Source organism: Astatotilapia calliptera, chromosome 15 (genome assembly GCF_964374335.1).
Source record: "Astatotilapia calliptera chromosome 15, fAstCal68.1, whole genome shotgun sequence".
NCBI lineage: Eukaryota > Metazoa > Chordata > Actinopteri > Cichliformes > Cichlidae > Astatotilapia > Astatotilapia calliptera.
In genome coordinates, this window is record NC_137436.1 from 18,224,945 (window position 1) to 18,494,343 (window position 269,399).

At 40.1% G+C, this 269,399-nt stretch overlaps 5 protein-coding genes across 7 annotated transcripts; 3 read left to right on the forward strand and 2 right to left on the reverse strand.

Moving 5' to 3' along the window:
- The first annotated feature begins 4,043 nt into the window (after window positions 1-4,043).
- esr2a (estrogen receptor 2a) lies at window positions 4,044-31,828 on the forward strand. Of its 2 annotated transcripts, none has more exons than XM_026194217.2 (9): window positions 4,044-4,246; window positions 15,766-16,429; window positions 16,698-16,891; window positions 19,784-19,900; window positions 21,173-21,481; window positions 24,581-24,719; window positions 25,225-25,358; window positions 28,045-28,228; window positions 28,424-31,828. In XM_026194217.2, the coding sequence occupies exons 2-9, from the start codon at window positions 16,053-16,055 to the stop codon at window positions 28,656-28,658; spliced, it is 1,689 nt and encodes a 562-aa protein (XP_026050002.1). In that variant the 5' UTR covers window positions 4,044-4,246; window positions 15,766-16,052; the 3' UTR covers window positions 28,659-31,828. The 2 variants fall into 2 exon arrangements, with proteins under 2 accessions (XP_026050002.1, XP_026050004.1); XM_026194219.2 differs by having other exon boundaries at window positions 4,045-4,246; window positions 16,725-16,891.
- A 530-nt stretch (window positions 31,829-32,358) lies between these two features.
- On the reverse strand, window positions 32,359-116,064 carry syne2a (spectrin repeat containing, nuclear envelope 2a). The gene is made up of 109 exons (XM_080290046.1): window positions 116,047-116,064; window positions 115,666-115,758; window positions 115,317-115,493; window positions 114,896-115,133; window positions 114,538-114,638; window positions 114,291-114,380; window positions 113,980-114,093; window positions 113,760-113,897; window positions 113,137-113,301; window positions 112,880-112,992; window positions 112,566-112,734; window positions 112,254-112,350; window positions 111,946-112,142; window positions 111,644-111,796; window positions 111,381-111,518; window positions 111,177-111,278; window positions 110,852-111,019; window positions 110,583-110,741; window positions 109,776-110,498; window positions 109,242-109,376; window positions 108,621-108,770; window positions 108,329-108,495; window positions 107,355-107,691; window positions 106,013-106,128; window positions 105,718-105,838; window positions 105,344-105,513; window positions 104,365-104,515; window positions 103,393-104,276; window positions 102,901-103,059; window positions 102,632-102,782; window positions 102,350-102,508; window positions 101,628-101,795; window positions 101,437-101,538; window positions 100,557-100,760; window positions 100,251-100,456; window positions 98,933-99,040; window positions 97,853-98,150; window positions 97,186-97,364; window positions 96,437-96,752; window positions 94,532-94,696; window positions 94,006-94,344; window positions 93,765-93,901; window positions 93,208-93,337; window positions 91,300-91,470; window positions 89,405-91,210; window positions 86,594-86,764; window positions 85,570-85,725; window positions 85,224-85,465; window positions 83,100-85,137; window positions 82,662-82,996; window positions 82,433-82,577; window positions 82,010-82,210; window positions 81,324-81,800; window positions 80,765-80,908; window positions 80,531-80,659; window positions 79,351-79,533; window positions 79,070-79,207; window positions 78,276-78,461; window positions 77,928-78,050; window positions 77,146-77,328; window positions 76,782-76,883; window positions 73,567-73,644; window positions 72,994-73,401; window positions 72,521-72,609; window positions 72,290-72,434; window positions 71,728-71,814; window positions 71,012-71,167; window positions 69,372-69,572; window positions 68,752-68,844; window positions 68,256-68,438; window positions 67,854-68,024; window positions 67,573-67,710; window positions 65,932-66,131; window positions 63,879-64,011; window positions 63,201-63,383; window positions 62,535-62,684; window positions 61,898-62,068; window positions 61,396-61,551; window positions 61,148-61,303; window positions 60,454-60,624; window positions 59,974-60,107; window positions 59,618-59,813; window positions 58,558-58,740; window positions 58,287-58,400; window positions 58,046-58,194; window positions 57,154-57,301; window positions 56,689-56,783; window positions 55,725-55,956; window positions 54,673-54,870; window positions 52,645-52,752; window positions 51,269-51,424; window positions 49,000-49,158; window positions 48,161-48,327; window positions 44,038-44,200; window positions 43,535-43,725; window positions 43,075-43,225; window positions 42,257-42,439; window positions 41,500-41,637; window positions 41,085-41,276; window positions 40,431-40,707; window positions 39,416-39,484; window positions 37,993-38,126; window positions 37,733-37,859; window positions 36,199-36,401; window positions 35,919-36,095; window positions 34,384-34,512; window positions 34,018-34,209; window positions 33,840-33,922; window positions 32,359-33,769 (listed from the first exon to the last, which is right to left on the reverse strand). The coding sequence occupies exons 1-109, from the start codon at window positions 116,062-116,064 to the stop codon at window positions 33,562-33,564; spliced, it is 22,860 nt and encodes a 7,619-aa protein (XP_080146172.1). The 3' UTR covers window positions 32,359-33,561.
- Window positions 116,065-126,123: 10,059 nt separating this feature from the next.
- Window positions 126,124-145,176, forward strand: gareml (GRB2 associated, regulator of MAPK1-like). The gene is made up of 7 exons (XM_026142714.2): window positions 126,124-126,740; window positions 129,249-129,389; window positions 134,888-135,018; window positions 135,656-135,821; window positions 136,511-137,361; window positions 139,634-139,803; window positions 140,531-145,176. The coding sequence occupies exons 1-7, from the start codon at window positions 126,629-126,631 to the stop codon at window positions 141,129-141,131; spliced, it is 2,172 nt and encodes a 723-aa protein (XP_025998499.1). The 5' UTR covers window positions 126,124-126,628; the 3' UTR covers window positions 141,132-145,176.
- Window positions 145,177-145,193: 17 nt separating this feature from the next.
- Window positions 145,194-156,000, reverse strand: hadhaa (hydroxyacyl-CoA dehydrogenase trifunctional multienzyme complex subunit alpha a). The gene is given in 22 exon segments (XM_075410349.2): window positions 145,194-145,932; window positions 146,043-146,188; window positions 146,267-146,372; window positions 147,086-147,167; window positions 147,247-147,360; window positions 147,506-147,574; window positions 147,730-147,870; window positions 148,097-148,183; window positions 148,702-148,873; window positions 149,011-149,145; window positions 149,253-149,362; window positions 149,856-149,912; window positions 150,001-150,119; window positions 153,047-153,065; window positions 153,067-153,170; window positions 153,335-153,437; window positions 153,609-153,728; window positions 153,806-153,944; window positions 154,148-154,278; window positions 154,399-154,469; window positions 155,235-155,276; window positions 155,844-156,000. Coding segments are annotated over 22 exon segments (2,346 nt in total). The 5' UTR covers window positions 155,953-156,000; the 3' UTR covers window positions 145,194-145,762.
- A 4-nt stretch (window positions 156,001-156,004) lies between these two features.
- On the forward strand, window positions 156,005-163,631 carry hadhb (hydroxyacyl-CoA dehydrogenase trifunctional multienzyme complex subunit beta). 2 transcript variants are annotated; one of them, XM_026194929.2, is made up of 16 exons: window positions 156,005-156,304; window positions 157,498-157,572; window positions 157,758-157,799; window positions 157,998-158,094; window positions 158,251-158,295; window positions 158,872-158,971; window positions 159,132-159,219; window positions 159,715-159,902; window positions 160,009-160,189; window positions 160,566-160,687; window positions 161,444-161,523; window positions 161,618-161,665; window positions 161,788-161,875; window positions 162,142-162,216; window positions 162,850-163,014; window positions 163,181-163,631. In XM_026194929.2, the coding sequence occupies exons 2-16, from the start codon at window positions 157,506-157,508 to the stop codon at window positions 163,214-163,216; spliced, it is 1,422 nt and encodes a 473-aa protein (XP_026050714.1). In that variant the 5' UTR covers window positions 156,005-156,304; window positions 157,498-157,505; the 3' UTR covers window positions 163,217-163,631. The 2 variants fall into 2 exon arrangements, with proteins under 2 accessions (XP_026050714.1, XP_026050715.1); XM_026194930.2 differs by having other exon boundaries at window positions 156,228-156,304; window positions 157,480-157,572.
- Window positions 163,632-269,399: the final 105,768 nt, after the last annotated feature.

The following is a 269,399-nucleotide window of genomic DNA, read 5'->3' on the forward strand; positions in this document are numbered from 1 at the left end:
TATAAGAAGAGTAAGAAAATAAATTACACTTTAGGACTCGGGGTAAAGGGATCAATAACAATTTAAAATTTACAGTTTGATGATTTAAGGGGAGGGGGGCCTGCTTCTTCCAAATAGAGCACATTTCATTTATAATGTTGTAAATCCAAGCCCATTATGTATTCATGATTTGAATCCTGGGTTGTGTGAAATCTCAGAAATGCACCCTAGACAAAGTGAATCTGTGAACTAAGGTGTAGGTGTGTTAGATTAAGTTGTGGCGATCCTCGAGTTGGGGGATTTGTGTTCATACTGGAGTGCAAAATTAAAACCAATGGAAGATGGACAAGAAAAGTTCAAAGCCATCAGGTCCTCAGTTTAGAAAAAAGAGAAAAGAAGAGGAAGAGAAACGAGCAAAAGATACAGGTAAGCAGATGTGTCATTGGATAATGGCAGGTCATCCTGAAACAATCAGAATCAGAATACTTTATTAATCCCTAAGGAAATTATGTGGGTTACAGTTGCTCCAAGAAGAAATGGTAAAAAAAAAAATAGCAACAGTAACAGACTAAACTCCAAACAATACATTATGTTACAGATTTTAATATTAATTAGTCATTGTCAATTGTTGATTTGTCAGTGAGCCCTGATCTTAACATCTCTGCGTTGGCCCGTCACTGCAAGAAGAGGCAAAAGAAATTGAGACATAAATCCACAGAAGAACTGGCAAGTTCCCTGCGATCCTGGAACAGCCTATTTCCCAAATACCTCGAAAATCTGCACGAAAGTGTACAGAGAGGAACTCGCACTCTTGTGCTGGTAAAACAAAAACTAAGATCTTTTCTGAAAGCCACTTGTGCTTTTGCAGCCATTGCAGGCTACTCTTACATTAACAGAATAAGTGGGATGGTAGATGCAGTAAACTATAGTTGTCTGTTTGTTATTGATATCCTGAGTAACTGGAAGTAAATTGTGGAGTTTGGACAACAAATGATCATTTATAACCTTTACACCAATAGAGCCAACTAATGTACAGTCATCTGAAAAAGAAAACTCTCACCATCCTGTGCCAACTAACTACACCCTTACTACTTTCATATGTAATAGGAGGTTAATTTGTAGCCAGGTGCTGCTAATAAAAAGCTCTCGATTAACTGATCAGCAAGTGCAAACACCTCTATAAAAGCCAAAGTTTGGGCAATTTTTTGGTCTCAACCATTCAGGCCTCAGTTACCATGTTAAATGTTGAAGTTCAGAATAGTTCAACTAGACTGAAGACTGAACAAAAATGGCTTGTTTGGAAGAGTTGCCAGAGAAAGCCTCTTCTTTCTAAAAATAACATGGCGGCATGGCTCATGTTTGCAAAGCTGAATCTGAATATATCACAAGACTTCTGGAGCAATGCCCTTTAGGTAAGTGAGACCAAAGTAGTTATGCTTTGCCATAATTCAAATGCAGCATGTCATTAAAAGCACCTCATGCTAACTGCCACAGACAGTAGTGGAGGGGTGACGATTTGGGCTTGCTTCGTAGCCACCATGAAGTCCTCCACATACCAAATACCTCAAGGTTCCTGATACGAATCAGAAAAGTCATACAGAAAGCAATTACATCAAGTTGTTGCTGCTAATGTTGGTAATAAAAGCTATTAAATCAGCGGGTTAAAAAGACGTTTTCATTGAGTCTGTGCTGTCCTGTGAAAAAAAAGTCCTGCAAAACCTATTTATTACAACAATAGCTGCCATTTGAAAACAAATACCAACATTTATTAGGAAAAAGCATTTCTTATACTCCCAGTCGTTATACACAAGATTTGAAAAAAAGCCCAACTACTAAATAATACTTTCTAAAAATATAAAATTGCTCAGGAGGTCAAGAGATATATGAAAAAACAAACAAACCTGAAGGTTAAGAAAAATCCACACAAAGCCAGACAAATATCCTACAACGTGTAATGTTCAGTACACATAAACAAATATTACATTTCTCAATGTAAAATATTATACCTCAGATTTAGTTAATATTCTGTCATTCATTTGACTTCATTTTATGGGAATATTTCTATTGTCTTATCCACTAACGCCAACTAAATCTTTTGCTACTGCATGATTTCTCTTGAAACAATGAATTGTGCACAGCATTGTTTGTTTTCTTTCTTTCACCCCTGGCTGCAGATTCATAAGCAGTTTCCTTTCTGAACTGTCTAATGGTCTAATGAGCTCAGAACTAACTGCACTGAGAGTGCAGGCATCTAACACAGAACTAGCTGAGAAGTGTGTGAGCCCAAATATGCTCTGATGGATAACACATGCACTGACACTAGTCAGTGTTGCAGGGGAACAACACCATAAACAGGCACTTAATGAATGAAGAATTAATGCGTGTCTCCCATTTCTCCTCAGAGCTGACCTAAAGTAGATAACAGCCTCTGGCAGGAATAGTCTCAGTAGATCAGAATGCAGCACAGCTAAAAGACATAAAGACTTTTTTTTTCAGCTGCAACAAATTTAAGCTTTCAGGAACTGAATATAACATGAGAGAAATGTTGGGAATTAACAAACAATCTGTGAATAATTACATTTAATTAGATCCAGAAAGAATTTAAGGTTGCAATCAGTTACAATATGATCCCAGTATAAATATAAATTTATCTATCTATCTATCTATCTATCTATCTATCTATCTATCTATCTATCTATCTATCTATCTATCTATCTATCTGTGTGTGTATAAAAATAAAAGCATAAAACCCTATACAATATGTTAGCTCTGTGCCTATACTGATAAAAACCCACAAACATATATTTTTTAAGAATCTTAAGATATTTTTTAATTTAGTTTTTGTAGATTTAGTTTTTGGTTTAAGCTCTACTGCATGGTTAAAACTGACTAGATTTAAAACCAGTTACATTCACTTTCACTGGTTGATGGTAAAAACAATAACCACTTAAGGTGTGGTTTATTTTGACGTCTGTGTGTGTTTCCCTGGGCAGTGCCAAGTTTACGCCATAAAATTAAAAACTAAAGGAAATGGGATTTCCTTCATAATAAAAGCATAAAAGTCTTTAAAAATAATATTCTTTATAAAGGTGATCCGGAAAAAATAAAAGTAGCAGCTAATGGCCAGATTGATCAATATACTGTTTTTCTATCATTTTTGCACTCCGTCTATAAAATATGAGACGTGCAAGTATTTTTAAAGTTTTTGCTACTGCTTTATTGTTGAACACTGTTCAAGCAGCACAAAACTGTAAACGTGTCAGTCGTGCAGTGTTAAATACTAGAGTCAATAAAAATGTACATAAATATATAATTCACTGAAGTTAAGAAGGCAAATGTGGGAAAATTAACATTTATTCTTTTTATATGATTGATTCCAAATCTTCAACCTGTATAATTAGTGTGTCTGTATTTATTAGGTTACAAAGAGTCAAATGCGAGACTACCATTCAGCCAGGTGTCTCTTACATTGTCCAGTACAAACGTGTTCTTTGCTTCAGCTTTTATTCAATTGTTACTCGGTCACCCAAATGGCACATTGCTTCAGGGCTGAAAATAAAGTCACTTTCAGTATTTCAGTACTCTTTCTTTTTGTATTGCTCATTCATGGTGGACCTTGAGAACCATTCATATAGCAGTGACACTATTCAAAACCAAATGTTTGGACTCATTATATGCAATGGGAGAATAAAGCAATTAGAGACATACTGCAGTGTAACCGAGTGCACAACAATTCTAACCAAACAAACAGCAAACTTGACATTTCTTTTCATATCAAAAGACATCCAGCAGTTATTAACTACTACTGTGTGAATGTGTGTGTGAATGGGTGGATGACTGGATATGTAAAGCGCTTTGGGGTCCTTAGGGACTAGTAAAAGCGCTATATAAATACAGGCCATTTACCATTTTACCATTTACTACAAATATATAATAAGTCATTTTCCACAGTTTGTTTTTCAGTTTTTACTTCATAGTGGTTATCTCTTTTATTTTGAAGGCGCCAGCCGGAACTTCCGCACCTAACTCGCTGTCGCTTGCAGTCATTTCCCTAAACGCTGCTGGTCGTTAGCCTCTGAGCTGAAAGCCGCGGTTCATATCAGCGCAACAGGGCTGTCTGTGAACTCGGAGCTTGGACTTTAAGCGGTTCGTGACAGCCCTATTTAATACTTGACTTTACACTTTTACCCACGCATGACGCCACGAGGGGACTCGGTGGGGTCGGCCTGAAAACTTTCCCCTGCCATTGGTGTTTCTGAAGGAACAGGTAATACTATTTTTCACGCGTTTACATACGTTTTGAAGCAGAGGACGCTCACAGACTCCCCGCTGTCCCTCAGATTTATTGTTGCGGGGTCAAATATCAATGCAACAAGGCCCGCACCTGTAGTAGAAAGCGCATAAAATACAGATAACATAGATAACAGGTGGTCAGAATAAACTCCAGCAAGAAATCACTACATAGGCTTTTAAGGACTTTAGCTGACCAGTGTATTTTAAAAATAACCATTCATAGATCTTAACTGGATGTAATCGATCTTTGAAAAGCTTCTTTAAAAGTTTAAGGTCGTATGGATATGATTTAACTGCAAGGAGGCTATTAATACGCAAACTATCTTACTAGTTCCTTTATCGTTTAAGGTCTGTTAGCCTCCAGTGTATTCTTGGATCATTAGGGCTGTAGGGTCTCTCGTTTCTGTATTTTGCGTGCACTTTTGTGGAGAATCAGTGTTTTCCATTTCAACAAGTCTAATGTGAACACAAGGCCACTTCAAAAAGCACTTATCATTGTGTAAACAAGAGGCTGCTATCGGCCAGCTGTCTGCTCTGCTAGGATCAAGCTCACAGGAAGAATTTCCTTTCCTTTGTGCATATCATACAAGACATGTAGTTATTTCCAGGGTCGTCTATTTAAACAGTTAGCTCTGGTGCTAATAGGTCAGTTATACTTATCTGGTCCATGGCACAGCAGGTAAGAAGTGAAGCTTAAGATTGTGTGATCTTATTTTTACAGATGATTTGGTGTCATTTTTCTTCCCTTAAGCTTTTTTAAAATTCATTTATTTTAGCTTTGGTCTGGCAAATATAACAAGCTTTTATCCCTCTTTTAATTTTGACAGCTGAATAGCTTTACTTTGACTCCAGCCTGGGTGAGGAAAATGAGGAAATTTTACTTCAGCACACAATTTCAGATAATATGATAATAAGTGCAGTCATTAGTTGTGGCCTTGACTTGTCTCAAGATGTAGACTATTAAATATTAGCAATTAAATTAACATGAGGCCAGTGTGCACTGACTCGACCTAGAGAGAAGTGGTGTTTTATTATCGACTTTTTGAGTTACAGAAGTTGTTCAGGGGAGGTGATCAGAGCTCTCCTCTCACACTTTGTGAGACTTTTTTTTGAAGAAACAACACTTATTTGCAATGATGATCACTTCTACGGCAGGGATTAACATGCCAGATTTATATAAGTAGAGATCTGTGATCACAGGAACAACTCTAGTCTTGTTTGTCCTTCGATTCTAATTGTTGTTATTCTGTTTCTGTCATGATTGATTGTGCATCCTGTATCACCTGTAGCCATGATTTAAATGTCTCTGAGGTACTCCATGTTCCTTGTGTCTGAATAGAGCTATACAAACAAATGTGACTGTTTTTGCTGTTTAGCATGAGGGAAGCGTTAGTTAAAATTAAGGATGCATCAGTTGTGAATTCCTGGGTGGAATACTGATGTTTAAAACAGCAATTTGATAGATAACTGAAGCAGAACAATACCTTTTTTTCCTGTCTATTTTTCCCTTGAATATTAACGTTTTGTGCCAGGAAAACAAATCAGCATAAACAGAGAAGTACTGACCACTAACACAGGTAGATGACGTCTTATTTGTGGAAATGCTTATTTCAGTCAGTAATGCTATTATCTGCTCATACAATTGTCTTAATGCCTAATAATTAGAGAACAGATTAGTATTTCCTATTTCCATTTCATTACGGACCCTAAAATGCCAATAGGAAATAACAATACAGCTAATACCGACTATTACAGTGCAGTTCCTTCAAATTAGTTGAAGGAAATAACTACAGCCACTCAGGAAATGTATCACTTATTACTTCTATTGGAACAGATCTTCAGGTATATTTCTACTTTTTTGTTGTTGATCTATCTGGAATTGTCAGGCAGGTGAAGTTAGTACTGCTTTTGTCTTGGCTTACACTAAATTCAGAAGTCTCCCTTTGTATCTATTAAATCCATCTTGAATAATTGCTGATTATGTTGTACAAATAAGCCTGGAAGATTCAAATGTATTGCATTCTGGATCAATTTAAAGTGTACAGTGAGACTAAGTAATTGAGTTAATTAATGTTTAACTGAGCAAGTGGTGCAAAGAAGCCTCAAATTATGCATTCTAATTGTTGCCGACTGAAGTGTTTAATTTTCTTCTGAAAGGTATTTGCATATCGTCTGAGACAGAACACTTCCCTGGTGCATTTCAGTGAAATATTTTGCACGTTCTCTGGCACTATCCTACACCAACATCCCCACGTATTTGCCGTGTGCAGTAAGGCAGGACTGTTTTTGCAAAGGCCATTTTTTCCTGATTTTTTAGGGAGGCTGTAAGGTTTTAGGATAAGGGAACGACACGGCCTTGAGATTTTGTTTATTCTGACAAATAATTGGGAACAGATAGTGTTGTTGCTAGTTTAGATTGATTTGACTTTTTTAACGCACGTGTATTTCTATGAGGATTTATAACTATGTAATCTTGAGTCATGTGGGGAAAAAGTACACCTTCTGTGTGTAACTGTAACGTTTTATGTGCAAGAATATAATAAAAATAATCTCGTCCTCAGCAAAAGACGGATAAATCCGTCTCAGCTGTACAACAACACATGACATACTACACAGTGTCTTTTTTTTATGATACAAAAATTAAGCCAGAATACAAGTAGTAAGTAGCAGCCAGATGCACTTGATTCAAATGCCCGGGATTACCTGATCAACAAGCAGGGCAGGCGTAAGCACCTCCTATAAAAGCAAAACTTTTGGCAGTTTGCTGGTCTGGATTTTTCAGGTGTGCATTAGAACAACGCCAAACAGGAAAGACAACAGCCATGAGCCTGAAGAAACAACTGTTGCTGCCCATCAATCTGGAAAGGGTTACTCTAGATGTCAGATAGCATGCTAAATGTCAAAATTCATGACTGAACACGATGAAAAGATTGAACAGGTATGGCCTGCCAGTAAATATTGACAGGAAAAAGCCTCTTACCTTTCTGAATAACAGCACAACTTAGGTTTGCTAAGTTGCATCTGAACAAACCACAATACTTGTAGAGAAAGTGGAGATGTTTGGCTATAATTCGCTGCACCACGGTTGGAGAAAACGAAACACGGCATGTAACCAGAAAATCCTCGTACCAATCTCAAGTATGGTATTGGATGGGAGATGATTTGGGCTTGAAAGAAGGTATGCTTTCTTTTCCACATGATGCATAGTCTCTGAGGTTTCTGTCTGTATAATCCACCACACGACATCATTTTTGGTGAGATATCCTTAGCTCTCCTAATGCACTGCAAATGAAAAATATTTATATTCTTTAAATTAATCTTTTATTTATCAAGGCGAAAGAGAGACCTGACCAAGAGGGCCAGCATTCACACTTTAATTGTTTTTGTTGTAAAAATAGAGAAAAGAAGTAGAATAAGTTCCAAACTAGTCAAGATTAGTAGTGCAGCGGTAACCGCTTCCTCGGTCACTCACTATGGGTGCTGTGGAATTATTTGGTTAAGATGCCTTTAGATTAAAACAACATCCATTGCTTAATAAATACTTGCTTCAGTTGGACACAAGTGCTTTTCTCTGACATTTAGAGGACTAAAGCAAACAGCACCCCATCAAATTGGTTTTTAAACCCACAAAGACATGAAAGTGAGGTTTTAGAGATGGCCATAAATCTGCTTCATCATTCAACAAAGATCTTTAAAATTTGAAACCCTTTGTTTTCACGATGCAACAGGTTTTTGTCCTGGCGTCACTGTCACTTTGTAACAGAATTAGCTGGAGATGCAGAAATGGTAATAAGAATCCTTTAGTAAGATTTCCCAACTGCTTGACTTGAAATTTAAAGCCTTATAACCATGTGAGCCGATAGTAGGGGCAGCAAGATGTGCAGGGAGCTTTTCTCCCACAATAAGTTGCCAACTTCTAGAGAGTGTAACAGTGAGGAAGTCTGAAGGCAAGGTCAAAGCTTCAAAGGAAACAAAAACTCTTCCACATCTGCTTTTAGCCAGGATTGGTAATTAAAGAAGAAAAACCTTGCCGCAATCTCTTTTAATGTGACTCATCTGTTTTGGGAGGAACATTCACCATCTACAGACACAAGGTCACAAGAATCACTGTGAGACTAGTTGAAGAAGACAACTAGTCCTCCTTCTCCTGCTCTGTTCTTCTTTAATGCTTTCACCAGCACACATTCCTCAAATTACAGGTAATCAGATGCCGACTCGTTATTGATTTATAGGTTTTTGTGATCCATTGATCTACTTTTAATCATATATCATTCCCCAAGTATTAAGGAGAAACCGATGAGCTGGCAACTAGTCCTCCTTCTCCTGCTCTGTTCTTCTTTAATGCTTTCACCAGCACACATTCCTCAAATTACAGGTAATCAGATGCCGACTCTTTATTGATTTATAGGTTTTTGTGATCCATTGATCTACTTTTAATCATATATCATTCCCCAAGTATTAAGGAGAAACCGATGAGCTGGCAACCAGTGCATTTAAACCTCAGAAATTGGCTCATAGGCTTTGATTTTCAGTCATTCAGGAAAGGAAAGGATTATAAACCCATAGAAGAATCAATTATCTGTCATCAGCTAAGGAGTGGATCATTTATCAAACCAGATATGTTTATAAAAAACCATTCAGTTCGTTGTGTGTCGAGGCTAATTTGGGAGCAAGTGTTTGCCTTAGTTATTGTAAAAATCTCCAAATATACTCAAAGTACATGTGGCACATTTTTGCATTTAGTATAGGGCTGCTCGATTATGGCAAAAATGATAAGCACGATTATTTTCACTGAAATTGAGATCTCGATTATTTGACGATATTTATTTAACCCTTTAAGACCTACTATAGAACCAAGTCCGCCAGAGCTTATATTATTTTTTTACATGTTGTAGTGCCATTTGTGGGAGCATTTCAAGTTGCTATACAACTGTTATAGCCCATATTTTAATAATATGTATGCATTAAGTCCATAGTAACTACATTAATTGCAAAAAAGTGCAATAAACTACAAAAAAATTGAAAATCGTTTTTGGTTTTTTTACATATATTTCTACTTGGAGAAATTTAAGAGGTTTATCCCTCAAAACCTTAAATACAAAAAAGTTGCAAAAAATAGTTTACAACAACAGGAAATTTATTTTGAGTATCTTCATAGTTTTATTTTGGCGATACAGCAATTTTTATATACTGCAGGAAAAACGAAAAAACAATCCTATGATGCAAATTTGCAAAGAAAACAGCAGGTGCATCAAAATAAAATATTTCCAGCAGTGCAATTTGAGTTCTAAGCATCCCAGAAACTATTCAGAAAAGTCAAACATGACCAGTATAGGCTTTTAAGGCCTACAAGTAAAAAAAACTACATTTCCGCAAAAATGACGTCACTTCCGGTTTCGGCCAGGAAATGGCGGGCATGCGATAGTTCGCGCTGACCTCTGTTTCACTGTGGGAAGTGTTACGAACAGCTGATCGGATCGGCAAAGCGTGTTTCTGGTTTTGTGTTTTGCTGTTTTGTTCCTGCAAGCGCTTTTTATGCAATTTTTGCAAAGCTATATGTGGAAGGACCTAGGACAAGCTGATGGCATCAGATGTAAGTACAACTCCTCCGGTTTCATATGCAAAACAAATTATTGCGCTAGCTTACATGGTCCAGGTTCTACAGGGATTTAAAAATAGTTACACAAAACGGAGCGTGCTGCTCTGACGGCTTTAAAGGGTTAACAATGACTTTAAAAAAATAATATAAAATAGTGTGCAACACCACTGAAGTTTTTTTTTACCTCTCTTTTCAACCAACGGCAGTCACTCTCCTCTCCAAATAACTTCTGCTTAGCTTTCCGAGCTTCCCTCGGGTCCTCTTAATCAGCGGTCTCCAACCTTTTTTGCACCACGGACTGGTTTATGCCCGACAATATTTTCAGGACCGGCCTTTAAGGTGTCGCGGATAAATGAGGGAGGGGCTAATAATCGGCTCAGTCATTTTTAATGATCGTTGAAAGCCCAGATCGTAATCGTGATTAAAATTCGATTAATTGAGCAGCCCTAATTTAGTATTTATGAAAATGCAAATTGGTTTTAAGGCAAATTCACCTTCGAATCCGTTGCAGTAACTGATGTTTTTTGGACACTCAAGGGCAGCGAAAACAAGCTGTGGGAACAACAAATATACTGATATGTTCTGTTAAACAGTTGCTTGTTTACACGTTCTCTGCAGAAGGAAAAAGTTTAGCATTTATTTGAGCAACATGATTTTATCTTTTGTCTGTTTTTGTTGTTTAGTTTCGCTTTTGGTCTTTGCTCTATTCATCATACATTGTAATTTATCTGTTTGTTTGGAGCCAACTGAACAGATGCCTCAAAATCCACTCGGAGCAAGTACTGAGCTGAATCACTTGGGATTGCAAAATCTAGTCCTATTAAGTAATCTTCCTGTTTTAAAAAATAGAATAGAATAGAATTCAACTTTATTGTCATTGCACATGTCACAGGTACAAGGCAACGAAATGCAGTTTGCATCTATCCAGAAGTGCTTTAGCCACGATATAGATATATTACAATATATATTAGCAATAATATAGATATGTGAGTATATTACAGAAATAGGTCTATTATGGTATGTTATAGTCCTCTCACCACTACTGTTCTCCCTCTACACTAACGACTGCACCTCCAAGAACTCGGCTGTCAAACTCCTAAAGTTTGCAGATGACACCACTGTCATTGGCCTCATTCAAGATGGTGATGAGTCTGCATACCGGCAGGAAGTTGAGCGGCTGGTACTCTGGTGCAGTCAGCACAATCTGGAGCTGAACACTCTTAAGTCTGTAGAGATGACAGTGGACTTCAGGAGACATCCCTCAACTCTGCTCCCCCTCACCATATCAGACAGCCCTGTGTCAACTGTGAAGACCTTCAAGTTCCTGGGTACAACCATCTCCCAGGACCTGAAGTGGGAGACCAACATCAACTCCATCCTCAAAAAGACCCAGCAGAGGAGTGTGTGGTGTGTGTGTGTGTGTGTGTGTGTGTGTGATTTACATTGCTGTGCTTGAGAGCCACCATCTACCGGAACCAAATTCCCTGTATGTGTCTGCACATATACTTGGCCAATAAACACGATTCTGATTCTGATTATAGGGCTGGGCTATATCATCCGTCAGATACACAACAAAGCACTATTTTTGGTAGCGCATGCTAGCGGGCCGTCGTTATTACCGTGTTTTTTTGGAAAATACGGCACACTTAAAATCAATCCTTTGATTTTTCTGAAAATCGACAGTGCCCCTTATAATCCTGTGTGCCTTATGTATGAATTCTGGTTGTGTTTACTGACCTCGAAACGATTTTATGTCGTACACGGCGCTCGAAAATCTGTCAAATGTTTTAGTACGACTTTGCTAAGCTATGAACCCGCACCGCTTGATGGATTGTCAGAGCATTACGGCTATCGTAGGCAGGAGCCTCGCGGAGTGATACGTACTGTGCTTCAACATAATATTACCGTGTTGTGTGTGTATAACCTCTTTTTAAGTTTTGTGGATGTTATACATGGTTATGCTGAGGATATGTCGGCCAGTTTCCACTGGAAATGCCTTTTGGTTAAACTATCAGCAAGGAATTTGCATTTGCACTGTTACATTTTTATATAACTTTAATGCACATAAAAAACAGCTGCTTGTTTAAGTGAAAATACATTGCTGGTTTTTTTGCACAAATAAAGTTGTGGAGTTGTAAAGTATTTTGTCTAGTGTCAATTATATCGATATCGCAAATTTTTAAATGTATATCGTGATAAATATTTTTGGTCATATCGCCCTGCTCTAGTATGTTATAATGTACACGGTATGAAGTATGTTATGAATATGCTATAACTATAAGTATGTACAGACTATGAACAGGATATAAATATAAAAAACTATACAGAAATATGAGATATGCAGGTTATAAACAGTTGTTGAATTAAAATTTATTGTATTGTACAGAATGATTATTTACACAGAACTATAAAGTAGTGCAGTTAAGATAAGTGAGATATGTGGATAATTTCTACAGAGGCTATATAAAGTGTTAGTGGTTGTGAGTGGTGGTTCAGTCCATGTTGTTATTATTGTGTGTATGAGGGTACAGTTGTCCATTTTGTGTGTGTGTGTGTGTGTAGGTGGTTGTGGGTGTGGGTGTGTGTATGTCCAGTCCATGTGTTTAATGTGAGTCAGATGTCAGGAGGCAGAGTTCAGGAGTCTGACAGCTGTGGGGAAGAAGCTGTTCCAGTACCTGGTGGTTTTAGTCCGGAGGCTCCTGTAGCGCCTCCCAGAGGGCAGGAGGGTGAAGAGTCCATGTGATGGGTGACTGGGATTTTCCCAGCCCTTTTCAGACACCGCTTCCTGTAGATGCGTTGGGCAGTTTTCACAACCCTCTGCAACGCCTTCCGGTCCGAGGCAGAGCAGTTCCCGTACCAGACTGTTATACAGTTGGTCAGGATGCTCTCGATGGTGCAGCGATAGAAGTTCACCACGATGTCTGAGGACAGGTGGTTCTTCCTCAGAGTCCTCAAGAAGAAGAGGCACTGGTGAGCCTTCTTGACCAGCTTGGAGCAGTTGGTCGTCCAGATGAGATCCTCGGAGATGTGAACTCCCAGGAACTTGAAGCTGCTCACACGCTCCACAGCCGTCCCCTTAATGTGGATGGGTGGATGTGGGTCAGCATTCCTCCTGTAGTCCACGATGAGCTCCTTGGTCTTCTCGGTATTAAGCAGCAGGTTGTTTCTGTCGCACCACTCAGCCAGACGATCCACCTCCTCCCTGTACCTCATCGTTGTCGTTGATGAGGCCAATCACCATGGTGTTGTTGTTGTTGTTGTCCTGGTGTGAGAGGACAGAGTGCAGTGCGATGGAGACTGCATCCTCTGTGCTCCTGTTCTGGCAGTATGCGAATCGGTGGGGGTCCAGGGTGTGTGTGTGGGGGGGGGCAGGATTTGAAGTGTTATGTACCTAAAGGCTAAAAGACCCCTGTATTTATAACAAATGTTGGCTTTTCAAACAAGAAAATAAAAAATTCAGATGAACCATTAAACAGGTGCTAAACCATATCAGAGCAAACCAGAGCCATCCCCAGTCGGCTTCTTCCATACCTCATAAAACATCTTCGGACTTTGACTTTGAAATAAAATAATTTTATCCACTCAGTAAAGTTATGTACTGTGTGAATTTTACCTGCTATTTAGGTCAAAAGAGAAAAAATAGTTGCACATTCACATAAAAAAATGAGGCAGGAAGAACTGAGTGAACAACAGCTCAAACACCGCAGGACTCCAATTTATCGCACGCTGAAAGCTTTAAATTTTGAGCACAACTGTTTCACAAGAGAATAACACACTACTCTGTGCATTATTGTCTGAAACCGAGAACTTTTCCACAGTAAAAATTTCTAATGCTGATGATTATTCAATTAATCAACAGAAACTGGAAACAGTTTTTACGATCCTTTCTTTTAGTGAGTTTTTAAAATCAGAAATCCAGGTTTGAGCTTTATAAATGTGAGGATTTTATGTTTTTTGTACCACATAACTAGGTACATAACCCGTCTTTAGATGTTTTCCCACTTGTTTATAGTCATCAAAATAATAGATTATCTTGAAAATAATTTTAACAAATCAAACCAAAATTGGATGAATCTCTCAACTGCTGGGTGTTTTTCATGTAAATTGTTCATCCTTCAGTGGCCTGTAATGTGTCTACATGTCTTTAGGGCATCATCGGAAAAGTTTGTTTGCAAAACTTCCACAGTAGAGGTCATAACTCTCATGCTTCGTAATAAATCCTTGAGGTCACTGATGAAAATATTATTTTGTGTTTCCCTGCCTTCATTTTTCATTATGTTTTCACAGCTGTAAGAACAGCATTTGCAGGCATGGTTGAATTTCATGTTATAAAAAGGAGAATTCACCTTGGTTTCTTTCAAACTGTCCCAAATAATTAATTGGCACTTATGACAGTTGAAGCTCTGAGTCCATTTACTGCCGTTTCTTTAGCAGTGCTCATTTTACTTGTAGCAGAAGCCTCCAACTACTCCTACGGGTTATCGAGTTTGTTACTCTTCTCTGATATTTACTGAGATTAATTCAGGCGTTTTTCTTGGATAAGTAATGACTTACAGGTGTGGGCTTTATGCCACAAAGGTAGAGACACTGTGTACCAGCGACTGAAGACAGACTCCTGCCATTCAGGAACGATTAACTGCTGGATTTGATTCATCAGATGTGGTAAGAGTAAACCAACGTGTCCTTGGGCTGCACTGTGGTGCGTTACTGTGCACTCGCACTGCATTTATTGATCTTTCAGGTGTTTCTGTCCACAGGGCATCATAAATCACAATTTCTTTTTCCTCTCACCATTTTTGGTAGATACTGCAGGTGTTTTGAAGAAGCAAGTGAAATTGTAGCGTCTACTGATCGTTAGAGCTGACATTTTTATATTTTTTCATCGTTCTGATGGTCACTGTAGTGGCTATATTAATTTCTTAAAGTTCTTCCTTTCTCTTATATGTAATATAACCACACTACTGACGGACAAGCGCCTGTTTTTATGCGTTGTCGTTAGTAACAGCGACGATAACACCTTCGTGTGTGGCTTGTTTATGTTCCACATACACCTTTCACAATAAAGCTATCCTGTTGAGACTTTTCAAAATAAACTGAATCACGTGAAAGAGCAGATTATTTACAGATGAGAAGTAAAAAATAAACCTTAGACTCAAACGTTAGAACAGGCTTTCCCCGCAGCACGCCGTGTAATAAATACAAAGAAAACGGCGGCCTTTACAACTTGTGTCTATAAATGTATAGTTTCATGCATCGGTTAAAACACTCGACTCCGGGTAAAGGACGCGCAGCTGGAAACACTTCACGCAAGTCGAGCTGCCTGAGATTCACAGAATTTACAGACAATGTTACATTTTTGTGATTTATATCGTTATCGGACGATAGAATTCTTATATCGGGATATGAGATTTTGGTCATATCGCACAGCCCTATAAACCACTACACTGTGCAAAAGTAAGCTTCCGCTGAAGAGTGTGTGGGCTCACTCCTAGAGATGGGGCGAGGGGCTCAGACAGTTAGAAGGGTTCAATTTTGCACCAGTTCCAGTGATTCAGGAATTTCACTAGAATTCCTCCTATGTGCATGCCACGTATAAGCCTAGTATGTGCAGTGTTTGGAGAAATCTATACACCCTGTAGCTTCTCTTTGTGGAGTGGGAGTGGTAGGCTTAGCTGGGACTACTGCTCCCACTTTTTTCGTTCTTTTTGATTCTACTTTTTTCCTTTTTTTCTGTAAACTGATTGTACTCAGATATTATCAGGGGAGCTAAGTATGAAGTTTTACCAAAGTTTAAAAGAAGAGATTGTAAATGAAATATATTTATTTCATCTACAATCGCAGGTCATGCCGTGTATTTCAATATATCAACCTGTCCCTTCTTCTTTCTTGTCCAGGTGGAAAGTTCTGCTGCTTTTACTGATGAAAAACCCATGGCAGGACTGAGAAGGAATAGTGAACATCCCTCCTACCCGGTCTTACACTCCTCTCCTGTAAACCTCCATCTTCTGGACTGTTTCACGAGGATATTCAGTTATGCCGAGCAGAAAGCAAAGTAAAATCCATTTCTCAGCTTTGACCATGTGAGCTCTGAGGTAGCTCTCTTAGCTCTGTTGTTTTTTGGCGACTCTTTCCAGTTGCCGGTAATGTAGTAATTCAAGTGATATTAGAAGCGTTTGGTGTCATGATGGCCGCTGCCTCCTCGCCTGAGAAGCTGCTGCAGCTCGAGGAGATCGACTCCAGCCGAGCTGGTAGCTGCATTCTCTCCCCGATCCTCGGCTCCTCTTCTCCTGGTCTGTCCCATGAAACAAGCCAGCCCATCTGTATCCGCTCACCATATACCGACCTCGGCCATGACTTCACCACCATACCTTTTTACAGTCCAACTATCTTCAGCTACGGTGGTCCGAGCATTTCTGAATGCTCCTCTGTCCATCAGTCTCTGAGCGCCTCTTTATTTTACAGCCGTGTGGGGACGCCCATTACGCTGCACTGCCCCCAGGGTCGATCCCAGCAAGGCCAGTCAGCCCAGACTCCGTGGGACAGTGTTATAACAACCAGGTAGGACTGGGCGCAACACCTTGACTACGCTGTGCTCTTTAATCAGTAGTTGGCCAGCTAATGATTATTCAATTAGTACTTAACCTGTTATTTATTGAACAGCTGTTTTTAGTAACCTTTTTCTCCAGTTTTTTCTTTTTCAACTAAAGCTACAGCAAGCTAAAAATAATCATCTGTAATCACATTACTGATTCAGTGATTTATTACTGTGTATTACTTTTAATCAACTGTTTTGCATACTTAATCTACATGTTTTTGTCTTGGGAAGAAATCATGACTCAAAACTGTCTGTTAGCAAGAGTGTGAGGAGGCGCTCCCAGGAGAGCGAGGAGAGCATGGCGTCTTCAGGTGGCAAGGCAGACCTCCACTACTGTGCTGTGTGTCATGACTATGCTTCAGGCTACCACTATGGAGTCTGGTCGTGTGAGGGGTGTAAGGCCTTCTTCAAGAGGAGCATCCAAGGTGAGACAAAACATACATATGGTTCGAACAATTGCTTGAAATCTTTGAAAATACTTGAATTTTAATACACTTTTCAAGGTTTGAAAAGTGCTTGAATTTCAAATGTGGTGCTTAAAAGTGCTTGAAACTGTATTTCATTCACAACAAATAAAAATCTGACCGAATGGTTTTCTTATCAGATAGAGAAATAAAATGAGTCGCAAAGTTGAAAAGCTAATTTTCTCAGTTGGATGCCTGTTTATTTAAGGGAGATGAATATTACATTCTAATTGTACCTAATTACGGAGCCCCGCAGGGGACATGGGAGAAAAAAAAATTAGGGAGAAAAAAAAAAATTAAGACGGACTTTTGCGAGATCTCGCAAAACAAACTCGGGATCTCGCAAAACTTTTGCGAGATCTCGCAAAACAAACTCGGGATCTCGCAAAACTTTTGCGAGATCTCGCAAAACAAACTCGGGATCTCGCAAAACTTTTGCGAGATCTCGCAAAACAAACTCGGGATCTCGCAAAAGTTGAATTCGAACAATAGCGGCAGCTACTTAGTTGTAATATTACTCTTTCTGGGTCACAAAATACACTTTTAAGATATTTTGAGGCGTGAATGTAGTTGTGTAAACGTCAGATACCTGCTCGGTTTACAAGACATCACATATTTGCAAAAGTGCTCCGACGTTTTTGGAGATCTGACACCCACTAGCTCGAAGCTAACGGGAGGTCGAGACCTACTACAGCCGGGAGGAACACCGCTTTCCCGGCACATCGTGCCTCGACCTCCCGGTCGGCTTCGAGCTGGCGGCCTCCGAAGAATGCGGCTAAAACTTTTGCGAGATCTCGCAATACTTTTGCGAGATCCCGAGTTTGTTTTGCGAGATCTCGCAAAAGTCCGTCTTAATTTTATTTTTTTTTCTCCCTAATTTTTTTTTCTCCCATGTCCCCTGCGGGGCTCCGTACCTAATAATATCACAGATGATAAATTAAATAAATAGATTTTAAGTAGATGCTTGTGCATTCTGAAAGTTGAACTGAGTATGTCATCTGTTTAAAGCCTCTCCCAGTCAGTGCTGCTCTCCATGCCTGTCTCGTACATGGTGTTATTAGCACAAACACTTTAAAGGTGATAATTCATGACTTTAACAATAATTCAGACAGCAATGTTATTAAACAACTTACAGTTGGTTTTATTGGGAATTAACTTTTAACCTGTTAGGCCCCCAGGGGCTTTCTGCTTGAAAATGAAATGACCAAAATAAATGGAGTATTTCTCTGCAATTACAAAGTCTGTGTAAACAATCTTGGTATGAAAATAAAGCTAACACTTGTGAGACGTCATCAGAGGTGTAAATATTACTGCAGATTGATTGGTAGAGCAGATGTTCATGCACTACTTAAAACTGTGTCACTGTTGCAAAGTCCTGATTGCTTCTCTCAAATCTAAAGATGTGCAACTTTGCTCTTGTTGGTTGGTGTTTCACACCACTTCTGTTTTATTTTGTACTTTATCTAAGTGTCTTTTTTGTGCTTTTCTGCGCTTTTCTTCACCAGTTTCATATTAATGTCGACGTAACACCTTTGCGCGTACCCATCCAAATGTTATGTTTATGCCTTGCTGACTTATTAGTAAAGAATAAACTAATAAGTCCTCTAGGATATAACCTTACACCCTAGATCTTGGTGGATTTTGGATGCTCCTGTTTTAATAGTTGGTAACGCTGACACTGAGTCACTACAGCGCACTTTCTGTGCAGTATTAGCAAGTCTGCGCAGAGCTCCACACGCGTAAATGATCTGATGTCCTCCTGCTGACCTTTGTCTGATGGCTTTGACTCATCCCTGCTGGACCTCGTGGCTCAGTTAGTGGATGTTTTGTGGATAGTGGTCACTATAATTCCCATCTTTATATCTATTATATTAGTACTAGTTCTGCTCTTTTATTCCCATGCTTAATAAAGTTGATAATATTCCACGTTTAAGTACAAATTTGTGACATCCACACTGTTCTCACACAGGCCACAAAACAGCTGGACAAAGAGCAGTTTCCCTGACTTTCATGTGTTTTGTGATGGTTTTATCTACCCATCCAAAACATCATTTCCCCAAACAGCCTTCTTTGGCTCATAGCTGTGTCCTACATGGTATAATTGCTCCCATCTCTATTTGGGGGAGACACGCTGGAGCTATTATCACTTCAGTACGAAGCTTTTCTGGTTGTCACCTGGAGGATTCTACTGATGCTTATCAGGGAAAACTTTGTGCACTTAAACGTCCAGTTTCCCAGAGCTTTTTATACTCGCTGCCTGACAGATTGCCTAGTCAGAGGCTTGCCTGGAACAAATCCACATTCTGTGGTGTCAAGTCATTAACTTCCCATTATAATCAAAATTTATTTCATAATGATAATTTGAAGCTAAAACTTGTATGTTGTCAATTTAAGCTTTATTTTACAGGTGTTATGACATAATCTTGTATTACACAACACTTTAAGCTTTTGAACAAATATATTCAAAACTAGACCATTTAACCATTGCTATACATTAAGGCAAACCAGTATGCGTATATCATGCTAAACTGAATTTAGATGGTAATTTTGGATCACAGTTGACATTTTTCTGAAAATACCACTGTTCAAACAATATGTCTGCCTATGCAAATTAAGTCTTTGAGCAAAATGGCCAGGGTACGGAGAGAGGACTTGAACTGACCACAAAGGACTGCTTGTCATCAATGATTTTTGCTGGAAGCTGCACAAGCTGGAAATTCTCAGTCTGCCTGTCTGTTGTGCAGGGATGCAACTTTGCATTGTATTTTTCTTCATACAACTCATTTTTCATTTTTTCTATCCAACTTTTTATTTTTGCCTCAATGTCTGTCTCTTTGTGTCTTTTTGTTTTAGGACACAATGACTATATCTGCCCGGCAACCAATCAGTGCACTATTGACAAGAACCGCCGCAAGAGCTGCCAGGCATGTCGCCTTCGCAAATGCTATGAAGTTGGCATGACCAAATGTGGTTAGTATGATTATATGTATACATTGTTTCATATTTCTGAAATATGGCTGGGTGGCTGTAGCTCAGGTGGCAGAGCAGGTCAGCCACTAATCAGAAGGTCGGTGGTTCGATCCCAGGCTACCTCCTGGCTGCATGCCAAATATCCTTGGGCAAGATACTAACCCCATGTTTGCCTACTGGTGGTCAGAGGGCCACCAGTGGCGCCAGTGTCCGGCAGCCTCGCGTCTGTCAGTGCGCCCCAGGGCAGCTGTGGCTACAACGTAGCTTGCCATTACCAGTGTGTGAATGCGTGTGAGAATGGGTGGATGACTGAATGTAGTGTGAAGCGCTTTGGGGTCCTTAGGGACTGAGTAAAGCGCTATACAAATGCAGGCCATTTACCATTTAGTTCTGATAGAAGTTTTTGCATTTTGTTTTTCTGAATCCAGCCAACAGTAACTTGATGTTCTGATTATTACCTAAATAACTTGGTCATCTGATGATGTTTGGTTTATTTTATCTAAAATTTGAATGATGTGATTACTAATTATACAGTATTGATATTATACATATGCTTGAATATATTTTTCTAATGTTCTTGTTTACTTGTAAGATCAGTTAATTTCTATTTTTTCTGTAGAATCGTACAACAACATGACAGAACTATGTTTCATTATAGGCAAGAGCAAGAACAATATATGTTTTAATATTCCATAATGTTTTAGTATTTGTTTGCCTATTAATTCACATTTCATTAAAGAAGTCTTCATTCCTGCATTTGATCTGCTCTTGTAGTGTTTTGGTTAAAACGTGAAGTTTTAATTATGGGTATCACTGCAATGATGCAGGGATATCTGGATAGAAATAAAGTTTAATCCAAATGTTGTTCTTTAATATGGTTCCAGCGCTTTTACTTTAGTTTTTTTTCTACATATGAGAAATGTGATCTGGCTCTAAAAGCCACCACTGGCTCTATTAATCATTTCCACACAAAACAAATCTTTTCAACATCTGTTTGCAGTAAATAGGATTCCCATACTCTAAATTTGGATTTCAGTTTATTCCGACATTTTTTTTCCAAGTAGGAACTACATGGTGCCAGATCTTGTAGCCTGTTCAGTGATTTCTGTCTGTAACTGATGGACTTGCTACTTGCCATTTTTGCTTTACCCTTCTTAACCCCCCAAAATTGCAATCTTATATAGAAAACAACAGCAAAATTTAACAGATATGGACAGTCTGGAACATGGGTTAAAATTGGCTATAATTTAATGCTTGCCTTGTTACTCACAGGTATTCGAAAGGAGCGTGGAAACTACAGGAATTCGCAGGCAAGGCGGCTAACCCGTCAATCCTCACAGTACATAACAGCTGAACCAAAGGGCATAACTGGACCAGCTGAAGGTTCATTAAATGAGCCCGAAAAACCTGCACTGACCCCAGAGCAGCTAATTGAGCGGATATTGGAGGCGGAGCCGCCAGATATCTACCTCATGAAGGACGCGAAGAGGCCGCTGACCGAAGCAAGCATCATGATGTTGCTCACCAACCTGGCAGATAAAGAGCTGGTTCACATGATTAGCTGGGCCAAGAAGATTCCAGGTGTTTGTTTTTGTGATATTTCAAAAAAAAAATTAGATGAATTTATATAATTAAAAAAATTTTTTTATCTTCTTCAGGTTATTCAGGTCAACAAAAATTCTAAATGAATGTGGAGAATCAGACCTTCCATTTTCATTGGTCAATCAGAAGAAAATGTATGTGCAGTGTCCCCATTCAAATCTAATAAAACAAAACGGGTCCAAAAATAGGGTTCAAATATCACTTTACCAGCAGATTTTCTCCGACTGTGCATGTGCAAAGTTACATAGCAATGTGGCAATACCACTTAATTAATGGTTCGAGCCAGAGTGCTGACACAAATAAGTGTTTCGCCAATAGAGCAATTCATGTCATGAATAAATAAAGTGTAGTATACACTGATGAAGAAAATATACACTTCTTTTTGTAATTTTTAGGCAACATCAATGTGATTGATTGTGAGTCTCCTATTCAACCAAATCCCAAAGATGTTCTGTTGGTTTAAGATCTGGTGACTGAGGAGGCCATATGAGTACAGTGAGGTCATCGTCATGATCAAGAAACCAGTTTGAGCTTTGTGATGGTGTGTTTGCCTGCTGCAAGCAGCCATGAGATGACGTTGTAGTTAGTACATTATAGTTTCAGTTATGAAGGAATATAAATGGTCAGCCACAAGACTTGGGTAGGTGGTGGCATTTAAACAGGGCTCAGTTGGTACTAAGAAGCCCAAACTTGTACCATTACACCAACCTGAACCTTTGATAGAAGGCAGCATGGATCTGTACGTTCTTGTTGTTTACACCAAATTCTGGCTCTAGCATCTAAAGTTTTGACCAGGAAAAGTTTTTCCAGTCTTTTCTTGTCCGTTATCTTGTGTGAACTTTAATCTTGGCCTCGTGTTTTTAGCTGACAAGAGTGGAACACAGTGAGCTGCTGTAGTCCATCTGCTTCAGAGACATATTGTGGATTCAGAGATGCTCTTTTACATATCTTGATTGTAACATGTGTGATTTTAACAGTTGCTGCTGACTTCTTTTCAGATCACAATGTATTTTCTCTCTTTCAGACTATTTAGACTAGACTAGTGTGGCACCAACAACCATGCCATGTTCAATCACTTACATAACCTTTTTTTCCCCATTCTGATTTTTGGTTTGAACTCTCGCATGTTGACTTCTATACTTTCTTAAAAGCACTGAGTTGCTTCCATTTGAAAGCTGATAAGAGTCAATATTTGCACTTGACAAAAGAGCTGGTGAGTATATAGCACAACACACACAGTAACAAAGTTGCCATCATTAATCGTTAGTTCTCATTTACAACATTTTGATTAGTTGAATCTTGTATTAGATGAAAGCTTTTCTATATAAAACAAGGGCATTTCAAAGTGCTCCTGAAACAGCTGTTATTATGTCTAGTTTTCATGTTTGCTTGAGTTGAGAAATGCAATTGGTTTGAGATTATACAAAGAGTCTTTCTACAACATCAGTAAAAATTACTTTAATGATAACAGATCTAGGTATTTTATTCTTCTCGCTGAGCAGTTCACTGTCTCAAGACAGCGAATGATGTGTTTGTGGCTTGGCACAGTCATTTGTGTCTGCTTTATTTAGCGTTTGAGCCTGTAAAACACAGCAGCAGTGATGGAACTGGAGTCTGGCAGTGAGCTGTGAAATGACAATGTATCACAAAGGGTGGATTTCTGTAGCCTTGTTAATGAATTCTGACTGCTTGTGGTGAATTTAACAAATTTAAGCCTGAAAAAGTGAAATAAATCATTATAGCAAAGAAAAGAATTTAATTTCAAGCGTGAATTTCAAAGTGAATTGTCTGAATGCTCATTGTTGTCGTAGCCTGAGTCAGCAGCACAGGCCATACAAGTCTGTGGCACTGAGCAGTTTATTGGGAATGCGTGTTCATATGTATGCATAAATGATCATATTGAACGTGAGAGTAGCAGTACAATAATCTTTGTGTAATTTTGATTCTGACATGATTGTCGGTGCAAGTCGATTTAGTTTACTTGGCGTTTTGCAAAAAGTAATTTAAAGAGTGACAGATCTTGTCAAAGCTCACAGAAAGCTTACGGTAACTTCACACCATCAGAAGACAACTTTCCTTCGCTAGGTGATCACATCGGTGGTCACCCAGTGGGAGGGAACCTCCATCTATCCATCCATTTTCTACCTCTTATCTGAGGCAGGGTCGCAGGGGCAGCAGCCTAAGCAGATGAGCCCTGACCTTCCTCCCTGGCCACCTCCTCCAGCGTTTTCTGGGGGAACACAAATGCAGCACTCTCAGGCCAGTTGAGAGATCTAATTTCTTCAGCGTATCCCAGGTCCAGGCATGTCCCACTTTCTCCTGGTGGGACATGCCTGGAACGCCTCAACCAGGAGGAACCCAGGAAGTGTCCTTGTCAGATGCCTGAAACACCTCCGCTGGCTCCTTTTGATGTGGAGGAGTAGCAACTCTACTCTGAGCCCCTCCTGGATCGGTAATTAGTGACAAAGGGCAGCCCTGGCAGGCCCTGGCACTGTTTGTCCATCGGGAAAAACTCCAGTGTACAGGCAACAAGCCGAGGGGATACTAAGATACCGACCCCAACCCACCGCCTTTCAGCAAGGGCTACTCCAGACTGAGACACAGTCAAGGCCTGTCTCGGGGACACTGGTGCCTGTTTTTTGGGTCTTTTTCATTTATCTAACTCTTAGTAAATTGTGAGGTGCCTCGTAATCAGTACTTGTTATTATGTTTTTTAACCTGTTTGCTGAGACGGTGCCGTGTTTTTGTTTTACCTTGTTGGTTCGTTAATCAGTATCAAGTCTCACATTGCTCTTAATGGCACTGCCTGTAAAAAGGTGGTCTTTTTAGGGGTTTTGCTTGTTTTAGGTTTTATTTTATTGTTTTTTATTTATTTTTTGGTTTGGATATTTTTAGGTCAGCATTCTGTTTTTGCATTTACGGACAATGAGATGGAAAAAATTGCTTCCAACCAAGTTGTTTACCTCCTGTTTCTCTTCATGCTGCTGCCTAGTTGCTCATTAGACTCGTTATTCAGGTTTCTGTGATATGCTTCATCTGCTCACAGCTATGTACTTTATGATTACATCCTTTTCTCAGGGTTTGTGGAGCTTAGTCTCGTAGACCAGGTCCATCTGTTGGAGTCCTGCTGGCTGGAGGTGTTGATGATTGGACTGATGTGGAGGTCAGTGGACCATCCAGGAAAACTCATCTTCTGCCCTGACCTCAGCCTGAGCAGGTACCACCTCCTAAACCTTGTTTCACTCGCCTGATTAGAGGCACTTGCTTCTAAAAAGAGTTATTGGTGGTTCCCAGTGTACTTACACACAATATCTTATGATAATACACCAAACCTCTGTATGTTTGTTTCTGTGTCTGTCAACTCCTCCTAGACCATCAGGGCTTGAGCAACCAAATCTGGCTCCTAAAGGTTCTTAGCTACATCGCATATTACGATGGCATCATGTTGCCTGGCAACCACCTAGCAATAGGCTACAACAACCCATTTTTAGCATTTAAGAACCTAAAACACCTATTCTGGGGTTTTTTTTGGTGATCTTTTCTGCCAGCTGAGAGACATCACTAATGTTACTCTCCTTCCTCTTGTGTAAAGTGCTTCAGAGTTAAAACAGCAGATCATCTTTTACTTCTTGGTGGGAGTTACATCTGTGTTATGTCTGGCTAATTTGTGGAGGTAAAAATCAAGAGTGTGATGCAATTAAATAACATTTTTGTCTTTTTAGAGAAGAAGGAAACTGCGTCCAGGGCTTTGTGGAGATCTTTGACATGCTGATAGCTGCCACAACCAGGGTGAGAGAGCTCAGGCTGCACAGGGAGGAGTACGTCTGCCTCAAGGTCATGATCCTCCTCAACTCCAGTGAGTGAGCATGTTTGTGTGGGCGGACATGAGGTCCACTCTCAGTGTCATGTGCTTAATGTGCATGTGCGTAAGTGAGACTGAGACTGTTTGTTTGTCTCCAGAACATGAACCCACAATGGGGTGTTAGATTGGTATCTCAGCATGTAATCTTGTGAGCCTACACATGGTAAGTATGTCCATAAACCAAATAACTAGCAGTGAAGACTGCTAGTTATTTGAAACTACACAGTGTTCCCTGTGTAGTTTCAAATAACACTGTGTAGTTTCAGTCTGTGCTATGAGGACTCAGAGGTTCTGCTAAAGTAGCTGGAGTAGCAGGTGGTACATAAGTGAAGATGAACACGGTCAAGGCCTCTCTGGTGAGATCATTAATGTTTTCTTTTTAATTGCCTCCACAAGCGAAGTCAGACTTTTGTCTGACTTTGCCGACTACAGAGCTGTTTCACCTTCAGCCCCAGAATATAAAAATCAAATGTTATTAAAAGTTTGTTTTTATTAAATCAGAGCTGACTAAAATGGCCAAGACTACAGAATATGGTTTAGATTCAAGTAAGAGCATTTACTGTCACATAGAAGAAAACCACATGATTCCTTGTGGGACCTAGTCACCCTAAATACATTTAAGATGATCAGATCCCAACAAACTAAATGTGAGGCATGGTGTGTTTTTGTGTAAGAAGTACTCTTAAAGTGTCTTTGAAATGGATCTATCTAGCATTCTTGGACTTGGACACTTAGCAAAAAGCACACTCATGCAATATGAGAATGTAATCAGTGTGAAAGTGTGATTTTTATTTATTTTTATTTGTTTAGGGCACTCAAGCCTCACGTTAGCTGGGATAATGTTAGCCTTTAACCAGCTGCTGTTGTTTAGCTGGCTTGTTGTCAGGATGGATGCATGTCTAATCTGTTGACTGTAAGTAATTGTGACAATATCGGGAATAAAAGAGCATGTTTATGCACGTTTTTGTGTTTTAGCACCCTGACTTTAGTTCAGGAGATGAGGCTTGAGGTGAGTAGGAAGAGGATTAGGTGACAGAGGAGAGAGAGCAGTGATGGAGGAGGAGACATGATAAGAACAAAATGATGAAAAATGTATTTAAATGTTTAGTGTTCACATATAGTTTAAAAAGAACTTTGTGACCTTTAAAATGAACTTATAATGCATGCTATGTATGTGTCCACTCATTCATTTTATTTGTTTTTTTTTGGGGGGGGGGGTTGGTAGTTGTGCATCCGTACAAGAGCACGCTGCTTTTGGAGCTCAACATTTGTTTTGTAAAAGGAATGAGTAGGTGTTTGCAAACTATATTAAAGGCATTATGTTACGTTGTTATTAAGAAGTTCAACGTCTGGCATAGTTTAAAAGGAAAAAAAGGAGTTTACTTGATTAGTCAGTGGTTTGGGAGAGCAACCAGTTAAACCACCCACCCCACCACTAAGAAACACCTGTGGGTACTGTCGCGTTTTTTGTATGCAGTAAAACTAAGGTGTGTCATCCAGATCTTTGCACTGTACACTCAGAATACACACACACACACACAGAGAAAATGATCAACAAATGCATGGAGTTGAAGATCATACTACTTTATTTAGTTAATTTAAAGCCAGTCCCTTTGACATCTGCTAATTCAATAGCATGAAAGCCCCAGACCAGAGCCCCTGTGTTACTTACTAACTCTCAAACAGTGGAAAACCCCATGGTGATGTTTTGTGAATAATCTTTTTGTAGCAGTGGAAAAAACTAAAACCAAAGTAGCTCAGAATGTTCCAAAAACAGATTTAAAGTTCTGCTGCCAGAGATAAAAAGCAGAGAGATTCTAACCAAGCAAATGTTTAGACGAGATTTTAATGACCCTCAAAATGAAAACTACTCCTTAAAGACGGAGACAGGGCAGTCCAGTGTGTACAGACAAGGCACCATCTGTGAGACACTGTTCTGTACTCTACAAATATTTGAGCAAACTGTATGTTCGATGCTTTGGCAGGATGTTTCTAAATGTTTGAGCATGTCAGCCCTTTTCAAACTGTATTTGCAAGCACAACAAGTGTTTCTTTAGTGTTGAACAAAACACAGGGATTTTTCAGACTTCTGCTACCAGAAAGTTTCACAGTAGGAAAAGGGCTGCAAAATCAAATCAGTTTTTTTTCCCCTGGCTCATAATGCACCTCTGGGCGCAGACTACATGCGTAAGCACCTTTTGATCCGTTTATAGTTGAAGCAAAGAGTCGATGTTACCTTACCAGAAGTCTTTTGCTTCTGTCCTTTGTATTTTATGCCAAAGTAAATAAAAAAAAAAACACTTGAAAAATATTTGTATTTATAACACCTGGTTACAATCCTTTGACGGAAGGCCAGTGGTTATTTTCGGGGGTGTTAAATCTTTTGTATGCATTTTAAATAAATTGTGGATAAATTCCATTTAGCTGGTTCAGTCTGATGTTACCAGTGGTGTTGCACACGCTGGTTCTCTGGGTCATCTGTCCTTTTCCTGCTGTGACCGAATCAAGATGTCTGCATGAAAAATCCAGTTATGTTTTTGCACAGTTTACAAAGGATAATGCACTTCAAAATGTTTTATTTACTTTAGCTTCCAACATTAAACTCCTATATTGATATCTGTAATATAGTCTTTACTGTGTAGACACACTTAAAGTGTATTTCTTCCCATTTGCTTTCCAGACATGTGCCTCAGTTCCTCAGACGGCAGCGAGGACCTGCAGAGCCGGTCCAAGCTGCTGCGCCTCCTGGACGCTGTGACAGAAGCTCTGGTGTTGGCCATCAGCAAAACCGGTCTCACCTTCCAGCAGCAGTACACCCGCCTGGCTCACCTGCTCATGCTGCTTTCACATATTCGTCATGTCAGGTAACAGGACCCAACATCATGCTATTAAAACCTGGATATTTTTAAAAAAGGGAGACAGATCTGTAAATGAATTTATTTTACAGCTCAGATTTATTCAAAGCCCTGCAGTGTTATGAAACACATTCATCTGACCAGATTGTTCCCATCAAAAGTCATTACGTTAACCTCTCGCCCAACTTTGTTTTCAATGTGCAGTAACAAAGGCATGGACCACCTCCACTGCATGAAAGTGAAGAACATAGTGCCTCTCTACGACCTGTTGCTGGAGATGTTGGATGCCCACATCATGCACAGCTCTCGTCTGCCTCCTCAGCCTCCTCAGCAGGAGGAAGATCAGAGTGAGGCTCCTGCCCGGCTGCACAGCTCTGCAAGCGGACCTTCAAATACCTGGATTCCCAGTAGCGCTAGAGCTGGAGGTGAACCCCAGTAGTCAGATCAGAATTCCGATGCGAAAGAATTTTCACTGCTTTGCACAAAACTAGTTCACGGGAATGATGAGTATCTTCGTAGGAACGAGAGCTGGATTCTCTGATCTGTCACTGGTGAATCTTTGACACGCTGTGCACAGTTTCTGGTGAACTTTCAATATCTTCAAAGTTAACCGCATGGAGCACAGATCACGCTTTCAGGATTCTTTGCTTTTCCACTATATTGGCAAAAGACTAAAGCGAAACAGGAACAAACTGTCAAACCTGGTCACTCAGCTGTACTCAGATATGTGACAGGACCATTAAATCAGTCAGTCGACCAATGAAAACCCATGCAGAAAAACAGATCACAACTGATTTGATCACACCTCCCAATGACAGTATGTCTTTTTAAACTGATTAATCAGAGCCTGTACAGTTTGCTGGAACAAGCAGCTTATGTGTAACCGATTCCCAAAAACAAGCACCTGCAGAAAACTCACACTTTAACTCTGAGTTAAAGAAATCTTATACTGTGAAACTTACAGTGCTCACTGGCGTGTTTTCTTCAACAAATCTCAGTTTGTGTTTCGACTTTGTGTGTGTAGATGTTTTAATGCTTAAGTGGCTTTTCTATACACATGGACTTTAATGTCGAGGCTGCAACAAAAGACTGTTGTTACTGATTATTGCTGATTACTTAATCAGTTTATTGTTGGGTCTATGCACTAAAACACTTATGATTTCCCCACAGACCAGGGCCACGGCTTCATCTGCTAAGTTTTGTCCATCCCACAGTTGCAAATGAAAATTTATTTAGTCGATGAATTTCAAAAATCCATTGATTTTTATTCTTATATTTATTTTGAAGATGGAGATGCATGAATAATAATAAAAATGCTGTTTGTACCCATGTTTAGACAACCCAAGGAATTATGACACATACATAAGATAATACTTTATATCCTCGTGTAAGGGATTCAAATTTCATCAAGACTGCAGTATATCATCACCTTATAACACAAAGATAGTTAAACTTCTGGGATATCAATCTGTCCACTTAAGAAGCATAAGCCATTGTGAACATCATCCACTTGCTTTGGTGCAACCAGTTGCGCTGTCTGTGCAACGATGCAACCCCCCCAACATGAACTGGTTTGGCATGTGGTGGCCTTAGACCACTTCTCTCTCCTTATGCCTCCTTACAGATCTTTCTCTGGTGTGACTTTTTTCACTTGTGTCACTGCTAGTGACACAACGCAGCGCCTGCTGCACAGGCAGTCTAATTCCTCCAGGATGGCACATTCATACTCGCTGTTACAAGAAGGTTTGCCGTGTCTCCAGGAGGATGAATACTAGGAGACGGGCAATTACCCAAGGGGAGCTGGACAGGACAGTAAAAGGGGTATCAATGCAGCAGCTGAACTGATATCGTCTTCTTATTATTGTGAGGAAGAACAGGAGGAGCCCTATAAAATGACCTCCACTGGACTATTCGAGAGCATGTTCCTGGCCAAACTGTCAGATGGTTGATAACGCTCATGCCACCACCTGCAAAACCATTCCCTTCTTGCAGGGGTTGCCATTTACACCAAAGCAGGTGAAATAGATTGATGATGGATTCTGCTTCCTGACTGAACAGATTGATGTCCCTGAAGTTTACCTGACTATCTCTGATATTGTGATTATTGAGCGTTACCCTCATTTATTTTTTGAGTAGTGTATATGATCATTAAAGGCAGTATTTGCACAAAGCAGTTACTTTGTTAGCATCTCATGTATTTGTTGAATCGCTCACAGAGTTGTTTCATCTGGGTTAAAATTAACGAGAGAACTCCAGCTAAGAAGGTGATTTCTAGCAGAACTTAAGCTAATTGGCAGTGAATGTGGCAACTTTGATTTTCTTCTTTAGCTTAAAAAACAGACATGAAAACAATTCCTCAACTGAATGCTGATTTTTTTTTTGTTTTGTTTTTTTGTTTTTGTTAAATACAGTTATTTGAAAAAGAAAAATATCAAGCTGTGTTGAGCTGGTGCCTTCACTTGCTCTCAATGTCTGTGCTTTATTGTCAAAGATGCCTTACTGTTGCTCTTATGCCAACGTAGCACTTCAAAAAAATTTCTATTTTTGTAGTTTTGAACTTGCTACAGTTGCTCTTTGTGACATGATGCAGCTTCAACAATCAGGATCACTGCAAGTTTCATCAAACAGAGGCCTCTGGACCCTCTGGACTCTGGTCTTTCTGTACAGCCTGTGCTTTTACTCTCATCAGCCTTTGTCACCAAACTGTTTAAGCACTGCACAGATACTTCTTGTTCAATTCTGGGGAAAATGTTTGATGAATGTATAAATCAGTAAAACAATACGAAAGAGGAGCCTTTGTCTTATTTGTTATTTATCAAACGCCGTGTTTTGCCAGCTTGCAAATGATCAGCAGAAGTAAATGTTAATGACTATTTAATTTTGAACACTATCTTTAGTCTAGACTACAAAATTATTTTTTGATAAAACAGAGATACTATAACTACCGGTAGGTAAATTTTAATTTGGAAATTTTTTAAAAAGTATATATAAAATTCACAAACTCGAGAAAGAAAAGCACCAATTCATTTTCTTTAGCCAAAAATGATTGGTGATTTTGGGGCAAACAAAACGAATCCTATACAAAGGGTAGTGTAAGTCACAGAAAACAGATGCCGGTGCCACTCGGATGGAGCGGGTCATGTGTAGCACAGTGTTCTCTGAACCAAATAAAATCTTTTAAAAGAAGGTCCCTCGAGTAGACTTTCCAGAACTTCCAGTCCTAATCTCTAACTGCGATTAACATTGATGTTATCCCTGAGGGTTTTGTTAGTGCAGCAGAGTACTGTGGGCTTGGCTTGATAAATGAAAACGGGTCCTTTTCAGGGACCCCTCTTTAAATCCAGCATCTGATCAGCACTGCTTGAACACCGGCAGAGGCCTCAGATGTAGGATGTAGAAGTAAGAACATGGCAGAGAATGCGCCCAATGATGAAAATAGCAAATAGAACAAAAATGAGTGAAGTGGCCGTCTAAGATGCTGTTTTTTTTTTTTGTTTTTTTTTTTAAACAGCCATGTATTACTTCTGCCAAGTATGTTTTCTTTTAGATAGGATTTGCAAGTGTGCACGCGGTTTGAATGAATTCTAATAAAACTTTGACCTCAGCTGATGGCCTGCCTCTGGCTCCTTGTTTGCAGCTTCTCATCCTCATTACAAAAGTACATTTTGTGACATAAACACACATATGCTCACACCTACAGTAGACAACACAACAAGATTGTTAGTTTGTGTATCCATGTTCGTTCATTTGGTTTTTCTTACAGCTTTGGTAGTTGAAGACACTGTTGTGTTCTTCCACTTGTGCTCTGTCCACTCTATTCTTATCTTATTATCCATTTTCTCCTTTTCCTGTACTCTTTCTGCTTGTTAGCTTGGCACTGCCATAGCACACATGCACTGGGAACACAAACAAGAGGAGCCTATAGAGTCTATAGAGATTTTTAGAAAAGCAAATATGTTTGGCACAAAGGTGCATTCAGGTTCTGATTTAGATTGCAAAAAGCTGACAGACAAGATGCTCTTATAAAAAAAAAAAACTTGTGTAGTTTTTCTGTAGTGTTTCTAGCCAAGGTTTGGCATTTTCCCTGTTTGGTAGCATGGATACCTCAAAAAAATAAAATAAAATAAAGGATAAGCCAGTTTGTTTAAATCAGTCAACATTTACTAGAGGAACAAAAAAATGATTATAAATCCACCTTTCAAGTTATAAATAAGCATTATATTATTGCATTATGTACATAAACATCATGCTGAATCTACAGTGTTTCAACAGTGCAAGGAGGCGTGGAAATGTCCACTCACAATCTAGTCAAGACAAAATCACATCTAAAAAACTCAGTATACAAGAATGTGTTTTTTCTTTTTTTTTTTAAAAAAGACTTTCAGCTGGCTTTTTATCAAATACATTCAAATTTAATCAGCGCTGTTCTGCAGAGTTCAGTCGAGCAGGCAGGAAAACATTAAATGAAATGTGAAGAGTTCATGAAGTAAATGAAATATAAACATGCAAATCTTAAAAACACAAGAGTTCAGTGTCTGGCTGGATTAAAAAATAAACAAAAAAAACAGTTTAGTTGGTGAAAAATCAAACTGTATGTAAATGATGGCTGTAGCCACCCTATTGCTTACTTTTTCTTGGTGTTTTGAAGTGGAGGATGATGAATCGTCATATGGTAGCCACTTGTCAGTGACACTGCCCTAATCTGTACTTTAGTTGGGCCTTTCTGTACACAATGAGCATCATGTTCTATTAAAAAAGTGAAAACAAAATGAAAACAAATGAAACTCATCAGAAAAGTGTTTACTGAGATCGCCACTCAATAAGACGTAGGGTCGTTTTCTCATGCACTTCTATATAACCTGACTTTTTTTTGCCACCATTAGAAACGATTCAGGTTTAAGGCACTTGTGCACTTGCTTCACTTTTCAGACTGAGTTTGAAAATCCACTGTGGCTTCGTCATCTGTCGAATGAATCATTATTCATAATACGTAGCTTTTCTTTTTTTTTAATGCTGTGATTTACGTGTTCTTACCTAATTAATAGGATAATTACTGTACCTCACTAGAAATAGATTCGGTGACTCGTCCCTCATCTGATGATAATCCTTGTGTTGGAGGATGGTCGGTGGTCTCCGAGTGGCAAAAGTGATTGATTTCCTGAATGATGTTAAAACCTGGGGGGGTTTTTTTGGCATGGTGAGTTTTTTCTTGATGGAAAGACAAAAGAGCTGCTGGCAAATCTTTACAGTTTTCAGTCTTCGGGAAACTGAACATGACAGCATGGTGACATACGTTCATCCGTTTCCTTTAGAAAGTTTCTATTATCGCATGAATATTACAATCAAGTGGGCGGTGGGCCGTTGGTGTAATGCAACATGGGGTAGAAGGACCGGGCGAAGTTATTGGTAAGGGTGCAGCTGGAGTCACTTTCCGACATTGGAATCAGGCAGGGCAGGAGCAGGAGGAGCAGCAGCAGGAGCTGAAGAGGGAAGGCGGCACGCAGGGCCCGGTAGAAGAAGGATCGAGGGGGAGACGATTCCCGCTTCTCTCTGCAAAACACATCATATTTAGTGCAAGAAGACATGAAATACAAACAACGTTATCTGCGCTGCTACTTACCTTTGAGTGGAGGAGCCTTTCTTTGAATTTCCAGCCTCCTGAGAAACACTTTGACACTGGGCGGCTGTAGCAGATTCACAGTCCTGAGGTAAATAAATCGTCTACGTTAATATGCTGTAAAAAAAAACATTCATGACAGCTCTTGGATGTGCAGAAAGAAAATATTTTGAGCTTTTACCAGACGTTGCCGCAGGTTGCTGAGGTCGCCGTCCACCTGCTTCAGGAGCAGCTTCAGCTTGCTCCCCGTCACGTGGAGTTTCTCCCGGGCCTCGTTGCTCTCCTCTGTGCCGTCTTCAGGCTGGAGCTGAGACCACAGAGTCTGAAGGGAGGCCTGATGAGCCTGCCTGTCCTGCAGCTCCTTTTGCAGAGCCTGCAGACCACAACCAACAAAAATAGTAACTATTTCTAGCATCAAGCTGAATAAATGACTGGATAAAACTTTTTGACTTCACATGCTCAGTGTAAACACAGTGTCAGCAGCAGATCTGTGAGGACAGTACTTTTTTTCAATTTGTTGGGTAACCAAACATGCCTCTCTGCTTACAGTGAGGGTGTTGCTGTGCTGTTGCAGCGCTGTGAGAGTCGTGTCTGGGTGGCCGATGTCCACTGCGTAGCGTCTGCTCTCTGCGTGAGCGAGCCACAGCAGCAAAGAGTGGAGGCTTTCATGAAAGTCCTGTATGGGAAAAAGTTAAAGGTCATTTGTTACAGTGAAGCAGTTCAGCTGAAACCTCAGCTCATGTCATTTTTGACATTTTAATTTCTACTTACATCAACTAGATTTTTTTCCCTTCCAAATTATGGTAGGAAAAAAACATTTTTGCCATCTGCTTTTCAAAAATAGTTTTCCTCTTTAACCTCCTAAGACCCAAACTCTTCCATGGCATGCATTTTTAATTTCTCTTTGATACTTGGGCTGATTGGGGCCCGATGAATGTAAAAACAAAGAATTACCAGATTTTTGTTTACCTCATTTTTGTTTTTAAGAAAAATAAGAGCAGTAGATAGAACAGTAGCAGTATAATGTCCTCGTAAGTGGATATCAGGCCCTTGTAGAGCAAAATTGAGTATTTTGGTCTAAACAACCCAAAATGTGATGTCCACATATGTGGACACCAGGTCCTAGGAGGTTAATACTTTGCACACTGTATGCTTTACATGCACCAACTTCACCAAGACCTCACCAGCCACTATATTAGGTACAACTTATTATTAACGCAAGAATCTAATGAGCCAATCACATGGCAGCAAGACAACCTGCTAAATTTCAAAGAGGGCATCAGAAAGGGGAAGAATGGTGATGTTGCATGGTTGTCGGTGCCAGACAGGCTGGTTTCTTGAGTCTTGAAACCTCAGTCTTGTTGCTGACCATGTTCACTTATTTATGCTTTCAGCAATAACCCAGCATGCCACAAAGCTCAGATTATCTCAGTCTGCTTTTGTGAACATGTCAATGAGTTAACTGTACAAAACTGACCTCCACAGTCACCAGATTTCAATCTAAGAGAGCACATTTGGGATGTGAAGCCGACAAATCTACAGCAAATGTGTGAAGCCATCATGTCAATATGGAGCAAAACCTCTGAGGAATGTTTCCAGCACCTTGATGAATTTATGTCATGATGAATCAGGGCGGTTCTGGAGGCAAAAGAGGGTCCAACCCAGTGCTAACAAGCTGTAACTAATGAAGTGGCCAGTGACTTTATTTGCACCAGCATTTGCATGAAAGTCATTACACAATTATCACTGCATAATTCACAATAACACTTAATACTTAATTAAGATAATACTTAATCTTAATTAAGTATTATTTATTAAAATTGGGAAATAATAATGTTATCAATAAAATTCAAGTTGAAAATAGTTTTGTCACTTTTTTCTTGTCACTTGTCAAAGATTCTGCAACTTCACAAAAATCAGTTACTTGTGAAAGCTTGTTTGAACAGTGAACATTCATCAAAGTGTTAATACTGCTGTTATCCTTAAGTTTAGAAAGGTTTTAAGATGTGAATAAAATATTTTTCAAGTCTTAAAACAAGTCTCGAGTTTTTTTTAATAGTCTGTTGTGGTATTTCCTCTTACCTGGCACTGCATGAGCTTCTTCCTCAGGCTGAGGTCCCACTGCTGGAGGCCAGTACACGCTCTGCTCCAGTATCTGTTCATACTCGTCAGTCTCTCCTGTGCTTCTGGAGCTTCCTCACTTCGCAGGTTGACTGACAGCATGATAGACTTGTAGTGAGTAAACACTTTCTGCATCTCCTGCAAAAAAAAAGAAAAAAAAGCAATCATCCATTTTTTTATTTTTGCTTTTTTTAATGATCAAAACAAATTCCTCTTTTTTATGTTTAGTATTAAATCTTACCTTTAGTTCTTTAGCTCTGGCCTCCATCTCCTCAATACAGGCTGCTGGGTCAGGCTCCTGAAGGCGGTCCAGCTCCGGGATCACATTTTTTAACCAGGAAGTAATGTTGTCGAGATCACACCTGAGCTGCTGAGGCTCCTCAGAGCTGTCACGCTCACTGCATCTGGACCGTGCCTTGAGCAACTCCCAGCGTTCAATCACACCTAAGAGTACACGAACATCTTTGAATGTAAACATATGCTGAAGATGCTCAAGCTCACAGAAATAAACAGCAGCAAAGGGGCCAGTTAACAGAGGAAACAGAGACCAAACTTGCATTGCTTTTTTCTGGATGCACGTCTGGGTTTAAAATGCTTTCACTGGCTAAACTGCTGCAATGTTTATAATTGTTTCCTGCCAAAGCTCTGCAGTCTAAGCTAATGTTCGTGCACTGATATTAAAGCACTAAACACCACTCAGTGACTCTTGTCCAACCCCTCCCTCTTTTTTTAAACTACTTTCAAGCATTTCTTCAAGTTAGAGACTTTATAAAAAAGATTGATGTAGCTGAAAAGGAAAGCTGATGTGGAAGTGCAAAAGAAGTACTATTTCTAATAGCCAGTAGGGGGCAACCTATTCAGTTTCAAAATGAAGCAATAGTATTCCGTGAGAAAATGAACCTTCTGCTCACTTGATTTATGCGCTAATGCTTCTGTGTTTGGTTTATGATGTCACTATTTTGGTCTTACTGAAGACAGTACCAAGCTTATTTATAAATTATGGACACCTCTGGATAAAATAGCAGAAGAAGCAGCATACAATACAGGGCGTGGCTCTAGTCCAATTGCTTACTGATGCTGCGTCTACACAGAAAGTGATTGACAATGAAGTGATGACTCGACACCACAGAGCATTTAGTGATATTTGGCAACTTCAAGTGACTAGAAGCAGAAAAATACACGGCAAGTATTGAAGCGACAAGAAATGAGACCACAAGATACTGCTGACTCACTTAAGAAATGGTAGTAAACACACTGCTCAAAAAAATTTGAGTAACCCTTTTTAATGAGAAAATAGTATCAAGTCAATTAAACTTCTGTGATACTGATCAGTTTCCGCTGCCTCGGTGTTAATGAAATTACCCTCAGTTGCACTGAAGGGGCAACAATGAGGCAACCTTCAAAAACAGGAGTGGTTTTACAGCTGGAAGCCACTGACATTTTTCCTTCCTCAACTTTTCTGACTGTTTTTTCACTAGTTTTGCACTACTGGTAACATGAAGTGATACCTGGACCCTACACAGGTTACACAGGTAGCTTAACTCCTCCGGGATGGTACAACAATATGTAGTTAGCACAGCCCAGAATGAGCCCTCAGCCATCAAAGAGTGCTAATAATATTATTTAAAAAACAAAAAACAAAAACGCAAACCTGCTTTTGAAAACAGTGTGATGTCACGGTTACTATGGCCTACTATATCCATCATTTACATACAGTTTATAGTTTACCTGATGTTGCTGATTTTTGCAAAGCGTTCAGCATCTTTGAGGCTCACCTGACTGTTTGTCTGAGGCACTCAGTCCCATGAGACCGAACTCCTCCGGCTGCTCCACGTCATCCAGGATCAGCGACACTCTGTTGATGCTCTCTATGCTCCTGCTGCACTCAGACATGAGACTCAGCTGGAAACAAAACAAACACACTTTAAGTTATTACATCTGGAGGAGCACACGGTCTGCATATTTTGTCTCAAATGCATTCCCAAGAGTGAGCTATTATTAGTTTAACTACTAGAGAGAAGTTTTTGAAGCGTACATATCCCGGCTTTAGAGGGGTACTGGTCAGAGTGGGTGTGGCCTCAGTGTGTCCCTCTGTATCAGACTCAGTTTCTCTGTCTCCCAGTGCCTGCCATCTCGGAGAGTCTTGTACAGCCACCGACCTGCTTGATGCTGAGATGCAAAAATAATAAAAAATGAGTCTTTGTCAGTATTTTCCAGTAATGTTACATTTAGATATACTGTATTCTCAATATTATTATAATATTTTTTATTATCTTTTACCTATTTTGACATATTTTTCAGTGTTGGATGTTCACAGTTTTAGATGCTCATTTGCAAATATGCACACACAAAAATGCTCAGGTCTTTCTCAGACTTCTCTTTGGAATAAAAAAAGTGGAAACATGCTATTTTAATGGAACTGCAGAATAAAAAAAAGGGAGCTGGAAATAAGCATTAGGTCTCCTTTTAACTGCAGGACACCAGCTTTCTGCTAAGAAACCATTTGGTCTTAACTTTCCTTTGTGGGAGTTTTTGGATTGATTCACTGTAAGATCTGCATCTGGCATTTACTACTGTCTCTTTAGCTGATGTGTCTGGTGTGATCAAGCAAACATTCGAGGTTCAACTACAGTGAATCAGATGTATTCAGATCTACTAAATTAAGTACATCTGGAACGTAACTCGAGCAAAAACAAACAAATAACCCTGCAAACAACAAATCAAAGATCTGCATGGTGGTGTTTACTCAGTGCTTATTTCACATGTTTGAGCGGTAAAAAGAGGGATTACAGCACAAAGAGCCAAGTAGGCAAGGCCACAACTGGAAAACACCTGCATAGACTGGTAGGAATTGTTATTTATCAAAGGAAATTGATAAATAACAATAATGTTATGGATGACACAGCACAACATTTTCCTACCTCCTAGTGTTACATGCACTGTAAAGTTCTAGAAACTAGTGGAGGACAGTGAGGTGGGCAAATGTGAGTGTGTTGGAGAATTGCAATATAAAAAAAAGACAAAGATAAAAGAGGATGTTGGAAGAGGATGAAAGGATGAAATGAAAGAGGCTGAAATTAACACAACAAAGTTTGGACCGCTGAAAGTAAGATGTAAAAGAGAAAAAGGGAAGACATAAATTCAGATAACGATAAAAAATCTCCTGAAGAAAAAAATAAACCCATTAAAAGTGCAAAAAATATTAAGACCTAAAATAAATCAATCATAAGCAGACCAGGACTTTGAAGTGTAGAGACTTTGGGCATTTATATTACAAATATACAAGAAAAGGACACTCGAGGTGTTTTTTCCTTAAACCAGTAAAGTATCCAAGTGGAAGAGACAGCACAACAAGCATTTGGATGCCAAGTGATACATGAGCAGCAGGAAGCTATTCTCTGGAAATATTTCGGCATGAAGAGCAGAGCGGTGAGTGCTGAAGATGCTCTTGAGCCTACCCAGTGACGAGGCGAGCGGGGCCTCTGAGGCTTCGATAAATTCCTCCAGGGTCTCAGTCAACTCCACCTCTGCGAGGAGAGAGGGGTCAGACTAGAAATCTCTTTAAAACAAGACATCCTTTCTTCCAGAATCCAAACTAAAAACTGAAAAATGAGAGGAAAAGGCTCAAACTTGTCCAAGTCTTTTGGTCTTTTGGATTTCTTTCTTTGTCTGCTTGCCTCCTTTTTTGCAACATTGAACATTGGTCTGCTTTTTAGGGCTCCGATGGATGATGCTGTGGATCGTTTGTCTCCATGCTTATGACTGAGCTGTGGTTTATGAGTCAGTTGTTTTTTGGTAGTGAATAACATTCATTTTCAGCTGGTGTGAAAACTAAACAACCAAACAAAGAAAACTTTACATCTCAGCAACCTGACATTTTTATAATAATACTGATTACTGATTTTTAACTCACAGCCTAAACTACCGAGTTTGAACTGTCAAGGCAGAAATGTACATGTTTATCCTCTCTAATTTATTCAGGACATCTGCAGATTTTCCCTGTTTTTAAAAAATGTGCGCTGGGCTTTCGTCTTTGTCTTCATTGGCAGTTAGTCAAGCAAGTTTCACACAGTGACTCATCACAAAAACGATGCAAGTTAAATGCTGAGTCGCTCTCAGTCTCTAGAACTTGATTTGGCTCTTTGTGATTATGCAGAATGACAGCAGGAGTTACTTGTTAGTTGTATGTTTTGTACCTCTTATTAACTCCCTTTTTAACTTTTATTTTACAGGTCTGGGCTGACCCAGGATGTCTGTCAGCACGACTCTTTGGGGTTAAATTGTTAGAAATAACACTGTAACACTGTTATTTATCTACTACTTATTTATTTTGGTGCTTTGGTATAAATGGGGTTGTCTTTATCTGTGATCAGAGCAGCTGCCTCCCAGTGGCCAATATTGGAGCCTGTGGTGGGCCAGTTCTGCCCCCCGGGCCTTATGTTTGACACCCTTGGAGGCAGACTTTAAAGATACCTGACAGCGCACTGAAGTAAGCTCCCTCTTCCTCGTTCTCTTCCTCTTCCTCATCATCCTCATGTGATGATGACCCTCCTACGTCTACGGTGTGGTCCCACTCCAAAGCCAGTGAATCCGGTGTCTCCCGCCCTGAACGCACCAGGGGTGAGGACAGCAGGAGAGTGGGTGTGGCTGGAAGGCTTCCAAAGCTACGCCCAAGCCACGGTCGGCCAATCAGCTCCAAGCTTGATTCCAGGGAAAAGGTGGTAGAGGGGATCTCTGGTTCTTCTGTGATCTAGGACAGAGAAACCAAGCCAAGTGTGAATGATACATACCTGTCCTTACACTGGTAACACACACCAAGTCCTTGTTAGTTTTAGAACTGCCTCTCACATGTTATGCATAATTTGAAAAAATTGCATAGAATCAAGCAATAAACACGTGCGTATGGATCGGTGCCAAAAACTACGAACATATCTGGAAAATATTCTGCTGGATATTTAAAATAGGTTTAAAAACATGGAACAAAAAACTGCATGCATGTATAAAAGTCATACAAAGGAAAATCTATAAAATGATAAGGGATATTTTTTTATTTATAATATGTTAGACATTTTGTTATATCTGCTTGAATTAGACTGGAATCTGAAAAATGTGTGCGCCTAGGCTTACAGGGGGTTGGCTGAGGCGCTGATGGAAGCGGACCAGTCTCCTGAAAACTTCCTGGCAGTAGGAGTGCAGTTCCTCCAGCTCCTCCTCTATCTTCGCCGCATCCTGCGGTGAGCTCTTCTGGATCAGGCCCTCTCCAAATACAATCAGTCCATCAATGCGCTCAGTGTTCAGGGTGATCTCCTTCTGGAAACTCTGCAGGAAGACGAAGGGATGAATGAGTGGACAGAGATTGAGCCTTTAAACCCAAAGGAACAAAACGCAGCTTCTGATAATATCTGTAAAAGCATTCAACAAATAATTCTTTCCAAAATATTGCCATAGCTAAAGCCAAGACCTTAAGCATCTTAACATGCAATTCTTATAATCACTAGGAGACATGGTTTTGTGTGTGTACAGTACATGAGCTGTGCCTCACATTGAGCTGCCGTATCTTCTGATGGACATCGCTCTCTGAAAAGTGCTCAACGTTGGTGAGCTGCAGATCGAGGTTGGTCAGCCACACCAGCAAACTTTCCCTGGTCCCTTCAAATTCCTCCCTCTGACTGGTGAAATACTGTGAGAGAAGAAAGCAAAGCAGTTCATTACATCCTCTAGTGAAAGCTTGACATTAATGCCAACTTGTCAATTTAAAATAATAAGCCGGAGATTTACAGTAAAATGTGCAACACAAGACAATTTCAGCTTTTATAAAAACAACTGGAAACATTTGACTTTTAAAACGAGGAGAAATCACATGGCGTCAGAATTAAATGTATTTATGACATTTATTAAGAGAAACAGCCCGTTTCATAGATCAACACATTAGCAGGGGGCCTTTTTACAGCTTTACTGATTACACAATTATTATTTCAAACTGTTCTGAACAATGCTGCAACCGAGCAGTCGCGTTACTATAATTTCAGTAAGGACGCACAAACGAATTTGCCTATTAATTAAATGTCAAACAAAGAAAGTAACATTGCCTGCGTGCATCATGTTGTGATTTTGAAATTAGAATAAAACAAAAATACACTCAATGAGTCAGTGGCCTTTATGTGAATCTGACAAACACCAGCTCCATATTAGGACCAAAAATTTAACTAAAACTGAAAATGTACTCTGAAAACTGACTGAAATTAAAATAAATTGAAAAGAAATCTAAAATGAGATTTCAAAAATAAAAGTTTCTGTACCTTGAGCCTGCGGAGGATGGCGGCCACTCTTCGGTGCAGTGTATCCCACCGCCGGTTGCCTTCATGGACCATTGCTTTGAGCTGGCTGGCTCGGTCGGTGCGGTTTTCCCTGGCCAGCCGGCGGTACTGATTGTTGACCAGCTCCAGCTGGGTCAGTCGCTCATGAACCTGCCTTTGGAAACCCTGAAGAAGAGAGAGGAAGCATGGACAATTCAGTGTCTTTATTTCCTCAGTGTGAAGAATTGAAACATCCTCGATTTCTTTATTATATTTTTCTAAGAAAATGAAAAACATTTATCTAAGATTTATTGAAACATGTGCAAACATCAATGGAAATACAATATATAGGGCAAAGACAGAGTTTATATTCTTTTAATGACCTTGAAATTCAATATTTGGGACCACCTTTACTTTTATATAGCCTGAACTATTCTTGCAGTGTCTCAAGGACAATCTATGACTGATAGGGTTCTATTATGTGTTCTATCCAAGTCTACTTTTACTGCATTGGCAGCTCATGCTCACGACGATTTGAACTGATACACTTAAAATTTGGATTCATCACTCCATCAAATGCGTTGCCACGGTTTTTCACTCCAGTTCTTGTGCAATTTGGCATACCTCAGCCTTTTCTCCTTGTCTACCTTCCTTAATAATAGCTTTTTGGCTAAAGACACAATTTAAAATTGGTACTTTGTTTTGCATAAACACAACACTGGTTCATCCCTTGAGTTGCAACGTCCAACTTCAAACTGATAAAGATTACTGATGATCAAACAGAAACAAATCTTCATCAAGCTAACCTCACAACAACTGACCTCAAACTTCTTGAGCTCCTCTTTGGCGACAGCAAAAAGGACATCAGCTGAGTTGGGGTTGGCAGCGGTTCGCTCAGCCATCTTGAGCCAATCCTCAAATCGGGAGTAGTCATTGAGAAACTTACACCAGAGTGTCCACGTCTCCTCAATCCTGCGAGCAGACATCGTGATGGAATATTTGTTTCTGTAATGTTCAGACTCTGCGTACGTCTAAAGCATTAACCTAAAACTTTTAATCAACATGAATTATTATTTAGAAAAGAATCTGTGTCGTGACATCAGTTGAACAGTAACATAAAGAAGACCCCGTGTTAAAAATCATGAGCTTCAAATCGACATTTGGGTCCAGTTTGTTTAATATTTTGTCATATTTCATTTATTATATTTGTGACAGTACAGAAAATTACAGTAACAGACATAGAAGTTTAAACATCAGTATGTTCTTTAGCTCCTACAGTACCTGAGCTTTCGATTCAGAGCCATAGCACAGATGGTCCTCCAGCGCTGGTCCAGGCTGCGGCTGGTCTCCTGCAAGGAGTCGCTCTCCGCCTCAGTGCCACCAGTAGCATCTTCATCCCGCAGCAACACATCGCACAGACTGAGCACGGATGCTACGCCCTCCGTGTGCTTCTCAATGTCCCTCTGCAGCTCCTGGACAGACATAAGGACAGGTATCACATTGGTCCATACTGTGCTACAAACCTCATTTATTAAACATCAGTCCACAGACAGAGGACAGTGAGGCACTGCATGTGACCACCTCTCCCCAAATTAAACAAAGGACAGATATGAATTATTAATCATAAACAGACAAAGAGTTGCAAGGAGTGAAAAAGAACCTTTAAAACAAACAAAAAAGAGAGAAAAAGGGTTTACAAAAAAAAAGGGAAAAAATTAAAAATGTCAAATTGCTTGTTTGACATTAATAATAATAATAATGTCATAAGGTGTTGTGAAGTCCACCTGCTGCTCTGCCAGCCTCCTTTGGATCTCCTGTTCGTGACAGACGCTGTAGGTGATGGGTCTCGACAGCTCGGCCTCGATGCGAGAAAGCCATGAGCGGAGGTTACTCATGTTTTTATCCAACTGCTGGATCGTCACCAGAGTTTCCTTCAGCTTCTTCACCCTGAAAGGACACAACCACATCAATGTAAAAAAAAAAAAAAAGATAAAAAATCTCTTTGAACGCCTTCATTTGATATTAACAAATAACAATCTGGGGGTTTCAACCCTTATTAAGGTTTAAAATTAAGTGATGAAACTGCTGAACAATCACCTGAGTTTAAAAAACAAAAACCAATAGAAATAAAATTGAATAAAAAGATGGGAATACAAAAAAGTACAGAAGACCACAGAGAATAGTGAAAGAAAAAAAGGATATGAACGAGAAAATAAGGGTAAAGAAAACTAGTGAATGAGAGAAAGATGGAGAAAAAATGATATATAATACAATAAACCTTACAGTAAACAAACTAATTACAAAATTAAAAAAAAATGTGAATAATTAACCTCCTAGGACCTGGCGTATGTGGACATCACGTTTTGGGTTATTTAGACCAAAATACTCAATTTTGCTCTACAAGGGCCTGATATCCACTTACGAGGACATTATACTGCCACTGTTCTATCAAAATTTTAAACGAATATCCTCACATGTGGCTCTCATTTTTCTTAGAAACAAAAATTAGGTTAAAAAAAAAAATCTGGTAATTCTTTGTTTTTACATTCATCGGGTCCCAATCAGCCCAAATATCAAAGAGAAATTAAAAATGCATGCCGTGGAAGAGTTCGGGTCTTAGAGGGTTAAAGTAATCAAAGTACTAAACTGATGATTGCTAACCCTTTAAAGCTAAGTGTATCATAGTTATTAAGAGTTTTTGAGACTTCTACATCATCAGGACTATTTTTCCCCAAAAATCTTAAATAAATTGCACAATACATTTTAGGAAATAAAATACATTTAAAAATGCCTGATGTAGCAAATATGATAGAAACTAAAATTCATATATGCACATTTATATTTATTTGTTTATTTATAAATTTCATCAGGAGTTTCAACATTCCCATTGCGAATTTCTAGACTTTTTCTGGCAATTATTTTATAGTCCTGCTTTTCAAGGGTTAAGCATTAACAGTGTAAAGAAGGAAGGAAGCAAAGAAGGAAGGAATGAAGAACAAAAAGAAGGAGTTCACTAGCCTTCAACCTTCTCAGGTATCCTTACTAGAACTTCTAAAGTAACCATGGCAACTAACACCCGTATGAAAGAACACACCCACACACACACACACACACACACACACACACACACACACACACACACACACACACACACACACACACACACATAGAGCGCCACAGTGACTGGTGTCATAGCAACGTATGGAACAATAAAAGCTCTCTTCTGAGCATTAAAAGCCTGAAGTGTGCCCCATTTGGGAGTTTGAGTTAATTTACCCATTTGATCCTTCCTCCTCTGCTGACGAGGTCCAGCAGAGCCTGTCAAGGGTGAGAGTGGAGACGCTCTCCACCGAAATAATAAGCACTAAAAAACCAGCTGCAAGTGTGATTGTCTGCCTCAAGAATGTATGAAAGGGTCCCAACAGATAACGGAGAAGTGAGAATGTAAACGAGCGGCATATTTTGAAAACCTAGTTAAGAAAAAGTTGGGATGCTGTGTCAAACCCATATTGTATTCACAACAGACCGTAGAAAACATCCTAAATATTGAAATAAAACATTTTAACATTTGAGGAGAGAATGTTATGGCAGCAACAGGCCTCAAAAAAGTTGGGAAGTGGCCAACAAAAGGCTGGAAATGTAAGTGGAGCCAAAAAGAAGAAGAAAAAACACCTGGAGGAAAATTTTGTTACTAATTAGTTAAATTGCTGACAGATCAGTAACACGATTAGGTAAAAAAAGAGCAGAGGTTCACTAAAATTATCAGGTTTGCAAATCAATGAATTCATTTTTATTTACATTTTACAAACTGTCTCTTTTTAAAAAAAAACAGTTTTTTTAAAGTATTTGGAAATACATCAAAGTAGTAGTAGAAATGAAAGTGACCTACAAATGGGTCATAGAAACCCATTGTAGGTGGTTGCTAGGTAATATGATGTTGTCATTGGACATGGGTGAGGACCTTCATTAGTACTTCTATGCCAAGTTTGTTTGGTCAATTAATAAAGGAGTAAGAGGAATACATGGATATTATTGGGCCAACCAACGTAACGTTTAAGGCAAATATAAAATAACTTTATATTTTCTCTAGTTTATCTAAAGGTTAATGAATCAGTATGAGCAAGCCCTATAATCAAAATAATATTTTCAATGCTAAAATATAATTAGTCATGTCAAATTTACTGTTTTATTAAAAAGCACATTATTAAATAGACACACTTACTGAATGGATTAAAATGGAAAATTAAAAAGAAAAAGAAAAACCCAAACTCAAACATTTTCCCAGCTTCAGTCAAAACATTAATGTATATTTTGATCGTTTGTATGAGAAACTACTGTGGCTTAATACAGTCAGTATAAATTCTGTTCAGAAACACATTCTTCCACTTTGCAGATGCAACCAACTCGGTCCACTAACCAGTCTCTTTCTCCCATTCACTCCTTCTGCACCTCTGACAGGCTAACAAAGGCCAGCAGCTTCACGCCGAGGCCAAACAAAGAAACAAAACCCGGTCAGAGGCACTCGCTCAGGAAAAGGACACGAAGAGAATGGATAGAGAAAATGAAGCAGAAAGGAGCTGGAGGATAAGAGAGGATGCATGGCTATAAAGTACAGCTGACCACAGGAGGGCTCAAAGTTAGCCAGACACTGACCTCCAAAAGGCATCTACTGTTCTTACAGTACTTGTTTAATCCAGTATGATGTTTTTAGATAATTATTCCCTGAACTAAAGATTTAGCTACAAACACGACTATTTAAATCATGCCTACTAGCTATTGAAAATAAAACATAGATAAGGAGCATGAATGCTCCTCATTCGTGCAGAATTTTCACTTCTACAATTTACATACAGAAGTGTATAAAGAAACCTCATAGTTTCACACTTTATTTCTATTAGAAGCATCTAAATTAATTTAGGCTCCAGGACTTTGCTCGGTTAAGTTCACTAGCACACGTTGGCTGACTGTTCTGGGGTTAAAAAGTGCATGCCATGTTTCTAGCAGAGGCAGACAGTTAAAAAAACAGAGATAGTGTAGTTCATCTATTGGCAGACTACAGGATGGCAGAGAAACTCTTCTCCATCAAGAATTCTTGGCTCCCATCTTGTCTACATGTGGTCAAGCCAGCTTAAATCTGCTCACTGGGTCTTTTGAGAGGGCCTCAATTTGAAAATCAGCAATTAATACATACCGACATATGCCTCCCTCCCACCCACCCACCTTCAATAGTTATCCCAGTGACAGGCTACGGGGTGGGGGTGGGGGGGGGGGGGGGGGGGGTTCAGAGTGGACATATGCTCCCGTCTGAGGCTAGGCGCAGCCAATTTTTTTCATGATAGAGGTGGAGGGGCTAAACAGCAGTGCAAAAAGAGGAGTCTGTATCTCCTGCTCTTCCACAGGACTGTCCATCTGTTTTTAAGGGGTCAGGGGGGGCAGTAACAGTTTACAAACACAGAGGCTTAACCTCTGCAGTCTGAACATTGGAGGCCATGTATTCCTGACAGCTGCAGAGCATAGCTAACGCAGCAGCAGGTGGATGGATACCCAGAAGAGCTGCTGTTTAATTACAGCCTTTTTGGTCCTTAATTATGCCTTTTACTGCTGAGCAGGTTTGATGTGAAAAGTGCTCGGTGGGGGGATAATGATGTGAATTGCTGGTTCTATACACAATAAACCTGAATCTTCTATAAACCATTGGCCACATGCACAAATACACACTTCATCTTTTATTCTTACCATAACTTTACCTTTAGTCTTTGAAAGGTGCTTCCTGAATGGGGAGCCACACTGTATATACACAATTTGCTTTCTTAAGTGCCTTTTGCAAAGTGTTTAACTGGCATAAATAAACACTTTTGTTAGCAGGTCACACCATGCAGCTTCTGTGGCGGCTGTGGTTGCTCTCACCTGGCTTCGATTTGGTGGAAGAGGTTGTGCCAGCGCTGGTTGACTTCCTGCAGCGACTCGTGGACCTGTGCCTGCTTGGCCTCGTCGCTGGCTAAGAGCAGCTGCTCTCCCAGCTGTTTCAGGTGGCTTTTATTCTCACTAAACAAGTTAATTTCCTCCATACAGTCCTGTAAGGAAACATGAAACGATGCTGATATATGAACATTATATCCTTTGTGAACATTTAGTCCTTAAAACAGCAAGTAACCTTGGAAAACCTGGAAACTATTCCAGTGGTTCTCAAACCACATCAAAACTCATGATTAACGATACAGGGCAATTAGCCAAATGTTGTCTGTTTTTTCTTCATCGGGAAAAAGTTCACACCTAATCAAGTTTTAGTGCAAAGCCATAAAATGGATGAGTTATAGTCATTCAACCTGCCCATTTCCATTCCCTTAAGCACTGGGTTTTTTACCAGAAAGTATTTTCTTTAGCTACTATCTTAATAAAAAGTACTGACAAGGGGCTCCAATTTTCTCCGGTCATCTACAAGCAAAAAAACACAACCTCTAAAATAACTGAAATCATACTTCATCTTGAGACAGGAAGGACAACTGTTGTGAAAAAACAAAAGGCCTATAGATCATCAATTCTAGGCCACCATCTGTTATAAACACAGCACATGTAGTTCATATATGGACTTAAAATAGAGCTTATATGAATGCCTTAGTTCATGAAGTAGTTGTTGGAACACACACTTCCTCAAAGTAATGTCAAAATAATACCCATAAACAATCCCTTTGTTGATTGAGGTGATTATTGTCTGTGAAACTCTAGTGTTGGGCAACGCCTCGTACCTTCTTTAGTTTCTCCACCATTTCTTTGATGCTCAGCTCTCCCCGGTGGCACACTTTGTGCTCCATCTGAGTCAGCCAATCACAGAACTCCTTGTTTTTGTCATTGAAGATGGTCCACGCATTGAGACGATCTGCGATTTCCTGCTTGCGCGATGACACCTAAGAAGAGTCAAAGCAATAAAAGTGGTGTTTAAGCAGTGCTATAAGTTAAAGATTACAAGTGTGAACTACCTATTCTCAGATAATCACCATGCTATGTTTGCACATTGGGTATACTGCTACAATATATAAAGCCCCGCTAAAATAATTCACTCTAATAAATCTTCAGTGCTGGCAGTTACAAAGTGCTATGGTGCAGAGCACATCTACTGGTTCTCTAACTAAAACTTTCCAAGATCTTTTACAATGTTTTGTTACAATTAACAAGCAGATCATGGAGAGAAAAATCATCTATAGTTGTAAACGTGGTACTTTCGTTGGCAAATTTACTGTCAACTTGCAGGAAACAACAAAAAGAGTGGTGACGAACCTCTTTATGACTGTCAGTCCAGTCTGAAACAGGGTTAATTGTTTTGACTCCCCTTGGTATGCATCCAAGAAACAGTCTGACCCAAATATAGTGCACAAAAAAGCATTTGTGTGGTTGAACTTGGTGCAACTGGGTGTATAACTGATGAAATTTGTAGGGCACTTCAAAAGCCCCAAAGCATAAAAATGTGTGATTACATGGTATTAAAGATTAAAACGTGGCAAAAATGTTCTCTTGCTACAGTTAAATAGCATTTCATCAGTAATCAACTGAATTGAGAAAAATCCCCAGGAGAGTCTTGATATTTGATGAAATTAACAAGGTCCATTTACCTAATGACAGCTTAATACCATGAAAACACCCCATTTCATTGCTGCGGGGGGTGATAATCTTTTTGAAGCTAAAGGGCTTAGCATGCCCATGGGGCATGTTACATCAGCCATAGTTTATTGCTCAGTGACACTTTTATTTTAAAATGAGCCCCGCTTTGGTTTTAATGAACTGGCATCGGAATGGAGGAGAATTTAGGGTGCATTGTGAGCCGCGGTCACCCTGTGAGGACTTAGTGCTTCCCTGGAACAATAGATCCAGTCCCTTGAATCCCCCTTAGCCCAGCCGAGCCATCTGCTCATCAGACCCATTCCGGTGGCTTCCCCCACCTACCACCTGTTAACTATGCAGAGGAAACTGCAGTGGCTCAGATCCACGCCCCCCGGCCATGTCAGGGATGAATACGGATTAAAAATGTTTGGTGTGATCTATCAGCTGAAACTAACAAAAATTCGTTTTAAGACTACTGTCTAGACTTTTCTATATCAAACTAACAAAAACGATTCAGTACAAAAATCACACACACCTAACTGTGAGTGAGTGGTCTTTACTGGAAGAAATCAGATGGCTTTCAGGCAATTACATGATGGTATTGTGCAAAGTTAAGGTTAACTACTTCAGTTTGCATACAGAAAACAAGAGTACTACACACACAATGCATTCCTGGCTGCTGTTGCTATAACCGTGAAACCCAGTAACTCCTGCCAAGACAGGGGCAGGTGGACTATAATTGGGGACTCTATTAGCATGAGCATAAATTAAACCATAATCCCTGACAAAAATGTATAGAGCTTGTCATAACTGTGTGTTTCTCAAGAAAAAGAGTGATTTTGTGCCTAAGCCGAAAGACTTAGTCGCAGGAATTTGAGCCTGTGTGTATACAGCGGAGCTACTTTCTGCAATAATGTAGTTACAGAATTAACCCCCTGTTGTTTTAGACAGCTTCATGTGATTGCTCGTGGTAGCCTGACTTTTTCAAGCTCTCACTTTAAAAAGACTTCTCTTTACTTGGCTGATACGAGCAGAACAAGCTCTGCTGGATACAATCTAAAAACAACCTGTGAGATTCACCAAACTGCAGAGGAAATATTAACAAACAAGTCATTTGGCTTGCAGGGAGGCAAATTGCTGAAAAGGAGACAGATGCAGTTTTCCCTCCATGAACCTGCGCATGCTGGCTCTTTTCTCACACAAATGAGTGTAAGTGTCTGTGTGTGTTTGTGTGCGTGTCTCTGTGTGTGGTGTAAGGCTTTGTGCTGCTGGTCACCGCCAAAACACAGCTGGTAGCAACTTTTCCCTCCTTCTCTCCCCAACCTCTCTTTCTCTCTCTTACCTGTTTCATCTGCAGTCCCTAAGACACACAGTCCCCCCGCTCTCTGTTTACATATAAACTTCTCTGTCAGTTCTCACCTTCATACACAGCTCTTCCCACTGACTGTGGAGTTGCTCCAGCTGCTTCTCCAGCAGAGCCGAGTCACTGGCCGTGACATACTGGGACAGGTCCGTCTTCATGTTGGCCAGTTCCTTCAATCCGATGGCCAAATGCTGCAGAGAGAGCTCAGTCTCCTGCATAACACACACAAGCATGCACACTTGAGCACCCGGTCAGATAGCCATGTACAAGTTGTGTGTGAACACGCTTCTCTCTTTTCGCTCTGACCGTCCAGATTAAAAGGATGTGGACGGGACAGGGGGAGGGTAGAAGGGGTAGAAAGGGGGAGGGGAGTGAAAGCATGGGGATATTAAATAAAGGAGGGGTGGGGGTAAACTCAGGGGTTCTCTGGTGGGATGGGGGTAGCTACTGATGAAATTGAAGTGTTCAGAAACTGGCTAGTTTTCAGACCAGTCCAGAAAACTGCAAATGATTTATTGGGATTTAAATGATAGGTTACTGTCATATAGGTGCCAATGGCATATAGAGATGTCAAATTTTCAGTGTCACAGCAATGACAAAACAGTTTCTGTTCTTCTGTTTCTTTTCAGTAAGTATATTATTTCAGTAAATTACACAATGTCCACTGCTGGCAACCCTCAGTACCTGTTTTTCTGCAGCATGTGGATCTGATTCTGAGAATTAATTTGCAGAGAACGAGGTCCTACTCTGTTAAGACAAAGAGTTTTTCAAAGACTGTTTCCGAAGCAGAGAAGGTGACTGTCCTTGGCGAAAGAAGCCGCAGTACTAAAATGTGAAAACCCTATTATCAGGAATGCAAGTGAAACCCTTGATAGTCCTTGATATATTAAAGCACAAATTGAAATGTATTTTCATGCATTAAAATCTAAATTGAATCTAAACAGAGTTAATCTTCTCTGCACTGACAGAACCAAAGGCCATATTTCTACATATTTGATCTTGATACACTTGTAAATTACAGACTGTGTGTTTTCTAGATAATTTAATGCTTTGGAAAAGTAGCAAACATGCACATTTATTATATATGGAGTTGCATTACTGTTGAAACTTTGTGAAGGCTGATTGCAATAAAACTATAATAAAGCTTAAAAGCTCTTTAACTGCTTTGATGAATAGAGGTAGATTTCATTTGCACAACTGAGTACAAAAGGTTCTATTATGTCTGGAAATCATACAGCATAGCAGCTCATTTTATTATCAAAAATTGCCTTCATTTCTTAAACAGTATGTTATGAAATGTATTTTCACTCCACTGTTAGAAAAGTGGAGCTCTGAAATACCCGCAGCAGTTTTCTACAATTTATATCCCTCTACTTTTCATACATTCACAAACACATGAAAACACATCCTTTACAATATTATATTAAATCACCTGGATAAGAGCGGAGTCCTCCGGTCTTTCACACGTCTGTTGTTTCATCTTTAACTCGTGCATTTCAGACACGATGTTGCTGATTCCATCCTGACACCGAGACCACATCTAGACAAGCAGCGTGACACAGAGCGGTCAGAGATCTCTGGAGTGTGCTTGAAAACACATCAATAAAATGCCTCAGAGAAGACAGGGACAGCTTTAACATGTTAAATTATCAGACACCAAATGTGCCTTCCAAAAATAAATTTAATGAACCTCATAAAAGGAAAAAACTCAGAATGTCATCAGTGTTCTTAGTTTTTTAACAGTCAAGCTTTCAGATGCTGTGATAAATCCTGAGTGAAAATTTTTTTTTTAAATGTTACAAAACCATAGCTCTTTGGGTCCTTAAAAATGTAATATATTATTCTGTATGATGTCTGCAGTAGTCAATTCTGTTTTTCTATCAATCTATGTGTGATCTGACCTTTAAAACGCTGTTCAGAGGGATTTCCCTTGTCCGGGTTGGATCCTGTTGAGCTTAAAGGGGTTAACACAACTTTGCCTGACCTCTCTCTGGTCACGAAACCAGTCAGATGTCATAATTAACACAGCTCACCCAACACAAATGTTAGGGTCTGAATATTCTAAAAGTCAGAGAGCAAGCACGCTTAGCAGGACTTGACGAAAAATAATGAAAGGGTGTGCTCATGTATCTGTATTTTTAAAGGTATTTTTAAAGGTATTACTTGTAATATAAGATTAGGGTGGTATTTTGTTCGATGTCTGGTCTGTCTAGGTCTTACAGTAAAGCACTGAAGGAATGAAAGGGGCAGACACTGGCAACCAGCTGTCTCTGGATGTGGATCATGGAGAGATTTGAGTCGCTCTTTGATCCCTCTTGGCAGGAGCTCAGTGCCAGGGCAACACACCAGCCTGAGTGTGTGTGCGTGTGTGTATGTATGGGTTGGTTGGGATCAGGTCCTAGATATGGGTCATGCAAAGCAGACACCTCCTACTCCTTTGTTAGTGCACAGACACACTCTTTTTCTTGATTTTCCTGAAGGTGCAGTTTTCTAAATACTCAAAACATATCAGGCAGTGATATAAATGCAGTTTTAAGGTAAAACCTAATATGCTGTCTCTTGATTAAGCTGGAGAGTGGATGGTAAATGTTTATCTTGCCTTTTATATGTGTAGATTTTCTTTCTCACCTACATCTTTCCATGTTATGCAAAATATTTCCTTTGGTGTTGGAGCCTTGATACAACAGTTGAGGCAATACTTGTTCTATTTTAGAGAGCTACAAGTGTATGTTAGGAGTGTGGTAATAAAACGCACTCATTTTTGTTGTTTGTTATTTATTTTTTTAAATTTTACTTCCTGATACTTTCATTTGATCCTTTGGGTTAGGCTTGATTAGTTTAAATCAAATACAGCAGTTCATGCTGTATTAACATGTTGGGTATGATGTGTTGGGTGCCACAATCCAGTATATCAAGCTCAGCCACCAAAGGACACCTTGTGCATAAAACTGGCGAATGTCTTTGACAGAACAGCGAGAAATGATCCAAGTGAATGAGAACGACTTGCTCTGTCAGCGGCTATAAATCTGTGGGTTGGGCCCTCCTGGTGAGGCTATGGAGTAAAACTAAGCTGAATGAATATGATTCATGCAGTGAAAACCAATGGGAAGGAGTTTGCTGTGCTGACCTTTATTTCACCAAAGTTCAACTTATTCTTTATTGTTAATGATTGATAAAAACCTTTCACGTGGGTGGGCTTTTTTTTGTTAAAAGTGACACATGAATCTGTCTCCTGCAGTTCCCTGATGGTAGTGAATTCCCAGGAAATTATGGCAAATTGACCTCTATGTTTTCTGAATTTTCAGCTTTGGGTTTCTTGGGTCTTTCTGAACTGTATAAAGTCTTTTGACTATTAATCAAAACAGTGAGATTCGGATATGGATTTTACTCGTACACTTTTAAATAACTGATGATTCAGATATAGCATAAAAATGCTAAAAATTAAACACAGGCATGTTACCTCAACAGTGGTGTAAAGCATGTCTCTTCTTTCCCTCAGTAGTGATGTGGTTCGTTGCCAGGCTTCATCTATGGCCTGAAACTCTGACTGCAGTCGACTGTAACACTCTGAGTCCTTCATTGTTTCACACAGATGTTTTCCAGCCTTCAGTGTCTGGGTGTACACAGTGGAGTGCTGATCCAGAGACTCTGTGATACACTTTGAAAAAATGTGGGGAGAAATAGTCTTTAGGGTGAAACTTTTGAGTAAAAACATTAAAAACCTAAAACGTTAAGTTAATATAACTGATCTCCCTTTCAAAGCCCTCTTCTCATGCATCTCTGGGACTTCAGCTGCTCTAGATTGAAGTCCCTTTCTGTCCCCTTTTCCTTCGTTCCTCTCTTCTACAGCATGGCTGTCACGTCTGCTGTGACCCCCAACTGGTCACAGAAGACGGCCGCCCCTCCCTGAGCCTAGTTTTGTTGGAGGTTTCTTCCTGTTAAAAGATCATTTTTTTCTTCCCACTGTTGCCAAAGTGCTTGCTTACAGGGGGTCATTTGATTGTTGGGGTTTTCTCTGTATCATTGCAGGGTCTTTACTTTACAATACAAAGCGCCTTGAGGCAACTATATAAAATAACACTGAGGTTAACTGAATTGAATTGTCTCTGTTGATTCTGGTTTTGAACACATAGACAAATGAGCTAAGCCTGGTGAGTACGGCTGGTTCATCAGCAAAGATTGTGTTGGTTTAGGCAAACAACAACAACTTTTGCATGCTGTCACACAATGGTATGGATTGCCATTCAGACATGTCTTTTGCTGATGTACTCCCGCAGCCATAGGAGGAATTTCTAGTGCACAATCTCGTAAAAAATAACAATGAGCGTTCTCCTGGTAACACGCATGCCCTGATTCAGTGTCTGTGGGTTTGAGAACTGTGAAATCTTCATGAACGTAGCAAATCTCCCCACATTTTTATGGGTGGATTACTTAAACTTCATGGTCAGACTTTATATAGAAAAAAACAAAATTTTTTTCTCACTGCATTGTAAAATACATTTTTATACTGACCTGGTAATCATCGACACAGTTCTGCAGCTGATCCACTGCACAGAGAAAGCGTCCAGTTGGGGGCAGCAAAGAGTCAGCGTCCCTCAACAACTTCCACAGATGTTTCAAACCATTCTTGTAGATTCTCCATTGGTGCAGCTGTTCCTTTGTTAAGGTCCGGCTTTGACCAGCCAGAGCCACGGAGCTGAACCAGCCATTCTTTAAACTGACCACTTGTGCCGTGAGCTCAGATCTGTACAAACCAACAAAATACAATTTCAGTTTTTGTGTGTCATTGGGTCCAAAACAATCACCAAAAAGTAAAACCACATAAACAAATAAAATAAAATGGAGGCGATAAAAACTGTGTTACAGTGTGTCCACATACATACACACATAAAAACAAAAAGCATAAAATTTTACAACTAATGCAGCATAAGGACATCTCTGTCACAGCTGATTTATCTGCAATCTATAAATTACCAACTGCAAAATAAGTGGGATCTTAAAAATGTCTTCCAGCTGTGAGCAGCGGTTCCAGCAGTGAGGGAAAATTCCCTCTGGGTTCTTTCAAAATTCTGAAACCGTTCCAAGCTTCTCAAAGAATTCAAAGATGGATTCAAGGACATCGAGGAAAAATACAGCAGTTGTCTGCCATGCACACACACACAGTAATTTATTTTCAGTCAGTTTAAGACCTCAAAACAACCACCTCTCATTAGTCAAATCACCACCCCCATTTGTCTTTTGCAATGGATCCTTGCAGCTGTATTATTTCCCACACAAATCAAAAGGGTATGCACTCTACAAATATTTTCTTTTATGATTATACTTTGACCATTTAATGTCTCATGTATTTAAAGAAAATTCTACTGATACATTTGTTATTTTATTACACTAGCAACAACAAATAAGCATTTTATGTAAAATAATTATATGCAAAGTATTTACTTCTAAGCCTTTTCTTGACTTATCCATCATTTACCTTTTCTCTCCTGTTTCTTTTTCCATGGATTTGATTGCATCACAGAGAAGATGCTGCAGAAGCTGATGTCCAACAATTATGTCAGCCTGAAGTCTCTGTGGGAGCAGAAAAGAGGGCACAATGTGATTCTTACATCACTCTTTATCTTTTTTTAAATAAACACTGTTTATGATTAAACATTTCAAAAGTGTAATAAAATTGTAATTACATTTCTTGCAGCATTACAGCTTTTCTTCAAAATAACATGAAAATTGCTCCAGTGCTGCAATGCTCTCAGTCTCAGCGATAAATGAAATTACTGGGTCGAGGAGGTCATTAGTTTGGCTTCAAAGTGAATTATCAAATTTTTCAAATAGTTACTTATAGGAGGTATAAAGATGATTATCAACTTTGCTGATTAAAATGAGCTAATAGAGCAGTTTTTACATAGTTTTTATAACTAAAAATGAATAAAACATATTCTACCTGATGGACAATCAGCATCTCTTGAAGGCTTGGATAACTCGGGTTTTTTCTGCACACTGCTTCCTGCTCCAGTTTCTCCTTGATCTGTGTCAATCTTCCACTCTTTTCCTGAAAACTCAGGGAACGCTGGCACTCATCCTGCAGTTCTCTAGGAAAGAAATGTAACATACATCAACATGCAAAGCTTTCTTTTACTACAGCGCAGAAAAAGAACACTCAGTGCATCCATTGTCTCCAGAAAATGACACAATAAGTTATTCCTCAGAAGAATTTGGCAATAGACAACAACACTACAAAAAACACCCCCACCTTCAGTTATGAGGCTTTATGTATCAGGACACAATAAAAATAATCTGGTCCATTGCAGAAATTAAAATTAAGTAACTATAAGTTCAAATTAATATATAACATATATAACATATAACATATATGGCATACACCATATATTACTCATTTAACAAAAATGTAATGAATTGCTGCATTAGTGCTTCCCAACAGACGCGGTGTAATATCTCTTGTTGTTCCTCAGAATCAGAATCTTTTATTGCCATTGTAGCAATCAAACACTGAACAACGAAACTGACGTGCAATTCTTACTTTCACAGTCAAAATAAAAATTAAGTAATTTTAATTTTATTTATTTTTAAAAGTGAGTTAAAATTGATAAAAGATAAAAGAGATTGTATTTAGCTAACCTTTACCCTGATAAGAATTATATTTACTGTGTTATAATATGTAAAACCTAAGAATAGAGGGTACACTTTCTGTTTATGATGATTGAACACTGCTATGTGATACATAAATATCTGAATTTGCCTGAAAAACTGTTAAATGTGCAGACAGCTACACATAGATTACTATCTTTGCTTTCTCGTGAATTGAACTTCCTCACCTGTCTGATGAACGAGTCATGACTTCGACCCACTCCCTGATAAGTACGTGCAGTCTCTCTGACTCCTGTTTGTTAAGATTCACGTGGCCACTCATGTCTCTGATGTCCAGCAATGATGGAAACAGACCACAGAGCTCCTGGAGTACCTGCTGCAAACCCAGGTATATTTGAAACAACTGTAGTTTAAGAGCATTTGTTAATAAAGTGTACAGGGATGTAGACAATAGTGAGTCCGACGAACCTTTACAGAGTCTGTGTTATCTTTGCCGGCCTTTAGTTTCTGCTGTAAGTCCTGCATCTGCTTTTTGAACACCTCCAGTTGGGCGTGAAATAGTTTACGTTGCTCTAAATCCTCCTGCACATTCAAAGAAATGTAACTGAGTATATATAACAGTTTGAGTTTGAGAAAGTGTCCCTCTGCACTCAGTGTGACGATAATAAATTCTCATACGGTGGGAAGCTAGACTGAAAGAAAACTGCACAGGTAAAATATTTCACATAACTTCCCTCACCTCAACACTCCTCTTTTTCTCTGCAATTGCCTTGTTTAGCAACAGGATGCCACGCGACAGCAGTCTGGTTTCTGATCTTATTAAATTTGCAGGTAGTGGTTCTAGCTGGCCAATAAGAGGCTTGGATGCTGCTAAGACATCTCCCATGATGCTTTGCAGCTCTTCAGCAGCACCCTGCAACTTCTGGATAAAAGAACAAAAAACACAAAATTCTGATTTTTCATATTCATATATATCCATGTAGTGTGTTTAATTTTAAGCAGCAGCTTTAACAGAAAAACTTTTTAACCTTTCAAATTGTTTTCATCTAATTTATTTGAGGATTTTTTTTTAAATAAAGCAGAAGATCAGAGCTTCTTTTTCTAACAAAATACACTTTTCTGTGTATTTTGAAGAAGAAAACCCCCAATATTAATAGCACCGCAAAAGCTTTTTGTTAAAAAAAAAAAAGAAAAAGAAAGAATTTCCAAATTAAACACGTAATACTGCATCAGAATTACGCACGAAGAGGGGACATCAGATGTATGAAACCTGAACAGACCACATTGGATATTTCTGCCAGTAAATGCATGCTGCCTGTTCAGTTCCAAGAATAGAGGATCAGTCATTGAGAAAAACATTTAATTAAATTGTGTATGTAATTCGTGTACTCTCTAAACCAATGCCAGGTACAGGATGAGTCAAAGGGGGAATTTGATGGCTCTAAATACTGAGAATGGCAGATATGAAAAATAAGATCTATTAAATCCTAATAAGCTTATTTGCTTGCTCAAGATAACCTTTAATAATCCCAGAAATAGTTTCAATTCAACCACTTAAATTTATTCATGCTTTCAGATATTTGATCTACTCAGTCTTAAGCTACTTTAAAACCTTATGAAACAAATCCAATAACTTGAATTTTTTTATTATTATGACATAAATCACATTGTGGATAACAGTGGGTTTACTGCTAGAACTTCACACACGCATACTGAAGCATTACATAAGCGTATGAGGCAGCTGATTTCTGCTAACAACCTGTTCTGTATAGACAGTCTAGTAACAGCCCTAAACTCACCTTTACTGAGCCATCTATGGCTTGAGTGTTGTGTCCAGCTGAAAGTGATGACCTTGATAGCTCCTCCCACTCGTGCTGCAGGTGTTTCTGCTGTGCAGAGCAGCTACAAGAGAGACGAGTGTATTCCTGCCAGACCAAAAGCGTCTCTTCTGTCTTTATGTTTTCCTCCTTTATCTCCTGCACCGTGTTCTGCCACCTGAGAAGGATGCAATGCTTGATTACTTTGCGGCTGTATAGCGCTAACATGCACAAAGTAAGACCATAGTTGCCTGATTTAGTTGACGATGTGTGCAACTGTAACATGTTTAGTTGTTAATTGAAATATTGCTGCGTGCACTGCAACGGAGGCCTCTGACCGTTTTTGTTCTCCTTCCACTTCATCACGTAGTGCCTGTGCCGCTCCATGATGGAGAGACCCTACAAGACTCTGACAGGATTTGTTCACAGCTGCCCAAAGTGCTTCTCCTTTTCCAGCCTCCTCCTGGAGTTGCTGTGGGACATAAAACACATTTCTTTTATATTCCTTCTTACTCTAAACTAAAGCTTAGAGACTGAAAAGCACTGACGGCTTGACATCTGTGAGTGCCTACATCTATTCTAAATCTGTCACAACTAGAATGAGGGGCTTTTAACTTCATACAGCTACAGCTGGTTGGTCAAAAACATTGTTTTTCTAAACTGTTGCTTTAACACTGGCAAATATATAAGGCTTTCAGGAACTGACATGTCAAACTAATTAATATGATAATTGTTAGAATGAAATACAACATGTGATTATTTTTCTTGTAGCTTTGTATGCACACAGTTGGATATAAAGGTTCACCAACAAGGCTTACCAGGAGGAAGTCCACGTATCCCTCTGCCTGCTTCAGCAAGAAGAGAGGAGCTTGTTGATGCTGAAAGGCACAGCGCACCCTGGTGGTGTGCAGAGTCACATCCCTCAGATCTCTGTGGAAACAACTCCACTTTTCCACAACCTGTTGAAGCGCAGGTCTCAGAGCTTTCATCTAGAAAGGCCGCCAGAAACAAGACCATTTATAAAGATAATTTATACTGTAGCTCAGTTCATCTGACATTTGGAATGATTTTTTGAGTACTCCATGCATTCTGTGCAGTTATTGAGCAACTTGTAAGACATATGACTCCACTAAGCACCATGTTTGGCATATGGTGCTGATCAGGGTGAGTTTATCAGAGCTTTGTTTGCTACGTCTGGAAAAAGGGACAGAAAAAAGAATAAACCAAGTGAAAGAGTGGAAGGACATAAAGCCAAAACAATAAACTTGAAAACACTTTGCAGAGGGAAAATGCAAAACTGAGTGATGAGTCAATGTGGGTCTATCATGATAAGTGACCCCTTTGTGTATGGAAGTGTTACTCAAGCATAAAGCAATAACTTTACATGTTGTCCAAGGTGTTTCAGGCCGAAATACTTCTCATCATCTGCTCAGGACAGGATTTACAGCTTATAAAGCTTGTGTTTTAATATGCTGTAATCTAGCACTGAATTATAGTAAGACTGACTTTTACCTCTTGACTAAGATCCCGGCAAGCATGACTGATGCCCTCTGCCTCATTAGAAAAGGCAACATCACATGGGCGCTCCTGTTCCCTTTTATCGTACACATGTGTGGTTTTTAACTCTTGTAGAGCTGCAGCCACTTCCTTCACTCTACCCTCAAGAGCCTGACAAAAAAAAACACATTCTCAGATCAGACCAGAGTGGAGGGGATGATACTCTACAAAAGGCCCTCATCTCTTTGCTCCTGTTACTTTACCTCCCACTCCAGCAGAGCCTTATGAGCCAGAGTTTGGCTGGTGGGCTGTTTCCACTGATTCAGCTGCTTCTTCTGCTGCTCTATCCAGCCGTGGAGACACTGCAAACGCCTCTCCCTTTCTGCACAAGTGCGATGGATCTGCTCAGCGCCACAAATCTGATGAGAGAAAGCCAAACGGTGGATGAATCATGACAAGCAAAAAAGTCATGAAAAGTTATGTCTTTATAGCCGAGTTCGTGTTAAAAAATGTATTTTCTTGTTCCTGTTGCTGTAAAGTAATATAGATTTATGGCCTCTTTGGGGTTCCAGTGCCGATATAAATCACTGATGCAGCACACTATGAACTCACACACATATTTTTTACATAATAGCCTTTTATCAATGTCCAACTTGAAAAATCTGTTTGCATCAATAAAAATATGATAGATGGATAAACATAGAGGTTACAGTTGCATCAGATTAGTAGTAATCTGCCTGTTTTATTAGTTGCTGAGATAGAGACCTGACTTTCTAGCTCTCTCTGAAAGTGCAGCCACTGCAGCCTGGAGGCACCGAGTTCCTCTGCGAACGTTGTACGCTCAGAGCGGACTGCCTGGATGTCTGCCATCTGAGGCCTGGGCTGACACAGGAAATGAAGGAGGAGCTGCCCATTGGTCACAGCAGCTTTGAATGCCTAAAAAAACAACATAAAAAATGAATAAAACTACGCAAACCGAACCAAAAACCATGCTAGATTCTCCCCTGCTTGAATAGACCAACAAATCTGATTTAATGTAGATGCCTCTGTTGTGCCACTTTTTTTAACTTACATTTTTCATACCTTTCAGTCTTTGAAGAATTAAATCAGTACTGTTTTAGTGGTTTAAATTATAGTGCTTTTACTGCAGGATGTGATTCATAGATGTCACTGACATAACAGCAGAAAGAATAAGAGCCATATCGAGGAGAGAACAGTGAAATGCACCCTTTCAAGGAAAAAGCAACGTATAAATTTCAGATGCTCGCTTGTTGATTGTCAAACAAATTGATGGATGGGTTGCGTCAATTCAAAGTAAAGACTGGCACTGAAATAACCTTTCAAATATAACCAATTGAAATAGATGCAGAGGAAAAAGTGAAAACAGAGGTGGTTTAAGTACCTGGAAATTCTGCAGGATTTCAGTGACCTGAGCTGCACTGCTGGCCTTGAGGACTTTTTCTTTCTCCTGGTTCATGCAGTTCTTCATCTGTTTGAGCCAGTCCTCCAGATCAGAGAGAAGCTCCATCGATGGCTGTGCTGCCAGGAGACACTAAAAGGGGAAAAGATAATAAAGAAAGCAGGGAGGTTCACTTTACATGACATATATTCCTAACTTTAGTTAGTTTTTTTAGATTACTTCATATGATTTATCTAACAATGTAATTATATTTTTAAACATCTGCTCCATTACTATCTGACCTTTGTGCACATCCGCATTATTAAATCTTTTTTATCTTCTCTGTGATTGCCAAATTTTTAAACATCAGAATGATTATGAAGCCAAATATCTGGTTCCACTCTCTGGTGATAAATGCTCAGGAGAAATTGAATCGTGGCTGTCTTCTAGATTCATGGTCCTCCCTATCCTCACTCACCCTCATATAGATTTCAGCAGGGTTTAAGGTTGCACTCCCCTAACTGGAGAGGAGTTTTCAGTGCCCAATTATTTTTGAAAACCAACAGTACTTCAATAAATTGGAAACTGGGCCACTATAGAAACCACTAGAAAGGGGCTATTCATCTAACATTCATCTAACAGTTAGGGTCTTTTGAAAACATTCTGCACCTGTTGCAGCTGGTCTTGGGTTTTTGACATGTCAGAGGTCAGCTGGTTCCAGCTGTTCTCTAGTTGGGTAAGCTGAGTTCTCAGTCCAGGGCAGTCAGCCTCCCTCAGCTGGAGGAGCTGAGCAGCATCCTTGGATGCCGAGGTCTTCAGTACAGACATACGTTCCACTTCCATGGAGAAATCCTGGGGACATGTTGAGGTTAACTAATATTAGAAAACAAATCAATATTGTCCAGCAGCCAGTTTAGACCCATATGTCCATCCATTACAAATTTGTGTTAATTTATTTGGACTTTTTGTAGGTGGTGTTTGCCCTTTCTAACTAAAGCTGGGGACAGGATTAAATATTATGTCATGTAAGGAAGCAAATTTTTATTAATTTCTTCATGATCATGTCATAGAATGCAATAAAGGGTTAGGGTTATGGTATCTGCTTATATCAACCTCGTATACCAAAGATTGTAGCGTTCTGTAACATTTTACAAATGCATTTTACGAAGTGCTTGAAAAAGACTTAAACCACAGGAACGATGAGGAATCATTTAATTAAAAAGCAAACTAGTAAGAAAAAGACAGATGTTAGGATGTTAGGGGCAGACTGCAGCGATTCTTTAACTAGGCTGTTATTAATCTTCTTTAGGTCAAAGGCTATTTAATGAGAACACAGAAAAGCCTTACCAGCAGCTTGATGAGATTACTTTGAACACACTCCTGACTCAGGTCAGAGAGATTTACCAGACCTGACAAAGTCTTCAGGTGTTTGTTGGCACCAGCCAGCCATTCACTCACCAAGTCAAAGTTGGAGTGGAATCTGTGGGGAGGATGGAAAAGCACATAGCTCAACCAGTGGGGCAGAACATGACTGTACCTTCATACAGAGTGAGGTAAGGACTTGGGCTTGGATCCACAAGTGATAAATAGGGCTTGTAAATGAGTGGGGGTTTTTTTCTGATGTCTGGGCTGTAGAATACATTCAATGAGAATATAAGGAACTTTCTGTACAACAGATTGTCGAATTGTTGCTGTAGGAACTCATATAGTAATTCTTTGCCTATGTCTGTTTTTCATTTGGCACGTTTTGTGTGGTCTGTGCTTCACTTTTTACTGACTAAGAGCCCAGGCAACATTTCTGAGCATAATTAAAAAAAAAAAACCTAACAACATGAATCCACTAAATGTTCTGTTCAGTCTGTGGAAAGAACATAAGTCACTCAGATATGGATTTCAGGATGCTCCTATAAAGTATGCTACAAAGTTATTTGTTTATATATTCCAGATCATTTTTGCAGGTTGCTAGTTAAAGTGCTGTTAATATTCTTATTAAAAATTGCCATGGCAACTTTTGTGAATCCACTGACAAACATTTGACTAACAGTAATTAGTAGGGATGGGTATCGTTTAGGTTTTATCCGATACCGGTGCCAAATCGGTACTTTTGAAACGGTGCCGTTGCTCAAACGGTGCTCAAACCGGTGCTTAAAGGATGGAGAACACAAAATTGGTCCAAAAACCTCTCATGTTCAGCTGGTTTTTTGTAAAAAGATAACAATGTTAGCCTTTTCTGCAGCTATGGGGCATATATGGTATCACTCTTGGCTGGAAGCAGTGCTTAAACAATGGAAAAAACACAAACTTTATCCAAAAACCTCTCATGTTTAACTGTTTTCCACTTTTTCTTTGGTCATTTTAGCCTTTTTGGCCAGGGTGAAGGGAGTATCTGCCATCAAACAAGAGGACAGCCGCATGTAACTACAACGGCGTTTGCTAGTTCACCTTACTGCATTAATGTAATAACGTGGTTAGCCTACTCAACGTAAATTACACATGAACATTAAGCTACTCACGCAGAGAAGAACGGCTGCTGCTGCATCATCATCCTCATCATTTCTGCTACACTGGCAGGGCTAGGGGCCAGGACTCTCCTCTTCGGGGTTTTTGGGGGATATTGCTAACTCCGGGTCAGATAACAGGCAACCCACACACAGATGCGCTCGGTGTGAGGTCTCGCAGCAAGCTATCATACGGCGCATTTCTCGGCTTTAAAAAAACGCTATGCGTCGCCAGGTGTTTCATCGGATTTGAGGTGTTACCTCCTTTGACAGTATCACAGTATCAGCTTAAAGCACTTGTTGCAGGCTGCTGAGTTTGCATATTTTGCTGTGAAGTACAGCCAGACTTTTGACCGCTTCGCCTTGGGCTATCCTCAGAAACGTAAAATGATTGGCTAGAAGTGTGTCACAGCTCAGGAAAAAAAAGCACCGAAATAAAGCACTGAAATGTGCCATCATAGCACCGGACACCGGTACCCATCCCTAGTAATTAGTGGTTAACTTCACAATCAAATGATGGAACAATGAATCACTGTGGAAAGACCAAAGAAACACACACAATACCTATACTCTAAACATTTCACACAAGGCCATCAGGTTATACCAGGCTTCATTGTAGTTTAGCTTACACACAAATCAATAGAAGACTAAAGACAGCTGGTTGTGAGGCACTTTTTCACATAGTAAAACTGAAAGGTTGTGAAAGAACATCTTGTTAGGGAGGTCTAAGTTCTTTTTAACAACCTTTTAAAAAGCTCATGCTGGGTAGAAAGAGACTTTTGGCAGATATTTGAACAAAGAACAAATGAAGAAAAAAAAATCAGCAACATTTTTCATTCTGTGCAGGCAACAGTTTAAACTTTAGCCAGTAGATAATAAAGATCCCAGTGAGCCTGGATCACCTGATTTGGCTGTCCTGGATGTCTCTGCAGCGCTGAATCTCTTTCTCTGTTCGCCTGTAGGCATTCCTCCAACGCAGCTCCAGAGCGCCGCCTGTCTGATGGGTTGATGCAGCAAGCAGGGGCTCTGCCTGCAGCACCTTACCCTGATCCAGAATTGCTCCTAAAGTGGCTTTGTTGTCATCCAGCTGGACCAGTGTTTGCTAAGTGACAAGGAGACTTATCAGTGCTTATGCTTAGAATATCTGGAAACTCGATCTAATGCTCAAAGAGACACTTTAAAAGTCTGACGTGCAAAAATGATACGTGAAAGAGGTAGAGGACAGAAAATCAACAAGTTAATAGCAGATGCAAAAAAAATCATCTCTCATTCTCAGTGCCAATAAAGCAAAATACCACCTAAGCCTTCACTATGGTTGCAGCTCTCTTTATTTCACAGTTCACTCTTTATTACTGTCACTGTTAGCTTCTATTTTCCCATTTTCCCACCAGTATTTTAGCACCATTCGTTCCTTTGTCCTAAATTGACTCAAGTACCTTGGCTCCTCACTCTGTGTCACATACACACATTACTCATTACGATGTGACTGCAGTGAAGAAAAGAGCTCTCACAAATCCTAAAGAAGCTCATTATTCGGTTTCTGTTTAATTTATTGGGGGATGTATTTTCATCACAGTGATTTCAAGTCATGACGCACAGAGGCAGCTGATGGTACAAAACTATCACTTTAGTAATTAGTCTGTGGTGAAATATGCAGTACCAAATGAGATATAAAATCCTAAATAGATTGATGGTTGCTGTCAGCTTTTAGTTTAAATTAATTCTGAGTGTAAACTGGAGAGTCCTGTCCTACTGCTGCCTGTTCATGAAACAATACAACTTGACATAATGTTCAACTAAGATGAGATAAGATAAGATAAGAAGTACTTTATTTATCCCGAGTGAAATTCTTTTGTCATACACATGCTCAATGCAGCAAGAGAGACAGAGAAGCAGAGGAATACGATATACAATATGTACAAGTATATAGTAATATACAGTAGGATAGTGCAAAATATAATATCAAATAACTGTAACAAGTAACAATATAACTATATCCTGAAAAATAAATAGCTTAGCTATCAGTGCAGGTGATTCTAAAAGTGACATAATATTGTGCAAGTGAATAACAGAGTAGCAGCATATGATGGGGAGATGAAACAAACATTCAATGAAAAACTGTTGGGTGATATTGCACGGTCTGAATGGGAACAGAATAGCTTTGTTATAAATCCTCAGGAAAATCACCTACAGAGCGAGGAAGAGTTGTACAATCTTTTGTACTAACCATCTAACCAACTAACCATCTTTGTAGTTTATTGAGGGGCTTTCTGGAAAATACAGGAGACTAGAGCCCAGGATTCTTATTAAAAGAAGCACTTTCTTCTCTTTCTGTCTTTAAAACATTATAAAAAAGAAACCTTTTATGTTAACGTGAACTGATTTCTGTACGAATAATGAAAATAAACCTATCACACTAAAATGAGAAAACTAGCTCCTAGTGACAAACAAACAGATTAAGCTAAGGAGAAAGAAAAAAAGTAACAAAACAACTCTGACTTAGAGAAGTGAGAACAAATTATGTGAAGTGTGACAGGATGTACCTGGCAGGCATCTAGTCTGTGCTGCACTAACTCCTCCTCATCATCATCTCCCTCAGGCTCCCATCTGCTGATGAAGGCTTCAGACTCATCCAGCACTCTCCCCAATCGACCACAATTATCCTCCCAACGGGTCCATTCCTAGAGCAGAGCCAAATATAAATCCAAACCCCTACTTTGAAATTGAATCTATGAATGCATGTTTTTCCAGGAAAAATGAAACAAAAGTGCACATTTGTGAATGTATAAATTCATATGGCCTTCAGCAAATATGGGCTACAAACCTGAAGTCTCCTTTGAGAAGCCATTTCCTGTTCCAGAGCCTGTTGCTGCAGTGATTTGGCCCTGGCTTCCAGGTGTACCCGTTCATTCTCTTGACACTTGAGTGCTTCTGGCTCATGTTGGGATAGATACTGAACAAAAGCCATCTGGGACCTGAGGACCTGCAGAAGCTTCTATATCACCAAGAGACGAGCAAAGCGATGATCAATTAAATAAATGTGGCAACAAACTGGATGTGATTGAGGTCTAAATACTCGGGTGTCTAATGATTAATTAGTGGAGGTTGTGCTTGCAACATGGGGCTCTTTAAAAACCAGGAGTTTGCTTCATACTCTTGAAGTAATGTACCAAACTTAAATCTGCTCTTTGTCTGTGTTTTGAAGAACTTCCTGAAAGTGAGATACCTTGTGTGTGCAGAGAACAGCTTGAAGTTTGCTGCAGCTGTGAACCTGGCTCATCTTTCTCTCTCTTATGCATTCTTCACCCAGTTCCAGGAGCCGAGTTATCCCCTGAAGCAAGGACCTAGAACTGTGTTGCATCTTGGCCTTTTCCCCTGGACTTTCCCTCAGATGTCTGGCCAGCACACACTGCAGAGATACAGATGAGCAGCAGAATTTAAGAAGAATACCACTAACTTTTAAAATACAGATCCTACATCAGTAGCAACTACTAAGTCAGTGAAATGTAATCAGTTAACTATGGCATCCATATAAACTCAGTAAGCACTAATATGTCTGAATAATTGTCAGCAAACTCATTTGTCTGATATCATAACAACTGCCTGTAATGGATGCTTTTCTGTTATATTACTAGCATTTTAATTAGGCCTTCTCTAGTATTGTAACACTAGTGCTATTAATCATGCACACATACGCAGCAAAGCTGTGCAGCAGTGGTTACCTCCAAACTGGGACCATCCTTTAGATTTGGAAAGCCTTGACTCTGCCCAAGTTCAAACTCGTCCAGAAGACACAGCTGATTGGTGGAGATCTCCTATTGAAAGACACAAATAATATGTTAGCTTAAGTGCTGGAAGAAGTACTGAGGTTCTTCACCAACTCAAAATGACTGCATCACATACTTTACATGCAAACAGCTTGACGCTCGAAGTTTGCTATTAGTAATGAATGCTTGGTGTGTAAAATCTAAGCCTGTATGGTGGAAATTAATCAAATTACAAGAATAAAGCACCACAAAATAGAAACTACCTCAGAAACTATATGATGATTATAGTACTTAGAGTAGGAGTGATTTTACTGACATTTAAAAATACTTATACTAATATTCTGAATATTGAGTTACACTGCATAGCTTACTAAAACATGTCAAAGCCCAGCAGTTTTAGTGACACAGTTTCTGCACAACCACAGACATGTAAAACATGTACTATTCACAGAGTCTGTTGTTTCTGAGTGCTACTGTAGAATTTGGGTTTTGCTGCAAGTAAAAATTGCATATTTGATCTAGTCCTGGGAAAGGATGGGAAAGGGGTCGACAGTGAGCTCTAATTTATTTCAAACCTTGCAAGGGTCCTTAAGGCCTGGATCTTCAATAAGCTGATTGTGGGAGGAGGTCAAGACCAGCTGAGCTGTATGAAGACAATCCTGAAGGCAGGTCAAACAGCTGTAAGCATCTGGTTCTTCCTTTGAAAGTTGAGGCCTGGTTTCTGACACTACTTTACTCATCAGTTCAGAGAGGGTCCCCAGCTCAGCTGATATACACTGCACACAAAAACACAAAAAAGGACAAACCGAAAGTAAAAATTCAACCCTGACATTCAATTTTACAGAGAGACAAAAAAAGATATAATAGTAATGGATAGATTCATTGGCCACTGCAACATCTATTCAAATGCTCCGGAAAGCAAATATCAAATCAGTTCACTCTTTATTACTGTCACCATTAGCTTCTATTTTCCCATTTTCCCACCAGTATTTTAGCACCATTCGTTCCTTTATCCCAGATTGACTCAAGTACCTTGGCTCCTCACTCTGTGTCACATACACACATTACTCCATCAGAAATGGGAAGAATGTGGCATGGTTGCGGTGGCAGACAGGCTGATCTAAAAATTTCAGAAACCGCTAATCTACTGGGTTTTTCCCACACAACCATCTTTAGGGTGTTACGAACTTGTATGTCCATGTGTTTGTTTGTGCAGGTGTTGTGTTTTTTCTATGTTAATTTAGCTGTGCCAGGGCCCTGTTCCGATTGGTGCGTGGATATACTGCCCCGGCGTGAGTGGATCCAGCTGGAGGACCCGCCCATTAAAAGGAGGCTGGAGTGCTACAGCGGGAGAGGTCCTCGCGTTTCTCCTCATCACCCAGCAGTAGTCCTGTGGTAGCCGCTGGCTGCAGTATACGCTTGACAGTTGTGGAAGTGGAGTGGGTAGGGGTGAGCTGCCGTTTCTTTTGATCACCCGTTTTCTCCTGTTTTGAGTTAGTTAAGGAGGTTAGACTCTGTCTTTATTTTTGACTTTGTTTTTGGTAAGGTCAGGGGTGCGGGATTTGTGTAGGTTTGTTTTGTTTATTGTTTTGGCCTTGGCTCACCCTGAAGTGTTGACACTCCCGTTTTGGTTCTCTTTATTCACATTGTAAATAAATCACCTCATATCTAACGGATTTGTTTCGTGTAACTGCTTGGGTCTTGGGGGGGAAGCGAGTGCCTCGCTCATGTTATGGCCTGGCCCTAGACGGGTCGTAACAAGGGTTTAAAGAGAACAGTCAGGAAAAAAAGAAAATATCCAGTGAACAGCAGTTCTGTGGATGAAAATGCCTTGTTGATGCAAGACATCAGAGGAGAATGGCTAGACTGCTTTAATAGATAGGAAAGCAACAGTAGCTCGCATAACCACTTGTTACACACAAAGTATGCAGATTTTGTTGCTGACCACGTCCATCCCTTTATGACTGCAATATACCTATCTATGATGGTAGATACCAGCAGGATAACGTGCCATGCGGCAAAGCTCAAATCATCTCAGACTAGTTTCTTGAACATGACTATGAGTTCGCTGCCCTCAAATGTCACAGTCATTAGCTCTGAATCCATGTGGGATCATACATTGTGGATGTGAAGTACGTGTGTAGCAGCTATGTGAGTAGATATGTGAAGAATAAAGGCAGCTCTGATGGCAAAAGGGAACTAACTGAACAGTCACCTCGTGCTGCAGCAGCCTCAGCTGAGGTTCATCTTCAACCGTGCCACCACAAGTCAACAGAAGGTCAGTCAAAGAATCGAGGCAGAGGAGGACCTGCTGTATAGCCTCGTAAAACTCCTCTTTCACACCTGGATGAGAACCATCAGTGGAGCTCACCTGGGAAAAAGCACAATCATCAGTTTAACTTACCACAGTTTTTTAAAGGTCAGATTCTCTGAATATTTTGGCTCATTCTTCTTAATTTGGTGATGTTTACTATTTACTACTATGCTATTCCTACATCCCAACCTGTTGATACTAATGTATAAACAGAGTTAGTAGATCTTATATTCCGTACCGAGATGAAAAACTGGACAAATTGTGTCTAGCATGTTATCTGATTGGATTTTGACTTGAATGACATGAAAAACTTTAAATATTTTCTATGAAAAGAACTGTCCTTAAAAATGGTGTTTCATGATTATAAAGACAAAGCTGCCAGGAAATAGCCAGTCAAGCCTTTTGGTAATTGCTTATTTTGTAGCCCTATTTAAAAAAAATCCATCTTTGTGCCTTCATGTGCTTGAAGAACTTTTCAGAAATACATCTGATTATTTCATTGAGCCTCAGTCCTCCATGTTAGTCAGTTATTTGTGAGAGCGCGTACTACCTGTGTATCTAGATCAATATACTTTCAGCAGGAATGCACTTAAAAAGTCTCTTTCTATTATACATACTATTTTTCTTAGCATAGTGATGGCCTCCTGTGTGTGCTGAAGAGCTGCACAAGTAGATCCAATTGACCTCGACGCCTCATCTGGAACCTAAACACAAAGAGAAAACTGAACTTAAGGTTTAACAGCAGGTGAAGGAAAAAGACAGAATGCAACAAGGGTGTAACTGAGCAGGGGCAGGAGTTACATCCCCTGCTTCATCCTTTCATATTCAGTAATATCGGATCCATAATTTTGCTTCCAGTAAAACAAAATCGGGTCTTTTAGCAGCAGAGGGAACGCTCATAATGATATTCTTTTGCTCATTGTGGGTCCTTTTTCATTGTGGAAGACAAGCAGCTTCACAGATATGAAAACAAAATGAGCTTTGGCACGGAGGACAGGATGAAAGGATTGGCGAACCTTGTAACCTGGTTGCTCTGGTAACAGATGTAATGGCTATGTTGGTGACATCCACATTTTAGAAATAATTTTACTTCTATCACCTCACACCTCATGTACATCATGCAGTCTGACTGAATACTACAGATTCAAGCACTGAATGGTTATTTTCCTGTTTTCTTACCTTTTGTCTGTTCTCTGCATCTTCTCTGTTCTGGCTTTGATGGTTCTCCTTAACTTTTTTCAAAGTGGTAATTTTTTCAGTAATCTGGGAATGAAGGTGACTCCACCTTTGGGGCTTGGGGTTAACATTTTCATGTCCAGGCAAACTAGGGACCACAAAAAGTTTATGAGCCTTTGATATGCTGTGTAAAGAGGAGGTCCAAAACTAAAATACTACAACTGGAATTTTTACCTGATCGGCTCAACAGAAAACTGCTGGGATCCTCCCAAAAAACAACTGGTGCTGACTTCAGTTTGCTCCCTCAGTCTATCAAAAACATCCTGTTAAAACAAACAAAAAAGTTATTAATCTGGTAGTTTAAATACTAATTCTGCAAACTTAGTTTGTTTGCCTGTCTATTTGTAAGCAGTCTAGTGTCCACAGTTTTCAAGAGATCCTTTCAAATGTTGTGTGTTGGTCAAGGTCACACCAAATGTAAAAGTAAAAACTTTTTATTATCCACAATTTTTTATAGAAAGTCTCGAAACTTCACAACAATGGATCTTGGGGGACATGAGTTAGCGCCCAATGTCAAAGTTGACTTTGAGTTATTACTCCAAGTAAGATATATATGTATATTTATTGTTAAATTAAATGTCCATGAAACCATTTACTTAGGCTTAAATAACTTTGATCAACATCTCTTTGAATCTTCAGACAATTACCAGATCTGAATTGGGAGCTGTGGACAGCGACAGCTTCTCCTCCTCTATCAGCTCATCTGATGCTCTTCCAGCAGCAAATGGAGTTATCGGTCTTGAAGGAATCAGCCTTGTATCTTCCGCTCCAGCTGCTGCCTGAGGGGTGTTTGTGCGAGGGTCAGCATCAAAGGCTTTGTGTTTCGGTAAATCATGCTGGTGCACAGCAGCAGCTTTAAGCTGGCCTTTTGCTGCAGGGACGGCTGCAGTGTTTAGTGACTGAGCGGTCACAGATTCAGGAGTAAGTGCTACGTCAAAATCAGCTTTAGCGTCAGGTGTTATTATTCCAGCCTCAGCTTGTTTGGCTTCAAAGTTGATATCTAACTCAGGCTTTTCTGCACATTCAGAAGACTGATGAAGCATACCCTCCAGGACCTGAAAGACAAATGAAAGATGATACTAGAAATAACTACAACTTATGGTAGGTATATTAAGATTAGTTTAAAAAAATCTTATGAAAATGTTTATAAAAAAGAGCATATTATTGAAAGAAAAGACAATAAATACTCTTATATATCCAATATGAAACTGATTATTTACCTTCATATGTGACGGTGGCTTATGTTCTCCCATATCCTCCCTTTGCACTTCTGAAAGCTTGAGCGTGTCCTCAGGGTCCTAACATATTGGTTGTATGAATATACAAATGCAAACCAAATCCTTGCACAAACACATATAAATTACTCATGCTATTCTCATCCTGGGTGTGTGTATGAAAGGAAAGGTTTCTGAGGAGCAGCTGCTTCTGACAGCGACAGAGTGGGGTTATCAGCAAACACAATGACCTGCCTCACACAGCTCATTAAGAGCATGCAAAAATCTTCTGGTTTCTTCCACAGCACAGGAAAAAGATAAAGTATTAGTGCTAGAAATTGTGAACAGAATTACATCGAGGGGTCATTCCATGTCAGTTCACCAAATACCTACCACCTGATCATCTCAGATTCACCTGAAAATTTTTCAGGGAAAAAATATACTTTTTAATAGGAATTCTGCAAAATTTCAGGTCCCTGCTGTCATTATTTATTTTGTCAAAATGAAGCAATTGAAAGAGAGATGGTGGGAGTGTTTTTAGATGTTTTTTAGCATCATCTCTGAGGGTCCATCTTAAAATTCTATTATGTAGAAAACTGCTTGAGCTACATCCTTCAATTTATTCAGGCTAAAAGAATCTGGCAGTATGGCTCGCAGGAGTGGAGCTCAGGTTTATATACTGTAGAAGGATGGATGCCTGAAATCACTATTTAGATGAATGATCTCTGACAACAGATGTGGAGACCTGTGGAAACCACAATTTAATATACAACACATATAATATCCTTTAAAAGAGTCCAAATCAAAGCCAATGTTTTCACTGATACTGATGCATGAATATGAGAAAAGAAACATTAGCATCCACTGTCAGTGTAATATTCCAGTTAATGTTTTTAGAAAGAACATGTTTCTCTTTTGTGACGATGTTCTCTCTCAATATGAGTTTTTGTAATACTCATATTTATGTACACCAGGCAAAGACTGTTTGATGTTTTACCCTGACAGCTGAGCAAGAAAAAAGTATCTGCACTGGGTGCCACTGCAATACATTCACTCACTAGCCAGTTAATTAGACACACCACTCCAACAGCTCTTTAACACAAATATCTAATCAGATAGTCACTTGGCAGAAACTTAATGAATATGAGCATGTAAATGTGATTAAGATGACCTCAAACTAGATATCAGAATATGGGAGAAAGTAGCTACACCCTTAATGATCCATATTCATACAGCCATAGAATCTTATAATTGCTTTAAAAAATTTGGACCAAGCTCAAGTAGTTTTCTTATCTTCATCCCTTGAACTAATTTCTTTTCAGAGAACTAAGTACAGCAAGGATGTGGATGTTATATAAAAAGAAATTAAGAATCATTATGTAATTTTTTTCAGGAAAATCTTTGATGGTCACTAATTTGATGAGATGATATGATGGATTGACCACAAGGAACAAATAAAGAAGGAATAATTAGAGTAGAGGAAGCCCAAGACATTCAGAGTTTCATTCCAAAGGACCTAAAATCCTGTGCATTTTTAGAAAATATTTGCTAAGTCTTACACGTTCTGCTGCTGTGGGTGTGTTACTTGAAATTCTGTCAGTGAGCTTAAATAATGAATGTGAAATTGTGGAATGAAACCAAAAAGACAGAGGTACCCAGAGACATGCTCTCATGTGATGTAATTACATCTGATTTACCTCTGGAATACTGCTTGTTAGTGTGTCAGAGGATGACGAGTGACAACTCTCGTCATCCTCATCTTCCTCTTCCTCTGAGTTAGACACCTCAAAAGCCCCCTGCTTTCAGTGATAAGGGTGGATATATGATCAAATTTGTGATTTAAAGGAAAACTGGAAGAAAACACTGCTTTTCTATCGACTCTCATCACTCTTCTTTATCTAACAACAATATCAGTAAATATTGAAGTTAAAGTTTTTATTAGCAGCAGTCACCATTTCATTACTCCTGCACTTTCATTCTATTTTTTGAGTTTTATCTGCAATTTTACAAATATAATTTTCTTTTTGGATAAGGTTAGACCTCTTTAATTTAATCTCAAAACACAGTTATACAGCTTTTTAATACCGTAGTACAATAGTGAAATTCCCCCCTAAAACAAAGATTTTTGGACTTCCTTGAGCCTGATGAACAGCTCAGTATAATTATTTTATAGAGCTGTTGTAAGATCTAGCTTTTTTCATTTGAGGGAATTAGCCAAAATAAAGCCTATCTTATCGAAACAGCATTTTGAGACAGTAATCCATGCCTTTGTTACTTCTAGGCTGGATTATTGTAACGCACTTTATTTTGGGGTTAGTGATGCGTCCATTAGGCGCCTGCAGGTTGTGCAAAATGCTGCAGCACGTCTTTTAACTGGAACAAAAAAGTCTGAGCACATTACCCCAATTTTAATTTCACTCCACGGGCTACCTGTACATTTTAGGATTGTTTTTAAAATTCTCTTATTTGCGTTTAAATCTCTCGGAGCTACTACAACCATATACACCTGCCCGTTCCCTTAGGTCCGCCAATCAGCAGCTCCTTAAGGTACCGAAAACTAAGTATAAATTTAAAGGTGATCGTGCTTTTGCTGTAGTTGCTCCAAAGTTGTGGAATGATCTACCCTTGCATGTTAGGCAGGCCTCTTCTCTTTCTGAATTTAAAAGTCTTCTTAAAACATATTTATTCGCTGAAGTCTTTGGCATTGATTAGAGGGGTTGACTCAATTTGTTTTAACATGTTTCAATTTATTTTAGTTTTTAGTTATTTATTTTATTTTAACTTATCTCATTTTAATTTTCTTTACTTATGCTATTAGCATGTACAGCACTTTGTGAACTCTGGTTTTATGTTAAAGTGCTTTATAAATAAAGGTGGTATGGTATTTTTTTCTCACACAGGATTCTAACAGCAAGGTTCATCTAATCCCAGATAATAGAGTGAAGCGAGTGAATGGGGGATAGTCACTGCACTTGAATGATTCACCAGTTCTACCGGGTTTCTGAGCTCAAAGAACACTTTTAAATTTTGGCAATAAGAAGAAATCTTCTACATTGTGATTTGTTTTTCCTCTCCCAAAACAATTTGATCAAAAGCTGCTGAGAACTGCAAGCACAAAATGATTAGAAGAAGGTTTACTTCAATCACGACAGCAAAGAGCAAAGACCACACAAGTGTTATTTGATTTGTTTAGCTGGTTTAGTTATTTAGCTAAATGTTACCTGGACTAGATGTGTGTCCAGCTGTTGCATTTGTCCAGGAGTATGAGAGCCTGTTGTGATTGCAAGAATCGCACTTGTTTCTTCCTCTTCTCTGATCTTGTTCTAGGTTAGTCAAAGAGACGAGAACATTTAAGAAAGAATGGAAGCGGTGACAGAGGCTCATAAAAAAACAAATCCACTGTGTTGAAACAAGGATCCAGTTGGCGACAAGAATGAGTGTTGCTTCATACAGTAGTGCAACATTAAAGTATATCAGCAAAGTAAGGACAGCATCATAAGCACATTTTGTTGGACCATTTTTTTCTTTTATAGCAGAACAAAATCTTTATTTTTGCCTGTGTGCTAGGATTCAGACATGCTGTACCTCGAGCAGAGAGGCTTGTTGCTGTGTGAGATGTTCCAGCTCCTCGAGTGACTGCAGGAGCAGCCTGGCTTTGGAGTAGACTTGAAGTCCTTCTTCTGCTCTTTGTGGGATGTGAAGCTCTCCTTTGCATTTTTCTAGATCTTCTAACATCCTCTGCATTGAGCACAAATTATCTTGGATCACCTGAAACACGTGTAAACTGTTAGTTTGACATTTTCCCCCATATATATGAGAGAGATAGCAGATAGGTTTAAGCATTCATCTATGCCACTGCCACTTCTTTACATTTACAAACATTTGTAGCTTAAACTGCTTTATATTTCACTGTATACATATTTACATGTTTCTAGTAAAGATTGAAAGAAATGCGCTGCATTTGTTTCTAAACTTCTTATTGAGAAATCTTCTGGTTGTCCTACGTGTTTTTATAACCACAGATCAATTTATACTCCAGTAGGTCTATTTTGTCTTCAAAAATCATCAAAGTGGACAAACTGCTTTTATTAACTGTGCTTCATGCAAATGAACCAAGATGGTAAAATCAGACACACCCTTTAAATGAGTTGATCCAGGAACACTGAGCAGTGTAAATACAAGTGTTTTAATTACACCGATGTCATCTTTTATGTTGTATTTCATTCAATTTACTTCCTTGTAAATTGCTCTCAGTGCCATTCAGTTTAGTAATAACAGTAATATTACTATTATTATACCGGTACTACTGCGACCACACTAAACTATTTAAAAAATAAATAAATCACTATCTAATTGCATTGCTGTACCTGTCTGTTGTGCAAATGTTCTGTCAGGGACATATTGGAGTCGTCCATGGAGGATAAAATTGTTCTGATTTTCAGCACATTTTTCTCCACAGTCTTAAGTTCAGCTTCCATGTCCTCCACCACCTGAAATGAAAATTGTCTTAGACATTTAGCTTTGTATGAACACTGTTGTATATGCCCACCATTATAACTAATGTTTATGACACTTTCTGCTGTCTGTACTGTAAATGCTTGCAATCTTCAAAAATCCAGCTACAATGCAAGTACAGAAATTCCACTCAATGTGCCCCAAACTGGAACACTTGATATCGCTAACAACCCAAAAGTCTGAAGTGTTAACATTCTTACTACAACAGCCTGCAAAAGCTGCTCCAGTGGCTCGAGGATGCTGCCTTGCATTTTGAGGACTTGTTGGTCGTTTTGCTCCAGCCTCTCCTCCTGGGCACTGATGTCACACACCGCAGAGATTTCACCCAGCACCAACCTGAAATCCTGCAGGTTCCCCCTGATCATCTCAGAGTCATCCAGGACCAGCTGTAGATCAGAAATTTAAATCTCATTTAAATTTAACAAGAAACATTTTGTTAAAGGGAACCCCTTAGGTTTGTTTTTTAGATCAAAATGTTTATTCTTGGACTCTACTCAGGTAGCTTTGCATGAGTCACAGTTCAAAAATGATCTTTATTATCCTAAACTTCACCTTGGTACAGTACCTCAGTTTATCCAATGTCAAAGTCAAATTAAAGTTGTTTCCCACACCTTTAACATAATAAACATAGTAGATTGTATAGTTTTCTGATTTACTTTACTTACTTTACTTTTATTTGATTTTAATGTTATGTTGATATTTTATGACTTGTATATGCTGTTTCATTGCCATTGTGAGGCAATTTGTAAAGTTAATTTTGAGACATATAAGAAATATATACTATATTATTATACTATTATAGTACTTATACTACACTATAATATTGTTTGTGACCATGGAATGGCAATGCATTTTAATACAGGCCTAAATACAGAGGTTTACTGGAGGATACAATCTATGGATACATGTAGGAAAAAATGAAACTATAAAGACATGAAGATTACATAAAACAGATATAAACAAAAGAATTAAGTTAGCGTGCTTCTTCACTGACCTGCAGGGACTTTGCATGATTGTGGAGGCTTTTTGCTGTTGTGAATGAGCAGGGAGCACTGAGCCATGACTGGGCCTCACCTAACCAGCGGGTGGCGCTGTGCAGAATATCTTCTAACTCCTGAAGACACTTTGGGATCTAACATAAAAGACGATATATGGAAAATGAAGCATTCAGTCAAATGGAGTGGTAAGCTAAAATAAATTAAGCATATGTAGCCTACAAATGATTTGTATTTAATATATTTATATTGGTGAGCAGCAATAGTAGTGGCACTAGACCTTGCTGAGAAAGGTTGTACGCTGCTCAACCATCTGTGCTGCATCTTGGTAGAGCTGCTGGGGTTGTGTGAGCTGGTCAATAAGAAGCTGGGCTTGATCCGGCTGCTCTTCTGCAAGATCCTGCACCTCGCTCTCCAGGAGCATCAAGCTGCTGTGCCAGGCATCCAGCTCATCCCACACATGCTGAAGAACAAGACGGTAATGTGGATTAGCATTAGTTCTTAGGAATTTGTAGCTGTTTCATTTGGCTTGAATAAAATTGACAAACAGCTTGTGGAGGTCACTCAAAGTGGCTGGAAGTTGAAGAAAATCTGACTTTATCTTAGTCAGCTATACAACTTGTAACTTTTCAAATGAGATCTGAAGTTAAATAGTTACTCAAATTATAGCATACTTTATAAGTAAAGATAATAATGATAATAAGTAAAGAGCTGTGAATTCAAAGTTGAATTTCACAGTAAAAGACTGGTTCATCAGGTTCATTGCAACAACAAAACTCCCAAACGCAAACTAAACAACATGTATGCTGTGCAGTACAGTGAGGTGTGCCTGTAACTTTATATAGGAGAAACCAAAACAGCTACTGCACAAATATATGGCACAACACAGAAGAGGCACTTCAAAAAGACAAGACTCAGCTCTACAACTACACTTAATGGGTAAAGGTCACACTTTCGAGGATCCCAAAGACAGATAGTTTGAAAGAGGAGTAAAGGAACGACTATCACTGAACAGAGATGCAATGCAATCCTTAGATCCCTTCCCAGATGCTTCCCCACCCACTCACAACAGGTCACAAAAAAAGGTAGGGGAAGGTCTCACAGTGGTAATGATCCACATTTTTGTGAGTGAGAGGTGATGCATCTTTATAAATTTAAAGAAGTCTGGTTGGCTTTTTTTCAGACTGCTACTACTGATCTGGATGACTGAGAACCTACAAAAATACTATAAATGAAAGTGAGCGAGATCACTTTCTCTTCTTTCTTTGCCTCTGCACTAATTTGAATAATTTCAGCTGAGAAGCTTTTGCATAATCTCACTGACAGATGGACACACAAACAGTCAGCACTGAAAATACAGAAAGTTTAAAAAGTTGTTAACAAGACATAATTAAACAGTGGGTTTATTTATTTTTCATACGTGGACACACAAGCAAACAGAAAACAAGGAATACACACACCTTCAGGACATTCTGAGCTTCACTGACTGTTGGACTTCTCTGCTCCAGTAATGCTTTCACCTTCTCCATGCCAGAACCCAACTCCAGCACTCTGCTAGCCAGCTTCTTAACGAGGCTGTTCTCTATGAGCTGTGTGACACATACACAAACACATTTGCACCAACGGACTTTAGCTTAAGATCATTTATCTGTCAGTAACAGATCTCAACAGTTTGAAATCAATTTTCTTGTCACCTTCTCTTCTGCTCTCTGCAGAGACATCTGGAGATCCTGTATTTGCTTGCCTATATCCACAGGAACCTCTGTGTATCGGCTCTGCACACTGTGTGTGATGCACTTAAGCTTGGTCTTCTGGGAAGACAACTCCTTTCTAAGCTCCTGTCAGTGTGGAAAGGACAAAAAATACAGGAATCAGACAGAGACTGGGAGTGTGGGTCAGACATTTAATACTCTACTCCCTCTACTCTACTGCACCCCTGATTTTTTACAAATGAGAGGACCTGGACAGAAGAGTACCTAAAAAAAACAGTTTAAATTGTGTAATTTGCAACTTGACTGTTATATAGCTTGAATTTCTCACTATAATGTGAACAACTTCAAATCTAACACTCATAAGAAAGTAATATTTCATCATTTATGAATAATGACAATAATAAAGTTGGACATGTTAAACACTTAAAGATGATTACTTGTTATTACATGCATATAAGAAGCCATATTATTGTTGTTTATTAATATCTCTCTCTATAAAATCTCAAATACCAAGTTTCAAACATTAAAAGACGAAGCCCACCTGTCTTTCGCTTGGATTCAAACATGCTTCCAGTGCCGGAAGAATGAGAAACACGTGTTTCTGAATCTGTCCCATCTCTTCTTGAACTTGTCGTCTTTCTCTCTCCTCGGCCTGGGCTGCAGCTACAACCAGCAGGTTTCGTTCTTTTAAGCTGTGGGCAAAAAAGTATCTTCTCAGCATACTCGACATAAATAAATAATCACTTTCTAAATGTATATTAAAGAAGTCCCACCTCCTGACATTATCTTGGATCTTCACCAGCTTTTTGCCAATAGGCCCTGGGGAACTTGATAAGCTCAGGGCGTGCTCCAGTCGATGCTCCAGGGAGGCCAGGTCCTGCTGCTCCTGCTCCAAACCTGTCTGAAGGATCTCAGCCAGGGCGAGAAGCTCCTGTGGATCCTCTCCAGTGAAGTTCACAGTGGTGGGGTCTCGAACCTCCGCCTGAAGTCTGGCTAAAAAGCTGCAGCACTGCTCCATCTAAGAAAATCAAATTGAAGCATCAATATCTATGGATCACGTCTCTGTCTTTTTAATCAGAAAACAGTAAAAGTCATTTCACATACTAAGTTCTGGTTAGTGAAAAGCAAAAGTTTCAAAAGAGGTAAAAAATATTAATTCAGTTTTAATTTGCCATTTATTTGTTTTTTTTTAAATGTACGAAAGGCTTTATTGAGATTTAAACTTACGCTTGCAGTAATGTCTTTCCACTCCTCTCCTCTCTGCTCTATGCGTACCATCAGGAGGCCAACATCACGAAGTAATGACAACCAGTGCCTCCAGAGGGCACCAACCTCACCATCCTTTCCAACCCCACAACCCTGCATTGGACAAACAGCTCTCAGGTCGTCTATCCTCCCAGCAAGACCGTGAAGATCTTCCATCAGAAGCTTGAAAATGTAATGAAAGTTAAAATTTAAAATCATGAAAGTCAAACAGATAATGAAATATTTTAAGTAGCCAAAGTCAGCTAGACTAGCACTGTCTTTCTTAAAGCATTTTTGCAAGCATGGCTAAACAGTTAACAATTCTATGCTGTCAAAGTGATTAAATGCCAGGTTCAAACAGATACAATACATAGAGATAATGACATAAAGCTGACTCTAACCTACCTGAGCTCTTCTTTGTTGGGCAACACATTTGTCATATGATGTCACATGTTCTGCAGCACATTCTGAAAGCCTTTCCTCAAACTGTGAAAGATGTTGACAAATGTCTTTGTGGCACTTTTGGTGACTTTGCTGTCTCAATTCACACCTATGAGAACAAGAAATGTGAAGAAAATACATAAGACGCAAAGGTACAGAGATTTACATTTAGAAATTGAGAACAGCCAAGTACCTTTGCAAGGTCTCAAGCCTGAGCTGCGCCTGGGCCTCCAGTATGGCTCTTCCAACCATTAGCTGGCTGAGGATGTTGATGTGGAGCTGCTCGGTCTTTGGGAAGGAAAGGCAGGGTTCACGAGGTACCCGTTCAACAAGGTGGCAAATATGAGCGTGAAAACCTTTTTCAAGAGTTTCTAAAGCCTCTTGGGTCTGTCTTTGTTCCTCAGCACAATCCAAAAACCCTCCAGTAGCTGACAAGAATGTTGCCTCAGCATTGTGTAGGAAGCCTATTGCTCCTTGAGCAGCCCAGTGATAATCTTTCAAGGAATCTCTAGCTTGTGATAGCATGACCTGTTGAACAGATGTTACACAATAAAGAAGAGTTTTTGAAAACACCCAAACATGAACCCAAAATATGAACTATATATGAAATATCTAAATAATTTAAGCTTACCATCTGCGAGTGACATTCTTGCATGACTGAATCTCGAAGTGAATATAGTTCCTTGTAGTTCCTCAGGTCAGTTTTTTCTTTCTGTCCCAGATTTTCCAAAACTCGCATCCCAGACTCCATACTTCGCCAAATGACCCAGTATCGTTGTAGTGCAATATCTATGGCTGTTTCTTCTGGACTGACTGGTTCAGTTCCTTCCAGCTCGACTCTTGTGCTTTCTAAGAGTTCTATATAAGCAGGAAGCTCTGAGTCAAACTGTAAACCTAGCAGGAGCTGAGCTTCTAGGTTTTTGATATCATCTGTGCCAAGAGTCTCCCAAGACTCCAAAGTATCAACTATATGATGAATCCTTTCCCTCTCTAAATGAAGAACAGATGGGTGCAACTCCTGAGCTATAACCTCCAGTTGATCTGTTGCTTCTTGACTTTGTGTTTTGACTAAAGGAATCTCAACGAGGACTGTTTGGCATAGTTTAAACCTCTCATCCACACCGAGTGCTTTGTTTTTGGCATTCTGGATTTGCTCTTTGACAATATCTTTAGATTCCTCCATTTGTGTCTTTAGGTGCAGAAACTTTTCTTGTTCAAAGGCACTTATGCTAAGAGCTTTGAACTGGTCTTCCAGTTCCCCGATAAAACACAGAACAGAGCTTCGCTTGGGCTCCAGGCAATGCTGAAGCTCCTGGATTTGACATTGATGCTCCATTAGCATGTGTTTCCATTGTGCAATCACTGAAAGGGTTTCTTGGGTCAAAGGGATCTTCAGCTGCTCTAGATCAGCAGAAATTTGCTTTAAACTAGCCTGAATGGAAGATAACTCTTCATCTGAAGTAGTGCACTCATGAATCAGCTCCTTTAATTCCCAGCTGGTGGCTTTCTCATGAGCTAGCAATCCATCTAATTCTGTCCAAAGGCCTGAAAGTCTGTTGACAAGATAGCGGCTCTCTGCTGGACTCAACCCTATGGCTATTTTCCTGCAACTTTCTGACATCACTTCCACCAGTTCTAGCTGGCTCTCTATATCCACTGTGGCTAATTCATGACTTTTCAGGTCGTTCTCTAGCTTTTTGAGGTCCACTTTTGAAATATTCTCAATGTGAGCGCAGGGGTTTCTTTTAGCATGCGTTTCTGCTAACCAGGCATCCATGCTAGCAAGCTCGCATAACAGTTTCTCTCTCTGTTTAAGATCTTTTTCCATGGTGTCAAGAACAAGATCCAAACTGTCAGCAATAGCTTCATAAAGGTCTTCTACTGTCCTCAACACTTGGTCACTTTCTTCATTTTCCATATTAGAGGCCAAGTCTTTCATCTCGTCAACTTGTACTCTCATCTTGGACTGTCTAGATAAAATATCAGCCTGAAATTTCCTCATTTCGACAATCTGAATACGAGCCTCCTCTGGGAAAAGAGCTAACTTTTTCCCAATAGAGATATGATTTTCTGCCTGCTTAGCCCATACAATCAAGTCTCGTAGCTGTTTGTTGATCTTAGTTGGAGAACTGTCACCACAGCTAAGTGTGACAGAATCAAGTTTCTTTTTGGTGACCCCGAGCAAGGAAGCCAATTCCTGAAGACTATGCTCGATTTCATCTTTCTCCTTCTGACCTAGAGAAAAATTGTTGAGAGCATCTGACTGGGACTGTAAATGTATGTAAAGCTGGTTATACAGTTTTAGGTCTGTGGTCAGACAAACACATTCCAAGGCACTTTTGCTGTTAAGGTTTTGACAGTCGGATTTCTGGAGAGCTTCGAGTTTGGCTTTTAGCTGTTCGGCTTCTTTCAAAAGAAGGGAGGATTGACAGGTGGAGTTGGAGGCATGCCGCAGAGCTCTTTTGATACTTCCTTTTAGAAGCCGCCATTCTTCCTGAACATTTCCAAGCTGACCAAGAAGAGCACCTGAACTTTCAGTGTCACTCAAGTGCACTGACAACTGTCTACTTAAGCGTAGCAAACCTTCCATCATAGCTTTCTTGTGTTCCATTGTTTGCAGGAGCACATGAAGCTTTTCAGCCTGTAGTGCACTGCTTCCCAAAGAGTGTCTAACGAAATCCAGAACAAAAAAACAACAATTAGTTAACAGTATCAAATGCCAAGTGCACAAAATCCAGCTCACAAGTTTACTCACAAGCTTGTTTTTTCCTCCTCAGCGGCTATAACCTCCAGAAAAGCTCTGGTGAGCTTCATCTGCTTGTGGTACTGTTTGACCTGCTCCAGTTGTGCTGCTTTGACCTGCACTGTGGCAGAAGCATCTAGCAGTGCTGCGCTCCATTGGCCTGCAGCACTGTTTAAGGCACTTGGTTCACAAGCCTTAGAGGCACCTGAGTTTTTTAAAGTAGCAACTTGTTCCTGCACAGTGCGCTGGTACTCCTGCAGTACACAGATGAGACATTTATAGATATTTGTGCATTTTTTAATTTTAACAAATCTGCATATTCTTGCAAGAAAGACGTAAATACAACTAGAGTGTATACCTTTGCTTCCTCCAGTTGTTTGGTCATAGCTATGACACTGAGTTGGGCTGGTTGATATCGACATGCGAGAATCTTTTGAACAGTTCGTACCAACTGAATCTGTTGTTCACCAGGAGAAGACTTCAGATACCAGTTTAAATCTATATGTGGTGTTCTCTAAAAAAAAAAGAGCAATGCAAGAGTTAGACACAAAAAATATTATGTTACAGAAAGTAATGTAAGTGAAAAAATAATATAAAATAGCTACATTTAAGTAATCCAGAATTGTTTACCACATTATACAGCTGGGAAAAATGGACTGAAGAATTATGTTTAAAAAAACATGTACTGAAAGGACATAGCTGTAATAACAGATAAGGCAGTGAAACCAAGAAAACCAAGAAACTGTGTATATATTGTAAAGACAGCAAATACAAACATTCAATATAAATTATCATAGCGATCTAGTTTAGTCTGGTTGGTTTACACTGTTATAACATTTATAACTTTTACCAGGGATCTTTGTGATTAATTATCATTGTCAATTTATAAACTATTTCAGCTTTCCGTGAACAAACACTCAAACTAGGATGATGGAAGCTAAAAAAAAATCCAACAGCTGTATATTGTGTGCAATTAGACTTCCTAACTACAAACAGGAAATCATTGTATCTCATAGATACTTCCTGTCAGTAGCATCAAGGGAACCCACAGGCATCAATCAAAACACTGCCTTTCTTATCTGCTCACTGTCCCATGCACTTGCTATTTTTAGACACATGCATCTGTACTGAAAATCACACAGAAAAAGTAAAAAATATATAGATGCATGTTATATTTCCATGCTATCTTGCTATGTATTATTTGCTAATGCAGATTTATGAGATTTATGACATAAATATAAACAGTAAAGCTCACTTAACTTTAATTCCCTCAGTCCGAATGTTTTGTTCTGACTTTTACAAGTAGCATTTATTAAATGTTCAGCACAGCAAGCCTACAGTAATGCAGTATATTATTATAATTAAAACTGGTTGATACTCACATTTATTATGTTACTTCTTTCCACCACATTCTGGATATCAGAAAAAATATCCTGCATGGTGTGCTTTTCTTTTCCAGAGTTTGCCGGTCCACCTGGTGTCTCTTTAGAACCCAGATCAGCTGGTGAACCCGGGGCCGTCCTCTCAGGCTCCATGCTCTCTGGGATCTGACGCTGAAGACACAGAAGACAGGGGTGGTGTCACATTTTAGCTTTCTTCTTCCCACATGTTTGTCTGTGCATAATGACAGAACTTCCTGTTCTCTCCCTGCTCCACCAGTGCTAAATATTATTACGTTTGACGGTAGCCCGGCGAGTCGGTACAGTTAACACAAGAATGTGCCTGAGAAATAAGCAGTCTGCCCTGGGGGACAAGGGCTCCTTTTATGCTCTCCTGCTAACTTCTTTTAGGAAATAAATGATTTGTTATAGCTTGCCTAGACAAGAAAACAAACACTAAAACAAGGCATGGGATGCTAGGTTACAAACAGGGAGGTGCTTTTTTAAAATATCTTGGACATGACTAAGGTGTATACCACCAGGAGGGTGGAGCTGAACGATGATATGAAAACATCCTGCACGTTTTATGTTTCTAGCACAATACAAAAGATAATTTTTTACACTCAAACACAAGCTTGCCTGAATGGCAAAATGTTATAATAACATTAATGTTCTTCAATGAAATGGTGCACAACCGGCAATGAGTGGTTGTAAATGTTTTGTGTATGACTTTATCAGTCTCTTGCATCATTTCAGAGGAATTCTACTCCACTCTCCTTTACAGCACTGCCTCAATTTCATTGAGGTTTCCATCCATTCATTTCTGCACAGTTCTCTTTAGGTCTTTTTGTTGTAGATTGGCTGCTGTGCTTGGGATCACTGTCCCGTTGCATAGGGCAGTTGTGGCCAAGCTTTAGCTGTTAGGCAGATGGCCTCATATTTGGCTCTAGAATACTTTTATTTACCAAAGATTTCACAGTTGAGTGAAAGAATGCAAGGTGCCCGGGTCCTTTGGCCCAAATCATCAGCCCTCCAATGTTGTGCTTGACAAATGATATGAGTTATTTGACAAATAACTGGTATGTGGTGCTTTGCATTATAGCCAAACATCTTTTGGTCTCATTAATCCAAAGGACATTGTTCCAGAAGTCTTGTGGTTTGTTCACATGCAGCTTTATAAACTTAAACTTTATAAACTCCTGGCATCATTTCCAAACAGGCCATACTTGTTTAGTCGTTTTTCTAATGTTATGTGATGAAATGTAACATGGTAAATAGACTGGTTCTTATGTAGCGCTTTTCTATTCTACCTGAGCACTTTACACAACATGTCTCATTCACACAAGCACTTTTTTCTATGCTTAAGTCTCTGCCTGATATTTAAACTCCAACGAATGCATCAGAGAACAACCTGGATTTAGTGTCTTGCCCTAGGATGTTAGCCATGCAAACTGGAGAAGTCAGGGATTAATCCACCAACTGTTAAGTAAGTATTAAGTATTACATGGTGTGACCTTTGATTGAATTTGCTGGTCCACTCTTGAGAAGTTGTTGCTACAGTTGCTACAGTACATTGTGTTAACACACACCTGAATGCTCCAGATGAGCAAAGTCCCCAAAACTTCTGCTTTTATAGCAGAGGTCACACTTGCTGGTGACCAGTTAATCAAGTGCATCCAATTATAAATAAACAACGTGGCTTTTATTTGTCCTTTTAATTTATGTGAAAACATTACGTGTGTGCTGAGTTTTCACAGAATTGCAGTCCTGTGAAAGTTATGACAAGGTCAGATGGTCAATGTGCTTGTGTAATAATCTGGGAACTTTGTAACTGACTGTTCTATTAAAAATGCTTTAATTATGCCGATAATGAAAACATCGAGTTGTCTTAAAAATATGATTCCAAGCCTGGTGTCAGTTTCATTTACACCTTTTTTCATCCTCTTGTCTGTCGTATCTAATGTCTTATCTTCTTTTGGAGCTGCTGCAAGCAGGGCACAGGCATGCAGCTGATATCACAAGAAAATCCCAAAAATCTTGTGGAGGCTTGCAAATGTGTGTACTTGCATGCTGCATAACTTTAGTTTGTGTAAAACACAGTGACAGCCAGTTTATTCGTTTCACTGTGAATTTCCCATAAAGAAGTTTGAAGGGATTTGAGCAAAATGGTGGCATTTGAATGGAAAGTGTGAAAAGAAAAAATGTATTTAAAGAACACAAATTCCCACTAAATTTAGGACAAACTTTTTTGATAACTTCACAGTTGCAAAATGTCAGAAACACAGCTTCTCTCTCCCACACACATATTCTCTAGCGTTAAGGTAACATAGGGAAATAACAATGGTTGTTAAATGTCAAACAAGCTTCATGTAATTTTAGAAAAAAGGTACAGATGAATCACCTAGAAAGTTTGGGTTATTCATCATCAGGAAGTTCAAATGCAAATTAACACTTTTTATGGAAAGTTCCAGAGACTGTCAGCTTACAGATCACAGCATTAAGCAGCTCTGAATTTATTTACAGGTATTTACAGTCACTGATGCCTTCTAACTGCAAACAGGGGGAGTTCCAGTCTTTCCAGCCACCTGCTGGTTTACCACCTGCTATGCCAGAATTACAGCATCTAACCAAATTACCACTGATGATGATAAGTGAAAAAAAAATTAGAAAAACATAATGGCTTTTAATGCCTGTCTGTTAGAATATATATATATATATATATGTCGATTGCCTAGCTTCTTAGACATATTAAGTCCGGAAAGAGCAGAACTGTGAGGAAAAATCCAGTCAGTAAAATTTTCAAATGGCACCTACCTGTTCCTGTGTTACTCCCATGTCCTCTAGTGCTGCAGGCAACTTCCCCTCATTTTTGTCTTTTGGAAGCGAAGCAATGTCTCGTTTTACTGGCAATTCTGAAACTTTACATTCTGTGCTTTCAAATTCATTTGCTTCCTCTGTGTTTTCTCCCTTTGGCACCTCCTCATATGCTGCTTCTGTGTTACATACAGTGCTATCAGGTGTCACTTGTTTCTTGCCAGAAGCAAATATATGTGTGCCATTTAAGGCCTCCCCACTTTCCACAGAATCATCCACTGTGCTCTCTGTTTGCTCCCCAGAGTCACAGAAATCTGTTGTCTCCTCTAATTTGACATCTGGAAATGTTGTTTCTGCTGTCTGTGCACCAGCATGCTGACATTCAGCAACAGCGCAACATGATTTAGAGGATTTCGACACCTTGTTAAGCTTTAAACCATGGGTTTTGTGGTTTTCTCTGCATGGTAATTTGGCACTTGAACAGTTTGCTTCTTCCAAAACTGTATTCACTAACACCGAGGGATTTGATTCAGAACTTGTACAAGAGTTTGGGAAGATAACCTCATCTGATCCAGCACTAATTAATGTGGTAAAGTGCCCTGACTTATTCTGAGGAAATGCTCTGCTGGAAACCTCTGCAGGCCTAGCATTAGAAAACCGTGTTTCCTGTGAATATCCGAGTAAATCAGGGCTGTTGGCTTTTTCACGTTTCTGCGTGTCGAATGGCTGCGGCTCAATGTCTAACACTATGGTAAATACCTTTGCTGGGCTACTTTTGACACATTTAGAGAAATTCTCCTTTTCTTGCACATCGGCGGCTGCCTCACAAGTCTCTGATTGTGCTTCAAATGTGCACTGTTGCAATCCTTTGTCTGATTCCTGACTGTTTGACGTCATAAAGACTTCAGTTTTCATCTCTGGGAATCCTGTACCTGAATATTGTGTGTTTTTTTCATCCGAGAACCTCGCTTCCTGGGAGCATAAACCAGAATTGTCCCTTTGCTGTATGTCCTGTGGGTCCATATCCAATACAACAGTGAACACGACACCATCGTCCTTACAGTGTTTTCCCTGAGCATTTGTATTTGACTTGAATGTCTCCAATTGTGGTTCTAGATGATTAGACACAGTATGTTCAGAGGCAGTAGTGGGGAAGTTGTCTGGCTTTGTTGGTGGTAATTCTATCAAGGATGTGACACAGTGTGCTGAATCGATTGCTTTAGTGTTGTCTGCACCTACAGCTGAGAATTCTGAGACAGCGGTGAAGGTGGTGTCACTCTGCAATGGTGTGTTTTCTTCCTGAGCTATTAAGCTTTTGTTAAGCGTAGGATGTGAGTCTGGCACTAATGCCCCTCTGTCATTTCCAGAAAGTGCCCTGAGTGCACGATTATCTTTTAACCCAAGATAAGACTTCAAGTGTAATTCTTGTGGTGTTAAGTGGCGAGATTCTAGCTGGGTCTTTAAAACATTGGGAGTTTCTGAACATGTGGCTAAGGCATCATCTTCAGTTTTTACCACGGCTGCTTGTTCTTGTTTTGTGGCATCGGCTTCCACATTTGAACCTCCTGATACTTCTGTATGAAGTTTGGTGCCTTTGGTTTGACTTTTGTTGTCATTCTGATTAGTTTCAGAGTTTTCCTGGCTGTGTGGTGCACAAGAGAAAGGCGAAGCTGTAAGACCCACTGCTGTAGTTTTATCACTTGATGCCAAATGAGGTGCTCCACTTTCATTTCTTAGACTGTCTTGTTCACTTCTGCTTGGCAAATCTTTGTTTTCCAGTTGCACATTGCCATGAACGCGAATGACCTTTGAAATAAACAATATTAAAAACAATAGTAATGTTATGGCCATAAATTCACCAAACTGTACATTTCTATGACAAGGGAGACACTCACCAGGTGTTTAGATTGGGTTTCAAGTGCAGACTGGCTTTCAGTGAGTGCACCTGGAGCATTTTTCTCCAATTCCTGTGCCACATTTGTTCCCAGGCAATTAAGTAGAAAATCTTGCTCTGAGAGTACATTATAAAGTGCTTGTTGAAGCTGCAAACCTTCATCCAGAGCTCCCTGTGACAGCACAGACAGATACACAAGCTAAAAAAAAAAGAAGGGTAAAACAGAAACCACGCACTGCAAAAACATCTGGTTTAATCAAGATTCGTATCTTATCTAACTGTAAACTCTTATTGATCCCGATTGTTTTGGTTTGAGGTCACAGTGTGCCTTTTAAGACTGCTTAACCTCACCACGGGAGATCTCACTCACTGTAATTTTGCTTCTGTGTCAACAACAAGCGACAAGTCAAGGTGTTTTTTCCACCTGAATTACTTTTGTATTTCCCAATATGCTTATCCCCTAATCCATATGACAGAAGATGTACTGATCCGGTTCAGTTATAATACACTATCATTTAAGGAGACACTTTACTGATGCTAGAGAAACGAAAGATGACATGAAATATCAATTATGACAGGTGCACTGTAAATACACAGCAGGGAGAATACAGCAGCTTCAATACAGTGGTCAAACAGCCCAACCATGTCCTGTTATATTACAGCTGTAATAAAGTGTCGGTATTGTGGGGAGATATTGCAGGGAGATTTGCTGAGATGGAGAGTGCAGACAAACTGTTCGTTTAGACAAACATAACATTTATACAGAAATATTCAAGTGTTTTTCACATTCTTCACCATGCATGACTCTCTGAATACAAGAGGGTGCATATGTGGCAAAGAAGGCGTGTTAACACATATAGGTTCTATACATATACATTTTTGACCAAGGTGATGGTCAACACTGATGTTAGATGAGAAGCCCTGGCTTGCCGTCTCTGCTCTAATTCATCGCAAACGTGTTCTATCGGGTTGAAGCCATGATTCTGTACAGGCCAGTTCTTCCATGTCAGACTTGCTCATCCATGTCTTTATCGACCATGTAGACATGTTGGAACAGGAAGGGCCCATCCCCAAACTGTTCCTACAAGGTTAGGAGCATTAAATTGCCCAAAATATCTTGGTATTCCTAAGTAGTAAGAGTTCCTTTCATTGGAACTAAGAAGCCGAGCCCAACTTCTGAAAAACAACTCCACACCACAATCCTCCGTCCACCAATCACTCTCTCCATGTCTCCACTGCTCTAGAGCCCAGTTGCGGCATGCTTTACACCACTGCATCTGACCCTTTACATTGTGCTTGGTGATGTAAGGCTGATGTAAGGATGTTCTTGAGCTAATCCAAAGGCCACATGAAGTTTAAAGGTCTTTAGGATTGACTCTGCAGAAAGCTAGCGATCTCTGCGCACTATGCAGCATCTGCTAATTTCGTTCGAGGATATTACGTGTCCTACTACTTTGTGGATGAGTTGCTGTCATTCCCAATCACTTCATCTTTGTTACACCATGAACAGATAACTGGAATATTTAGTATTGTGGAAATTTCAAGACTATACATGTTGCATTCTGTCACAGTACCATGCTGAAATTCACTGAGCTCCTGAGAGCAAACCATTCTTTTACAAATGTTTGTAGAAGCAATCCGCATGCCTTGGTGCTTGATTTTATATACCTTTAGAAGTGAATGGAACACCTGAATTCAATGATTTGGATGGGTGAGTGAATACTTTTGGCTACTCACTCAGGCATTCATTTGCAGATTTTAAAAAACAAAAGGCAGACAACAAAAGGTTTACCTGTGCATATGAACCAAAGCTTACATTTGTTTTGAAACTTTTGTTTATTAATTAATTAATTAATTTATTTATTTATTCCATGTATCAGAAAAAAATACTGAACACGCTGAGCTTTACCTGGCTATGCGTTGATGGTTCAGCTTGTACTCTTTGGCACCACTCTTGCATCTGGTTGGTGAGCTCTCTCACTCTGTTTGCAGTGTTTTCTGCAAAATCCTGCTTCTTTTGCAAAAAAACAGACCTGAGGCTGGAGCGAGACCACAAGCAGTGAATTAGCCGTACAGTATTTAGAACGAGTGCATTTTCAAAATAACCCTCATATTCCCTCACATATTCAGAGGATGTGTAAACCCTCATATATCTTCACTGCAACAATACTGATGATGAACTAAGTCATGTTCACCATCAACCCAAGTTACATTCTGCTTCAAATAGTGCAAGTTTCGCACAAGTCTTTTCTTGTTATCTGTTGGTAGGCCACTTTAATTGTTTTCTTGATACTAAATTAATATTTTCATCTTCATTTTACTTTGAGAGCAGTCTTAAAATCCCCAGAAATTTCTAAAAGTCAAAGTTAACAAATCATTTCTCACAATTAGCACTGCATATTCAGTTGATAAGATGAATAAATACAGGAATGATTAATTATTCCATTTTAGAATGAAGTAAAGCACCTGCCAAGGTCTTCAGAAATGGCACTGACAGTCAAAATGATATCTGCAGGAAGGGCTTCCTGTGTGCTGGTCGACTCTCTGGCCCTCTGCAGGTCTTCAGCTCTTGCTGCCAGCTCTGTCAGGCTGCTATCACAGCTCTGAGAGACACACAAGTCCTTCTGTTTAAATATTGTGAGCTGTCTTTTTCCAATTTTTATTTTTCAGATATATATCAACATTTTGAAGTATATGTTCATGTTACCTGTATCATACACCACTGTTGTTTCAGCTGGCTGATATCAGGCAAAGCTTCATGGGTATTGGAAAGATTGCAGACACCTTCAGCCAGGTCTTTAAGAGCTGTCTGCACATACAAGGCTTCTTTTTTAACTCGCTGAATGCTTTCATCACTGTTCACTTGAAGCTGTGCCAGAGTCTCTCTGATTTTACTCTCTAGTGCCCTCTTGTGGTTTTGAAGGTTGCTGACTTGTTGGGTGAGACTTATTTGGGCCTCAGCTGCTAAACTAACTGTGATGGAGTCCTTGAGAGTTACAAGCTGAAGAAGATCTTTTTCAGTGCCAGTTACTTCTTGTAGCAAAACCTAAAAACAGTGACAAAAACCCCCCAAAAACAGTGACTATAGGAGAAACCCCTGATAGATGATTACATTTTTGCATATCCAACATTTCTTCAGTGTAAATTCTTTTTTAATATTGTTAAACAATGATTTTTTTTAATGTAAGAGCTTGTACACAGCTCATCTGGTCTGTTTACTTAATGCATCTCACCTCCAGAGCTGCTATGTCAGTGTTTGTTCCTGCTGAGTTTTCTTTCTGGCCTTGACAGGCTGATATCCTTTCCTGTAGGGACATCAATTTGTGGCAACAGCGCTGCAGCAAGTGGCCAAATTGTTCCTCGTTACTCGCACCTTCCTCAAGGCGGGAACACACTCCCTGTGGATGATAGAGGTAAAACAAGCCACACTCAGAAGGCTTACACACAAATAGACTGAAACACAACCCATTAACTGACCACACGTCATGCTCCAAAAGTGTTCATATCACATTATGATAAAGTGGATGAAACACAACCTGCTGCTGTATGTATTGTGACTTTAATGCCAGAGTCCTGGCCCAAAGGAAATGAGCAACCCCTGGTAACACTGTCTATCACACAAGGAAAATAAGAAATGAATGAATGATGCTAATGTACATTTAATTTATCCCTATCATGTCATATTATACTACAAGAGCATAGAATTTAAAAAAGAAAAAATAAGTAAACAAATAAAACTCTTTACTCTGAACTCTGAGAAATAAAGTTAGGTCCATAATTCGCTGCACAAAGACAGTTCTTGTAGGTGATTTTTAATCAAACAGCCAAGATTTTATTCAGACTTTCAGCTGTAGCAGCAGACGTAATATCTGAAATACATTCAAAATATTGACTTTCAGTTTTATAGCTTTCTTTTCTTTCATCTTCAAAGAGATGTCAGCACGAGTGAAGGAGGTCATTATTATGCAGAAAAACCAAAATAAACCTATTAGAGAGACAGGAAAAACTGTAGGAGCGGACAAATTAGCAAGCTGGTAAATTCTTAAAAAGAATGAATGCACTGACCAGCTCAGCCACACCAAAAGTCCTGAAACACCACGTAAGAAAACTCAAGTACATGATGACAGAATTACTGTCAACATCTTCAAATCAAGTCAACAACACAATCAAGAAGAAAGACATATCATTGTCAACCAGTAAAACCTGCCTGCATGAATGGAAATGCAGAGGGTTTACAGCAAAGGGCAAAGGACTGGTTACACTGAAGAACATCAATAGTAGGAAGACCAGATTAGACTTTGCCAGAAATCATCTAAAAGAGACAGAACAGTCCTGAAAACGATTTTTTTTGGACAGATGAATGCAAGATTAAGTTGTACCAGAGTGACACAAAGAGGAGAGAAACAGCTCGTGATCTGAAGCATACCACATTATCTCTGGTCTGATGGTGAAGGGGGCGTTATAGCATGGGCTGGCAGTGGAACCAGGGCACTAGTGTTTATTGATGATGTGACTGATGATAGAAGCATTAGGATGGATTGTGAACTGTACATGAGTATACTCTCTGCTCAGATTCAGACAAATGCTGCAAAACTGATCAGACACAGTTTCACAGCGCAAATTGACAATGATCCAAAGCATACAGCAAAAGCAACAAAAGAGTTTCTCAAGGGCAAGGAATTGGATATTCTTCAATGGCCAAGTCAGCCACCTGATAAGACAGAAGGCAGAAAGACCCACAAACAAGCAACAGCTGAGAGTGGCAGCAGTAAACAGGAAGAGCATTTTATTGGAGGAAACAGCATTTGCTGAGTTCTAGACTTCAGGCGCTTCTGTTTGTTTTTCTAATTATTCTTCAGCCTCTAACACATAGAGCACTGTATATAAAATTGGCTGCAAATCCCAAATAATATGATTTTCCCCCCTGAACTTTTGGTTTTAAAGTGGAAACTCATTGATTGTTTTTATGATTTTTTTTTTTATTTAAACTCCACTGCAGTGGCAAAACTACAAACACTGTGACAAAAAATTTATCTTGTGATCTTACCACATCGTTACCACCTAACAATGTGCAAATAGTGTTAGCTCAGAGACATTGTTGAATAGACATCAGTTAACTATTATAAGTGTAATTTTACCTTTAGTTCTGCCATCAGTGTTGACCAGTGGGTGTAAAGCAGATCCCAGGAAGAATCTTTCCAGATGCTGTCTCTGGTTTGCTCAATCATCTCATTTCTCCTCTTAGACAGGCTGCTAAGCATTAACTGCAAGGATTCAGTTTCCTCCTGCAGTTGAAGGGCAAGACGGCATCCTTGTTTACGCTCAGCTGTGCCAGGACAGGGAAATAAAGTGGGAAGCTGATCTTTTTGGCGCTGCAGCACTTCCACTTTGTGGCAAAGCTCCCTCCTTTGGTCCAGGTAAAAACAAGTGACCTCTGGATCAGCTTTTAGAGCGCTTAAGAACAATAAGAACAAGAGATTAGAACCATTTCTGACTAAAACTGGACCATGAAAATTATTTAGTTAAATCCCAGGATTTATAGCTGTTATTATGTAATGTGTAATAATTTTACTGCTTAGTTTCATTAGATATTAGATTCAGGAAAGGTCCACCTGTTTTAAACGGACTGAGTCTATTATGGTGCTTTTCTACTCTCCCTCAGCACTCGAAGCACTTTATACAACATGCCACATGACCCTTTCACACAAGCACTTTCTTCTATGCTTTTAGGTGCTTTCTAGGTAACATTCATACGCATTTATATTCTAATAGATGCATCAGAGAGCAACTTGGGGTTAGCATCTTTCCCAAGGATATTTGGCATGCAGATTGGAGGATCGAACCACCAACCTTCTGATCAGTAGATGACCCGCTCTACCTCACTCACCTGTAATACGGTTCAACTGACTGCAAAGTCTCCCGCCACTTCTCCTCTGCTCTCTGAACAGTGTCCTGAACTTCCCTCTTCAGGTCATCTTCATTCAACACCCTGTGGCACAGACCATCTCCAGTAACTCTGAGCTCTTCCAGGCGAGCTTCCCCCTCTAACTCGGCACTCAACACTGCCTGCAATGGATTTTGTAGGGTTTACAAGTCAGTATATAACCTTAGTAAAACAAAAAAGCAGTTATAAAAAATCTCCAGGATTCTGCCTGTATGACAGATACTGTCAGCTTTGAGACACACATATAGATTCCAGAAAGTTCCCTGAATCTAACATCAGCTCTGCACAGCAAATGTACACTCCTTAGTTTTGAACAAGTTGGAACAAATGTAGAGAAAAAGAAAGCACCTACATCACGCCCTCATGTGACATTACACACAACTGTAGGCACACCCACGTCACAATCACTTATATGAGAGTAAGAAGATTTGTTGTTCAATATTCCACAAGCAATCAAGCCTTTCTGTCACCTCTCCACACAGGTACTTAGCACATGCATGTATGTATGATACAGAGCATACTTTCTTATAAAATGCGCTAAATAAAATCTGTGATCTAAATGACATAGTGAAACTGAGTATCTTAGTATGTGCAGGCAACATTTTCTTACTTGAGCACAGTGAAGTTTTTGCTCTAATGGAGTCTGAATCCAGCGGCTTTCAGCAAGTGGAGAGTCTACAGCTTGTCTCAGATCACTGATCCATGATTGTGTGGACTTGAATAAAGCCTGAAACACCTCGATTTCCTCCCTCAGAGAGGAATGCGTCTCCTTACAGTCACCTTGTATTTTAATGTGTGAGTTGTTGTATCGTTCCAACAGCTTTTTACTGTTCTCCACCACCGCCAGCTGCTGAAGGTTGCTTCTTTGTAAAGATGACACAAGCTGACTGAGGAGCTCTGTCCTCACCCTGCAGAGAAATCAAAGCTGTAAATGCTAATAATGGGGTCAAATCTAATGTTTCCATGCTAGAGTCAAAGCACACTGAAGTGGTAGATACTACTGTGTGGACTTCTGTGTGTGATATTAAGCTGATAAAAAATAAAAGTGATAGTAGTTCATCAGCATTACATCATTGCATTTTTTAAATTAAAAAATTTACTCCAGCTCGAATATAAAATATATGTAAAACAAGTGCTTTTTATCTACAATATAACAGACCTTTGCGTAATTAAAACACACATGGAGTAAAGAATGAGTCACCTGACAAAACAATACACAGTTTCCAAGATTCCTGACACTTTGGTGAGCATTAGTCAAAATCACAGCACTGAACACTTGCATGTTTTTTTTAGGTCTGTTTGTCTTTACTGTCACTCTGCTATTCTCACGTTTTCACATTTCTGCCTGATATGTAGCACTGGCAGCACTGTCACTTTCCATCCTTCAAAAGTCTAAAGTAAACACATCAGCCTCCATATCTTTATTTGTAATCAGGAACCTCCAACATATTAAAATATGTGTGAATTTAAAATACATTGGAATACTTCAACAATAATATCAATACTGCTCATATGTATTGTTGTAAATAAAAAAATAAAACAGTCAGGTAAATGTTTAAAGCATATTTTCAATTATACTGCAAAGTATACATATACTATATGTTATCAGGCAGTATATACGGGCCATGAACACATACAAGTTGTTGCAAATCTACATTGAGAGTGACACACCTTCAGGAGAAAGGTTTACCTTTGTTGAAGCGCTTCTTCTTCCAGAAGACTTTGATCCTCTTCCTTTGCTGTTTTTTCCTCAGCAGCATGAAGCCACTGCTCCAGATGGTCCCTCTCTATTTGCAGCCTGAAACACACAAACAGCATAAATACGTCCCATGTGCATACCACAAACACATTAATTTGCTCAATGCTCAATGCTATACGTTCAAACGACATTACAGTGAAAAAATGGTTCTGCCACATAATTCATGACTGACTCAGGAAACCAGACAAACCTGTTTTGATGTCTTTCTTCTCTTTGGTTTAAGCACTGTGACTCTGTAAGACTTTTTCTGCTTACAGCTGTTTTACGTACAGAGTAAGAGCAAATTTGACTGGATGGTAAGTTTCAAGGATGACTCTGATGAGCGATTAATTTTTTTTGTTTTGTTTCTAAATCCCCCAAAAGATCGAACCTTAGTAATAATAGGAAAACAAACTGAGGCCAAATGATGATCATTTTATCTTCTGGTCTGAGACGTAGGTCATTGTTGGCATAATAACAGCAATAAAAAACTTCCTCTGGAAATTTTCAGGCACAAGGATTGAAAAGCAGCCAATGTCTAAAGTAAAACTTTGAAAGTCTTGAAAAGTGACTCAAGATTATTGCACAACACTGCACAAGCATGCACTGTTTTCAAAATGTTTGGCACAACAATATTACTCTTAAACAAACTTCCTAATATAATTTATTTCCTGTTTTCTTTATGACAATTCCATCCATCCATTCGCTTCCGCTTATCCTTTTCAGGATCGCAGGGGGCGCTGGAGCCTATCCCAGCTGTCATAGGGCGAGAGGCAGGGTACACCCTGGACAGGTCGCCAGTCTGTTGCAGGGCCAACACACAGGGACAGACAACCATTCGCACATTCACACCTAGTGACAATTTGGATTATCCAATTAACCTATCCCCACAAGCTGCATGTCTTTGGACCGTGGGAGGAAGCCGGAGTACCCGGAGGGAACCCACGCAAACACGGGGAGAACATGCAAACTTCACACAGAAAGACCCCGGCCTGATGTTGGAATTGAACTCAGGACCTTCTTGCTGTGCGGCAACAGTGCTAACCACCGTGCCACCGTGCTGCCCTATGACGATTCCATGATGACAAATTGTCAAGTCACCAAGCACGTGTTAGACAAAAATTCCTGCCCAGCAGCTCTCTTAAGTTTGCTTACATGCCACATTAATGAGTGGAGGCTTCAATTTCCTTTTCATTGTAGATGCATGTATCTGTACACATTACACAACACAGATGCACCGCAACACTGTTCTGTATGTGATGTCTATTACCTGTCCAGATCACGCATATTCCTCTCAGTCTGTTCTTCTACTTCAGAGAAGAGCTGATGGGTCTTTCTGACTTTTTCCTGTAGCTGGATCCCTTCCACGGATAGACTCTGTAAGCTATCTGGACCTGTAATAGAGGCCAAGACATGCACGTCCTCCAACAAGCTCTCTGCCTGCTCATCCTGGGACTGGAGCTGCTGACACAACTCCTGCAACAGATAAAAGACAATGCTAATTTGATATTATCTTGTATCTATTGGTGTGTTTTATGTGTTTTCATTATTTCATATGTCTTATTTAAGCCCTTACCTTAAGTTTTGCAAGCACGTCTGCAACATCAGGACCACAAAGAGTAAGGAGGGAGTTTTCAATCTTCTGCAGGGAGTTGAAACACTCTTCCATCCTCCCAGTGATTTGCCCTTTAGTAATCACCATCTGCTTGTAAACATCCTCAGCTTCAGAAACGAGCTCCTTCAACTGCTCTATCTTCTTCCTCATCTGGGTTCCTACCACCTTGACAAATCAAAATGAATCATAAGAACTGATGAGCAAAAAACCCTTTGTAATAGTGAAAATGACTAAACAACTGAAAATGTAATCTAGATTCAAGCAGGAAATAAGTTCACAATTTCAAACAAAACTTGGGACATATTTCATTCAAAGTAGATCATATGAAAACATAGAAAACACATCAAATGTTTAACTCTTTCCTGCCTGGATGCCTACTGGGGGGTAACCCTTGTTTCTCTTTTTGAAACTGAGAGTTTTCTGTCATATTTCAGGCCTGCCTCCGCAGTAAAGAGACTGGGTGTGCATCAGAGATTAGTGAGGGTTACCTCTGTCTATACAACGTTCTAAGGCTACGCTTGGAAAAATCAGGTCTTATTCTAATGGTCATCAAACCACATCTGAAAAAAAGTTGTGACAGGGCCATGTTCACCATTGTGTAGGATCCCCTCTTCTTTAACTTTTCCAACCTTCTTTTGCCCCATCACAACTTATTTTTAGATGTGTTCCTTATTTAAACATTTGATGTGTTTTCTTTGTGTGAAAAAAGATAAGGTGTTGCATTTTGTCTACATTTTACACAGTCAAATATTTCTGGAAGTGAAACAAAAAACCAAAACTACTGTGTTTGTCTTTATTTCCGTCTAAATAAAGAAAATAACACCAGAGGAACAATGCCTACCTGAAGCTCCGGAGGGGACTCTGCGCTCTGAAGCAGTGTCTGAATCTCAGTGGCTCTACGGTGGAAATGCTGTATACTTTCCTCTTGAAGCACAATCTCATTCTGGTAACAGTGCGAGTGAGGTAAACATCATTATAGTTTAACTTTGAGATCATAACATAACTGAATGATACACAAGAGCTCCGTTTTACCTGTAGTGTCTTGATGTCATCCTCACACTGAAAGGACGGGCACTGAGCAAACACAGCTACTTTATCGCTGGTCCAGCGCTCCACTTCTGACCCCTGCTGAAGGACCCCGTCCCACAGAGTCAAGGCTAGATGTAGGTTTTCAAGGCAGGACTCTGTTCTTTCTGATAACTGCAAATAAGTTAAATATCAGCAAAGTTAACAACCTAGACCTACAATAATATGCATCTTTATCTATCTCATTTAAGATCAGCAACATTCGAAAATAATAGGAAATAATAGGAAATTGGGTGTAGTCAGGTTAATGTATATTATTACAAAAACCTATTATTTCAATTACAATGTCAAATAATCAAGCACAAAGGTTAAACAAGCGCTTTTGTGTTTTGCTGTAGCTTTGCTATTTTTTATCTTGTTAGAAACAGCTGCCCTCTCATTTCTGAAAAGCGATCATTTTGCACCAGGTTCTGCCTCTTAGTATCCTCTTTTCCCTTAGATTGCTTTTACAGTTACATCCTCACATCACCAGCTCTTCTTGGAGAATGCAACAGATTGAATGTGATATCACTGGAGTTAAAAAATAACTTTCATATCACAAAAAGAATAAGTCAAACCTCCAAAGTTATGGAAAATAAATCTTTTTAAAACAAAACATGCAAAAAAAAAAAGACAAAACTAATTTTTTTTAAAAGACAAAGTTAACAGTGTAAAGTGGATAAGCTTACATCCAGCCAGTGATCCATGACAGCATCAGCTTCGCTCTCAAATGGGATGCATGTGCATTCTGGTATCTGCCGTAGGTGAGTGTGAAGCTGTCTGCAGACACTGCGGACCTCCTCTATACCATCTCCAAGGCTGTTCAGCTCTGCTTTTGTTTCCTGGACCTTTAAAACCACAGACACACAAAAATATGGATTATGACTAAATGATAAGTTTTCAGCACAAAGAGAAAAGTCAATGCTGTGATATCTTTGTGTTCATTAGTCAAGCTTAACAGTGTGACTTACCTTAGTGTGTAGTCTCTGCAGTTTTTCTTTCCCCATGTAGGAGGTTTTTTCACTCACAGCGCTTTCTGCTCGCTGCAGTGTCGCGCTCAGCTTACCACGAATGCTCTGAAACCTCTTCAGCAGCTCTGTTAGGACACCACACTGCTCCAGTCTGTATGTGACCCATAACACAACACAGAAAAGCTCAGCAGAGTAACACAACTACGAAAGAGCTGCAGAAACAATCAAAGTTACAAACGTTAATAACCACACACTACGCTGGATTTTACTTTTGAGTTACAGCCTTTGTTGCCTCCTCCCAGAGATCCTCCACCTCTCTGTTTTGACTCTCATCAGGGATTTCTGACCGTGACGATGCACCTCGTACGTACTGCACTTCAGAGAGGAGGTCAGCGAGGTGACTTTCCAACTCTGTCAAGGTACATGTCCTGCAGATAACAAAACAGGATATGGAGAGAAGAAGCTACTGACATTCTGAAAGAATTTAGGAGTTATTATTGTATGGAGCCTCCAGCTACTTATAGAAATAGCAAAAGCTGACCTTTGTATAAAAGTTAGTCAATATTAATCTGCCCATTAGTGTACCATAAAATCTGATATTATTATAACTTAGAGATTATTGGAAACCTTTGGGATGATGCGTTTGTTTTGATGAGTGTTTAGATGTTTTTCTGGTAGTGTGGATCATGTTGGATATTTTTGATACGCCACTTAAATTAAAGAAAATAAAAGTACGTTGTTGTACCAGCTCGGTGTTGTACCTGTGTTGCAGAGCAGGCAGAGTGGGCTCCTGCAGGCTCAGCTCCTCAGCTGCCTTCTTTGTCTCCCTCAGTGTTGCTAACAGGTTTGCTCTCCTCCGAACCAAATTCTCCATTTTTTCTCCGTCTTTCTTAACCTGGGTGGTTCTTCCCATTTGTCTCTGGTCTTTAGTTTCTAGGAGATCTTCTCGAGGTCTCCATGCTTGAGTCTTGTGCTCTTCCTCCACTTGAGTCTCTCCTTCCAGCTTACGCCTTTTGGCCTCCAAACCTGACTCCTCATCTGGCTCACTTGAAGTGGGATCTTCTTGCATGTCCTGTTGCTGTAGGGAAGCATTACCAGACTTTGTCTGACATGTCTCCACAGTTTTAGATTTCTCGTCGTCCTGTATGTTCCGTTTTTCTGGGAGAATTATAGCTTTTGCTCCCCATTTTTCCATCTCCACAACATGTACTGTGATGCATTTCACCACATCCTGACATGTTGCAAGTGCACCATCCATGGTCAGACTAATCCCCACTGCCTTTAAATTACTGTCCACAGAATCAGATTGCTCAGTAGCAGCCTGCAACCTCTGCATTGTTGCATCCAATGAAGGTTTCTCCTGCTCCCAGTCTGCCTCATGTTTCTGCTTGCTCAGGTCTTGGTTTGCCAGCACAGTTTGGATCTCAGTCTTGACTTCTCTCACTGTGGTCAGGAAGCGATCCAGAGCACAAACAGCTGACTGAACTTTCTCCAGTTGCTGTCTGAGCTGCTTGAAATGATGGATGCTACTGTGGAGGCCCCTGCAGAGGGATGAGGCGGATGTGGCTTCTGGCCCCTGACTTTCCTCTTTGGTGCTTTTTTCTGTTAGCATCCTCATTCCAGCCTGCAGCCTGTTGTCCATCTCCTATTCAAGAGACCAGGGATTCAAAATAATATTATACTCTTCATATCATAAGCACTAATTGTTTGAGCACATGGTTTTAAACCTATACCTTTAAATCATGTAATATTGTTGAATCAGCCAAAGTCAGAGAACAGATATCCACAGGCTGTCCGGTTATCTGGTTAAGTTGTTGTGTGATCAGCGTCTTCTGGTCATCTGCAGACTTCATCAGGTCAGCAATGTTCTCCAGAGATGCCATTCTGACCCAAACACAAAGCAGAAGCAAAACTGAAAAATTTTGCCCTTTGTGAAATAGTCCAAGGAATTTGTGATAGTGGTTGTGGTACTAGGTAGTATAGCCACTGTGTTTGCACTAACTTGCCATTAGGGCTACCTTAACTCATTCACTGCCAGCCATTTTCAAATGGCTGTCAGTGAAACACAACAAGACTTGCACCACATTTTTGTCTCACTGCGCAATCCCTTACGTGCGCAAACCCTGCACCTCCTTGCAGGTCTACTTTTACTGCTGGTGGGCTTCAGTTCAACTTACGTTGACTGCCATTGGCGTCTATAGACGTCAATGGCAGTCAACGTAAGATTTTCAATTGACGTCTATAGACGTCAATGGCAGTGAATGAGTTAAGAACGTTGTGTCAAACATGCTAATACTGCTGTAAATCTGTTAGCATTTAACAGTCTTTCAACAAGAACGCTGTAAACACTGAACAAACTAAACTAAATGGAGCAACTTATCACTAACTGCATACTTCCACAAACAAACCATATGTCCCACAGACCATATGTCAGTTCATGCAGCCTAGTAGAGTGCATGCACATATAAACACATGCATATAATATCTGTTTTCATGTAGTAGTCGCTTTATATCTCTTTAGCTTCAACATTAACACCCGATTTCTGCATATGCTCTGTGTTGTTACTGTAAAATAAACTTAAAGTAAGTCTTTAAATGGGCAAGAAAGTAGCTACTTTAATTTAAAATTGTCTAATATTTGCAAGGAAAGCACTAACTGTATGAAACGCACATTAAAATTGCTAATTTTTTTATTTAAGAGGGTAGCTGCACCTGGTCTGTAGGCACACTTGTTGTTCTCTCCACTGCTGATTCAGATACCCCTGCTCTCGTTCCACTTCACTCCAACCCTCCTCCCTGGTCATCGGCTGGGCAAACTGGGAAAACTGGGTATACTGGAGCTCAACATCAAACCAAAGTGCTTCTGTCTCTTTTTTCAAGGTCTGTTGAGGTGAAACATGTTTATGAAACAATCACAGCAATAATATTTTAAGCCAAAAGTTAGAGCTTACAAATAAATTCATGCTTAACAATTGTAAAAACATTCTAGTATGTAGAAGACCACAGTTAAGACATAATAATGAACACATATGTAAGAGTAGGACTTTAAAATGAGAATTCTGGTAAAAGTAAGTGCTCAAACTTGCCTGTAGATGCTTCTTTTGGTTCTGCAGGGCAAGGATAGAGACTGGATCTGGGATAAATGACTCCAAAAGTAGCTTGTTCTCCTGAAGCTGAGATTTAAATGCTGAGCAGAGCTTTCTATAACTTGAGAGAGATTTACACATTGTTTCATTACTAAAATTTCTGAGACTGACTGGGAAGTAAATATGATGCAAAATCAGTGACGTCTAGTAAATCTTACTAGCATATTAGTATTTTACAAGCTGTCAGTTCTAAAAACAACACCAATGTGTAATAAAGTGGGATAGTGACGCATACCTCTCCTGCACTTCCTGTTCAGAGGGATGTTCTTTTTGAGATGGAGCAGCTGGCTCTGGGATGATGGTCCACTGTGCTTCCTGCTTGGTCTCCACCGTGTTGCTCCTAACAACTGCCTGCGAGGTGAGAGAGTTGCATAGTAACAGTCCAGTAAAGAAAAGAGGAAAAGATGGAGCAGTGAGCCTATCCAATTACCAAGGATTAGCACTCTGCAGCCGGTGCTTTTCCTTGTCCAGCCAATAAAACTGCTGAATTGGTTTCTGGCTAGGAAGGTTTCTTTAAATGAACAAAGTAAATGACATTTAATAGAGTTATTAATGTTTTACCTCTGTAGTCTGCTGCATTTTTTATGAACTGTCAGATATTCAAATATTAATGTCTGCAAGCTCTTCCAGAATGAAACTGTTCATTTATAGTGCCTACTGTAATTTAGAGCAATTTTGTGACTGTAAAATATAATTTTGTAATCTAGGTTCATAGTCCTGGAGCTGGGATTGGTATACAATAGATTTTCTAATACAGTACTATTAGCTGCATAAACATTTTGTCACTATGAAATATAGCATTATATACAAAGATTCTCTTTCTTGGTGTTTTCAAATTATGAAAAATCATGGAGAAAAGAATACACCAGCTGAGTCTGAGTCATGGTGGCACACTGCTAGCACTGTCCACATTCAAAAACACTGGACACCACATCACAGTTTCTTCTTAGTCAGAATCTGGACAAAACACAGAATGACTGAAATACCCATCCATCCTTTTTCTCTTGCTGTTCTGGATCATGTTCATGTACTATGGCTTTTTCTCTAATTCTTTGTATAACAGAGTCCCAAATTTGGGAGGTTTGTGGTTGTAAATCGTGTAGAATATTAGAATTAGTTATAAAATCGCAATTTAAAGCTAGCGGCTGATCAAATAAAAGGAGATAGTCATCATTTAAAATACAGTCTTGCTATTGCTATGACAAAAGATATCTGTACACAAAAAGTAGTCATAGATTTGCAGTGTTGTTTCATTCCTGCTGTCTAATCCATAGACCCACCACCAAGTCTGGCCAATTTTCACATCTTTTAGTTCAGATTCCACTCTGATTAGCATCCTAAACAAAACTTTTGAATAAATATTTTAATAACAAATCTAATTTTCTTGCAATTCAACATTTATCTTTGTGTTCCTAGATTTAATTTTTGAATTTAAATATCTTGACTTGATTGCATAAAAAAACAATAACTCCATATTACTAGTTTTATTCTCAGAGCTCACAAAGTACCAAAACATAGAATTGAGAAACTGAAGAAAAACAAAATTGAAGCAGATCAGTGATGTAATCTGAGCATACCTGTGCATGAGTTTGGATTTGCTGACTGCTCTCTGCGTAGTGCAGTAGACGGGCTTTCAGCAGCTGCTCTTTGGCTCGAAGTGAAGGCTTTGGATTTTGTTCTGACCTGCCGTCTCTGTTTTTTGTCAGGTGGACCTCACTCTCTGTTGGGACTTCCTGAACTTTCAGTTTGAGGATATCACCATGAGGCTGCACTGACACAACATGAGAAACGGGCGCGAGGTCTTCATGTGGGCTGTCATCGCTTTGTTTCTGTGGGAGATTGTTGCTCGGCTGTGTGTTGGCCGACACGTCAGTCGCGCTCAGTGGGGCGTCTCCCCCAGGCTGCCGTCCCCTGCTGAGATAAGAAATGTTTATCGGGGGGATGTCAGGGGCAGCCAGTTCGAACCGCTCATTCAAACAGACATCTGATTAAGATTAATAGACCGGAAGGATTACAGAGTGACAATTGTAAATAAGAAACGGTCTTCTTCAAGTAAATCGCTTTGAATTCAAGTCACAATTCTAATAACTTGAAAAATGATTTAAGGGTAAGTTCAAACGCAACAAGATTCTAATCAAGTTCTGTCTAATTTAGGCAAATAGAGTTTTCACAATCTAAATTAGACCTTCTTCCTGCAATTTTAACTTCCTTTTGAGTCTGAGCTTCCTTTGTGAAACCCAGAGGAATTTCATCAGTGTTGCCCGTGTCTAACTTTCAGCAAACTTACAAAGAAAACTACCAAGCCGATAGGCATGAACATTGTTGGAGAAATGGCACCACTTTCTTTGAAACTGCAAAATAGGGCCTCGCCTTTGTAGTTTTCAAATCAAACAGAGCATCAAACTGAAAATTATTTCTAGATGTAGGAAATAAAAGTCTGACAATAATGATTAAAACAGTTTCCATTAAAGAAAAAGGCAAATCTAACAAAAGGTCACATTGAAGAACATTTCTGATTTCTGTTTCTTTCTTAACGTTAGCGTTTTCAGACCTGTTAGCTGGGACTGCAGCATCCCTTGGTTGTGTTTCCTCTACTTCATCTGACTCGCTCAGCTGGTCTGTAGCGAGGCAGGAGGATTTCTTTGGCGTCAGTGTTTCGCACAGCTCTCTGAGGGATTCAACACGTTCCTCAATAGATGCGGCTCCCTCAGTGACAGCCTGGGAGAAATATGAGCTCCTGAGAAGCTGAAGGCAAATCTTTCTTTCTACAGTAATTTGACCATCTGCCAGGCAGATACAAACACAGCACAGTCCCATGTTAATACTATGTTAGAGACAAGTACCTGCTGCTGCTGCAAAGAATCATCGTCAGTCTGGTCAGTGTGGACAGTGTTAGTATGCGTTTCACACTGCACGACAGAAAATGACTGCTTCCCTTCTCTGATCTTTGACCACAAGATCGGAATAAAAGCAGCCATTTCTCTGCGTGCATCCTGTGCATGACAAAAGCAAGCAGAAAAAATTTTAACCAAAGTTTTTAGGAAAAAAATAGAATATATCAAATTTATCAGATTAATTTGTGAAGACGCTCACACACAAAAAGATTCTTGAAAAGTCCAAAACAAATCCTGTATGACTGGATCGTATTTGACCTATTATTACGTGTTATTTTCCACTATATAAAAACATTCACTGTTTTATGCCTATGACCAAAAAGCAAACCAAAAGAATATCACAGAATGACTTCATTATAACTGAGATGTAGTCTGTTTCTTTTAACACTAGAATAAATATAATCCCCTTTTAGGTAGTGATACTGATTATAATGCAAAGTAAGAAAGATCTACATGTGCTTGTGAATGATTTAGGTATTTGGTTCAGGTCTTTACATTAGATTTAACTCTGAATAAAAATGACTGGATCAGTCAGTCAATTACAGACTATGTGTGCAGTTCCTGTCATACCTCCCACTGATTTCTCACTGAGTCAGAGAGGAGCATCAAGTCCTGGAGCTGGGATCCAGAGCAGAAAGCCCCAAAACCTTCCACTGCACAAAGGAACTCTTCGAGCATGGCAGGCTGCAGAATTTTTAAAGCTTTCTGCACAGAAAGACATATAGCTGTAAAGAGATGCACAAACGATACTGGTAGCAACACAAATCAAAATACCAGAGACCTTGAAAGAAAGTGTTTGAATTATGAATATTCAGGCACGTTTCAAGGCCTTGGTGTTTCAGCACTGAAAGCATCTAAATTATATTAAAGCCTCTGTTTTAAACATTTAATAAGCAACAATTGGGTGGATTTCTGCCTTTAAACTCACCTTGAAATGTTGTCAAAGTAATAAACCGAGAAAATAATAAGCAAATCAGCTGTGTGATCACTAGTAATTCAATTACATTTGTTGATTTGAGTCAAAAAACTGAAGTGACAGTTGAAAACATCTGTTAAAGATAGTGACGGCCTTCTTAATTTGTTCTGTGATGTTTGGTAGCGTACCTGTTTCTTCTTGGCTTCCGACTCTGAAATCTCTTTGCCACCAAATAACTTCATCGCTTGCTGGATGCGTCCCTGCAGACGAAACCGGGCCTTCTCCAGCCTGCTTCTCGCCATTGACTGGGCTTTTGAATGGACTTCCCTGTGGACCATAACTGGTGGTTGTGGAGGTTTACTGCTCTGTATAGAGCTCGGTCCTGTGTTCTTGTGCTTGGTTTGAAATTGGCAAGGTAAACTTCCTCCATATTTAGCGGGAACTGGACTCTCTGAAAACTTTCCCTTAATAGAAGTTTGAGTCGTAGCAGGTAGCGGCTGATCATTTTCACTGAAACTTGAAGCTAGGGGATGTGATTTAGAAAATGACTGTGGCTGGATCAAAAGCTCAGATTCAGCTTCTTTTGCAGATTGAAGAAAATGAGATTGAATATAAGTTACAGGTGGGTAACTGGTGACTATTTTGGGTGTAATAATATCTTTTTCATCATGTAATTTTCCCTGGAGATCTCTTGTCCTTTGTTGAGGAGTGGAAGCTGAAAGCTGATTTGAGTGCTGAGATTGGAGCATGATGTTCCCAATGTTCTCTACATGTTTGCTTCTGGCCACAACTAATAACCCAATCTCAGGCTGTTTCTTTGTCCGAAAGATTGTTTCAACGGCTGGTTGATTCTTAGGAAATTCACCAACTTCCTGCTTATACCCAAGAGAACTAAACATCCCCAGAATGTCCTAAAAAATGCAAAGCATACAAATGAATAAAAGGGACTATTATGGGACTGAAAAAAAGTTATTACATCTATTGTTTTACTTTACCTGGCAGTAGGAGACTGCTTCTGTGACCCTGTCCTTCAGGCTAGAGGTGCTGAGGTGCTGCAGAGGAGAGGTTTTCTGTAGTATTGCAACAAGGCCCTGAAGATCCTGTTCCTCGGTTTTAACCTGGTTTGCCAGCTGGAAGCCTCGAGAGATTAGCCCCTGGAAGTGTTAAAGTGTGTATTGAATTTAACAGCTTCATATATGCTTTATATTTTCCCTCTCTAACAAAACGCCTAATTAGAAACAACATGAAGCTTTGGTTTGCTGACTTTTGCTGTAGGCTCCATTGTAGGGTGTCCTCTGTGACTTTTTTCCTTTAGGTGATTGTAACAGTCCATCGCATCAGTGCTCCAACGATCCAGCTCAGCCAGACCACCTTCCAGCCTGGATGCAGCCTGCTGCAGCTCCCCACAGGCCCCCTCTGCTTCAACAAGCATCTACAGTACAAATAAACAGTCAGACTGTTCTTTGTTTGCTATAATTCAACATAGGAGAACTGGACTCTAGTAAATTTGCACAATGTTTGCCTGTGCGCTGATTTAATATTCTAGGAATATTAAAGAGAATTTCCCTGCATCTCAGTGAGCATCCTACCTGTGGGAGAGTTTTCTGGATCTTTTCAAAGTAGCTTGTTTGAAAGTCGGGAGAAGAGCTAAGAGATGACACGTTCACTTCTGCCATCTTTTTACTCAGTAACTGAAATATTATAAAGTATGAGACAGTAGCTCAAATAACAAAAAGATTTGTTTGTTTATTTATTATTTACTGATCAATTCAGCCTTTTGAAATTTTACTAACCTGTAATTTCTGTCTGATAGCCTCTAGTGGCACTGAGGCCACCTCAAGTGGCTGTCTGAGGAGCAGGCTGGCCTCCTGGGTCATTGAATGCACCATTTGAAGACATGATGCACCACTACAGGGCTCTGATGATACCTCCTAAAAGACAAAATCTTTATGTCTAACACGCTCCTTTATTTTTAATGTCTCCTTATGTCAAATACAAAATAACAAACAGAACTAGACCTGCATAAAAGACATATTGTTAATAGATGAATACTTACAAACATAGCCTTCTTCATGTATTCAGCCCACTGAATGTTGACTTTGCTCAACTGTTCGACCAGACTGAGACTGACTGACGTTTCCGTCACTTCTATGAGATAGTTCCCTGCCTCATTTAATTGAGCTTGACGTGAAGTCCACTCACTAACATCCTACAGTATCCAAGTATTTTAAAAAGCAAAGAAAAACCAGCAACAATGAGGATATTTTGAAATCATTTTTTTAAATGATGATGATAGGAGAAGAAAGGAGATTTTTAAGTTACACAACAGTTACTACAGGACAAACAGGGTAAAGTTACCTGTGTTGCAGCTGGGGACTGAATTAGTTTCTCCTGCGCCAGCCACGCCTGTAGAGAAGCAAGGTTTTTGTTGTACGTCTCCCATGCACACAAAACTCTCTCCATGGTACCCCTAGTAGCAGTCACAGCCTGTTTGACCATTTCAACTTCACTCTCTGCTTCCTTCACCTGACGAGTAACAAGCTGGAAATTTTCGCCTGGGGTGTGAAAAGTGTGTGAAAGTCAAATCTCGTCTTAAAAAAAACCCTAATTACTTGATTACATTTCTATTGAGTTCATGACAATATGATTTTATGTTTACTCCATACTTAGCGCTGCTTTGCTGGTATAAACATTCGCCTTCTCCTTCAGGGTGTGCAGAGCGCTTGTCAGAGTGAAAAGCAGGTCTTGATGCTCAATTGTTTCCTAGAAAACAAATCACAGAAAATAATAATTTTTTGTTTCCTTTTTGTCTTTCAGGAAGAATTTGATCCCAAATGACTCACTGGATATATCCTATTTAAATTGTAAGGGCCTGGCCTTGAAGTAAAATGTAATAGAATATATGCCATTCACTGTTAGTCATCATTGGAATTAGTAATAGAAGCTTTTACATATTACTCTCTCAGATATACACTCACATGCCAGTCCTGCAGAAGAACATGTGTGGTCTCCTGAGACCTGTAGGGTGTTTTCCAGGACTGGACCTTGGCACCGATCTGGCTCAGGAGGTCCAGGATGGTGTGACGGGACTCCTGGTATTCCAGCTTGATCCCTCGATACTTGGTTGAGACCCGAATGCTGGTTAAACTGTTTGAAAATTAAGATGCAAACAAACTGCTTTTTTCTTTTCAAACACAAGACTTGGAGATTTGTGCCTTTAAACCTGCATATAGTGATAAAAAAATCATAATACATTCAATAATTATAGGATTTTAACAATTGGGTCACATACCGTTTTCTTATCTCATCAAACTTTTCAAGGGGGACCACTATGTTCCCCGAGTCGTCCATGTTGTGATAAGTCTCAAGAATATTGACATAATGGCCCATTTCTTTATTTATATTCTGAAAAGTGAAAAAACACAGTAAACAAGATTTTTAAGCTTTAATCTGAATAATGTTGCTCTTCAGAGTTTCAGGACACTGTTATCAAGTTTTGTCACAAGATCACATTTTCTTTCTTTGTATGTAGCTTCAACACAAACGAACCTTTAGGCTATCCTGCTGAGCTCTTGCTTCTTTAGCGGCATCTGAATGGTCTTTCACTTTCCCTGCGTCTTCTGCAAGCCCTGCCTCTGCACGCTGCAGCCATGCAACAACAGAGTCCAGAGGAGGAGGAAGACTCAGGTCCAAGTCTGCTTTACACCTCTGCAGCTGCAGAACGACACACATATACAAACAACTTGATATGAGCAATCTGCTTCACTAAAACGAGCAGTTTTTTATACTGACGACTTTCCGTAAATATTAAAATAATGTGGCGTTATTGTTACGTGACTCTTCACTGTTCCTGTTAATGCTACAGTGTAAAATCACTGACAGTTGTTGTTTGATGGAAAGAGATGCTATACCATGAGTGAGTTCATGTGCGGGGTTATTGACCCCGTGAAGCATAATGTAGTACAGCAAAACTGTTCAATAAAAAGCCCCTTTCTGCTTGGGGTAGAACAGCAGGCTCAACCTCTGTTGTAAAGATTCCTCAGCTCACCACAATATTTTAAAATAATGTCCCCACAAATGTCCCCAACAGCTTAACAAAAAAATACCAAGGTTAAAAACTAAAACCCTGAATGTAACCTTGCTTCTTATTATGCAAAAATACATTTCCTGACCTCTTCCTCCAGTTGATCCCACGCTGTCCTGAGAAAACACTGCTGCTGACTCAGCTCAGGGCGGCGTCTTAGGGCAGCCAGGAGGGTCATCACTGGTCTCCGTTGCTCAGTGAAAGAGCCAGCGAGGCTCTGAAGCACCTGATAAATCAAACATGATAACTCCTTAACCTTACAACCTACACACGCTGAACATGTAATTTAATCCTTAATACTGCATTACCTGATATTTTTCAGCATAACTTGAGTTCTCTGCAGCCTTCCATGAATCTGACAGTTCCTGATAGGCTTGTTCCAGCCAGCATGTCACTTGCTGTGCTCGTTCACTTGGAGAAACCTAAATTTTCATAACCAAAGCTGTCAGTAACGACCATTGCAGTGTTAGAATAAGTTGTCAGGGCCACGCGATCAAGCAGTTCATGCCATTACACGAGACTTAGACAGTTATGAACATTAATAAGTACCATTATTTAATAGAGAAAAGAAAGACTTCCGTAACAAAAGTGACAGAGTGTTAAAGGATTCATTGTGTACCTCGTGTACTGGTGAGACAGCAATTGCTGGAGTAAAGTGTGCAGGCAGAGTCTCAGGTGAGCAAAAGGAGGGCTGGGCCAAAGGAAACAGCTATAGCACCACCACCAGATCAAACCATGAAAAACAGTATTGAAAGGAGGAGGACAGAAAGATGGTTGACCACCCTTACATTCATGAAGGTTCTTGTAGAAGACCAAAAGACAGCAGGATGTGCTGAAAAAATGAGAAATGTGATCTCATCGCTAACCTGGAGGTGGTCATCAGGTGCTGGCATGTCGCTGGAGTATTGCAGAAATTGGGCCACATAGGTCATGATAGACTTTTCATCAGGACTGCTAACATCAACATCTGAGGTGAAAGGCAATGAGAACAATTTGATTCAAAATTCTCCCATTAGTTTGCTTTTGTTTTCTTTTTTGTATAATACTCAAGTTTTCAAGTTTGCCTATTGCAGAATCAAAGCTTAGTTTGGGGGGGGGGGGTTGTTTTGTTTTTTTTAATCAATCTAAACCTTTTGGAGTCATTCCTGAGAAAAGGTCATCATATTATCCAGAATTACAACAAATATCACTGTGAAATGCCCCCTAACATTTTATCAGACTCACCCTGAGGTTCCAGCAGGCGGGGTATATGCAGCTCTTGCTCAGCAAGGTGAAATGCTTCTTCCAGGTTCTCCTGGTTGCTTCTGGATTGGACCAGTGAGAGATCAACCAACTGAGGCCTGAGAGAAGACAGGATGGCCAGGAAGACCTCTCCACTTCTCCAGCTTGACTTAAAGTCCTTCACATTAACAGAGCAATGAACTCTAGAAAGAGGAAGACAAGGTCCACAACCTTTAGATGACTAACGCATTGATCACTTAGATGGATCGCACTGAGAAGATTAAAAAATGACAAAAAATAATATTATTAATCATTAAAAACTCAAGATACCAGTGTAAAAAAAATGGTTACAGCATAAACATTGTAAATATTAAAATTTATACAATATAAAGAAAAACCCTCACTTTTTGCATTGGTCCCTGACCCACATGAGCAGGGCCTTCTTGGCAGATACACGGAAACGTCTGTGGAGCGGTGATGTCCGACCTGCGGGGACTGGACTAGCTGGAACAGGGCTGCCGGACCAGGAGTCCAGGCTGGAGAGAGAGTCGAGGGAGGAATGACGCGAGCTAAAGGAGAGCGCACTGGCCAGCTCCTCAATCTAAAACAAACAGAGATGGTAAACATATTGTGCATTAACTGATCAATACCTTCATAAAGTTAAACTTAGAATCAGTGCAAGGATTTTTAAACAACTGTGATAAATCTTAACATGTTTTGTTAAGATGTCCTGCCATTAGTATCTGAGTAATGCTTCATTCCACTGTACTCACGTGACAGTGGAGTATGACGGTCCATACGAGGCCTAGGATGATGGACGGCCGCCCATCTATGATATCTGGGATGTTAATGTTCACCAGTTTGACCTGAAGCACACCGAACAACAGCGGCAAAAGCATTAAACACACTACAGACACACATATATTATATTGTAATGTTTTTCAGTGTGCAAACGTACATTTTTTTTCTTGAGAAATTTTAATGCCGTCTCAATATTGGCCCTCTGCTGGAAAACCCCACGACCTTTTTGTCTTTTCTATAATGACAGTGGCAGACAATTCTCAATATCAGTTATGCCATTTTATCTTCCCAATAGTTGTCTTCACATAAGGAGAAAATTAGAATTTATTCATTTCACTGATGTTAAAACTCACCATCATCTGGCCACTCATCACCTCCAGCAGGTCGAGCAGCTTTGACCCATCTCTGAGATCACAAAATAGGTCTGACACAAATGAGGGCGGGCTTCCCTGTAGCAATGCACAAAATATAGTTTTACTGATTTTATCTGCACAATGTAGCAAAGTAAACAAGCAGGTGTGTTTGTATAAAAGCTATTTCCTGTTTTTAGAACCACAGAAATACGCAGTGAGTTTAAGCTGACAGTGACACCTAAAGTTGAATTACGTATATTATTTTATATAATTTTGCAATTATAATAAAATCTTTGATCTAAACAACTCTTGGTCACACTGGGTGTTAAACTGAATGATAATTATAGAAAAGAGAATTTTTTTAGTGCTTCCATGTGTCAAAGAAGCTGATGAAAATATCATTTCTGACCTTAACTGACATCAAGTGCAGCAGGAAGCACAAAGGTTAATAGAAGTTGTCTTCTTCATTGGGCAATGTCCAAAGTGTGTATGCCACTTTTTATTGCACAGTAACTTGAAAATTTACATGCTACACACAAAATATACAGCACGAACCAAGCTGATCCACATTTTAATGTTTTGAAGCTGCAATGCGTTTATATAAAAGCATTTTCTTGTTCACAGTGGCAAACACTGACCTCTACGTATAAAGGAAGTACCTCGGGTTTGCTAGTTTTGATTTCGGCTTGGAGCACAGTCATGTGGACATGAGCTGCCTCGGTTCATGTTACATGTTGTTCAGCTCTACTGAGCACTATTTATACCCCAGACTGGTGTCAGCAGCTCAAGGTCTCTTTCCCATGAGATCCATGAGTTGCTTCCCTGCTCTCACCAGTGAGTCAGCATGTTACGCTCTCCAGCTAACATGCAGCTAACCTTTCAACCACAGCATGAAGTCATGTTAATCTGTATTGCTGATAAAGCATCTGCAACATTTACTTTTTGACTGTTTATGTCGCATAAAAAAGTGCATTGAGGACAAGCAATGCAATTTGCTGTTTTCTTTGTACATGTATTATGCAGATGGCATGCCTAGAAGTATATATACCATTTTCACCAATTTCCTAACTACTATAGTCTTTAAACATCCATATTCCCAACCAAACTGTTAATAAAGCACCAGGAATTACTTTAAAAGCAAGGATTTGTCAGTTATTTGGCACTACCTCAAGCATAAAATATCTCAAATTTGAATTTACAGCTGCATAGTCTTCCTGCAGTTTGCCATTCCCTTTGCTAAACAAATAAATATAGTTAAATTCATTGTGCACCTTACACAGATATAACACCTTAACATACCTTAGCAAGTTGAGCATTTATCCAGTTGGTGAATGTCCTTTTCTGAATCTGTTCATGCTCCACTGTTAGGGAAATATAGATAGAAATTGTTGATAGAATGTATAGATTTCTTTGATTAGAACAGTACTTAAGTATTAGACACTAAAAAGAGATACTGTTATGCTAAAGAGAAATGAAAACACAGTCAAGCTGGCTGATTTATGCAAAAGCTTCACTCAAACGCAGCAAAAGCCTCAAAAGTGTCTAGTTCTGTTCTTGTCTCTAGGTCTGTGTGAGCCATCAGTTTTAACACCTAATGCACTAAATGCACAATATCAACAAATACATTACGGCGTATTCCCCAAAGCACCATTATTATTATTCCTTTACTGTCCATATCAGGATCATGCTGATGTAACGTCCATAACAAAGCTGTAGTTTATAACTGCAAAGGGACCTTTGTTGTGAGTTACAATCACGAGGAGGTCATAAACTACTCACCGACATCAGAAAAAGAGAAACATTTTTGACCCTCCATTCTTATAATGAATAATTAACAAACCCATGAATAATGATTTTAGGTGTCCACAACATAAAGCTTCTGCCTTGGCCACCAGATAATCCTGGTGTCAAAAGCTTCTTCTTTAAGCTAAAGACATGCTAAATGCTAGGATCTCCCTAACAGATGGGACAGCTTCCAAGTCACAGTCATAGATACTGGGGCATGCGCACACACACACGCAGAGCAAATATACACACAGGAACATTCACAGTAACAACAAATGCCCAGACTGACACATGTACGCACACACAGAGTGAGATATTTTGGATCAAATGATGCTTGATGCGCACAAGAACACATCCTAAACTCCCACTGCCAAACCTTTGCACTTTTTACTGTAAATAACATCAGACTGCTTTCCTACAGTAATCAGAAAATGAAGAAAAGCATGAAATTATCAAGTCTAACCACAATAAGTTACATAACAGTCAACGAGACCCGAAAGCAAGCTGTTGACAGTAGCCTTAAGGAAATATAATATATTGATATTTTGTCTGACAGAAACAAAAAAGCCCACAGACACTTGTTTTGGACTCGTTTCCTGGTATCAATTTTGACCAAGAATCTGAGCAACTAATGCTTCTGTTTGTTTAAGAGCTTGCCAAAACAGGCCACTCCCGAGCATTTGAAACACTGAACTCCACCCACCTCACCTGGCATTGGCGGCATAAAGGCGTCACCACATTAACGCCTGAAGCCCTCATTGGATTTTTTTCCTTTTTTAAATCCCTGGATTTAGTTGGTTACAGCTCTGGAACTCTAAGGCCTAAATGAACCACCTTGGACTCTACAGAAAGCGAAACTTGCGAGAATTTTAAAATACAGTAATTCCCCTGTATGTAATTTTCTTATCACAAGACAACAGTGAGGTTTTCACTTTCACCAAATCAAAACTTCCTGTTCTCAGTTCATTTTTGAGTAGGCATTAGCTAAATATGCTTTTCCAGGTCAAATCACAGTGATTGAGGCAAATGTTTACAAGTGATTCTGAGTTTAAGGCGTGGGCATATGAGCAGCACTGATTACATCACAACTAATTTGGTATAATATGCGGTTTACACATGTAGAAACTTGAGGTTTCCATTGCACATACATAGGAAATGGGAGAAATCTTGTATCCAGTAGTTAAACTTCGAATCTGAAAACAATACTTGCTTATTTATAGATGTTTTGATCAGATTAATGAATGGAGTCATATTAGTTTTTTCTTCAACTGAGACACAATTACAAAGACTAAGCGATCCTGACGTAGACCCTGATGAAGAGTCTTGTTTTTCAATTGTTGCCAGTCTACTCATAGAATAACTTTAACTACAATTTTACTTGAAAACAGAACTGGTTTCTGCAGTTATACCCCTTGTGGGATCAGCTATCAAGGCCATGCAACCTTTGGTAAATGATGTGTAAGATTTTGGTGATATTTTTAGTATCAATGCTGAGTGACTCTATGATGTACTATTTGCCATGATGCTCACACACTGCTTATATGCGTGTTTTGGTACATAGCTGATATCAAATATTCCTAGATGCAAATAAATGGAGACAAAACAGATAAGAAAAAAAGCATAGTGTTTCTTCCTTTTTAAAATGGGCATGAGTCACATACACATAATTTATTTGGGAAATTAAAACAGAGTCAATAATAATTGGAGTTCTCTTGATAAAAGGTGAAGTTTAATGCAGACTTGATGGTGTGGATCAAATGAAGCCGAGCAGATAGATTGCTTTTATTGAAAGGTTATTTGTCATGAATCTTCAAAGTAAAAGACTAAGACGCAACAAAGTGCCAAACCCTCCTTTTAACTGCAGATTATCTTCTGAACTGGGGTAGTGAAAGTGCTGTGGTCTGCGTGTGTTTTATTATACAGCTTTAAAAAAAATACGCCTACACTAGAAAAACGTGAGCACAACATTAAACACTTTCTAAGCACGATTCAGTCTTCGGGCTGGAGTTGTGCTTTTCACACTTTCACTTTCATTACACTTTTAGAACTGGAATGCTAACTTCACAAGTAACTGTGATGGAAAATAAAGTGAAGCAGAATTTTTTTATCTATGCAATTTTGTAATGTTTCTCCAAAATTATTGGTCTTTAATGAGTAGCTGATCTCAGAGAGTTGCTCACCACCACAGTGACTCCCTGCGACAGCACATCACATGTCACAACATCTATGTAAGTGCAAAAATAGCCTGACCTTGGAGAAGCATGTGCACATTGTCGATGTCCAGTGGAATCCCTCCATCGCCTTCTTCTGCTTCACCTGAAGCCATGCAGTCTCCGCAGCAGAGCCCAGAATTGACTTCAGGAAAGTCTAGGAGAAAAATATTAGTAAATCATCTGCTCGGGGGGAAGACCGCAACACTGAGGTTTTTGTTCTAAAACATTTTTCTACTCACTGGTTAGTCATGTTAGGAACACACCTATCCACACCCTTGCTTTTCTGCAGGCAGACAGGCTCAGGCACACACTCTCTGAGCTGAAAAAAGTAAAAACTCTGGCGTCCATAATGAGCTACCAACACACTGCCATAGTGTGGACATACAAAAATAGATGACCTGGTCACAAATCTTTAACATACCTGTAAGCAGGGCTGTAGTCACTGCAGACAGCTACTGCAGGGCATGGCAGTGAAGAACCCAGATGAGAGTTAAGAGTGTACAATAAATCTCCTCAGCTGTGTCCTTTGAATATGGCAAAACAGTGTTGAGTGTCTTCAAATAGGATATGGCCTTTAGTGCTCATAAATGAAACAAGGTGCTTTGCTTGTTGGTGGGAGAGAACAGCAAAGAGTGGAAAGTCCCGCCCTGTCTGGCTGTATAAGCAAATCATTTACGCAGACTCTCAGACAAACCCAGCAGCCTTTGGCTACAAAACAATCAAACACTGTAAAATCGTAAGGTGAGCTTCTTTAGTGTTCAGCTCTATTTATTAAAGCAAATAATTGTATTTCAGGAATCAAAAGTGCTTCTACTTAAATATTTTTTATAGGACAGCTGGGAATCACTAGGAAAGTAGTGTCATTCCAACAGTGAGCAGTGAATAATCTTTCTCATCAGGTTTCATATTGAGTGTAAAACACATGGATGACCGGGAGAAGCACAGTTACAAAATTTCTGACCTGAAAAGAATAATCACCATATCGTGAGCTAAAATGTCTCATTGCTTGTTATTTACTTGTCTCACCTAAAGAGAAGGTAGGAGTTTTGAATGGGAGAACATGATACACAATGCCATTTTTACCCTTGAGAGAGGTGCCAGTGTTTTATTTGTTATTTCACTATGGTGAGCAGTGGAAAGTCTTTGTGCCCCGGCAGCTGCACCCTTACCTCAAATTCCCACCTGTTATGGCTGTGGCAGAAAAAGGTAATGTTTGAAAGCGGAGCAGGCTTTAAGGTTTATCTGCTATTCTTTAGCTAAACGCAGACAAGGTACACTTTGAGAGTTAAAATTTAAAGTTAGGAAGTTAGTCTTCCAGCTCAGTACGCTGACTTTTAACACTTATAAGTTGCTGTCTACTTAAACCCATGGGTTGTCAAGAACTCAAACGCAAAGAAACCGAGCCAACTGTTAGCATTTGATCTTATCTTAAAACATACTTCTGGCTTACCAAGCAATAATCAACTGATTATGAATATTCAATTCAGTTCAATTCCATTCTGTTTTATTTAGACAGCACCAAATCACAACAATAGTCGCCTCAAGGCACTTTATAATGTAAGGTAGACCCTACAATAATACATACAGAGAAACACCCAACAATCATATGATCCCCTATGAGCAAGTACTTTGGCGACAGTGGGAAGGAAAAACTCCCTTTTAACAGGAAGAAACCTGCGGCAGAACCAGGCTCGGGGAGGGGCAGCCATCTGCTGCGACCAGTTGGGCTGAGAGAAGGAAGACAGGATAAAAGGCGTGCTGTGGAAGAAAGCTAGAGATTAATAACAAGTATGATTCAGTGCAGAGAGGTCTAATTACACATAGTGAGTGAGAAAGGTGACTGAAGAGGAAATAGTGAATGCAAGAAATAGTCAATATGAGGCTAGACCTGCAATTGCAATGCAAAAAGTACACTTTGCAGTCCATACCACTTATTTTAAATATTTAGTTACACATTACTGCAGACCTTAAAAAGATAAATCTACTAGAAAAAATATACAATAACATATAGATAAACTATTACTATAGATACTGTATAACTAGATATATATATTATAGATCTTTTACACGTCACAGTCTACCTGAGTATCAATGCTGACCATGTCCACCCCTTTATGATCACAGTGTACCCATGGCTGCTTTCAGCAGGAAAATGCACCGTGTCACAAAGCTTAGTTTGTCTCAAACTGGTCCCTCCATTCGGTGGCACTACGGAGCAAAAACGTACCGGAAGTACTACGCTGTTGAAAGTAGAAGAAGCTTTCCCCCACGACTTTGACGTTTAGCAGCAGCGCTGTCTTGACCTTCCTTCTGCAGCGTGACAAACTAAAATGTAAGGGTGGATTTCATTTTTATTTAGCAAGGTTACTTTAACGATAACATAACAACACTCAGTGCATCACGATAGGTATTTAAAATAAAGCTGGATGACTAACTGTGGACATGTATGCTGCCTTTCCAGGTGTTTCTTGCTAGCTAGCGTCTTGCTAAGGCTAGTTGGCGTTCTTTGTAGTTCTACAGAAAAGATGCTAATCTGTCCGTCACGGGCCGTTTTATTGAATGAAATAGTTAGCTTCTCGCGCTAAGCTGTTATTTATTTACGTGTAAACTTTCTCTTTTTTCTCGTATTAGCGACATGTATGTATTTATTATTACACGTAACGGGTAACTAAAAGCTTGCTAGCAGGCAGGTCGGTATCAGCAGGGACATTAACCCAACAAGTCAGTTAATCAGTAGTATAATAAAGTTTAGAAAAATGTTTCTTTAACGCATCTTTTCTTTGGTGGCCATAGTCATCAGATAGACCTCCGTGTTGAGGGTCAAGGTGTCACTCTGTGCGAATTAATTTCTGATTAACTGGCTTCTGAGAGTTAGCTATAGTCGAAATTGGTGCTGACTGAATGTTAGTTTAGTGTTCATGCAGCTTCGGGTTAGATATTCGGATTATGCAAGGTGGGTTTTTGTTTGTTTGTTTGTTTTTGTTTTTTGAGGATTTTAACAGAGGACCTGTAATTTCATACTTTGCTGCTGCTTCCTCCTTCAGATGGCTGGACGTGCGTTTGCAAGCTGGTGGTCCCTGATGAGCCCTTACTACACTAAGGCATACCAAGAGATGTGGGCTGGTGTTGGCATCATGACATACCTGTACTACAAAGTTTCCTATGGGGGTGAGTTCAAAACTTCATTATTATTATTATTTATAACATTATATTAGATGTCATCTACTAGAAGTGCAGATAAAATATGACATGCAAACTTAAAATGACCCTTTGAACCTGTATTGTAACTGCCTTTTTTTTTTTTTTTTAGTAAACAGACTGATTGAAACAACCTGTTAGGCATCAGTCTGCAGTTTCTATGCCCAAATCTTCAAATTAATATTCGCTTTTGTGTGATTTGTGAGGTGCTTTCATACAGTCTCTTAATTGCAATTTGTATTTTACTGCTATGTGAATGCTTTGGTCCTTTATTGAAAAGCTGTTAGTAAAAAATCATTAAAGTATTACTGACAATCTAGATGGGTTGTTTCATTGTATTTGTTAAACAAATCTTTTTGGTTTTCTGTCATCTCAGGCAAGAAGAAGGCTGTGAAGGACAGTAAGTACTAACTTATTTTACCAATACTATAATTCAAGTTCAAGAAATGTGACTTTAAGTGTGGTGACATAAGTTTGTCTGCAGTGCTGGGAGCTATACCAAATCGCCACTGAGCTTTGTAAGCACTATGTGGCATTTATTTTTATTCAGTAATGCTTAACAAGAATATTAAATGTATTGGCTATTTTAATTGCCAGATTATCTTGATATTTCCATCTTAAGACGCATAATACAACATAAAATATACCATGACAGTCTCTAAAAATCTTTGTGACAAAGATGAGTTATGGTAAATGGCCTGTATTTGTATAGCGTATTTGTATAAGGACCCCAAAGCGCTTTACACATCCACACATTCACACACACATTCACACACTGGTGATGGCAAGCTACGTTGTAGCCACAGCCACCCTGGGGCGCACTGACAGAGGCGAGGCTGCCGGACACTGGCGCCACCGGGCCCTCTGACCACCACCAGTAGGCAACGGGTGAAGTGTCTTGCCCAAGGACACAACAACCAAGACTGTCCAAGCCGGGGCTCGAACCGGCAACCTTCCAATTACAAGGCGAACTCACAACTCTTGAGCCACGATCGCCAACCCATTGTTAAATTCATTAAAATGAATATTCCCATTCACAGGCCACCATACATATATTTAAAATGAAGCTGTAAATTAGTTAATCTGGTTAGTTTGTGAAAAGCACACAATGACAGCTTTAACCAAGAACATCTGTACCATAAAGTGGTGCAAAAACGCAGATTCAGACTTACTCAGAATGAGCTGTATATAAGAAAATGGCTTAAAGTTGCTGTTAGTGACCACTGTCATATTTAGAATAGAGGAAATATTTGTGGATGTGTAAATGTAATGAAAAATCTGATTTAGACTTGATCTGAGATTGAGTGGTAGAGCAATGAACATGATCTGTACCACTCTGGAAAAAGTCAAGTTATTCTGTTAGATGGTGTGCTGTTGCATGTGTTTACCTCCAGATGTCACTAGCGGGTTACTTGGACAATCTTGTTATTTCTTGGTGATATTTGTTGCTGCAATATATTGACTGTAATCTCATCTTGCATGGTTGGACAGGACTTACTGACTTTTACTGATTAAACATTTTCCTCTCTTTATTTTTTTTCCCCCAGAGCCCCACCATTGAGCTTTCCACCATGCAGACCAACCCTCCACCTGTTGTGAAATAATACCCCCCAATCCAGAGGCTCAGCTTCATATTAGAATTTTTGTTAATATGGAACAAATAAAGTTGTTTTCCTCAACTTTGGTTAATTTGGCTTTCTCTCTCTATCTCTCTCTCTCTCTCTTTTCATAAAGCAACAGCACTAGATTTTCTTTTTCCTGTGGTGACCGTAGACACACAAAGACTAACCAAAATAAGATCACAATCAAGAGAAGGGTATATAAATGATCCTTAAGCTCTTCTCTGAACAAAACCATGAGAAGACTTAAGTGACTGCACTGTTTTTAAATAAAAAGGCCTCTTGATGATTACATTGAGGTCAATACATTCTTAAAAGTATACAAGTGGGACTAGTTTATTCACATTGTTGTTGATGCTTTGTAATACAAATATTGCAAGTCCACCAACTATATTGAGCTTGCATTGCTTTATGGTTAGACTCTAAATTCAAAATGAACTATGAACTGTCACATCCCAATTAAGGTTTTACATTATTTAGTCAGGCTTGTACTGTTTTGGACAGTTGTATCCTTTTGCACTTTAGTGTTTCCTTTTGGAAGGAGGAGGGGAAAAGCTGGGAATAAGTGAGCTATTTATAGCCAGTGAATCGCAGTTTGGGTTTGCATTTTAACTAACTGAATTGGGAATAAGTTGCAGCACTACTATATTTGGCAATGAGTGTGTGTTAAGAGTGGTCAGTCATTCTTGGAAACCAGGAATCTCGGTTTTTGATGTGCTGAGGTCACTTGATAAAGCTAAGAACTTACAATTGTATATCCAGCATTGGTTACATTATTCTTGTGAAGTCCACACTCATCTGTTCAGCTGCACAGTGAATTGTAGCATCATGACTGATGTGTTGAAAAAAAATCAATAGGAAATAAATAGGTTTGTGTGTACAGTTATGTTCAGTGAACTGAATGAGTTGACTGGAGTCCTGCCTCGGGCCACAAATTAAGTGCTGTGTGAGGAAGTGTGGCGTCTTTTTGGCTGGTGATGAAATTAATGCATACAGCTGTTTAAAAAAAGTTATGAACGTTATGATCATTTTGGAGGTTTGTGCTGCAGTTAACATACAAGCAAACTCTAGGAGACTATTACAGCAATACTGAAGCCCACAGCCTTGATGATCGCAGTACTTACTGCAGTGCTGCTGAATTAGACTATATTGTTTTAAGACAGATGTGCCCAACGAGATGCCAAGGGAGTGTATATCATTACAGTAAATGACAGGCTGTGGATGAGGTCTATCTGTGGCCAAAGGCTTTTGGGTATTGAAAATGAATCTGCAGCTGACGAAAACCAGACCTAATGCTTGCCAAAGGTCCCTGCTTCTAACATCATGTACCACCTACACGGTTTAACCTCAGCGGACAAAGTGATGTAATAAATAAAGTGGAAAAACACGAGTTACAAACCAGGACAGTCAGAGTGGACATCGGCGCATTTCACCTCCTTTCTGATCATTTTGAGTCCTACTACTAGTTTGACTGGGTTTCGGATTCACTTGTATATGAGGGTGGTGGTGGACAAACAGTGGCTGATAGAGGGGGAGAATGAACGAGAGAGGGCTCGCGCTCCCTCCCTCCCCCTCTCTCCTCTCGAGCGCACCGACTGTGACTCCGCTCCCTCTCTCCTACATTCAAACATGGCGAAACTCTTTGCCATTATACCACCACCGTCACCCTCACCTTTCTCCAGTCCATCGCTGTCATCACCACCAACGCCATCACCATCTTCGCCACCATCGTCACCGTTATCTCCGGTAGCGTGATGACCCGCGAGGATGGAGAAGTTGTCGGCGAGCCTGTCGGAGATCACTTGGAGCCCGTTGGCGCTGCCGCTGGACGCGGTGGTCAGCAAGTTCCGTCTGCCCACTCTGGTCCGCCTGGCCCACGGTAAGAGACATAAACCTGCTTCACTGGGTGATTTTACCTCCGACACGACCATAAGAAACTTTTTACACTTTTTTTGTTGTTGAATTCTTTTGCCAACTGTTGTTAGTTAACGCTGAGGCTCCTTATCACTACAATTATCGTAACCGTGACGCTAGTGAAGAAAAATGATGACGAGTAATGAAGAAAAGGGTGAAAATATAAATAAAGTGTGTTTGTGGGAAGCTTTAGAGTATAACGTTCGGTGGGGTTTAAAACAAGTGTCCAAATTTAATGGAGAACGTGTGAAGTGCTTTAATGGCATCAAGGTCGGCAGAAAAAAATACCTTTTCCGGTTTTAACTTTCAAAATAAATGTTCACATTCGTCAGCGCGTTTAGTAAGAGGGAAAACTTGAAATGCGAAAAACTGTAAGCAGCTAACTTGAGCAAAACCAACAAATCTATGAGCACAACGAATTGAATTACTCTTTAATTTAGGCAGATGTTTTGTATAGATGAGTGCAATAGAGCAGATTAAAATAAATGAATTTAAAAGAAAAACATTGGCTTTTAAATAAAAACAGTATAAATAAAAAAATGTGTTTTACTGGTCTGCTAATATTAAAATGCGATTACAGTAAACTTCTCTAAACTTAAGGCACTACAGATTAGTAGAGGATATATTACATGCTCAACATACGCTTTCATTTACATGTCCAGTATATTATATCTTTGTTACGTTGCTCATGTCTATGTCACAAAAATAAATAAATAAGTACATACATCAATGGTAATACGGGATTAAGAGTTAATAGGTTTTATTGTTGATCCCAGTCGCCAGTGCCAGGTTCTTGCTCTTACTTTGAAACCAATCTGATGGTGTTTCCGTTAATATTTTAGTTCAGACTGGCCACCTTGATACACCCGCTGCACCCGTGCCGCACTAGTTCACTGACACGGGCAAGACGCGTTTTAACGTTAGTGTCAAGTTTTCTATTAATTTCTCATGTTTTTCGTTGCCAGCGTGATCCTTCACGTTCACCTTCACCAGATTCGGTGTCTTTAATTTGGAAACGGGCGACGGGTGTCGTGGCCAAAGTTGTTCCAGTCTCAGCGAGGCCTGGAAAGCAACAAAGTATCTGTTGTGCTGTTGAAGTGCTGCTCAATTCTATTCATATGCAAATGCTGTAATCTGTCGGCGAATGTAGTGAATACTAACGAGAAGCAACTCTGGAGAAGAAAAAACCCCTCCAAGTTTCCCCGCTGCACAAAAGCGCGCACCCGAAGCCGTGTCACAGTCCCGGAAAAATTACGCACCTTACTCCCGGCAGCGCGCCTGAACATCGCATAGAGAGACCTCCCGTAGGTGTTTATTAACTGCACTGTAGTTACCCCACTCGTGATGCCTCCTTTTTTGCATATCCAGCCAGCCCAGATGGTAGTTAGTTATTTACAGCAGGGCATGATGACAGCTCCGTTTCAGGGCAGCGTCAACAAACAACTACAGTGTTTATCCATATGGTGTGTGTGTGTGTGTGTGTGTGTGTGTGTGTGTGTGTGTGTGTGTGTGTGTGTGTGTGTGTGTGTGTGTGTGTGTGTGTGTGTGTGTTCTCCGGCAAGAGTGGGTAAAGATGTAATTGAGTGTGATGGGCTGCAATATGAACGCTGCAGACTGCAAATTAAATAGCCACCCAACTGACTGCATTGAGGCTACACAAGGAAAGTTTTCAACCTGTCTGACTCCCTTAGAATATATCAGAGTGGTTAGTAGTGGAAGTGTTTGTGGGGTTTGTCTCAGAACCTAGAAAAAAATAAATGGGTATAACACTTCTCCTAAATTGAAAGGAAACTTCAAAAAGGCATTTATCACAGACCCTTTCAAAGCTCCCTCCCAACTAAAGAAATACCTAGGTGCAAAAATCAAAGTTTAAAACAAAACAGTGGCCCAAACATTGAGGTTTTGAACAGGGAGAAATGTTAAGATAACAGAGAATTACTACATCCTCAGGCAAGAGCGATATAAGACATACTAACATCACAGTTTAGTACGAAGCATTGAATTGGAATGAGCAAAACTTCCTGAAGAAAGCTAACATTGTTTCAGTAGATAATGTGCTTTATTTCTTCCAAGTATCCTTTTCTGTGTTTATAGTCAGCCATCTATCAACATGATTGTTTGACTCAAAGGCTTGGGAGTAACATTGTGTTGCGTGATTGAATTGTACTGCTGTGCTATCAGCAGAAATCAATGCCACTGTGCTACACAGCTCTTGTGAAAGCCGGACTGCCCTGTTTGTGTGTTTGTGTATGGGGGCTGTGTAATTGTAGGTTGCCAGTTGCATAGCAGGGTCCTGATGAGTAGGTTAGCGGGGGGTGATCCATCACTGATTGTGGTAATTATGTGTGCTTTTTACGAGGGTGTTTTAATGTTTTCCACTGCTGAGTTGCTAAGTGTGACCTTAGAATTGAGAAACCTGAGACTTGCACACTATTTGCCTATTCCTTTCTGAGTGTGTGTTTGTTTGCTGCAGGTGAATGTGTGGAGGGTCTGTCAGAGGACGATGTGGTGCTCTTACACTCCTGCCGTCAGTGGACCACAGTGACGGCCCACAGCTTAGAGGAGGGTCACTATGTAATTGGTCCCAAAATTGACATCCCTCTGCAGTATCAGGGTGAGCATGCATCTGCACATACACTTTGCTTTTATACATCAGCGGGGAGAAAACCTTTGTCCTAAATATATAGATTTTCCCTAAAATGTTCATTTGCTGCAGGAGTAAAAAACAGGTCAAGAATTTCTTCAGGATTCTTTTTCTCTGAAAGCATCTACAAACAAAATAGCTGTGGATCAATAAGCTGAAAGTTCAATATGTTATTTTCTTTGTGTTGTTCCTTCAAATCTTATAATACCATTTAATTAAAGTGTTAAGATTTAATTAAGCTTAATATACAGTACTGTGCAAAAGTCTTGAGTCTCGAGTCCTATTTTAACTTTCTTCTCATCTTTTAAAGTTGTCTTGAGCAGTAGTTCTTCAGGCTGTCTGAAGATTTTTCAGAGCTTTTCTTTGGAAATTGGCTGTTTTTCACTCATTGTCAGTCTCTTCCTTGTAGCTGGCTATTTCCTGAGAATTCTTTTGATTGTTAAGCCACTTAACACTGACCTATGAATCATTCAAAGATCAAAAGGCACCTCAACTCCACGAATGGACCAGTGTTGTGTCTACACATAACAGACAACTTAGCAAAGAACCAAAGCAGCCTGTCACCAAAATGCATTATTTGTTACAGTTTCTTCAGTTATATCTATGCAAAATTCTACAGATAACACATTTTGAGAGATATAAAATAGCAATTTTGCACTAAAAAGGTTATTTTCAAAGTACTGCTAGCTGAAAATTTGGCATATCACAGCATGGTGTGTACAGGCAAGAAAAATTATAGCAGATGAACCACACCTGAAAGTCATGTCCATGAGAAATAGGAAACAAATCTAGCAAACACCTGACTTGGGACCTGAGATGTGCATCTGCACAGTCTACTGTTTGCTGAGGCCTCATCAGAAATGGTCTCAATGGAAGGGTGGCGGTCAAGAAGCCATTCTTAGAAGGGAAACAGGGAGAAAAGGTTAAGAAAAGAACTGGACTAAAAATCAGTGGCAACAGATCTTATGGAGTCACGAATCCAAACTTGTGGAGAGTGGAGGAGGTCAGGAGCAAGCAACAAAGATTGTCTAGAACCATCTGTAAAACATGATGTCTCTGTCCTGGTTTTGGGCTGCATTTCAGTCCGTGTTGTTCAGCATCTTGTCAAAATTGACGGAATCATGAATGCAGAAAAGCACAATCAGATTTTGAGCCACCGTGCAATACCATCTGCAAAGCATCCGATTGGCAACAGCTTCATTTTTCAGCATGATAGTATTTACAAACACATTATTGCCAACCAAGTAAAAACATACCTGTATTTAAAAAAAAAGACCAGTGTCTCAAGACTTTTGCGCAATACTCACTATGACTGCATCCTGTGTTTGACACAACACAGTTTGCCAGCATGCTCTAGGGATAAATTGTGCAGCTGTATTTCTACTTAAGAACAGCTTCAAGCACAGTGCTCAGTAGTTTTTTTCCTACATCTATCAAGAAATAAAAAAGTTTCACATAATTGTCATAAACGAACTGAATTTATATTAATAACGACCCTCCCCAACTCCTCCCTCCAGGGTTGATTGGAAACTTCCCTTCTTTGTGTGTTATGTCAGTAAAAACCACTCCTTATTAATGTGAGGTAATTCATAATTAATAATAGAATTGCTGATGCTCCAGTTCATTCAGGAGAGTTCACACTCTTGTTCAAGAAAATGAAAACACCTTGAAACACACAAACCTTCCCCTGACCCTGTTAGTACCAGTAGAAATGTTAGCGGACATCCTACACTTTCCAATCTATTCCAGTAATTCTGTCAGTTTTCTGCTAAGTAATAAAAAAATAACACAATAATCTGGAGCCATTAATTTAACTTTTATTCTTCAAATCTATCAGAGTACCTCTAAACGAATTACAAACTAAAATAATCAGTTATTTAATTTATACTGGGTCTTGGTGTAGTCAAGCTATTCTTAGCTCCTCCCCATTTCAAAACAACTTTTATCTGATTGGTTGTCCCTCACAAACAGAATGTTTAAAAGAGAGATGTGCGGGGGTCATCTTTTGACATTCAGAGCCTTGTGCCTGAGGTGGCCATATTATGGACATCCACGCACTCTGATATTATACAGATCCAAAAGTTGAAATACTCTAAACAAGTTTACTTAAACCAGAGATTTCGTCCCTCATTATGCAGTATAAAACTTTTCCTATCCTTAATATGATCATCTGCCATTGTAACAGACAGGGAATGAATAAAAGCATAATAGAATCTCTTTGCGGAGGAGTTGCGTACTTTAAACTCTTAATGTACAGATGAGCACATCTTCTACTACCACCTTCATTCACACATTCACTCGTGTACCATGTGACCTTGTCTGACTCCAGTTGTCCATTGACTCGCGTCTTCCTGCTGAATGAGTCTAGCCAGCATGACCTCACCGGAGCTCATCCCCACCATCCCATTGTTCCGACTCTCAACCCAGTCACATTATTCTCAGTGTAACTGGATCTTAATGCCTTCTCTCCATTGCTTCCTCCACTGATGGAGTGCTGATGTCACCTCACGCTACAACATTTGGCTGGGAGGGGGGAGTATGTTGAGATCATTCAGCATTTCATATCTGAAACACGTGACAGCTAGTATTTCCCAGAGATTAGACACACAGAAAGTAATAAAATAGCAAATATATATATATTACCAAGTAGAATAAAGAATGCCCAATAAAGGTAACAACGATTCACTAGTTTGTTCAGTTTCTTTGTTTTTTAAACTTATTTTATTGGTTTAGTGTTGAGATTGGATTGAAAGCTATAAATTATAATACGCACAATAAAGGCAAGCTTTTGTTTTATTCTTATATTCATGAATGCTTATTAAAGATGGTGAAATATTTTAATTAATAAGGTCAGCTTAAGTCCTGTGAGCCAAAGAGCTCCGGCTTCAGACTCAGCTCAGGCTTTTTCTTTTCACTCTTGGCTCTGCATGATGTCATGGAGAGGGGATATCCTTCCTATAGTCATAACTAAGGAGGTGCAAGGCTCATTAAAGGATAAATGGGAATTACTTTGGACTGACTGTTTAAAGCTGCTCTAGTAAACTCCTAGATGTATAAATAAATAAATCTATGCAGAGTCGGAGATATGCAGATTTTTTTCAACTTAATGGCATTGTTCATTAGCATTGGTTATTTTTTCCAACGTTTCTGTTTATATCCGTTTTAATGTAGAACTTTTGGGGTGTTATCAGTATAAACAGGAAAGATCTGTATAGCCTCTTGTAAGCTCAAAAAGTGGTTAATATTAATGCCTAATTTCAGGATCTGGGAGAGTGAGTTGTTCTTTTATGTTCTCACTCCCAGCGGGTAACGGCCCTCAATTAATTGCTTGAATAATCAGAAGACAGTCTTTTATATGACTTGACTTTCACATTGTAGTCTTAGGCAGAGCTCTGACAAAAATCAACACACAACAAACAGACTGTATTGTCTGCTTCTCCCAGCCAGCTGTGACCCCCTATTTTTCTCTTTTCCTCTTGCAAGAATTGCACAAAGTAATGTTGCCCCTCTCTCTTCTTCACTACACTAAACACAGCAACAATGGACAAACTCAACCAAAGGTCCCTTGCTTACATTCAGTGGGTTTAGAGCCCTTGTTGTGGCCAGTCAGCTCATCCGTGCAGTTCAAACATAAAAGTTCTGGCCACGGAGAAAAGCTGATTAAAACATGCTGTGTGCTTCCAAGATTTAATTAAAAAGGAGTATCTGTCCAGCTTTAAAGATAGAAGGCTGCAGCTCCATAATTCTTTTAGTGACCTATTCTGGCTGTAATCCTTGACTTTACTTGTGTTGTTTTGTTTGTTTGTTTGCAATAAATATAGTTGTTTCTTATTTGTGTCTAATCAGTTTGCAATCGTGAAAAAGTGTGTTCGTAATCAAAGAGTGGTTTTTTATGTGATGAAATCAAATAGGAGACCCTGAAGCAAATCATCAGCCTGACATCCTCTTTACTTAATGATGCATTCCAACAGATCCGAAAAAGACGCATTTACATGAACGCATCCTTTTAGCACTACTTTTGTGTCCCTTTAAATATGTTAGATGAGTTGCTTTGGAATCACAGGCCATCGTCTGTGATGAGCTAATGTCTGTGTGATGACTTCATACAGGAAGTCTAAATAAGCGTAGGATGAGTGCAATATAGGTTTCCCCGTGGGGATGGACAACAGGATGCCTCCCTCCTTCTTCTCCTCCCTGCTTGTCTGCATCCTCGTCTACCCATCACTGAGAGGCTGGGATGACAGAGGACAGAAAAGCTGAATGATCACTTATCATGAATGGGATTAAGGGAAGCAACTGAGGCTGCAACCACCCTTGTAAGGTGGACCCAGTGGCCAAAAGCCTTATGTGGAAGCCTTTACAAATACCAGCCTGCTTTATCATATAGCAAGAGCAGCTTTTTAATATGACGTCACATCTGTGTTCTGTTGCCTATCAGCGACATTTGGAATCTCACTTTTGACTAAATATACATTTCCAGAATTGAGCAGGGCTTTGTTTAGGTTGGTGGTAAACCTTGTTTTATTTCCAACTCCTACTCTTTGAGGGGGTGGTGGGTTGTGTTGAAAAGTGGGATTTTGCTGGTATTGTTAGGTGGGTGGAAGCTCCTTATCCTAGGGGCTCATTTTGAATTGGAAAGTGGGGGGTGGAAGAAAAAGAGAATGAGAGAGCTTCTGGCGTAGATGATGGTAGAGTTTGGTATTCTACTCTGTCTACCAGACAAAAAAACCCAAAAAAACCCCAAAAAAACTTCTCTTGTTCATTCAAACTCTGACTCTGTGAAAAGAAGGAGGATCCTCGAAAGGATGTAGTCGTTCCATTGCAGTCTGATAAACTGGCCAACAGGAGCAAAGCATTTAAAATGTCCTTTGAACAATGTCGGTTTGGTTTACGGGCTGTTAAATGACTCTTTTCAATGTTGAAAAGAGGCAAAAAGGCAAAAAAAAAATATTTACAGCTTCAACAGCACAAAACTTAAGTTCAGGAGGGTGAAAGATTTACAGACGAGGGGATGAGCAAGGGACAGAAAGAGTCAAAGAGAGAGAGGGATGAGTTTGTGTGTGTGCGTGACAGTGTATGTGTAAGTGTCTCCATGGTGATGTGTCTCTGCTCTGCGTGAGAATGGGGGTCCTTTATTCGTTACTGTGGCAACCCAGTCGGCTGTCGATTGGGAAAGAGCTGGTGCCAGGTCATAGGTCACCGAGGTGTCTTTATATTCCTCTGCTGCAGATGTGTGTGCTTTTATAGTGAAACTATAAGCAGCCGAAAAGGAACTTTTCACCCGCTCTTTTTCCCCGCCTCTGGCTTTTTCCTAACTCGCTCTCCCCTTCCACTCTTCTCTTCCTACCTCTTTTCACTGTTTCTCTTCTCCCATCTCTCAACATAATCTTCTTCTGTCCTCTCTCTCATTTCCTTTGCCACTCTTCACCCCTTTCTTTCCTCCTGTATCACACCGATCTTCTCTATAGGCAAATTCAAGTTGCTGGATGAAGACCGGGACGTCAGGGATCCAGTCCAGTATTTCTCTAGTGTGGAGGAGGTTGCTGGTGCCTTTCCAGACCGAGTTTTTGTCATGGAGACGATCACTTTCAGTGTCAAAGTAAGGCACGCCTATAATGAATTTCCACTTCAGCTTTGCCCTATTTACCACCACAGCAAAAACGTGTTTGAAAGAAAGCGAACAGACACTGAATAGACAATAAAGACAGCTTTAATGAAATCTAAACAGCATTAAGATTTGGTCAAAACTGAAAGGTGAAAAGCCTTCTTCTAAGGTGTTTGAAAAGTGAAGGGACACTCTTCCTTCTCAACATTTCTGCAACCTCCTCAGACTGTGCACTCGAAGTGGATGCTTGAAGTGTGGCTGTCTGATCACAGTCATTTCATATCTAAATATGTTATAACAAATGAAAAAACAAAGGCAAGGATGTTTGTATTACTGAAACAAAAACTAGGTGTAAAACATGAAATGGTGGGTGAAATCTAGTTGCATTGAAGTTTTCCATAATAGCCTCAAAAGAGGACTTTTCACTTTTGTTTAACCAAATTTAGATATAGACTTCTTTTTTCGAGGCCATGATTGGCTGACGAGAATTTGGTCCAAAAAAAAAAGGTCCATGGATGGGGAGTGGCTTTTAACTACAGGTAGTTAACTAACCACAACAGTACTTTTATAGTAATTAATCCCTGAGTCATGCAATATCTTATACACATATACATCCATGTCTGTGTTGCAGGTTGTTTCAGGGGAATTTAGTGAAGACAGTGAGCCCTACAGTTTCACTCTGCAGGCTGGAGATGAGCTGTCGCTCATGGGGAAAGCAGAGCTTCTCTGTGCCACTCCCTCAAAGGAAAAGACGGGACTGAGCGCGCTTCTTAGACGACTAGGAAAGACTCCCAGAAGTAAGTCAGGCTGAACTATTGAGCTGTAAAGTTATGAAGCGCCGTTTCAGTTGTAGAACATGCACACGAGAACGAGGAAAACAAAAGCACTGGCAGAACTGAAGGTTGCTGAAGTTCATTCCTTTTTTTTTTTTTTGAAGAATACCAGTCAGCCGCAACATTTAAACCTCCTGCCTAATATTGTTTAGGTGTCCTTCATGCCGCAAAAGACAGCTTTGACCTGTTGCAGCATGGACACAGGTTCCCTGGGGCTGTTCGTTGGCAGAAGATCTTATGGGTCCTGTGGATTGCAGGGTAGGGCCTTGATGAGTCCTGCGGATTGGGAGTCCAGACCCGGCAGTGAACACATTGGACTCTTTGTGTGGTCCTAGAGCCATTCTCGAGCATTTTTTACAGCGTGGCTGGGCACATTGTCCTGCTAGTGGAGGTCACTTGTGTTGAAGATATCCTGTTGCTATTGGTGGGTGGGAGGGGGTGGTATTTGGCGCATGTGAAAATAACTTTCAGAACCCAGAGTTTCCCAGCAGAACATTGCGCTGTAACAAGAAGATCAAAGGTATTCACTTCACATTGAAATCTGTGGATTTGTCTTTCAAACATAGACATTTTTGAAAAAGTTAAAATTGTATTATTGTTGTGTTAGGACTGATCCACCCGTGAACTCCTAAATATCTTCTTTGTCTCTTCAGGTAAAACGCCCTGCCTGGTCTGCATGAACCATCGCACCAATCAAAGTGTCAGTTTGCCCTTTGGCTGCCGTGGACGCTTCTGCACACGCTCTCCACTGGAGCAAGGCATGCTGGGGGGGGAGCACACGGTGCGCAGCATCATCGAGAGAGTCCGCCTCCCCGTCAACGTGTCTGTGCCGTCGAGGCCGCCACGAAACCCCTACGACCGTCACGCAGTACGAGAGGGCCACCGCTACAAGCTGCTCAACATAGTCAGCAAGACGGTGGTGCTCTGCATGGTTCTCCGCCATCAGGAAGTCTCCCCCTCCCACTTTTTGTTGCTGCGTTGCATGCCCCGGTTTAATGTGGCCGAGGCCTCCGTGCACAAAGCAGCATTGGAGAGCCTTCTTCTGCGACATGCATTTGACCCAGATGCCTACTCTCGTGCTGTTAGAGAAACTCGGCCAGAATTGGAGTGTATGACTGAGGAGTGTGTGAGCCCACGGCGCTCTCGCGTGTGCGTGTCGAGCCAGGACTCATTGGCACCGGCACTGCAGCGTCTCTCAATGTGCGGGTATGTTGGTGGAGTCTCAGACAGCGTATCTCAGCGCTGCAGGGACTCCCTTGGAGAGCGGCTAGGGGAGGGGCCAGGTGAGGAGAGGGAGTATGTGACTCCTGAATGGACTGAGGGTGAAATGAGGACCGCTGAGGAAATCCCTTATGAGGAACTCTGGACCAATCAAAATGCAGAGGGCTTAGGAAAGGAGCCAAACCTCATATCCTTCCATTCATCTTCCTCACTGGATGGTTCTCTTGGTACTGTGGTGACAAGAGTGTCTACCCCGCCACCTGTACCTCCAAAATCTGATGCTGTGAGTTGCAGTCCTTGCCTCCCATCCATCTTCTCGTTCTTCAGTCTGTCATCCTTCTTATCTGTCCACAGTAGCATCCGGCTGTTAAAAGTCAGGATGGCTGCCTTGAATTATTCATACACAACAGCTCTTAAACCCCACTGATACACTCAACGCAAATACAAGCGCACACTGACTGTAATGCACACTGACTGGAAATGCTGCAATACACCACCCTTACTCTTATAGCACATACAGATATACATAGATAGATAGAGATACATAAGCTGGTCAGCCTCAACATAAAAACCACGTACACAGTGTTGTGTAAGCCTATTTGTGCTGCCAAAATGGCTCTAACCTGTTTCTCCATAGACATGGGATCCCTTAAGATGTCCTAGAACAAAGGTAGTGGATCCTCTGGGAATGTTCTGGCACATTACACAGCTCAGATTGGGATCTGTCATGTCTGGATAACCAGTCAGTGTCTTTGTATTTTTTCCATGTTCTCGAGGAGTTTTTGCAGTGTTTCGGGGAGGATTGTTCTTTTAGGAGAAACCACTATCATCAGTTCCACATTGCCATGGGAGCTGTTATTGACCTGGGTTGGTCGTACGTGTCTACTTATCTCCATCAATGTAAGGACCCAGGATTTCCAAGCAGAACTAGAGAGAATCAGTGCTGTCGTTCACTTCACTCATTAGTGGTTTTTAGGTTGTGGCTGATTATTTCTAATGAATTGAACCGAAAGCTAAAGCTATTAAGACTGCTGAAGCTTTTTAATGTGATTGCTATAAATCAGCACTACAACTCCTAGGAGAAATTTCTTAAACATATAGAGCATTTCAGTTTTTTAATATTATAAGGATTACTTGGATTATGGATTATTGTGTGAATTAACTTGCTGAGACCAGAAGAAAAAAATCTGTCTGAAAATAACCAAAGGAAATTAATTTCCACAGACTTGATTGGCATGGTTGTTTTAGTTTGCTCTTTTTAATATCATATGCAGCAAGGTCCTAACTTCAATAGCAGAGTGGTTATTCAGCAGCTAAGCCCTAGTCTTTCCTAAGCTAGCATGTGTCATTGATTTTCTCTCTTTAAATAACATAGAAATTCAAAGATGTGTGACTAACACATTACCTTTACTGTAAATGGACTGATCATGCTTCCATGCATAGTCACCCCTTCAAGTTCCCATTTGGAGCCAGGAAATCTCCCATTAAAGTCTCATTGACTGGCTCCATCAGAGTTCCCAGGGTTTGGCTTGACATTGAGTTACAGAAAAGTCTGAGAAGGTCATACCTAGGAATTTTTTTTCTTCAGAAAATAAGCATTGCAGGTGATATATTGTTAGCTTTCTTTGTACATTTTTGTGAATTTGTGGTATTTTTTACTTTTGCTTTTGGTGAGACCAAATAACTGTTGTTCTACTGATTACAAATGAATTAATCACCTCTACTGTTTTCGCCTAAATGCTGCTGTACAGCAAAAATGCAGACTTGCCTTAAAATATTCCTTTTGTAGCGCATAATGAAATTTATAACGTGCATTACATGATGTATAATGAAATTTACTAGATTAATTTTAACACTCAAACTGGTGCAAGTCAGGCTTTATGTAGACTATAAAGGTTCTTTTTTAATATGGTAATGCATTTTCTGTACAGCTCTAGTGTTGACCTTAAAGCTGGGGGTCGACCAGCACTTCCATGAATTAAAACATCTCTTTTTTCTTGTCTTTTTAAAGAGGAAATGGTGTCCTATTGAAAACAATGTTGTTTTACCTAGTGAGCTGTTTCACATTTCTAAGAGTCTTCCCAGGCAATGGTGTCCATGTGTAACTGTGTATGTTGTTTGTAAAGCGCACATTTTCATGCTTTTGTTTTGTTTAATTAACTTTTTTTCCCTTTTAAAGTGAGGGCAGCGGAACAGAAAGGTTTGTGTGGGTGTTGACGTCTCCTCTGCAACTGGATTATACCCTGTCACACATAGCGTTCTCCTGATATTTAGCCTGCCAAGACACTGTGTGTGTGTGTGTGTGTGTGTGTGTGTGTGTGTGTGTGTGTGTGTGTGTGTGTGTGTGTGTGTGTGTATCTAGATGCTGCTACTGTGTGTAAGGACTTTGTTTGAGTTGTAAAGGTCACAAAGTTTGACATTTACTATGTGTTGCACGCACACACTTGCACAAAGCCTCCTGAGAAGTCTATTTTTAAGATTAACCTTTTTTTATTTGGCTGTTGTGTGTGTTATTGTTATGCTTATGTTTCTGTGTGTGTGGTTTGTGCTTGCAGGTGAGAGAGGAGTGTCGCTATTTGATCGCCCCTCCAGTTCCCCCTCGTTGCTCCAAAGGAGGCTCCATCTCCAGTCCAGCTCCCAGCCCTCCTGTTCCACCTCGCTTCCCCAAAACGTCCACCTCCCCGAGACCAAACATCTCCTTTTACTCCTCTGGACTACAGGACAGGTACAGTATAAAACACGTAATGTGTAAATCCTTATTTTGACATACTGGTATCATTTTAGAGAGGATTGAAAGCCTTTTCTGGTTTCACTGCTTGACATGATTGATTACACGAAAAGGGAGAGAATGAAGTTCCTCGAGTTCCAAACTACTGCAAGAGTCCAAATACTGTAGCTTCAAACAGAGCTACTGCAATGGCTGTTTCCAAATAAATTGCAATGAAAAATGTCCAAAAGATATGGATGTAGACACCCATTAGTTTGTGGACTTCTATTTTCAAGTCTCAAGTTTAGATTGTTTTTTCCTTAGTGCAACCCACCTGACGAGCAATAATATTTGTCTGATAAGTCACCAACATGCGGGGAAGTCTTTTTTTTTTTTGGCTGCATTTTTCAGCTCTGAAAGGTTACTGCTTACAGATTTCCCGTTCTTGCCCTTTAAAGAAGATTATAAGGTATATGGAAAGAAAGTATGGGAAGGTTATCTAATCTGAACTGACAGAAGCACAGAAAGCAATGCCATTTTACAATATGAAGCTCCATATTGATTGTTTGCTTGTTCTATAAATAGACGATATATGGAATGATACATTTTTTATGAATTGACAGCAAGCTAAGGAGAATTTTTCAGCAGGTAGCTGCTGGAACTTGAAATATGGTCATTTAAATACTTTTGTAAATATGATATGTAGCTGATATGTAACATTTCCATTTTCTCTGTCTTGTCCCAGTTGCTCCCCCTCCCCCGATGCCTCCCTCTACTGTTACCCGTGCTCTTGGGGTGACTGCTCTGCCCCTAATCCTACTAGTCCTGAGCCTGTCTCTGGCATCCCTACAGACAACACAGCCAATCCTCAGCCTGCACAAGCCACCTGGGCAGAGCCATGGGTGGATTCCTTCACTTCCTCTGGACTTCGACTCAGACCGCCACCCCCACAGAGTCGATTTGCTCCCTTTGGGGCGTTGAACCCCTTCAACCGCCAGTCCCCTTGTCCCTCGCCTGAGCCTGCTCCCAATTCCACAACAGATTCTTCCAGAGGCGCGGAGGGTGGTGGGACATCAACAGGAGTCCCTGAGGGGTTGTCCCCGCTCCCTGACCCTACCTGGCGACCTCCCGCTGACCTGTCTGCTCTGTCATTGGAGGAAGTCTCAGCTTGCCTGCGGTTTATTGGCCTATCAGAGGCAGCGGTGTCCGTGTTCCAAAGGGAGCGAATCGATGGCAGCTTGCTGGTGCAGCTGACTGAAGATATCTTGTCACATGACTTCCACCTGAGCCGACTCCATGTGACCAAGATCACACAATTCATACAGGGCTGGAGGCCCAAAATCTAATATACACACTGTCCTGAGAATGTGCCTGTTGGCTGCTGAGCCTCCCTGAATGTGCCTTCCACTGTGACCAACTGGCTGCTGAGCCCAATGAATGAAACTGAAGGAAACAACGCCACACTGTGGTCAAACTGTAGAATTGACACTTGACTGGCTCTAATGCTCAAAGTCAGACTGACATGTTTCCTGTCTGAATCACAGTCTGGCACTACTTTACTAACAAATGGCTACAACAGAGAGCTCCAGGATAAAAGTGCCCTCTTTGGAACTTAAAGTCTGATTTAAACAATGTGTGGCGTTCACACCGTTCAACTTAGAATTTGATATGCAGGGGAAATTTCTATCATTTTACTTTAAATGAGATTTGATGAATGAACAGAATTTCAGCACTTTTTAGACACTTTATTTAGTCATCAATAGGTGTTAAATTAATTTCAAGACAAGGTAATTTAAGGAATTGTAACATTTTGACCCTATACAGGTCATTTAGACATCCTTCTTTATTCACTGAGTTTCAGTGGAATGTAATTGGCACAGATAAAGTGGGAGGTTGTTGTAAATTAAAACTACCTTCAAAAGAACAATGAGGAAAATATGAAAAATATCAGACCTCTGAGCAGTCATTGACAAAATTACTGAGGTTTTGGACTGATTTTTTTTTGGTACAGGTCAGTCTATGCTTCGGGAGGGATGATATTTTTATTAACAGTCCCTTTAAAGGTAACAATGAGTGTTATAGTAAAACTCAGAAATGGAGTTGTAAGAGTACCTCAGATTTCTCATCCACATAGATTGATCAAAGTCCTACAATATCAGGAATTGTCACCACTCAGTTTCCTTGGAAAGCTAATATTTCTGCCACTACCTTTGCTGCCTTTTTCACCCACTGTTTTAGATCCATCTGTGAGTGCTTTGTTTCTGTTATAATCTCTTGTAACATCTGCAGATGACCTAAAATAAAGACAGAAAAGCAACAGCGAGAGAGACAGGGGAGAATTCTTCATTGAACTTGCTCCACCTGGCCGAGCATGAGGTTATCAGCACAAACCTCATCTTCAGATAGCAGACATTAGAAACTGATAATGAATGTAGTCGAATTTTGTAATAAGTTAACACAGCTACTCTTTGCTTTTCTACATAGCATAAAAAAGCCCAAGTTATTAAGTCTTGGACAGAACAGCTGTGAAGTTTGTTCAATGAATTAAAAAGAAACTCACATAAAAATGTATAATAAATAAACAAAAAAAAATTCTACCTAAAATCACTGAGTCAGAAAAATGATAATAAGCACAACACTTCAGTTTCTCTTCTTAGAGCATTAAAAATGAGATGTTTTTACTAGAGATGGACCGATCCGATATTACGTATCGGTATCGGTCCGATACTGACCTAAATTACTGGATCGGATATCGGAGAAAAATAAAAAATGTAATCCGATCCATTAAATATCACGAAAGCACCTCACAAAACTTGCAACACGCCGTAACTCACCTCAGAACGTTAGCACGTCGGAGCAGTATGCATCACGTGATAGAGCGGCTGTGGCATGCGGGACCTGTCGGTGGTCTGTTTGAGCATTTGGAGCTTCGCTAGCAACCCGGCATTTCATCTCCGACAAAGTTATCCCCGAGAGAAGTAAAGCAAGTGAGTAAGTCCATCTCTGAATGTTTGTAAAGCATTCCTGCGTTAAGCTTAACGAGCGACTGCCTCTCGCTCTCCGGCTGCTACTTCAATCATGAAACTGCTTAATGATCAGCTGATCGGCTTTTCTGTCGCGAGTCCGTGTCTCTTGTTTGTTTTTGGCCCACTTTGCACCAGAAAGAGGAAACCAGCGGCTGAACAACAGCAGCACGTTTAAGCTTGATCAGCTGTTGTTAGAATGTATTTAATATTACTTTCTACTCGAGGATCTTTTTCTACGTAGCTGACGGCTGTAACTGTGCAGGGGCGCATCTAGCAAAGTTTAGCCAGGGGGGCCGATAGGGCATGAACAGGGAAAAGGGGGCACAAAGACATACTTTTCTTTCTTATTCTCATTTAAGATGTCTCGCTTTTAATTATTTAATATTTATCTGAATCTTACACCCAAAGTTTTAATCTGATGTAAAATGTATAGAAGTCCATTACTGTATATAGTGACTATTAAGTCTAATATATATACCCTAGTAAGCTATAGTACTTTTTCCTTTGGGAAGGTACCATCTGTGCAGTCTGCAATTTTGTTGAAGAAAGATGTTGAATCTATTTAATATTTCTTGAAAAATAATTGATTTCCGTGCATTTTTTTTTTTTCACACTGCATCAAATTAAGGTTGATTACGTCGATTAAGCATCATGAGGTGGAGCGTGAGGGGTGGTTCCCTATTTTTTATTTATTTATTTTTGTTGTTGCTGGGAGTTGGAACCCTGTTAGTTAGCATAAATATTAAGCAACCTAAGTACTCTTTAAAATACCAGAATAGGGAGGATGGTGTAGGTTTAAGTTTATTAGATTGATCAGTATTGCTGAACTATGAAATATTTTTTTTTTTTGCATACAGGTATAACAGAATAGCTTTAGTGTAGTTGTTGTTTTAAACTTGAGTATGAACTTATACAAAATGCAGCAAGATATTTAAAAAACAGTTTTGTTGATTAAAAAACACTATATCGGATTCATATCGGTATCGGCAGATATCCAAATTTATGATATCGGTATCGGACATAAAAAAGTGGTATCGTGCCATCTCTAGTTTTTACACCTTGGTATTCAGAAGTATTAATTCTTTGTAGCATAGATTCAACAAGGTGCTGGAAAATTTGGCTTACATTGACATGATTTGTTGACTACACATCTGTGATGTGAATCTCCTTTTTCACCACATGCCAAAAATGCCATCTGAGTACAGCAAACTCATTGGTGTGTTCAAAAACCACAGTTTGAAGTTTTTATCCTGTTGGAATTAGCCATCAGATTAATACACTGTGCCCATAAAGGCATAGACATGGTCAGCAATGTTGCTATTAAGGTTATCCCCTACACCATTACACCACCAGCAGGAGCCTGAGAAGTTGTTATGAGCCAGGATAGATTCATGCTTTCATGTTTATGCAAATTCTGACCCTGCCATCTGAATGTCACAGCAGAAATTGAGATTCAGGCAGAGTTTTTTCAGTCTTTTGTTATCCAATTTTGGTGAGCCCATATAAACTGTAGCCTGAGTTTCATTTTAGCTGACACCTACTGCTGTAGCCCATCTGCTTAAATGTTCGACTTGTTGTGCGTTCAGGGGTTTTCTTCTGTGTACTTTGGTTGTAATGAGTTGTTACATGAGTTATTGTTGGTTTCCTGTCAGCTTGAAGCATTCTGGTTGTTCTCGGACCTCTGGCACCAAACAAGGCAACTGCTGCTTAGTAGATATTTTCCCTTTAAAAAAAACAACACTACTCTGTAAATCCTAGAGATGGTTGTGTGGCAAAAATCCCAATAGATCAGTTTCTGAAATACCCAAACCAGCCCATCTGGCACCAACAATCATGCCACATTTAGAGTCACTTTAATCATCTTCCTTCCATATTCTGATGCTCAATTTAAAGTTCAGGAGGTCATCTTTGCTATGTTTACATGCATAAATACACTAAGTTGCTGTCATGTGGTTGACTAGATATTTGTGTTACTGAGCCGTTGAACAAATCTGCTAATGTACAAATCTGCTGAGAGAGGGGCAGATGCCCCCCGGCCCCAAACTAGATCTCTGCTCTTACCTGTGTGTTCTATTTGAGGGGTGTATCCTGAGGACAGTATTGTAATATAACTGGCTACACTGAGGGCAATCACAAAGCAAGATCATCCAAATGATCCAAATAACTGACAATGCAATTTATGTTGTTGTGAATCACTACCTGTAATTTTTTTTACTATTATCCCCAGATTTGATGGGTTTCAGCCAGGGCAAAAGCTGAAGTAAAGTTTCACTCTGATCTACTACACTCATGTAATACTGATCTACTCTGCAATCTTGTAACTACAAAGCCACTGAAGAAATAAAGGAGAGATCAAAAAAATAAACCGAATGACACCTGATGTTTTAATGCAACCTTCACTTTTTATTTTGGTTGTTGGGAGTTTGAGTTAACACTGGTGCCAGATAGAATCCAGATAGCTGCAACATCTGGGCTTCATTTGGTCATGTTGCGGGCCAAAATGGGTTATGGCTAATTTAGCATAGGTCAGGGGAGGTTGGACACATTACCACAATTTGTATAAAAAAATATAAATAAATTAAAAGAAAGAAAACACCCCAAAAAGATGAAAAGAAAAAGTTTGGTGGTCACACCCACTTGAGCCATAACACATAATACATGAAAGTATCACTTTCTGATTATATAAATGATGTAAGCGGAAATCTGTAAAGCTGGTAGATAGTTATAATAGACCATTTGGTCTCCTAGAAATGTTGTTTATAGTTATACAATTATTTTTTAATAGCAGCTTATTTTCATAAATGAGCTGTTACCTTATTCTGAAATCTTTCCTTGGATTATTTTAGGTTGATTCCTTTAGTTTGATCTTAGAAGACATATTTGCTGCTCTAACAGTTCAGACATACCAAAGGGGGGACTACTAGTCCCTCTCTCAAAACGCTAAGTTGTTTTTAGTATTGAAGCAGGGAGGGGGATGATTGGTAAAACCTTTTGCTGGGGTCTTTGGTGTGGTCTAGTAGAAGCTGGCACGGTGTAAACTGGTTTCCATAAACATCCTCAAAACGTTTCATGAGGCTCACAAGGCGCTCTGCACCAAATGTGTCAACAAATCTGAACGGACCTGATAAATGTAGGAATAACAAAAGGTCGATTAGCACCAACACAATCGATAACCATCAGTTTACTAATATAAATATCTAGTTCAAAAGTATACAAATGTTGGAGACATACCACCGTGCATGGGAGGAAACCCATATCCAAACACTGCTCCAATGTCTCCTTCTAGAGGGCTTTGTATTATTCCCTCCTGGAGACACATTAACGACTCGTTTATGCAGCGAGACAGCAGCCGGTACTGCATGTCGTATTCTGAAGAACTGCAGCAAACACATAACTTCAGAGAGACAGATCAGAACAGGGCAATTAGTAGATCAGACGAGAGGCTGTTTTCTTACATTGCAGAGGGAGCAGTCACTTGATGGTTCTTGAGAATTTCTTCTACTTCAGGATTCACACTCTTAGTCTTTCCATAGAGAAAGAATCCTTTTCCAGATTTACAACCTATAATTTAAAAATAAAGCATTAGAATCGTGTTTGTGTGAATGGTAAGCTGATCCTCAAACGTGTTCCTCAGTCTTAGAAACCTGTGCCCTTACAGGGTTAGATTTTAGAAATCAGGTAGCAAGATAAATCCATTTTTGATTATATTAAAGTCACCATTTTAGGGTAACAGTTCCTGTTATAGAAAAATTCATCTCAATGATATTCTTAACCCTTAATATTTAAACTAAGTCTGCCCTAAGACAGCTGGGATAGGCTCCAGCCCAAGAAGTCATAAATTGGAACACACTTCAGCATCATCTCCTTAGCTAAGGCAGAACACAAACATCACTTTTATCAGCAGTTAACAAATGTGTCCATTGTAACCTCTCTTTCTTCTTAGGAGTTCATGGTAGAGTCCATTTGACTTTTCTGAATGTAAAACTGATGTAGGTAGACGATGTCTGACTTTACATTTGACCACTCAAAATGCAATTCATTTAAAAAAATTTAATGTCTTTGATATGCTGCTTTAAGGTGGTGATGAGTCTCAAAGCGAAGTCAGAGAACAGAATGAAAATCCATAAAAGAATCAAATCAAATAGTAAAAATCAGTAATATCACTAATGCAATCGGAATCGCTAAATTCTCATCAATTCCAATACTTAGGCATGAGTGCGTGACAAATTAGTAGTGAGTGATAATGCCCCTATTTTAATGTGAAATGTTTTAACCTTTGAGGCCTTTTTCCAACATGGTCTTGACAATCTCCAGGCTTCCTCCTTCATAACGGGAACCGAAGGCTTTGCACAGCATCTAAATCCAACAATAAACACAGAATACAAAATCCCATCTGTCCCAAAAATCTAAATCAACAAAGTAAGTGAAAGATTACCTCTGAAATATGTAATCCTATGTCAACACCGACTTCATCAGTGACTGCGAAAGGTCCGACATTAAAACCAAAGCTTGTTGCCAGGAAATCGCTTTTTGTTGCGGTCACACCTTCCTGTGGAACAAAATGTGGGTTATTTTAAAGCAAATGTAAAAAGATAAAAATAAATGCTTTAAATAATTACTGGGACCTGATGCTCAACCATTTCTTTAGCAGGGAAAAATTGGCAACACTATTATTTCTCCAAGTCTTTGATTACCTGAAGAAGTCTCAGAGACTCCATAAGCAAGCAACCCATGCAGCGCGTGGTGTAAAAGCCCGGACCATCCTGTAGTTCAGTGGGTTTCGAGGCAGAAAGAGAGCAACACAAGATGGAGACATGCACCAAGATATAATAGAACAATGAGCAAAATGACTAAGATGAAAATAAGATTCACATAGGCTGAAATACTGACTGAAGAACACTTTCAGAGTTGCCATCACCTTGACAGTGACGACAATCTTTCCCTGTTTCAGGGCCACGCTGACAGCAGCAGCCAGCGTGTCCTTAGATGTCTTATCTGTGGTGACAATCTCCACCAGTTGCATCTTGTCCACTGGGGAGAAATAGTGTATGCCAATCACCTGCACAGGCACATATGCAAATTGGTCAAACATCACACAGGAAATAAAGATTCTTAATAATATGTTGAGAAGCCATTATTTTAAAGCCACGATAATAATCACCAAGAAAGTCAAGTGAAAATTAAGGTAGAACTCAACTGTGCAAGCATGAATCAACATTACATTTTTTTTAAATTACTGTAACACTGAAGATATGTTGAAAGTAAAAGTTTGGAGCATTTCTGACTTTTTCAGGGCGTTTGCTGGCAGCAGCGATGTCTCTGACGGGTAGAGCTGAGGTGTTGGTCGCAAATATGCAGTGTGGTGGGGTAACCTGGGCGGGAGGGGGAAGAGTACATTTCCTTATAACTTTAGCTATCTGGACATTATTCTGGAAAGTAGCAGTAGCAGCCAAAATAGCCATAGTCAGCTAGTGAATTCACATTCCACATGCCAGTGATTACTTAGTAATGCAAATAAGTCTTAGACAGAAAATAACTGTTAAACAGCTAATATAGCTATGCTAGAATAATAATGACATAATACTACCTGCATGCAACCGAAAGCTTCTCAAAAATGATTGAAACTCCAAACAAGAAAAGGAAAGCCTCATCTACATCAATCCCACTAAGTTCTTTAACAGTTACTTTGGGTTGGCCTGAGAATTTTCTCAAGTTAAAACCTAAATTAAGGCGAGATTTCTCCAAACAGGTTAGTTCTGCACCAGTTCTTGCTCAAAGTAATTTAGAAGTTCTTAGATGCCCATTTATTGTAATACATTTTCAATGCCAATTTAACCACCTCTAACTAAAACAGTTAAAGACAGAGTAGTTCAAGCAAAACTGCACTCACTGCCTCCACCTCCTTGAGGACTTTATGTTTAATGTTGAGGTCTTCAAACACAGCCTCTATCACCATGTCAGCAGACTCAAAGCCAGAGTAATCCGTCTGAATCGACAGATTAGACATAATGGCGTCACGCTCAAATGATATCATGGCTTTCTTCTTCACCCTGGTGTCGAAACTGAAGATCAAGAACATTTTGAGGAGAAAAAAAAAAAACCCAAACAAACAAAAATACTTCAAACTGTAAAGCCACTTTTATTTTTCAATAAATAAAATAAATAAATAAATAAATAGTATAGAATGCGTTTATATTACCTTTTATAAACCTTTTCATATCCTTTGCTGATGGCATCCTCTGTGGTGTCCTTTAGGATGCTGGTGAGGCCTTTATCTACAGATACCTGTGCTATACCTGCTCCCATTAGCCCTGCACCCAGAATGGCCAGCTTTCTGTTGCAAACATTTTGTACAGGTGTCTTACTACTATCGCTGAGGCAACTGTATATAGACAGCAAATGTATATGGCAACATAAATCACCCCTGTTTACAGTTCTTACTTTACTTCCTTTTCTGGGGGACCAAATCGGTTCTTCGTAAACAACAAACGACCATTGTGAAGTCCAATCAAAGCTTTGGATTCAGAAGTCATCACCAACTTACCAAAGCTCTATGAAGGGTTAAAAGCAACAAGAATTTAACAAATACAATTAGTCTCTTTAACAACAACAAATCCAAAAACTTGATTATAGAGTCATCAATGAAACCCACAAGCCTAAACTGTTAAGCAGCCCATTCTCATTCCCGGGACATCAATTAATGCCATTTTGTCAAAGCTCTTGGCATGACTCGTTTAGGCCTAAGGTGTTCATTGGTGATGGGGCTTTATACACATACTTATGGCATTAGTGAGAGGAGTCTGTCACTCCACATTCATCATTTGATGAATGAGGAAGGTTCCTGTTGTAACCCAAACTCTGCTCTTTTCCCAACACTAACTACAGAGTGAAAAAACAAAACAGAAAAAACACCCAGCAAAACACAAAAGGTCACAATGGTCAAAATGCAGCACATGTATGACATCTACCAAAAGGCCAGGAGGATTTTTTTTAAAAATCCATCTGACTGAGAAAAAAAAAAAAAATTCTGTTAGTCCAACTCACCTGAGCTTCAGCCAAATAACCTGCGTTACTGCCGTGCTCTATGCCAGTTTTAACACACTGCACATTAAAATAAGACAGCATGAGACACTCAGCAGCAACATCATGCGCTAATGTGTTTATCTTCACCCATAGGTGTACTCTTTACCTCAATAATCTGGAACGGAGCAGGGTAGAGGTTTTTAGTTTGTTTCTGGACTCTTTTAGTGACAGTGCTGTAGATGATCTTCCTCACTGGACCCAGGCCCGTGACTGCGTCCCACAGCTCTGCACACACACGTTTACAGTGACAGGTTTTCATTTTTTGTTGTGTAAATGTGTACAGCTGGTATTTGCCAATTAGAAGATACCATAGACAGTTTATCAGTTAAAATTTTAAATGATAAAACTGAAATTTGACAACCTCCTTGAATTCTCAATGGTGTGTTTTGACACCTTAATGTAAAATCAATAAAGACGTGGTTTGACAACCACTAAAATGGGCTGCAGGTTTTTCTAAGGGAACTAGTAAGGCAGCGTACTCGCCATTAAGGGTACATGGGAGGTTATCACTACATTCTGATGCACACCCATTCATTTTGTTCAGGCCTGAAATATGACAGAAACCTCTGAAGACTCTGCCATTGCCGGTCCCAAGCCCGGATGAGAAAGGAGGAGGGCTGGGCGTGGGGCTAGCAACCCCACCCTGTAAAAACTCCAATTGCTACGGAAACAGCAAGTGAATCTCAGTATCGACTGAATCAGGGAGTTCAACTCGAATTGAGAAACCACTTCCAGCTCCTTGCTGCGGAAGGAAATAACAACAAAAATCCAGATACACTCTGGGATGAGCTAAAAGAGGCTGTGGTCGGTGCAGCAGAATCGAAGATTGGTCGCCGACGGGGCGGCTTTAAGGAGCGCTGGATCTCCGACCGTTCATGGGAACTTATAGATCAACGTCGCTTGGCAAAGTCAGTTCGGGACCAGGTGGCCTTTGACCCACATGCTTCTGCAGACCAGCGTGAGAGGGCCATGGCCACCTACCAAGACCTTGCCCGACAGGTCAAACGCAGCTGCTGGCGTGACAAGCGTGAATGGATCGAAGCTAAAGGCATCGAAGCCCAAGAAGCAGCCGATCGGAACGATACCCGAACCTTATATCGCATTGTACGAGATCTAACTGGGGCTCGTGGTGGCCGCGGTGTTCCAATCCGAGACAAAAATGGACGTGTCCTCCTTACTGCAGCTGAACAAGAACAACGATGGGTCGAACACTTCCGCGATACTCTGAACCAACCTGAGCCACCCCAACGGTTCGAGGCCGAAAACCTGGCACCTTCCATGGATCTTCTTCCTGTCGATATCGGACAAATCAGCATCACTGAAGTCAAGACAGCGATCCGACTCCTCAAGAGTGGAAAGGCCGCAGGCCTGGACGAAATCCTCGCCGAAATGCTGAAGTATGGTGGACCCCATCTTGAAGCCGCCCTTACAAGACTCCTAAACGCCTGCTGGTCAACATCACATGTACCCGATGATTGGACAAAAGGCACCATTATCAAACTTCCAAAAAAAGGTGATTTGGGTGACTGTAACAACTGGCGGGGCATCACGTTGCTGTCGGTACCCAGGAAAGTGTTTTGCCTCGCTCTTTTGAATCGGCTACGACACGCTGTGAACGAACGATTGCGAGAAGAGCAGGCTGGGTTTCGGAGTGGCCGGTCATGCGTCGAGCAAATCTTCACCCTCCGCATGATCATTGAACAAACATTGGAATACCAAAAGAAGATTTCTATTAATTTCATTGACTTCGAGAAGGCTTTTGACAGCGTCCACCGGCCGACTCTATGGGCTATCCTACGCCACTATGGAGTCCCTCAGCAGTTTGTAGATGCCTTTCGTTGTCTCTACTCCAACTCCCGTTGCTGCGTCCGGACGGATGACGGCTGCACAGCCTTCTTCAAGATCAATACTGGCGTCCGACAAGGATGCGTGCTATCCCCTTTCCTCTTCCTGTTGGTAATTGACTTCATCATGCGACGATCAGTTGACCAAGCTGGCATCGGTGTGTCCTGGCACGAAGCGCGTAATCTCACTGACTTGGACTTCGCAGATGACATCGCCCTGCTGGGCTCGACTCAGGAAGACCTCCAAAAGTTGACCGCGGCCCTGCAGAGGGAGGCAACGAAAGTTGGATTAAGAATCAGTGCCAAAAAACCAACGTACTCCGAGTTGGCTATGCACGTGCCCGCATTCCTGTCATGATCAACCAACAACGTGCTGAAGAGGTGGAGAATTTTACATATCTTGGCAGCATCATCTCGAATGACGGGGTCTCTGATCGGGATGTCGACGCCAGAGTAGGGAAGGCAGTTGGTGTCCTGCGACGTCTCCAACCTATTTGGAACTCGACCTCCCTGAATGTAAGGGTCAAGATCAGACTACTGAACTCTATAGTCTTCCCTACTGCACGTTACGCTAGTGAAACCTGGCGCTCAACAAGTGCAATTATTCAACACCTGAACGTGCTTCAACAACGTGGCTTGCGGCGAATCCTGAGAATTTCCTACCGGGACCGAATAACAAATGAGGAGGTCCTACGAAGAGCAGGCACCTGCCCATTAGCCGATGTTGTTGCAGAAAGGCGCTTTCGCTTTGCGGGACATATTTTACGCCTACCCCCTCATCGCCCAGCTAAGATTGCCATGACATGGCGTCCACGCACTGGCAAGCGAAAGCAAGGCCGACCAAAGATCACATGGCGTCGAACATTTATGGACGATCTGAGAACTGTCGACATTGCCTGGGACGAAGCTGAAGCAGTCGCTGCTGACCGACATCGATGGAGATCACTAGCTGCCCGATGCGCCGCTCGGCGTAGGAGGAACTAAGTACTAAGTAAATACCTCTGAAGAGGGAAAGAATTAATCACCGGTTTGAAATGTGTTAGTAATTTTTTTTTTTTGTTTGAAGAGACCAAAGACATTTTTTATACTACCTGTGGGCATTTTTTTCCCTGCTGTATGGCCGAACATTTTGAAATTTAGTCTTTGGGAATTGACTTTCTTTTGGAGTCGGCCTCAAGTGGCCATTCAAGAAACTGCAGTTGGTGGCCCCAACCGCTGGGACTGAAAAAACAAGCCAGTTGCAAATGATTTCATGGAACAAATCCTTGGCGGTATAAAGACAACTGGGCTGAACACGAGTTCACTCACTCAGTCTAAATCTTTTTTCCCCTAGTAAGGGGAATCTTTTTGTTGGCCAAGTCATTGGCAACACCCACTGCAACTTCCTCAAGGTATTCCATCGTTCGTTCCTCTGGAGACTTCAGACCAGGACCTGAAATATAAATATAAAAGAAGCACAGAGAAAAATGAAACATGTCACTAATTGAAGGCTCAGTCTTGAGCTGCTAAAAAGTTAAATTCCCCACCACCCTCTCCCTTAAGATTACAACAGAAAAACGGTACATTCATTGAAGAAATGCCACATGTATAACATACCCAGAGGGTCCACAAGCTGGTCCACTAGACCCATCTTCTTGGCTTCGTCTGCTGTGATGTTCTTGCCTGACAGCAGCATATCAAAAGCTCCCAGGAGACCCACCTAAACATGTGCAACAAGCAGAATTGAAGACAGTGAGCTGGTATTGGCCCAAGTGAGAGTCTTGACCTTATTATACTCCTGTGTACTGCAGTAGCCACTAGCACAAGACTGCAGCAATGCTTTCAAGACTTTCACTGAGGAACTGATTAATATGAGTGTGTGCATTTATACCATTTTAGGTAGTCTCTGAGTGCCACCTGCTCCCGGCAGCAGTCCCAACATGACCTCCGGAGTCCCCAGGACTGTTTCTTTACTCTTCGTGGCAATTCTGTAGTGGCAGGCTGTTGCAAGCTACAGAAAAGTTACAAAACTGAGAGTTACTGCCCATTTTTTAAGCCAAATTGGCATTTTGACACAAACTGTTGTACCTCAAGGCCTCGACTCACGCATGAGCCATGGATAGCGGCGACAATGGGGACACGAGACTGCTCAATTCTCCTAAACAACTTCTGAGCTTCCTCACAGAGACTGGCGACCTCCTCACTAGTTGTACAGGACTGAAGCATACTGAGAGCAAAGAAAAGAAAAAAAATCAAGATAAATTACTCACTTTTCAATTAAGCATATTAAATTTGATCCATTTGACTTTTTTCGTAAAATACGTCCTGGTTTATTTGCACTTTTACACTTACAAAACAAACAAACAAAACAAAAAGCAACACAGAATACACCACACACATCAGAGACTGTGAAAGCCCTCAAAAGCCTACTTGCTATCTGCTCCAGCAAGGAAACAGCCGGGTTTGCCTGAAATGAGGACAACACTTTTTGAAGATCTATAAAGCCAGATGTCTCCCAACACGTCAGCCAACTCATGCAACTGCAGAGACTGTTTGTTCACCTACACACACAAAACAACAAAATTATGTCATTTCAAGAGTGAAACATGTAGTCAGAACTGTTACAAACTTAATCTCTCTCTAAGACGTGTAGTTTCATATCCACAAACAAACGCACACACCTTCGATGCTGGGTCATTGAATCGTATAACAGCCACATCGTCCTTGTACTCGAAGCTGATATGTTTATGAGCTAAAAAAGAGAAAACAGCAATTAAAGAATGAGATAGATTACAATAATATTTTTTTGTATAAGCAGATATTTTACTCAAAAAAAAGTGAGAATTTTGTAACGCTTAAGTTTCTTTTTTTTTATAAAACTTTACTTCCCTTTACAACTTTTAATCTGTTTTATTAGATTTAGGCAATTCCATGCATACAGTTTCATGTTCTTAAGCACTGAATTTAAACTTTATTTTGAAGTATTATCTAAATTAACTGCCCAAATAATTACTGAGAGACACTTTGATATGACCTCTGAGGAATGGGACTTGCTTGTAGAAAGACTTTGGTTTAACACTCCAGCCTTGTTTTGCTTGTACTGTGCATGCATATGCTAATGAAACATAATGGAGCAACATTGTTACCAATAGTTTCACATTATTCTCGTAAACTATAATGAGCAGTAACAAGTCAAGCTATAACAAGATAGGAAAGAAAGTACAATGCAGATTTTAAAGATAAATGTTTGCAGAACAGCTGTGCAAAAACCTGTTTTGCTAATCTTTAACAAGAACTAAAGTATGCAAACAGTTCATCTAAATGAGTCAACACTATATGAATATTACTTTTGTTTAAGATAGCACATGGATGTTGGGGGAACACAGACCACACTAAATTAATACAGCTGAACCTTTACTAAAGAATCGTTGGTTCTTTAGTAAACCACCGATTTGTGATGGATGTGAGTGTACTCTTGGGTATTTGGTGCACCGATCATCATCAAAACCCTCTTTACCTGCCAAATGTGATGATACAGAGAAAATCCGTCTGGCATGACCTAAGAGCAGAAAGAGGCAATAAGAATTTTGAGTGCTCCTGAATAAAAAGGAGAGGCCCTTGACTTTCCTCTAGGACAAGTTTCCCCTAACATAAGGAAAAGAACAAGTTAATACAATTCTGCTAAAGTTAGTCGTGACTGAGCAGAAAGACAGAAATTAAGACAGTAACTTAGTATTGCAGCCCTGTATGCTGTTATCACCAAAAAACTAAAAACTCTAACATTAAACCTTTTACTACAACAGACAGTAAACACAGGCGTTACTAACGTCAGTGCAGAATATCTAATTATATGCCAGCTTTTAATAATTAATGTAATTAAAAATGTTTTACCCACAGTTCCATTTGAAAAATATCTCCCTTTACAACGTTTTTTTTAAACCACTTGAGTAATTTTTCAAGAAAAAAAAGCAAATTCTGAGTTATTATATTTTCAGTTATCCACTAACAGCTTGAGGTCAAATGCTACCATCGAGTACAAATTCGACAAAGAGTAAATTAAAACGACAAAAATTTAATTAAAGTACCTTCAACAACAACAACAAAAGATGAGTGATTTTAAATATACCTGACAATAAAGGGTGTTTGCCTGTTGCAAACTTGGAGAAAACACCTGCTGCACGAGTGACTGCCATTTCCACCTGAAGCGTTAGTAAAGCGTCAACCGCAACATACATACAAGTGCAATCAACAAAATCTATTACGATGACTGACCGGTGAGGGCGCAAGAGTACCGTTTAATATAGGCCGCCGGTGGGGCTTGAAAAGTGTCTTAGTTTAAAAGATTAATATTTCAAGTCATTATTTTTTAGTTTTAGAGAAGGACCTAGTTGTGATGCAGGTTATAATGAATGTGAACAGCAGTGTAATTTAGTAATATTAATGTGTGCTTTATTGTTTTGCTTCAGGCACACCGTTGGTCGGCTTAGTCACTGGGTGGGTCCTTTAAAGCAGTTTTTGTAGTCCTGGTGGGTCTGGCCGGTCATTAGACAGGGAAGCAGTGTGCTGGGATATAAACCATAAAAACAGGTGAGCTTAAACGTATCTGGTGAGGTTAGAAAGTTAAAAGCTGTTATACGGGTTCTGCAAACTGATTTTTTTCATCTCAAACACAGCGGCAGGAATTTTTGCTGATTAAATTTTAGCTCACAAGTAGCTAGCTAGTTGAGCTAGTCTTGCATGCAGCTTCCAGCTAAATCGCTGTTTTTATTTTAGATTTCGTCGATACTATAAGGTTATATTTTGTTGCTTTATTTGGACTTATATAATTTGTCGATACGCAGTCAGTATTAGTCTTGTGATTCTGCACATAGGGCTCTGTCATTCTCCAGGAGAGAAATCTAGGTGAAGGGTCAAAGCTAGGGTAGAGGGGGTTGGGCAGGGTGACCGTTGTTGTATGACAAATTAAAGGAAAGTAGTAAACTCCTGAGCCCCAAAATTAGTGGAAGTGGTGGTTCTTATGTGCTATAAGGTGCATTTATTAGTTTTTTTTTTTTTTTTTGGCATAGTTTGGATCGACTTATGCTCTGAGAAGGAACAGTGACCGAAATCAAGAGGTCATGAGTTCTGACTGATCACCTTTATTCACCTACCTTTTCAGGATGACAGTGCCCCTATCCATAGAGTTTCCGGGGGTAACTGAATGTTTTCATAATTGTGAAAATGATCAGCAGTGCTCTCTGCCAAATATATTTTGGAAGAATGTGTGCATCCTTTCCTATAACCTTCCACAGATTAGCAGAGTCAAAGTCTAGGCACATTGAAACGGTTTTGGTGATGCTTGGTGATTCAGTAATTTTTCAGTTTTATTCATTGAACCACATAATAAAATATAAAAATCCCTGTATACTGAAAAAAGATTAAAAAAAAATAAGAATTGATAGGAGCAAATTCTAAAGAGGTGTTGTTTAAGATATATGGCAAAGTGATTTTAGTCAAACAAAACCAGGACTCAGACATGAAAGTAGAACGGAGTATGATCTGAGAGGTTGTGGTTGTGTAACACTCCTGCCCATGCAATAAGGCTACAATATAATAGCTCCATGGATTGTGTGGTTTCAGGAATAATTTTTTTTTTAAGTCGTTGTGAATTCACACAAAAAAAGTAAGGAATTCTAAGAAAAACACAAAGAAGTCCTAAAATATCCAAGTTAATTTAAAATGTTTTGAATCTGAAATGTTAAACATTTCCATAAACTTTGCAGTAACATTTCTTGCCACAGAGAACAGAATGGCTTCCATGTTGATGAACCCAATTCGGAGCTGCTCAGTCAGCTCTTCCTGGGCAGTGCGATTTGGTAAGTTGTCATTTGTTCCCATAACAGTTTAATATATTTCAAATATCCATAAGTAATTACGGAAATACATGACTAAGAGTCAGAAATTAAAGATGCAGTACAGCTGCTTCCAGTTCAATATTAGCATTTAAAATCTGGTACTTTTAGGTTTATAATGATAATTTCTTTATTTTTCTTTGTCTAAGGTGCACGATCTCTCAGTACAACAGCCCAGCTTCAGTCTCAAGGTAAGTTTTTTACTATAATGATAATTTTTATCCAGATTATGGCTATGTGTATTATAGATTTTTTTTGAAAGCAGAATGGTAACCAAAGCCTTTAATCGCTGATTTATTTGCCTGGACATAATATGTATAAACCTACTTCCCCTAGCAGATGCTGAGATGCCCTTGCTGTAAGTCTTATTTTTAATTATTTTCTTTCAGTTCAAACAAAGAGCAAGAAGACGCTGGCTCGACCTGGTGTAAAGAACATAGTGCTGGTGGAAGGAGTTCGAACCCCTTTCCTGTTGTCTGGAACCACGTATGTCTCGGCTCTTTTCTTTGTGTTCTCACTTTACGTTTATTGTATTGTGCTACACGGAGTACTGAACACTTAAAAAACAGTCAAGAACATTTTGTAGTGGAAAATAATTTGTGGCTTAAACAAAAGAAAAAACTTTTTGGTTGGTCTCTACAGGTATGCTGACCTAATGCCACATGACCTGGCCAGAGCAGCTCTGCAGTAAGTCTATGGTTGCATTGTTTTTCTGATGACTGTCTGTTGAGACCAGCAAAGTCAATGTCAAATGTTTATCTGCAAATTAAATAATAGTTTGCAGATCCAGTTTTGAACTTGTTCTAACTGAATCAGAGGTTTAAATGGGTAAATGCTTGCAGGGTTTTTTGCTCCACAAAGAAACCCTGCAAAAATAATTGTATATTTGGACACTTTTTAGACAAGGCTACCATGATTTGAATGAATGATTTTTAAAAACTACTTTTCATTTATATGTTGTACTGTGTCACTCTGAACTGCTGATGATCTGTTAAAATATCTCTTAGACTCTTCTAGTCATTATGAAGCAGTAAACATTGTAAGCTTTAAAAGTAATGTGAGGGCAAAGTGCAATGGAGCTGAATGAAGTATATCAGTTTACACTAGAAAGAGATGAAGGAAGGCCAGAACAATGATCTGACAGATCATTGTACAAGGTCTTTATGAACAAATATTTATGTTTGTCTCTCGTTAGCAAAAAAAATAAAATTACTCATTCTGTGTGTTTGTTTATATCTTCTTCTTTTTTTTTCTTTTATATAGGGGCCTGCTAAAACGGACAGGTATACCAAAAGATGCTGTAGACTACATCATATATGGAACAGTCATTCAAGAGGTTAAAACCAGCAACGTAGCAAGAGAGGTATGCACACATAAGCACTCTCCCATACACATATCACATATTGTAAATGTTAACTTTAACTTTGTTATTGCGTACTAAAATGTGGTGCATTTATTATCTGTAAATGCATAATACAATTACATTTGTGTATAATGTGGCTCTATGTTTACTTTGATTTCAGGCAGCACTGGGTGCAGGCTTCTCTGACAAAATCCCAGCTCACACAGTCACCATGGCCTGCATCTCCTCCAACCAGGCAATGACCTCAAGTATGTCCGGAAAAGAAGCCTCTTCACTGAGACTCTGTATAATTTGTTCTAAATATCATTATTATTATTATTATTATTATTGATATTCAGTGTAGTCCTGCATTGCAGTTGCAAAACAGTTGTGTACACTGCAACAGTGATAAACTGCTATATGCGCTTTTTAGTTGTTTACAGCTCCTATGGGCAAGGAGCAAGATGAATAAAATTTAATCCTAAATGAAAAAAGGCATCCGGTCTTAATGTTTAAGCATCAAAATAAACTGTCATACACCAACATTTGGCAGGTTGGAGGTGAAGTCTGTAAAAATGACAGGGGGAGTAGTATACTGATCAGATGTGTCCTCTTGTGTTAAACCAAATCACATTCATTATATTAGGAAAAGTAGGTAAAGCCTATGGATCTTGACCTATTTTCATGCAATTCTTTGATTTTACTTTCGGTTTTTAATGGTTGTTTTAATCTTTAATCTTCATCTTCTTTATCCATCTCTCCAGGCGTTGGTCTGATTGCTGCCGGTCAGTGTGATGCTGTTGTAGCAGGCGGAGTGGAATTCATGTCAGACGTTCCCATTCGTCACAGCCGTAAGATGAGGAAAACCATGTTGTCCCTAAACAAGGCAAAGACACTCGGCCAGAGGCTCAGTCTGATTGGCAGCATCCGGCTTGCACACCTCTCCCCGGAGGTATATATGATTTAACAACTTTCAGTTTTAGTTGATTTCAGAGTGGCTTACTTCTGTTCACACCATATAGTATTTAACCCTCAAATTGTCCGTTGTGCCGTACTAGCTTCCTGCTGTTGCGGAGTTCTCCACAGCAGAAACAATGGGCCACAGTGCTGATCGTCTGGCTGCTGCATTTGGGGTCTCCAGAGTGGAGCAGGATGAGTTTGCACTGCGATCACACACACTGGCTAAAAAAGCCCAGGACGAAGGGCTGCTGCAGGATGTCATCTCCTTTAAAGTGCCAGGTAAACCCAGCTTTACTGTAGATTATGTTATACATTGACTCATTTAGAATATATAAAGACTTCATATTGGCTTTGAGAAATTTTGAATTATACATTTTGATTTTTTGTTATGTTTTTTGCATGATATGGACTAATTCTATCTGAAATAAATATAATTAATAATTAGCAGAAGCTAAAATAATCTGACTGCGCTTGGACATCTATCACTTTTGAAAAAATCGCTTTCAGTCAATTTGGAAAGTAGAGTTAGGGTTCAAATTGAAAATATTAGTTATTATCGAACAAAATATAAGAGGAATGGGCTAGACTTTAGGCTTTCCTCTTTTAAAAAAAAAAAAAAAATGTTTACAATAGAGTGGCATTCATGTCTCCTCAGGTCGTGATATTGTGTCAAAGGACAACGGCATACGGCCATCATCCATGGATCAAATGGCCAAACTAAAGCCTGCCTTCGTTAAACCTCATGGAACAGTCACTGCTGCGAACTCTTCTTTCCTGGTAAAGACACAGAAACGGCGCTAATTGTTTCTTTTGTGTATCTGGGTTAAAGATATGTTTGGTTTTGACAAAATCTTATTCTTTATTAGGAAATAACTTAAAAATCTTTAATCAGGTGCACCCACACTTTATTCAGGAAATTCATTAAAAAACAATCATTACATATACTTTGTGTGAATGAAGCAGCTTCTTCTGCAAGTTCCTCATCCTGTGGTTGAACACCAATTCCACCATCCTAGCAGCTGGCGATAGTAGTCCTTATGCTCTGCAGACTCTTTCATCTCAGTTGAGCAAACACCTGAACCAGTTCTCCACTTGGTGCAAGTTCTGATTAGAGTGGTCCGCCAGCTCACATTGGACCCTCAGATCATAAAGGGGACTAACATCACCAGCTGCAGTCCATCATGGTGGACAAACTCTGGAGACTGCCACAAAAGACCTAACTGCACAGATGATGATGATGAGCAGGCACAGCTCTCATTGGTTAGCAGTCATCAAACTTCAAAATAAAAGCGAAGGGATTGTCCAACTCTGTCATTTTGTCTGATAAAAAATGGGGAACAAAATAGATTTTTTTTAAGTTTCCTATACTTGACTTAGGTTGCCCAAAGTCAATATTATATATATGGGAAACCCTTTTATCCTAAACCCTCTTGTTCACTTGTGTCACCATGCTCAAACTAGTTCTTCCAAATTTTCAGTTTTGGAAACTGTTCTTGGATCATGAAGTTGAGATTCTTGTTTGTGTGTCCTCAGACCGATGGTGCCTCTGCTGTGCTTGTCATGTCTGAAGAGAAAGCTTTGGCTATGGGTTACAAGCCTAAAGCCTACCTCAGGTATCTAAACCCTGTCTTCTTGGTAGATTAACAATAACTTCTATAATAATGCTAGATTGCACAATATGCTTATTTAAATATTTTATCCTGGCAGAGACTTTGTCTATGTGTCTCAGGACCCCAAAGATCAGCTGCTTTTGGGGTGAGTTACTACTTCTTACTCAGTAGATTTGATTAGATGGTGGTTTCTTAATTGTCTTGAGGACTATTTAAAAAAAAGAAGACTTATTCTACCTCCATGCTTTCTCTGTTTGATTATTTTAGGCCAACGTACGCTACACCTAAAGTCCTGGAACGTGCCGGCTTGTCCATGAGTGATATTGACGTCTTTGAGTTTCACGAGGCATTCGCAGTAAGTTATTACAATATATTTCAGGGGGGGAAAAGTATGTGAGTCTATGTGATCCATCAATATTCTGTCCGTCTCCACCAACATTTCTGTGTTTGCCTCTAATCGAGTTTCAGCATGTTGTCATGTACAGTATAAATGTTGTCCACATGCAGGAGTAAAATTTGACATGTCTGCTTCATACTCAACACAGTTGGATCAATACAGATCAATTTCCAGGCTGGTTTCCATGGTAACTCGGTGGATATATATTTGTGTGTGTTTTTCAGGGTCAGATCATGGCAAATTTGAAGGCTATGGACTCGGATTGGTTTGCTCAGACGTACATGGGCAGGAAATCGAAGGTAAAGATGGCCGTTGGTCATCTGTTTGCTTTTTCTCAAAAACTAGATCCATGCAGCTCACCTTGATGCTTGCAGCACACTGCAAAACATGAACAGCCACAAAGAATTGAATATGCTTGGATAACAATTATTTTTACACAATCGCATCAAGTATTGTAATGCCTTTCTCACTTTAACTGGGGTCATATAAAAGTTCATCTGAAAGCAGGGAGCTGCCTGATGATTTAGCTTCTTGGGAAAACTGCCAGTGTTATAAGGCTTCTGATCAAGCTGTCATAGACCGATTATTAAGTTATGGGCTTCTCTTACCTAGCTTGGTTAGCGCACTGCATCCAAAGTTAGCAATCTTAATACAGCCTTGAAACATTTTAAAAGGGGAGCTGAAACGACCACTGAAGGAGCTGGAGTTTTTGGCACTGTGGCCCTTCCTTTATTTTATAGCCCCAAAGATTGCAGATTGGTGGATATGTGGATAATGTCTGGGCCTTCATTTTTTGTTAACAGCATCAACAATTTTTTCTGTTGAGGTCAAGTGGACATCCTCAGCTGAAATCCATTCACCTGAGCTGATGTCCTGTTGAGTTTTCACTGGTGTTTACATCACTCATGACCTGATGGTCGCTGTGTGTGCAGGTTGGGACTCCTGCCATGGAGAAGTTCAATCTGTGGGGCGGTTCTCTGTCTTTGGGTCACCCATTCGGTGCCACTGGCTGCAGACTGGCAACCACAGTAGCAAACAGACTGAAGAAGGAGGGAGGACAGTATGGGCTCATAGCAGCCTGTGCTGCTGGAGGACAGGTAACACACTCTGATTTTACATTTTGAAATTCAAAACTCCCAAAGTGATAAGATTTGTTGTGACTGAGAGATTAACATTTAATAGACCTCAGAGTAATATATTTGTATTAAGACTAACATAGTCGCTATTTTGTAGTGTAATTTCTTCTTTTCTTGTCTATTCCAGGGTCATGCCATGGTGATCGAGGCTTACCCCCAGTAACACAGTTAAAAACCATTGGACAGACAACTACACATACATTCTCTCTCTCACTCACACACACACACACACACACACGTACACACACACACACATCGATAAAAGAGAGTGTACATATGGCCACCACTTTGCCTGTATGGGAGAACAGTCAGATACAGTATGAGTGTCTCTGAAGGATCTCTTGTAAATGTAACTTTGCTTAGGGGCTTTTGAATTTAAGCAGATTGTCGATGAGGAATGTTTTTTTTTGTTTTGTGGACTCGAGCAGTGTCTCGAGAGCATTATCAGTGAGTCCAACATAACATAACAAAGTTTTAGCTCTAAGAAGAGCAACAGTGAGCCTAATGTAATGTTTCTAATACGCTGTAATAATTTTTTTTCTTACTGACTGTTGGAATTAAACGGTGTGTTAATTACACTGGGACTCATTTCTGTTGTTCCTGCTTAACTTTTGTACTAAATGCATCTGATTTTGGCTAGCGGTAAGAAACAAGTTGTAACTAGTAATAGAATAGAAAACTGTGGATCTGATCAATTTCTAATGGCCAGCAGCTGGCAAATCCTCTGGTTGTTTTTCATAGTTTCAGGTTGAATTTAATCAAACAGGAAGTCCATTAAAGGTCAGAGAGGATGATTGTCCAGAGATACTGGCATTTTTATAATGTGTGTGGTGAGAAAGGATGATCCTAAAAGTGCATTTTTGTTTAAACACAAATATAGCTTATGTGTTCTGAGCATTAAGGCTGGGAGCGCAATGCTCAGGATGGGAAAATGACTGAAAAATGTCATTTTCATTGTATAAGCATTTAATATTTTGTAACAAGAATGTATGTATCACAGAATGTATCAGTTTTGAAGAAACAGTTGAGTTGAACTCTGCAATATAGGTACAGATGCAAACAGAAAATGAAACAGTCTATCTTTTAATCATGTAGAATTTCATATATTAACAACATTGGTCTTTGTTCCTAACATTTTGTCTCCCTTCTTGGTGAGATTTGCATTTTTTCTGCTGATAGAAGGCCTCGATGCACGGACAACAACTTCAAGCAATGTGTTGATGATCTATGTTTTATTCAGCAGGGACTGAAACTGTTGTGAGGAGGGGAAAAAGATCAATGTATAGAAAGCTTTGTGCTGCAGATAACAGAATTTGGGTAGAGGGGGTGCAGAGTCTACTCTTAAAGTCTTAACAGCTTCCTAAATTTGCATTGCCAAATTTCTTTCTTTTCTTTTCTTTTTTTTTAATTTATTTGCATTTGCATCCCGGCCTTGTTCCAAGATGTGTCAGCAGTAGACTGTCTTCGGATGCAGCTGCACTTAATTGATGGTGAATAACGCTGTCTGCTTCTGACGAGACGACTGATGTTAATGAGGAGCTAAAGAGGGATTGCTCAGGCTTCCTGGTGATTTAAAACAACATGAATATGGAAAATTGGGAATATGACTGGCAGGTGACTTAAAAAGTTCAGGTTGCAGTGGTATCATCCTGATATTCGGATGTTCAAATTGTGGGGAAAAGCTGAACTTTTAGTGTTTGTCTAATTGACAGCGGGATGGGTAAATGTATAACAACACATTGCCTCGTTTCTGCCTTGTGTGTGTGTGTGTGTGTGTGTGCGATCCCCTCAGCGCTCACCGGGGACTGTGCTCAATACACACACCTCTCAGGTTGGGGGCTTGTTAACATAACTTCAGTCAGACATTTCCGTTTAAAATGTATTTAAAGATTTAATTCTTCCAGTTTAAGGAATCCTTGACTCTGAGCGGGAGGAGCTGATTAATGCAGCCGAGCCTGTCACAAGGGCTACAGGCAGAGGGAATAAAACCAATGTTTTATTGCCAAGGCAAAACGGAGCTCAAATGTAAATAGCAGGGAGATAGACAGAGAGGGGTTTTGTGTTTATAGAGCTTCAAAACCGCCTCAACCCTGCGAGACACCGGAGACACGCAGACACTCACCGATATAGCGGGCCGCCTCCCTGCCACAGCAGGGCTTTGATCAGACGGAACCTTTTATGGAGAATGACTGGCGAATGCACCCGCTGCTGTCACTACAAATCTACCTCACGGAGCGCGCGGGGAAGCGGGGAGGGTGTGTGTGGGGATGGATGGATGGAGGGTGCGGGGAGAAAGGGGGGAGTCGGCGTGTTCGCGCGGTGCAGGGAGGGGAGGGAGCCGGGGAGAGATCGGGAGTTGCAGCGGTGTCTTTCATCTCGTCCTAGCCGGCTCACACGCGGGGCGGCACCTGCTGAAAGCTGCGCTTGACTCACCTGCTCCCGTGCGCTCAGTGTGTGCGCGTGCACGCGTGTGTTGTGAAACAAGTGTCAGAGCGCTGTACTGTAGCACTGCACCGGGGAAGAAAGCAGTGATTGTGGCACAGAAGACGACCGAAGCCACTAAATATTAATATAATATATGTATTTGTGTTTAATGCTAAATATATAATGCTTTTTTTGTAAGTCATCGGCATAGAAGCTTGCGGTTAATTTTAAAATACATGGTTGAATTTAAAGTTATACATTTACAAAAAGCAAAACTACTCACCGCAGCCACTGTTGTTATGACACTACCTACTACAGATAGACGGATTGATCCAAATATCGATCTTATCGCAAATTCATCAACACTAACGCTTAATATCGATACTTTGTTTCCAGCTTCAAAGTTCAGTATGTAGCCCTTTTTAAAATATTTTTTTATTTTCTTTTTGGAAATAAAAAAATATTGCTGCCTGTCAGCCAGTATCTTAAAAAAGTATTAAATATTGGTGAACGTGTGTACTTAAACATATTCTGTATATAAACGTTAAACGCAGCTTCGCCAATGGGAGGTGCTTTAAACCTGCGCTGAGTGTAATGGGCAGCAGGGGGCGACTCCTCTGGATGCAAAAAGATGTGGATATATCAGACATTTTGTTTCCAAGACAAGTCTTAAAGAAAAGCCAAGATTTCAAAACATACTTTTGTTATAATTTTTATTTATTTATATAAGTGTTATATAGTAGTTTGCCCCCACCACTTTATAAGAAGTCATTCCAACAAGCTGTCTTACTGCCCCTGGTTCAGATCCACCATTGATAAGTCTTTTTTTTTTTTTTTTTCAGAAATGATGTCTGATTTATAAGTGCTTCCTTAGTTTGTTTGGTACTTGTAATTGATGATCATTTGCAGCTACAGTGGGCTCGTGTTTGGGGAAGTGTTATATCCACTCACGGCAGAAAGGCCTTGACATCCCCCCACAAACCTAAACAAGCAAAACAGGAGGGTATCACAATCCCGCAATCACTGCCAATTAAAAAACATTAAAATGTAATGTCAAGATTTATATGAGAAAGTTATTACCGCTGTCATACAACTAATGTGAAATCATTTGCATTAAGTAACCTGTCCAAAGACAGATTTAACAGAGCATTCAAATCAATGCGTCTAAACCTCATAAATTAAAGTGTGGATTTGGGTTTTTATTGTGTGTGTTTTTTGTACAAATGTGTCACACGATACACATCAAGCATAAAACAATTAAATATGAAACAATTGGCCCATGAGTACAAACAACTATTATTAAAAACGCGTGTTATCCACTAATTAGACTGAAACCACCATTGTCATTTTTTTCTTTTTGCTCAGCTAGCAGATGAGCTAAACAACAACAACAACCTTATTCATGATGAAAGCAGGACACCAACTGCTGGTAAATAGTAAGCATAACAACTCATAGTTGACCTCTTCAGATTAATCTGTTCTCGTTCACAATCATCTGATAAGAAGTTAAAATAGTCATGCTGACAACATGCAGTGAGCATAAGAAAATTATTTGACTGGGCGTTTTAAGCATAAAGCCATAGCTTCAAATTATTATTACCATTATTTTATTTATTTATTTATTTATTTGGTCAGCTCGTGTTTCTAGTTTTTTTTTTTTTTTGCCTGACGTCTTAAACGATCTGTCAGTTATTTTGTGAGCTGATTTTGATAATGATAATATTCCCATTCAGATCTTTGCCAAGTTTAATTTTTTTAGATAATCGGAGCCCAAGTGTGTCTTTGGACTGTGGGAGGAAACCGGTGTACCCAGAAAAAAACCCACAGAGAGTCCCCAACCTGAAAGTGACTTGAACCTCAGATCTTCTCGCTGTGAGGCAACAGTGCTAACCACTGCACATAATAGAGTTAAGGTGATATTTATAATGATTACATGGTGTAATGTCAGAATGACTTAAACACAGAGTGGGGAAGAAAACTTCGGGCCTCCTGGCTACATCTAAACAACTCTCAGAGTGTAAACATGCTCCAGGGGCCCTGTCTGGCTCTGAGTGCCATTAAATCAGGATCTACCTCTCCTTCACCTCGCCAAGATTTGGGGTGTAATAATATCTGACCTTTCATAAGATGTACATTATTTTCTAATCTCTTCAGTGATCTCTTGCCTCTATTTCACTACTAGCCAGAATATATTTCCTAATGCACAATATATTTGAAGACAAGAACAAAAATGAGTTTCTTTTATGACTAATGATTAAATTGCATCTGTGTGTGTGTCCTCATAGTATGTTGGTTTGACCATAATTATGATCAGCAACATCTTGATCAGAGTTTTAGCGTGAAGTCATGGTTTAAAATTACAGTAGAGCCAAGTCTCATGGCAAATTACGAAGCATGAAAGAAATACCACCTCTTTATTTGTGTACATGGACACAAAAAATATTTCATCACAGAAGTCAGAGCGACTCTGGAGGGACGTTTCACCCATTCAACTTATTGAAAAGAGATGTGAAGCAAGTGGTAAACATTGTATTTTAACCTAAAGCATGATGTTTTACTAAACCTAATTGAATAGTTTTATTTCAAAAAACCTAACCAAACATCAAACTACAACACAAAACTGAAAATGACATTAAAAATCTCAAAACTAAGGACAAAAAGAAAACAGAAAAAACATTTTATATTAGAATTCTCCTCTCTTGCAGATTTAAACAAAGACTTTGAAGCACAACGTGTTCATGTACATATGTTTTTATATGAACAAGAGTATTTCACAGACTGCTGTGAGACTGTTGCACTGTAATTTTCCAAGAAATAAATGTATGTCAATGCAATATCCTCTCCAGTGATAGAAATGTTCTGGGCAGGTGGATGAAATGAAGCCCAGTTGGTTAGTCTGTTAGTTAGAAACCCTGTAGACAAGTCATAATAATAATAATAATACAATATTTGCAGCTGTCCATAAACTCATTATTGTTGACTCTGTATTGCAGTCATGAAACATTTAAAGAGAAAGACTTTGTTTGTATGTTACACTATTTAGTTGCCCCTTTGAACGCAAGAGGAGAACAATTGTAACATTAAGCCAGACTAGCACAATAATAAATTGAGTTTCTGAAATTGCTAACCCCGCTGCATAACTACACAATTAGCATGTAGCCTTTATTAATGTAATTCAAAGTTGTAGTGTTATGTGTAGTGAGTAGCGTTTCCTCCATACGGAATATTTGTTTGCTGTTTCAAAGAATTATGAAGTGCTGAACATTACTGTACACGGACAAGACAATGACTGTTTGCAGCAATGTGTGAGAATTCAACCCTTAGTTCTGCAATGTTTCATTTTATTCACCACATTGATCAAAAACCTCCTGACACGTTCACTTGCCAAGACACAAAATCTCGCAAGTCACACCAACCAAGCGGATCCTAATTCTCACTTTGATGGAAAATGTAAGCCTGGCACCTTTCTCTCCATCTTCAACGGATTCTGCAGTGTTTGATTTAATAACACCCTGAGACATTAAACAGAGTACAGTTGCAGCTAAACCCACTGAACTGAGGTAAACCAGTGATGCTGATCTGATCAGGGGCCCGTTGTGCTTAAAAACATTGTATCTTTGCGGATTCTGGTGGGAACTTCCATCTTCAGCAACCCGCACCCTCATATACACAATCTCACACTCAAATACATCTCGACGTCTGTCGGTTGTACACCAGCTGTACACAGGTGGATGGTAGAGGCTGTGTGTGGAGCAAGTGGATTATGAGGAACGGTAATTGGATGTCCAGAGAAGCTGCCCATACGCATCTGTATGTGTGTGTGTGTGTGTGTGCGTGTGCTCTGTCTGGAGTTCATCATGTTCTCATAACGGTCAGTTAGGGTTGTCCGCCAGGCTCGATCTCCTGTCGGGATTGTAAATGTTATTGATCAGACGCATGCACCGCATCCACAACGAGAGCTGAGACACTGTTTTCACTGTCTCTCTCTCTCTCTCTCTCTCTCTCTCTCTCTCTCTCTCTCTCTCACACACACACACACACAGGCGTACAACTCATTAGAAGCCGTACACACTCATAGACATATCCTCATTAACACTCCCTAGTCACACACACTAAACATCCATACACATCTAGTTGTCAGACAGCACACACACACTCGTGCACACACAGACTGGTTTTGTTGAGTGAGATGAGGAAGAGTTATGGATGGGGGCACAAAATGTGGACATGAATGGTGTGTGTGCAGCATGTCAGCCTGTGTGAGTGTGCATGGTCATGTGTGTCTGTATCGCGAGCATGACATTTGTGTTAGTCTATGGCTATGCGCAGCAGTGTGCTTCCGAATGTGTGTGTGTCTGAGTGTGTGTGTGTGTGTGGGGTGCATGTCGGAGTCTGTCAGCCCCAGCATCTCGTGTCAGGGCGAGAGGCAAGACATTAACAACTTCTGTCATTCTGCTGACAAAATGGTGGCAGAAGATTTCCCATGGTGCCCTGATGACTGCTGGCGTTTGTCAACAAGCCCTGTCACCGCCGCGATGAGGGGAGGGTGAGGTGGTGGGGAGAAACGGGGTAGAGGGAGTGGGGGAGGGTTAGTGACAGGCCCCGGACCCGTTCCCATGAGCACCGGGGAAAGAGAGGTTTTGTGTGTCTGTGTGCGAATGTGTATATGTGTGTATATGACTGTGAGAGTGTGTGTATGTGTTTGTGTAAAGGGAGGAGGGAAAGTTGGGAGGCAGGAGGGAGGGAAGGGCTGTCTCTCAGCAGCTTTCATACATAGACCATGAAAAAAACCAAAATGAGCTGTCACTGCAATTCCCAGGATGCCTTGCTGTTTAGCATAGCAGTAACAGCAGCAGCAGCATGAACATTGTGTGTGTGGGCCGGTAAGCTGATAAGCTATCTCTCTCTCTCTCTCTCTCTCTCACACACACACACACACACACACACACACACACACACACACACACACACACACGGATAATTAAGCAGAGCAGAAGCTCCCCCTGACGCGAGGCAGAGCTCATCTGCATTTTGGCCTCCGGCACGCAGTTAGGAGCAACGCCTGATGGAGGGAGAGAGAGAGGGCAACCGAGGGAAGGAGAGAAGGATGGTGGGAGGCAGGTAGAGGGAGAGAGTGAGGGAAAGAGAGGGTGAGAGCAAGAGGGAGAACCAGGGTAAGGAGCCAATTAGCCAGCTGGATGGATGAGTGACTGACAGCGCTCTTGACACACTGCTATCTGGGCTTTTCTGTTGCGCACACACACAGACACACACGCACGCAAACACCTTTCTCCCCATCTCTCCTTCCTTCTTTCCATCCATCTCTCTCGTCTCAGCCTGCTCCTCTCTCTATATCTGTTCATGCTGTGTGGGTGTCTCTTGTTTTTACCTGCATCCCGTGCTCTGCACAGAGCTCACGGTCCAATCACATCCCCCTGCCGCGCTCCGATGTCCAATGACCTTGCCCAATGAGCGCACCCACAGTGCTGCGGGTCCCGCCTCTTAGGTGTTGAACTCAAAAGGGGGTCAAAGGCCATCACTCCCACCGTTCTGCAGACATAAACTGAGAGCTGAAGTCGTGACATTGCACCTCACGGCAATCTCTAATTTATTTATTTTTAAATAAATCTTTGTAGATCTTTATGATCAAATGAAATATGTTCTCGGGGATTATGTTCTATAGTCTTCAACAAATTACCCTTTGTAAAAGTTATCATAACAAACTTAATCCTAGTCATTTTAACAAGGATAAATAATGATTAATTCATCTGGAAACAAAAATCTACAGCTTACAACAAGAATCTACAAACACAACAACCCAGCTACTTAGAAAATCCCAACATGGCTTCACACATGTCGATAGAACATGACAAAGCTTTCTTCTGATTTTCTTTTTGATGTCTGACAACTTCCACAGACTATTCCTCCTTGTCCTACAGACATACATGAACTACACGCAACCCCTAGACTCACTCGTGGACTTTTCTTTTGAGTCTGTTTAGCTTGTTTGTGGGATTTAATGAAAGTGACGTAAACAAATGAAAAAACAACAACAACAACAAATACTGAATAAACACTGATATGTAATGGATGCTCTTGTCTCACCTTGCGCTAAATCGAGTTTGACATTACAGAAATAGCGATGACGCTGCTGATTTTCCTCTTTGAGTTTTTTTTGCCAGTTGAGCTATTTTGGACTCACACCTTTTTGGAGCTGCTGTATGAACCTCATTGTAGGTTCAGTTTAAGTTTTTTCATGCCAGCAGTGCAATGTGTTGTTCAAGATGTTTCCAGTCATCACGGGGTGTGTAGATTGCTACTCATCCTCCTTTAAATCTTGAATGAATGGGACTGGTGGTTTAGGCTAATTTGATTAGGCAGAAATGTAAACACTGTAACTAGACTGAACATACGGAAATATAATTAATAAAATCTCTGTATTGCTCAAAAACTCATTTCCAGTCAGTACTGCAGAAAATGGTGGCAGGAAGGTGTTGACGTGACAGATTGCTGACCATGCACTAATCAAAGTTCTCTGAGAAAGTTTTTGCAGTTTTATGAAGAATCCCATTTTGAGTTTGTGCAAACTGTAATGCAAAACTACCGTACCAGAACACAAACTGGTAGAAATAATGCAATTTACCAAAAGTTACCAGAAATCTGGTAGATAAGATAGCCATACACGTAGTGACATCACCACTGGTTTATGGAGTACAATTTTATATCCTTGAGTTTGGCCATCACCATCATGTGCAAGGAGTCGATCCAACTGGACAGACACGACTCATGCATATGGCAGTGAGACCCTAAAGAATGCCAGTCATTATTATCTATTATTACTCTATCAGTATGATCAATAATAATAATAATAACTGCACTAATTACTCTTTGAATTTAGCAATTAAGTACATGAACTCAGTTTAACCTCACAGCTGAGGTCGGAAATGATTGGTTTATTACAGAATATGGGTTGTGTTTGGCATCTGGGCTTCAAGCCCATATAACTCCCCGCAAATATGCAGGCCAGTCTCGTAGCAAAACATGAAAGCAATCATGCTGATGGGCACTCATCTATCATGGTGCAGAGGAAGTGGGCATCTGCTGTACTTCAAGCCAAACCATGATCATTTTCAAAATCTACTCAAGCCCATTTTAGTCCCTTAACCCATCCCAGTTGTTTTTCACCAAGCCACATATAGTTAACTAATAGCATATTTAAAAAATTTACAAATGAAGTCAGAAGTCTGTGACGCACGCAGTAAGAAGTGAAATGATTCACTCCACCACCGGTCCTTATGACTTCCTTTCAATTGCTTTTTAAAGTGGAACATTCATTTTGTGTACGTGGAAGAATCTGTACAATTGAGCGGAGACTGATCAAAGTCATTTTCAGGGACATGACAACAATGCTGAAAAGTTGTGTCCACAAATCTAAATCTGTAGATTAAAGATTTTTGCACAAATTGGCATGAGACTGCGATCAAATATGATACACAGAAATTTAAGAAGTGGTGAGTAATCATCCCTCTAGAGGTTACAGGTGGATTCTGGGGAGGTGAAGGGATTGAAACAGCAGGCAGCGATTCTGTTTGGCAGCAGCGCTGACATGAGAGTGATGGGGAAATTCAACAGCTTAAATAAAGCATTACATTGAGAGGGTGTATTTTGCATATAATGAGAGGAGTGAAGTGTGTATGACATGGTGCAGCTTGAGTTGCTTGCTTGAGTATGAAGGCTTCCTACTATTAAGAAAATGTTAGGTGATTGAAAACTTGTGTAATTTGTGTAATAGACATTCATGTGTAAAACATGATCAGCTTCCAGGTCAGAAAAATGTACCTGTTAAGGAAGGCCACCAGATGGTGATAGCTATGGTTGCAAAAAGGTGCAAAAATGTATTCCACTACAGATTACAGAATAAATGCCCCAAAATGTATTTTGTAACATATTCCATTACGTTACTCAATGAGAGTAATGTATTCTGAATACTTTGGATTACTTAATATGAGTTGACATGGGCCGCAAGATTGAGACACAGGCATTAGAGCCTCTAATTTAGAGCCTCTTGATGCGTGTTTTGTTTGGGTTTCCACCGGCGTGGAAACTAAAAATAGAGCATGTGAAACAGGAAAATACTGCTGTGTAATCCATTTATTTCAGCAAAGTAACTGTATTCTGAATACCACCTTTTTAAACGGTAACTTTAACGGAATACAGTTACTCATATTTTGTATTTTAAATACGTAACGGCAGTACATGTATTCCGTTACTCCCCAACACTGACTGTGTGTGGATGCAAGAGCAGGACCACTTGTCATTGTGCCCAGCGCTAACGCGTTAAAGAGCTAACCACGCTAAAGTGTTGACGCCCTGCAGCCCCACGCACGGGGCGATCCGCGCTAACTCGCTAACGGAGATTTGCCATGTTAATGCGGTTATGGCATTAATGTCATTTTAACGAGATTAACGCTGACAGCACTAATATATACATATGTTAACCCCTCGGCCCATAGATCCTCTGGGTTGTAGCACTGTCTCTACTTTTCAAAGTAATTCAATTTTATTTATACAGCGCCAAATCTCAACAACAGTTGCCTCGAGGCGCTTTATATTGTAAGGTAGACCCTACAATAATACATACAGAGAAAAACCCCACAATCATATCACCCCCTGTAAGCAAGCACTTTGGCGACAGTGGGAAGGAAAAACTCCCTTTTAACAGGAAGCAACCTCCAGGAGAACCAGGCTCAGGGAGGGGCGGCCACCTGTTGGGGAGAGAGATGTGGTCACCCACTCAAAGCATTGAACTAAACGGGCACCGAAAAAACCTCATGTTTAGGGTGAATCCAGACTGTAATATACCTCCATCTTTTATGTACAGTTTATGGCTTAGCGTTAGACCTCATTGGGCACTAAACAAACTATTACCGTGAACTTTAGGCTGTACCATCTGTGAGAAGTTAAAATTACAAATCCCTTTGCTGAACCTTTCAGCGGCACTTCCCTTTGAGGTTTCACTGACTATGTAATTTGTCGCTCTATATATGCTGAATGTAAAACTTTGTAAAAAATGTAAAACAACGCTCTAGTTATTCTCCAGTTCAGTCTTTGAATCCAGTTAGGTTCAGCTTATTCCCATTTTGGACCATTTTGATTACATTTTGTTAAAAACTAAGCATATAGAAGCAGTTTGTAAGGTCAGTTAATATAAAACAACTGTTAGTCAGTATCAGTTTAGGTGAATTAAATCAGTTCTGTTTAAGGTCTTTAACAGATTAACTTATTAATTTACACCACGAAAATCTATTAAACCAGGCATCCACCTATGTATGCCACCTCATGTTGAAATTTGGTTAAATATGATAAAGCCTGTTAGAACCAACTATAAACCTGTACATACCATCCATAGCACAGAATACAAGCGGTGAAAAAAGCTGGTACATCCACACATTAACAGGGACTTGTATCAAAAGTGGACTTGTTCCTCACTAGAGAAGTTCACAAGAATCTCCCCACACCACCTAGAAAAATTTGATCCAATATTTAACCATTATTATTATTATTATTATTATTATTATTATTATTATTATTATTATTATAAACAATTTTCTGTTTGGGCCTGTATCAACTCCTTTTGTTAACGCAAATTGATATTTAGACTAAAGACAATGTTTTTAAGGATGCAGATGGAAATATTTCTTTATTATTATTATTATTATTATTATTATTATTATTATTATTATTATTATTATTATTATCCTGCCAGATCTGAACTCTTTCAGAACTTGCGGTATCAAATGGGCTTTTAAACATAGCCCCAAGAGTCTGAAAATTGGTTTGTAAGGCCTGTCCTGCTGGTCCAGATGCTAAAAAAATGAAAAAGAGTGAAAAAGAGGAAGAATCCTACTGTAAATAATTTCTTCTTTGAAACATTGAACAGTGCTACTTTTTATGGTTTCTATTATTTGTACATACGATCTAAACAAGGGTACGACATTCAACACAAGGGAATTACGTGCTATATTTATTTTTTAAAATGCTTTTGTGTCATCAGCGCACGGCTTTATGTTAAAGTAAGACATAGTTGGGCTATATATACTGGAAATTGAAGCTTGCCACCGTTTCCCAGTATCACTGTCTTGTTTTATGTCTAAGCACAGTGAATTATTTTCTGCATTCTTTCACGTACGTATTTACACTGGCTTTGGTGGTGCAGTGTAGTCATTTCTCAGAGGGAGTCTGTTAGAAAACCTGACACCAAAGTTCCACCAGCAAAGTGGTTTTCTTCTTTTTTCTTATGTGTGCTGTGATCAAACATACTATCTTCATGCTGCTTCCTCCCATCATTGCATGTGAAAGTACACAGTGTGCACTTCTAGAAGGATTTCTCCCCTCTCTAGTCATTTTACTGACTTTCTTTGGGGAAAAAAAAAACTAAAGAAGCGCTGGCAGTGTACAATGACGTGCAGCAAAGGAGAGAACTTGTGTTTCCATTGAAACCAGAGGAATTAAAAGCTAACCATTAGTGATGCATGAATTCCACACAGTGCTCTGCAATTTTGTGGGGGAACACATTATACCTTCTAGCATATTATTAAGATGTACTCAGCTGTAATATTACAGAAAGCTACGTCAGATTTGAAAATTCATCTATCAGAATTTGTATAAGGGCACAAATGCAAATAAAGGGTAAGCTGTTTTTCAACTGTACTGTTTTTACTCTTTATGTTCTCCTTGTCGCTTCATTAAAAACTGAAGTTGCCACTCCTGATTTTCTCTAAGGTTAGGATATTTACACAGTGACTAACTCTAAGAGACGCTCTAACATAAATCTGAACTCTTAACAGTGTTATAATGACAGTGTGACAACATATCTTAATAATTAATGGTGGAATTAAAGCTATTGCACAACAGCTGGCTCCTCGCTCTTGTTCTGCTACACTGATAGCCAACATGACACCTGTTCTGGTGCTCTTTAAGTCATCATGCATAAAGGAAAAGGCTGATAAGAAATGAGTAAAAGTGACACCTTATATGAAACGAATAGTAAAAAACAGGAACCAGATATAAAAGTCAAATTTCCAAAAATAGAAATACAGCATCACTAAACATGCATGCAAAGAAAGACACTTATTTGTAATTTAATAATTAAGACCTGTTCTAAGACCTCAGGCAGAGGTCTGTTTATTCTGATCCAAATATTAATGGGAGAAACATTTGCTTTTCCTTTTTTAGGAACACAAACTCTGAGATACAGTTTCACCATCTGTCCGCTTTTGCCGGTCACAAGAGTCTACAAGTGAAAATCAATGACGAGATAAAGGAATAAATTCAAAGACTATCTGAAGGAATGAAGGAGCGTCAGATACCTTAGGCATTGCAAACTGATGTGAAAATGCTGTGGCTGCAAATGAAGCCAGTCATTAATTTCCTGGGTATATCATAACAGTAAAAGTGAATGGAGAAGAAATGTAACTGTCATAATCTCCTTTATGATTTGTAAACCTAAAACTTAGGGTGACTGCACTGGTTGCACAAGAGGTCACTTGATTCATTACCTCATGCAACATGGTATTATTGTATTATACTGTAAAAATGTACAGTAGCATGGTTTTATATGTTTTTACTCAAGGACTGACTGGATTATTATGTTACTCTAGAACATTTCATTTTATTTTTTCAGTTTACTACCAATCATAATGGTCATTTTGTAAATTAGGGCACCATTCGGAGTGAAATAGATAATAAACCAGGATATGGCTGTTCAGTCAGAGTCACCCCTTGTTCGTAAAAAGTCTGTTTTTTATTACCTGACTCACAGCACCTGCGTATCCCATTAGTGTGGTTTTTTTATGCAGGTTTGAACACAGTAATTACATTCGGGTGTCCTTCAGTTCTTCTTAAGCTCCTAAGACTAAAAAGTTATTGAAAAGTTTATGAAAGTTTGATAATGATGCTTGGCACTGTCATATTTGCTCCAACTATTTACTTTCTGCACTTCTTTCTTAATCAAGATCTGTGAGCTGCTTTTTTATACTTAGTCAATATAACTTTTTTAGGTCCTGTAGTTCACAGCAGCGCTGGACTATTCTTTAAATTATCCAGTGGAGTTTTCTGGGAGAATAAAAATGTCCAACACCTGACTGGACCTTAAACAGTCTTTACCCTGTCAGCTCTTCAGTACAAGTTCTATATAATGCCCAACTGTCCCTTGTCAAAAATAGCGCAAAGTGAGCTTCATGTGTCCTGACTCCTTACTCAGAAAACACTCTAAGATAAACAGTGTTTTCTGTAGTGAGAAACATGTCTTACTCACACAGTGCACAAATGTGATTCTCAGATTTTCACAGGCTCACAACAACTGACTGGAAAAACTAACATAATTTTAAAAATAAGGATTGTTTTTGATGTTTGCATGAAAATACTTTACAGTCTGTGACTACCTGAAGTCTCGAAGCCACATCACCAAAGGCTGTTTGCACACTTGAGATGTTCTGCGAAGGCTTTACTGCAGCTGCCTTCAGTTGCTGCTTGTTTTTGGGTCTTTCTTCCTTTGGTTTTGTGATGGGGAAAGAAGATGCGTGTGCTTCAGATGATGAGTTGTTTCTCTTCGTTTCCATTCTTCCCATCATTCTGGAACAAGTTACTCTTGATTTGATCTGTCTGCATTTTTTGTAGAAACACCTCTTCTGGTCTTCTAGTTCATGAGTGTAACCAGTGGTTTTAAACTTGCTTTAAACCCTTCACATTTGCTTTCATTAAGGCAAAAATGATACACCTGCCTTCTCGAGAGTGTTCCTCACTTTGTTAGGTGTTTAAAGGTCGTTTTTCTTATCCATGGAAATAATTCTGTCATCATTGACTTTAGTTGAATCTACTTCAGATATCACGTCTGTGTTATTTCTCTTGAAATAACAGAGGAACAGACATCATGTGATCTTGTCAGTTAATTTTCCAATGCATTTTGAACTTCTGGATTTAAATTCCAGCGAGCGTGGTGGTCTAAGGCAAAAACCCCAAATATACTCTGAGTTACTGTAAACAATGAAACTTTTCTATTATAAAAGCCAAATTTAGGGTTGAGAAAATGACTTGATCATATCAAAATGAGCCACAGATGGTATTAAACACCTGTTGATCATCACACAAAAACTGACCTTAAAGTGTAAAAGTGGTAGGAGACTTCCTTTGATTTTATCTTCTTGTCATTTTAAATACAACTCATTGCACAAATTGCACACATAGGGCCAAATGTTGTGTTTGAATGTGTGATGAGAGGCATTTTGCTGAACATTTGCTCAAACTAAAGTGAGGAGACGTTTCACCTCAGCGTTACAATTCCAGTCAAGCAGTGACAGGCGCAGACAACAGGAGAGGATATGAGTCTGTTTCTGTAAACTGTATGCAAATTTGTAACCAGAAGACACCAAAACACAGTGAGTAGCAGATGTAGGATACGTGTGGGTGGAAGTGAACATTTGGAAAAGGGATGTATCGCCGGTGGTTGACAGGAACGCAGTTGGCGGGGCTGGAACAGGAGGCCTCATGACAAGCTGCTGTTGCTTCCTGTTGGCCCACGGAAAGATGCCCGAGGAGCAAGAGGGGGAAGACGGAGGGTGGAGAAAACTGGTGGAAGAGTCACAGCTGGAGCAAGCGAGCAGACACATGTGCTTGACAGTGAATAGAAGAGAGAGCAAGAGAGGAAAATTAGTGTTGGAAAAGGAATTGAAAAGTAAATTAATCCTAATTAATACATAGACTTCTTCAGCTGTGAAGAGGTAATCTGCACAGAAAGTCTGAATATTGATTTAAAGAGTGCTGTGGTGTGACTATACAGGGATATATAAAAGTTGGCATGAGCTTATAATATTTTATTTAAAAAGAACCAACATATTTGATTAAAAGATATATTTTAAACAGGAACAATTTCTATTAAACAATAACGCGATGAAGTAATAAAACATGAACTATGTTATTATGAGGTCATATAATCACAGCGACATTCACCTCAAGGCACTTTATATCATAAAGTAAAGACACTACAAAATAATAACAAAATAACAAGCTGAAATTTTTTTGCTCATTTGTATCATTCAGTGTACTATATGCACATGTGATTCAGTAAAGTCTTGCACTGTTTTAAAGAGAAGTGCAGATAAGCAAGGTCACCCAGAGTGCCCACCAATTATCTGCTGCATTCATTTTTGACAAAAATGAGAAACTGTCCAAAGCAAAGAAATTGAAACTTTGAAAAGTGACTGTGCTACAGTGGAAATGATCTCTTAAGAATCCTGTTGTGACGTGTAAATGCCAAGAAGGTGTCTCTTTATTATAATTCTTGAAAGGCCTAAAGGTGCAAAAGAAAGACATATTGTAAATAAAACCTACAGCTGTGGTGACTTTTTTTCTTTTTCTAAAATACGGAAACAAATGTAACACAAGCGCTTTAGTGTTCATGCATTATAGTGTTGTTTGGCGTTTAGGTATTTTCCCACTAAATCCTTAAATTAACCCTAAAAAAACTGATTGGTGTTGTCTGTCACTCTTTTTATTAGTTTTTATTAGCTTTTTCCCCAATGTTAAAAAATAATTTTGAAGCACTTCAAGCTCAATACTTCTAAGACATCATTTAAATAGTTCTTTGTTTAACAAAACTCACCAGTCATTAGGTTCAAATACATTTACTGATTTCTTATTTTCTAAAATGAATGTTTGTGTTTGGACGATATGAAATTTGTTTCCCCCCTTTTTGGCTCTTCTGCATTTAATTTACAGGATCTTGTACTTACAGTACACACTATGCGTCCTAATTCTTACAGGTGACCAGAAGATTGTGTAATCTTAATGTAGAAAAAGAATAGATACTCCTTACTACTTATTTTCACAATCTAAAAGGTAATTAAAATATTTAGTGGAACCAGCCATTTGAACAAAAGGTAGAAACTACTGAAATGTTCTATATTTTCCAATACTTTCAGGGAAGTTGAAAAAACAAAATAATACTAATGGGAAGTAAAAACAAAATCACACACAAATCTTTTTGCGCCGATCCTACAATGACAATAACTCCCACATTGCAGTTTTTATACATCAAACCACTGACCAACATTTCCTTCTGTCACAATTATGTGTACTCTGCTTCTGTGCAGACGAGGAGCGTTCAACTGGTTCAGAGAAGTATGACGAGGACTGGAAGACACCGGGAGGAATGAGCGAGCGATGGACAAGTGATGAAGGTGGAGAAGAGGAGGAGGTGAGGGTGAGCTGAGTAGAGAGGCGGTGGTGTGTGTCTTATACGAAGGGATGGAGGGAGTAAATCCTTTTCTTCATCATTACCTCGTCTCTGCCAGTGCCCTCACCTTAATTAGTCTCAGAGCAGCTCGCCTGGCCAGAACTCTGCCTCATCACTCCATCCATCCCTCTACCCCCTTTAAAACCCTGCGCCACCATCCCTCCTCCCGCCTCATCCCTTTCACCTCCATGTCTTTCTTCCTATGCTCTCTCTATTTCCTCCAGCGATTTCCACACTTCCTCTGTCTCTCGTGCGTTGTGCTTCATCTTTGTCTCTGTGGAAATTGACTGAAATACCAAACCCCTAACCCCACAATATCAACAGCTGTGCATCTACACACACATGCAACACAAAGAGCTTAATGTTGGTAAATACCGCAGACACACACGCACGCACGTGCATGCACGCGCACGCACACACACTGAGACATACGTGGCTGCTCCAGGCTTGGCAGCTATAAATACAGAGGATTGCAAAGAGGAGGAAACTCGGTTAAAAAGTTAAGTGGGGAAAAAAGCGGCGCTGTGAGATTGACACCCCGACGTCTCAGCTCTCTAGAGGCTAAATTAGGAGATCCACAGCTCCACACACACATACACACACATCTGTGTGCACCCACTGACAGACAAGCACACCTTGAGTGAATGTACATTCACACAAACTCATAGTTTTGCGAAGTGCATGCAGTTGTGTGTATGTTTTGTGTGAGTGTCCCTGTCACGTCAGTCTCCATGGGCCTATCCAATGTCCATGTTTTGCTCTCACCAGCTGAATGCTGATGGCCACTGGGACATTAAAATGGTGGGAGATGCGGCACATGGCATACACAGCACTATGTGCCGTTTTCTTATCTATTACTCTGTTATACTGTATATTTAAGGGATCTACCATTATAATCACAATGCATGACCTATAAATAAACTATATTGCACAGTGAGCTGAGCTACACATCATAATATATATTTGGGCTTGTTGTATTTTGGTATTGCATTCAAATATTTGCACCTTTCTTGGGAAAATGTGCAAAAATGTCTATGTTCACACACTAGTTTCACAGCTTTCATGCTTCCTGTTTATGTCTGAAACAGGAAAAAATGGATTCCTGTCTGCAGAAGCAAATGCTTTGAGAGCGTGAACACGCAAATAAAAATCCCCAAACTCATGCGACAGGAACATAAAAACGTCAGGAAAATAAAGGTGGAGACAAACAAGTGGCACAAACAAGAATACACAGGTAGCCACTTTGCTGTATCTTTCCCAAGCCCTTTAAACCACAGAGATTTTCTCCTCTTTACTGGATTGCAGACAGGCGTATTTTTCCATACATACAGTAAACAAGTGCTGATCAGGCAAACAAGAAAGAAGAAAACGCAAACCACACGACCGTTTTGCTGTACAATTTTCCTTTAAAAATCTAGTTTTTTTTCTAACAGTATGTTTGAAACTTTTCTTATCTTATTTCTATATTCACAGTGTGAATATAGAAATAGGTGTGTTTTTGTTCCGTGTTTAAAGTTGTGTTTGCCTAACATCTATGCAATAACGCAGGTCACTTGCTTCCTGAACTCTTTTAATGTACATGCTATTAAAGTAGCTGTAAGTTGAACAGCAGATATATTTAAATCAAACTAGTTAAGCAACAGAACTTATTTTAGTCGATGACCTTCAGTGCGTCATTTCAGCAGTTGTATAGCTCCTCTCGCATTTGACGCACAAAGAGTATAAATTAAACCGAGGTAAAGCTGAGTGGAGCCTCGTATGCCTCTCACAAGAGTGCATGAGTTTAAATGTCACTGCCAAGATGTAGCCAACACAGTTTTAAAATAATAATGCTCTGATCCAATCTCTATGTTACAAGGACTTATAGCTTCCCCCTGCAGGGGGTGCTGTTGACATGAAAGTCGCTGCATTTGTGACCTCTGATACTGTTGCTGAAGCAGTATTTCAGCATGGCCTCCAGCTTCATCCACTAGATGGCATTCAGGCTCTTCACAGACTGAAGCAGCTTCTCTGTTTGTCTGTCTCCTTTGGATTCTGGGTTAAATTTGTCAGATGTAGCTGTGGCCTCAGTTTATACAAACCTCAGACGGGTCCACCTTAAGGTTTCAGTCTCGGGAAGTAAATTTTGATTGTTCAGCATTGCAAGTCGTGGTCTGACACACTCAGCTGTGGGTTGCAGAAAGGAAGGTCTAATTAGGACAAAATTAAACAAGTAGTGTGAAGAATATTTGTGGTTTTGTGCACGATTGTGTTTGTGATGCCCTACAATCAAAACAACACAGAGCAAATAATGTGCCTGCTATATAAGCAAGAAGTCGCAAAAGCTATTTTAACTTGCAGTCACTAATAGCATTACAAATATCAAGTACACAGCATCATCAACTAGAATTTCAAGCAATGGAATTGAAAGGAACTTGGACTACAGTTTAAAAGAAGACAAAGGTCAATAATGAAGAGTAAAAATAAAATGACAGAATGAAAAAAAACAGCAATAGAAAATTAAAAAACACACAAAAATACACACATGCAGTCACACTACATATGACGAAGAAACACTAACAACGGTACATTTCTTTAAAGCACCTAAATACACTGGTAGACTGCAGACAGTAAAATGGATTTTGTTATTTATAAGAATCAAAGGATGGGTTAAATCTGTTATTGTCTATGGCTGGGAGAGGACACTGCAGCTTTGTATTGGAGTATGCTATTTAAATGGGGTGCCCACACACACACACACACACACACTTACACAGTCACACACACACACGTACATGCGCATGCATTTGCACACACTCATGCAGAAAGAGACAGAAACTATTCAGCCCATTCTTGCGTAAATCACTTGGCCTCAGGGCTCTCTTAACCCTTTCTCTGTGCGAGTGAGTGTGTGGTTGTGTGGCGGTGTGCGGGTGTGACTTAGATGTCCCTTTGAAAAGAGTAATGCCGGTGGACAGTCTTACTCTCTGCTGTGATGATGCTGAATGTGAGCATCTACTGAATGTGCATTAAATTCTAATGCACCATTAGAACTATTAAGGCAAAAGATCAGAGGAAACTTGGTGCACCATGATAACACTGAAGATCTAATATTTTTGTAAAGGTTTTAACAGTTCATATGTATTTAGCCAAGAAAAGAAAAATATATTTCTAATTTAAAATAATATTAAAACTCATCTCAGAAGAAAGGTTAATAAATGTTCATTTTGTACTTATGCTAAAACATTTTTTATATTAAACTATAACTATAAGTACACCGAGATGCTTTCAACTTAAACTCATCAACTTTATTCTCTTTTCTTCTCGGCTTGACAGACGCTTTTTCTGAAGCAAATTACAAACTCAAAGGATCCAGAACAAAATGTCAAAAGGGGTTGGATTTATAAAATCGGCTAACAGCTAAAAGCAAACTTTGTAAAGTTTTAAGAATAAAAAGTTTAATCTCACTGATGTTAAATATATAGATAAATAAAGAATATTTTTTAGGTGACAGCGTGTAAGTCTCATCCTCGTGTTACTGTCTTCCTCTGAACTACTGCAAACCTTTATGAAATAAACATTCTTTAAATATCCCCATACACTCTCCGGATAAATGTCAGAGTGTTTTTTATTTGTTTTTTTATTTTAGGTTTGGTTGTATTTAACAGCTGTCTGATACACATTCTATTATCTGCCGCAACTCTTCTTGAAAACATTCACCTGTAACGGCGTTCTGCATTTCGGTTTTCACGATTGCGTTTAATGTTAGAGAAATTTTCCTATATCAATCCTCCTTTCACACGAATTGAAATTAGTTTGTTGGACTTCATTCACTCTGCTGTGTTTGACAGCAATTCCATTCGTGCCATTCTTTTGTGCAAAGCAGCTCTTTGGGAAACACTCTAACGGTATTGTAATTGCTCTTTGTGACTTATAAAATTACTTTTTTATACAGAAAAAAATCTCATTTACTTTTGACTTTGTCTTTAGAAACTGGCTCGTTTTGACAGCATGCAGTTCAGATTCTCGCTGGCTTTATCATCATTTTTCCCATCATTTGTACAACTTTATTTAGATTTTTTAAACATTTTTTTTTACATTCTATAAAGTACAATATCTTATTTTGATGTGACCTTATATTTGTGACCTTTGCTCCTGTGGTTTGTTGCAATATTTAGATTGTTTGCGATGACTATGAAGTTAAATGTACTTTTATGAGTTTTAAAAAAGTTATCCTGCTTAAAAAACAGCATTAAACTTTAAGAATGTAAAATATTACCAACATTATTTTGAATGCCGACATTTAGTAGTTTAACGAGGATTACAAAGTTTCTTTGTCCTTTCATTTCACGTGAACTGAGACTAGTCAGGATCTGGTGGAGTGATTAATAACACTGATTGATGCTGCAGGTTTGTGTGTAGGAGGAAAAACAGAATCTACATTGACCCAGAAGGCATGGAGTCAGATAGGATCTGTTGGCTGTTTCACAGCAAGAGATCTTATTTAAAGGCAAGAAAATCATGCTGGTATTGGCATTACCTAGACACACACACACACACACTGGCACAGACTTCACTACCAGCAACTTGTCTCTGGCTTGCTGAACCCCCGTAAAGCTACCTATTAGCAGCTTCAGTTAAAATGGCATTTCATCAGGCAGCTGACAAGTGAATTATCCCTCCCTTTTTCCTCCCTATTTCCCTGCCTTTTTCTCTCTCCCTCGCTACCTCTCTCTCTCTCTCTCTCCCTCTGTCTGTCTGCCTCGGTCTCCCACTCTCCCCCCGGCTCAGTGACAGTAGCCTTAGGCCTGAGATAAAGAGGAGGCGCGGCGCTCGGCGCTCTCACACACACTCGGCAGAACTGAAGTGACATCCTGTCAAAACAATAGTTTACTACAACAGGAACTTGTGTGTTCTGTCAGACACAGGCTGAACTTCAACTTTGGGACATATAGATTCCTCTTTCATATTGATCTCCCCCCACTTTGGGTGTGCGCACATGTGTTTGAGTATTTGTATGTGTGTTTGTGAACGTGTGTTCCATTTGGGCCAGTCTCTTTGGATCCCAGCCCAGAATCAGAGAGTGTATGTGTAGATAAAAACTCAGAGGACAGTTTAGATACTGTTCATCATACAAGCGTCTGTAGTGCTCCGGGGAGGAATTGCCATCGTTGACAAATCTCCTCCAGAGCTCAACTGCACTGGCGAAGATTTCTCTGCTATTTCCTGTCTCACTTTTAAAAATATGACTTTCCATTCCTGTATTATACCCAGTAGTGTAGCTGTATGCAGGGGAGTGGAAAAGAGTAGTGGTTCCCAAACCCTTTTCAGCTTATCTAACTTCTTAACCTCTTGTCAAATATGAGATTAGTGACCCTAAAGTATTCAACATCTCACAGCAAAAGAAAAAAAAACATAGTTGGGCAAATAAACACTGTAAAAGTAATGTGTGGAACAAATGCATTTTGTTTTGTAAACCAAATATGTTTTGTCTCTCTTCTTTTTTGCTCTAATGAGGGCCTTTGTGACCAAACGCTTAGATAATAAAACTGAAGATTTTTAAAAAAATTTTTTACCACCTCATAGCATTCTTTGTTTGTAGTAATGCGCAGCAGTTTGAAAAAGTTTGTCTTTATTCCTGCATGTTAATCATCTTGCAGCCCTTCAGGTTTATCTTGTGAACTCATGGCAGATACCAGCCCTCAGGTTGGAAGTGCCTCGACTAGAGTAAAGTCACATTATCTCCACAAACAACCGATCTCCTCTTTCTTTCCTTTCTCCTGACAATCATTTTTAACTCACTGATTTTACCTAATAATATCTTCCATTAAGGAAAGATTAAAAAACGTGATATAAATGCCTTGAAGCAACTTTTTACAGGATGGAGTTCCTAAGGTTATTTCTTTCACTGATAGGTCATCTGCAGCCTTCCCCTGTGAAACTTTTCAGAAAGTTGCCTGTGTGTCCCATAAATCCAGACAGATCTGGTTGTAGCCACTAGGGGCTGCTGTAGAACGGGGTGCAGATTAGCGGAAGCACTCTGGTAAACAGACCTCAGCCTTTTTGAGACAGGAAAATAGGACAAAAAGAGAATGACCCCTTGATGGTCCACAGCCAAAAGTACATTTAGATGTTAATTAGGGGTAATAAAAAAGCCTTTATTTATTCTATATTTCAGCCTATAGTTTCAAAGAAAATATTTTCTGGTGTTATACTTGCTAGGTCCTTTTCCCGCTGCTACTACTGCTGCTTAGGACCAGATGTATCTGACTATGTTACAGTGTTAACATATCAGCTTGTGTCCCTCAAATCCAAGGCCAGTACCTGTCATGTTAAATTCCACATTTCTCATTTTCCAGTCTCTCTCAGAACACGTATATCAACTTCACCTATACAGGAACGCAGCCTAGAAACCTCAGCTAACTGCAGCCGTGATAAGGATGTCTATTACTCGAAACGTTCAGGGCTGACAGTTCCACCTCTTCCTAGCTCTTTCTAATCAAAGGAGGTATTTGGAGGCCAAAAATGGAGGTGGACTGATGGGTTAAATCGAAGCTGACGATGGCATTCGGCTGTTTTGTGGGCCAAACCGTGCATCTTCCACAACAATAGGAGGTAGAAGGTGTGTTTGTTGGTTTGTATGTGGAGCTCTGTGCAATTCAGAGTGTATGAGTGCACGACGGTCAGATGGCAAAACCACACACAAAAACGAACACAAAGAAAGGCCCCCACACATGGACAGACAGGAACAGACAGAGAGACGGACACATGGATCCATATATAATATATTCGTGTGTGTGTGTGTGTGTGTGTGTGTGTGTGCGTGCGTGCAGGCACAAATATATGATGTGTGTGTGTGTGTGTGTGAGTGGGGTGTGTTATGTGTGTTACATGTGTGCACGATACCTGGCCAGCAGTGGTAACAGGCTCTGAGGCCTTTAATGGGATTTAGCCTGAGGCTGTTTTATTAAGATGTCGGCTTTCCCTGCTGCCTCTGCAGCTGACACCATTCCCCACTGATACCCCCCCTCCCCACCCCACCGCACACCAGCCTCCAAGCTGCACTCCCCTCCCCCTCCCCCCTTGCATCACACCCAGCCTTCACCCCACGCAAATCCCCTCAACCGTCACCCCCGCCGTCCCCCCTTCCCACCGGCCTGACGCCCCCTCTTCCACACTATTCTACACCCTGTAATGACCCCGCTATCACCAAATACCCCGGCTCACCTCCCCTCCCTCCCCTATTCCTCACCCCATCCCTGTGTTCTCCGGGTTACTGCATATTTCATTAATTTTATTTTTGATGCGGGAGCTAATTATCATTAATCGTCATGAAAATATCCTATGCAGGAAAAAATCTATCTATCTATCTATCTATCTATCTATCTATCTATCTATCTATCTATCTATCTATCTATCTATCTATCTATCTATCTATCTATCTATCTATCTATCTATCTATCTATCTATATATATATATATATATATATATATATATGTATATATATATATATATATATATATATATATATATATATATATATATATATATATATATGTATATATATATATATATATATATATATATATGTATATCATAGATAGACAGAAAAATCCTTCCAACATTTTTTCTCTGAGCTGCTCTGAAACTTCAATTTATTTATTTACTTGTTGCCGTCTTCATACGCTGACATGATGTAATAGAAAGTGAGAGAAAACTCTTGTCAGGATCTACAAGGGGTCAACAACCAAGTGAGACCCACAGGCAAATCGAAAAGCGATGGAGTCGACTTTTCAAACAAGCCCGGGAGTCTCTTTTCTCTAATCCTCTGTCAGTGAGATACACCTGAGCGGCAGGTTGATGATTTGACTCGGATAGCACTCATAGATTCACAAATCTGCAGTTTCCCAGACTGATGCGGTTACAATTTGATAATTTTCCCAGCAAGCAGCTTGAGCTCCATACTGTAGTTTTGGCCCCGGCATTGCATAATTAGGCTGCATAGGAAAGAAAGAGCCTCCTCGCTGCTGTGTGTGACAGGTGGCGTTTCATCACAGGGCAGTTTTGAGGGCGTCTTTGAGTTTACACGTAGGCAGCAGGGTTCAAATAAAAGTCACGAAAAAAAGCAGAAGTTTGTGCTTTGACTTGTTACCATCAAACTTTATATGCTTTAAACCTTTTTATGCTGGGCTTCCATTGTAATAACTTGCCTTCTTCTGTGGAAGCATTGTGCAATGTATGAAAACAGATGGTGTACACATGTGCATCAGGTAAATGTGGTGTCGAAATGTAGCAGAATTCCCCCTGGTTAGTGTTTTATGATCACGTACTTTATTACTGCATCATTTTTTCCCCTAGTGTCTTTATTATGTAAAACAACAAAACTCATATTGTCAAATGAAATATTCCCATTTCTCATGCTGTTCCAGCATGGACAACAAACAACACAACAAAAACAGGGCAAAGCTTAGTCTGCTCTAGTGCTGATTATTGCTTTTACGCTTTGCTTTCATGGGGGAAGAATTAACAGTAATTTATCATATCACACTGACCGGGTGGGTGGATGTACATCATCAGCATGTAGGATCGAAATAAGTACAGCTTACAACATGATATGTAGCAGTTTTTTCTCGTAACCAAACAAGGAGCCGACACCAATACATCACTAACCTGATGCTGAAGTATCTTTATATCTGTTTGACCAGACGACCAGAATTGTTTTCATTAATGGACATAAAATCATTGTAAGCCTCGAAGTGTCATACAGAAATCAATTTTAAAAAATGTTGTGCAGCTTAACAATCATTTCATGCACAATGTTTACATCGAATTGAAGAAGTATGAAGATGGAAGACATACCATTTTTCTCAAGTACCTACAGTTGGTACTTTTGGCATAACGAGAGTGGAACGGTTACAGAAATATGCTGAAGTGAGGAAATTATTAGCATTTTAATCAGTTCAGCTGACTGACAGAAAATGACTAATCATTAGATTTATTGACAAAGAATTAAGTTTTTCTTTAAAAACCTGCAAAAAAACGAGTGAGTGTTTGGTGATAACTTTATAGATGAATTATGTATTACTGTGATTTATCAAAGCAAAAACAAAAAATGTTCAGTTCTCCTTACCTCTGAAGTATCGAGGTCTGCTCTGTTGTTGTAACTATTGAACGTTTAGGTTTTAGACTGTGGATGTCTTAAAGTTGTCTTAAAGTTCTTTCCAATGCAAAATTTGAAATAAATTTAAAAAATAAAATAATCAAAAATGTAGCTAACCTATTTTTTCTTTTTACCATCGTCTCTTGTAAGGCTCCATAACTCCATAACAGACATACATCCCATTTGATATGTTTTAGTTAACCTGGCAACAAAAAGGCTCCTAAACATCAAATCAAGGTGACAAGAAAAGGCTTGAAAAATGTGTAATTCTTACACTGATTTGTGTTCACTGTCTAATTTCCATGGTTTCATCCTCCTAACAACATTTCTTCTGCTCTTACACTTCCTCTGGAAACACTTAGCCCCGATTCTTACCCTTTAACGGAGCCGATAGCAGTGAATGTGTTTTGCGCTGGACCTCTAGGCATTTCCCCTGACTGCTACCCCCAAGGTGCTTACTTCCTGTGCCCTATACCCTGTAGCTCCCACCCTAAGGTCCCACCCCCTGCAGGCACTGGTGCAATTCTAAGAAGATCAGTGGCAAAGACGAGTTTTGGCTTTGTAGTCACTGCTTGTAGCTGGTCTAGTGTCTGCACAGCTAATAGGTGCTAATATTTTGGCTATTGATGAATGTCATAATTATGGTGACTTTATATTGTAGAATTCCACCAGCTCCTCGTGTGTGCTCCTGCCAAAGCAATTCTTTATCTGAGTGGATGCTAGCTTGGAGGGAGTTTTAATGCATGCAGAAGTACACTGAGTGTGTGTTTTGTAGCTCTACGTGCCTGTTAGTGTTTGTCTATGTTTATGTGTATGTGTGTGTGTGTGTGTGTGTTTTCCTCTGGCCGGTCTTGAGTGCTTTTGCTATTTTTCCCTGGCAGGCTGTTCTGATTGGCTGGCCCTGGGGAAGGGAGATATCATGTTTAGCCCCAAACCAACATGCATCCCTCATCCACCATCTACTGCCGCCACAATTGAGAGTTTGTGTGTGTGTGTGTGTGTGTGAGAAAGAAAGCAAGAGAAAGAGAATGTCAGAGGGAGGTCTGTGCGTTCAGGCGATCACACACTCTGCTCTTTCTGCTAAAGTGCTTCTCGTCTCCTTGGCGAAGGCTGATGAGGTATGACATCACAGCACTTTGTTTTATCTTTAAAAGATGAGCAGGGAGCCCTTCACTTCCCCTTAATGAGGCTGAGGTGCCCACAGAATATATGGAAGGTGTGCGTGTACAGTATGTGTGTATTCATGCCCGCTCGCATCCTTGCTTCTCCTTATTTCTTTGCATGCAAGCAATGTGCATAGGTGTGGGTGCGCTTCTAGTTTTCTGCACACTCTCGCTAACACCCATTTTACCCGTAACCCCTGGCATTTCCTGTCCTGAAGCCATGTGTCAGACCTCATTGGCTACCGCATCAATAACACTGCACTCACTCAGCTCCCAACACCACGTCTTACTGGCATCACATCACGTACCACCAATTTGACCGCTCGTCTCTTTCTTTTCATTTCTGCAGCCGAGGTGATTGGGGTTGATTCGGGTTTTGTTTACACGTCTGCCCCAGGTCTTGATTCACGAGAGCACAGCGCTGCACTGTAGTGCACATGTGGAGAACTTTTCCAATGAATTACGGTTAAAATGTTACTCATTGTCTTGGATTAGCCAGTACTTATGGAAATATGTTTTAAAGAACACCTGAGGAAGACCATCTGTGGTGAAAACATTGTCGGTCGTGTCAACAGTGAATGAAACCAGCTTTATTTCTTTGTCATTCTTCATGCACATTAAAATGATAATAATGTAACAAAATATTTCCTAATGAATGAGAATAGGTTTTAATACAATTTTCCTCTTCCCTTAGAATCATACTGTTCATGCATTCATATTTGCTTTCGATTTGTCTTCCATTATAAAATAAACAAGGAGCAGGTGGTCGTGTGCAGCAGGATGATGGGGGCCTGTGTTTGTCTTGTTAAGGAAATAATTTAAAAATGTGCCTGTGGCTTTAATAATAATAGCATGCTTCAGCATATGCTCCTGAAATATTGCTGTATACTCATGCAGTCCCTACTGTTTAGGCCATGGAACTGGAGTGTGCTTCAGTGAAAGTGGATTAAGAGAACATGAAGACTTAGATTATGCTGACACACACAGAACTGAAATAGTCACATAAACTTATTATAAGATTTGATTCTTAGTGTGTGTTCTGGGTACAAAGAATGATATATCATAGCTGCTGGAGAGAGGAAGAAGCTTCTTTGCGTGTATTTGTGCCGTAAATTATCCTCACCCTAGATTCTGTTCTGCCGTTTCTTTAATATGTAAACACTCACCTGTTGGCACTGATTTAATGTCTTAAACTCACCTTATAACCATACTTGTGGAAACATTGTTATGAGGATTTAATCCAAAATGCTTTAAATAATTTCTTATTCCAGGGAAAGACAAGAGTGCATGACAAATAGAAATATGTTCTTAGCTGGCAGAGATGTGTGGTCCAAACATGTCTTGCCCCTAATCCTCATGGGAAGCTGGTGCACGCTGGTTTCCCTGATGTGTGTGCCATGTTGCCAGACGTAGCAGTAGCTGGCTAACACGGCTGTGTGTGCGATTAACCAGCGCTAGCCGTCATTAGCCTCTGTGCACCAACGCAGCAGCAGACTGCAATTAACCCGCTAATCCGGCTAATCCGGCTAATCCACTAATGGAGCTAATCTGATAGAGTGTAGCGAGGCTTTTCAGTGGGCTTTCTCTGGGAACACACACACACACGTATGCGTGCACACAGCGACACAGATTCTCTCTCTTCAGCTTTCAAACACATTTACACACAAGCAGCCGTTTCAAACACAGTCACAGTCGGTCTAGGTTAAATCCAGTGTGTCCACTGCCAGTGAATTAGAGGGGCAGATCCATCTCACAGACATCTCACCCACAGCCATTAGTCAGAGGGGATGCTGCTGGAGAGAAAGAAAAGCCTCAAGTCACTGTAATTTGACTTGGTTTTAGGTTATTTAGACACAAGCCATCACCTCATTGTGATATCTTTAATGTTACTAAGCCAGGGGATACCGTGTTTTAGTGCAGCTGAGACGGGTTTAACACTGCTGATGCTGTGACTGAAAGTACTCTAAAGTGCTGTTTCATTTCATTTTGAGATGTGCACTGGAAAAATACATCTACATTTCTACTTTTCAATTAATTAAAAAAAAAAAAAAAAGGATAACAGAAAAGAATAATCAAGGGGTTTCCCTTGAGGGATGCCCTTCCCCCTCTGGGCAAATCACTGCCCACATCACTGTTTTTGACCTGCAAATGTGGCGCCCTCTTTGGGCTTTTGAAAGTTAGTAATGACAGGTGTCACTTTGTCTTTCTGTTCTTCTTTTTCTTCTTTTTTCAGGTGAAAACAGATTGGTTAAATTCTGCTTTTTACACATTGGCAGCAAAATAACAACATAACTAAATGTAGTCCTGTAGTACAAACATGCTTGGATAAAAGTACACATAGCTTACAGTACAAATGCAAATAACTGTACTTTGTTTGAGTGATATTGAAAGTTCTGTGGGGAAAAATAAAAAAGTGCAGCTGGATGTGGCTGATGAAGCACTCTGAGTGATGACTAACACCTGGAAAATCTAAGTGTACTCCATTTCCAATTTAAAACATTGTTTACATTCCATGTCTCATCATCACCATGTGAACATGCACAAAATAGTCTTTGTCTAGACCTTGCGTAAACATGTGGATTGTATTTTTTTCATTAAAAATATCTTTTATATCTTTATATCTTTCTCTGTCCTTAATCTCTCCAATTTTCTCAAGCGTCTGTGGAGCATTCTACAATTAATTCCTCTATATCTGGTTGGGCAATTAATTTTTCCCAAGATGTCACATAGGAAACTGGGACTATTGTGGACATTAATGGTTGAGGCACTCCACAACAGTCCCACTTCTTTATGTGGCCTCTTCAAAAAATGAATTATCCACCCCTGTTCTTTATGGACACAAGTGTATAAAATCAAACACCTAGTTATACAGTCTGCCTTTACAAAAAATTGCTAAAGAATGGGTTGTTCAATTGCACCCAAAGCAGAGTCTGTGCGTGAATCAGAAATGATTTAATAAGAAGAGTAGAAGATGCTAAGATTTTCGTAGGGGAGCGACCAGGATGACCAAGATTAGAAATGAATATATCAAAGGCAAATGATGAAAATTACAGAAAAGACTCATGGATGTAGTGAAGGAGGACATGCTGAAGGTTGGTGTGACAGTGAAGGACGCTAGGTATTGGGTGAAATGAAGGAACATGAGACACTGTGTCAACTCATAAAGGCAGCAGCTGAAGCAGCTTATCTGGATAGTGTCCATGTAGACACATAGAAGGTCACATGACTGGTCAGGTGCTTTTAGGCATTGTTAACATTGGAATACATTGGAATTAGATGCTTTACGGTCTTGCTGTGCTACACTCGGGCCTGCTTCAGCAGGTTCGTTTATATCATGAGTGAGAAAATGTTGGTTCTTCATGTAGAACATCACATATTAAGGTGTTTGTGTTACGATGCTGGAAGTACACAACTGATGATGCGCCTTGAGGCGACTGTTATTGTGATTTGGCGCTATATAAATAAAATTGAATTGAATGCAAACACGTGTGTTGGATGAACGCAAGTATTTAATTCTTTCTGTGGTTACACCAAGTTTACCAAGGCCTTCAACATATTATTCGAGACACACCACTGATAATCTCCTTATTTGATATTCATGGGTTCTGTTGCAAAACTATATAAGTACATAGCATGCTTGAATCTCATTTTGAAAAAATAACAAAGACCGGAAAAACAGTAGTAACTGATAAAAGGAGGGAAGGAGATGCCCAGTTAAAGCACACAGAGGAACCCCTCTCCCCTCCCAGAACCATTCAGAGCAATAGATTATCCAGAGCAGGTTGTTATCCAGCAAAGTTTAATAAGAAAGCTCCCCTTTTTTATTATCTCTTTTCTATAAATGAATTGCTGATGTGTAAAAAAAGAAATAGAAACATTCCTTTGTACATAATTGCTAATATAACATTATTTGCAAAATCTGGTAAAGATATTTTCTGTTACTGTTTAACGCTGTCATTAAAATTAAGGGCAACGCATTATCACTCAGATTTAAATCTGCCCTTGCGTCTGTGATGCACACAGAAAAAATTGTTTAAAAAAAGAGAGTCCTTCTGATGTAACACTATAAAAACCAGAAACCCTGATTAAAATAATAGCTTCTCTTAAGGCTGAAAAGCTATTGCATAGCATAGATTTGTTCTTCATTCCTCTGAATTACCTGGAGTTCTCTTTCACCCACAGAAAACATCAGACAACTCTCCAACATCTGCAACTAAACCATTATAGCTACAAAGATGCTTTCACTTAACAAGGCTTCCCATTATTGCTACTATGTTTTTTTTCTTTACTGAGCCTTTGGCAGCACCTATTATTGTGGAAACATTTTAGGTATCTCTTCTGTTGGTCCAAATCTGATTACTACCTACAGAACAGTGTCAACTTCTACCAATAAATGGTCTAAATTGGAGATTTCTGTAATGTGAGACGACAGACTGACGGTTGATAGAGAGCCGAAAACATACTGAAGATGTTTTGCTATTTTTATGGAAATTGATTCACAACTCAGCAGCACAGATGTGGCCAAAAGTTTACATATGCCCATGATGAATGCCATGATAATTTGGGGCTTTTAATGATTTACCCCATATTATGAATGTGTTTAATTGTTTAAAAAAAAGAAGTTATTTCATAAATATGGTATGATAATAATAATTAACCCTGGTTTCACTATGATGGTCCAGTGAATGTCAGCAAACATGAAAAACTCCTACAAAGAGTCACCGAGGACGTGATGTTATCAGGAGGTAAACGGGAGGCTGAATAATCCATGAAGGGGTGACATCTTTTTTTTTTTTTCATCTTTTTTAATTAATTCTCAGCGGAGTGGTGGCAAATCACATGTGAACTCTTTTCTCTCTTTATCAGCCAAAAAAGATGGTGGGAAATGCTGGCTTCTTAAAACCTGGAAAGCTAAAGGGCAAAAAGGGCAAAGTCTATTCTTTTTTTGTAATATCATTGAGCTTTTTTTGGTTTACACTTTTCTTATCCCCCCCCCTTTTTTTTACCCTTTTCTTTTTTGTCTTCACCTTCATATCTGTTTTCATTCCTTCTTTCCTCTTGTCTCTCTTTCCTCGGGTCTAATTGTGGTGCTGTAACTTTGGAGCTGTTAAAGTAGCCAAGAGACATGTTAAAAAGCTGGTTGAAGGAAGATGGAGGTCGCTTGTCTGTCTCTCTAGCTTCAAACACTGACCTTGGCTACTAATGATGCTAACTGGGCTAATGACAGCTCAATGTGCGTGTGTCTGTGTGAAAGCAAAAGAGAGACAGCGCCAGTGAGCAAGCAAGATGTGTGTGTGTGAGGGGAGCATGTGAAAGTATCATAATCAGAACCGCTAACGCTAATGAGCTAGCTCTTTGAAGAGAACCGCCCGGCGAGGGCTCCACTCCTGCCAACTCATTAGCTGACCTGAGGAGTGCCTGATTAGAATGCTTTTGATAAAAATTTCAAGGATTTTCCCCCCCAAAAAAAGGAAAAAGAAAAAAAGGAAAAACTTAAAAATTTTGTGAAGTGAGATAAATATTGCACTAGTCTCTTTTTTTTTTCACAGGGCGTGGGGGGTTGCAGTTGATAGGGAAAGTGGGAGGTCATTTACTAAGAAGACTTCAAAGAACCCTTGGAAGAGTGCTGGATGAGATTGATTTGCTGTTTTTATTGGCGATGAAATGTACAAATATGTTTAATGGGAGGAGAGAGCGGGTGAATGTTTCCTTTCACTCTTCAAACGCCCACGCGTCATTTCTCTCTCCCTCTCAAACACACACGCACAAATGCACACGCTCACTGATGAGTGCATATGCACACCTTTCTGTCTGTGTCGAAGTCAACAGCTCCTTTGCTGTGGTGTTAGAGTGGCACTGACATGGGTAAATTAGCTTTCAGGAGAAAGTGAACGGGGCAGGTTGCTATGCGCAACACTTCTTTAAAGCTCAGAGACAAACTACACACGCTCTGTGTGCTGATGCAGTCACATCACCTCTCATTTCACAGCGTGAGGGAAGAGTCTGGATCAAAGTGAGAAGATGCCAGGCCTTCATGCAAGGGGAGGGAAATTATCTACAGCACAACGCAGTGACAGTAAAGCCTTTGGTATATTGACCAAAGGAATCTGTTTCAATCTTCTTGTATCATTCACTTTGCATTACATGCGTAGAGCAGTTTTTTTGTAATCCTAAGTGCCTGTTGACTCACCTACAGTAAAACTGTGAGATGTCTGCATGTAGTTTAGGTGGTTGGATTGAGGTTTAAAGAATTTTGAATGACTAATATGTTCCCTGTATTAATCTTTACTGTCTACTGGGAACTACTTATGTTTAGGCCTCAGTCACAAACAACAGGCATCTGTGGCAATCTGCTTGCAACCAAAGCAGTCGCAACCAGTTTCACCAACAGCAAACAATCTCTAGCAACAACTCACTAACTGGCTTAGGTTGGCAGCGGCCACTTAAACCTCCCTAGTTTGCAAAAATAAATGGCACAAATTCATCCAGCAAAATTATGTGACTGGTGAACAGCAGCATTACAAATAGTGAGTCCGAAAATTATTTTTAATGCAAGAAATATTTGCATGGACTTTACAACATCCGCCTGCCTCCTGCATGAGACTTGTAGTCCTTTAAATGCTCCCCTGTGCTGTTTCACGTCAGGTTCAAGTTCATGTCAGATGTTAGGAACAAATCAAATCAAGGGACTTTATCTCTGTAAACATTTTAACGGTTCAAATGCTCAGAAAAAAGAATCCAAATTTATTGAAACTGGAGTAGATTCACTTAATAAAGTTGCTTTAACCTTGAGTATTAGAGCCCCAAACAAAATAAATGGACGCAATAAACATATTCACTATGTTGCACCATCTGGTTTATATAACCCTGCTCTGAAAAATCAAACTCTCTCCTTCTCAGCATCTTATTTTACCACAAAGAAAAGTAGCTGCTGCCAGTTGCAGCCATTGCACAACCTCAAAGTATCCCACAGGTCTGCAAGTTATGAAGCGATCATACACAATTTCCAATTAAATTTATTTTAAAGACTTCAAAAAGAAAGTTCTGCTTCTATCCAGTTTGACAGATCAAAAGCTGCCTGCATCTGTCCAAAACTGTTTAGGAAAAAATGATACTGCGGTTGATCCTGTAAATATAGACGCTTGGTATCAAAAATAACAAAGAGTACAATGCAGAGCTGGAATTATTATGGCTTTAATATCTTTGCCTGTATGTTTAGGGCTGCATGGTTTTAAACAGATTAGTACTGGTGTCGTTATTTTTGTTTTAGAAAAGAATTTCTGTATTCTGCAGATAAATCTTTCTCAAGATGTACAGTGGAATCTGTTTTTAACCTGAATACATTTTTGCCTCATTAATGATCAACATAATCATTTCCTGTCCAAAGTTTTAGTTTGACTCCGGGTAGAAACCGAGACTTACTTTCCAAGAACTTCTACTAAGAAGCTAAGATGCAGTGATTTGAAGTGTTTCCATCTGAGTGTCTGTGTGTGCGTGTTACACGTCCACGTGGTTTTCTGTCCGTCTATGTGTGTGCATGTGTTTCTTTTTTGGGGCGCGCATGTATGTGTGTTTGAGTTGCAGTAGTTTAGGCAGGCAGAGAGCTGGATCTCTCATAGTGAATTTGGACAGACTGGAGTCTGAGAGGCAGTTCAAAGACCACAGGCCCACAGGCAACAACCAACACTGAGACCACTGCGTGCATGTCTGTGTGTGCGCACGCGTGTGTGTAATGGATAGAGAGTGTGTTTAGTCTGTGTGCATGTTTTTGTCCTGACATGTGTGTTTGATTTTCTTGTATTTCTGTGAGCGTGTGTGGTTTTGCCTAGAAGGTGCATATCCTGATGCCCTTTTATTTTGAAATCTTTTCACTCCATATCCTCACACGGACATGCACGGCACAAACGTATAGCGTTGCATTAGCATCGGCACGGCGTTTGCTGAAAACACTCCTAACAGCTGTACTGGGCTCTGACCCTGCTGTAAGTTATGCACGAACACTGGCACCAAAGAAACAGCAAATAATTAATTATAAAAATACTTCCTGCTAATTGTTGGGCTGTAATTAATGAGCTAACCTTTGGAGAGTGGGAGAGGAAGGTGGAGAGGGAAATTATTCATGTCGCGTTTGCATATATGAATATGCAAAAGATAATTATCCCCTCCGAGGAGGGACAAAAAAATGGCCCAATGTCTCTATCTGAAGCTCTCTTACCAACATGCATTCACACACACACACTACTTTGTCTCTTTACCCCCTTACCAGCTCTATTTGCTTTCTTTCTGTCTGTCACTCTCTATCTCTTTTTCTTTATCTTCTCTACATGATGGAGTCTGATGGTGGGTGGCTCTAAGCAATGCACAATATTAAATAGATGAGTCTTTTACTTTTTGTGAATGTGACGAATGAGGATATAACCTCTGGCTAATTCCTATTGGAAACGGCTCTGTTTTGTCAAGACTTCATCCCGAAAGTGATGCGGAGGCTGACATCTGTTACACACTGACACACAGGTCAGTGTCACAGTGTTTAGTGTGTCTTTGATAAACAGTTTTTGCTCTAAAGTTGTTGGTTAAAAAGCCACGTGAGATTTTAAAAAATAAACTTTGGAATTTTATTGAAAGCAGCAAGTTTTAAAACAGTTGCTCTGTTGTTAGGTTTGTTCTCTGACATACAAAAATGTTATAAGTTAATATTTGATCATTTTCTTTGGAGCAATTTATTGATCAGCCATACAGACAGCTGAACAAGTAAAGGCCAAATCATATCTTACTTAGGTGCTGGTTCAACACATTGTGCCAGAACAATGTCAAGTCAGTGAAACGTCACAATGAGGGTTTAATTCCAATCTTTTGAAATTTATTCCCACAGGTGTTTAGTTGGGTTGAAATCTGGTGATTATAAAACTCATAGCAAGTGATTTCAATCCTGTTTATCTTCATCAAAAGATTCCATGACCTTCTGGCCCATGGACAGGGTCATCGTTGTCTTGTAAGGGACCTCTCGCATCAATTCGTTTGCACTGATCCATTCCTCTAAGTCAGGGGTGGGCAATTAATTTTCCAAAGGGGTCATATGAAGAACCGGAATTGTTGTGAAGCCCTCCACAAAAGTCCTAATTTCTCACATGTAAAAATTAATTGACCAGCCCCATTCTAAGTGGACAAGTGGACCCAAGCATTGCTCTGCAATTTGACAAATAACTTTACTGAAAGGGTGGCTTTAAGAATTTTCTGACCATGAAGTAAAACAAGAAGGAAATATTATGGGTTGAAACAGAGAAATTTCAGCAATGTCACAAATCCAGAACATGTTAAGAAAAAGTTAAGAAAAATGTACACAAATGTATATGTTTGCTAAACCTAATCTAACTCATCATCATTCCGACATTATGGCCATGCACTTATTTTTGTGTAATAACATAGTTCAAAATTATGTTTTTTTTTTTTATAATAACACATGTCTATATCTATATCTATATGTATTCTATCGGAAAACAGGTGATGCACTCAGGGGTGTACATGCATGTTGGAGGCCCAAAGGGAAATAAATTACAAGTATTTGTTAAATATTAGCAATGTAAGATAAGATAAGATAAGATAACGCTTTATTGTCATTGCACAGTCATACATAGTACAGTAGTACAATGAAATTGGAAAAACTGTCCTACGTCGGCACTACATATAACACAACACGACACGATATGACACATCACAACGTAACAAACAACACAACACAGTATATTAACTTAGTATAAAAAAGAAGAATAAGTGTATGTGTATTGCACACTGTTATTATTGCACATTAATTATTATTGCACCTTGTTATAAATATAAATATTATTGTTATCGTTTTAAACATTGTTACCTCCCCCTAAAAAGTCCAGGGAGGTATCCAGTCAGGTCAGCTATTTACATTGATCAGGGCTATTGCCCTGTTGTAAAAGCTGTCCTTGAGTCTATTTGTTCGGGACCTCAGCAGCCTGAACCTCCTGCCAGACGGCAGCAGCTTAAACACCCGGTGTCCTGGGTGTGTGCAGTCCCGTAGGATGCTGCGTGCCCTCTTGAGACAGCGAGTGCTGTACAGGTCTTTCAGGGAGGGAAGAGGATGTCCAATGATTTTTTGGGCCATGTTGATGACCCTCTGGAGTGCCTTTCTGTGTGCTGTGGTGCAGCTGGAGAACCACACACCGATGCAATATGTCAGCACACTTTCAATGGAGCAGCGGTAGAAGACGGTCAGCAGCTCCTTCTTCAGGTCCATTTTTCTGAGGATTCTCAGAAAGTGGAGACGCTGTTGGGCCTTCTTTAAGATCGCAGAGGTGTTAGAGCTCCATTGGAGGTCTGTGTCTATGTGCACACCCAGAAACTTGAAACTGGAGACCCTTTCCACGCACTCCCCGTTGATGCTGACAGGCTGCAGCTCGGACTTCCTCCTACTGAAGTCAACTACCAGTTCTTTTGTTTTGGTGGTATTGAGGTCCAGGTTGTTGTCTGCACACCAATCTGACAGCCTCTGAACTTCAGCTCTGTATGCAGTCTCATCTCCCCCTGAGATGAGCCCCACCACAGTGGTATCATCTGCAAACTTGATGACTGTGTTGTCTGGGTGGGAACTAACACAGTCATGTGTGTACAGAGTGTACAGTAGGGGACTCAGTACACAGCCTTGTGGAGAGCCGGTGTTGAGGCTGAGGGCTGAGGAAAGATGAGGCCCCACTCTAACTCTCTGTACACGGTCTGAGAGGAAGTCTCTGATCCAGCGGCAGGTGGTGGAAGGAAGTCCAATTTCCAGCAGTTTATCTATTAGTCTGTCCGGGAGTATCGTATTGAAAGCAGAGCTAAAGTCAACAAAGAGCAGCCTGGCGTAACGGCCCTGCACCTCCAGGTGAGAGATGGTGGTGTGGAGCGTTGTAGCAATGGCATCTTCAGTTGATCTGTTAGCTCTGTATGCAAACTGGAGCGGGTCGAGTGTGGGTGGCAGGCAGGACATGATGTGACGTCGGACCAGTTTCTCAAAGCACTTCATTATAACAGGTGTTAGAGCAACTGGTCGGTAGTCGTTGAGGCTGCTAATGTTAGTACGCTTTGGCAGTGGGACAATTGTGGCTGACTTTAGGCACGGCGGGATGCAGGACTGGGACAGTGAAGTGTTGAAGATCTTAGTGAAGACCCCAGCCAGCTGGTCTGCACACTCTTTTAGGACCTTTGCGGTTACCCCATCTGGTCCGGTGGCCTTCCTGGGGTTCACTGCCCTCAGTGTGCGCCTCACCTCATATTCCTGCACTATGAGGCTTGGGCTGCTGCTGTCCGATGTTTTTGCTGCTGCTGCCTCTGGTCCCTTCACCTCAAAGCGTGCGAAGAAGTGGTTCAGCTCCTCTGCAAGCTCCGCGTTACCCTCAGTCAATGTGGTATTGCCAGGTTTGTAGTTGGTTAAGTGCTGAACTCCCTGCCATACCTGTCGTGAGTTGTTGGTGGTGAAGTGGTCTTCGATCCTTCTCTTGTACGCTGCCTTGGCCTCTCTGATGCCTCTTTTCAACTGAGATCTGGCTGCACTGTACTGCATACCATCACCGGATCTAAAAGCGGCGTCACGTTGCTTCAGCAGGACCTGGACCTCTTTAGTCATCCAGGGTTTCTGGTTGGAATACACCCGGAGACGTTTGTCCACAGTGACACTGTTGACACAGAAGTTAATATATGAGAGCACTGATGTTGTGTGCTCTTCAAGGTCCTGATGTTCGAACACGCTCCAGTCCGTGTTTTCAAAACAGTCCTGCAGCTGATGTGATGCACCTTCTGGCCAGGTTTTCACAGTTTTTGTGACTGGGGGGGCTCTTCTCCTAATGGGAGTGTATGCAGGGATCAACAGCATGGACATGTGGTCTGACAAACCTAGATGTGGTAGAGGGGTTGCTCTGTAGCCTTTTTGGATGTTGCTGTAGGCTTTATCCAATGTGTTTTTCCCCCTCGTTGCACGTGTAAATCTGCTGGAATTGCAGGGCTACATAAGGTACCATTGCACCTTCTATAAGTCCCTGAAATATCATTATTATCATTATTGTTATATTGTATTATCTGTTTTTGGCCAGACCTCCCCCCCCCCACCCCCCCCCCCCACCCCCCATGTGTCTTGTATGCATTTTGTCTGGAGTGTATGTGCCTAAACATCTGTGTTGTTGCTGCTTGCCTGTTACTTTTCTCCAGGCTGGAGTTTCCATTATGAATTCTGATCACAGTCTAACTGACCTCTCCCCGTGTGTGTGTCAGACGACGGACTGTGCATATCATATCCATTGCCCACATTGATTCTTTAGGTTCGATGAGGAGAATAGTAGCTAATTGAATAGATGAATAATATATTTCTGAATAATAAATGAATGTTTTGTTCTGGTGCCTCTCAGCAAGAGAAAGAAATTACCTCTCAGGTGGGATGAGCTGGGTTGTGTGGTGTGTGTGTGAAATCTAATTAGCTTCAATACATTACCATACAGAATCGATACGGTACCATGTGATCAATGCTATTGATGAGCAGCAGACCATCGGACACAGAATTTATCGATTTCTGCAGGTACTCAGATTATTATTGTCTAAGGACTCACACACACAAACATACACACACACACAGACAGAACAGACCGCACTGACCTGCAGCTACTGTGGGGGTTTGCATGAAGTACAAAGTTGGCATATTCAGATGAAAGCTCTCATGCCTTTGGGCATGCTAACCGATCTGAACAAGTGCATATGGTCCTCAGGATGCCTTCATCTCCTATACCGCTCTGTTCTTCTTCTTCTCCGTCTGTGGTGCTGCCACCAAACCACAGACTCCGCCCATCCGCTGCCAGCCGCTCATCAATAAGACATAGACCTGCATACCTCACTGACCACAGTTCATAGCCTCTCCATGCATGCACATTTCACACACATACACACACATGAGCAGTCATTGTTATGGAGTTGCCTGTCCCAGGTGGGGATGATTAAGTTTTCATTGATGTCCTCAGGGCAAAACACTTTAGGGTTAACCAGCTTCCTCCAGCAGAATTAAAAGAGTTAAAAGTCTGCCGTCTTTCCACACATCCCTTTATTCTTACCCCCTTTCCTCTCTCAGGCTATAAGCTCATTGGTTTGATTGTAAATCAGTGATGAGGGTAACCGCGATGCAAAGTCAAGAGCAGAATACATATGATGATGTAAAATATTTGTCTTCCATTATTATCTTTTGCAGGCCATCTAGATTTTAGCAGGAAATCTATTTTACATTTTGTTTTTGTGTTGACCCTGTGCCCTGGAAGTCACTGAGGTGATTTAGGTGAGACTGCTTCCAGGTTTGTGGTTTTACTGTAGCTACATTTGATAAATGTGTTTTATGATTCAGGTTGCTGTGGACTCTTTCTGTGTTAAATCAAAATCACGATCTTTCCTTAAACCAGTGGATCTTAAACTGTGGGGTGGGTCACAGCATCACTGCACCGGGGGCACCAGGTGAAAATTATTGTAACCCTTAGTTAAATTACTAGGATTTTTGTAAGAACGGTCAGGATGATAGCATCATTCTGACCTTTACTTCACTAACATTCACCATGGATGCCTTTTTATAGTTAATAATTGATAAAAAAATTGCATGGTGTGGGGTGTGAACTTTTCTCTGCTTCTCAAGTGCAGCAAGTCTGAAAAAGTCTCCCGCTAGTGACTAAATGTAAGAAAAGCTCAATACTTCACTTGCCTCCATGAGTGGATCTTGTCCTGTGGGATTGGTAATTTTGGTGAAAATAAAATCCCTCGGAGATTTGCAATGACAAATATCAGTATTAGCATTTTGATTAATTATTAAGATTTGAATTAAAAAAATGTAAATGATCTAACACTTACGTACTCTAAATCAGGCACTCAAAGCAGTTTTTAGTACAGGCCTCTTTCACCCATTTAAAGTACCTTGTATTCCATGCACACACCCACATTCCAAAAAATGCAACTTGCATTCCCTGAGAAAACTTTCACAAGCTGGAGATCGAACCATCGACCTCTGATTAGTAGACAACCCACTGTACATCCTAAAGAAAAGCTGCTGCATAGGGTGAGTGTAATTTAGGTTGTGTAGCATACATGCTTGTACTGCTTCAAAAACATACACAAGACTTCAAAGTAAACACTCAAGAAATATGTGGCAAGATAAACAGACGTAAGAGTGATTTAGAGTAACAGCGATCCAGTACAACATCTAACATCTTTTAGGCAAGAATAAAATCATCATATATATATATACATGTTTACATACATATATATATATATATATATATATATATATATACATATATGCGGTGAAGGTCTGGGAAACGCTGAAACAGTTTGCACATGATTATAAATGCACAGCAGGTGATGTACAATACTGACAGACAACATTAATATTCTTTAAAGCATCACATAGTTGCCTTTCCTGTCTGAAACGTATGATGTATCTCCCTTGTCACTTTTATCATTAAAGCAATAGTCCATTAAAATTAAATTTGATTTATTGGACTGTATGCACTAAATAATCTATATGATTTACAGCCTGATGTGTGGTATGTATGAGTTTAAAGCTTGAAGACATTTTTTTTGTTTGCTTGTTTGCACTTGCAAGTATCCATGAAGGCTTCAAGTCAAATCTGCAAGTATCTAAAATTATATCATGGATATCTGAGGTAATTAACATTATCGTTAAATCACTCAAATGATTTTGCACTTTGATAACACAACATATCCAATATTATTCTTCCGGCTGAAAACCAAATGAGCTCTTGAAATTTCAGGACAAAAATTCTTAATTACTTTAACAACAAAAACATTTAAAAATGCTTAAGACACTGAAGCTTCCTTTGGAGACATTTCACTTCCAGAGCTTGTCAGGGGGAAACTGACAGCGGCGTGTCGGAGGTGACAAGGCTGGGTTTCGAGGGCCGTTTCGGCTTTAACACATCTGTCAGTTGTGGGAAACCTCCTCGCGCTGCTTTGACGTGCTGAATCCAGCCAGACATCCCAGACAGACGGCAGCAGACACAGAACAGCAACCTCACATCAGTCATCTGATACTTTTACTGACAATAAAAACAGGCCATTGTCTGTCAGTCTGGTGATATTTTTAATTCAAGCTGTCCAAACGGAGGAGCAGCTCTCTTATGTTTTCCAGTCACAAATTCTCAAATAAACAAATAAACACATATAAGTCCAAAGAGTCTGAATTTGCGGTTTTATTGTGTCCCAAAGATCCATTTATATGCCATTTATTATTTATGGTATATTTAAGTGGCAGTGCTGTACATGGTTTGGTATTAGTTGTATTATCGTATGTTTTTTAAAATCTGAAACTTTCTGCAGTGCCTTTTGAGCTGAAAAAAAAAATCTGTTTACACCAAGATGGTCTGAGTTTATAAAAAGGCAATTATTTAAAGAATAGATAAACATTAGAGACATCCAGCAGTGGGATCACACCAGGTAAATGAGAATAAATACTCAGACCACACCCATTTTAAATTATTTTGTCAGAAAAAGACACCTCATGAGGGGAGTTACAAAAACATTTTAAATAAAGATCATCAAACGGTGGCGTAAGGCAGCGAAACCTTCAAGGACAACCACAGAACACTCATTAGGTCCAAAAATCTGGATCGGGCCTTCTAGACAGGACGCAGTTGTGCTTTCTGATGTGGAATGCCTGCATGACCAGTAGAAACAGGAAATAGCAAAAACAACAGGGAAAATGGAGGAAAAGCTGATATCATGCATCTGAGTCTTCTGAAATATATGAACCAAGTTTGCATTTATAGACCTTGGGAAGAACGCAGTAGCTCGAGGCAGACAGGCAATATGTGTAAACATAGCTTAGATTTGTTCCTCTCAATTACTCTACAGATCTACTAAAGCTTTTTAATCGTGTCAATAAGGTAAAGAGGTACAACTTTCATGCAGTTTTTAAAAAAAAAAGATGTATTTCCTCATCACAGTGCATTAAACCCAGTGCGGATGCAGCACAAATCTTTATAAATAAGAAGTGTCAGCTGATGTGTTGGGGTGAAACCATGGTTAGTACATATATGTGATAAAAGGTACCATTTGGTTTCCACTGGAAGTATTATTTGACAATATTTTTTTAAGACTGTGCTTAGTCTGCTTTTTCTTCTTTCTTTTTTTTTTTTACATGCACTTGCATAGAGACAACCGCTTGACCAGGTTCCTGATAGTGGTACCAAGAGCAGTTTCATCAGGGCAAATGGTCCATAACAGATTTTCTAATCCTTCAGTGATGACATAAATTGACACCTGTTCTGAATATCACTAGTTTAGTTGCCTCCATCGCTTTGAAGCTGATGACTGACAAACTGGCATTCCAGGTCATATCACTGGAATTCTAAACTCTCATTGGTAGTTGCTTCCGTTGCTTGCCTGGAAGTAGAGAAAAGTTGATCTTGAGGCCCGCCTACTTTGGATCACCAGTGTTATTTCACTGTAGTCACTTGAAGTTGCCGAATGACATTATGATTGACTCATCTAATGATGCTTTTATACTTTTCTGCAGAAAAATAATGTGCAGAAGGTTTGTGTCATAAAAGAACACATAATCTGACATTAGGATGTATGAATCAGACTTCTATGATGTTCTATTTTAGCTCAGTGTTTAATTTATTTTTCTTTGGTTGCTTAGTGAGATTTCTTCACTAAACCTGCTTGGTTAGTGTTGAAACCAAGTAGGTTTAGTGCTTACTGTTTGTTAATAAGGATCATGGTTTAGGTTAAAATCAACCCTTTTGCATCATTCACCGCATGTAAGAATGATCTGTTTTCTAGATGATTGTTGGGTTTGGACAATTCCACAGATCTTTTTCTGTGTATCACTGTAGAGCATAGATTATAACATGGCTCCTGGACTGCGAGTGAGGCACAGCATACTAGCAGAGAGAGAGAATGAGCGGGAGGACACAATGTAGCTTGGCAGCTTTTAGCAACTGACACAGAGCTGGAGTGACACACACACACAAACACACATGAATGGAAGAGTGAAAACACACACACATGTACACACATGCAGTGCACTTTCACATAAACACACTGGGAGACACACAGAGTGACACAGACTCATAGTGACAGCCTCTCTCCTCTAGCAGGGAGCGGCAGGGCTGAAGTCCCTAAGGCAAAGCTGCTGCTGCTGCTGCTGCTTGAGAGATAAAGGATGCAGACAACACCCACATCTACAAACCTCCCTCTACCTATCCTCTGACCCTCCCGCTCCTTGCTAACCTCTGTCCATCTATGCTCAGTATTTGTGTGTGTAGATTCTGTTAGAATGATGCTAAATGGCTGATGACTTGTGCCTCTAAGGCTGCATGTGTCTGGTGTCAACTGCAGTTCTGTAGCTTATGTGTGTGTGTCTGTCGGGCAGGCTGGGGGAGCTGGTCAAGGGCCTGAGGCGAACGTCCCCAGCGCTTGCTGGAGGGAAGTCGATAATCATTAGTTTTCCAGGTGAGAGGTGCTCCAGAGAGCGTGAACCATCAAGCTTTTTCGTGCCTTCATGTCAGATTGCCTACTGCTTCATCATGTATGTGTATGTGTAGGACACACACATAAGGTATCTGCGAAAATCCTTTGCAACACCTTATTTATTTATATTTTTTGTTTTCTTTATCTGTGCAACATTGTTACAGCACAGAAAAACAGTGGATGACTTTGCAACTATATATAAGATCATCATAGTGGCAAAGTTGCAAAACAACGTCAAATATTACCCATGTCTAATATTCCTATGCTTTATTTTTTATTTGCCTTTTTGACATAACTTTAACAACTAACCAGAGATTATGAGTATTCCAATAGTGGGTATCACCGTCTTCTGTGGGTATAACACAGATTTTCTTCATCAGGCTCTGTGACCACTCCTGTAAAATTTGATTTTATAGCTCGACTTTGATTTTTTTTTTTTCATACAAAGCGGACTGATAGAATGGCCCTTGCTTCTATCAGGAGGAGCAGATCATGAAGAACGCTTGAAGCCAAGGAGTGATTACCACATGTCTGTATGAAATTTTAGGAGCAAGAGAGGGTGCCCTAAGGAGTATACATTACGATAAACTGGCTATTATTGTGTTAGCCCCCTTTTTGCTGCCAAACAACCCTAACCTATGGAGGCATGGTGTGCTGCGGTATCTAGGGCCAAGATGTTAGCAATAGATCCTTTAAGTCCTGTAAGTTGTGAGGTGGGGCCTCCATGGATTGGACTAGTTTATCCATAACATCCCACAGATACTCGATTGAGATTTGGAGAATTTGGAAGCCAAGGCAACACCTCAAACTTGTTGTTGTACTTCTCAAACCATTCCTGAACCATTTTTGCTTTGTGGCAGCTGCACATTATCCTGCTGAAAAGAAGCCACAGCCATCAGGGAATACTGTTTCCATGAAAGGGTGTATGTGGTCTGCAATAATGCTCAGGTAGGCAGTACATGTCAAAGTAATATCTGCATTGAAGGCATGAATGGTTTCCCAGCAGAACATTGCCCAAAGCAACACATTGCCTCCATCGGCTTGGCCCCTGTTAAACTCGCTCAAATTGACCCTGATTGGTTTATGCATGCAGATTTTTCTTGCCTGCAAAAGGAAGTCCTCTTCTGATCTCTTACGCGTGTTCTCTGCTTTGCTCTCTATAATTTGACTATGGACCTCAAACCTACTTGAGAGAGCAAACATCAACTTCAGTGTCAAACTGACCCAACATTTATGATGAAGATTTCCACCCTGGTCTCCTGCTTCTACTCTCAGATCAAAAGCAAATTTTCAGTTAAGGAGCCAGCTTGTGTTTTTTTTTTTTTAAATCTTTGCAGCTTTTACAGTTTTTTTTTCTCCTTCCTGTTGTTGGACTGTAAATTCAACATTGTGATGAGACTGTCAGCGCCTAGATCTACTGTAATGTTTGAGGCCTCTGATGGCAAGAATTCCCAGTCTGTGGTATGCTAAGGTTTAATTTGCTCAACAGGTATTCTCTTTTTACGACAATGTTAATCCCTTTATATTCAAAATTATTGTTTATTTGAATTTTTATTTAATTGTAGCAAATTTGGGTGTTCCCTGTTTTTTTTTGGTTTTTTTGCTGAACCATTGCATAAAAAACTGCATCACCAGGATAAAATTATCACTCAGGTATTGTATAAAGATACTCTCAAGTGGCAAAGGGCCTTTTGCTTGTTGTGCAGATACTTCAGTTTCCAAGGTAACCCTCCAATGAATTTACCACCCTGCCATTTCTCAGTCAGCGGCGTCTTTCACCCTTGTTGCCAGTTGCTTTAATCACTTTTAACTTTTTGCTTTTAATTTAACTTTGGACCTGCACCCTTCACCTCACCAGTGGCTATTTCCCCTGTCATCACATGAAGATGCTGAATGTAATTGACTTTCTATGGTCTCTGGTCACTGTGTCACTGCTAGTCACTTCCTGTGTGTTTGCCCCTTTAGGAAAAAATAAAATCTGAATCTTTCTTTTAAGCTGTTGAGCGTCTATATGTATGCTTAGAATAGGTTCAACAAGGATTAAAGCCCCTACAGGATTTTTAAATAGTTTAAGCAGCGATTTTGCTGCTATGAAAAAGAGTGTCAGTGTTGCAGAGCGTCATGTGGAGGAAATAAAGTCTTACTTTCTAAGAGTTTGAGAAAAGAGTTCAAGGTCAAAAATCTGACAGTGAAAGACAGATGATATATGTGGAGCAGGTGTTTGTATTTTTACTTGTTTCTAAGAAATATCATAGATGCATGTGATGTGCAGTGTGATATTCTTTAATTGTTTAGTCGATTTCTAGATTTACCAGGAGTCTGTGGATGTCTGCGTTTATGGATCAAAGATCCTATAACACCATACAGTGTGTGCGTGTGTGTGTGCGTGTGCACCTCCCAGTGTATTTAGCTGCACGTTAGTTGCCAGTATATGCCTCTATTACTCACAATGCTTCCTTATGGCAGCTTCAAGGATTTCTGGCTATGCACCCCGAGGCTACTGTTACGTCCACACCTCAAGCAACTTTCTGGTGGAAATCTACTGATTTTCAACGAACTGAGGCAACTCTGTTGATTTGAAATAAGGTTTCTTTGGGTTACTGATTGTTTTTTCATTTGTGTGTTTCTGAGGTGAATTTCAGAGGTCACACACACTGTACTCCATCAACCACATAATAATTGGCTACTGGTTGTCTGTAGTCACATATCTGAAGCTAGCTGCTGATGTTGTTAAGTCATTTATTTTAAATCAAATAGACATGGAAAGAATAATAAAATAGTTTGTTTGAGCACGCTGAAATTAAAGTCAGAGTAACTGTCAGCTTTGTGCAGCTGCATTGCAGATTTTCATCCTTTCCAGTTCAGGGTCGTGGCGGGGCAGGCACAGCTGTCACAGGGTGAGGGACCGTGTACAAGATAGAACACCAGGACAGGTCACCAGGGATAACGCAGAGAGACAGACGACCATTCACCTACAGTCGGTTTAGAATCACAAACGTATTTGGACTGTGGGAGGAAGTCGGACTACCTGAAGTAAACCCATCCGGACATTGGAGAAAATGCAAACTTCAGATTGTGCTACCCTCAAATACACATTTCTACCAAATCAATGACTTGAACCATTAACATTAAATTAATTACTTGAAGTTACCACAACTCTTTGTGTTGTTTGTATGTAGAAAAACTTGGGCTTAGTTCTTTCTTTTGGCTCATTATTCAAAGGATCTTTAATACCTCTTTAAACTTAACTTCCTTCCAAGATTTGCATACATACAAGTGGTTTCTTGCCTGACATCCCTGTAGTATTTTAACTATTGATCATTTTAACTATTTGATCAAGAGCAGTGGGTGACTGCCATAGATTATTTTTCTTGACAAATGCATGATTCACAGCTAAAAAGCTTAAGGGGACACATAAAAATCATCTCTGCATTCCTCTTTATTCCCAAATCGAGTCGGTCCTGTTGTTTATTTGGTCGAATTCAAGGTTTAATTTGCTCTTCACCGCAGTCACCACATTTAATCAGACTGTAACCGCCGTGACTCTGGGTTCATGCGCTGTTTGGAGAATTAACAAGCTGAGAGCGTGTGCGAGAGCTAAAGTGCAACTCACATGCGGGTGGGCTTGTGTGAGTGTGTGTGTGTGGGTAAGTGTCCATGAGAGTATGAGGTTGATTAGTCCAGGTTTTAATGTGGTGTGGTCGGCATAGCCTCGGGTCATGCAACAGGCCTATTGTGGGAGGCAGAGGCGAGAGAGTGAAGAAGCGTGTGTGTGTGTTTCATTTGGTGCATACTCTATGTGTGTGTGTATGTTAATGTGTCTAATTAAAGGCGTAGGGGATCATGCTCTGGCACTGAGCTCTAGCAGCCGTCTGACGCAGATATGACCCCAGGCCATGGTCTATCTCACACATTCGCACACATGCACACACATAGCTGCACTTGTTAGCCAATGAGTATATATACTATCCCATGTTACACACATGAACACAAAAATCTTACCAAGCAACCTTCCATATGAACTCCTGATCCTCTTGTTTGTCTTTACACCTGCACACGCATACCAAGTCCCACAAAACACAACCACAGATGTGCTGGCCCACTAAAAAAATTAAATAAAAACAACGTCTTACACGCAGGAACACACATTTTTCAAAAACTATTTTCTTCTTTTCCTCCCAAATGTTTTCGCACATCGTCCTTGAGCTGGAGTGTGACCGATGACTAGACAGAGCAGAGACCTGAGGAGAATCCACTGGAAACACCAAGGTTGTTTGAAGTGAATAAATCTCTCAGTCGATATGTCACATCCACAGATTTGGAGCAACAACAGTTCCTGCTGCTCTGACGGCTCTTGGAGAGCTAAAATCACATTTCCCAAATTGCCTCGTTTGTGGAGGCAGAGGTGAAACCAGACGAGTGAAAAGCAGCTCAGCGTTCCATACTTGGCTTATGCTGGAGCTCACTTAAGCTTCATTGTATTTCTGTTAACACACATCTCTCACTATGCTATGCTAGCATTACATAATAACCACAAATTGAGCCAACTTTCAATACAAAAGCTCTGATACACAACGCTAAAAGGAAAACAACAACAACAACAAAAAAACCAAAGTTTATTCATTGTTAAATTTCAAGACTTTAATCATCAGGAACTCTAGAGAACATGAAACGAGTCTTCCACTGGGGACTAACTGCTGGGAGACCCCCCATGATACACTTCTTTCTATCACTATATGCATTTAAATACCTCTGTTGGATCTGATTAACTGTAGCTCATGTAGCTTGTGCTTAATTCTCTCTCTGCGTACATTTCTGCAGGTATCTTTTGTTACCTTCTGATCTGCAGTTACTGGCTACACCGGGCTGCCCAGAGTTCATTGTTTGTTGCTTCCTCAGTATTAATCTTTTCTCTCTCTGCTCTTCTCTCACCCCAACCGGTCGAGGCAGACAGCCACCCACCGTGAGTCTGCTTCTGGTTTTTCCACCCAAAAAGGGGGGTTTATTTTATTTATTATTTTATTTATTTATTGTGAAGCGCTTGCAGAAGAAGAGTTCTTTGTATTCTTCTTCAAAAACTTGATTGCTGTGACTTTACCATGTAATGAGGCCAATGACTTTGAGAGTCTTAAATTGATCAACTGTCATCTAAGATTTGGGACTGCAATATTGCAACAGCGAGTTTCAACTTGGAAAGAAACATGAACATCATACGGTCGGACAAACCATAAACAAGCCAACAATTTAGACTGATTAGAAACAGAGAGTTAAAATTAAATGTGAGAATACCTTAAATATCTGTAGCGATCCATTATTGCTCAGTAAAACTGGGTAACTGCACAGAAAATATAAAATAAGTTACATAAAATTATACACACATAAAAAGAAAAAACAGACTAAATTTAAATTTGGCCACTTTCTTTAATAAAGTCATTTCCCAAACATAAACTTCTGCATTAAACTGATCTAACTTTAGTGTTGAACATCAGGAGTTAAGATGAGATCTGTGTCCCCAGATGCGACCCAGAGATCAAATTCCAGTTTGTAGTCGAAGAGTCGGAAGTACCGAAGCGCGAAGTCGGTGCACCGTAATTTCATTCTCCTAGGTCAGACTGTCTGTGGCAAACTTAACTTTAAAAAGTTAATTAAAGAAAAAAAAGAAAAATGTAACAAATGATCAATCAAATTTAATTTTTTTTTTTTTTAATTTTTTTAAAGGTTATTAAGAGTAGAGTGATAGGAATTTGTGATTCTACCACCTTATGTTTTTGGACAAAGTTGAGCTTTACTGGCTTCACATTGACATTTTGTCATCATATGCACATGTAAATAAACACAGGGGGTTTATACTGCGCAATAAACGTGTTATTTTGCCGGAGTAACGTAATACATCACAGTGAAGATATTAAAACTGATGCATCAGGTCAAATATATGTGGATAATAGCTCCAAACTGTATTTATTGTGGATATTTTACTTTTTTGTAGCTGGAAACTGTATCTGAGTCTCCCGAATCTATCTTCCTTTCTCTCTTCTCTCTCTTAGACTGGGAGAGGACGGGCTCTTCTAGAAACAGCACACATTATTTCAAATGGATATATTAAAAACACTGAGTCTGAGTAGGAGTTTGGAGCTAGATATGCTGTGACAGACTGCACTAGTGTGTGTGTGTTTCAGTGTGTTCACCAAGAGAAAGAGGATGGCGGTAGTGGGCGGGCGGGCTGGCGAGGGGAGGGTGGAGTGAACTGGTAGAGTGGAGGAGGAGGGGGGGGGGGGGGGGGGGGAGTAATATGGGTGTCAGGGTGCTAGCAATCTGTCGCCCAAGGCTGTGACATTACCGCACTTCTGCTTCGCTTCAAAAGAACCAAATCTAACTGACGACTGCTGTGATGGCTCAGTGTGTGCGTATATGTGTGTGAGTGTGTGCGTGTTAGTGTACAAACTGTATGTGTGTGTCTAAATGACGCTGGCTGTGATCTGAAATTGGGATAATGCACTGTGACACGCTGCCTAGTGGAAGACTTGAGACAGTATTACTCTCCAGCACCCAGGGCTGTGCACTGTATGTGTGTGTGTTAAAGGCCTAACACAGATTGATAGATTGATTGGCAGATAAACAGGTTGTGTACAGAAACCGTGAGTGGCTTCCGTATCGAGTTTTCAGTCCAAGTAAGCTGAGCAGTTTTTAGTGTCAATTGACAGCATGAGTGTTATTGAACGTTCAAAATCAGTTAGCAGCTCAACTAATGGAAAACCTATAGTCAGAGCCCCAGTTTACTGGCTGGAGATTTGTACAGTTGAGGTAATGCAGTGACTTCGATTATATTCAGTGTGCACAAGTGAAATAAAAAAATGATCTCAGCCAACAACAAACTGTAAATAGTGAACTTAGGGAGAAAATCTCTGATGAGTTTTACTTAAGTTTATCAAAAAATAGTGTTTCTTCTTTTTCCTTTTAGATATAGTTCGGGCTGAATCCCTTGCAATAGGTCAAAGGCTGCTGGGGGTTTTCCATGATGAGTGTTTCTTCTTCACTGACCTTTATTTTTTTACCCACTATGTGCTTATACACCACATTTAATAATTAGTTATTACTAATTACTGGTTCTCTTCCACAGTGTGCTTTTGGTCCTGTCTTCCTCCCATCACCCCCAAACGGTCAGCAGTCTTAGCATTCTCTTCTGTTACTCCAACCCTCTGAATGTCCTTCAATTCATCCATGAAGCTCCCCTGTTGTCTACTTGTTTCCCTCCTGCCTGGCGTCTCCATATTCAGCATCCTAATCAATGAAAATCTTTTATAAAAACAAACACATATCATAGCAGGTGTGACTACCACCTTTTAAACCTTCCCCCTCTCTCTTGCTGCTGTCCTTCTGTCACACATCAGCCCTGAAGCTCGTCTCCACCCACTCCACCCTGGGTGCTCTCTCTTGTTCATATCTCTTGTGCACTGTTGCTTCAGATGGTTGACTGCAGGTATTTAAACTCCTCTATCTCTATCCTTTGCATCTTCACCTTTCCACCCATCTCTGTCTCTCATTCACACACATGTATAATATGATAATATGTTTGATGCAGCACCATACTGCCAGTTTCCCTGTGAGCATTGGCACAGTTACAGTTTTGTAGGGTGCTGCTGTGAAAATCGCCGATCTTTAATTCTTTCATTTCATCCGGGTGATAATTCTTACGGGAACCTTTTAGGTTATTGTCTGATAAATTTGGATTCTTTGAAACTGTCTTCATATTCTTTTATCATCTACTTTAAATTTTTCTCTTTTTTCGGTGCCCGCTAAGAAGCAGTTTGTTCATGTTCCTTTTGAACAATTTCCCACACTGTCAATAAAGATATACGAGTGGTTAATACAGCTGAAGTGACTACACACTCAAACACAGACACACACACACACACATACAGAAAGTCACTGGCAGGGCTATTAGCACTTCTAAGGCACTTCCATGTCACCATGCCATGTTGCTGCTAACGGCCATGACATGCTTTCTGCACATGCTTTTATCAAGTGTGTGTGTGCACGTGTGTTTTCTTGTCTACTACTGGTGTGTTTATACTGCAGAGTACAGTCGAACTGTGAATGTGGAAATGTCCAGGTACAATTATGTTTATGCGTGAGTGTGTGTGCTCTTTGCACTCATGAAAGGGTGGTAATTTCACGCGTGGTCAGACGGTTGCATTTCAGCTTTAGCCTGGAGTGTAGCAGGAACTCCTTAACTGTTCAATGACTTTAGCTTGAGGCAAGGTCCGCCTACACACACACACACACACGTACAAAAGCACACACACCTATGAAATTACACCCATCTACTTGTTCTGCTTCCATAAGCACACACGCAGGCGTTTGTTGCTGTAAGGTGTATGTAGTTGTTTTACGCCGGAAGGGAAGATCACTGCTTTGTCTGTTTGATAAAGCTACAACGTCCATCTCCTTCAAAGAGCGCCGTGCTGATCTGATGTGAGCTGAGTGTGTTGATGGATTTGACGATCATGCAGCCCAAGGCACTGAGCAAGAAACACCGATAGTGTCATGCTGTAAACCAGGAAAGGGAGAGGAACATGAATAACCTGATTAAAGAAGCTAAAAGGTGTGCAGTGTCCTATCAAGGAAATCTTCACCTGCTGAGTTGAATTCTCCACTTGAAGAGATGACAGTAACCGGAACACAGTTTTAAAAGGGTTAAAGGTCACTGAAAGCTTACAAGCCCAACATCTTGATGTAATACGCCCGGCTTATTGTATGTATCACATGTTCTTTTTGGGTAATTTCTCTTATTCATATGTTTCTGTCCTGTACGTGTTATGTGGAGGTAGCCCAGTATTTTTATCCATATAGTGTATGTGTATGTTTCTAGAGTCTTATGTTCCCCAGCTCTATATGACAAATAATATATTGGGAATTTGAAAAACACATCCCCAGCTCTGTACTCACTTAATATGACATGGGCTGTTGTGGGACTTCTTCAAAGGGATTTTCTGTTCCCTACCACAGCTCATTATAATATCCGTACACTTGAGGGAAGTTGAAATGGCTGGAAACTTTAGTTTATGTTTACTGATCAGTAGTTAAATGGGTTAATTGATAAGCACTGATTTCTTTGTTGTTTCCTGACTCTTTTGAAGTCCTCTCCTTATAAATAAAAATTTGTATTTGAAATGTTTCAAGTTGGCATAGGTTAAAACTTGACATGAACACAAGAGGTGAGAAAAGTATTCCCCAAAGAACAATTTAAAAATGCAAATCCTCTTATGACTTTAAATAACTGTGTAACCTCTTCTATCAGTTATAACTTATATCTATAGCTTTTTAAAGTAGTGTACTTAATACCTAAATGGCATTAAAGCAAGCTAAGACAAGCTACATAGTATAAGAAACAACCAAAAACCAAAATATATAGCTACACATGACATACACATAACATTTTAAAATAGAGGATGAAACTACGCAAGAATTCAGCCATACTCTGTATCTTTCTGTAAATCAGTCCTGGCCTCTCGGTTTGACACTTCTGCTACTGCTCTGTCCTATCAGCCAACTAATAACATTTGCCTGCTGTCCCAGCTGTAAATCCATCCCCTCAGTCACCGCCACTATAGCTGTCACTCATTTTGATGGACTGTCTGATGAACTCTGTGGGATAAACTAGCACCAAAAGCTTGCTATGAGGAAAATCCAGCAACCTGGCAAGCATCTGGCATGTGACCTGAAGCTACAGTAGCTCTGCCGTGCTGCTCAGCCCTTTGTGTCATTTGTCGCAGCTTTCCTCTGTTGTCGTACAAAATGTTCCCTCTAATTTTTCATGTGTCTGAGCGAACACACAAACTCCCTGAGCGGCCCCTTGGACCACTGTGAGCAGCAGCAGACGTGTGCACTGTGGTCACGCCAGCATCGAATCCATCCAAGTTACATGGTTTATTAAAATAATCAAATTACAGCATTTACATTTATGTTAGACTACTTTTAATTAACTGCTTTAGCCCACTTACAATTAAAACTTTAAAAAATCGTGTTCATGACCTGTGTAGTATGTTAACACTATTGGAAGTAAAAATAACTTGAACTCCAATTTTGAAAACACAACTTTTTTCTTTTTTTAAAAATAAATAAATAAATAAAGCTCTGACTTGTGTTATGAGTATGAGTCTGTGGTCTGGGAGAGAGTCTGTAACTCTCTGTCTGCAAAATACAGAATATAATGACCAATTCTGGACAATTAATTATATAGTTAATTCTTCAAAAAAGTAACTGAGTTATGCAAACAGTTTTTTGCAGCTGTTTACCGAAAAATGCAGCCAGGGTTTTTTTAAAATAAATATTTCACACTATTTACAGAACAATCAGCTGTTCTGCATCAAATTTGGTGCCACACAAATTATTTGTGCCACTCCAAAAAAGAATTTCTGTCCACTATGAGATAAAGGAGAACAACAGCCTGATACCTGGAGGCCTGACAACAGGAGATGTATCACTGCTGTAACACCTGTAACATTCAGCAGTCGCCTCATTGTTCTGACGCTCACGACAAAACTACTGACTACACTAACTACACAAGATTTGCGCTAAACGTTGCAAGTTTCTCACACCGCTGTCACACCTAAAACTTCCCCCCTTCCTAAACAACTAAATGCCATCTTACCATATAATTTTTTTGATTGGTCGACATGGTATTTTTTTTCGACAAATAGGAAAGGGTGGGGTTTTTTTTGGTTTTGTTTTTGCTCACAGGTGAGAGTGCTTTCAAGCGTTTTCCTTATAAAACGCCATTTTTACCATTTCATACCGCAGTAAATATAAACAATGATAGTATTCAGGAAAAACAAACATTGGTCATACCTTCATTGTGACTTCACAGCTGCTAGCTTACCTAGATAGCCACATCGGGAACATGATTGGCCACCGTTATCAACAAGCATCCTTTGGTGTGTTAGGGATTTAGTGCATTTTTTATGTTTAATAATAAATTCATGTTAGAGCACAGATTCAGTCTGGTCCAAAGAGTTGCATCTGTTGCTATTTTATATACATTTGTTTATGTTTGTGCATTATGGATCTTTATTTACTTCTGCTATGTAGGTCCTAATGGGAGTGTACGTAAACATGCAATATCAGACAAGCTGAGCACCACTGTTGTGTCCTTATTAGGTTTACATTGGATATCTTTATTATTAATTAAGCCTAAGAGGGTTTTTTTAATTAATAACTAATATTATTATTAATAATAATAATGATAAGAATAATAATCATATGTCAGAAAAATATATTTATTCTATAGTTTTACTGTGTTACTGTATATTTAACTGGGAACAAAGTAGCATAAAATATAAAATATGGTCCATTCTTTTGATCTACAAGGTTGCAAACTGTGTTGAGGCTGGACACTACAGATTCCAGCATGTTTCTAAACTCCATGTTTAAGTTAATTCCAGAGTCTAAGCTACTTCCTGTGCTTGACAAGCTGCTGTACATTTGCTAAGCTGGAGAGACTGTCAGTGAGTCTATGGATGGGTCCAATGCTACTTAGAGTAGAGGAAGAGGAGCCCTTCTGATCTCCCAGGATTACGATCCATTCGTGTGTGTGTGTTTGTGTGTGTGGGTGTGTGTACATGTGCAAGGGTGTGTGAGTTCAGGCCCTGGATGGCTTAAGATGGACTGTATATTAGAGTGGAATGTTAAGAGTCTCCGGAGTTTCACACCTTCCTCCCCTCTAAAACGCACCCAGCTAATGAGAGAGGGAGAGAGATGTGAGGGGGGCGAAAGAGAACGAGATGGAAAACACAGACAGCCTGTCTCCCCATCTCTGACGTATTGACATGCAGGCCATGTATGTATGTGTGTGTGTCTGTGTGTTAGAGAGAGAGAGAACGAGGGGGAGAGAGTGTGTGAGTGTATTTGTGCAGTAGTAGGCTGCTGGGTTAGAGGATAATTGCCAAACCGTTGGGACCTGAGCTCTGCCCGGCCTGTCAAAGCAGGCGTGACAAAACCTCCAATCAACCCTGCAGCAACCAGAGAGAGAAAGAGAGAGAGGGAGATCATGATAAAGAGAGAGAGAGAAAGAGGGAGAAAGAGAGAGGGGCAGAGAGGGAGAAAGACAGGCAAAAGAGGGCAGCTTCGTTTAAGCATTCCTCTGTTTTCAAAATGATATAATTCAAATTCTCTGCATATATTTAGCGGCAAATAATTTTGTATAGAAATGTGTGAAGAACTGCATATTTATACTCTATCTATCTATCTATCTATCTATCTATCTATCTATCTATCTATCTGTCTGTCTGTCTGTCTGTCTGTCTGTCTGTCTGTCTGTCTGTCTGTCTGTCTGTCTGTCTGTCCGTCCGTCCGTCCGTCCGTCCGTCCATCCATCCTTGTCCTGTGGCTTTGGGCTTTTCGACCAATTGCTGTCAAGGTTGGATTGACAGACAAGGCTAAAAACACTGAGTCGTGATTGGACTACAGGTCTCTAAATGAGATACTGTACACTCACACACACACAAATCTGGATACGTGCTGTACATACATGCATATCTATCTACCTATCTACACACAGTATGCATGCACTTTTGTGTGTGCGGGGTAAAAATGTGCATTCTTTTTGTGGAAACTATATGACATACGGGAAGCAGGGATTTGCATATTCACTAAGATCAATACACTCGTGAACACACTTTCAAACACACGCACACACACACACGCACACACACACTCATATAGCCTGTGGTAGTGACTGAGTCCTGTGGTTATTACTGTAGTGCCGCTAGGCTGATGGTTTAGGGCTAGCCACAGCTCTCTCCCTCTCTATATAGATATACTCCTCAAACATGCACTGCACACACACACACACACACACACACACACACACACACACACACACACACACACACACACACACACACACACACAGGTTGTGAATGTCACCCACTCTCGGGGGATGAAGGTGGTTTGCCTGACGTTGGGTTTCTTCCCAAAGTGCTGCAGGGGAAACCTAAGGAGAGAGAGAGAGAGAGAGAGAGAGAGAGAGAGAGAGAGAGAGAGAGAGAGAGAGAGAGAGAGAGAGAGAGAGAGAGAGAGAGGAATGGTTTGGTTGAGATTTGATCATCTCCACAATATAAAGTATAAATGTTAACAGTTCTGGTAAAAGTAGAGATGTTAGCTCTTGTCCTGAAGTGTGACTTGAAGGTCCAATGTGAATAAATAGTGGTGTAGTGGGGAGCAAAGGTGTGAAGGTGAGGATGGTTGTTGGGCCAGTCGCAGTAGTTGTTGCGCTGAGCTGGCGTGTAGGGAAGCAGGTTACAGCATACAATTTCAGAGGGGTTTGCTGTCATGATGTGGCTACAGCATAGATTTCATTTTGACATATGAATTAAAGGTTCTAGTTGAGATGCGGCATTTTACAGGTTAACTAAATGTCAAATGCAGTACACAAATGTACTGCAACGCAAACAAGCTTTAATAGCTGATTTTTAGAAGTGCAAAGTCTAAAGTATGAACACAAGAAGCCAAAGACCTATAGGAAAAGAAAAAAGAAACAAAAGGAAAAGCAAACAGTCAACTCAAAAAAGAGTTTTGCAGCTATATCAACAACATGTGAAAGCAGTCAAATAGTCAAGCAGTGAAATAGTCAAGTTTACCCGAGGGTCAGACCGTGCAATGCTCGGAAAAACTGCAGAAGAAATCATCTCAGCTTCTACAGGCCTCAGTTAGTATGTTCAACATTAAAGTTAATTACAGCACAATTATAAAAAGACTGAACAAGTATGGCCCGTTTGGAAGGGTTGCCAGGAGAGTTGGCTTGGCTTAAGTTTGCAAAGCTGCATCTGAACAAATATCCTTTGTATTATTATTTGTATCCTTCGTATTTGGTCGTAATGCATAACACGACGTTTGGCGAAACACCTCATACCAGCTGTCAAGCATGGTGGTGGAACTGTGATGATTTGGACTTGTTGGAGTCAACTATAAACTCCTCTCTATACCAAAGTATTGTAGTCGAACACGAGGCCGTCTAGCTGACAGATAAAGCTTGATCAAAAATGGGCCATGCAACAGTGACAATGATCCCACGTACACCAGAAAATCTCCTGAGAAAGAAAACAAGTTGATGCAAAGACCCAGCCAGAATCCAGACCTCAAACCAATGAAAATGCTGTGGTGTGACTAAGATCTGTGCATAAACAAACTTCTGAAGCAATGTACTATTCACATATTCACATATCCATAGACAATCTATTTAATCTATCTCCATGTAGAGCAAATAGCAGGTGGAATTTCTTTTCAAGTAACAAGTTTTTTTTTCATGTTATACATTATGAATTATTATGAAGCTATAACTTAGTATAGCTTATAAACTAGAAGGAGAATATAGCAGAGTTACTGATTCACCTTCTCAGTACTGACTGCAGGTCAGATTTTCTACCGTTTGTTTCACTGACATGCAAAGTCAGCCATTCTGATTCCTCATCTTACAGTAGAAACCGAGTTTCAGCTGCAGATATCCTGAATACGCTGGAGACGTCTCGCCGTCATGACATGTCAAACATTTTAAGTATATGCAAATTATAAAACAGTACCATAAATTCTGCTTTTTTTCCTCCCACATGGTGGTGAATTTTGCGATTTGATTTTGGTGAGTGAGTTTTTGTTTGGATTGAAAAGTCAGTGTGTGTGTGTGTGTGTGTGTGTGTGCGTGTGTGCGCTGAGGTCACCTTCCCCCCGCCTCACCCTGGGAGTGTGCGTTCACAGGGTGTCTGTGCTGAGGGGATCTGGGGTGAATACAGAGTGGAACCTCACTGGGAATAAGCTGTCAGATGAAACACCGAGGAACTACTGAGAGACACAAAAAGACAGAAAGTGTGTGTGTGTGCACATGCATGAGTTTAGCAATATCCCATATGTGCTCATGCTTTTGTATAAATACAACCATCAATGATTTTTTTGTCGACTGTGTGTACTTTTTCGTGTATAGCCAATTTGTGCTTGAATCTACGTACTTGCCTGTGTGTCTAAGTGTGTTTTGGTGTGTGTTTTTGTGTGCCGTGTCCAGGGGAGCTCTAGTTGAAAGGGAAAACCCTCTCCCTCTCTACAGACTGACTTAGGATTCTCTCTGCCTTCCCCAGAGTTCACTGCAGTGGCCTGTAGACTGGACTTTACACACACACACACACACACACACACACACACACACACACACACACACACACACACACACACACACACACACACACACACACACACACACACACACACACACGTAATATCTACCTCTTAAGCGTCTCTCTCACACACTTTCAGCTTTTCAGTTGAACCATGCACTCTTGAACTTTGTTACTTTGAGCTTCTGTGAGTTCAGTTGGTTGCAAGGATGGAGGAGCCTTTATATGCAGCTTAGACACACACACACACACATAACTTCTAGAAGTTCTTGGCCAACACAGACCAGCACATTAAAGCGGCAGAAGGAGGAGGATGAAGAGGAGATCTCAGACTCTCAGTGATTAATAGAGCATCACTTTGACTCCACATTTTTCTCTTTTTAGATGAGAAGTACAATCAAAATGTTTCTTTATGTTAAGGAGTTCACAGTAAAGCGAGTGTCGTATAAACACTCACAACTTGAATGCTGGACTTACAGCATTGTGTGTCGTGGATCAGTCCAAAAACACCCAATAACGTCACAGCTAAGTCTTCTAGAGACTTACTTCAAATGTGATGTACAAGTAAATCAAGTTTATACTTTATATTCTCATAATAATAAAACTATTGGAATGAAATGTAAAGCTAATAGGCAAATTAGAAGCTCCTGCATCCAGACAGCTGACAAAATTATGATTTTTGTTCCTTTTCACCTTTTCTTTTCTACTCACACCTCAGCACCGTTCAGACACACTCTCGCTCCCTGCAGCCTTTTCTGATTCAGGAAAAAGGCTGAAGTTTGATGGTCCCTCAGTTTGGAATCAGCTGCAAAATCAACAAACCCTTAGCAAACAGATCATTTAGAGTGATTTTGATTCAGAAACAACTGACTATATGTTATGCCTCCCTATACCTGCCACTGTTTGACCTGCAACGATTTTCAGATTTTTCTGGCATCAAAGAGTTTAATTCTGATATTTCTGCACTTTATTATTTTATGTATATTGCTGTGCGGTTAAAAAAAACAACTTTCAAACCAGCAAACCCAACATCTAGATGGGACCCTCTTTCACCTCATTTAATTTTTACTCATAAGGCCGTTCACGGCAAACTTCTTTCACGTTTCTGCAAAGATGCTTTTAAAGCCGACGTAGAAGAGTACGTACAGTGAGTTTGGAAGACAACTAAAATCAGTTCACAAAACATATCAGCTGTCTGTCCCTAATGCCCTTTACGGACGAAGATAAAAGAAAGCTTTCATGTTTCCTGCTCCAGCCACTTGAGAGAGTCTGCAAATGTAATATAAATCGAGGAATCTGATATCTTTGGCAGTTTTAACTTCATGTTTCATCACAAATTACTCATTGGTTAATGATCTCTGCTCTGCTTCTTTAACCCCTTTTTTCTTTTAAATTACTCCTTTGTTTCTGTTCTATTTTGTACATTTCTTTGAATGCAACTTTATTTTCTCCCTTTTGTTGAAATCAACATGAGTTCTCCTGTAATAAGCTACATATTTGCATCTTTTTGTTTAAACGGGCTTTTTTGGTCTTAAGGTGTCGTGTGTTTTCGGTTTTATCATGGCTGCATGGCTATTTGACTGCAGTTTGTGAAATCTCCACTCGACTTGCTGTGTTTTCTGCAGTCTCTCTGTTTGCGCAATGAGTTCGTTTGGCAAAAATTGAACTGCACCGTCAGGAACTTGTTGGTTATTATCAGTGCAGAGATGTGAGAAAAAAGAGAGAGGAGTATGGTAATGGCACAGCGATGAAAAAATGTGTGCATGTGTCCCTCAGGTAAAAACAGGGGAACATGGAATCAAATCTGAGCCAACATCCTGAGATTGTTCCTGTTGATAAATTGATATCATTAAATATAAATGCAGAGTGTTTCATTCCTGACGCCGCGGGCTCGGAGCGTCGAACAGGAATGCTTTGAATCCAAGGCTGGAAATTTCCCCCAAATCATCAAATCTGACAACAAAGGAAAACTCAAATAGACTGCCTTAATGAGTTAAACACACATGCACACACACACACACCTACACACACACACACACACACACGTGTTCTTGATCTAATGAGTCTTTTAACCATCTTCCTTATCCATCTGTCTCTTCCTGACACACAAAACACACTCACACACACACTTTTTGTATGATCAATCTACATCAAACAGTGCCTCATTTAAATATTCATATAAGGTGTTACAAGACGGTTGGTCGGTCTCTCCAGCTCTCCCTTTCTCCCTGTTTCTCTCTCCAGGTATATTAATAATTCCCCCTGTCTATCCACCACACAGAGTTGGAGGTTTTTCCCTTCAGACAAAGTTTCTAGAAGTTTCTATAAATTAATAAGAGTGTGTTCTCTGTGAAGCCGGCAGCTTTGAACCCAGCGTATTGATCTTGCAGGTGAGTCGGCTGTGCCGGATCACGACTTCAAACAGAATCCAATGTTCCTGTGGAGAGGCCGGCCCAGCCCAGAACAATACCCATATTACCCCTCCATATGACTGGTCCAATCTAAGCGGAGGGGGTGGTGGTGGTGTTGGTGGGACAGACACAGGAAGTGCCTGCACGTGGTCGAGGAGGTTAAGATGGCTGAGGTGGGATTTTGATCATAATGATTTGGAGAGGAGTGCTGGAAAGTGAAAGCAGCTGTGGATATTGGATGTGATGGAGATGTTGAATTAATCACAGAGAACTGCCAGATGGACAGACTGATATTGAGGCTGGATGTGGTCCGGTCTCTATGGTAATGGATATCATGCAGTTTGGATTATCATTATATGAGCTGTTCAGCTGATGAGTACTACTTTTGGCTGGTTGTCAATGGAAAGACATCAGTCTAAATTAAAGCTTAAATCAAATTCCACCTATGCATGCTTAAATATATATCTTTTACACATACTGTCTTTTGAATGAAGGCAGTTTCTGTGGCAGTTTTTTTTTTCAGTTTTGAGGTAATGCTTTTTCTTAAACATTAAATAATTAGTTTGAATAATGAAAACATGTTAGTATATCAGAACATTTTCTGTTGTTTTATTTATTTATTTATTTTAATTATTGGGTTCTTTATCTGTTGTTATAAGTAAATATGTAAAAAAAAATGCTGAAATTTTTTCATAAAATAAGGTTGCTGTTAAAAAAAAAAGCACTCAATAAGTGTGTTTACAAAAAGTGTAAAATTTTACAGGTTCATTTTACAAATATCAGAATTGGGACAATTAAAAAGAAAAAAAAACATTTATTGCACCTTTACAAAAGAAAGTTGGACAGACAATGGTGATGTTTTCATCTAATCAGCTGAAATAAAGCACTTCATATCAACACAACTTGATAAGACAATGCTGCTTATAAATAATTAATTTAAAAGAAGAAACATCTGTAAAAAAACAAACAAACTCAAACTTTGCAAATACACAGAAATGTACATGAAACAACCTCCCTGAGCCTCGTATCTGTTCTTAAGGGATTGCTGGATCATTGTGGTTTTATCTTTAATGTTGCAGGATCTTTATCTTACACTATAACATGCCTTGAGAAGAGTGCTGCTATGATTTGGCACCATGGAGATAAAGATTGAACAGTGAGAGAAAATGATTACACCATCTATACTGGACATATATATTCCACTTACATAATTTGAAGTTTCAGCATTAGCAGGTGGAACTGTAAATAACTTTACCAGTTATTGAAGCTATTTATTTGATTTAATTTTAAATACAAAATAAACGTATGTTTTTCATCCCAGTGTACTCAGTCATGGATAATATCATTATGTGAATTGTGCCACTATTCAGTTCTTTACGTACATGTCTATGAGACTGTATGTGAGTCAGACAGAGGCTGTGTAAGTGCTGATTAGCGATTAGCAGGTCTTGAGGCTGACGGCAGAGCTGATCAGTATTTCCTCTGTGTCAGAGCTTTAGGGAACAAATCCCAACATTAACCCGGCTCTCATCTGCCTGGCGGAGCGCTAGCAGCAGCCTGCCAGCCATAGGCCGTACATCCAGCTACAACCGCAAGCTAAAGCATGTGAATCCTCCTCAGACGGCGCCTCATTGTTGTCTCATTTAAAATCAAAACCACATTTGATCATTATAGAGCATCTAATGTTGCTCTCAGCATCAAAGTTGATGGGCTGTGACATGTGGTATTTAATAAGAAGTCTAAAGTTTGTCATAATCTGCTTGACAAAAATGACACTTAAGTATACCCCTAGAGGGAGAAGTAAGTGGATTCCTATAGCTCAACAAAAAGCGTAATCCACTTGAAAAGCAATAACTGGAGCAAAATGTTCCTTTTAAGAGCTGATATGTGTCTCACAAGACACTGGAGGAATACTGCCGCATAATTGCTCTGACTTTGGCTGTAATTTACATAGAGATCACATCGAGAGTCATCATCGAATTTGGTGGCTGAGACCACAGAGAAAAGCAGAGGGAGGAAATATGGCCAGCAACCTTACCGCTACCATAGTTTCCCCACTGATAATGGGCAGAATATCATTTGCAATGCTAATTTTCTCAGTGAAGTACAGAAGATTAGCTCAGAGAAATCTCACCACAGGAGGACTGTTCTACAAAGTTTCAGCGGGTTCTTACACTATCAGCCTAATCCACTTGGGTAGTTCAGGTGAGCGATAAAATGACTGTTTGACCTCACTCTGTGCTCCAGAAATATTTGCAGAGGTTAATGAAATTCTAAGAAAATCCCCATTATACCTTGAAAGGAAGTTAATTAAATGATTCACATTTCTAAATCTATGGAAAAGAAAAGCTGAAAAAACATATCATCGTCTGGACTGGTGATTTGTTCAGTTTATTTGTTACATCTTTATTTTATTTACTGTGATAACCTTTGTTACCCTTTTCTAATGAGTAGTGTTGTTGATGCAGAAGGTAGATCATTTGTAAATTTAATTGAAAGGCTAAAACCTCTTTAATTTAGCAATCAGGGATTACAAAGTTTCCTGAAAAGATTTCCCTGCTGTATTTGTTCTTTTGTGACATTGTAGCTGGAGGTCAGATTTCAATGTATTTTTGAAATTAATTAATTAATTTTGTTACCATAATGTATTTATTAATTGGCATAAAACTGTTACAGACACCTATAGCAACGTAGCGAGACTTACTCACAGGAAACACGATGCTCAGTGTACACACATTGGCAAGAGGTGGTCTAGATCCTATTGGCATTAGCTGTTTTAATGTCTGTATAAAATCAGCTTTTCTAAACGTTACCAAAGCGTGCTGTTGCCTAAATCTGACTGAATAAAGCTAGAAAATAAAACATTAAGACAACACATGAACTCTGGTTTTGTATTTTAAAGTTTTTGGGCTCAAATGTACAATTTTTATGGCCCGGAACTTTTACTTACTGATCTGGTTGATGGAATCATGTTTCAGAAACATACTTTGGATTTGACTGAAATCAACTTTTTCTTTTTTTTTTTCAGTTTCAGTGAGATTTTCAAATATTCGCACTAAAGTCTGTCCAATTGCTTTGTGCACAATCCACTTGAAACCGTTTGACTCTCTTTAAAATTTTGTCATTGTAATGTTCCCAGAGGTTAGCAGTCTGGTGGGGTTTGACAGCTATGGTGCTGGACTCTTATTGGTTTTGACATGTGTCATTCTTCACTCAAAGCTCCGCCCACCTTGGCCAGACCAAGAAGATCCAGGTGAGCTGCTGTCAGCTGCTCATCACTCAGTCCTTTTCATGTTTCCCTTTTTTCTGTGTTTGTGTGGGAACAAGAAAAAAGTGTATTCTGACACTCACTCAGGAACACTCACGCACACACACACCAATGAGGCATGTTCTTCTTAAAGCTGCTGTGCACGTGAAATGTTCTTTTTCTTTTTGGTGTTGGCGTGTGCACGTGTGCACAAGAGTGCACTCTACACATACACTTATACACATTCACACAACAATCCGTCCACCAACCCCTATGTTGTCAGCCAGGAGGGCAACATCAAAGAGACTCTAGCTGTGGGCATGAGGAGCCTGGAGACTAACTTGGGCCTGCAGAGGCAGCTGGAAAGCCAAGTGGCCACAGGGAGCCAAGAGAACGTGCCTGGGTCTAGAGGACGAGGTGGGCCTGGAGAAGAAGGTGGGCTTGGAGAACAAGGTGAGCCTGGGGAGCAGTGCATGGTATACTGTGGAGATGGGCACAGGGCCATAAAAGGAGACCGAAGGTGGTCCTGGAGAGTACAGTGAGCCTGAGGAGAGACGTGAGGAGCCATAAAAGGATGATGAAGGTGGTCCTGGAGATGGAGGTCAGTCCTGGAGAGCATGATGCAAGTGGAAAAAAAGAGCTGAGGGGTAGATGGGAGGAAAGTAAGAGTCGAGTTGGAGGTGTCATGAAGTCTGCAGTTTTTTAGTTACACAGATTTATCGCATTTTAAAATACATCTGTTGCTCCTATCACAAGTATATGTTGCACTTCCCTTCTTCTGTTAACAATGCGCAGACAGAGACAGAGCATTCTGGGGCCTGTAAACAATACTGTTCCTCTATAAGATGATGTCCATGTTTTATTGGCTGCAGGCAGCAGAGTGAGGAGGGCCTGCAGACGGCAGTGGGAGGCGGGCAGGAGAGCAGGAGGAGGTGGTGGGAGGTGGGCAGGAGAACACAGGACTGCCGCTGTTGCCTCTGAGGCAGAGATCGGCTTCTTGCTCTCATCTGCCCGTCAGAGCCCTCCTCTAAGCTGCCAGTCAAAATGATGGACAGCTGTTAGTTGATGGAGGAGAGAGGTTTGAAAGGACTGGCTCGATTGCACAGCGTTGTCTCTGAGTTTTTGTCTGAAAGAGACAATGATCTCTGAAACCATGACTTCTGCAATCACATATTTAACAGGTGTCATGATAAACCATGATTGCATCATTATTGTGTTTTTCATCATCAAACTACTTAAAAACACATAAACATGTTTTAATCATATTAAATATATTCAGTAAACCACCCATCATTGTCTGCCTGTTTATAAATCTTATGCCATATACTTTTTCATGACCCCCATTCACTAATTGCTCTTCTATTCTCTTCTAGATAGATCGATGAATCCTTTTCTTAACTTCTTATCAAATCAAGGTTAAGGTTGGGCAGGAGCCTATCCACTTTGACATTGTGCCAGAGGAAAGCTTCATCACAGGTCAAACGCAAAGACCTACACTTACATGCAATTAAGAAATAGCAATTAGCCTAAGATGGAAACTGTTTACCTAGTTGTTTTACCAGTATTGCAAAAATTCTACAAATGCATCAGGCAGTCCTGATGTTGTTGTAGCATGACACTGACATTATACCGTTTGTGTGTGAAATCACAAACTAGTTGTGTGATGCGTTTAACCCTTTCCTGCATGAATTATGACAACCTCATTCAGGATTTTGGTCTTAAGTACATTTATTCTTCTTTAGGCATGAAAAGATGAATGAAAATACTTAAGATAGAAATCCTGATTGAGGTTGTCATAATGCATGCACGACAGGGTTAAATAACAATAATTACAATGAAACAAGTCATACATCTATAATAACATTAAACGACCAGTGGGTGGCAGGGTATGGAGTGACACATCAGTGTCCAGTGTAGTGGTTTATGTGCAAGTATACCATCAACACTGGCACAAATACAAGAAAACAGCCTTTGAATAGCTGTCCACTGTAGTGATGACTATATGTGAAAGAGTTAAGGAACCAAGGGGCACATTAATATACTAGCAACTTTATAAACGCATCTAGCTTTATTGACCCTTTTGACTATTTTGGCACCATAATTTCCCAAATAATCTCCATTGTATTAAAATTAGACTTGAAACTAGCGACTGAGGTCATTAAATCAACATGAACGTGTTTACTGAGGCCAAAGCCAAACATGTGTTTGCTGATAATCTTTCAGACACTGACTTTTTTGAACACTGATGATTGGCCCCTACTGGTCATTAGAAATAAGTTTAAAGCACTTGGAGTGCATTGGCTTCGCTTTTAATACCAAGAAGAATCACTTATCTTTTATATACAGTGTTTGGGAGAAGATGATGAGTTTTGACCAGGTACTGAGTGAGATTATGATAATCAGGAGGTGGACTGGAGAGCAGATAGACAGGACGTTAAAGAATAAATGTGTTTATAATTCTCTACAGACACACATAAAGGTGGTAAACGGCATTAAAAGAGGCTTCAGATACAGAATATCTGATCATGACAAACTGAAAAAAGATACAATAAAAACCTAATATCCAAAATTATTAGATTTATATTGTCTTTGTTTGCAGAACACTTCCAGTACAATTACATGTTCTTTCATGGTAATCATCAGTGCTCTCTGTGTTCTCGTTTTTCTTTTATTTATTCTGGAGAAGCTGGCGAAGCAAAATGAATTTCTTCCTGTGTGCCAAAACTCACCAAACACCAAAACCCGTTACAAATGAAACATGAAAGGGTTGGCTTGCACGACAGACTGAATAGGCTGTCTCTGCTTTAAAAGGAGCATTTAAATCACTGTAAAATGAGCACAAATAACTACTGAATTGCCAAACAGGAGGCAAAAACCTGACAAAGTGTGCGTTAACACAAAATTACAGAACCCTTTTAAAAAAACAAAAGCACGTGAAATTATTCACACTTTTTCAGTTTAATGTTGAGATTCATTTTTTAACATCTGTCTCCCAAAAGATGAACTAACGATGCAATTAGTGTGTGCGTGTGTGTGTGTGCGTGTGTGTGTGCGCGCGTGTGTGTGTGTAGTATCAGTATTCTAATGAGGACAGACAAAAGAAGTCTGTAGCTCAGAGCCAATTGGACAGAGAGGAGCAGAGCATCAGAGACAGAAAGCTAGAGAGAGGAGTGAGATAGTTGGGGGTTAGGGAGGGTTCAGGCTGGTGGCAGTCAGTGCCTCAGGCAGGGTTTTGGGGTCAGGCCCCCCCAGACTGCCACACCAGCCCCCTTGGGCCCCGAGAGGGGGACACCAGGACCATGCTGGCCAAGGGAGGGGCACTCAATTAGGGCAGCATTCAAAATTTTAGCCCTGTGCTTCAGAAGAGAAGGCCACCTGATACCTATACACCTCAAACATCCTCCTACACCCCCTTAACCCCACCGAATGGACCTACTGCTGATTGACGCTGGAGTGTTTGAACTATTTGGAAGCACAAAAGAGGTGCTTACATTTTATTTAACACTGTCACCTGAATCAAATTCAAAACTTTGTCTTTAGATCGGCTCGGTCTTTAGATTCTAAGTGGCAACGTGTTTTGTTCAAATACATGGACAAAGTTATTCGCTCAAAGATCGTTTAAAAAAATGTGTATAAATATTAAGGTTTGATCACGACTGATGATTAGTGAATAATTGACATTTTTGACAAAAAAGAGTTGCGATGCAATACCAGAAAGTGGTCTATATCAGTGTTTATTTAATGAAATCAAATATGGTGTAATAACAATGTGTAACAATATGTGCTAACTGAAAAAAAAGGTGTTGGTTAAAGCAAAGGTCACAACAGAAAGTCTCAATGAAGAAAAAAAGACTCAATGAAGTAATAAATTCTCACAGGTCTGTTGGCTAACAAGCTGTAGCTTCGAGGTCAAAGCTCCGGCAACACTTGGAATATAAAGAACAGCTTTCTTACTTGATCGTGTTTCAGCCTGTGGCATTCATCAGGGTCATCAAGAACTACATTCCAGAAAGCACCTAAAATATCATACATGTTTGACTGGAGAGAAAACAAAATAAAGGGAAACACTTTAAACAATCAGTCACATGAGTCCATTATATCACCAATCCACTCAGTTGTGTGACTGCACAGAACAAAATGTATAGAAAAAATAAAACAAGAAATCTTCTACATCCGGTATAATTATCCACCAGCACTGATGGCTGGGCATATGGTTAAATGGGATATAAGGTCAACTAGACTCATGAAAAGGGCTAATGTGAAAGCCACCTAAACAGGAAGAGATAAAATTTGAAGAGGTTTAGCTGTAAAGATGTGTTCAGACCAAATATCATCCATATGAATATATTCATCGGGGTGCATTTGGACCATTTTCCCCAAATTTCCATCTAACAGTCAACTCTGAGAACTACTTCCCTCCAAAGTGTAATCAAATTTGTAATAAAGTGAGAGTGGAATACTTTTCTTAGCCCTCTCCTTTTTTCTTTCTCTATGTAAAAGCAGTGTTTCATCACTGCTCACGTGATAAACTCAAGTCACTCACTATTAGCCCTTCAACCATTTCTGATGGTGTCTGGAGAATCTATAGCGACTCTATATATTTCCAAACACAGCAAAAAGCAAATTTTTTGCAATATTAAGTTGCAATATTTTAATTTTGACCCCACAGACATTTGTCTCTTTTGACTTCATAAGACTTTGCATGTAATTGTTCTGGAAGAAAATGTTGCTTGTGATCACACTGTAACATGTTTGCCAGCCAGAAATATTTCAGCACTGATCACTGTCTGAACTAAACCTTATGCTAAATCAAACACTGCATCTCATGTACGCAAACCGCTTTTCCATTTTTATAAATGCTGATGTAGAGCTGAAATTAAAGGATCAAACAAGAAAAAGAGGGGATTTTTACTTGTAAGACATGTAATTTAGTTAAATTAGCATATGATAGTTCTCTGAGAAAGGCAATCTCCAAACTATATGATGTGCTCCTTCAAGCAAGGAAGGATACTACTCAAAATGTTAAGATTAAATGGGAATTGGAATCGGGGATGGGCATAACAAACGAGAACTGGGAGAGGATTTGTAATTTTCATTGGTACTCAACAAGTTCTTTATCTTGGAGAGACCACTGTTGAAAGAACAGTATTAGATTTTTCAAAACCCCTCATCAAAATAAATATAAAAATGGGACAGCAGAATGCTGGAGAAGATGTGGATCAGAAGAGGCACATCATTATCATATCTTTTGGGACTGCCCTAACTTAAAAAATTACTGGCTGGGAATTCATAAAACTTTGTGTGAGGTTTTTAAGATAAAATTTGACATCAATTTTGTAAATTTGTACTTGGGCTTGGTTGCTGGCTCGGTCCGGGGAGGGGACACAAAACTCTTACAAGCGCTATTAGCGGCCAGCAAAAAATCAATAACCAGAAAGTGGTTAAATCCAACTCCGCCAACACTTGAGGATTGGTTTAATGTGGTTTTCGAAATATTTAAAATGGAAAAATTTACATTCTTTTTAAAAATTCGAAAAGACAAATTCTACAAAATATGGAATAAATGGATTAGCTTTGTGTCCCCCATCCGCCCTGAATTGGTGTATCTCCCATGTATCGTACAATGTCAGGTTGACCCTCAACTTCATAATATGTACCTAATGTAGTCTTTGTAAATAAGTTAAACATGCTGCAATATGTAACACACTGTCAAGCCAATGAGTTAATTTTATTTATTTTTTGCTATCAGAATGTAAAACAAAAGGACTAAGAAAAAGTTTTTTTTTTCTTTTTTTGACTAAATAATGTCAATGCACTTTATTGTAACAAGTCCCCTTTTGTTTTTTCTTTAATAAAAATATAATTAAAAAAAAAAGTAAGACATGTAATTTGTTTATCTATACAGCAGCTTTAAAAAGGCCACATAGCAGGTTCCTCGTGGATCTGGACTGGTATTTGATATCATTCCCAGCGTATTGAAATATATATTTTTTATGACTTTATATCATACAGCTGACACTGACACAGCAGCCTTCAGTATTTTTCCATGGGAGCCATGCAGTAGGATGTAACCAACAGGAGACCCAATATTAAGATGACATAAAAATTTACATTCATAACATAAAGGGCAACATACTTACCTTATAATCCACTTCTACTGAAAAAACAACAAAAATTCACTATGTGGAACTGAGCTGGAAAGCAGTGAGGAGTGATGGGTCAGTTTTGAAAGTATATGGTTTGTTTTTCCATAAAGTAAGACGATCAAGTCACGTAAAATAAAAAAAAATCAAATCAGGCTATGAAAAATATTCAAAATTATGTAATTAAAGAGGAACCATCATGGCTGATCAGATTTTTCTATGGTGGAGGGAACAAAAGAAGAAGAAAACAGTCAATTTACTACTAAAAGCAGCATTATTGAAAACTAAGCAAAATCTAAGTAAAATAAAATAGACAAAATGTTTGAAATTAAATAATGCAACTACACCGTTTTGGACAAAATCCTAAACCTGCTGCTTTAAACGGGACTATACAAACTATACAGTGACAATGTCCATCTTTTTTCATCTGCTTTTTGTGGCTTTTTCATTCACACACACACTTGCACACTGTCAGAGGGTAGGGGTTCAGTGTCTTGCCTGAGGACACTGCCAACACTTGGTTTAATAGACAACCGTCTCTATCATGTGAGCCACAGCTATCTCTAAAAGCCTTAAAATCATATATGAAAAGGCTGCATGCTTCCAGTGCAGTGTAAGATATACGTAAAATATGTTTTGCTTGCCCATACTGCGATTTGTGCTTGGAAAAGGCTTTTCTGTATTACCATTATCATCAGTGTGATAATATTTAATCATTATTATTGTGCATTATTATTGTTTTTCATTTAACAGAAGGTTCAATAAACACTCCATTTTCAAAAAATTTTAAATTTCTGGCAATTATTTCCCAGTTCAGGCTTTAAAGTTAAACAAAAATAGCAAGTTAATTGAACAGGTTGCAATTTAGAAAACTAAAAGCAAAAAGCTAAGTGAGAATAATTTAAAACACTGCAAACCACTGTTTACCATACAACAGAAAATGGTATCTCCACTGTACCTTTCATGGTGTTGTATCAGAAAATGACTGAAGATATACCAACATGAGTTTGAGATGGTAATGATGCAGAAATGGTCTGTTGTGTTTGCTTTGGCCAGTCTGTTGTCTCTGAGGTGCCGCTGTGTGTGTTTGTGTGTTGCTGGGTTTCACAGTTGCATAATTAGCAATAGCATTAGCATGCCTAACATCTCAGCTGCTGCTCCACAATACTCTCAGGAAGAGCCCTGTTGAAAATCCTCCCAGTAACTGTCAATCCCACTCTCTCTGTCTCACACACATTCTCCCACTACCTCCCTTCTCCTCGCTCTCATTTGGTCTGCGCGCTTGTGCAACATTTCATGCGTCGTTGGAAAATGCGCCTAATTGCCAGGCAGCAAACATTTCAACTCTTCTGGTGCTTCTCAGTGAACTTTATCATCTTTCTCTTTATTCAATCAGATACATGGAAACACTTGGGGGGGGGGGGGGGGGGGGGGGGTTGTGCTGGATCCAGGCATTCCTTGCTGATTTGCCACAGTCGAGCTGTTAATTTCACTGTTGTGGGAGATTTTGTGTAATTAATTGGTTCTTCTGGGGGTCAAGTGGTTTCATCTCATTTCAGTCACCTTGTACATCAAGCAGCCATGTCTGCACCTGTTTCCTGCTCTCAGCAGCTGCCAACTGGGCCTCCCAGATGACTATTGATCCCATCAGATCACGCACGCACTCACTTGCGTGCACACACACAGACACACACACTTGAAATGCTTTATTTGTGACTAATTAAATTTGCCAGAGCTAGCCTTGAATATTACAGAAGTTCAGCAAGGTTTATTCTTAATTTGCTTTTTCCAGTGTCTGGCAGGTTTTCCTCAGCATCCACAAGACTACAGGAGAACTTATAGGTCAACCTGACGTCACACCAGAGTAAACATTAGCACAAACATAATGTGGAAGTTACTTTCAGTATAGAGAATATTAATGTTTTTTAATAACTTCAAAATGTACATATTTGTAGTTGCAAGGCTCTTTAATGTGTTTTATTAACATATATATTTTTTCCTGTATACCATAAATTGTCAAACATCAACCAAAGAAAGAATAAACTATGGAGAGGTCTTTTGATTCCCTCCATTTAGTTATGTAATCATCTCCACTTTCTTTTAGATGTTATTTTCAATATTGTCTTTTCTATTTGTTGTTTTATAATATAAACATCCTCAGCTTCACCTAAACATGGATCACACATTTGCAACTAAAATCTTTGGGTAACAGTACAACCCATGCGATTGGTTCATATTTTTAATAGCAGTGTCTCTTCTTTCATCTTTCTTCGTCTATTTTACAATATAAGAATTTAAGGTGTTGTGAGCATATCCATGTCTTTCACTAGAGCAACCGGCTCTTACTATAAGCATCAGCCAAAACAAACAAGCAAATAAGATACATACAAAAAAAGAAAACCCAATCTCAAACACAAAGCCATGCAGAACCAGTGTCTGCAGTTCCCATATTGGCCACTTGAGGCTGGCTAAAATCAGCACAGGCTCAATGTTTTAAAGTGCTTAACTTTATAACCACACGTCGACCTCACATGATGTTTGTGCTCCTGGTACCTTTTTATTCTGTAGTGAGGACCGTCCAAGAACGTTTCACACTCCAGTGTTGGTGATTGAAACAGTTTACTAGTACATTACTTAACACTACTAACAGTTATGCATGTCTTTACATTGCAGTCATAATGTTTATGGATGAAGAGGTTGAGGGGCAGAATGTAGAAATCATTGGATAGGATCATGTTTTTATAAACAGTCTATGAAAGTAAGGTTTTAAGGTAATGTTTCTATTTTACTGTATGCCTCTATCCGGTTGTTAAGTGATGACGTATGAACTCTGCTTCCGGGTCCAAACTACTGTGTTAATTACGGTTTTGTGTTTTTAGCGTGTTTTAATGCTTTGTATCTTGGTCTATTTAATCTGAACCAGCCACTAAAAAAAGTCAGTGATCACTGTCAACCTCTCTCAGTTTTTATTACCACTATTATTATTTATCACCGTTAACTCGTACGCGCGCGCGGTGGCCGGGAACGTTGGGGAGCCCAGCGACGAGGAGACCCGCTCGGTAGAGCAACAGGTGGCGTCCTTCCTCCAAAGCAAGGGGATAGAGATGGACCTGGAGCACATAGAAGCATGTCACTCACTGCCCAGGAGGAGTGACAGACTGCCGGCCATCATTATGAGATTTGTCAATCGGAAGAACAAGGTCGCACTGCTGAAACAAGGACGCAAACTGAAAGGCACGGACGTTTTCATTAATGAGCATCTGACACGAAAAAACGCAGACATCGCGAGGAAGGCAAGGCAACTGAAGAAGAACGGTAAAATACAACATACATGGGTAACAAACTGTAAGATTTTCATTAAGCTAAACGGGACACCAGAAGAGGCAAAAGTACTGATAGTGAGGAACATGGAGGATCTGGACAAGTATAACTGACACCAATGTATCAATTACACCAGGAAATGACATGGACACGTTGAAATTAGTTCTTCAACAGAAAGTAATTGATCTAGATTGTGAATATAAGGAGCATAATATAATAGATCCAGAAATAGATTCTGAAAGTAACTTTCTCTCTTCTTTTGTTAAAAATTGTAATTATTTCACTCAGGAACAATATGAAAAAGAAATTAACCTAGACGGGAAGCTCTCATTAATTCACTTTAACAGCAGAAGTATGTACTCTAATTTTGATTTCATTAAGGACTATTTGCAACAATTTTCTCGCCCCTTTAGTGTTATAGCCATCACTGAAACTTGGTTCAATGTCGATAAAGGAATAGATTTTTGTTTGAATGGATATGATTTAAAATACATGAATAGATTAAATAAGGCGGGCGGCGGGGTTGCTATATATGTTCATAACTCTATAAAATATAATGTTGTAACAACTATGTCTATGGCTATTGATGGAATTTTGGAATGTTTGACTATTGAGATTATGAATGAAAAAAAGAGAAATGTTATAATAAGTTGTATATATCGGACACCCAGTTCAAGTATTGACACTTTTAATGAATGGATAGAAAAAACGTTTGCTTCGGTGAACCAAAAATTACTATTTATCTGTGGTGATTTTAACATTGATTTGCTAAATCCAACAAGGTTAAAAGCCATTGATGACTTTACTGACACAATGTACAGCTTATCACTATATCCAACAATAACAAAGCCAAGCAGAATAACATCACATAGCGCCACTATTATTGACAACATTTTTACTAATGTCATGGATTTCCAAATTAATAGTGGTCTGCTTGTCTGTGATATAACTGACCACTTACCAGTTTTTACTTTGTGTGACTGTGATTTAAAAAAAATAGATACCAAGATCATGATAGCAAAGCGAACAATAAATGAAGAAGCAATTCATGCCTTCAATTTTGATTTAGCACAACAAGATTGGAGTTCGGTGTATGAAGAGTCAGATGTGGACAAGGCTTATGATAATTTTCTAGATATTTTTACTATGTGGTACAATAAACTTGGGATGTGTTAAACAACTTAATTAAACAAGGATCTTCTGGAACATCATATCCTGAATATTTTACTGATGCAAATGGTGAAAATCACAACATGAGTAATATTGTCGATGGGTTCAATAAATTCTTCATAAATGTTGGCCCTGAACTAGCAGCGGACAGCCCGTGTCATAAAAATGAAAATATCAGTAATATAAAATCAAATCCCTTTTCACTGTTCCTCTCAGCTACAAATGAGCAAGAAGTAATAAATATCACATTAAAATGTAAAAGTAAGTCTTCAATGGATTATCATGACATAAATATGTCTGTAGTTAAACAGGTTATTCTGAATATTGCTAGTCCCTTAACATATATCTGTAATTTATCATTTCAGTCCGGTTGTTTTCCAAAAAAAATGAAAATTGCGAAAGTAATACCACTATATAAAAGTAATGACAAACACAGTTTTACCAATTATAGGCCTATTTCTCTACTGCCTCAATTCTCAAAAATTCTAGAAAAACTTTTTAATTCAAGATTAGAAAAATTCCTTGAAAAACATCAAATAATAAATGTTGGTCAGTATGGTTTCAGAACGCAAAGAACCACTTCAATGGCGATAATTGAGGCAGTAGAAGAAATTACTGATACACTGGATAAAAATAAATATGCAGTTGGTATTTTTGTTGACCTCAAAAAGGCCTTCGACACAATCAATCACTCAATTTTACTGGATAAATTGGAAAGATATGGTATTCGAGGGAAAGCTGGTAACTGGTTAAAAAGTTACCTAACAGGTCGGGAACAATATGTTAGCATAGGGCATTACCATTCAGAGAAACTTGGTATTACATGTGGTGTTCCCCAAGGGTCAGTGTTGGGACCAAAACTTTTCAATGTATACATAAATGATATTTTTGATGTTTCTCAAGTACTTAAACTCATACTGTTCGCAGATGACACCAACATATTTTTCAGTAGCGATGATTATACTGATCTTGTAATGACTGTAAACAGGGAGCTAAAATTAATAAAAAAAATGGATGGATATAAATAAATTATCATTAAATATAAATAAAACTAAAGCAATGTTTTTTGGTAATTTAAAATATAATATAGAATTACCAATTATCATTGAAGGTGTACCAATTGATAATGTGAGTGAAAACAAATTTTTGGGAGTTATAATTGATAACAAAATTTCATGGAAACCCCACGTCAGACACATAAAAACCAAAATTTCTAGAAGCCTCGAAGTTGTGAACAAAGTGAAACAATTCCTTGATAAAGATGCACTTCGTACTCTGTACTGTACCCTGGTTCTTCCATATCTTACATATTGTGTGGAAGTGTGGGGAAATACATATAAAAATACAACTAATCCATTAGTCACAGTACAGAAACGAGCACTGCGTATTATTCACAAGGCTGGTTATCTAGATCATACTCACAAATTCTTTCTTCAGGCAAAGTTACTTAAATTCCAGGATCTGGTTAATTACAATACATCCATAATTTTGTATAAAGCTTTTACTAAACTTTTACCGGCAAATTTACAAACTAGATTTGAAATTCGAGAAAAGGTTTATAATGTGAGAGGCTTTGGAGAATTCAAATTACCCAGAACTCGAACAACCCGTAAAGGTTTTTGTGTGTCTGTATGTGGTGTGAAAATCTGGAACAGTCTGAGTTTACAATTGAAACAATGCAAAAATATTCATAGATTTAAATTTCTCTACAAACAGTTGGTCTGGTCACAGTATACTCAATGATGGGTTTTAGTGTGCTCTGTAATGTCTGTTCTCTTACCATTGCTGGTATGGATTCCAAAATAAAACTAAATAAATAAAGTGTGCGTATGTATGTACATATATGTACTTATGTGTGTAGATATATATGTATGTATATGTATGTGTGTTTGTTACTTGTAGTTATTACTGCCTGTTACCTGTGGTAATGCAATTTATAATTTATATATTCTGTATTCAGTTATGAAGGCTCTAATTGTTGGTTGCGAGCTGCCGCTTAGATGCTTGTATCTGCCCGGGGCTGTTGATGGGTCTGTATGCAATGATGGGCGTAGCTGCGGGAAGTTTATTGTTTTTTTTTGTTGATGAGTGAGTATAGGGGTGGGATTTAATAAGTTTTCTTCGTCCCACTCCTTTTTCAGGCAAGTTTTGTTTTTTGTTTTGTGTATTTTATGTTCAATATAGGTATTTGTTGTGCCTGAAAATGAATAAATAAATGAAAAATAAAATGAAAAATGAACTCGGTTTTCCTTGGTCTTTTCACGTGTGTTATGAATAAATCTTCTTTTTTCGGTACCGGTACTAGTTTTATTTTGTTGTATTTATCCGCGACACCTTAAAGGCCGGTCCGTGAAAATATTGTCGGGCATAAACCAGTCCGTGGCACAAAAAAGGTTGGGGACTGCTGCTTTAGACAATCTGGATGCAAATAGGATGCAGTGGTACAACGGGTTGAATAAAACACAATAACAAAACAACAAATTCAGAACCATAAATTGGAATTGACTTGAATTGTGAATAAATACTTACTTTGATTAAGGTTTTTGTTTCAAGAACCCTTTCTAAAATCTAATCAATATTTATTAAACTCTGTTTAATAAATATTGATTCCTAATAATGTAAGTTTTGAAAAAATCCTTCAAGGAGTGATTATGAAATGAAAATTTAAAAATACATGTTACTTGCTGAGGATTTGTTTTTAAATCCACTCTAATTTTCGCCAGCTGCTTTGTTCAGACATGTGGGCTATTACGGTCTATTATCTGAGATATATTTGACCCTTTACAAAAACTGGGCAGTTATGGAGTCTAAAGATATTTTCTCAAAGAAACTTTAAATTAAATGTTTAAAAAGTGCACATATGCTGAGCCATGCATTCATGCATACACAAGTGCTTTTAACAAAGAGTCTCACTGGGTCAGACTTTATTGAGCACTTGAAAAGAGTCTCAATTTCAGGTCAAAGGTTAAGGGGTGCCATGTCCAACCTGCCTCCAGCTTCATTGTTTTTTCATAGATTTTTAGACATTGCTCCAGGAAGATCAGTTCAAGCAATAAAGGATTCATCCTTCCCATGTCTATTTCCATTAACACGTAGGGAAACTGTAATTTTATTTTTCAGCGAATAAAAATTGCTTAAAGTAAAATAAATAGATAAATATAAAAAAATCCCTGACATTAATTAATGTGAAGAAGAAAATATCAAAACATGCTGATCTGTTAAGAACCTCCTGATTACCAAACCTGGTGATTTTCATTATGGAACTTTAGCTGAAGACTTAAATGCTTAGAAGGTTTCTGGGTTTAAAAAAAAAGTTTTTCCAACAAACTTCAGATGAATGTATAACATTTTATGATTAAAGCAATACTATTAACTTGCTCACTTGCACATCAAAAGGCACGTTGGGTCTTTTATACCCTATCTGGCCATCATTCAGACAACAGAAGAACTTGATTAGTGATTGTAATGTGATTACTAAATGTAGAGGAGTTTTACCACAGACAATTTACGCCCATTACACCCCAAAATATGAAAGATATGCAGTACCTGGATTAATGTGAATAAAAATGTTCTTTGTATAGTTAAAGGAATTTTGGTCAATGAAAGAATGGAAACTGCCCAAAACATAACAAAATTCATGCGTTTCACACTTGATTTGGTAGTGAAGAGTTTTATCTCATCCCTTCTGTGACTAAATAATTTAAAACTGGCCGTTGTTCTCTAATTTACGAACCATACAATCCAAACATTTGAGCCAAGGCCACTGCTACTACTAGTAATAGCAACTTGATATAATACTTACCAGTGTTGGAGAGTAACGGAATACTTGTACCGCCGTTACGTATTGAAAATACAAAATATGAGTAACTGTATTCCGTTACAGTTACCGTTTAAAAAGGTGGTATTTAGAATACAGTTACTTTGTTGAAATAAATGGATTACACGGCCGTATTTTCCTGTTTCATATTGTCGCGGGTCAGGACTGTTTGGGTTTTGTTTGACAGCTGTGTTCTGTTGTTCCAGGCGGCAGCGTTACGGTTGCCATTGTTACAGGGTGACGCTCTCTCTGCGACTGTCTGTTTCCTGGGTGAGAGAGTGCCTTTTTTGTTGTTGTTGTGCTAGGCTAATAGGCAGAATGCTACAGGCATAGCCCTAAAGAATGTAGCCTCATGGGCAGTGTAGTCCGTGGTGCAGGGAGAACGGACTGCCATACCCGTTATGTGTTTGTGAGCGCGAGGAGGGAGAAAAAAGAGAGTGGAAAAGTATGAGCTGTCATCGAGCAGAAACGGGAGCTGGAAGCATGTAATAGTAAAAAAATCACACAGCAATTTTGTAAGTAATCCAAAGTATTCAGAATACGTTACTCTCATTGAATAACGTATTCTGAATACGTTACAAAATACATTTTGGGGCATGTATTCTGTAATCTGTAGTGGAATACATTTTAAAAGTAACCTTCCCAACACTGATACTTACAAAACTTATAATGGAAACGATGAAAAAAACAAACAAAAACTAAAAAAAATATGTGCAAAAATACTAAAAACTGTTTAATTATATAAATTGTAATGGATCCAATGTGCCTTGTTGTGTTATAAAACAAAAATATAGAAAACAGCAATTCATATTTATGCAGTGTGTAGATATATGTTAATCAATTAATACATTTGATGTCTATGCCTCTTCTATGCGCATTAAAAGTTCAATGAACCAATACGACGAAAGTACATAAATTATATAGGACAACCATTTTAACGTGCTTGAGCAGGCCTCATATCAGACGAAGTAATAAACAGTAACTGTTGCTGTAAAACATATGGTCTTTGCTATGACTGTTTCAATGGGTTATGCATCAGAAAGGATTATGGGGGCGTACTTTAGAAAGATCTGTTACAGTGTAGCTTTCAGGGCATGCTAGCATGTTCCACTTTACACCCAACAGTTTTAAAATCAGGCACAGTTGGCTATTCTGCTTGACATTTTTAGTTAACAATAATCAGCAGCACAACAACCACTGGACTAAGAATAAGGATGGGCTTTGTTGCAAAACTGTTGCTCATTACAAGCTGCTTGGGGTTCTTGACAAATTTAATTTTCTGAAACCTTTGGTGGAAAATCACCTAGTGAAATAAACCTTAGCTGCACAAAATACCAAGTTAAGGCAATCAATTTCAGCTTGCACAAGCTACATGAATGCCAAAGTACTAAAATAGCAAATACAAGCTGCCAAATCTGTTTTCCTTCATTGAGACTTTGCATGCACAAGTTACACATTTGCATAATAACAAATATACATTAGGCAGTTCAAGATTTGTCTTTATAGGATATCGTAGCTCATTTTGTTCTGTGGTTACATTTTATGTCATATCATTTCTATAAAATGGTTAATTATGCTAACCCCCCCCCCCCCCCTTTTTTTTTAATATTATGGGTTAATAGATTTGTGCAATGACAACATAAACACTCCTCCTTGAATCGCTACCTTATCGTGGTGGAGGGGTTTGTGTGTCCCAGGGATCCCAGGGGCTATGTTGTCTGGGGGCTTTTGCCCCCTGGTAGGGTCTCCCATGGCAAACTGGTCCTGGGTGAGGGACCAGACAAAGAGCGATTCAGAAGACCCCCATGAAAAGAATATCGAGGGAACAGTTTACCCTGCCCGGGATAGGGTTACCGGGGCCCCGCCCTGGAGCCAGGCCCGGGGAGGGTGCCCGAGGGCGAGCGTCTGGTGGCCGGGCCTTAGTCCATGGGGCCCGGCCGGGCACAGCCCGAAGAGGAGACATGGGCCCATCCTCCCGCAGGCCCACCACCCGCAGGAGGCGCCATAGGGGTCGGGTGCATTGTGAGCCGGGTGGCGGCCAGGAGCGGAGGCCCTGGCGGACCGACCCCCGGCTGCCAAGACTGGCAATAGGGACATGGAATGTCACCTCTCTGGTGGGGAAGGAGCCTGAGTTGGTGCGTGAGGTTGAGAGGTACCGGCTAGATATAGTTGGGCTCACCTCTACGCATTGTCTGGGCTCTGGAACCAGTCTCCTGGAGAGGGGCTGGACTCTGTCTCAGTCTGGAGTTGCCCCTGGTGAGAGGCGGCGGGCTGGGGTGGGTATTCTTATATCCCCTCGGCTTGCTGCCGGTACGTTGGGGTTTTTCCCGGTGGACGAGAGGGTTTGTTCCCTGCGCCTTAGGGTCGGGGAACGGGTCCTGACTGTCATCTGCGCTTATGCGCCGAGTGGCAGTTCGGAGTACCCAGCCTTCTTAGAGTCCCTAGGGGGGGTGCTGGAAGGTGCTCCACCTGGAGACTCTGTTGTCCTGCTGGGAGACTTCAATGCTCACGTGGGTAACGACAGCGAGACCTGGAGGGGCGTGATTGGGAGGAACGGCCTCCCTGATCTGAACCCGAGCGGTGCTTTGTTATTGGACTTCCGTGCTAATCACAGTTTGGCCATAACGAACACCCTGTTCGAACATAAGAGTGTCCATAAGTGCACGTGGCACCAGGATGCTCTAGGCCGTAGGTCGATGATCGATTTTGTAATCGTATCACCAGACCTGCGACCATATGTTCTGGACACTCGGGTAAAGAGAGGGGTTGAGCTGTCAACTGATCACCACCTGGTGGTGAGTTGGATCAGGTGGCGGGGGAGGACGCTGGAAAGACCTGGTGCACCTAAACGCGTAGTGAGGGTGTGCTGGGAACGTCTAGCAGAGGCCCCAGTCCGCGAGATCTTCAACGCACACCTCCGGCAGAGCTTCAACAGCATTCCGAGGGAGACTGGGGACATTGAGTCCGAATGGACCATGTTCAGCGTCTCCATTGCCGAAGCTGCTGCATTGAGCTGCGGCCGCAAGGTGGTTGGTGCCTGCCGTGGTGGTAATCCCCGAACCAAATGGTGGACACCAGAGGTGAAGGGAGCCACCAGGCTGAAGAAGGAGGCCTATCGGGCTTGGTTAGCCTGTGGGACTCCGGAGGCAGCCGACAGGTATCGACAGGCCAAGCGGAATGCGGCTCGGGCAGTGGCTGAAGCAAAAACTCGGGTGTGGGAGGAGTTCGGAGAGGCCATGGAAAAAGACTTTCGGACTGCCTCGAAGAGATTCTGGCAAACCGTCAGGCGTCTCAGGAGGGGAAAGCGGTGCTCTACCTGCACTGTGTATAGTGCTGGCGGAGCGCTGTTGACGTCGACTGAGAAAATTGTCGGGCGGTGGAAGGAATACTTCGAGGACCTCCTTAATCCCACTGACACGTCTTCCAGGGAGGAAGCAGAGTCTGGGGATGAGGGGTGTGACCCACCAATTTCCGGGGGCGAGGTCACTGAGGCAGTTAAACAACTCCTTGGTGGCAGAGCCCCTGGTGTCGATGAGGTCCGCCCCGAGTTCCTGAAGGCTCTGGACGTTGTAGGGCTGTCTTGGTTGACACGTCTCTGCAATGTTGCGTGGAGATCAGGGGCAGTACCTGTGGACTGGCAGACCGGGGTGGTGGTCCCCATCTTCAAGAAGGGGGACCGGAGGGTGTGTTCCAACTACAGGGGGATCACACTCCTCAGCCTCCCCGGGAAAGTCTATGCCAGGGTGCTGGAGAGGAGGGTTCGTCCGCTAGTCGAACCTCGGATACAGGAGGAACAATGCGGTTTTCGTCCTGGTCGCGGAACACTGGACCAGCTCTTTGTCCTCTCGAGGATACTTGAGGGTGCATGGGAGTTTGCCCAACCAGTCTACATGTGTTTTGTGGACCTGGAGAAGGCATTCGACCGTGTCCCTCGGGGCGTCCTGTGGGAGGTGTTGCGCGAGTATGGGGTGTCTGGCCCATTGCTACGGGCCATTCAATCCCTATACAACCGTTGCAAGAGCTTGGTTCGCATTGCCGGCAATAAGTCGGACTCGTTCCCGGTGGGTGATGGGCTCCGCCAGGGCTGCCCTTTGTCTCCGGTTCTGTTCATAATTTTTATGGACAGGATTTCTAGGCGCAGCCAAGTGGCGGAGGGCTTTCGCTTTGGTGGCCTCAGAATCTCATCTCTGATTTTTGCGGATGATGTGGTTCTGTTGGCTTCATCGGGTGAGGGCCTCCAGCTCGCACTGGAGCGGTTCGCAGCCGAGTGTAACGCAGCGGGAATGAGGATCAGCACCTCCAAATCTGAGGCCATGGTTCTCAGCCGGAAAAGGGTGGAGTGCCCACTCCGGGTCGGGGATGAGTTCCTGCCCCAAGTGGAGGAGTTCAAGTATCTCGGGGTCTTGTTCGCGAGTGATGGGAGAAGGGAGCTGGAGATCGACAGACGGATTGGGGCTGCGGCTGCAGTAATGCGGACGCTGCACCGGTCAGTCGTGGTGAAGAGGGAGCTGAGTGTAAAAGCGAAGCTCTCAATTTACCGGTCGATCTACGTCCCTACCCTCACCTATGGCCACGAGCTGTGGGTAGTGACCGAAAGAACGAGATCGCGGATACAAGCGGCGGAAATGAGCTTCCTCCGAAGGGTGGCTGGCCTCTCCCTTAGAGATAGGGTGAGAAGTTCGGACATCCGGGAGGGGCTTAGAGTAGAGCAGCTGCTGCTCCACATCGAAAGGAGCCAGCTGAGGTGGTTCGGGCATCTGGCAAGGATGCCCCCTGGGCGCCTCCTGGGTGAGGTGTTCCAGGCATGTCCCACCGGGAGGAGGCCCCGGGGCAGACCCAGGACACGCTGGAGAGATTATATCTCTCGGCTGGCCTGGGAGCGCCTTGGTATTCCCCCGGACAAGCTGGAGGAGGTGGCTGGGGAGAGGGAGGTCTGGACCTCTTTGCTTAGGCTGCTACCCCCGCGACCCGACCTCGGATAAGCGGATGAAGATGGATGGATGGGATGGACAACATAAACATTGTCGACTGACATGACAGATTAGGACTGGAACATCATTACACAAACTGGGAGTCATTATAAAGTTAAAATGTTGTTATTTATTCAGTCACATTTACAGTGGGGCAAAAAAGTATTTAGTCAGCCACCGATTGTGCAAGTTCCCCCACCTAAAATGATGACAGAGGTCAGTAATTTGCACCAGAGGTACACTTCAACTGTGAGAGACAGAATGTGAAAAAAAAATCACAGATGATGAGTTCAAACAGGTGCCATTCATACAGGTAACGAGTGGGGGACAGAAAAGCTTCTTACAGAAGACGTTACAGGTCTGTGAGAGCCAGAGATTTTCCTTGTTTGAGGTGACCAAATACTTATTTTCCACCCTAATTTACGAATAAATTCTTTACAAATCCTACCATGTGAATTCATGGATTTTCTTTTCACATTCTGTCTCTCACAGTTGCAGTGTACCTCTGGTGCAAATTACTGACCTCTGTCATCATTTTAAGTGGGGGAACTTGCACAATCGGTGGCTGACTAAATACTTTTTTGCCCCACTGTATGCACCACCACTGGTGGTGCTGTAATGCTGTGGGGATATTTTTTGGAACACCTTGGGTGGCTTAGTACTAATTGTGCGTCATTTAAACACCACAGCTACAGGGAGTGCAGAATTATTAGGCAAGTGTTATTTTTGAGGAATAATTTTATTATTGAACAACAACCATGTTCTCAATGAACCCAAAAAACTCATTAATATCAAAGCTGAATGTTTTTGGAAGTAGTTTTTAGTTTGTTTTTAGTTTTAGCTATTTTAGGGGGATATCTGTGTGTGCAGGTGACTATTACTGTGCATAATTATTAGGCAACTTAACAAAAAACAAATATATACCCATTTCAATTATTTATTTTTACCAGTAAAACCAATATAATATCTCCACATTCACAAATATACATTTCTGACATTCAAAAACAAAACAAAAACAAATCAGCGACCAATATAGCCACCTTTCTTTGCAAGGACACTCAAAAGCCTGACATCCATGAATTCTGTCAGTGTTTTGATCTGTTCACCATCAACATTGCGTGCAGCAGCAACCACAGCCTCCCAGACACTGTTCAGAGAGGTGTACTGTTTTCCCTCCTTGTAAATCTCACATTTGATGATAGACCACAGGTTCACAATGGGGTTCAGATCAGGTGAACAAGGTGGCCATGTCATTAGTTTTTCTTCTTTTATACCCTTTCTTGCCAGCCACGCTGTGGAGTACTTGGACGCGTGTGATGGAGCATTGTCCTGCATGAAAATCATGTTTTTCTTGAAGGATGCAGACTTCTTCCTGTACCACTGCTTGAAGAAGGTGTCTTCCAGAAACTGGCAGTAGGACTGGGAGTTGAGCTTGACTCCATCCTCAACCCGAAAAGGCCCCACAAGCTCATCTTTGATGATACCAGCCCAAACCAGTACTCCACCTCCACCTTGCTGGCGTCTGAGTCGGACTGGAGCTCTCTGCCCTTTACCAATCCAGCCACGGGCCCATCCATCTGGCCCATCAAGACTCACTCTCATTTCATCAGTCCATAAAACCTTAGAAAAACCAGTCTTGAGATATTTCTTGGCCCAGTCTTGACGTTTCAGCTTGTGTGTCTTGTTCAGTGGTGGTCGTCTTTCAGCCTTTCTTACCTTGGCCATGTCTCTGAGTATTGCACACCTTGTGCTTTTGGGCACTCCAGTGATGTTGCAGCTCTGAAATATGGCCAAACTGGTGGCAAGTGGCATCTTGGCAGCTGCACGCTTGACTTTTCTCAGTTCATGGGCAGTTATTTTGCACCTTGGTTTTTCCACACGCTTCTTGCGACCCTGTTGACTATTTTGAATGAAACGCTTGATTGTTCGATGATCACGCTTCAGAAGTTTTGCAATTTTGAGACTGCTGCATCCCTCTGCAAGATATCTCACTATTTTTGACTTTTCTGAGCCTGTCAAGTCCTTCTTTTGACCCATTTTGCCAAAGGAAAGGACGTTGCCTAATAATTATGCACACCTGATATAGGGTGTTGATGTCATTAGACCACACCCCTTCTCATAACAGAGATGCACATCACCTAATATGCTTAATTGGTAGCAGGCTTTCGAGCCTGTACAGCTTGGAGTAAGACAACATGCATGAAGAGGATGATGTGGACAAAATACTCATTTGCCTAATAATTCTGCACTCCCTGTATAGGAGACTATAGAAGTAGTCGTTACATTTCTTATACTTTACTCATGTTTTGTAGGATGTATATTTTGATAATCGATGTCGATGCCACGTGTAGTTACACTTCCAGGAAGGTGCACGCCAGTTTATGCCATAGACTACATTGGGTTTCGTAGGGGTTCGTGGTTAAAAGCAGACATTGTGTACACTTCCTGCTGAAGCATAAATTTCCAGTAAGTGAGAATGAAACATCAAATGTGTGGAGGAATAAAAAAACAGAACCTGTGGTGTTTTTCACTTTTGGGGGGCACTGCTGCACCTGAATGCCCTTCAATGGGCCTGGAAGTTCAGGTGCAACGCATGCTGGGATGCTACGCTAGTCTCTCTCAGGAGAAACTCTTAAATTAGAGATTGTGGAGACACAAACATGTAGGCATGGAAAACAGTGCAACGCATTTTAAAGCTCATCTGCAAACTGATTCTGTCAGGGAGACTTAGTGACGTGCGGCTGCCTCCTACAGCTTTCCTCCATAACGGCACCGGTCGTCATCTGCGTTGTGCTGTCCACCAGGGAGAAGGAGAGGCGGCGGGCTCTAAATAGAGCCTCCCTCGGTTAAATATTAACACTCGCCTTCCTTTGACAGAGAGCAGCCCGCCATGTCGCCTTCCATCTCCACCATGGGGAGATGCAACACAGCATAGCACTCAAACACACACACACAAAAACACTTGGACACGACACTGAAGTACGGACAAAACACATGCACAGAAATGAAGCACTTGATGAAGCTTTTTCAACATTATAAAAGCTTTTTCATTTCTCTGTTTAGTCTGGCCTAACCTGGTCTCACAAGAAGGAATTTGTGAAATGACCATAACTTCTCAGCACTGCGTTCTGTGGTTAAAGCACATAATTTCTTACTGTAACCTCAGGTCTGATATTTTACAAGCACTTATCAACTTTACTTTCCCAACAAAATACTTTTGGGGCCCAAACCTAACCAAGTGCTACAAAAATAATCTAAAAATAATATTCCAGCAGTGGATTCAAACTTTGAATTTTGTCAACTTGAGGCATCACCATTACCAACAGACCTACTTAAAAAATTTGAACTTGGCCGAATTTACTTCAACATTGTTTCCATAGTGCTATCATGTAATGTTGAATTATTAAGTGCCAACACTGGTAATGTGTGCTTTAGGGGTCATACACATACTTCTATATGCTGAGGTTGGCTTTATGAAAAGAATAAAGTCAAATCTTTAATGTGTCTTTAATAAATTTGCAGAATTTCGTGTCGAACTCTAATTCTTTCCCCCCATAAAGAATAAGGAAAAATATATTGTGAAGCGGCTGTCAAGCCATCATTTAACAATAAACATCTTCACTGAAAGCATGCAATTTCTCAGCAGGGCGAGGCTTGTTTCTCTGTTGGTTTTTAGTATCCTTCAACACTGACAAACACACTCTTAACCCAATATGGCCTTGAAAGATAGCAAGTGTGTGTATATGAGATCCTTATAAGTAAAGCGGTGATGGCAAAAAACAGACTAATGACGGATTGACTTATCTGACAAGGAAAAGCAATATATGCAGTACGACACTTTACACTAGAGACCTATTGAATATAATGTCCTTTTATAATAATGAAGATCCGCAGCATGTGTTAAGAATGTAGAAACATGCTCTGACAAGATGTGAATATGTTTCAGAAATTGTCAGTTTTAATAAGTTTGTAAAATGCACAAAATAAAATTTGCATGCACTCCTTTCCATTAGTCTGATCCTAATTGAACATGTCAGTCACTTTTTCCTAAAAGTCAAGGGGGCAGTCTTACTTAGTAAAGTTTCTGTGTCACTTCAGCCACAGCTGCACTGGATACAAACTCACTGGATACAGAATTCACTGATGGGATCCACTAACAGCACATAATCCAAAAAAAGAACAAAAGATTGAGGATTCTCTTGTGCTATGCAGCTCACTGCCTATATATGTTCGTTTACTTATTTTTAAAGCATCATTTCATAGCATAGGTCATCTGACCATGCCAATAATCCAGTATCTAATCAGCCAATCACATGGCAGCAACACCATGCATTTAGGCATGCTCAAGATGAAGTTCAAACCAAGCATCGGAATGGGGAAAAAAAAGTAATTTAAGTGACTTTAAAAGTGCCAAGGTTGCTGGTCTGAACATTTCAGAATCTGCTGGTTTGCTGGGATTTTCTCACACAAACATCTCTAGGGTTTAAAGAAAACGGGTGGCAGTCCTCTGAATGAAAATGTCTTGTCTGATACCAGAGGGGAATGGGTAGACTGCTTCGAGGTGATAAGAAGGCAACAATAAGTGAGTTAACTACTGTTTACAACCAAGATTTGCAGAAGAGCATCTGTGAATGCAAAACTCACTGAACTTTGAAGCAGATGTACTACAGCAGCAGAAGACCCGACTGAGTGGAAATATAAAGAAAATAGTTCTCAGCTTGCATGTCATACATGCATTTCCCTGCTTGGTGTGTCTTTGTCTCTCTTGCTAATAATGCCAAATCACCATTACATATCCACTTGTGAAAAGATAAATAATCTGCCTTGTGTTTGGCTTGACTTGAACTGATCTGGCATGATATTATGAACACCCCCGTTCTGCAGTGGACAGCATGGGCACCCTGACTGGTCTGTGGCTGTTCAGCCCCATATACAACAAAATGCGATGCGCTGTATATTCCGAAACCGTTCTATCACAACCAGCATTTTCAGCAATTCGAATTAGAGTACCTCATCTGTTGGATTGGACCACTCAGGTCAGCCTTTACTTCCTACATGCATGTATGTAGGTAAAGAAGCATGCATAAAAGATTCAGATATTTTCCTATAGGGTGCTTTTCTTTACAGTCAAACATAGTATAACATTTTTTTTTTTTAAGAAAATGTTAATCTGCTAATCCCAGACATCATTCAAGAAGGCAACAGTGGATGATGAGTAGCACAACGCCACAACAATCATCTTTTCCTCTTTCTTCTCCCCATTCTTACATCATCCTTTAGTAGTCATGCCTCATTCTTCCTATCATCCTGACGAAATGTTTTAGTTTAAAACTACAGACCATGACAAATCACATCACTGCAAAGAAAACCGGGTTAATAATCAAGCAAGTAGGATTTGGCCAAACATAGAAAACTTCATCAAACAACTTGATTATGAAACTTTTCAGGGGTCTTGATGTTTCAAACAGTATTTCTGAAATTGTCATTCATGGCCAAAAAATGCAAATAACCTGAGTCCAGCTATGTTTTCAAAAGGCAGGTCCCACAGCAGAGCGGATTAAAAAACAACCTGTTACATGAAACAAGCCTAATATATTTATACAACCTGTTAGTCGTAGCGGTTGATGAATTGTAGAAAAGAAAAGGGAAGTTATTGAGGCAGACAGAGCGGTCTAAAGCGTATCCAAATGAGGCGGATGGGAGAATCATAAAAACTCTGACTTCAAAAAGCATTGTTGGAAACGATCAGTGTACACACCCGCAGATTCTTGCAGCAAGGTATGGATCTGGCAGAGGTATTATGCCTGCATGTTTAATTCATAGCTGTTTTCCTTCTTTCTGATCAGAAACATGAAAGAGAGAGTTTTGCCTGGAGAAAAAACAAAATGGCTGAACTCATCAATACACTGACAACACTCGCCTGCCTATTCAGCAGGTATACTCAGGGAAAGGAGGCAGAAATGCCAAACTTCATAAGGACATCTATTTTAATGGCAGTCCATGCAATATTGTTGTATTTGTTTTATTTGTATTGTTTTATTCTTTTATGTGGGATTTATCATTACGATATTTTTATGTTCTGCCCTAAGGAGAAAACACAACAAATGAAAAAGCTTTTCACAGATGTGAATTCTCTACATGTGAAAGCCTGAGAAAGTACTAACAGACCAGAGCAGATACAAAGCAAGCTCATATAATTACTATGGATGAGCAAAATTTTCAGTGTTTTATTCTTTGAGATGATTAAGTATTTATATTTTAGACAACGTTCTCTATTGATTAACATTTTGAATGAAATGTAGAATTCAGCAGTGAGATTTTGATAGACAGATGTCTTTTTTTCCACTTTGTGGAAGGGAAACTTCTTCCCTTCAATTCATTCAGCTGTTGTTTTGTATATTATGGCCTTTCTTGAAGGTATTTCTTTTAAACTTTCCGTTATAGGAATGTTGGGACTAATCAAAGTTACTGTTATTATAAAATGTTCACTGTGATCACTTGTCAAAGGAATTTACAAATTTGCTTAGAGCTGGTTCCAGGTCTTCTGGGGCAAGTCCAAGTCCAGTTTCCAGTCATTCAAAACACATTCAAGTCTGAGCCCATGTCAGAAATATTCTGTCAAAAACAAGCTGCAGCAAAACTTAACGTGATGACTGCAAATCTTAATCCAAGTCTGAGTCATTTGTCTGTCATGTCTGAAGGACCAAGCTGGTTGGGAATCAGTTTTCCAGCCAGATGAGTCTTAGTTTACAAAATTAAAAAAATATATAGTTCTGGGTCCTTCAAAGAGAACAGAACAAAACTCAAACAGTGATGTAAACCTAAAATAGGCAAGTCAATACAGAAGTAACTGCTCAAACACAACTAACCAACTAACAAAAAGGATTTAAATACTGGTTGATCAGACCAAATTACACACAAAAAGCAAAGACTTGAAAACTAATCATGTAATTACAATGAAACAAAGGCAGCAGTAAGACTGTAGATATTCCAAATAAATACGGAAGGCTGTATCGTTTTAAGATAGAGGAATTTTACATATTAATTTGTTTTTTACAGATGTGTTTCTGAACATTAGGCAGAAAGAGTAGACAAGCAGGTGAAATAAAGAAGCTCTGAGATCAGGGCAGGAATTTCAAAATTAAAAAAAAGGAAACGATCAACAACAAAGAGAAAAAGCACAGATTGTAATTTAGAAGGCTTTTTGTAATTCCTTTATTTGACTGTACCTGATGCCTTTTTGGAGTATTTTAACTGAACTATATGGGTAGCAATATAGCTTGTTGTGTGCTACAGAGAGTACCACAAGAGTACCAAGAGTTATTTGCTCTAATTTTGTTGAAATTCTAATGGCCTGTTTTGTTTGCATTTTAATTCTATTTATTTGTTATTGCTCCTACAGTTTCTGGATACAGCTTGCTAAGTGGGCTCGTTAATATTATCTGACATCTTAATATTTCATCCTTTCGTCTAGCAATCAAAATGCTGAATCCGTGTAACCTAAACTGGAGGTTTCAGACTTCATAGTTAACAAAGTAATGGGTGACAACACAATGGTGATCTTCTATATACAGTCTGTTTTAAACATCCATCTCTGTCAAACTCTATATATTGCCAGTTTGGATTTTTGTTGAATATGTGCTACCTCTAAACTGCATCCCAGACACTTCATGCAGATGAAATGACCTTTTTCTGGCTTTATAACGCTGCGTTCACAAAAGATAACAAATAATTTGCTTTCTTACACAGCATGGGGAGCAGTACTTGAACATATCAAGAACAATGCACTCCTTTCTTAGTTGAGTCAGTGTGTCGTGTTTGAAGTCTTTTGCTGTGCTAAACTGTAACGTTTTGGTGTGTAATACAAGAAAAATAAATAAATTGAGGCTTAACAGTCTTTTAGAGATTAGACATTTACCAATGTCTATTTGTGAATGCAGCATTTATATTGAGGCAACTCAGAGAGCACTGTTGCCAAACAACCCTCCACTCAACTGAAGGCAGTTCACCAGGCTGTAACTCTCCATCCTGTCTGATTGCTCCAGTGTATCACTTCCATTACAGGCTATTAGCCCAGCTGAACCAAAGTGCAAACTTCTTGGTCGATTCATGTCATCACTAGCCTACATCTCCAGCCAGTGTTGGCCTCCATGTGTGTCTGGCTGCTGTAGTGAAGTCATTAAAAGTTAATCAGAGATGCACCATTGCAGAGTGGGGAAGAATTGCCTCTGTCAGTGGCTTCAGGCACAGGAAATCATACCAGAGAAAGAGAAAGAGAGAGAGAAAGGCAGTGATAGAGATAGAAAAACACAATGAAGCAGACAGGCTGAAAGAGAGAGGGAGAGATTCTCTTTCTAATGAACCATCACTTCCATGTCTCAGCCGATGCCCTCCAAATCCCAACATCTGTCCCACCAAACCAAGCCTCATTATGACACCCCTCAACTAACCCCACCCCAGTGTTTCTGTGCAGACACACACACAGACACACTGACACACACGCTCACTCTCATAAAGCACAAGTATTCGCGGTCACATCCCGTCGAAATGCAGGGTGTTGGTGGGAAAGTCTGCCCCACTGTAGTTGTCACATCAGATCTACAGCACGACGGCCATGGGCATATGCATGCGGTGTGTGTGTGTGAGATGTGGGTGAACAGTGGTGGTGGTGGGGGGGTCTAGGTCTGGGGCTGTGCCTGAGGGCCTCGCCTGCGCTACAAAAGACTCCACTCAACTCCGGTTAGTCCCCCTCACTAGCATATCAGCACTGACGGACTGCACACACATATAAATACACACACACACACACACACACACAGCATTTCAGCTATAGTTGCTCTGATTAACACTTGTCTCCTAACTGATAAACAGATCTGTGTGCAGAGAGAAGACTATACTACTGTGTACATTGAGTGCAAAATAAAATAGCCAAGAGCTTTGCAATGCATTTGCTTTGCATGTGTCAGTGTGTTATGTACCACTCTGCACCTACAAACACATGGGAAACTGCTGATGAATGTGTGTAGATGTGTTTAGGCGTATGTGTGTGTGCTGCGTGCTATCACTCTCTTGCTAGGGGTGACAGGTTGGTTGGGGACTAATGCAGCGCGACGGAAATGAATGTGGCCTCGAGCAAAGCAGCTGCCTGCAGCCAGTCCTCATCTGAGCTGTCAGATACACACATACATACGCACACACACACACACATGGATATACACATGTACACACTAGAACCCATTCCAATGGAGAAAGAGTTTAAGATCCACATACACTTATAAACACACTCATGAGCATTATAAGCCCCGTCAACCCTACTTTTCTGCTTGTGTGGCTTTCCGACAATAATGGGTCTGCCTGGATGAGGTGGTGGACATGACTTCCTGGGTTTGGTTGGTTTCATTCTACATTCTTCTATTTGTTTCCTTGGGAACCACTGACCAAGTTTTTTTTATTTGAAATAATCTCATCATAACCTGTTATGAATTCCTGTTGTACTGTGTTTAATGTGGGACAAGTCATCACTGAACATCAACTGATAATCAAACTAAATGCAAGGTATTTCTGTGCAATGCCATTGTGTTACAATATGATGAATGCTGGACAAATTAGTCTTATCTATTTGTTTTTTTATTATTTTTAGGATTTTGATTATGTTAATTAATAAAGCAATTACCTTTCACAGAGTTCAGTAGTTAATCACTACCCGGCTCTGGCTTTGATACAGTATGATGATAGAATGCAATACAATGTGGCTTGTGTGTGTGTGTGTGTGTGTGTGTGTGTGTGTGTGTGTGTGTGTGTGTGTGTGTGTGTGTGTGTGTGTGTGTGTGTGTGTGTGTGTTATCACTGTGCAGGAAAACTATGTTGAGGTGGAGTGGCTTGTAGAAAGAAAGCGCTTTGAGTGCTAAAACTGTGTAGAAAACCTTTCTATAGGTACCTGCCCATTCATAGTAATCAAATAGGAATAGACTGCAAAGTAGCATATGCTAGTTTTTCATCTTATTTCTCCAGAAGAGAAAATTTCTTATTTGCTGTGTTCAAAGAGCAGTAAACCACTGCAACAATATGGGACAAATACGGTTAGTGTTGAGCAGTGGTGGCTAACGAAGAGAACTACTGTATTATAAAAAAAAAACAACATATTATTCACATTTGCACATTTGCAAGGTGGGTACTAATGTTGTCCCTGCCACCAGGACCTACTGCTCTTTTAGCTTAAATTTTCTGCTTCTGGTCGACCTATATTTAGCCCCACTGGGACCTCAGTAATTATACTAATCTCTCCAGAAATCCATCATTCTCTCCACAGGCTGCCAAAAGTTGGCAGGCTTCTATATAGTATAACAAAGCAGGGTTTCCCTCAGATGTTAACCAGGAAGTAAGTGGCTTTGTTGGGGTTTTTGCATCTGAGATTAAAGATTAGGACTGACAGGATGATATTTGCAAACTCACCAATTAACCAAGTTCAAATTGAAAAGAGAGGGAATATTTTTTCTGTTTATCTTTCAGCAGAAGTTCATTTGGCCTGAAATTTTATCTGAAATTGTCCTCACATTTATTTTGAGGCATCTGTGTCCAGAGAGCTTTGTGTTAGAATGAAAATGAGGAGACATATTTACTTGTGATGGGATCAATACAGAAATGTCTCAAAACAACAACAAAAATACCCACTTGACCTGCATTTTACCCAAACTGCCACATGAAGGATTCTCACACTTCTCAAAAAGACACTGTGAGATTTTTTACATTTCCACGTGTTATTTTTTATTTGTTTTTGTTGTCTGTTATCTGGGGGGCAAATCTTCCACTTTATTGGGGCTGGCATTCAACTACCCCCATGTTTACATGAGAGCCGGGGCGGTTACCATGGAGACGGAGTGCCCCTCTTAACTGGTGCACTCAGGAATAATGCATTGTTGAACAGTGCCTGAGGCTATCCACGCACACACCCATACACACACACTAATCCTTAACATCTGCTATAGCGTATTTGTATGTGTGTGTGTGTATGTCTGTCTGTGCATATGTGTGTTTGTGCACATAAATGCACATCAGTATTTCACTTGAAAAATTAATTGATAATCAGAGTTAAGGTGGACTCCATTAAGTTCAGTGTTGTTTTCCTACAGCTGTATGCACATATACTGTACACTATGCATGCGGCTGTGGGTGAAATGGACAAAGTCAAGGAGTGAGTGAGTGAGGCCTGACATGTGTGAGTGTTTTTCACACTACTGCTGCTCCCTCTAGTGGACTGTGACCCTTACTGCTCACACACGCACACACACAAAATACACATACATGGGAACTGACACACAAAGGCAAAAAAAGAGCTAAAAGAGGACAAAAATGAAAATAGTGATGGGTAATTGGTGACGATTTAACACAAACACATACTTCGAGTAGGGATGATGATAGATAAAGGAGAGATAGTCACTGACTGCCAGTTTAGAGAAGATCTCGGGATGGGCTTATTCAGGAGTCCAGGCAGATCCTGTTGGGAATCAGGTCCTCGTCCTGAGGCACTGTACCTTCCATAATTACCCTGCCCTGGAAATAAGTTCATAAGGGACTTGCAGCCCAGCTACAAAAGGCACCCATAGTAAGGGGAGGCTCCAAGGACAGAACCAACCCCAATAGCAAGTTTCAACTTACTTCTGAGGAGACGAAGTTTGTCTCCTCTGACTGCAGTGTTGGAATCTGGAATGAGTCAAATATGAGAAATAAAAAGTCAGTTAAAGAATGGTGAGATGTTTTAAAAGTATAATTGGGTCATTTGGAATTATAAGTGTCTGAGGCGTGCATGGCAGAGGAAATTAAAAACCTGAGTCGACCTCAACTGATTGAATCAGACAAAAACAGAGAAAGATTCCTCCACAACAAAAGCTGTTTAACAAGGGTAATTGCTGCTTGAAATTTGCAAAAATCAAATATTTTATGCATGCAAGCTACATTTAGGTGTTGCATTCCTTGTTTGCAACTTCCCAGAATCAACAAAACAATTTTCTTTTGTGTGTTGTTATTGCTTTGCCGACATTAGGTTGCTCCTTTCATGGCAATGAACCTTGTTTAAATTTGAATGTGAATTTGAATTTTAGAGGATAAATGAGGGAGGGGATGAGAGGTGAGAGAAAAAGAAAGTGGGGAGAGAGAGGGAGAAAGAGAGAGGTTGTCAGTTGCCTGTCTGTGTTTAATGGAGGTCCCTGGTGTCGCCCTCAGGCTCCTTCACTTCACAATTAATGGAGGATCTCTCAAGGGAAAGCCATGCTTCTCAATAACACCTCCACACACACACACACACACACACACACACACACACACACACACACACACACACACACACACGCACTCTCTCACTCACTCACTCACGTAGCAATAAACCTTCTGGTTTAGCTGAACTCTGCACTGGAGCGCTGCCTCAACGTGAGCCCCATCTCCAAGTTTGTGCTGTGGGTCCTGAGCACCACCCGCTGCCGGCTTGTCTATTCAAACCTTGAACCGGGTCTGTTTGTGCCAGCCTCACCAGCCGCTGTGTGAAGCTCCACAGAGCGGATGGAAGAGAGCACAGTGGTGGTAAAAGATAGTATGGAGATGAGAGGAGGTAAAGGAAGGACAGAAGGAAGGCTTTTTCCTCAGAACTCAGGATTCATTATATCATCGCTCTGATCTGCCCGCTTTGCTTTTTCTCCCACATCTGCAGCATGAGCATCTCCCAGTGTTGCTCTGTGTGTGTGTGATTATGTGTTTGAACTATTCAAAACACTAAAAACACTTTTATATCATAGTGTAATAGCAAGGCGCGATATTACAGGTTTAGACATCCACTCATAAATATCTGTTAACGCATCCTCCATTAATGTAAGGAGGGTTAAAACCAACAAGAGGCTGAAGTTAATGCTGTATAAATATTACGCCCACAGCTGTCATCTTTGGCACTGCAGTTCATTAGAGTCAGTTTGATTTCTTCATTCTGTAAACAAACCCTTAGGACTTAAAATCTCTGTTAGTTTCATAGTTTATTGTCTAAGAGTGGAAACCCTACAACACAGACCATCAAATTTAGTTCACTGTGTCATGGATAACAATTTATTTGATCCAAAATTATTTTTATAATCCTGGTTGCAAATAGTCTTCTTAGCAAGGTCCAATTTGCTAACAGTCAAACTGAAGGCCCAGTATTTGAAAGGCATGTTTAAAGTGTCGCTAATGCTTCACAGAGGTTTTTGGGGGAGATTTTTAGGTTGCTTACCAAGGGAAACGCTTTAGTGTTCAAATGTTTTAATATTTAAATGAGAATTCTTAACAAAATAATGGCACAAATACCTTTTTACTTATCGTTTAACTTCAAACGAATGCAAAGTGTTTTCTGTCTCTTAATATAATCCCACATGGACTCGGTGAGTTTGAGATCAGGGTTTTCTTAGGGCTATAGCGTCTGATGAAGGACTCCTTGTTCTTCATGCTTCTAAATACTGTAAGACTCTTTAACAGTGGATGTTGGGATTTCTTATTGTGCTGCAGTGTAATATAGCTTTTCATCAATCAGACACCCAAACGGTGGAATCTAAACCAGTGCTGATCTATCTTTAAACAGGCCAAGCCTCTTACTGACTGACAGGTGGCCATCTAAAGTTTAATATCTTGAAACAAAGTTCAAAATCTGTAAATAAAGGATAGCAGTGTTTTGAAGGTAGATTTGTTAAAAGACATGCATGTTTTCAAGCTTTTACTTTATGCATTGGTTGTCTTAGTCAAAGGTAAAAACAAAAAGCACATTGTTTGTTTGTTGTTATAATTGTTATTGTAATCATAATTGTATGATTCATCAGTCTGTGATTAAGTTTAAATGTAGTTTTATAAGCCTGTAGGAAGTTTTAATGTCAAACGTTTATTTATAATCCATGGTTTGATGTCTGTTTTTCACCTGTTGATGGGATTAGATTAACTAAACTAAATAGCAGAGTTAAATATGGAGAATGCTGATATGAGGTTTGCCAGATAGTTTAAATCTTTAAGGTCAAGGCAAGGAAGTGGTGTAAATTGTGATGTAAAGATTAGTCTTAATCTAGATCTCAGTCTTTATGATTGTACGCATTAATTGCATTCATAATCATGACGAGTTCCCTTTGATGCCATGAGATGCCAGTCTGCCACCCCTGGACATCAAGTGCACGCATCTCCGACTGGTGAGCTCTGGTTGTTCACCTGGACACTGTCGCTTTTACTATTTACATATTCATCAGATGGCTCATGAATATTGATGGCCTGACTGCGGGCGCAGTGGGTGCCCAGTGGCTGCAGGGCATTGTGGGAAATTAGCCGCATCACTAATTGTGATCCACCGCCCCTCGAGCGTGTCAATCAAAATCAGGAAGGGTGATACTTTGGGGGCACCTGTAGCTCCAAATATGTATGCATGAAGGGACGGCGGGAGAAAGAGCGAATGTCTGTCTGTGTGTGAATGAGTCTGTGTGTGTACATCCAGGGCCACAAGACCACTCCGTTGCCATAGTAACCTCTACCATCAGAACACAGGAGGCTAAGGCTTGGGATCTCAGAGAGAGTGATGGAGTGAGACTGAGAAATGAAATGAGCTATGTGTCTGTCTGTGCATCTGTCTGCCTGTCTCATGGTGTACTGTGTTGCTCTAAATTAGAGACAGACTGTACGTGGAGAGGATGAGGAAGGATGCATACCTGTTTTATCATGTATACACAAACATGAATTGCCTTTTTCAGGCAGTCAATGCAGCCCTTTGCCTTTAATGAAGAAAACAGCCCAGCGTGAGGGTGTAGAAAGAGCCTTCACTGCTTCCCACCACAGACTGTGTTATGAAGCTGCCAACAGCTTCATTTCTCCAACATTCACTGGAGATCATCGGTACTCTGGTGATCTATATATGTTGATGCTGGCGTTTGAGGTCATGTTAAAACCAGAGACTGTATCCAAATGATGGACTGTGACTTTACCTCTTAAGTTATAGACTAGCGTTTTGATCAAGTTTTAGCAGCGTGGCATCTTAGCCATGTTTCTGGAGACAGAAGTGACCATATTTGAATGAGAAGGGGAGTGGAATGGACAATTATGAGTGTATAACAGCAAGCCTTTCTGGCAGATGGTATCTATAGACTGAATTGGTAACTCAGATTAGCTGAGGTGAAACCTAACAGATAGCTACCAGCCTAGTTGGCATTCACCTGTCATTCACAACAACCAAACACCTAATGGCTCATTTTAAGGCTTAATAAAACTTAAATGGGTTTAAAAAGTTAATCATCTGTTCAGTTGCCATTCAGTGAGAAATTGGCCACAGACACCAAGATATATATATATATATATATATATATATATATATATATATATATATATATATATATATATATATATATATATATATATATATATATATATATATATATATATATAAAAACACCCAGCACGCCCCTGCGGGCGGTTTATCCTTCAAGCTCGGGTCCTCTACCAGAGGCCTGGGAGCTTGAGGGTCCTGCGCAGTATCTTAGCTGTTCCCAGGACTGCGCTCTTCTGGTCTTCTGGACAGAGATCTCCGATGTTATTCCCGGGATCTGCTGGAGCCACTCGCCTAGCTTGGGAGTCACCGCACCTAGTGCTCCAAAAAAAAATATATATATATATATGGACAAAGCTGGACTGAAAGACAGCACAGAGGCACTAATCATGGTAGCACAAGGACAAGCTCTGAGCACAAGATCCATAGAGGCTGAGGTCTATCACACCAGGCCGTAGTGATCGATGTAGCGGTTCCGAATGACAGCAATATCAGGAAGAAGGAACACGAGAAGCTGGAGAAATACCAAGGGCTCAGAGAAGAGCTCGAGAGGATGTGGAGGGTGAAGGTAACGGTGGTCTCCGTGGTAATCGGAGCACTAGGTGCGGTGACTCCCAAGCTAGGCGAGTGGCTCCAGCAGATCCCGGGAACAACATCGGAGATCTCTGTCCAGAAGAGCGCAGTCCTGGGAACAGCTAAGATACTGCGCAGGACCCTCATGCTCCCAGGCCTCTGGTAGAGGACCCGAGCTTGAAGGATAAACCGCCCGCAGGGGCGTGCTGGGTGTTTTTTATATAGCGTAGTGGTTAGACTACACGCCTTTGGAACAGAGGATCGCAAGTTCGATTCCTGCCTGGGGCGTCTGTATCCAGTAAGGGTCCTAAGGCTAGACCCCCTATGCTAAGCAAGCCTACCGCAGACATGAGCGAGACAGATAAATATGAAGGCATGCCGGCTCGGACGTCGCCCGGATCAACAAGGTCCGCGTCAGGTGTTGAGGAACCAGGGCACCCTGACGAAAAGTGGGCTACTGGAACAAGAAGGCATCGGTGGGCAAGGGACGAAAACAGGGCGTTGTTGGAATGCTACTACGCAAGTAACCCCGGCGGAAGGGGCTACATGAATAGGATGAGGGACCTATGGATTCTTTGATACCCAACATCCACAATGACGGCGAAACAACTAGTAGCTCAGTGTTCCAACATTCGAAAGAAGGGACTGCTCTCACAGCTAGAGATTGACGAGGTACAACACAAATGCTACGGCAAGGAGGAGTCAGGACGCCAGGTCAGGGGGGAGATATCATCACCCCCACCCGAGATTGGGTACATAGCCCCAAGTGTGATAGGAGAGTTGAGTGCGAGAGGAACTGACCTGAAAAATAGGATCATGGCCAAGCTTGAAACCTGGATCCCCCGTAGCCGGTTACCAAGATTACGTGAAGTACCCTCAGAAGGTCTGCTAGATGATGTTAATGCAGCACTACGGGCAATACCTACAACCACGATTACCGACACTAACAAGCTGATCTACAATACGGCAGCAGTGATCAGTGAGATGCTTGGCTACAAGTTGAACAGCCACAAGGGGCAGTACCCTCCATGGAGAAGGAGGCTAGAGGGCAAGATCAAAGTAGCACGGAGAGAGGTTAGCCAACTAACGGAGTTGCAGAAAGGTGCGACGAATAAGGTGCCTAAGAAATACAGCAAGCTGTCCATACCTGAGGCCTTGGAAACTGCCAAGCAAAGACTCACAGCCTTGGCCAGCCGCTTGAGGAGGTACACCAGAGAGATAGAAGGCAGGAGAATAAACCAGCTGTTCTCCACAGAACCAGCAAAGGTGTACTCTCAGTGGCAAGGGAACAATAAGAGAACAGCACCACCAAGGCTGGAGACGGAGCAATACTGGAAGAGCATATGGGAGAAGGATGCAACCCATAACGGCAATGCTCAGTGGCTAGAGGATCTGAGGGCAGACCACAGCGACCTCCCTGAACAGGGTCCAGTAACCATCACAGTGGCAGATATCCAAGAAAGGGTCTCCAGTATGAAGAGTTGGACAGCACCAGGGCCCGACATGGTTCACGCCTACTGGCTGAAGAAGCTAACTGCACTCCACGAGCATCTGGCAGCACAAATGAACCAGCTGCTAGTTAACGAGATACACCCGGAATGGCTAACTGAAGGCCGGACGGTCCTGATCCCCAAGGACCCCAAGAAGGGACCGGTCCCCTCCAACTACCGACCAATAACCTGCCTCAGTACTACATGGAAGCTCCTGTCAGGCATCATATCGGCTAAGATGAACAGGCACATGGGTCAATACATGAGCGGGACACAGAAAGGAATTGGCAAGAATACCAGAGGCGCAAAACACCAGCTACTGGTAGACAGAACAATCAGCCGAGACTGCAAGACCAGACTGACCAACCTGTGCACTGCCTGGATTGATTACAAGAAGGCCTATGACTCAATGCCCCACAGCTGGATACTGGAATGCCTAGAATTGTACAAGATCAATGGGACCCTAAGAGCCTTCATCAGGAACTCAATGGGGATGTGGCGTACAACACTAGAGGCCAACTCCAAGCCCATAGCTCAAGTCACCATCAAGTGCGGGATCTACCAAGGAGATGCTCTGTCCCCACTGCTGTTCTGCATAGGCCTGAACCCCCTCAGTGAGATCATTAACAAGACTGGCTACGGATACCGACTACGGAACGGAGCAGTTGTCAGCCACCTCCTGTACATGGATGACATCAAGCTGTATGCCAAGAGTGAACGAGACATCGATTCACTGATCCACACTACCAGGCTATACAGCAATGACATTGGAATGTCATTCGGACTGGAGAAGTGTAGTCGGATGGTAACAAAGAGAGGGAAGGTAGTCAGAACTGAGGGGATTGAACTACCAGAAGGCAACATTGCAGACATAGAGGACAGTTACAAGTACTTGGGGATCCCGCAGGCGAATGGGAACCATGAAGAGGCCGCTAGAAAAGCTGCAACCACCAAGTACCTGCAGAGGGTCAGGCAAGTCCTGAGGAGTCAGCTGAATGGTAAGAACAAGATCCGGGCCATCAACACGTACGCCCTGCCCGTGATCAGGTACCCTGCTGGGGTAATAGGCTGGCCAAAGGAGGAGATAGAAGCCACTGACATAAAGACAAGAAAGCTCCTTACCATGCATGGAGGGTTTCACCCCAAGTCCAGCACCCTGAGGCTGTACGCTAAGCGGAAGGAAGGGGGCCGGGGACTGGTGAGTGTCAGCACCACAGTCCAGGATGAGACAACGAACATCCAAGAATACATTGGGAAGATGTCCCCAACTGACCGAGTGCTCAGTGAATACCTCAGGCAGCAGAAACCCAAGAAAGAGAAGGGAGACGAGGAACCAGCATGGAAGGACAGGCCCCTGCACGGTATGTACCACCGGCAGATAGAGGAGGTGGCTGATATCCAGAAATCCTACCAGTGGCTGGACAAAGCTGGACTGAAAGACAGCACAGAGGCACTAATCATGGCAGCACAAGAACAAGCTCTGAGCACAAGATCCATAGAGGCTGGGGTCTATCACACCAGGCAAGACCCCAGGTGCAGGCTGTGTAAAGATGCCCCAGAGACAATCCAGCACATAACAGCAGGGTGCAAGATGCTAGCAGGCAAGGCATACATGGAACGCCATAACCAAGTGGCCGGCATAGTGTACAGGAACATCTGTGCCGAGTATAACCTGGAAGTCCCGAGGTCAAAATGGGAGATGCCCCCAAGGGTGGTGGAGAATGACCGAGCTAAGATCCTGTGGGACTTCCAGATACAGACGGACAAAATGGTGGTGGCTAACCAACCGGACATAGTGGTGGTAGACAAACAGAAGAAGACGGCCGTAGTGATCGATGTAGCGGTTCCGAATGACAGCAATATCAGGAAGAAGGAACACGAGAAGCTGGAGAAATACCAAGGGCTCAGAGAAGAGCTCGAGAGGATGTGGAGGGTGAAGGTAACGGTGGTCCCCGTGGTAATCGGAGCACTAGGTGCAGTGACTCCCAAGATAGGCGAGTGGCTCCAGCAGATCCCGGGAACAACATCGGAGATCTCTGTCCAGAAGAGCGCAGTCCTGGGAACAGCTAAGATACTGCGCAGGACCCTCATGTATATATATATATATATATATATATTTGGTTCAGGGCCTTGAACGCATTTCTTTCTGCTTTAAAGTTGGGCATTTTAGCCAGAAGCCTGTTGGGACTGACTTACTTTTGGAGCCAGTCTCAGGTGGCTTTTTGAGGAACTACTTTTTTTTTTAACTCTGGAGGGCATGAGGTTACCTCTTGAGCAAAATAAAGCATATAATAATAAATATCTACAGATCTGAAGGACGTGCTATCCTTCAGATCTGTAGGTTCCATGTTCCCAGTTCACAGAGCTTCTTTTTTTAATGTCATGTGTTTCTCCTGTTGGCCCAAAACTTTGAAAGTGGAGAATTTACTCCAGTTTGAGCAATATTTGCCGAAATACTGGTTGTTTTAGGGCCACAGCAAAAAGTTTACATATACAGAATCATGTTGGAGCTGAAACTGAAGAATATGTGGTAAACTATCATCATACATGAAAATAGAAGATATTTTAGACTTAGTCACATGTTCCCCCTTAGTTTTTTCACTCTATCCTCCAACAGATTTAACGTTTTGTTCTCAAGGTTAAACAGAGTTTATTTAGTAAAGACTTACGACATTACAACAAACACTTCATAGTTTTCCCCACAGCTGTTATTGCAGGACTTATACGTTTTATTTATTCTTTTTTTAGCCCCTCCCCCAACACACTGTGGTAGATGGCTGTTCTTCTGTGAGCCTGTTTGTGCTGAAGGTTTCTTTCTGTTAAAAGGGAGTTTTTCCTTCCAACTGTCACTAACTGCTTGCTGCTAGTGGGCCATAGGATTGTTGGGGTTTTCTCTCTATTATAGTAGCATATTTACCTTGCAGTAAAAACTGCCTTGAGGCAACTGTTGTTGTGATTTGGTGCAATATAAATAAAACTAAACTGAACTGAATATTGTTGCTAGCTGGTGTTAATGCGTTTTGGGTTTTTTTTGTTTAATCTTGACTAAAGGATTTATTATGGATGAGTCGTCAGAAGCTTGACAAGTTGTAATGTTTGCAAATTGTTACAGCTAGCATAAATTTTTGAAGTCATCATTTCTAACAAGGCCACAACTTGCTTTAACTGCCCCGTTGAAATTTTCACACCTGGCCAAAGTATAC

Coding starts and splice junctions, on each gene's coding strand:
- gareml (XM_026142714.2), top strand. CDS start 126,629: ATGGAGAAGTTGTCGGCGAGCCTGTCGGAGATCACTTGGAGCCCGTTG. Junction 126,741..129,248: donor TCTGGTCCGCCTGGCCCACG/GTAAGAGACATA, acceptor TGTTTGCTGCAG/GTGAATGTGTGGAGGGTCTG. Junction 129,390..134,887: donor CATCCCTCTGCAGTATCAGG/GTGAGCATGCAT, acceptor TCTTCTCTATAG/GCAAATTCAAGTTGCTGGAT.
- hadhb (XM_026194929.2), top strand. CDS start 157,506: ATGGCTTCCATGTTGATGAACCCAATTCGGAGCTGCTCAGTCAGCTCT. Junction 160,190..160,565: donor CATCTCCTTTAAAGTGCCAG/GTAAACCCAGCT, acceptor ATGTCTCCTCAG/GTCGTGATATTGTGTCAAAG. Junction 161,524..161,617: donor AAGCCTAAAGCCTACCTCAG/GTATCTAAACCC, acceptor TTATCCTGGCAG/AGACTTTGTCTATGTGTCTC.
- syne2a (XM_080290046.1), bottom strand. Junction 79,534..80,530: donor AAGCTCAGAATGTCCTGAAG/GTGTGTGTATTC, acceptor CTTGTTCTTCAG/CATGTGTGGGATGAGCTGGA. Junction 58,741..59,617: donor CCATAGATGGCTCAGTAAAG/GTGAGTTTAGGG, acceptor TCTTTTATCCAG/AAGTTGCAGGGTGCTGCTGA.
- esr2a (XM_026194217.2), top strand. CDS start 16,053: ATGATGGCCGCTGCCTCCTCGCCTGAGAAGCTGCTGCAGCTCGAGGAG. Junction 19,901..21,172: donor AGTTGGCATGACCAAATGTG/GTTAGTATGATT, acceptor TGTTACTCACAG/GTATTCGAAAGGAGCGTGGA. Junction 21,482..24,580: donor CTGGGCCAAGAAGATTCCAG/GTGTTTGTTTTT, acceptor TCCTTTTCTCAG/GGTTTGTGGAGCTTAGTCTC.